Consider the following 221,329-nt stretch of genomic DNA (forward strand, 5'->3'; position numbering starts at 1 on the left):
CAGGTTCAAGAAACTTAAAGGTGGCAGAATCCATTTCACCTTCTTTGTAAACCTCTTCTAGTTCCCATTCAAAAGCAGGAGAGTGAATCCTCCCTCTCTGCATTGGCTATGAGTGGAGTGACTGGTAAGCAGCCAGACAGGGTGTCTTTGGGTGCTAGACTCCTTGATGGTAGGAGAGACCACCTGCTTTGGGGAGGAAGAGGCTGAGACATGGTAGGAAATTCTTCCCCCTGCAGAAGCAGGGCAGGCTTCTGGAGGAAATGTGAAAGAACAAAGTCCTGTGGCTGTCACTGGAGAGCAAGAGCTGCATGGGTGTGAGTCTAGGTGAAAAGCTGTGGGAGGAGCAGCTGGTTTGCCCTTTTTCACTCATTCCAGGTTCTCCCAGGGATTCCAGTTCTAGAGGCAGTGAAAACAGCTGCTGGAGGCCTTGGTGAGAGGCTGGGAGGTGTCTCCTGCCTTGTGTCCTGGATGTAGCTGGAATGCAGGTTTATGGCATAGTTGTTGCTTCAGGTAGACAAAGGCTCAGGTCAAGCTCAGGTTTTCTTTCTCAGGAGAGTGTGCTGTTCTCACCCAGTGCTGATGCATGCTTTCTGCACGTTCCTCTCTTGCTGTATCTCCATTGGAGCATGGAGAATGCCTGGCAAGCCTCCCAGCCTGGCCAGAACTGAGGAAGCACCCTTGTGCTTGTGGTTCCCAAAGGTGTTTCAGCCTCAGGGCTTTGTGTAAATCTGCATCACCTGTTGCATGGGGGAACTCATCAGGAGCATTCCTCTTGCTCCTAGGACACCTGGCAATAAATACTGGTAACATTCCATGGCAGACTATGCCATGCCACCCAGCAGAGGTCCCTTCTCAGTGGGAGGTAATGCTCCCCCTTGCTTGCCCAGGCTGCTTGTTTGGCTGAGGGCCCTACCTGGGGTGTAAAATATGCCCCCAGTTTTCCAGGCCCTGTGTCACCAAAACTGTTTTCAGGTGAATGCAAGTGCTGGGAGCATTGCAGGTGTTTGAGGAAGCCACAAAAACTGCCATGGTGTCTGAATGTCTCATTAAACAGCCTCAACTGTATCCCTTCCTCCTCTCCAGCCACGACTGGGTGCAGAGTCAGTGCACTGAGGTCGCTGTGCTGCCCTGAACTGCCAGGCTTGCTCGTTTGGGTTCATAGAAGCGGTTCCAAATGCTGCCAGCCTACTGTTTGATGTGGTGTGTCCTCCCTGCTGTGGTTCGTTTCTGCCACCACCAGTGCTTGCCCCCCTGGTGCTCGATGGAGCTCTTGTGTAAGAGGGAAATAAATGGAGTATCTGCAGGGCTAGCTTTGAAGCTGCCTGGTGTTGCACAGGCATGATTCACTTTGTGTTTGCAGAGCTGGATTAGCCACCCTGGCCTGCTGCAAGGTGTCCTGTGCATGGGTGCAGGTGTTTGGTGCTGAGCACTAAGGGAGAGGGCCAGACCCCAAAGAGGAAGAAACACTTTCTGAATCCTGCTGGCCTAACTGTGCTCCAGAAGGGCTTGTGCAGCTCTCATTTGCTTGTTCTGGTGCAGGTGAGATGGTGCTGGCGTGTGTAGCTGCCTTCTGCCCCATGTCTTCTGCCCCCTGCTTCCTCTGAGCTCCATCCCCCTCTGTCCTTCAGAGAGCTGGCACCCAGGGTGCATCCTCTCTGCCCCTAACCCATGATAGGGGTAGGAGAGCAAGGGCCGCTGAGCACATGCCAGTCTGAGTGCAGGGGAGGGTGGGGGAAAGCCCGAGGCTCCTCTTCAGGGACCTGTGAGCCAGCCCACCTTGCCTTCGGAGGGTTTAACCTCGAAAGCCGCAGTTCTGTGCTGAATGAGCTCAAGGGCTGTGGTAGGCAAAAGTAGAGCTGGGCTCATGTCTTCTCCACCGTCCTCGGGCTGCTGTCCTCCGGTGCCAGCTCTGGAAGCCCCCGTCCTTCCAGCTCATTAAGCCCCAGGCCAAGCGTAGCTCCTGAAGCATCTTCCTCTTTCCGAGGCGCCGGGTGGGGAGTGCCCGGTGCTGTGTTCCCATCGCCGGCGGGCCCGAGTCCCCGCGCTGCCGCAAACTAGCAGAGGACGGCGTGCCCGGGCCTGGCCTCCCCCGGGCACAAGGCAAACCTCTGCGGGCGCCCCCCCGAATATCCCGCCGCGAGGGGCACAGCTTTTACCGGCCGGGCCTCGCTCCCAGAGGTGCCCCAGGGCTGAGGGAGGCGGAGCAGCCGGGGCTGCCGTCCCCCCTCTCCTGTCCTTCGGAGGGGGATGCGTGCGGCCGGACCGGCTGGACGAGCTGGGGCTGAGTCACCCCGGGCGGAGCGGGGCAGCGCATTCTGCTTGCGGCTGCATGGCGCTCAGCGTCGGCGTGCGGCGGCTCTCCAGCCTGCCGGGCCACGGCGAGCGGCAGGTGCAGCTCAGCTTCCGAGGTGGGCGCCGGCCGCGGTGGGAAGGGGCTGCCTGCCCGCGGCGGGGCCGGGCCCCTGGCACCTCACGTCTTTCTTTTTCTTAAGGCTTCATCCAGAAGACGAGGAAAGTTCGCTGTGGCCCGGAGGCTGTCTTCGGGGAGGTAAGAGCCAAGTGGCGCGGCGGGCATAGCCCCAGGGCTTCTCTGCAGGTGTCATCCGTGGGACGGTGATGGGCCACGGCCGTGTCTCGGTCGATGCTGGTGGGGCAGGAGTACCTCCTAGGGAGTAGGGCTAGAGGCGGCCTGGGCATCCTCCTTCCTGGTGCTCATCGTCCCCATCCCATCCCTGATGCCCGCAACTGCCCAGCTGTGCTGCGCTGGCGTGGGGGTGGTCCCTTTGCGGCTCTCCCACCCGATTGCCTCTGTGCCATCCGCGGAAAGGAGAAGGAGCGGCGGCAGGAGGGACTCTCCCAGCCGGGCCAGCCCTGCGGGGGGCAGGGGAATCGCAGCCTCAGGGCGCAGCTTTGCCGTGCACAAGCTCAAGCCCGACGGCTCCTGGGTGACCTGCCCCCGGACCTCTGCGCTGTCCCAGGCTGCTCTTCCTCCACAGCTTGCCAGTTCAGGACTTTCTTGGGTACAAGCATTCACCTCTTCCCAGGGTGATGGTGCTCTGGCTTTTTCAGCAGCAGACCTGTGGCTCTTTGCTGCTGGAGAGGCTGCTCATACTTCCCATCCTCTCTCCATTCCCAGCTGCAGACTGTGTCTTGGCCACCGGGAAAGTAGAAAAGTAACTTCCTGGTGCAGTAGCTCTGTGCCACGGTCTTTGATTCCATCACCTTGCAAAGCAGGTCACCAAACAAAGTGGCTGGGAATGAGTGGTCATCTGTTCCTGCTCTGCTTGTAGCTCTTTCGCTGGCCCCACTATGGGAAGCTCGCCATGGGAGAAACGCTGTCCATTAAGGTTTACAACTGCAGCAAGGTTTTCAGTAACAGGTAGGTCCTTCTGTTACTGGGGTGAAGAGCTATACTGGGCTTTAAATTTTCTACTAGGAGTAGAAGACATTTACTGGAAGTTTGGTGGCTGGATGGTGAGCGGGACACAGGTTACGGCAGAGGGATGGAGCTGTTCGTTCTGTATATGTTAATGCATACAGCTGGCAGTCTGCAAATGTAAACTCAGGTACATATAGATCTACACATATAAGTAAAGGCTGTGATTTAATTGTGCCTGCAGTAACAGAAACTGCATAACAATCCAGATCAGATTCCTAGGTGAGACAAGAGTAAATTAGAGCCCTAGAAAACAAGGGCAGGGCTTGCAGCAGAGTGGGGACCTGCTCTCTCTGTGTAGATCCATGTGGTGACCATGACCATGCTGCACTCAAATTCAGCATGCCTGTCAGCAGGGAGAAGGCTTGAGCCCATGGCAGTATGGCTGAACCTTTAAAGAAGGCAATACTGTGAACTCAGTGACTGTCCAGCAGTGGTAAAATATTTCAGGGAAAAGTAAGAGTAGACGTGATAAACCAAGTAGTGGTGTTAGAGCCGAGGTACGGCCTTCCAGGACATGTGAAGCATCAGGATGCAGGGAGAGGTGCAGCTCTGATAAGCAAAAATAGAAGAAAATCAACAGGAATAGCTTACTAGAGATAGGTGATAACAGAAACCTTTTTCCAAGCTTTCACAAGCCTGCCTAGGAGGGTGTGGAGGAAACAGATGAGTGCAGTGCAGGTGAGACACTCGAAGCCAGGTCAGAAAAGGCTGCTGAACGTTGTGTCACCGTTTGCTAGATACTTTCCTTATGGGAGCTGGGTCAGAATAATTGTCTGTGACTGAAATGTCAATTGAAGCTCCTGTAGGACCAGTAGCTAAACAACAACAAATCACCAGGACCTGATGGCTTTGAGCAAAGAAGTCCAATGGGAAATGAGTGGAGTGGCACCCACAGCATCTATCCACACATCTCTGCTGCTAGGGAGCAGAGGAATAGCAGGTGACAGACATTACAGTTAAAAAGTGTTTGGGCAGTGCCCTGAGGTGATCAAAAATAAGTAGGGTGTGGAAAGATTCATTGCATCACTGTATGAGTCTGTGGTCTCTGGACCTCTGTGTGTGCAGCCTTTCTGTTTGTTTCAGCAGAAACAAACTGGAAAAACCAGAGCTGAGAGGCATGAATGGAGAGACCCCTTGCTTGTGGGTAGGGGAGTAGGCAGGCTCTGTGTCTTGGAGGAGGTGGAAGGAATACAAGATTAAGAGCTCACAGCTGAAATGGTGGTGAGAGGCCTGTCTCGATCCTGGGCAGACAATGAAATGCTCTGATGGTGGTTTTCAGCTATCAGTAGGAAGCTCTGCTTCACATGAGGCTTAGCTTGGTTGCTGGCAAAGCTGTCATGGGAAGATGGAGGCTGACATACAAAGGGCCCCCAAAGTGCAGTAACACAAAGTAGGGTTAGGAGCAACTGAGTGTGATCCCACGTGTGTTACTGCCACTTGCAGGAAACCAGATCACCCTTTCACATGGAGAAGGCCCTCTGGAGTAGGTAAAGTCTGAGCTGACTTGCTGCAGGTATTCCTGTGGCCATGGATTTGCATACTGTTTATTTCCTTGCATGGAGTCTTTGCTTTCCACTTTTGTCTGGGAAGAGTAATCTCCACTCTGCTGGGTGCCCAAACAGACTGCCTCTGCTGAAGGGGAGCGCTGCCTCATGTTCCATGGGACTGGATCTGCATAAGCCTTTAACTATTGATGGCAACTCAGTTGCAGGCAGCTGTGTGGGCATGACTGTGGTGGAGACATCAGCTGCTGCAGGAACCAGACTCCCTGCACAAAGTGTTGCAGCCTTTCCCTGCTTTCACCACAGCTTGGGCGAGCTGTAAGAAGGAGAGAGGAGATGCTGGTGTTCTGCTGCTGCAAGATGTAGGCATTGATGTCACATACAGCATTGCTGCAGCCTCTGCTTTTGCTCTAGGCTTCTTGGTACCCTTGTTCTCAGCCTCCAGCACCTGATGACGTCTGGGAGGCTGATCCTTCGGGAGGCCCTCGTTGACAAGAACCACAGAGTCACTGCTGTAAGTCCTGTGTGGGTTGCCTGGCCATCAGTAAACAGGAAGGCTTTGTGGGAAGCCTTGTGTGGTGCTGCCCGGGTGGATGTGGGGCTGAAGAGGAAGGAAAAGCGTTGCTTTGAGCCTGCACTGCATCTCTCACACCTGTCAAGTGGTTTTTCAAGGCATGGGGTGGGCTGGAGGGCCTGACTGAGCGTAGGGAGGCTTAGTAAAACCTCCTCAGGTCTGGGTGATGGATGTAGGATGTATTTAATCTGCTTCCTGTTCCAATGCCATCCTGGCACCAGGGCTGACTGGGCCCTTTGCACCAGTAGAAAATGAGCTGTTTCCTAGGTATGCAGACATGGTTCAACAAGTGCTGGACAACGAGGGCTCAGTGCCAGGGCCACAGGCAGGGCTGGGAGAAGGAGGAAGAGAGGTGGAGAAGGCAGTTCTGTGATATGCTGCACCCCTGTTTGCCTTTCCTGTGGGCAGCCTGACTCACCCCTTGTGGTGGCACATGGGACACAGCTCTGTGGCCACCAGACCACAAGCCCAGGTGGCACAGGCCTGGCTTTCCCTTGTTGCTGAGCTGGCTGCACCAGGGGCAGGGCCAGGTAGAAACTGAGCATTTCCTGGAAGATTTTTAGCCTGATGCAGTTCACTGCATAGATGTTCATGCTAGCAAAGGGACGGGGACTAGGCTGACCCTTCAGCTCCACTGGTTTGAGGGAACCAAGCTACAGGCACTTACGCTGCTGTGAGGTCAGAGCTGCTCTGTGGCCCAACCCTTGTTTCCTGGCTGCCTCTCCCCTTATGTTAACAGCAACACTCGTGCTGATGAACTGATCCAACCAAAAAACAGTCACACTTGTTTTTGCCAGGTTAGTTTTTAATTGTGGGGATGGAAATAGGGGCAGGCAAGACTGGACACCCATCCCAGAGCCTTGGCTCCTCTGGGAAGTGAGGCTGTTTCAGCTGCTACTCCTTTAACAAAGTGGGGACAAAGCTATTTCTGCTTTTGCAAGTCTTGCTCTTCCCTGGTGCTTGAATTGTTTGCACCTGTGGTGGTTTGGCCCTGGCTGGGGGCCAAATGCCCACCAAAACCACTCTATCACTCCCCCTCTTAGATGGACAGGGAAAACACAAGAAAAAAGCAGCTGTGGGATAGAAGCAATTCAATACCAATGACAGGCGCAGGCGGCGCAGGAGCTGCGTTGGTCTCTGCTGCCCAGCAGCAGATGCCGGTTGGTCTCGGGCAGCAGGGCTCTGCACTTGGTGGTTCCTGTGGAGGGCAGATGCCATACACCAACGACCCCAACTTCTTTCTCTCACTTTATTCTTATATCTGAACTGACCTCCTATGGCATGGAATACCCCTTTGGGCAGCCTGAGTCAGCTGGTCCAGCCGTGTCCCCTTCCAAGATCTCGCCAGCCCCTCAGCGTACTCTTGGGGCGGGGAAATGTTGGAAGGATGCAGCCTGGGTACTTGTTCAGCAGTAGCCAAAACACTGCTGTGTTACCAACTACTGCTGCCAAACACAGCACTAGAAGGATGCTTTGAGGAGAATTAACTGCAGCTCAGCCAAACCCAGCACAGCACCCTTTTTTTCTCCCGGTGCTTTGAAGGGTTCTTTTCAGACTGTCAGCTGCTCACCCCGCTTTGTCTCAGGCTTCTGCACCTATCCAGCCTTTGCTGTTGTGCTACTGCTTTCTTGGGCTGTATTTCTCCTTTCAGAAGTATGTGTTTTTCCAGGGGCTGAGCTATGAACCTAGGTTATACATCCCCTTCAGTCTTCTGAGAAGTGACCTTCTCTGTGGCTGTGATTTTTGGTTTCTGCTTGGAAACGCTTGTGTGTTGGTTTGAGATCAGGTTGCTTACCTGCAGACCAAGTGCTGGCTGTGCAGCCTGTGTTCCCCATACTTCTCTGGCTGTCTTTCATTGCTAATGCTATGTTGATGTCTCTTGTGATGCAGGCTCTGGGTGTGCTTATGGCTCCTGTGGTTTCAAACCAAGCTGTTGTGCCTGGGGATGCTATGCCAGCTGTCTTATGCCTCCCACAGAGAGATCACTCCAAACCTCTGCACACTGGTTTACTGTGCTGCAGGGCTCTCCCTACTTTCCCTGTCAAAAGTGACTTGAGATGGCTTTCAGGGGTCTCTCTGTGGTATACTTCAAATGTGGAACTTTGAGCCAACTTACACTCAGTGAATCCTGTTTGGGAACACGTAGAGGAAGGGGAAGTTTGGTTAACTCTGTCTTGTTTATGGAGGTAGACAAGGGAAGTCTGGTATAAACAGGCTTCTTTTCTTCCTTCCCCATCTTTCCAGCAGCATCTCCCTTTCTTCCTTGCACACTTCTCTTCCCCTTTTCTGTGACATTTCTGCCATTGTTTTGTGGTTTTCAGGCAGCTTCATTTTCTGTTTGTAGATCCACATTGAGTTGGATTTGTGCTACCAACCTCCTGATGGCTCAGCTGGGACCTGGGTTGAAGAAGACTTTGTCTATCAGATGAAAGACAGGTACTGAAATCCTGAGGGGAGCAACTTTCCAGGCAGTTTGTACAGTAGCCCTTCCAGTGGCAACCTTTGGGATGCCATCCAGCCTCATTTACTCTCCACCTCTGGCCAGGCTGGGGTATCTCTTTGCAACAGCAGCAATAAGTGATACAGGGTCTTGGAAAGAAAACAGCTTTTCTTCACAAAGAGCCTGTGACTGCAACAACCCACTGCATTCTGGGAGTCCCTTTTTAAGACTCCAGCATTTCTGCAGCCTTCCTGACTGCTGGAAACATGACTTTGTGGTTTTCAGATTGCAGAGAATGTGGCTTTGGACTGTAGCAAGCCCTGGCACCCTGCACACAGGTGGTGCCCAAAGCTGGGGCAGGTGGGGGTCTCTGGTTGGGCAGGATGCCAGGCAGCAGCAAGGTCTGGGGAGTGTCATTTCTGGGGTGCCAGAGGCAAAGCCACAGGCACACAGGGTGGATGGTGGAAAACATTGCTTAGGAAGATCCTCATGTCCCTGCCAAGAGCCAGGCAGGAGCACAGCTGTGGCATTGTCACTTGAATGCACCGGGAGCAGCCACAGCGTTTTCCCAGCACGGCGTGTCCTCTTGTTACAGCTCGGAACTAATCATCCACAACCCAGGCTTTGAGGAGCTGGAGTGAGTAGTCCTGCTTGAGAATGCCACTCTCCTGGATGGAGAGGAGTGCACAACCTGCCTGTCAGGGCTGACAGTGCCTGTGCCTGACGGGGTGGGCGGTTTGCAGGGCAGCTGAGGGACCAAGAGTAAGCGAACTGGACAGGAGGGCTGCTGCACTGGGCAGGAAGCTGGCTAAAGGCCTGGAGACTGATGAAGAAGAGGAAGAAGAGGAAGACTTCTATGATGTGTCTGAGATGGAGGTTTCGGGCATCATCTTCAGCCCTGTGAAGAGGTATCCACGGTGTGCTCTTCTCTCTTGGCCATGCCTGGGCCCTGGGGTGCAAAGTCCTGGCTTGTGGGGGAATCCTGCATCTCTTGGTATTCTGCTTCTGCACAGTGTCTGAAACTGTCAGTACCCAGTGGCCCCAAACAGGCACTCTTGGGGATTTCCTCATTCCCAGGGTGAGGGGCCATTATTTGCCAGGGCTTCTGTTGCTTCCCTTGGTGGGTGCTTGTTGAAGTCCACGCTGATGAAGAGATCTGCTCACCCGGATTGTTCTGTGCAGCCGCTCCAGACACTGCTCCACGCGGGACCTCTTTGCCACCCCAGCCCCACAGAACTTCCAGGTACTGCAGCGCTGACTGTCTCCCTGCAGCCCGTCCCTCACTGTCTTGCTGTGAGCCTGGCCTTCTCCAGTTGCCACATACCCTGGCAATTGGTCTCTAGCCTAGTCTCTAGAAGGTGAAGACACCTTCTTGCTTGGTGTGGCTCCTCTGGGCAAGGCATGAGATTCCTGTCTGTGAGTGGCAGTTCCAACGTCAGCTAGCCTAGAGCAGAATTTCTTCCTGGGCCACGTAGTTAGCTACAGACGTACAGGAGAAGGGAACCAGCCTGACAGCCACATGTGCCACTGCAAAACACTGCCTGAGCCGAGCTCTGGAGAGCACCCAAGCAGGGCTGGTGCCTGCTGTTCTCCTCATGGCCTTGCCTGAGCCCCCAGGGACATCAGTGAAATATGGCTGGGGGTGGAGGGCTGCTGTGGGGGCTTTCTTGGACCTGTTGAGAGGCTGGTATGAAGCAGTGGCTTTGGCTGGTGCTCTGACATCAGATTTATTTGAAACTGCTCTGAAGTTTGCAAGCAGAGTTCAGACCTTGCAGATTTCAGGGCAGGGCTCCCAGCCTGGCCATGGATTTAAATCCCTCCCTGCTTCTAAGTAAACGTTGACTCATGTTTGGGTTTTCTGCTTTTCAGGACAGAGTCCTATTGACCAAGCAGGAAACTTTTGTGGGGGTGGAATTTCCTACCATCCTTTTCTTGAAGCTATTATTCCTTGCCTTAGCAACTGCCTAGTTGCTTGTACTGAGAGCAAATGTGAGAACCTTCCTCCCAGATCCTAGACTTGTGACTAGTTGCAGCAAATGAGGCCCCATTCCAGTCTCCTGTCATGTCCATCTCAGCAGGATTCAAAGTGAAGTACTGAGACAAAATACAAAGAACATCTTCTCCAAGCTGCTCTGTGGACCCCATCATGTGGGAGTAGTGGGTTGGCATTCCCTTGGGAACAGGGACAGTGCTGCTGGGGAGGCTGTTCCTGTCAGGGTGGCTGGGGACTCCTTGCATGTCTGAAAGAAACAAATATTGAAACAATATTGAAAGAAACAAGTATTTCAAATGCCATTTGGGCTTGTCCTGACCATAGCAGATTTCAGCAGCCATGCTCCTTTCTGCTCCAAATGTCCATCCCTGGGGCAAGAGGGCCCTGCAATTTGCGTACTGATGTTGCTGAAACAAGCTCAAGATGGAGCTGGAAACAAGGAGGGTGCTGAGCTGGAGGGTTTCTTGCACCTTTTCTAAGGTTGGGATTAACATCATTGAAGCGCAGAAGCTGGTGGGAGTGAACATTAACCCTTTTGTGGTGGTCAGGGTTGGAGAAGAGAAGAGGCATACAGCAACACAGAAGTCAACCAACTGCCCCTTCTACAACGAAGTAAGCAGCAGGGACCGAGGCTTGGTCCTTGCCCTTCTGGTGTCCCCTCCTTGACCAAGATGGTGCTCGAGGTGCAGCTGCTCTTGGGCAGAGGTGCTTCTGGGGCTGTGCTGGGAGCCTGGGACTCAGCTTGTCTTGCTCTTTTTCAGTACTTTTTGTTTGAATTCCATGAGCCAAGGGACATTTTATTCCACAGACTCATAGAAATCTCGGTGAGTGTGCTCTCCTTTTTATCCCTTGTTGGTAAGTGGTACAACCCCATGCTCCTGCATATAGGTGCTGGGAATGATGAGCAGAGAAAGGGTGCCGTTGCTAGCCAGGTTTTCCAGCCAGAGGCATCTTGCCCTGCAGAGTGACCAAAGAGTCAAAGACCTGGCTGTGCTGCCTTTCCACCTCCTCTGTGTCAGATTTTCTCGGCATGCAGTGGCTGAAGTGAGGCCTCCAGGGCTGTTTCATGACCATTGCCTTCCTCTTCTGGAGGCAATTCTCTGCTGTCACTTGCTCATCTAGCAGGTTATGGAGGTGAATGACTGATGTGGAGGGAACTCAGCAGAAATTTGTATTTGTGGAAAAGCAGAGGTGCTTCTCCAAGACATGAAGCTTTTCTGAAGGTAGCTAAACCCAGCCAGCACTTCCTTTGTCATGCAATCTCCAGAGCTTTCCTTGTGAAATGCTGCACATCTCTTCTGGTGTGGGTTCAGCAAACAACAAGCAAGGCTTAGGCTTGGGAGAGACAGTAGCCTGGTTGGGGCATGGCTCTGCCCTGTCCATGAGGATGTGGGCATAGGACTCCTTGTTGGAAAGCAGGTCTGCATCCTTGGTCTGTCACAGGGATTTGGCTTAGCTGGGGCTGGCAGAAGTGGTTGGATTAGTTGTGCATGAATTTGCCTTGGCTCAGGTTTGACTGAGGCCTGTGGGCTGATGGGCTTTGTAGGGGTGGTTGGGCAGGGATGGCTTTGTCCCAGGGCTGACTCAGATGGAGCAATGTGCATGTGGAGCTTGCAACCACTGCCTGAGCTGCATCTTGGAATGAGCATTTCTTAGTAGTCCTGTCTTCCTCAGCAGTGCCTGGGTGCATCACCTGGCTGCCCACATCTCTTGGTGCTCAGGTGGATTTGTTCTGTCTGCAGGTTTTTCACTCAAAGAAGATACCCTTCCTGGGAACATGCATAGGAACATTCAAGATGGATGTTGGGACAGTGTACAGCCAGCCAGGTATGACCCCCTGCAGAGTCAGCCAGGTGTGACCCCTGCTCCCTGAGCCTGGCTTTGTCTGCAACTGATGCTTTGTGCTCTACTGCCCCTGGTCAAGGCTCTGTCTTTAAAGCACTTCTGAGTGCTGTCTGAGGGCTAGTAACAGCTCCTGCAGCTTCTGAGACAGGGTCAGGGTAATCTTTGTGCAGAAGTAGCTGGGATGTGAAACAGTAACCTTAGCTGTCCACAGGGATCTCCTTCCCTTCGCTCTCAGATCACAGGTTTTTTCAGAAGTGGGCTGTTGTCAGTGACCCCACAGACACCAGGGCAGGTGTGAAGGGCTTTGTGAAGTGCAACATCTCTGTCACCGCACGCGGGGATGTTGTGGGCTCCCTCCCCACCTCCTCCAGCAGCCGGGATGAGGACATTGAAAGGTAGGTGCAGTGTGATCTTGCATGACCCTGGGGAAAAGAGTTATGGCTCTCCTCACACTCCCTCTTTTGCCCTGTTTTGCCCTCTTCTGCTGGGCAAAGGCCCAGGGAAAGGCCCGTGGTGGGACGGGATCCAAACGTCCAGCCAGTCAGGGCGGTCTCTAGCACCATGTTTCCTGGACTCCAGGGGAGAGCAAAATCATTCATTTGTTTTTCAGGAACCTGCTGCTGCCTAAGAGAGTCCCTGCAGAGAGGCCCTGGGCCAGGGTCTGCATCAAGTTGTACCGTGCTGAGGGCCTGCCCAGCATGAGTGCAGGCATCATGGGTGGTTTCTCCAAGATCATAGGGGAGAAAAAAGTCTTTATTGACCCATATGTGCAGGTCTCGTTCTGTGGGCAGCAGGTGAGGTCTGCTGGGGGGGTCTGTGTGGGGCCAGGCTGATCCCCACTTAGAGGCGTGGCAGCATGTGCTGGGCCAATGCTGCTGGGACCCTCCAAGGGACACTGCAGTCCTGTCAGAGACAGACTGGGAGAGTTGAAGCCTTGCTGTCCTTGGCCATGGCCTGAGTCATGGATGAACAGTGTCTGGCTGAAAAGGCTTTTATGGAACTCCTGTCTCTGCATGGGCGACAGCCCCAGCCCTGAGCACAAGCCCTGGCTGAGCTACTGGCTGTGCAGGCAGTATTTCAGATCTTTAAACATAGGGACAGGGTAAAATAAATCCTGGAGTAAAAGCTTTCTGTGGCAATCTGGACTCAGCCTGACACCCCTTGGGAGAGTTTGCTGATCTAATGGACCTGTTCTTGTACCCAAGGCCAGGGTTTCTGGTCCTGAGATATCTGTTAAGATAAGAATCAGTCCTTGGGTGGCCTGATGGGTGTGGGAGTGAACTTGTGACATTTCTGGGTCTGGTGATGCTGCTCACTTGCTTCCAGGGCACCACAAGGGCCTTGGAACAGCCCTTCTCTTCATGAAACACAGAAAGTAGTTCCTGGGACAAGGACAGGAGCCACCTCCTGAGCTTTTCTGGCATTGTCTGAAGGCAGACCAGGAGGACCTGCCGTTCCTAGGGAGGCTTGAGGCATCCCTTCCTCTGTCTGGGGCTGAGTGGTTTTCTCACCTTCTCCTTCCCAGGGGGAAACATCAGTGGAGATCAGCACCACTGAGCCTGAGTGGAACGAGCAGATCAGCTTCATTGAGATGTTCCCACCTCTGGCCAGAAAGATCAAAGTCCAGGTGCTGGATGATGCCAATGTTGGTGACGTGGCCATCGCTACACACTACATTGACCTGCAGCAGATCTCGGACCCTGGCAGGAATGGTGAGGCTTGGCATGTCTGCCCTCGTGGCAGGGTGTCCTGAGCAGTCCCATGCCCTGCTTTGCCATGATAGTCTCCTGGAGGTGGCAGCAGGAGTGGCATGACTGCGTGGTGTGGGCTGTCTTCTTGGGGGAAGGTCTCTCTGCAGCAGTACCCTGTGGTGCAGTTAGAGCCTGTCTCTGTCGCTGCAGGCTTTAATCCCATGTTTGGTCCAGCCTGGGTGAACCTCTATGGCTCCCCCCAGAATTCAGCTCTGCAGGATATCCACCAGGCCCTCAATGAGGGCGTCGGCGAGGGAATCTTCTACCGTGGGCGCATCCTCATGGCCATCACAGTGGAGATCTTCAGCAGCCCCAGCATAGCAGAGAAGAAGCTTGGGGATAAAGCAAAAGGTGCCCTAAGCAAACTGAAGCTGAAGAAGAAAAGTAAGAAATCCAAGGAGAAAGCCAAAGCACTGAGACAGCTTCAGGGAGAAGAGGAGACTGTGGGTTGTCAGGAGGCTGAGCAGCCTGAGGAGGTCACTGTGGAAGTAGAAGAGCTTCATCCACTCCCTGAGGTGAGTCCTGCTGTGCTGACATGGCTGAGCAACACCAGCCTGTGGCGTGCACAGGCCTCTTGGGGAAGATGCAGTGAGATCACTTGCTGGTGTAACAGTCCTGGAGCAAGCCCAGCACGCCCGCTGCTGAGCCATCCAGGGCTCTTGGAGCCTCTGCGAGAGCCAAGGCCACACCCACAGCTCACAGCTGGAGCATCCCCACAGGAGGTGCCTTCCTGGCAGAGGAAGGATGCTCACATGGATGTTGTTATGCCTTTGAGCATGTGCTTTTTCTCCCCTGAAGCCTGGGAGCTGTTAGCTGGCTGTGGATTTCTACTTGGCCCTGGGCTGCAGGCAGGATGCAGAAGTGTTGGTCCAGTAGCTGTTCCTTAGCCTACAAACCTGCTTAGTGGCTTCACATAAGTATCAACCAAAGCCATGGCTCTGCACCAGCCTCCCAGGATTTCCAAGAAAACTTGTCCTGTGTCTGCTGTCCCACAGGAGGGCTGGCAGGCTCTTGCTGTGCCCTGGTGCTCTTTGACTGTCTGGTGAGGCAGTGTTTTTGTCATACAAGGCTTTTGGGCTGATTGCTCTCTCCTTGCTTAGAATGCACTGGGGAGGAAGGAGGAATTCCTCCTCTTTGCTGCCTTCTTTGAAGCAACTATGATGGACCCTTCTCTCAGCTCCAAGCCTGTCAGCTTTGAAGTTTCTATAGGTGAGTATTTCCTAGGGCTCCATGCCTGCCAACAGTGCAAATCTGCCTCCAAGAGTTTGTATGAACTGCCTGTCTGGGGAAGAAAGTTGTTTAAGCTCTCCTGGGAATTGGAGGTGAGAAGAGGTAGAAGTGTTTGGGAGCAAGAAAGAGAAGCAAAGGAGGGGAAGCTGGGAATCCCTGAGCTGGCCGTGTGGTGCTGAGGGCCAATGACAGCAGGTGGAGGTGAAACAATGGTAGGAGAGCAGGTCCAACCCTTCACCTGCTAAGATGAATGGGTTTTGGGCTGAAATTACCCCCCCCCAAAAATAAAATTGCCAGACTAGCTCAGCTGAAAACAAATAAAGCTCTATTTACAAGCAAAGCTACAGTCTAGCAATAGGAAATGCACTCCATATGTGCAAAATATACAACATTTACATATATTTCCAATTTATAAACAACACAAGAACCACCCTGGACAAAGCCAGGAGGTTACCAACAGCTTCCCCCACCCTATACAAGGGAAAAAGAAAGAGGAGAAAAGCAGAGAGTAGTTTGTTAGTACTTAGCCACAAGAAGAACACAGTCAAGGTCAGCAACAGCTAAGCAAAAGCACCAGCTAGCATCTGCCAGAGCCAAGAAACTGGAAAGAGCAGGAGTTAGTTTACACAACTAACTCTGTGTCAGGTAGCAGACCAAAAGGATTATTTAGACCTCATCATTATTTTCCCTTTCACACCCAATGGTAATTTATTTACATTCTACTACTTTCCTGCTCAGTCTGTGGAACATTTTCCTAGGGACAGCCTAAAACTGCCACAGTGGAAAGGCTTGATGGTGAGCAGTTGTGCTGGGTTACACCCATCCTGGGTGGATGGGGTGCTGAGAAAGCCCAGCACATCAGGAGGACAAAACAAACCTGATCCAGGTGGGCAGAGGAGGACTTGCTTTCCCCTTCCCAGGAGGAGGGATCCCCCAGGTCACAGGTGGTCTATTCCACTCCCCCTTCCTGTCCAGCGAGCCTATAAAAAGGGGGACATTTGCTGCTCCAAAGAGCCTCAGTCGCTGCTGGTTCCCTGTGCTGGCCACGTCGTCGCGCCTGGTTTCTCTCTCCGAGCTGCATCCGCTCTCTCTAAAGGACTGTATCCACTTACATCCAGGGAAATACCAGGCCTTCCAGACTTAGTTTTGTGTATTTTCCTATTCATCCTTACCCCTTACCCTTGTGAACCCTCCCTGTTATTGCTATATATATTTTGTTTAAAAATTTACTTCTCCTACTTCCACACTGACTCCAAACTATTTCCTTACCAGAGTCACCTCCTTCCCTTTTTTCCTGCCCCCCTTTTTTGTCTCTCTTTTCTCCCTTTTCTTTCCCTTTCCCTAGGGAAAGAGAGAGAGGCAGGGGAGGAGTTCTCTATCTGTTATCATCTGAGCTTTTAAACTCCAGTTAAGGCTCAAGCCAGCACAGCAGTCTTCCTGAGTGACTGCTGCTGACTGCGGTGTAGATGTCAGTGAGCACCTGGTGGAGCTGGTTGACCTGAAGGCATGTGCAAGGACTGCAATTGCCCAGCTCCCTCACAAGCCCCTGGTTGTCTGTGTGATGTGGTGGTTGGAGGTAGCTGAACTAGTTCCAAAAGCAGTGCAGGTCCACACGTTTCTCCTGGTGGGATGATTGTGCTCTGATTCTGCAGGGTAGCAAATCTGTTTAACGGTGATCCCACATACCTGATTACTGTGTAATGCTTAATTTCAAGGAAACTATGGCAAAGCTGAAGAGGTTGTGACCAAAGTAGGGAGAAAGGTGGAAAAGGGAGAAGTGAAAGAAGAAAAGCAGTCTTTGTTGGACTCTGGTTCAGATGGTGAGCTTGATGTTGAAGTCCTGGTCTCAGCTTCAGCAGCACTGAACAAGTCGGTGACAAAGAACCAGAAACCAGAGCCCATGGAGTATGACAGGTGAGTCTTCTCCTTCCTTCCCCCCAGCTCTGGTCCTGCCTCAGTTTCCCAGGCTGGTTACTCCAGATGTTGTTAGTGATCTGCTCAGCAAGGCAAGTACTGTGCAAGCGTTTGTCCTCTTTGCAAAGGAAACTGTGGCCCATCAATAACAGCAGCCTCTCTACTGCTTAACAAGCAGCATCCTAAGGGCTTGATCCCAGCGAGGAAGAAGAATAGGCCTGCTCTAGCACTGCTGTCCTATGCAGGGCAGACACATGCACAAGCTCTTCTGATGCATTTGCTCTGGGCAGGCTGCTTTGTCCCACAGCCTGGCGATGTCTTGGCATCTGGATTGTGAGCTCTGTGCCTGCTGCTACTCAGTACCATAGTAACAAAGAATTTTGGCAGCATCCCAGGCTCCAATCAGCCCACATTCATCTGGGCATGTGCTGATCTTCTGCCAAAACCTCTCTGTGCTTGTTTGGGATGGCAAGAAGCAGGTCCAGCAGCTTGCATCCACATTGGTGGTGCAAGGCTCAAACCAGCCTGTTCTCTGCAAGGAGGACAGGGCCCAGGTGATGCCTGCTGTGCTTGGTGTGCATGTGCTGAGTTGTGATGTGACATGCTCTCTCTAAGCAGCAGCCATAACCTCCCGTGCCTGCTGTCCTTAGGTCATACAGCTGCCTGCCCATGACGCATGAGAAGCCCTGTGTGTATGTCTGGAGCTACTGGGAGGATCACACCTGGAGACTCTGTATTTCCAACTGGATTGTCAAGCTGGCAGAGCGCCTGGTAGTGTGGGGAGAGCGTCTGTGGCATGGTCCTTCCTGATGTGCTTCACCTGTAGCACATGCAGTTGCTCTGTGAGATGTTTGCCTTAAACACCCTCAGCCCTGACACGAGTCTGTGTCTCCCAGGCTCAGTCCCACCTGCCTTTTAAGACACGAGTGTCAAGGCAGTGAGAGCAGAGCCACTACCCATGCTGTGCCACAGCCTGGCCGTGGCTCCTGCAGGTGTGAGTGAGCCGTACCTATGGCAAAAAGCTCCCCTGATGCCAGTCTTGAGCTGCATGTGCTCTGGGCAGATGCTGCAGCAAGCAGACTCTTACTCTCAGGCTGTCATCAGCAGGATGCAGCATCTTCCCACAGCCTTATCTTAGCTTCCTGGGCATCGAAATTCCAAAGCAGAGCTTGCCAGAGTGTTCAGTGGCTGCTCAAGCACTGAGACAAGGTGTAACAACCAGTGTTCATGTTATCCCCAGGCTCTAAAGAGGCCCTGGCAAGCAGTCTCAGGATCCCCATCTCTGCAGAAGGGCACAAACCATTTGTGGCAACTGCATCCTTACAGTCTTTCACTCTGACCCTGCAGCTAGGTGCAAGCTCCTTGAATGCTGTTTTCTCCTGAGAGGTAGAATTAACAACTTAATGACTTAGGTATATAGCCATTAAGGGCAGCCTTTTGTAAGTCATGCAGTGGATCATTCCAAAAGCTGTGTAAGCTGAACAAGGCTCACTGCACCTCTTAGCCAGTGCCTAGTAACACACATGCATTAGAACTCTGGAAACTGATTTAAATAGGTAAAATCCTCTCACTTCTTGGTCTTTGCTGTCATCTACTGTCCTTTCAAAAACACAGCAGTCAAGGTCTTCTCTTAATTGTTGTCTCCTGCTGATCTTCTGCTAATTCCACAGGAGGCTCAAGCCTGTGAGAATCCATCCTGTTTTCAAGACTCAACCTTATCTCTCTAAAGTTTTAGGCCGCAGCTGCAGCCTTATCTTTCCCCCATTTCCAAGCTCAAGGCTTTACCTTTATTTATGTCTAAAGCTTAATAAGACTACTTTTATTTATGTCTAAAAATCTAATCTCTTAACTACTGGGAAAGTTTCTAACAGTGATAACATTAGTAAGTCTCCTTCCTTCATTCCCCACAGGAGCAGGGGCTGGATGATGTGGAGAAGCTCATGAGAAGGCTAAAGGCTAAAGCAGAAGAGCGACTCAGAGAGGTTCTGGAGGAATTTATAGCTGGGTGCAGGTTGGCATGTCCCTGATTTCCCGAGATTTCTTATTTTCAGGTTAGGAGGTTGTATCATGCTCTGCCCAGGCTGTGCACAGGCTGCTCTTGTCCTCTTGAGAAAACCAGGACAACCTGAAGAAAGGACCCTGTAGCTCTTCAGGCTTGGGGAGGAGACTCCAGTCCTGGAAGCACAGGGGTCACAGCCCACAGCCTTGATGTTCCTGGACTTATTGTTGTTTTCTAAATGTTAGGATATTCCTTCACACTCTTCAGAAAAGAAAAGAGTCTGGAGAAAAGAAGACTGAGAGGGGATTTCATAAGTGTTTATAAATATCTGAGGGCTGGGGGTCAAGACAGAAGGGACAGGGACAGGCTCTGCTCAAGTTGCACCCTGTGATAGGACAAGGGACAATGGATGCAAACTCCAGCACAGGAGGTTCCACCTCAACATGGGGAGGAGCTTCTTCACTGTGAGGGTCTCAGAGCCCTGGAGCAGGCTGCCCAGAGAGGTTGTGGAGTCTCCTTCTCTGGAGACTTTGCAGCCCCGTCTGGATGTGTTCCTGTGTGCCCTGTGCTGGATTCTGTGGTCCTGCTCTGGCAGGGGGTTGCACTCAATGATCTTTGGAGGTCCCTTCCAGCCCTTAACATCCTGTGAGCCTGCGATGAGTGTTGTAATAGCTGCAGCTGCCCACTGGATTCCAACACATGCTTCAGTCCCCAGCCTTGCGATGGTGACAGTGCAGAGAGAGCCTCAGGTGCTGAGCAATCCCAAGTGTACCTTCTGAATCACAAAGCTTATGGAAGACAGGGCATTGCACAGAGGGAAGTTTCTGAGGCAGCTTCCCTCAGAATTATTACCAAGGATCTGGAGCTGCTCTGTGAGCTGTGCTTTGCCTGCTAGGTGAGGGAGATGCAGAGCCTGTGACCTTTTCTCATTGCAGGCAATATTCACTCAGCGTAGAGAGAAAAACGATGTCCCATCCCAACCACCTTGACAGATGTCGGACGAAATTCCTGATGCGCAATGTCGTAAGCTGTTGCTTGGTGATGGCATTGGGAGCCTGTGTGATCCCCATGCTGGGGGATGCTTCTGGACCAGCTAGAACTGGGGCTAACTAGCAAATTCGTGGCTAAAAGTCATAGGCTTTTGCTGCAGCATCTCCCACTTCTACTCAGGACAATACACCTTCCAGCAATGGCAGGGACTGGTCATGGCAGTCTTATGCAGATACTGTGCCCTGATGCCATCTTTCCTCTCTTGTGGGACATGTGGCACAGCATCTGTGTGTTACTGCCCAGCATGTTGCTAGAGGGCTTTTGGTGCAGGCTATTCCTGCAGACTTTGGGGGAGCTTAGTGAGACCCACTGTTCTTGGAAACTTGGCCTGGGTACCTGTCCAGCAGGTCAAACAGCCAGTCATCTACCCATCGCCCAAAAGAGCAACATCTAGGGACTCATAGTCCTGCAGACAGAACTGGCTAGTGGAATGAGAGCAGTTACACTCCTTCCATCACATCACATCACAGCAGCGGAGCGTGGCTGTCTATGTCAGACTATGAACCTTTGAAAGGCCTCCCAAAATGCAATGACAGCAGTAGGAAATGAAACTCAGGCTTGTCTGGATCTCAGCTCTCTCCTCTCTGCCTCCCCACACCTAATCACTCAAGTTGTGGTGAAGATAATCAGCTGCTAAGTCTGAGACTGTCTCAAAGAGGACCCATCCCAAGAGATGGGTTTTCTGGCCATATCAGTCCATTATGGGTTTGCACCCTGAATTCCTTATGGTTTTCATTAGTTTTGGATCATCACAAAATTTTCCCTCATATTTGTACATTATCAGCTAATGGACATGAAAGCCCAGGGCCAACTTTGTTTCCTGCGTGTTTGTATTCCCATACTTCCGTGGCCCCAAATTACTCCCTGTGCAAAGCCTCCTCCAGGCTGGAGGCTTGGACCACCAGCTTCTGAAATGTTAATTTCTTATACATCTTTCTGCCCCAAATGATGCCGAAGCTCATGGGGGCGTGTGACATCGCTGTTGGCAGAGCTGCTGAGTGGCTGCGGTCCGCAAGTCCCGGCATGCGGCACCGCGTGGCTCTTGGCAGCTGTGCTGGAGGTCAGGGCAGGATGGACAAGATCAATGCATGGATGCTTCTCTGCAGAGCCCCTGTCGGTGTGACATGCCTGAGTCACAGCTAGGTGCTGACAGCCATGCTCTGTGTTCAGATCCTGTGTGCAAAGCAGGGGCTCCGCGTGAGGCGGCGACTGACTCGAGCCAATGTCAAGGAGAAGGTGAAGGAGATGAAGAGACTCCTGGCAAAGCTACGCTTCATGGCTGAAGAGGTACAGCTGCTCCCAGGGTACCCTGCTTCTGTGCAGGAAGAGGGTACAGACAAGGAGAGGTTACTGGGCTGGCTGCTGGGGCTCTTGCTAGCCTGGATTGGGGGTTTTCCTCTCCTGTCTTTCCTTGCTCTGTAAAATCCCAAATTTCTGCAAATCACTGTATTTCATGTAGTGGCTTTTATGAGGGATGAGACTTGGCAGATTTGCAGGGCTGTTGGTGACAGAATCACAGTATCACTAAGGTTGGAAGAGACCTCGAGGATCATCGAGTCCAACCTATCAACACAGACCTCATGACTAGACCATGGCACCAAGTGCCACGTCCAATCTCCTCTTGAACACCTCCAGGGATGGTGACTCCACCACCTCCCTGGGCAGCCCGTTCCAATGGCGAACGACTCGCTCGGTGAAGAACTTTCTCCTCACCTCGAGTCTAAACCTCCCCTGGCGCAGCTTGAGACTGTGTCCTCTTGTTCTGGTGCTGGTTGCCTGGGAGAAGAGACCAACCCCCTCCCAGCTACAACCACCTTTCAGGTAGTTGTAGAGGGCAACGAGGTCACCCCTGAGCCTCCTCTTCTCCAGGCTAAACAATCCCAGCTCCCTCAGCCTCTCCTCATAGGGCTTGTGTTCAAGGCCTCTCCCCAGCCTCGTTGCCCTTCTCTGGACATGTTCAAGTGTCTCAATGTCCTTCTTAAACTGAGGGGCCCAGAACTGGACACAGTACTCAAGGTGCAGCCTAACCAATGCAGAGTCCAGGGGCACAATGACCTCCCTGCTCCTGCTGGCCACACTATTCCTAATGCAGGCCAGGTGGCTCTTAAAAGAGCCGTTGGGTTGAGGTACGGAGGAAGAGAATTTTCCCACCGGGGCTTACTTCTTCTTGGCCGCTGCCTTCTTTGCCTTGGCCGCTTCAGGTTTGGCGGCCTTGGGCTTGGCTGCTTTTGCCTTCACTACCTTCGCCTTGGCTGGGCTTTTGGCTGCCACGTTTTTGGGCTTTGCAGCTTTAGACACCTTCTTGGGGCTCTTAACTGCTTTCTTGGCTGCAGCTGCTGTTGGCTTCTTCACCTTCTTAGGGCTCTTCTTTGCTGTCACAGCCTTCTTGGACTTCTTAGCAGCACTGGCAGGCTTCTTAGCAGCTGGCTTCTTAGGCTTGGCCGTAGCTGCACGCTTCTTCGGAGCTTTTTCTCTAACTTCTCCAGGCTTCGTACTAAGGCGGAAAGAGCCGGAGGCACCGGTGCCCTTGGTCTGCACTAGGGTGCCCTTGCCGGCCAGGCTCTTAAGGCCTATCTTGATGCGGCTGTTGTTCTTCTCCACATCGTAACCACCAGCAGCCAATGCCTTCTTCAGCGCAGCGAGGGAGAGCCCCTTGCGCTCCTTGGAAGCAGACACAGCCTTAATAATCAGCTCGGTGACGCTAGGGCCAGCTGGCTTATGGACTTTAGAACAGGGGTCCAAGCAGGGCTGGAGGCAGAGCTGGGCCAGCTTCAAGTCACTGGGTCCTCCCTGCCCAGCCCCTTGCCATGGGGCTGCTTGGGAAGACAGCCTTGCCTGTGCTGCCTGCACTCTCACTGGAACTGACTCTGGACACTTCCTGCAAATTCATACTTGAATTGAAATAAGGTCTCACAGCCATAGCAGAGACTCTTCATTTTCAGAGTTTCACTGGCCCCTCCAGAAAATCATGGCATTTGTGAAGTGTAAACCAGAATGCAATGTGTACTGGAGTTAGGTGGACAGATAACGTGGCAGTTGGGAGAAGTCTTTCACTAAGTCAAATCTTTTTCACACTGTGACCGTTTGAGGCTGTGCCTTTAAGACAGGGACAGTATTCAGTATTCCTAAGGTTGGAAGAGACCTCAAAGATCATCAAGTCCAACCTGTCACCACAGACCTCATGACTAGAGTAGGGAGGACACTACTGCCCACTGCAGGCTTGAACTCACGACCTTCCCATTACGGGTCTGATGCACTACCAACTAGCCACCTGAGGGGTGCACCTGACAGTGCTGAGACACTCTGGCTGAATGTTTTGTAAACAACGATAGGTCTAAACGAATTTCATTGGTAGATTGGTAGAACGCAGCTTTAAGTTGTAGTGCAGTTGGAATCTTGTTCAGTTCCCCTCCCTTCTCCCTTTCCAGCTTGTCTGCTTCTGGGCAACGAGCCGGAGTTGTGACCTTGGATAACAGATAAGCATTGATCCTGCATGCACTTGGAGGCCTAATAAGAGCTTTCTCCCTTAATAACTGCCTTCTCTCTCTAACCCTTGTTTGGAAAAAAGGGAGGTAGGGGGAGAGAGCAGGGTGCAGGGGGGGAACCCTCCTCTGTCTGGAGGAGGGAATTTTCATAGAATCATAGAATCAGTAAGGTTGGAAAAGACCTCAGAGATCATCAAGTCCAACCTATTACCCAACACCTCATGACTAATTAAACCAGGGCCTCAAGTGCTACATCTAATCCCCTCCAGGGACAGTGACTCCACCACCTCCCTGGGCAGCACATTCCAACAGCCAATTACTCTTTCTGGGAAGAACTTTCTCCTCACCTCCAGCCTAAACTTCCCCTGGTGAAGCTTGAGACTGTGTCCTCTTGTTCTGGTGCTGCTTGCCTGGGAGAAGAGACCAACCCCCACCCACAACCTATCAACTTCACTTAGAGCTATGACTTTTAATTCTGAAGAGAACTCTGGGCCTTTTCTAAAATAGACTCCAAACAGGCTTGCTTTTATTTCAAACCAGGGTTAAGCAGCTAACTGTGCAAACTCAAACTGCAAGGTGTGTGGCTTCAAAACAAGTCACCTTGCAGTGGTGACCTGAGACACACAGCAGTAGATATATGGGTATGAACTACAATCAATAATGGCAAGATTGAGTATTCTCTTATGATGATGTGCTGCTCAGCCCCCAGTTCTTGCTGCCATCTGTTTATTGGTTAATTAATGACCCTGTTACATGCACTGAAAGAAGGTGTCATATAGTCTTCCACAGATGACTTGCACAGATAAAGCAGCAGACTCCCAGCCACACACAGAGCAATTATCTTATTTTGTTCCTGTATTTCTCTTTGCTGTCTATTTCTGTATATATATTGTAAATACTGCATATATTGTGTATATATACAGCCTGCATTCCATATATTGCTTGTAAGTGTAGCATTCCTTTGCTTCTCCGACTGAGCTAGCTGTGGTTTTTTTCCTCTTTGCAGGGGAGGGAGAGCTAGGCCCTCTCTCAACCCACTACACACACCTTTAGCTATTGTGGTGGTGAGAGAAAGTTCAGTTCTCCCCCCCACACAAAAAAACCACGGCTAACTCAGTTGGAGAAGCAAAGATATGAATAAGCTCTGTTTACAAGCAGGATGAAATGCAGCTGGATATACAACTACCTGAAGGGTGGTTGTAGCCAGGAAGGGGTTGGCCTCTTCTCCCAGGCAACCAGCACCAGACCAAGGGGACACAGTCTCAAGCTGCGCCAGGGGAGGTTTAGACTCGAGGTGAGGAGGAAGTTCTTCACCGAGCGAACGGGCTGCCCAGGGAGGTGGTTGAGTCATCGACCCTGGAGGCGTTCAAGGGGAGATTGGACGTGGCACTTGGTGCCATGGTCTAGTCATGGGGTCTGTGTTGATAGGTTGGACTCGATGATCCTCGAGGTCCTTTCCAACCTAAGTGATACTGTGATGCTGTGATATCCACAATATACAGTATTTACAATATGTACAGAAATATACAGGGAAACAAAGAACGTAATACTGAACAAAACTCCCTCCTCCAGCCAGGAGAGTCCCCCCCAGTACCCCTCTCTCCCCCCACCTCCCTTTTTTTCCCAAAAAGGGTTAGAGAGAGAGAAAAGGTAATTATTAAGGAGGAAATTCTGTTAGCTCAAAGCGTGTGCAAGAATTAGTTTCTTATCTGTTAGTTCAAGGTTAACTCTGTCCAGCAGCTGTTGCTCAGAGAGAGGCTGAAACAGGCTGGAAAAAAGACAGACAGACTGAACTCCCTGAGATTCAAACTGAACTAAAACTTGAAGTTGCATTCTACCAATGAAATTCGTTTAGAATATCTTGTTTCCATTCTACACCAAAACATTCAGCCAGAGTGTTCCAGCAACTGTCCCTTTCTTAAAGGCACAGCCTGAAACGGTCACAGCTATGCGAAGGTAGACTTCAGCATGAAGAAGATATCACCCCTTAGATCACCAGAAGGATATGCTTCAGTCCGCCAGGCTGGCTGCAGCTGGTTCTCCACACACAGAGAAACCTCCTCCAGTTTTGCTCCCTGCAGTCAGGTGGGAGTGTTGCTGTCTCTGTGGAGTCAGCCCTGGACATATACTTGCCACTTTTAATCCCTGCTTGGAGGCTACTGGTCTTGGTGTGCATCAGTAATAAATTGCTTCAGCTACTTCAGTACTGGAAAAACTCAACTACAACATTAGCTGCAAATGCTAGTGACAGAAACCAAGACAGGGAAGAGAGTTTAGGTTGCAGTTTAAAAGAAGCCATTGCTTCCATCTATGTGTCTGCGTTATTGCAAGCACTGGTCTCAACCTGAACCACAGCTTTATAAGGGGCACTCTCATTCCTGAGATGCCAGCTAATGTGGTTCCTTCCCATGGATTAACACTTGAGCTCCTGTCAGAGGTTTGGGGTGAAATGCCACTTCCTGAGCCTTGTGTGGGCTCCCTCTGCCCAGGGCTGGCATGCGCTTGAGTGCATCCTGCTGGCATTTCAGTGGAAAACAGAGTGGGTCACAGATCTCTTCCAGAAGACAGCTGTGCTGGTTTGGGCTGGGATAGAGTTGATTTTCTCCAGAGTAGCTGGTATGGGGCTGTGTCCTGTATCTGTGCTGGAAGCAGTGTTGATAACACTGGGATGTTTTAGTCACTGCTGAGCAGTGCTTCCACAGCCTCAATGGCTCTTCTCCTCACCCTGCCCCAGCAGTGAGCAGGCTGGGGGTACACAAAAAGCTGGGAGGGGTCACAGCTAGGAGAGCTGACCCCAACTGACCAAAGGGCTATGTGAGACCATATGACATCATGCCTAGCATATAAAGCTGGAGGAAGAAGGGATGATTGGGGTGATGGTGACAGTGATCCTCCCAGGTAACTGTTACATGTCATGGAGTTCTGATTTCCTGCAGATGGCTGAGCACCTGCTTGCTGATGGACAGTGGTGAATGAATTCCTTGTTGTGCTTTGCTGGTGTGCACAGCTTTTGCTTTACCTCTTCAACTGTTTTTATCCCAGGAGTTTTCTCACTTTTACTCTTTTGATTCTCTCCCACAACCCCCAGCAGGGGAGTAATGGGACGACGGAGATTGGAATCAATACAGCTGACAATGGGATCGAGTATTGCTCCTTTATTGTTCCAGCGGTGCAGGCCTGTGGTGCCAGTAGAGCAGAGTAAAGCAAAGCGTAGGAGAAGGGAAAGGAAAGGCAGAAGTGCCTAGCAAGGGAACTTCTGCAGCTTACATAAACTCAGAGTGCCTTGCTGGCATGGCTTCATTGGTTCCCTATGGGTGACCACACATCGCACTGTTATAGATTATTGGTCCAACTCCTAGTGACGCGCGAGGTTGTTTGATGCAGGTGCATGTCCTGTTGTCCCAAGATAACTCCATGTTTATAGCTACCAGTGCCCTGCTTTAGTTCCATGCTGCAGGCACAGCACTGTTTTGCTGCACTGCTGGCTGGCTCTGCACTTCTGCTGAGCATGGCCTACCACCACGGCAGGCTCTAGGCCTGCACTGCCAGGCTGCTCACACTGCTCCTCACGGGCATTGCCACAGGGGAGTGTGTGGGATGTAGGTGCCAGCTGCACTGCCATATTGCACAGAGAGACTTTCAGAAGCATGTCTGCAATCTTAGGCCCTCATTTTCTTCTGGGTCTCCAAATCACTGTGCAGGCAGCAACCCTTCCCGCAAGGAGATGAAGCTTTGCCTGCATCATTGAGGGAGAGCAAGATCTGTACTGTTCCCCTGCGCTGATGTTCCTCTCTTTCCTCCCTCCAGCCTCAGTGTACCCTCCCCGATGTGCTTGTCTGGATGCTCAGCAACAACAAGCGTGTGGCATATGCAAGAATTCCTGCACAGAACATCCTCTACTCAGTAGTTGAAGAGGAGAAGGGCAAGGACTGTGCAAAGATCCAGACAGTTTTTATGAAGGCAAGGCTTATACCCACTGCTCCTCCCTCCTTGCTTCCAGCTCTTCTGCCTGAATTCCTGGAGTTCACAAGGAAATACAGCTCTTGCTCCACTACTGCCTTTATCTCTGTCTCCTGTGCATTTCAGTTGGTCACTGGCTGACGGTGGTCCTCTTTGTTAGAAGATGCATGGCTGAGATGGGAAGCCTGCAAAACCTCCTGTGCTTTCAGGTCCCTGGCTTACACACTGGTGAGATCTTTGCCAAATTGGAAATCTACATGTGGCTTGGGGTAACCAAATACTCAAAGAACTGTTTGGCAGAGCTGCCTGAGGAGTTCAAGTACTTCTCTGAGAGTGGACAGGAAATAGTCCAGCTTTCAGCCTACAGTCCTCCCAGCCGGCTCAGCAGGGATGGTGAGTGTGGGTGATGCTTTGCTATGGCTCAACCATGCAGAGCAGAGCAGAGAGGTGAGTGTTCCTGCCCCAGGGTCAGTGAGGAGCAGGACCTGATCTGTCATATCCATGCCTTTGCCAAGGCCTGACTAGAACAGGCATGTCCAGTTTGGTCTCATGGTGTTTGCATGCTCACAGCTGGAGCTGCAGGCAGAATGGGTGGGCACTGACTCTGCTGCCAGTCTGGCAATGGGCATTATGTCTGCCTCTTGCTGAGGTGGTGCTCCCCCATGGCAGATGCTCCCAGCAGATCACTGCATCTTTCATGTGTCATGTCCTGCCCAGAGGTGTCTGGAAAGCCAATTGTGCTTGTCTGACTTGGCCAAAGTGTTTGGTATGTGCTGGCATTCTGAGAACCACAGTGAATGCCCCAGAGGTGGTACTTATTCCTTGCAGGATGTGCCCACTCCTACCTGGCTGTCCCTCTTCATGCATTTTTTGGCCTCATGCAGGGCTGGTTTAGGGATCTGGCACCTCTCTTCCCCTTTATTTTCATTTCTTGGGGTTTTTCCCTCTCTTTTTTTTTCCCCCCATCCTTTTTTTCTTTCCTTTAAACCAGATTTCAGCTATTTCCAGCTCCGAGCCCACCTGTATCAGGCTCGAGGGATTCTCCCTGCTGATGACAATGGCCTTTCAGATCCATTTGCAAGAGTGGTGTTTTCAACTTACTGCCAAACAACCAGGGTGAGAACATTTAAATTCTTGCCTCTGCCTTCCTGGGGACTTGGGGAAAGGAAAATCATCATAACTGACACGTTAGAGGTCAGTGATGTGGCAGTCCTGCACATTTTTGAGCTTCAGGCATGAGTCACTTGCATGCCCTAAGTGGTGACTGTGTTCAGGGAAGGTGTGACAAAACATGTATGTGGTTGTCTCAAGAGCAGAATGGCATGTGCTAGTTGGCCCCAAGTGCTGATTTCACACATTTACCATCTTCCCTCCTGCAGGCCCCATCTCTGTGCAGCTGTGTGGGAGAGGGGATGAGCCCACACTTCCTCACTCCCCAAACCACAAAGTCCATATAGTTTGTTTCCACTGGTTGTAGTAGACTCCAGCCTCTTGTCTCTGCAGATGCTGGAGGAGACCCTGAGCCCCATGTGGAATGAGCTGCTTCTATTTGACCAGCTAATTATTGATGGGAAAAAAGAAGAGTTGGAAACAGAGACCCCCATCATTATAATCAACCTTTTCAGTCACAATAAATTTGTAAGTATGGCCATGCTGCCCTTGTACTATCATTAGCAGGACAGGGAGGGCATAGGAGCTCTGTGTGGTCCTGCGAGTGGGCACTTCCAAGCCTCATCTCTGTTTGGTTTCCATGACTCAGTGGGATCCTGGTCTGCTGGTGGTGGAGAGTCCTTGGTTCTGTGGCTGAGACTTTCTGCAGACTTCCAGTGTGAGCTGGGGTGAAGCTGCTGTGTACAGATGGCTCAGAGATGCCCTGAGGAAGAGCCTGATGAGGCTAGGAGGGCACTGCACTTCTCCCAGCTGCCTGCCCTTGTCTTTGGCAGGCTGATACTGCAGAGCACTCGTAACCAGGGGGAGAGGATGTTATGGCTCTTCCTTCCCTTCTGTCCCCCAGGTGTTATCATGGGATCACAGGATGTTAGGGGTTGGAAGAGACCTTCTGGAGATCTTCCAGTCCAACCCCCTGCCAGAGCAGGACCACAGAATCCAGCACAGGGCACACAGGAACACATCCAGACAGGGCTGCAAAGTCTCCAGAGAAGGAGACTCCACAACCTCTCTGGGCAGCCTGCTCCAGGGCTCTGAGACCCTCACAGTGAAGTAGTTCTTCCACATGTTGAAGTGGAACCTCCTGTGCTGTAGTTTCCATCCATTGCCCCTTGTCCTATCACAGGGTGCAACTGAGCAGAGCCTGTCCCTCTCCCCTCCCTCTTGACCCCCAGCCCTCAGCTATTGATAGACATTTATTAAACTCCCTCTCAGCCTTCTCCTCTCCACACTGCACAGCCCCAGGGCTCTCAGCCTCTCCTCATAGGGCAGTGCTGCAGTCCCTTCAGCATCCTTGTAGCCCTCCATTGGACTCTCTCCAGCAGATCCCTGTCCCTCCTGAACTGGGGAGCCCAGAGCTGGATGCAATGTTCCAGGTGAGCTCTCAGCAGGGCAGAGCAGAGGGGGTGTACATGCACTTCAGCTGGGCTCTTGACTTCCCAATTGACCCTAATTTGTGCCCCACTCTTTCCTCATCAGAGGAACTGATTTCCTCACCCACCCCCTTCAGACCTAGTTTAAAGCCCTCTTAATGAGCCCTGCCAGCTCTAGTGCTAGGACTCTCTTACCCTTTCTAGGTAATTACACCCCATCAGGACCCAGCAGGTCAGGTGCAGTAAAAGTTGCCCATGATCGAAGAACCCAAAATTCCACTGCTGGCACCATCCCCTGAGCCAATTGTTGATGGTCTGGGCTCTCCTGTTCCTCTCAGTGTACTTCCCTGCCACTGAGGGGACTGAGCAGAACACCACTTGAGCTCCTGCCCCATGCTGACTGCTCCTGCTGATCATCTTCTCTTGCAAGTGCCTCGAGATGACCTCCAGAATGAGCTGCTCCATCATTTTTCCAGGGATGGAGTTTCCTGGAACCTCTTTCTCACCCTTTTTGAAGACTGGAGTGGCATTGGCTTCCCTCCAGTCCTCAGCACCTCTCCTGTCTGCCAGGATTTTACAGAAGTGCTGGAGAGTGGCAGAGCAGCAGCACCAGGCAGTTCTCTCAGCACTCTTGGGTGCGTCTCAGCAGGGACTTATGGCTATTCAATCTGTGTCACCCACCCCTAAGCCAGTCTTCATTGACTAGTGGAGAGTCTTCCCTCCTCCAGTTGTCTTCTCCTTCATCCAGGGCCTGGAGTTCACAGGGGAGTGAAGTCCTAGGAGTGAAGACTTAGGCATTCAGCAGCTCTGCCTTCCCTGCCTTCTCAGCTCTCAGGGCTGCCTCCTCGTTCAGCAGCTCACACCTTCCCTGTCCTTTGTTTCCCTGCTGATAGATTTGAAGAAGCTCTTCTTGTTCTCTTTCACTTCCTCTGCCAGTTTTAGTTCCAAGAGGGCTTTGGCCTTTCTTGTTGCCTTCCTACCTGCTCTGGGCCAATTACTCTACAGTTCTCCCATGTGCCAAGTCCCTTCTTCCATGAACTGTGTCTTTCTTCCATGAGATTTCCTTCAGAAGCTCCTTGCTCCTCCATGCAGATCTCCTGGAACCTCTACCCCGTTTTTCACTCAAGGGAACAAACCTCTCCTGGGCTTGGAGGAAGTGGCATTTAAAACTTGTCCAACTTTCCTGGGCTGCTCCTTTACCTTCCAGAGTCTTAGCCCATGGGATCCCTACAAGTGTATCTCTGAGGAGTACAAAGTTAGCCCTGCAGAAGTCCAGGGTTGTAATCCTTCTTACAGCCCTGCTTCTACCCTGTGTAGTACTAAACTCCACCATGTCATGATCACTGCCACCAAGGCTGTCCCCAGCCTTACTGTCCCCAACCAGTCCTCCTCTCTTAGTCAAAGCAAGGTCCAGCAGTGCCTCTCCTTGTTGGCTTCTCCACCACCTGCATCAGAGAGTTGTCACTGACACGCTGCAGGAGCCTTTTGGCCTGGCCGTGTGGGCTCCCAACATGTGCCAGGGGGATTGAAGTCACCCAGGAGAGCCAAGCAGTGTGTGCTAGAGGCTACCTCCAGTTGACTGCAGAAGGCCTCATCAGTATCTTCTGCTTGATTTGGTGATCTGTAGACGACCCCACAACAGTTCCCCCTACCTTTCCACATCCCTTAGTTCTCACCCACAAGCTTTCCCCCTGTTCTGCCTCCTCCCTGGGTGGAACTCGACACATTGCAGTTGCTCTGGCACACAGAGGGCAACACCACTGCCTTGCCTGGTTGGCCTGTGAGTCCTGAGCAGTACAGAGCCCTCTGTGACAGCACTCCAGTCGTGGGAGCTGTCCCACCACGCTCCAGTGATTCCAATTGTCACAGTTGTGCAGCCTAATGCAGATCTCCAGCTGCTCCTGCTGGCGTTGTGCATTGGTCTGGAAGCATTGCAGAGAGGGAATGAATCCTTTGCTTTTCACTCTTGCCCTCAGCCCGCTCCTGGCCACCTCCATGGCCACCAACCTGCCTGTGAGCCCTGCCTGTGCTGGTGTTCTCTTGTTGGCTCTTGCAGCTCCCCCAACACATGGTTCATTATCCCCTACCTCCCCTGAAGCAGCAGTGGAACTGGCACACCACCTCTGAAGCATCCCAGTGTTCTTTCCAGTGAGACTTATTTCTCCCCTTCTTCCCTTCAAATCTAGTTTAAAGGTCTTCCATACCTCTGCAGTCCTCCCTGTTCTTTTTTCATGAGTACTTTGAAGTCACACTCCTCTCATGGCATCCCATTGTTATCCTAAGTGCAATGGCTTAGCTTGCACTGGATTCTCTTGTGTAGTTGAGCAGCTTTCCTGGGTCCATTTCCCAGCTTTCAGTGTGGGCCAGACACTCATACAGAGAGAGTGAGGAGAGGTGGTTGTCTGCCCTGGAGAAGATGAGGCAAAGGCAGTGTCTTACTACTGCCTGTAGCTGCCTGATGAGAGAGGGCAGAAAATGTAGAGTCAGACATCTCTTGGAGATAACCAGGGACAGTATGATGAGCAGCTGGCAGAAACTGAAACAAGAAAGAAATCCATTTTGATCTAAGGAAGCAATTTTCACTCAGAGGGAGGTCAAATGGTAGGCCTGGAGCTTAGCTAGCTTGTTGGGATCTCTGTCCTTGGAAATACTAAAACCCTGACTGGAGGAGATGCTGAGCAACCTGATCTAGCTTTGAAGTCCTGTAGTGCATGATCCCAGGCTGTTTGCCCAACTCTGCATGGAGGTGGACTAGGAACTGCATCAGGCATGTCTCCTCTGCTCCTAGTGCTGGACAGAGCAGAGAAAATCAAATCAGAGGATGGTGAAGGGGGGGGAGCTTGACCTTTGAGTTGGTGACATAACACAGTGATGCTTTGACCCATTCCCTCTTTTCCCATAGGGCTCCCCTGAGTTCCTGGGCCAGGCCTTTGCCACCCCTCAGGTGAAACTGGTTGATGAGTCATACACCAAACCTACCCTGCAGTTCTTTGATATCTACAAAGGCACCAAAGCAGCAGGAGAGCTCATTGCTGCTTTTGAGCTGATTGAGCTGGATTACAGTGGCTATTTGGAGGTAAGGGGCTTGTAGGAAGCTACACATGGTTGCCAGTAATCTGAGGAGAGCTGTGTGGGTGAGGAACTGATTGCAACAGGCCCACCAGAGTGTTCCTTGTTAAGAACCAGATCTGGCTTTCAACTGAAGGGAGACTGCAGGGACAGAGCCTTTGAACACAGATCAAGAGGGAAGGGAGGGTGGGCATGGCATGGGATAGAAATGGCTTTTGTCACTTGCTGTGCCCTGACTCCACCTGTTCAGCCATCAGTGCCTGAGGACGTGGAGCCCAAGGAGCCCAGTTACCTGGGAGACCCCCGTGCCGGACGGTTCATCATCCCTGAGGGCATCCGCCCACTGCTGAAGGAGTTCCGCATAGAGGTGCACTGCCTGCTGCTGGGCTGGCCCTGTGCCGGGCTGCCCACGGTGCATGGCAGAACTGGACTGTGCAGAGCGCAGGGCCTGGGGAGGGAGCCGAGTTTGGAACTCAAAGGGGGATTTGAGGCCTAAGCAGATGCCTGCCGTGAGGGAGAAACCATCTCAGCACTTCAGCAGCCAGAGCTGTAGGGTGGCCGGGTTGAGAGAGTGGCCTCATGCCTCCCTTGGGGTCTGTGTCCTGTGGGGTGAGGCAGGTGGCAGCACCAGGCAGATCTGCAGGCTGCATGGCTGTGCTGTGCCTGCCATGTCCATAGCAGCCCCGGGGGCCTTTGTGTTGTGCTTCAGATCCTGTTCTGGGGCCTGCGGCACCTGAAACGAGTGAATCTGTTTGAGGTGGATCAGCCCCAGGTGATCATCGAATGTGCTGGCAAGAAGGTAGAGTCGGAGGTGATGGTGACGTACAAAGAGAACCCCAACTTCACAGAGCTGGTCAAATACATGGACGTGGTGAGTGGCAAGCGGGGGCCACGCTGGGCCATCCTGCACCTGTGCGCTGGTTTTGCTCTCCCATGGCCACATGCTTCAGCTACAGGTCAAACGCTTTGTGAAACTGCCCACAAAGAGCAGGTCCAGGCATTGCCTGTCATGGCAAGGCTGCCTTGTGTTTAGCCCTCGCTTCCGTGGACCCCGTGCACGGTTCTTTTGCAGGAGCTCCCAGAGCAGGTCTACCTGCACCCTCCCCTCAGCATCTTTGTGGTGGAAAAGCGAGCGTTTGGGCGCACTGTGCTGGTGGGCACGCACGTCGTGTCTGATGTGATGAAATTCTCTCACAGAGAGCTGGAGGAGGAACCAGAAGATGTGCCCAAAGGTGAGCTGCTTGGTGAGGTTCCCATGGGGGCAGCAGGCAGGTTCTGCCGTTGGCAGAGGTCCCTGGCTCTTCTGCTCCCCCCTAGGCAGTTACCGAAGTCTTCATCTGAGAGCTTGTAACAAGCCCAGCAAAAGCACAGTGTGGGGTGGGTTAGGGTTGGAGGCAGGTTGTGATCCTGGTCTGGTAGCACTTAGCTCCAGATCGGTGTTTGAGAAGCAGCAGCAGGCAAGCAATGAGATGCCTAAGGGCTGGCATCCCTCTTTGGGGATGGCAGGGGACAAGTCACAGACTTTTCTCCAAGGTCAGCCATAATGTTTGCCTCTCCACCACACCAGCAGGACTGTTCATCTATGTGGCATCTCCCTGGGGTGTCTTTCCCAGGTACTCTGTGCTTTACATGTTTAGAAAGCAGAGGGGGGAGAATGACTCATGAAGATGTCTTAATCCAACAGGATGTTTAGCTGGAGCTACATACCATACAGTAACATATCCCTGTGGAAAGCTCATGTCTAGAAGCAGAGAGAGTTAGCCTGGGAATGACTATTGTGTGCACCTTTTCCAACCTTCTGCATAGCCAGACAGGAGAGCTGTCCCCAGTGAGACCTCCATCAAGCTTTAGGGAGCTGGTCTGCTGGGATGAAGGACTGAAAGATCTAAGCTTCTCTCATATTGTTAGGTCAAGGTCTGCTCCTTGGATAGTGGGTTCACCAAGTAGCTCTATAATAGCAATAGCCAAAGATCCTGATCTGGAAGCATGTAAATAAATATGGCACAAGGGAAAAGGAGCAAAATATTGATTATGTGTTCAATTCTGAGTAGGGAGGATGTGTCTCATAAATCTGAGTTTCTGGGAGTCAGCAGGAAGCATGATGATAACGATGGTGCCCAGTTTCAGCACTCAGTCAGTGTGCTTCGTGTTCCAATACTGTTTTTGTAGGGTCTGCTATCTAAAACTTCAAAAGTAATCCCACTAGAGTGGAATAACAGGGAGAGTGTTCCTGTGGAGTAACAGATGGCCAAAAACTAGGAAGCAGTGGGCAGAAATAAATGCATGCAAACATGAAGCTCTTTCTCCTCAGATCAGAAAGTCTCATCCCAGCATCTTCCCTCTCAGACTGTGGTAAACATTGGCTCTGCAGCTGGTGATCCATGTCCCAGCACTCACCCCCTGAGTCTCATGAAGGTGAGTGATGTGTCTGGCCCAGAACGTTTTGAAGTTTCAAAAGCCACTTTACCTATGTGTTTTGTGCTCTGGACCCAAACACTCCTCTCTCCTGCCTGCTTGTTGGCAGTGCTGCCTGCCTGGGCTCTGGAGAGCTGCATTGCTTTCTGCCTTGAAAACTGCTGCTTCTGTAGCAAAGCACAACCTGGGGCTGCAGGTGGCTTTGCATCTTCTGTGCTCTGCCTGAAAGCTGAGCCTCTGCCAGAGGCTCACAGGGCACCAAAGGAGGGTGTCTTGGGTGATAATTTCCTCCCTCTGATGCTTTTTCTCTGTTATTTTAAGGCTCCTTTGAAGAAAAATCCTATTGATAGACTTGTGAAGGAGGATGAATACGAAGAGGAAAAACCAGATCTGGAAGAACTGGATTGGTGGTCCAAGTACTATGAGTCCCTGAAGGAGCTGTATAATCAGGTAATCTTTTGTGACAGCTGCCAGTAGAGGGGTAAAGTGGCTGCACTGCCTTGAGGAAGGTGCTTTCACAGCACTGTCATAGGAGCCCTTCTACCATGAATCTGCAGGAAGATGTGGGCCTTTGTGTCTGAAGCGCACTTGAGGTAGACAGGTGTAAAGCATCTGCCAGGTGGACTGATACCAGCAGGCAATGGGCTGACTGCCCAGTTGATTTTGAGAACACAGCTAGGCTTTTGTTGAGACACTCATCACAATGTGACCTTGCTAATCTTAGCTGCAACACAGAGACTTTCATGCTGTCCTTGCTCTCTTCCCAAGATATGCTATGGGAGCAGGTCTGCAGCAAAATCCTTCCTTGTCCTGTGTCCCTTAAATCCCAGTCAAGAAACCCATCACGAGGATCTGAGAAGAAGAAAAAGTCATTAAGGCACTCATTGGATACCCTTCTGCAATGATGTTAATGCTGGAGCCTGTCCAGAGCAGGGCAATGAGGCTGGAGTGCCTGGGCTAGAGGAGGGGCTGAAGGAGCTGGGGGTGTTCAGGCTGGAGGAGGCTGAGGGAGACCTCACTGCTCTCTACAGCTCCCTGAAGGAAGGTTGGGGTGAGGAGGGGACAGCCTCTGCTCCTTGGAGGCAAGAGACAGGAGCAGAGGAAATGGTTTCAAGCTGCACTGGGGAGGTTCAGGATGGATCTCAGGAAATTTTCACAGGGAGGGTTCTCAAACATTGGAATAGGCTGCCCAGGGCAGTGGTGGAGTCGTCATCCCTGGGTGGTGTGGACCTGCTGCTTAGGGATGTGTTTTAGGATTGACCCTAAACTGAGCCAAAGGTTGGACTGGAGCTTTGAGGTCTGTTCCAACTGGAGGTTTTTTGCTTTCTAAATGACCTCAAGCTAGCTGTTGCTGGCTCTGCTGGCAGGAAACCTTTGATAGTGTCCTATGCTTTGATGAGAGGCCTTCGCTGTCAGGGCTATAGGGTGACTGTTTGTGTGTGTTTCAGACACGCAGTGATGATGAAGATGCTGAGAATGATGACCTGAATGATCCAGGTGAGTCCTCTGGCAATACCCAGCTCTTCTGTGGGAAGATCCAGGACTTGTACCATCCCAGAGGCTGGTATGCTTGTGGGAATGGGGTCTGAGCAGGCAACAGCTTTGAAACACTGAGCAAAAATAAGACAAAAAGGAGCAGAGGGACTGGAAACATTATCAAGGTCTGACAAAGGCTATTTCAAGTTGAAAATTACAAACTTTGCTCAGAAAAGCTTTGCAGATTGTGTTGAAGCAAGAGCCTTTTCCTGATCAAAAACCTGCAGTAAAATCAGCTGCAAGGATTGTGGAATTGTCAGGGTGAGAGCAGGAAGCAAAGGTGGGATGCTGAGAGGGAACCTGAGGTGGGATCTGAGAGGGAATCACCTTGGGTACAGGATTCACCATGAGGTAGCAGAAAAACAGTGAGAATGAAGGGATGATCCAAGAACAGTGTTACAGCCATGGGCTCCTGTTTGCAGAGGTATAAGCAGTGGCTCTCCTAGCAATAACCTGGGGAGGTGAGACAGTAAGTCTAGAAATGATGGAAATCCTATGCAAGGAGAGGACTGGATACCCTGCACACCACTAGCACTCAAGGAATCAAGATAGAGTCTTTAGGAAATGCATCCTCTCTTTCCTTGGGTTGCTGGTGCCCTAGAGAAAAGGTCAAGCTTTGCTCTCTCCAGGAATAGTTGCCTGCTTCAGTCAGACATGAATGCAAGTTCATGGGACCGGATGGGATCCATCCTAGGGTGCTGAGAGAGCTGGCAGATGAGCTGCCAAGCCATTCTCCATCATCTTCCTCCAGTCCTGGCTCACTGGAGAGGTCCCAGGTGACTGAAACTGGCCAAGGTGGTCCCCATCCACAAGAAGGGTCTGATGGAGGAACCTGGAAACTCCAGGCCTGGCAGCCTGAGCTCAGTGCCAGGGAGAGTGATGGAGCAGATTGTCCTGGCGGCAATAACTGCGCCTGAAGGATGGTCATGGGCTCAGGCCCAGCCAGCATGGGGTTAGGAAGGGCAGGTCCTGCCTCTCCAACCTGATCTCCTTCTGTGATCAGGTGACTGCCTGGTGGCTGTGGGGCAGGCTGTGGATGGAGTCTACCTGGACTGCAGCGAGGCCTTTGCCACCATCCCCCACATCAAACTCCTGGCCAAGCTGTCAGCCCATGGCTTGGACAGCAGCAACTCTGAGCTGGGTTAGGAACTGGCTGGAGGCTGAGCCCAGAGAGTGGTGGTGAATGGTGCCACAGCCAGCTGGCAGCCAGGCCCCAGTGCTGTGCCCCAGGGAGCAGTGCTGGGCCCTGTGCTCTTTAACATCTTCATTGATGATCTGGATGAGGGCATTGAGTCAGTCATCAGCACATTTGCAGGTGACACCAAGCTGGGGGCAGATGTTGGTCAGTCAGAGGACAGAAGGGCTCTGCAGAGGGACCTCGACCGACTGGACAGATGGGCAGAGTCCAACAGGATGGCATTCAACAAGTCCAAGTGCCAGGGGCTGCACTTTGGCCACAACAACCCCAGGCAGAGCTACAGGCTGGGGTCACAGTGGCTGAGAGCTCCCAAACAGAGAGGGACCTGGGGGTGCTGATTGACAGCTGCCTGAACATGAGCCAGCAGTGTGCCCAGGTGGCCAAGAAGGCCAATGGCATCCTGGCCTGCATCAGGAATAGTGTGGCCAGCAGGAGCAGGGAAGTCATTGTGCCCCTGTGCTCTGCATTGGTTAGGCCACACCTTGAGTCCTGTGTCCAGTTCTGGGCCCCTCAGTTTAAGAAGGACATTGAGAGACTTGAAAGGTGTCCAGAGAAGGGCAACAAGGCTGGGGAGAGGCCTTGAGCACAGCCCTGTGAGGAGAGGCTGAGGGAGCTGGGATTGTTTAGCCTGGAGAAGAGGAGGCTCAGGGGAGACCTCATTGCCCTCTACAACTACCTGAAGGGAGGGTGTAGCCAGGAAGGGGTTGGTCTCTTCTCTCTAGCAACCAGCACCAGAACAAGAGGACACAGTCTCAAGCTGTGCCAGGGGAAGTTTAGGCTGGAGGTGAGGAGAAAGTTCTTCACAAAGAGAGCTGTTAGCCATTGGGATGTGCTGCCTGGGGAGGTGGTGGAGTCCCCATCCCTGGAGGTGCTCAAGAGGAGACAGGATGTGACACTTAGTGCCATGGTGTAGTCATGAGATCTTGGGTGAGAGGTGGGACTTGATGATCTTTGAGGTCTCTTCCAACCTTGGTGATACTGTGATACAAAACAGCAGTCTGTTGAATGAGCATGCATCCAAAGAAGAGGGTTAGCTCTCATCTGTGCCTTCCCTGACAACACTGGTGCTCTGGTCCAGCCACCTTCACCATTTGGTTGTTGCCCATTTTTTTCTTAAACAGTAGCCATGCAGGCAGGCAACTCTGTGCTGGATTTTGTGTGCCATACCTTATTTAGGAGCCTGAGATGCCATCAGGACAGCTGTGATGGCTCCTGCTAGCCTGACACACACCAGGCCTTGGGTGAAAGTGAAAGCTGTTACTTGGAGTCTGTTACTTGGGGTCAGTTCATGGACAGACACTTGAGATCATAGAATAGAATAGACCAGACCAGGTTGGAAGAGACCTTCAAAATCATCGTGTCCAACCTATCAACTAATCCAACATGATCTAATCAACTAACCCATGGCACCAAGCACCCCATCTAGTCTCCTCCTGAACACCTCCAGTGATGGTGACTCCACCAACTCCCCAGGAAATGTGAGAGATCAGAGCATTCCCTAATGTTCTATTGCTGTTTCTAGATGGAGGGAATTTAAATGCATCCTCTCTTGACATGGAAGCAGAAGACGAGGCAGTAATTGAAGCTGAACCTGCTCAACCCAAAAGGAAGCTCATCGCCACCCTTCAGGTGATTATCAGGGTGATAGATCTGGCTCCTTCGTCCATGTAATACACCAGGGTAAAGCAGGCCTAGGTGAAATGCTTGAGCCAGGGAAAGGGTGGGCTTCCTGACTCTCCTTCCCTTTCAGGTGGCAGGAAAGGCCCAAAATTACTTTATTTTCAGATCTACAACTCTGAGCTGGAAAATGAGTTTGGTAACTTTGAGGACTGGCTGTGTGTTTTCCCCCTTCATCGTGGCAAAGCAAATGAGGATGAAGATGGAAATGAGGACGAACATTTTGTGGGGAAGTACAAGGTACTGTGTAATGTGAATGACATTTGCACAGCATGTGGAAGAAAATCTTTAGGACAAGCTGTGTTTGAGAGTGTTGTGAGGTCAGGATTTGCCCTCCCTCCCTGCCCCCCGCCCCGCAATCAGAGCTTCACCCCAAGAATAGAGAGTTAGCTCCACAATAAATCACCAGACCAGCTCAGAAAGATTTGGAAGCAAAATGAAGCTATATTTACTGAAAGTGAACTAAAGAGGAAATTATATAAGGTGACAAGACACATACAAAGTATATTTACAACTTACCAATAACACAAGGACTCCCTTGTACAGATCTACAGCCTGCTGCATAGCCCAGGGGGACTGCTAGCAGCCTCCTCCCCCATTCCTTCCCTGGTACCTTCACAGACACACCAACAGTCAGTTGAGCCAGCAGAAGGTCAAAAGGGAGGTAAGGCAGCAAGCCATGCAAGCAACAGCTGCAGAGAGAAGCAGCAAAAAGGGCAGAGGGAACATCTGTGCAAGCAAGTATAAGCTATCCAGCAAACAAATGGGAAGTTATAAACTTGCAGTTATTATTATTCTGTGTCCAGTCCCCAGCTTTTGTTGCCTTAAACTCAAAGTCTGTGGAAAATTCTTACTCTTATTTTGCAATTAGTAGCTGGGCTAAAGTACCAGCTCCAAACCATAGAGCATGCTAACATCAGCAAAGCTTTGGAGAGTTCATGTGTGTGCAAGGTGATGTGCAGAATGGCCACAGTGCTGGTGGTGCCTGTTGAGGAAGTTGTGTGCTGTATTCCTTTGTTGGTTGATAAATGCATCTGGTTTAGATTTTGTCAGCTCTTGCAAGAAGAAATCACAAAGCATAAAGGACTCTTCTTCTGGTTGAGGCCTCTGGGGATGTGCAGTATGTAAAGAAGAATTAGATAGCTTCACTGGCTTCAACATTAGTAAAACTTGTTTAAAAGTGGCTTCTCTCACCCAGGAGCCTCTCAAATAGCAACTGCAGAAACTGATTCAAGAAGGTACCTAGAAAAACTGTGGTGCACTGTCTTTGGTAGTCCAAAGTGCCTGGGGATGTTCAGGTCTTCTGGCATTGATCTGACAGTCTGCAACCTAACTTTCAAATGTGGACTGGCTTTGCCACATGGACACAGTGCTTGTGGGCACAGGGTGTCTGTGATCTACATGGGACAATGGCTCTGGTTTTTGTAGTTGGCAGGTGAAGCTGGTCTTGATGGCTCAAATCCCCTCTGAGATATTCTCTTTTCTATCTAGTGGCTACTCTCAATGTCTTTTCTGCAGGGCTCCTTCTATGTCTGCCCCACTGAGGAAGCTGGCATGGAGCCTAAGGTCTCCCAAGGCATTCCAAGGAACAGACCCATCAAGGTTCTTGTAAGAGTTTACATTGTTAAGGTAAGCCTCTGGTGCTGGTGGCAGTAGAACCTGGAGGTCTGTTGCTCCCTTTGGGCCTTCTGCCATTCTCTGTTCAGTAAATCTGAGTAGTGACACTTGCAGAAAGCTTGATGGTGGCTTGAAGTCCCTGCCAGCTCAGTGGATGTCAACTACATCTTGTTCAAGGGGAGCCTTCAATGCTTTATAGCTTCAGGAGATGCTAAATATCCAGAGGTGCATTTCTCAGCTCCTCTCATGTGCTTGGGATGCTAAGCAAGCAGGTGGCTGAGAGCTGTGTGCATCAGTGGCTTGTTGAGTGTGGATTTACATGGGGTACCTGTGTCACTGCCAGGACAGCTGCTGGAGGGACCTAACCAGTGGGCTTGAGCAGTCTCAGGCCTGTGCAGTGCTCTTGGGCAGGTTGCTCTCTGCACCTGATATGTGGCAGCACCTCTTGTGTATTCCAGGCTACGAACCTGTCGCCAGCAGATCCCAATGGCAAGGCAGACCCCTATGTGGTGGTGACTGTGGGGAAGGAGCAGAAGGACACAAAGGAACGATACATCCCAAAGCAGCTCAATCCTGTGTTTGGAGAGTATGCAGGAAGTCTCACTCTATCAGGTTTAATAGGAATAGTGCAAATCTGGGGCTCAGGCCCAATTGTGTGGTCTTCTGTTCCTTTCTGCTGGAGAATTTTGCACTGTAACACAAAGGTCCTGAGCACGTCTTTGGCCTCCAGCTAACACAGGAGTGACCAAAAGTGTTTTGGGTTAGGAGGGGAGCACTCCCAAGGGCTTAACAGCTTGTAGTGGGTTGAAATTTCCCCCCAATGGTAACTTTGCCAGACCAGCTCAGTATGAAGCAAATGGAAGCTGTATTTACAAGCAAAACTACTCTCTACAATGGAATGCAATGAAGATGTACAAAATACACAGTGTTTACAATATTATACAGGTAGTTACAATTAGTAAACAACACTACAACCTTCCTGGTCAGAGACCAGGGAAGTTGTTACAGTGCCCCCACCTTGTCCCAACAGGGAGAGGAGAGGAGAGGTTTGGAGAGGAGAGGTTAGGTTTGGAGAGGAGAGGTTAGGTTTGGAGAGGTTAGGTTAGGTTTGGAGAGGTTAGGTTAGGTTTGGAGAGGTTAGGTTAGGTTTGGAGAGGTTTGGAGAGGAGAGGAGAGGTTTGGAGAGGTTTGGAGAGGAGAGGAGAGGTTTGGAGAGGTTTGGAGAGGAGAGGTTTGGAGAGGAGAGGAGAGGTTTGGAGAGGAGAGGAGAGGTTTGGAGAGGAGAGGAGAGGTTTGGAGAGGAGAGGAGAGGTTTGGAGAGGAGAGGAGAGGTTTGGAGAGGAGAGGTTTGGAGAGGAGAGGAGAGGTTTGGAGAGGAGAGGTTTGGAGAGGTTTGGAGAGGAGAGGTTTGGAGAGGTTTGGAGAGGAGAGGTTTGGAGAGGTTTGGAGAGGAGAGGTTTGGAGAGGTTTGGAGAGGAGAGGTTTGGAGAGGTTTGGAGAGGAGAGGTTTGGAGAGGTTTGGAGAGGTGAGGTTTGGAGAGGTTTGGAGAGGTGAGGTTTGGAGAGGAGAGGAGAGGTTTGGAGAGGAGAGGAGAGGTTTGGAGAGGAGAGGTTTGGAGAGGAGAGGTTTGGAGAGGAGAGGAGAGGTTTGGAGAGGAGAGGAGAGGTTTGGAGAGGAGAGGAGAGGTTTGGAGAGGAGAGGAGAGGTTTGGAGAGGAGAGGAGAGGTTTGGAGAGGAGAGGAGAGGTTTGGAGAGGAGAGGAGAGGTTTGGAGAGGAGAGGAGAGGTTTGGAGAGGAGAGGTTTGGAGAGGTTTGGAGAGGAGAGGTTTGGAGAGGTTTGGAGAGGAGAGGTTTGGAGAGGTTTGGAGAGGAGAGGTTTGGAGAGGTTTGGAGAGGAGAGGTTTGGAGAGGTTTGGAGAGGAGAGGTTTGGAGAGGTTTGGAGAGGAGAGGTTTGGAGAGGTTTGGAGAGGAGAGGTTTGGAGAGGTTTGGAGAGGAGAGGTTTGGAGAGGTTTGGAGAGGAGAGGTTTGGAGAGGTTTGGAGAGGAGAGGTTTGGAGAGGTTTGGAGAGGAGAGGTTTGGAGAGGTTTGGAGAGGAGAGGTTTGGAGAGGAGAGGAGAGGTTTGGAGAGGAGAGGAGAGGTTTGGAGAGGAGAGGAGAGGTTTGGAGAGGAGAGGAGAGGTTTGGAGAGGAGAGGAGAGGTTTGGAGAGGTTTGGAGAGGTTTGGAGAGGTTTGGAGAGGTTTGGAGAGGTTTGGAGAGGTTTGGAGAGGAGAGGTTTGGAGAGGTTTGGAGAGGAGAGGTTTGGAGAGGTTTGGAGAGGAGAGGTTTGGAGAGGTTTGGAGAGGAGAGGTTTGGAGAGGTTTGGAGAGGAGAGGTTTGGAGAGGTTTGGAGAGGAGAGGTTTGGAGAGGTTTGGAGAGGAGAGGTTTGGAGAGGTTTGGAGAGGTTTGGAGAGGAGAGGAGGGGAGAGGAAGCAGTGGTTAGACCTAACCAAGATAATGCAGCCAAGGTCAGCCAGAAGCAGGTTAATCTCTCCTGAGTGAAGCAAGCAGAGAAGAGATCAGAAAAGAGAAAGAATTGTTTTGGTACAGCCAGTCTTGCAGCAGATATTTCTCCAATGAATTTGTTTAGGATAATCTTTAGTTTTCCTTTTTACACCCAATAGTGACTTTTAAAATATTTTTCTACTCCAAATCTGTGGCAAATTTTTAAAGGGATAGCCTAAAACCACACAGACAAAGGAGAAAGCTCCAGGACCTCTAGCCAAGGGCTACTGGAAAAGAACTCCTTTGTCTGAACATGGAAAACTCACTCACTGAACTTAGGGAGAGCCAAACTGTATCAGAGGTCTTTGGATTGTTAAATACAGCTCTTGAATGTGTACAGTTCTTAAATGTAGCAGAGGATGTGCTTGGTTGCCATCCTCTGTTAATTGCACTCCCCCCATGTACTTCTGTCTAGAGTTGTGGAGCTGACAGTCTCCTTACCCATGGAATCAGAACTCACTGTGGCAATTTTTGACCATGATTTGGTTGGATCTGATGATCTGATTGGGGAGACCAAGATTGACTTGGAGAATCGATTCTACAGCAAGCACAGGGCCAACTGTGGAGTGTCTTCTCAGTACGACATGTAGGTAACGGTGTGATGCATTAGGGCTGTCAGACCTTCTCCTTGCTGACCACTTAAGTGGGCAGCAGTTTTGCAGGACAGAGCTTGCATACACAGTATTTAGATGGGAGCCATCTAGAGAGACCTGGGCAGGCTGGAGAGGTAGGCTGAGGAGAATCTCATGAGGTTCAAAGTGCAAGTCCTGCACCCAGTTCAGGGCAACCCTCGATATCAATTTGATATCAATCCAGGCTGGGGGATGATGAGGTTGAGAGCAGCCCTGCAGAAAAGGAGTTGGGACTACTGGGGTGTGAGAAGCTGGACATGAATCAACAATGCACAGTTGCAGCCCAGAAGGAAAATGGCGTCCTGGGCTGCATCAAAAGAAGTGTGGCCAGCAGGTCGAGAGGGGCGATTCCGCTCCTCTGTGCGAATGAAACTCACCCGGAGCACTGTGTCCAGTTCTGGGACTGTCAACACAAGAGAGATCTCGACCTGCTGGAGCAGGTCCAGAGCAGGGCCATGAAGATGATCAGAGGGCTGGAGCACCTCTCCTATGGGGACAGGCTGGAAGAATTTGGGCTGTTCAGCCTAGAGAAGCGAAGGCTCTGGGGAGACCTTAGTGCTGCGTCTCAGTATCTGAAGGGGACCTACAGGAAGGCTGAGGAAAGCATTTTTTGGAGTGACAGGGTGAGGGCCAATGGTTTGAAACTGGAGCAGGGTAGATTTAGGTTGGACATAAGGAAGAAATTCTTCACAATATTTATGTGATTTTGGCCACTTTCATTTTTTTCTGGCAGTGGCTAATTCTGTCAGCAGTAAGACTCATGACATCTCTTTTCCCCTGGCCTTGTTCAGCATGGATTCTTTAGTGCCTTTGGCCAGTTTTATGTCAACTTCTTGTCTCCTACTCCCGCTTTTGGAGAATTAGCTGTGGGTATGGGGTTGACTCCACAGCACTGCTGTAACCTCTGTCTCATAAGCTGCAGGTGGAATCGCTCCTGTAGCTGCTCTGAAACTAATGGTTCTGTAGGGTACAAGGATGGCTTGGTGCTGGGGGGTGAGAACTCGTTCAGTTTTTCATTCATTAAGCTTTTGCATGCCTGTGGTTTTCTTGGTCAAAATCCGGTGACACAGGCTGTGCTGTAAGGCAGGCAGGAAAGGGAAGAAGCCTGTTATGTGCAAGCTGAGGATGTTCTCAATGTTCTCCTTCCCATGCAGAAATGGCTACAACATGTGGCGAGATGCTTTCAAGCCCACACAGATCTTGGATAGTTTATGCAAGAAAAACTCCCTCCCTGCAGCAGAATACAGATGTGAGGAGGTCAAAGTGGACAACAAAATATTCAAGGTTCCTCCAGAGGCTTTTCCTGAAGGTACAGAGGGCTTAGAGAGCAACGACTGGTCCCTTAAACAGCTGACTGTGCTCAGCAGTGGTGGGGAGAGGTCTGGGAATTTGTCAGACTTTCTTCCCTGTAGTGTCCAGACTGGCTGCCCCCACTTTGTGCTCTGCATGGCCCAGCTTGCTGGGCCACCATGGGGAATACCCTTGGTGCTCAGTGGCCTGGTTTGAGTTGATAATGATGTTAGGCTGGGGGAAGTTGTGCTACAGGCCATTGAGTCCCGAAGTATCTTCCCAGGCAGCAGTGGAGCAAAGCAAACCTACTTGCATGTGCAGCCAGAGAAGGCACAGCTGTCTCTGCTGGCTGACACTGCCACAGAGCTGTACCTCCATCTGCTTGTGGCTACCACCAGCAGTATTCTAGTACACTGGCATCTGTTTTTTCTTTAGCTGGCTTTGTCCTTCAGGGATGCTCTCTGATTCTGGTGCCTTTGAGTGCCAGGAGTGATTCCCCCACTGCCCTTCACTACTATTGATTTCCTCCTTGTGGGCAACTTCTGCTTCTCCTTTGCTGTTTTTCTTTCTTCCTCACTGATATTGTCAGCCCTGAGCCAAGTCCATTGATGTCCAAGAGCACAGCAATCTTTCATACCCTCTGCCAGCAGCGATGCAGAACTACCCTGAGCACAGCCTGTCCCTGCTATGCACATTCCCTCAAGCAGCCAACATCTGTGAAACTGAATCCAGCCTGGAGGAGAGGATGGAGCAGACATGGCTGGGTCTTGCAAAGCAGTACTATGTAGCCTGTAGGAAGGATGATCCCTGTGCTGGCCTGCCCAGAGCAGGGACCCCTGTGTGAACTGCCAACTTTACCTTCTGTTGATTTCAGTGCTCCTGTTCCTTAGTTTTCTGCTGGCCTCTATGGCTTGTGTCATGAAGGAAAAAGAAATTCTTCTCAGGAGAGGACAAAGAGTCTCTAAAATCCCTTTTCTCAGGTCACTGAGTAGCTGGGCAAGGAGAAAGGAGTTGCTCTCCTGGTGGGCCCCTGACAGCCAGCTCTGATTCAGATGTGGCTGCACTTAATACCCTGTGAACCTCTGCTGTGTTTGGGGATGGCTTGAGATGGTTTTGATCTCAAAGTGATCTCTAAAGGGCAGGTGCTTTCCATAAGCCCAGGGGTGGGTCATTATATCCTCACCTCTTGGTTCCTGCTTTTCTTGCCACCAGCAGGATTTGGTCTGGAACTGTCATTTAGCCTCACTGTGCCAACTGAGTCAATTAATGGAGGGTGCAGCTGCATTTCACTGCCAAGTGACCAGTGGTGCTTTCCTGGAGCTCTCATCCATGGAGCTGTCAGCACTGCTCCGGAGGGTCACATCCTGCACAGTGTTCCCTGGATCATTTTCTCAGGGCCATAGTAAATTCTTTTTTGCCTTTTTCCTCTTATTTATCTTAGCTTGTTTGTCTTCCTGCCTACAGTTTTCCTCATTGGTGCAGCATATTGGACTAATTCCTTTCATTCTTGTCCTCCTGCTTCTCCTGCGTCTTACTTGTGCCTGTGCCTAAAGTCCTGATGTGGCTCTTGCTGCTCAGAGGCCTTCATCTTCTACCTGTCTGTGTCCTGCTGCAGAGGCTTCTGTGAGGAACAGAAGACGAGTGGCATATGAGAACTGGTCAGTGGATGATGAACACAAGGCTTTGTATGTCCTGCAGCACTGGGAAGAGATGCCAAGTTATGGGTACAAACTGGTACCAGAGCATGTGGAGACCCGGTCCCTTTACAACCCAGAGAACCCTGGTCTTGTGCAGGTGAGATGTGTTTCCTTGCCTGGCCTAGCCATGGCTCTAGGGAAGGACCTTCAGGGCAGCTTGTTCCTAGTCCCTTTGGCTGGTCCCCTGTTGTCCTTTTGTCTCCTCCTCGTGGCATAAGTCCCGTGTGCTGCCCCCTTCCTGGGTGGGGGATGAGAGCTGTGTCCGTTAATGGCTGTTCCTGCTGTTAAGTGAGGACTCTTGGCCTTGTGTGTCCTTGCCTCACATCTTGTCCCTGACCTTGTGGTGCTTTTCAATACCCTTTCCTCAAGGGGCTTCTGTCCATTGATGTGGTCACAGTGCTGATGGCCCAGAGTCCTTCCTGTCTCATCAGGCCACATAGCACTGCTCTGAAGGCAAGGAACCTGCTCTGCCTTCTGAGCACAATGGTTGGCAATAGTGTCCTTGGCTATCCTGACTCTTTTGCTGCTTTGTCCCCTACTGCTGCTGCTTTGGTCCCCTGCAAGAGCCCTCTTTGAAGCAGACTCAGTTCAGCTGAAATGGTTTTTCTCAGCAGCAGAGTGGGGGGAGGGTAAGAAGCAATTTTTGGGAGGTTTAAATTTTCCCTATTGCCAAGCAGTGGCTTTCAGGTGAGAGCTTTCCTTGCAGGACCAAGCCCTTGTTCCTTGAAGAGCTGAAGACTGGTCTGTCCTTTTGAAATTTCTCTGCTGCCTTCTCTCATCAGGGCTCCTTGCACATGTGGATTGACATGTTTCCAACTGATGTCCCTGCCCCGCCACCTGTCAATATCAAGCCACGACTGCCTGTCAGGTAGCACCCATGGGTTCTGGGGCTGGTGAGCCTCCATGGAGACTCACTGTGCCTGGCAGGTGTCTCACTCACCCCAGTGTCCTTCCCACAGCTATGAACTGCGTGTGATTATCTGGAACACGGATGATGTGATCCTTGATGATGTCAACCCCATAACAGGAGAGCGTTCCAGTGACATCTACGTGAAAAGGTCTGATGGGAACTGGAGGGAGGCCACAGCCTTTCTCTCCTGCTCCCTGCCCCACAGCCTCACTGTCCCCTCTACCTCTGCTCCTCCCTATCCCAGCACTAAGAGCCCCCTCCCTTCCCGAGTCAGACTCGGTATACCTCCAAAGAAGTTGTTCAGGTGCTGGTCCTGTGTGGCTCTTGGAATCTTCCTTTCCTGTACCCCACGGGGTTCAGCTTTTCTGCTCTGCCTTTGGGGCTGGCTGATGGGGTAGAAGATAACTGAGTTTCTCCTGCAGCTGGATAAAGGGTCTCGACCATGACAAGCAGGAGACTGACGTTCACTTTAACTCCTTGACCGGGGAGGGCAATTTTAACTGGAGGTTCATCTTCCGCTTCAACTATCTCCCGACTGAGAAGGAGATCACCTACAAGAAGAAGGACTCTGTCTTCTCCATGGAGGAATCAGAGTTTCGGGAACCAGCTGTCCTGGTCCTCCAGGTCTGGGATTATGACAGGATTTCAGCTAATGATTTTCTAGGTATGGTGTGAGCTGCTGGAAGTGGGGTGAGCAACCTGTCCCCTGCCTTGCTGGAGTGTTACAGCACTGGATGTGTGAGGAGACCGGGGTGGGACACAGTAAAGGAGTGTACAGCAAGCAAAGCAAACTGGCCACATCAGAGATGAGACAAGACCTGTGGCTTCTGCTTCTTACTCTCTGAATCTTGGGCTGGTCCTTTCTTATGCTGAGCTTCAAATTCTCCTTCTGCAAATGTGCAGGACTCTTCTAGATCGTTGCAGCATCTGGGATCTATTTGCGGTGTGGGAGCATGGCTGAGAGAGAAAAACAAATGGTGTGTGGGGCTCAGCACAGGCTTCTCCTGCCTGACCAACCTGATCTCCTCCTACGATCAGGTGTCTGCCTGGTGGATGTGGGGCAGGCTGTGGATGGAGTCTGCCTGGGCTGCAGCAAGGCCTTTGCCACCATCCCCCACAGCAAGCTCCTGGCCAAGCTGTCAGCCCCTGGCTTGGACAGCAGCAACTCTGAGCTGGGTTAGGAAGTGGCTGGAGGCTGAGCCCAGAGAGTGGTGGTGAATGGTGCCACAGCCAGCTGGCAGCCAGGCACCAGTGGTGTTCCCCAGGGAGCAGTGCTGGGCCCTGTGCTCTTTAACATCTTTAGTGATGATCTGGATGAGGGCATTGAGTCCATCATCAGTAAATTTGCAGATGACAGCAAGCTGGGGGCAGGAGTTGATCTGCTGGAGGGTAGGAGAGGCTCTGCAGAGAGACCTGGACAGGCTGGACAGATGGGCAGAGGCCAAGGGCAGGAGATTGAACACATCCAAGTGCCAGGTACTGCACATCAGCCACAGCAACCACATGCAGTGCTACAGGCTGGGGTCAGAGTGGCTGAGAGCAGCCAGGCAGAGAGGGACCTGGGGGTGCTGGTTGATGGTAGGCTGAACATGAGCCTGCAGTGTGCCCAGGCAGCCAAGAGGGCCAATGGCATCCTGGCCTGCATCAGGAACAGTGTGGCCAGCAGGAGCAGGGAGGTCATTCTGCCCCTGTACACTCCACTGGTTAGGCCACACCTCGAGTCCTGTGTCCAGTTCTGGGCTCCTCAGTTTAGGAAGGAGGTTGACTCGCTGGAAGGTGTCCAGAGAAGGGCAACAAAGTTGATGAGGGGTTTGGAGCACAGCCCTATGAGGAGAGGCTGAGGGAGCTGGGGTTGCTTAGCCTGGAGGAGACTCAGGGGTGACCTTATTGCTATCTACAACTCCCTGAAGGGAGGTTGTAGCCAGGTGGGGGTTGGTCTCTTCTGCCAGGCAGCCAGCACCAGAACAAGAGGACACAGTCTCAGGCTGCACCAGGGGAGGTTCAGGCTGGAGGTTAGGAAGTAGTTCTACACAGAGAGAGTGATTGCCCATTGGAATGGGCTGCCTGGGGAGGTGGTGGAGTCACCATCATTGGAGGTGTTTAGGAGGAGACTTGACAGGGTGCTTGGTGCCATGGGTTAGTTGATTAGGTGGTGTTGGATGATAGGTTGGACTCGATGATCTTGAAGGTCTCTTCCAACCTGGTCCGGTCCATCCCATCCCATCCCATCCCATCCCATCCCATCCCATCCCATCCCATCCCATCCCATCCCATCCCATCCCATCCCATCCCATCCCACCCCATCCCACCCCATCCCATCCCCATAAGCTTTCCTCTCTGTGTCTGCAGGCTCCATTGAGCTGAAGCTGCATGACATGGTGAGGGCAGCCAAAAGCTCAGAGCTTTGCACCATCAGGATGGCCAAGGAGAATGCTGCACCTCGCTTCTCCATCTTCCGAAACAAGCGCATGAGGGGCTGGTGGCCCTTCATCAAACTCAAAGACCAAGAAGATGAGGAGAGAGAAGAGAGGGAGGACAAGCAGATAAAGAAGAAAAAGAGGAAGAGCAGATCAGTTAAACCAGAAGACTTGGAGTTCACAGACCCTAGTGGGAACAAGTACCTCCTGACGGTAAGGCAGGGTGCTGGTACAGGTGTTTTGGCTCTGCCCTGTCATGGCAACCTGTACTGCAGCAGTGATACATCTGCCCAGGACTTTGTGCAGGGCCTTGGAGACTTGTCTCATTTGCTGCAAGTCCAGCACTTCATCTGCCCAGAAGTGCTGGCTGAAGTGGCATGCAGGAGGTGTCCAACCTCCTGTTTTTCTCTGAGCTTGCCAGAGAGCAGGGCAAAGCAAAGCAAAATGCTCATGGTTCTCCATCAGCCGGATAGGACAACAACAAAAGCTTATCCTAGAGTCTCTGCTCTCCCCAGGCAGGCAAATACCAACTATCTCAGGGCAAATTCACTGCTGAAGCTCCTGTTAGTGGATTGTTTGTCCCCAAGGGTAGGTTCTGCTCAGTGCCAGTGTGGGAGGCTGCAGACAAATCCAGATACCTGGGGACTGCTTTGTCTGCAAAACAGTTTCTGGCCAGGCCACATTTTCTGCTGGCTGTGAAATGAGAGACTCTTTAGCTAATGCCTTGAAGAAAAGTCAATTGCTGTGAACACCTGCAAGTGGAACTGGAAGGAAACTACCCAGTCTTGGCAGCAGGTATGGTTAGCAAACTGGTCTGCAAAGCAGCATACAGATACGTTTCCTCTTCAGGGTAAGGTGGAAGCAGAGTTCCAGCTGTTGACTGTGGAGGAGGCTGAAAAAAGTCCTGTTGGTTTGGGCCGAAAAGAGCCTGAACCCCTGGAAAAGCCAAAGTGAGTATCTTGTGCTATCACCTTTCACATGCTTGGGCAGTGCTGTGTTTTCAGTAGCTGTTTGTGTCGGGACAAGGGAGAATCTGCTGTCAGGAAGCTAATAACAATCACTGATCCCCTGAGCAGTGGGGTCTGTAGGATGGGCTTCCAGGGCCTCCCAGAGTTTGAGTGGGAGCCTGGCTGCAGCATCTGTTCCAAGGCTTCTCCTAGTGAGGCACTCAGGGCAGCTGTGCCATAACAGTGCTTATAAAAACAGGGCAGCTCTGGTTTAACCCTGTGAATGCACCATGAGCCACACAGCTGCACAGCAGCTCTGCAGGACTGTCCTGAGCTCAGGTCTCACAGTCTCTGGTGCTTGCACAGGCACTGTAGTTATTGCAGTTCTTAGGGTGATCCTGTCTGGAAGCAGCAGAAAGAGCTGGGGAGTCATGAGGGTGGCAGGGCACCAAAGAAATGGGAGCAGTGTGCTGCTCTGTGGACTGAGCCTGTGCTTTCTCTTCCAGCCGGCCAAAAACTTCTTTCAACTGGTTTGTGAATCCCGTGAAGACTTTTGTGTTCTTTATCTGGAAGAGGTATAAGAAATACATTATTGTGCTGTTCATTGTTGCTCTTCTGACTATCTTCCTGGTTCTTTTGATCTACACTATGCCTGGATATATCAGTGAGAAGATCATCAATGGATAAATGCTCTCCAGCACAGGACTACTTGGACAGGGGTGATCGTTGCAGGAACTGAGACTGGAGCAGAAAGTTTATGGAAATCCTGCCAGAGGAGAGGCAATCTTCAGAGACATGCAGAAGGGGCCTGTCTTTGGGGAGTCCCATTTCATGCCAAGTATATTGGATGCTAATAAAACAAGTAACCAACCTCTCAAATAAAGAAAACTCCTTGAAGGACAGTCACAGCTTGAGGAACAAAATAGTTCTTTGTGGTACTATGTTGCAACCACTGTCCTGCTGGGAGGCATGCAGTGTGCATGGGACTGTGAACTGCTTTCTAGCTGGCCAACGCCAAGTTGCAAACTTGGTTTTGTATGTGCGCCAGGAACGACATCCTGCACGAGCCAGATGTGACAGCACTGCTGGAGGGTAGAGAGGCTCTGCAGAGAGACCTGGACAGGCTGGACAGATGGGCAGAGGCCAACGGCATGAGATTTAACGCATCCAAGTGCCGGGTTCTGCACATTGGCCACAACAACCCCATGCAGTGCTACAGGCTGGGGTCAGAGTGGCTGAGAGCAGCCAGGCAGAGAGGGACCTGGGGGTGCTGGTTGATGGTAGGCTGAACATGAGCCTGCAGTGTGCCCAGGCAGCCAAGAGGGCCAATGGCATCCTGGCCTGCATCAGGAACAGTGTGGCCAGCAGGAGCAGGGAGGTCATTCTGCCCCTGTACACTGCACTGGTTAGGCCGCACCTCGAGTACTGTGTCCAGCTCTGGGCTCTTCAGTTTAGGAAGGAGGTTGACTTGCTGGAAGGTGTCCAGAGAAGGGCAACAAAGTTGATGAGGGGTTTGGAGCACAGCCCTATGAGGAGAGGCTGAGGGAGCTGGGGTTGCTTAGCCTGGAGGAGACTCAGGGGTGACCTTCTTGCTCTCTACAACTCCCTGAAGGGAGGTTGTAGCCAGGTGGGGGTTGGTCTCTTCTGCCAGGCAGCCAGCACCAGAACAAGAGGACACAGTCTCAGGCTGCACCAGGGGAGGTTCAGGCTGGAGGTTAGGAAGTAGTTCTACACAGAGAGAGTGATTGCCCATTGGAATGGGCTGCCTGGGGAGGTGGTGGAGTCACCATCATTGGAGGTGTTCAGGAGGAGACTTGATAGGGTGCTTGGTGCCATGGGTTAGTTGATTAGGTGGTGTTGGATGATAGGTTGGACTCGATGATCTTGAAGGTCTCTTCCAACCTGGTCCGGTCCACCCCACCCCATCCCACCCCATCCCACCCCATCCCACCCCATCCCACCCCATCCCACCCCATCCCACCCCATCCCACCCCATCCCACCCCATCCCACCCCATCCCACCCCATCCCACCCCATCCCATCCCATCCCATCCCATCCCATCCCATCCCATCCCATCCCATCCCATCCCATCCCATCCCATCCCATCCCATCCCATCCCATCCCATCCCATCCCCATAAGCTTTCCTCTCTGTGTCTGCAGGCTCCATTGAGCTGAAGCTGCATGACATGGTGAGGGCAGCCAAAAGCTCAGAGCTTTGCACCATCAGGATGGCCAAGGAGAATGCTGCACCTCGCTTCTCCATCTTCCGAAACAAGCGCATGAGGGGCTGGTGGCCCTTCATCAAACTCAAAGACCAAGAAGATGAGGAGAGAGAAGAGAGGGAGGACAAGCAGATAAAGAAGAAAAAGAGGAAGAGCAGATCAGTTAAACCAGAAGACTTGGAGTTCACAGACCCTAGTGGGAACAAGTACCTCCTGACGGTAAGGCAGGGTGCTGGTACAGGTGTTTTGGCTCTGCCCTGTCATGGCAACCTGTACTGCAGCAGTGATACATCTGCCCAGGACTTTGTGCAGGGCCTTGGAGACTTGTCTCATTTGCTGCAAGTCCAGCACTTCATCTGCCCAGAAGTGCTGGCTGAAGTGGCATGCAGGAGGTGTCCAACCTCCTGTTTTTCTCTGAGCTTGCCAGAGAGCAGGGCAAGGCAAAGCAAAATGCTCATGGTTCTCCATCAGCCGGATAGGACAACAATAAATGCTTGTCCTAGAGTCTCTGCTCTCCCCAGGCAGGCAAATACCAACTATCTCAGGGCAAATTCGCTGCTGAAGCTCCTGTTAGTGGATTGTCTGTCCCCAAGGGTAGGTTCTGCTCAGTGCCAGTGTGGGAGGCTGCAGACAAATCCAGATACCTGGGGACTGCTTTGTCTGCAAAACAGTTTCTGGCCAGGCCACATTTTCTGCTGGCTGTGAAATGAGAGACTCTTTAGCTAATGCCTTGAAGAAAAGTCAATTGCTGTGAACACCTGCAAGTGGAACTGGAAGGAAACTACCCAGTCTTGGCAGCAGGTATGGTTAGCAAACTGGTCTGCAAAGCAGCATACAGATACGTTTCCTCTTCAGGGTAAGGTGGAAGCAGAGTTCCAGCTGTTGACTGTGGAGGAGGCTGAAAAAAGTCCTGTTGGTTTGGGCCGAAAAGAGCCTGAACCCCTGGAAAAGCCAAAGTGAGTATCTTGTGCTATCACCTTTCACATGCTTGGGCAGTGCTGTGTTTTCAGTAGCTGTTTGTGTCGGGACAAGGGAGAATCTGCTGTCAGGAAGCTAATAACAATCACTGATCCCCTGAGCAGTGGGGTCTGTAGGATGGGCTTCCAGGGCCTCCCAGAGTTTGAGTGGGAGCCTGGCTGCAGCATCTGTTCCAAGGCTTCTCCTAGTGAGGCACTCAGGGCAGCTGTGCCATAACAGTGCTTATAAAAACAGGGCAGCTCTGGTTTAACCCTGTGAATGCACCATGAGCCACACAGCTGCACAGCAGCTCTGCAGGACTGTCCTGAGCTCAGGTCTCACAGTCTCTGGTGCTTGCACAGGCACTGTAGTTATTGCAGTTCTTAGGGTGATCCTGTCTGGAAGCAGCAGAAAGAGCTGGGGAGTCATGAGGGTGGCAGGGCACCAAAGAAATGGGAGCAGTGTGCTGCTCTGTGGACTGAGCCTGTGCTTTCTCTTCCAGCCGGCCAAAAACTTCTTTCAACTGGTTTGTGAATCCCGTGAAGACTTTTGTGTTCTTTATCTGGAAGAGGTATAAGAAATACATTATTGTGCTGTTCATTGTTGCTCTTCTGACTATCTTCCTGGTTCTTTTGATCTACACTATGCCTGGATATATCAGTGAGAAGATCATCAATGGATAAATGCTCTCCAGCACAGGACTACTTGGACAGGGGTGATCGTTGCAGGAACTGAGACTGGAGCAGAAAGTTTATGGAAATCCTGCCAGAGGAGAGGCAATCTTCAGAGACATGCAGAAGGGGCCTGTCTTTGGGGAGTCCCATTTCATGCCAAGTATATTGGATGCTAATAAAACAAGTAACCAACCTCTCAAATAAAGAAAACTCCTTGAAGGACAGTCACAGCTTGAGGAACAAAATAGTTCTTTGTGGTACTATGTTGCAACCACTGTCCTGCTGGGAGGCATGCAGTGTGCATGGGACTGTGAACTGCTTTCTAGCTGGCCAACGCCAAGTTGCAAACTTGGTTTTGTATGTGCGCCAGGAACGACATCCTGCACGAGCCAGATGTGACAGCACTGCTGGAGGGTAGAGAGGCTCTGCAGAGAGACCTCGACAGGCTGGACAGATGGGCAGAATCCAACGGCATGAGATTTAACACATCCAAATGCCGGGTTCTGCACATTGGCCACAACAACCCCATGCAGTGCTACAGGCTGGGGTCAGAGTGGCTGAGAGCAGCCAGGCAGAGAGGGACCTGGGGGTGCTGGTCGATGGTAGGCTGAACATGAGCCTGCAGTGTGCCCAGGCAGCCAAGAAGGCCAATGGCATCCTGGCCTGCATCAAGAACAGTGTGGCCAGCAGGAGCAGGGAGGTCATTCTGCCCCTGTACACTCCACTGGTTAGGCCACACCTCGAGTCCTGTGTCCAGTTCTGGGCCCCTCAGTTTAGGAAGGATGTTGACTTGCTGGAACGAGTCCAGAGAAGAGCAACAAAGTTGGTGAGGGGTTTGGAACACAGCCCTGTGAGGAGAGGCTGAGGGAGCTGGGGCTGCTTAGCCTGGAGAAGAGGAGACTCAGGGGTGACCTTATCACTCTCTACAACTACCTGAAGAGAGGTTGTAGACAGGCTGATGATGGTCTCTTCTCCCAGGCACCCAGTACCAGAACAAGAGGACACAGTCTCAGGCTGCACCAGGGGAGGTTCAGGTTGGATGTGAGGAAGAAGTTCTATACAGAAAGAGTGATTGCCCATTGGGATGGGCTGCCCGGGGAGGTGGTGGAGTCGCCGTCGTTGAGGGTGTTCAGGAGGAGACTTGATGGGGTGCTTGGTGCCATGGGTTAGTTGTTTGGGTGGGTTGGATTGGTTGATGGGTTGGACACGATGATCTTGAAGGTCTCTTCCAACCTGGTTTGGTTTATTCTAATAAAGGTTTATTCACTTTTCATTAGGGCATGCTTTAGTTTATACAGGGGGCTGGATTTCATTGGTTGTGAGAGATAAGAAATTATATACAAATCAGGTACCTTGGGCAGCAGAGGTTTGGTTAGGGATTCTCAGGGACTTCTGTTAGCTGCTTCATCTGTTAAGGGCTTCTGGGACTTATGTAAGCGGGACTCTGAGACTTGGTAATGCTGGGGATTCTGCAGTGCAGTGATAAAGGACTACTGAGAGGACCTCTGAGATTCTCTGCCCTCTGCATGTATGTAATCTCGTTATGCAGCAGTGGGGTTTGTGCTACACTTGTTGCATCAAATGGGACCCTGATATCAGGGGTTACTATGACCACATCAGCACCCTGAAATGGGGGTGTGGTAGCAGGAGCATGGAAAGGTGGGAAAAACAGTCCCCACAGCCATGGCAGCTGAAATCAGCCCTTGCCATTGAGAGTGATTTTGGCAGAGATGGGGACATAACATACTCTGGCTTAACCACACTTGGCATTTCCTATGCAAAGGCCTGAAGAATTCAAAGCATACTGCATGAGGGAAAGGCAGATCTGGTGGGGGTGGGATCTGGAAGAGCTTTGGGCTCCCCAGGGAGAAGGATGGCAGAGCCAAGGTAGCCACGAGCTTCCTGCTGTGCCAAGAACACAGGGACATGTCTTGAAGTTGGAGTCAGCTTTGGGCATGATAGGACAGCAGGAGCAGGGAAGTCATTGTGCCCCTGTACTCTGCTCTGGTTAGGCCTCACCTTGAGGACTGTGTCCAGTTCCAGGCCCCTCAGTTTAAGAAGGACATCGCAACGCTTGAGCGTCCACAGGCAAATAGAAGCGGCTTCGAGGTCACAAGCCCTGGTCCTCATGGGTGATTTCAACCACCCAGACATCTGCTGGAGGGACAACACAGCAAGGCACCAGCAATCCAGGATGTTCCTGGATTGCATAGAAGACAACTTCCTCCTCCGAATGGTAGAGGAACCAACAAGAAATGGTGCTATGCTGGACCTTGTTCTCACCAACAGGGAAGGGCTGGTAAGCAATGTGAGGCTCAGAGACAGCCTTGGCTGCAGTGACCATGAAGCAGTTGCATTTAATCTCCTCAGGGCAATCAGGAGGAAGTATTCCAAGCTCATGACCCTAGACTTTAGGCGTGCAGATTTTGATCACTTCAGGGATCTGATAGCCAAAGTGTCGTGGGACAAAGCCCTGGAGGGAAGAGGGACCCAGGACAGCTGGTCAGTATTCAGGGACCACCTCCTCTGTGTCCAGGAGCTCTGTGTACCAACAAAGAGAAAAGCAGGTAAGAATGCTAGGAGGCCTGCCTGGATGGGCAAGGAGCTACTGGACACACTATTACTTATAAGGAAACTCTACAGGCAGTGGAGAGAAGGACAGGTAGAACAGGGGGGAGATAAGGAAGCTGCCCGAGCAGCAAGAGTCCTGGTTAGGAAAGCCAAAGCAGAGTTTGAATTGAATCTAGCCAGGGAGGTTAAAGGGAACACTAAGAACTTCTACAGGCATATGAATGGGAAGAAGAAGCCTAGGGAAGGTGTGGGCCCCCTCAGAAAGGAAAATGGTGACATGGCCACAAGTGATGAGGAAAAGGCTGAGGTACTCAACAACTTCTTTACCTCAGTCTTCACTGCAAGGGCCTCCAGCCACACTCCTGATGTTATGGAAGACAATGCCAGGGACGGGGAGGAAGAACTGCCCATGGGAAGTGAGGATCAGGTTGGTGATCACCTGAAGAACCTGGAAGTGTTCAAGTCCATGGGACCCGACGGGTTACACCCATGGGTGCCGAGAGAACTGGCAGATGAGGTTGCTAAACCCCTCTCTATTATATTTCAAAAGTCCTGGCAGTCTGGGGCAGTCCCCACAGACTGGAAAAGGGGAAACATTGCCCCCATCTGCAAAAAGGGTAAGAAGGAGGAACCAGGGAACTCCAGGCCAGTCAGTCTCACCTCTATGCCTGGAAAGATCATGGAGCAGATCCTCCTGGAGGCACTACTGACTCAGAATAGTGAAGAGATGATTGGGAACAGTCAGCATGGCTTCACCAAGGGCAAATCCTGCCTGACCAACCTGGTGGCCTTCTACCACAGTAACACAGTATTGCCAAGGTTGGAAGAGACCTCAAGGATCATCGAGTCCAGCCTGTCACCACAGACCCATGACTAGACCATGGCACCAAGTACCACGTCCAATCTCCTCTTGAACACCTCCAGGGATGGGGACTCCACCACCTCCCCAGGCAGCCCATTCCAATGACTGATGACTCTCTCTGTGGAGAACTTTCTCCTCACCTCCAGCCTAAACTTCCCCTGGCACAGCTTGAGACTGTGTCCCCTAAATGAGCAGGTGACAAAATTAATAGATGAGGGGTGAGCAACTGATGTCATTTACCTGGAGCTGAGCAAAGCCTTCGACACTGTCCCGCACCACATCCTGGGCTCCAGGCTGGTGACACATGGGTTTGATGGATACAGAACTGGCTTGATGGCCGCACCCAAAGAGTGGCTGTCAATGGCTCCATGTCCCAGTGGAGGCCAGGGACAAGCAGAGTCCTGGACAGGCTGGAGAGGTGGGCACAAGCCAACTTCAGGAGGTTCAGTGAGACCAAGTGCAGGGTCCCGCATCTGGGTCAAGGCAATCCCAGGCACAAATCCAGGCTGGGCAGAGATTGGCTGGAAAGCAGCTCTGAGGAGAGAGCCTTGGGGGTGCTGGTGGACAAAAAGCTCACCAGGAGCTCTCAGTGTGCACTTGCAGCCCGCAAAGCCAATCAGGTCCTGGGCTGCAGCAGAAGTGTGGCCAGCAGGGCAAGGGAGGTGATTCTCCCCCTCTGCTCAGCCCTGGTGAGACCCCACCTGGAGTACTGCCTCCAGTTCTGGAGCCCCTATGACAAGAGGGATCTGGAGGTGCTGGAAGGTGTCCAGAGAAGGGCCACAAGGATGATCAGAGGGCTGGAGCTCCTCTCCTATGAGGGCAGACTGAAGGAGTTGGGGCTGTTCAGTCTGGAGAAGAGAAGGCTCCCAGGTGACCTCATTGTGGCCTTCCAGGATCTGAAAGGGGCCTACAGGAAGACTGGGGAGGGACTGCTCAGGATCTCAGGTAGTGATAGGACTAGGGGGAATGGAATGAAGCTGGAGGTGGGGAGATTCAGGCTGGAGGTGAGGAGGAAGTTCTTCCCCATGAGAGTGGTGAAGCCCTGGAATGGGTTGTCCAGGGAGGTGGTTGGGGCGCCGTCCCTGGAGATGTTTAAGCCCAGGCTGGATGAGGCTGTGGCCAGGCTGATCTAGTGTGGGGTGTCCCTGCCCATGGCAGGGGGGTTGGAACTAGATGATCCTTGTGGTCCCTTCCACCCCTGACTGATACTCTGATACTATCTGTCTGGAGAAGGGCAACAAGGCTGGAGAGGGGCCTTGAGCACAGCCCTATGAGGAGAGGCTGAGGGAACTGGGATTGTTTAGCCTGGAGAAGAGGAGGCTCAGGGGTGACCTCATTGCTCTCTACAACTACCTGAAGGGAGGGTGTAGCCAGGAGGGGGCTGGTCTCTTCTCCCAGGCAACCAGCCCCAGAACAAGAGGACACAGTCTCAAGCTGTGCCAGGGGAAGTTTAGGCTGGAGGTGAGGAGAAAGCTCTTCCCAGAGTTGTTAGCCATTGGAATGTGCTGCCCAGGGAGGTGTTGGAGTCACCGTCCCTGGAGGTGTTCAAGAGGGGATTGGATGTGGCACTTGGTGCCATGGTGTAGTCATGAGGTCTTGAGTGATAGGTTGGACTTGATGATCTTTGAGGTCTCTTCCAACCTTGGTGATGCTGTGATTCTGTGACTCCCCAGGACGTGGACTTTCTGCAGGAAATTTATGATGTAGTTGCCGTCACAGAGATGTGGTGGGACGACTCACATGACTGGAGCACTGCAACTGATGGCTACAGGCTCTTCAGGAGACACAGGCAAGGAAGAAGGGGTGGAGGGGTGGCCCTGTACATCAGGAAGGCACTAGATGCCATTGAGCTGGAGATCAGGGACCATCAGGTTGAGTGCCTGTGGGTGAGAATTAGAGGGAAGGCCAACAGGGCTGACATCCTGGTTGGAGTCTGTTATAGACCACCCAACCAGGATGATGATGTTGATGAGTCATTCTACAGGCAGCTTAAGGCTGTCTCAAGATTGCCTGACCTTGTTCTCATGGACGACTTCAACCTGCCTGATAGCTGCTGGGATCTCAACATAGCAGAGAGGAGGCAGTCTAGGAGGTTCTTAGAGTGTATGGAGGACAGCTTCTTATCCCAGGGGCTGCAAGAGCCTGCCAGGGGTAAGGCTATGCTTGACCTCCTCTTCACCAACAGGGAAGAGCTGGTGGGGATGTGGTGGTTGGAGGGTGTTTGGGGTCCAGTGACCACGAGATAACTGAGTTCTCAGTATTTGGTCAAGCCAAGAGGGGCAGCAAGACGACCTCCACTCTGGACTGCTGGAGGGCAGACTTCAGGCTACTCAAGGAACTAATTCAGAGGGTTCCTTGGGATAAGGCCTTTAAAAACAAAGGGGTCCAGGAGAGCTGGATCTGCTTCAAGGAAGAACTGTTGAAGGCTCAGGGACAGGCTGTGCCAATGTGCCGGAAGATGAGCCGCCGGCGCAGACGGCCAGCCTGGATGGTTAAAGAGCTTTTAATGGAACTGAGGGAAAAAAAGAGGGTGTATCACCTTTGGAAGAGAGGGGAGGCAACCCACAGAATGTTTAAGGATGTTGCTAGGTCTTGTAGGAAGAAAATTAGGGAGGCAAAAGCACATTTAGAGCTTAGCCTGGCCTCTGCTGTGAAGGACAACAAAAAATCCTTCTATAAATACATTAATAGCAAGAGGAAGGGCAAGGACAACCTCCACTCCTTGGTGGACACGGAGGGGAACGTTGTGATAAGGGATGAGGAAAAGGCAGAGATACTTAACACCTTCTTTGCCTCAATTTTTACTAGCAGGACAGAATGTCTTCCAGACAGCTGGCCTCCAGAGCGGGCAGAAGGAGCCAGGGAGCAGCATAGTTTTCCTCTGTTCCAGAATGGGGTAGTTGGGCTCAGCCGCTTGGATCCCCACAGTCCATGGGACCAGATGGGATCCATCCTAGGGTGCTGAGAGAGCTGGCAGAGGAGCTGGCTGGGTCACTATCCAACATTTTTCAGCAGTCCTGGCTCACTGGCGAGGTCCCAGAGGACTGGAAGCTGGCCAACGTTGTGCCCATCCACAAGAAGGGCCGGTTGGATGAGCCAGGGAATTACAGGCCTGTCAGCCTGACCCTAGTGCCAGGCAAGGTTATGGAACAGTCATCCTGAGTGCAATCACACAGCACGTAGAGGATGGCCAAGGGCTCAGGTCCAGCCAGCATGGATTTAGGAGGGGCAGGTCCTGCCTGACCAACCTGATCTCCTTCTGTGCCCAGGTGACTGCCTGGTGGCTGTGGGGCAGGCTGTGGATGTAGTTTACCTGGACCTCAGCAAGGCCTTTGACACCGTCCCCCATAGTAAACTCCTGGCCAGGCTGTCAGCCCATGGCTTGGACGGGAGCACACTGCGATGGGTTAGGAACTGGCTTGAAGGCTGAGCCCAGAGAGTGGTGGTGAATGGTGCCACAGCCAGCTGGCAGCCAGGCACCAGTGGTGTGCCCCAGGGACCAGTGCTGGGCCCTGTGCTCTTTAACATCTTCATTGATGATCTGGATGAGGGCATTGAGTCCATCATCAGTAAATTTGCTGATGACACCAAGCTGGGGGCAGGAGGTGATCTGCTGGAGGGTAGAGAGGCTTTGCAGAGGGACCTGGACAGGCTGGACAGATGGGCAGAGTCCAAGGGCAGGAGATTGAACACATCCAAGTGCCAGGTGCTGCACATTGGCCACAACAACCCCATGCAGTGCTACAGGCTGGGGTCAGAGTGGCTGAGAGCAGCCGGGCAGAGAGGGACCTGGGGGTGCTGGTTGATGGTAGGCTGAACATGAGCCTGCAGTGTGCCCAGGCAGCCAAGAGGGCCAATGGCATCCTGGCCTGCATCAGGAACAGTGTGGCCAGCAGGAGCAGGGAGGTCATTCTGCCCCTGTACACTGCACTGGTTAGGCCACACCTCGAGTCCTATGTCCAGTTCTGGGCCCCTCAGTTTAGGAAGGAGGTTGACTTGCTGGAAGGTGTCCAGAGAAGGGCAACAAAGTTGGTGAGGGGTTTGGAGCACAGCCCTGTGAGGAGAGGCTGAGGGAGCTGGGGTTGCTCAGCCTGGAGAAGAGGAGACTCGGGGTGACCTTATTGCTATCTACAACTACCTGAAGGGGGGTTGTAGACAGGTGGGGGTTGGTCTCTTCTCCCAGGCAAGCAGCACCAGAACAAGAGGACACAGTCTCAGGCTGCACCAGGGGAGGTTTAGGTTGGATGTTAGGAGGAAGTTTTACACAGAGAGAGTGATTGCCCATTGGAATGGGCTGCCTGGGGAGGTGGTGGAGTCACCATCGCTGGAGGTGTTTAGGAGGAGACTTGATAGGGTGCTTGGTGCCATGGGTTAGTTGATTAGGTGGTGTTGGATGATAGGTTGGACTCGATGATCTTGAAGGTCTCTTCCAACCTGGTTTATTCTATTCTATTCTATTCTATTCTGGTCGTTACTCCTTACAAGCTGCATAAAGGCTTTTCCTGCATGTGCTGGGTTGGATTCAGGCTTGCTTCAAACTTCATTTTGGCTCTTAATTTCCACAGGAACAAAAGCTCCTTGGCTGCTCTTTCCAATCCTGCTTGTGTTTTGTAGGTGCTTTCTGAAACTATGGTCCAGCAGGCTGTCCTCACTGTACAGCCCTTTGCCTCTCCTGCATAGCACAGAGCCGGGACATAGGCGTGAGGCTGATACTGTGTTGCTGGGCTGGTGTAAATGAAATGAGACTTAATCTCTGGTACCTCAGAGCTTCCTGTCTTTGTACACAGACAAGTACTGATGCGATGTGATCTGATCACAGGTGGAGCTGCTTCACCCTGAGTTTTGACAGGATAAAGTCCTTCTGAGAGTTCTCATCTTGGTGCAGATAATGCTCAGATGGACCGTTGCATTTCAAAAACAATTAACTCACAACAGGGTTTTATAGAGAAGATGGCTGCCCGACTGTCTCTTGAGTGGAGCAGGAATAGAGTAAGTTTTGTCAGGCAGAGGCAGGTAAGAGATAGACAAGGACTTTGTCTGGACCTGAAGCTGTGTGCCATGCCATGCTGGCTTAAAGAAGTGGCATGTGGCTTAGGGGTTAGGGAGAAGGTTACAGTTAGGGTTTGGGGTTCCTGTTAGGGGTTAGAGTTAGTGCTAGGTTTAGGTTTAAGGATAAGGTTGGTGGTAGGAGCAGATTAAGGGTTGGGGGTTAGGTTTAGCATTAAGGTTGGATTGATTTGAGTTGTACTGAGTTTAGTTGCGCTGAGTTGATTGGGGGTGGGTTGAGATGGGTCGGTTTGGACGTGGGTGCTTTGAACTGAATGTCAGTGAGTGGAAAGCACCTGGAAGATACACTGTGTCCTTTGTAGCAAGGTTAGGTGCTAGGCTGCAGCAGGCTGTTGTTGCCTGAGATGGCTCCTGGGCTGGTCCAAACGGTGACGGTGGGGGCAACCTTCTCCCTCCCGCGGCAGCAGAGGGAGGGCAGAATGTAGGCCAGCTGGTAGGCAGGCTCCCTGCCCAGGACTCAGGCAGCTCCCTCCGGATAGCAGGGAGCGGTCCTGAAGGGTCAGCCCATCAGGGCAGGTAGGACTGGTGCCTGGACGGGGTCGGCCCTCACGGCAACAACCCTCAGGGACAGTGAGGATGACCCTGGGGAAGAGGCGTGGCTGCATGGAGCTGCTACTTCCCCTTTGCTTGGCTTGAAGGAGTGGGCAGGAACCTCTCACAGCGGTCCCAGCTTTGGAGCGCAGGACACAAATGGTGCTCTAGATTTCCCTGGGGTTCACAGGGCATGGAGCAGCAGAAGTGGCAGCGCCTCTTCCCTCCCACAATGGCAGGGTCAGGCAGGCATGCGGCTAGGTGCTGCTCCTGCTTTATGTGAGCTGGTACGCACGGTTGTGGCTCGTTGGTCTGCTGCTTAAGGCTGAGGCAGGTGTTTGGACTGCCGGGCTTGGCTAAGTCCCTTCCCTGGCAACTGGGCAACCCCTCGGGGGTCCAGTCCTCTTAAAGACACATCAAGCTCTTCCAACCTGTGAGATTGGCAATATAAGGCTGTAGCTTCTCAGGCTCCCAGCAAGGGCCTCCATTCTGGAGATACTCTCAGGGCTAAGGCTTGATGCTGGCTTCTGAGCCTGGATGCTGGCTTCTCCTCATCTTGCAGAGGCTGCCAGTTTGCTTGCTTGTAGGAGAGAGAAGACTTAGTACCAATGAGCTTAATAGCTAAGGCTATGGTGCATAGGCAGAGAACTTGGTAGCTTGAGCAAAGTGAGAAAGGACAGAGAGAAAGAAGGCAACTCATTTACGAGCGACCATGAAGTAATTGAATTTTCACTACTCAGTCACTTGAAGAGGGGCAGCAAGAAGACCTCCACTCTGGACTTCCAGAGGGCAGACTTCAGGTTACTCAAGGAACTAACTCAGAAGGTTCCTTGGGAAATAGCACTTAAAAACAAAGGGGTCCAGGAGGGCTGGACCTACTTCAAGAAAGAATTGTTGAAGGCGCAGGAACAGGCTGTGCCAATGTGCTGGAAGATGAGCCGCCGGGGCAGACGGCCTGCATGGGCAATGAGCTTCTAAAAGAACTAAGAGAATAAAAGGGAGTGTCTCATCTTTGGAAGAAAGGGGAGGTAGCCCATAGAATGTTTAAGGATGTTGCTAGGTCATATAGGAAGAAAATTAGGGAGGCAAAAGCACATTTAGAGCTTAGCCTGGCCTCTGCTGTGAAGGACAACAACAAATCCTTCTATAAATACATTAATAGCAAGAGGAGGGGCAAGGACAACCTCCACTCCTTGGTGAACACAGAGGGAAATGTAGTAACAAAAGATGAGGAAAAGGCAGAGGTACTTAACACCTTCTTTGCCTCAGTTCTTAATAGCAGGACAGAATGTCTTCTAGACAGCTGGCCTGCAGAGTTGGCAGATGGAGCCAGAGAGCAGCGTAGTTTCCCTGTGGTCCAAGAGGAGGTAGGTAGAGAGCTCCTCAGCCGCTTGGATCCCCACAAGTCCATGGGACCAGATGGGATCCATCCTAGGGTGCTGAGAGAGCTGGCAGAGGAGTTGGCTGGGCTGCTATCCATCATTTTTCAGCAGTCCTGGCTGACTGGAGAGGTGCCAGAGGACTGGAAGCTGGCCAACATTGTGCCCATCCACAAGAAGGGCCGGTTGGATGAGCCAGGGAATTCCAGGCCTGTCAGCCTGACCTCAGTGCCAGGCAAGATCATGGAACAGGTCATCCTGAGTGCATTAACACAGCACTTACAGGATGGCCAAGGGATCAGGCTCAGCCAACATGGATTTAGGAAGGGCAGGTCCTGCCTGACCAACCTGATCTCCTTCTGTGCCCAGGTGACTGCCTGGTGGATGTGGGGAGGCCTGTGGATACATTCTACCTGGGCTGCAGCAAGGCCTTTGACACCGTCCCCCACAGCAAACTTCTGGCCAAGCTGTCAGCCCATGGCTTGGACAGGAGCAACTCTGAGCTGGGTTAGGAAGTGGCTGGAGGCTGAGCCCAGAGAGTGGTGGTGAATGGTGCCACAGCCAGCTGGCAGCCAGGCCCCAGTGGTGTGCCCCAGGGATCAGTGCTGGGCCCTGTGCTCTTTAACATCTTTATTGATGATCTGGATGAGGGCATTGAGTCCATCAGCAGTAAATTTGCTGATGACAGCAAGCTGGGGGCAGGAGGTGATCTGCTGGAGGGTAGAGAGGCTCTGCAGAGAGACCTGGACAGGCTGGACAGATGGGCAGAGGCCAAGGGCAGGAGATTGAACACATCCAAGTGCCAGGTTCTGCACATTGGCCACAACAACCCCATGCAGTGCTACAGGCTGGGGTCAGAGTGGCTGAGAGCAGCCAGGCAAGAGGGACCTGGGAGTGCTGGTCGATGGTAGGCTGAACATGAGCCTGCAGTGTACCCAGGCAGCCAGGAGGGCCAATGGCATCCTGGCCTGCATCAGGAACAGTGTGGCCAGCAGGAGCAGGGAAGTCATTCTGCCCCTGTACACTGCACTGGTTAGGCCACACCTCGAGTCCTATGTCCAGTTCTGGGCTCCTCAGTTTAGGAAGGAGGTTGACTTGCTGAAAGGTGTCCAGAGAAGGGCAACAAAGTTGGTGAGGGGTTTGGAGCACAGCCCTGTGAGGAGAGGCTGAGGGAGCTGGGGTTGCTCAGCCTGGAGAAGAGGAGACTCAGGGGTGACCTTATTGCTATCTACAACTACCTGAAGGGAGGTTGTAGCTGAGTGGGGGTTGGTCTCTTCTCCCAGGCAGCCAGTACCAGAACAAGAGGACACAGTCTCAGGCTGCACCAGGGGAGGTTCAGGCTGGAGGTCAGGAGGAAGTTTTACACAGAGAGAGTGATTGCCCATTGGAATGGGCTGCCTGGGGAGGTGGTGGAGTCACCATCACTGGAGGTGTTCAGGAGGAGACTTGATAGGGTGCTTGGTGCCATGGGTTAGTTGATTAGGTGGTGTTGGATGATAGGTTGGACTCGATGATCTTGAGGGTCTGGTCCATTCCATTCCTTTGAAGTTTCCTGAGGCTGGATTTGGCCAGTGGGCATTCTCATAAACAACTGGCAGGAAGCAACAACTCTTGTAAGCAACAGGAAGCATGAAGCTAGAGTTGTGCCCATACTTCTTATTAGCACAAGCATCTCATGAGATGGGTGTGTGCAATTGTTTGTGCCACCTGGCTAATGCCTTGGCCTTTGTTCCCCTCAGGAAAGGAGGGGGATGTGTCCACACATGCTGAGACAAGGGGGAAAGAGAAGGAAGTAAATCTACCAAAAACTAATCTGGAGTTGGTTTGGAAGTAGGAGAAGTAAATTCTTTTTAACAATATATGTATGGATAGTATTAACAGGGAGGGTTTACAAGGGTGAGGAATAAGGATGAGTAGGAAAATATATAGAACCCAATTTGGATGGCTTTGTATCTCCCTCAGTGTATGTGGATTTCAGTCCCTTAGAGAAGTGTGGATGCGGCAGGGAGAAGGCCAGGCCTGGCCCTGTGGCGGCACCAGGAGGCCAGCAGTGGCTGTTGGTCCTTCAGAACAAGCGAGGCAGGAGCAAAGAGGGAAAATGGCAGCAGTGTCCTCCTGTTTGTAGGCTTCCTGGACAGGAAGGGGGAGTGGAATAGACCACCTTTGGTCTAAGCTCATCACCCTGATAGTCTCCTTTATTGGGAGGACAAGAACTCCTACACACCCTGCCTGAACCAGTGAGCAGGTGCTGGGTAGGGTGCTTTGCACCCAGGGGAGTGCCCATGCAGTGGCTGTAGTGGCTTTTGTCCTTTGGAAGTGACCTGTAACCTACAGATGGGGAAATTGAGGCAGGGGGGTGGTGTGGGGGATCTGTCTCCAAGTGGGACTGGTCCACCCTCCACTTTCCCCTTGCCCTAGGCTTCCCCAGGAAGTAAATGTGCAGACCATCAGTGCTGAGGTAATGTGGAACCTCTTTGTTCAGGATATGCAATGGAGGGTGAGTGCTCCTGTGACACCCCAAGCCAGGCTGGAGAACCAGGCAGGAGCCATACTCTACTCTGCCCTGCCCTCACCTCACCTGTTCCCTGGCCAAACCCATTTCACTCCCTCACTAACACAACACCTGGCATAAATCCCACCCAAGAAGCTTTTCAATCTTCACCCCATTTCCCTGGCATCCCAGGAGCTGCCCTTGAAGCAGCTTCCCTGCAGGGCTGGGGCTCAAGGCAAAGCCTGGGCACACTCCCCTCGTGCAGAGCAGGACAAGCACTGCCTGTGCAAGAACACAGACTCCATGCAGCTGCACTCCAAGGTGCAGTGACTCTACAACGAGTACGGCACCGAGCTGCCTGCCTGCAAGAGACGAGGGCCCGAGCACCCTGCGGGAGTGCAGCCCTCAGGGGGTGGGGGGCAGTGCTTGTGCCCCAGGGGCTGGCTGGGGCTGGGCCTCTCTTCCAGATGGTTCAAGCCCTTTGTCTTCCAGTGGCTGGATGAGAATGAAGAGGTGTCCTGGGATATCCTGCATGGAGCACTGGAGCAGGACAAGGAGAATGGGGTATGCACAGGACTGCTGGTACAGGACCTGCTGCTGGGGGCTGGGCAGGGGGCTTGTCCCCAACAGGGCTAAAATCCTCCAGTTCCAGCTCGGTGGTGGATGTCTTCTCCCAGCTTAACCAGAGCTCGAGATCATCAAGAAGCTTGAGTGCTCTGCCCCCCTGATTGTTGGGTATCACATAAGAAAGTTTGCCAAGGTGAGCAGCTACCAGGGTGGGGCCATTGGGCCAGCATCACTCTTGGCACTCTTGACTCAGCTCTGGCCCAGGGCTCCTGCACTCTCTGTCACTTCCTGTCCAGCTGCAGGCAATGACATAGGGCACAGACTGCACCACCTCTAGCATGTTCAAGCAAGCATGCCACAGCACCTGTGGCTCTCCCAGCTTTGATAGCAGAGGAGATTAGCTCAATAATGAGATAATTGGTTAATGAATCTAGATAAGTTACATGCTGGTGGCTCGTTGCATTGTGGGAGATTTGTGCAGCCTTGCTGGCTGATGCTCAGAGCTGTGAGGGTGATGGAGCTGCTTACTGAGACCAAGCGTGCTGGATCTGGCTTCCAGAGGCTGTGCTTCTGGCACATCTATAGGGCCAGAGGGTCTAGGAGCCCCAGCTCTTACCCAGGTTGTTTCCCTGCTGTGGGACTCAAGGTCTTCTCTCTCTGCTTTGCTGCTGTCTGGGTGTCTTTGCTGCTGCCATCCTGTGGCTGCAGACCAGCAATGTGCTGCTCCAGTACGCTGAGATCATCTCCAAGGATTTTGCCTCGTACTGTGTCTGCATCCTGCCTACTCTCCTTCTCCAAGGAGAAAGTGGTGATGGTGTCTTCCTTCTGCTTGCCACCTGTCTGGTTCTGCCAGGCAGAATTGTTCCCACATGGTGGCCCAGCCCCTCACCTCAGCTCCAAGGCTGGCTCCTGTGATGAAGGTTCTGCCCTCATCTCTGCCCCGTGGCAGCTTCTGAAATGCTGCAGGCAGGGCTCTCTGCCATGACTGTTCTCATGTCCAGGAGTACATGCTGGGAGGGAGCTGGGGCAGCAGAGAGCTGTTCCAGCTACTTTTGTTGGTGCTGGCTCCACTTTCCATCCTTTCCCCTCAGCCCTGCGTTCTGATGAACAACATCCAGCAGCTCCCTGTCCAGCTCGAGAAGATGTTTGAAGCCATGAGTGGGAATGAGGTGCATATTAGGTGTCCAGGAGGGAGCCATGTGGGGGAGCTGAACCAGTGTCCTCTACCCAGAGGAAGTCCCTTCCCTGGCTCCACAGCACTGGCTGCAGACCCCAGTTCCTCACCCCTGTATGGGACCATGCTATCCCATTCCATAGCACCCTGCTCTTCCACCATGTCAGATGATGGACAGGCTTCACCCTGCCCAGGGATGCATTTGGCATGCAGAAAGTCCCCCAGGGCTGGACCAGGAACCCTGATGGCTTCTCCAATCTGTCCCTCCTCCAGCTGGAGCCAGAAGCCAGAGATAGCCTCAAGGACCTGCAGGTGAAACTCAACCATGTCCTGGAGGAGCTGAGCAGAATCTTTGCCAGCAGGTACACCTGGCTGAGAGGAGGTGGGTTTGGGGGTCAAGGAACTGCAGCTGGGGCCTGGCTGGGGCCTCTGCTTGGCCAAGCAGGTCCTGGGCATGGCTGTGGGAGATGCTGAGCTGACTGAGCACTGTGCTCCCCGGTTTCCAGCCACGCCTGGAGGAGTGGTGAAGCAGCTGGGTGACATCCTGGGCCAGCTGAAGGAAGGGCACTGGCAGTGTCCCTGCCAGCACCTGCAGCAGTGCTGCACAGCATGCTGACAGTGTCCTGCAGCCCACCATGGGCCTCCTGGGCAGCAAGGGAGTGTGGGGCCAAGAGGAACACAGACATCTCTCAGCGACCCTGACCCCCCCCGGGAGTGTGGGGGACCTGCAGGCTCTGTAGTTCCTTTGAGCAGTTTGACAGAGTCAGGTTGCCGCTGAAACAAAGCAGACCTTTAGCTGCCAGGGGCAATGCTGCCTGAGCAGGGGCTCTGGGAGCCACTCTGGGCTATGCATCCTGCAGTGCTCTTCCCTCTCTGAGGTGAGTGAAAAGCAAGACTGCTTTGTAGGGTGAGTTGTGTTTGAAACAGCATAGAAGGGCTGAGGTTGGAAGGGGCCTCAGAGATCAACCTTCCCAGCCTGGGCAGGGACAGCTCTCAACTGGACTCAGCTGCTGGAGGCCTCATCCGACCTGGCCTTGGACACCCCCAGGGAAGAGGCAGCCACAGCCTCCCTGGGAAGCCTGGGAGCAGCCTGCAGCCTCAGGGTGCCGGTGGGTGAGGAACTGGACCTGAGCCAGCAAGGGGCACTTGCAGCACAGGAGGCCAGTGGCAGCCTGGGCTCAGCCAGGGCAGCATGGCCAGAGGGGCAGGCAGCTGGTTTGAGTCTCCTGGGGCAGCAGGAGCTGTGTGGGGGCTCCCCGCAGGAGCAGCTTGGCAGCCCTGGCTCCTGGGGGGCTTTCTGGGCCTGCCCTGGGGGAGCTGGAGCAGGGGGGCACAGGCAGCTCCCCTGTAGGCTCTGGGCAGCCCTGTGCCCGCTGGCTGCCATCTGGTCCCAGCGCTGGGCACTCCCCTCTTTGTCCCCGCGGTTGCCAGGGTGCCGCTGGGTGGCCTCAGGCTCTGTCGCTGTGGCAACCAGGCACAGCCCAGCCGCGACTGTGTGGCAGTGGGATCGCTGGTGGATGCTGGTGGATGCTGGTGGATCCTGGTGGATCCCATTGGAGACTGGTGCCGGCCCCGGGCCGAGGTGACGATGGCTGTGTCCCCTCCCCAGCCAAGCCCCGGGAGGGGCTTTGGCTGCCTCAGGAGGGAGGGCTGGGAGCAGGGCTGAGCAGGGAGGGTGGAAGCCTGAGCGCCGCTGTGCCACACAGCAGTGCTGAGGCCATTGCCGGCACCCAGCTGCTGCTCGGGGCAGGATTTGAGGGAGGAGGCTGCCCCTTAGCCAAGGGGAGGTTCTTGTGCTGGGGGACAGGCCCCTGGAGCTGCAGCACTTGCCATGCTGGGCACCCCCGGAGGAGCTGGAGCCCCTTCTCCCTGCCCCCACAGCTGGACAAACTGCTCCCTGAAACACAAAATCCCTCTGGGTCTTCTTTGTTGCCATGGGATGCTGCTGTGTCTGCCTCCAGGCTGGGACTAAACGTGGAGGGGAGAGAGGCTGCCTGTCTCCCTGCTGCCAGTCTGATCCTCCTTCCCTTGCACCTGGGCTTTGGGATGTTTTTGCCTTCAGTTTTCACCTCTGCTGCCCCATCTGCAAGTGAGGGGTGAGAGGATTTCTCCTCTGCCTAGCAAACGCTGTGCAGGCTGAGGATGAAAGATGCAGCAGCTGCCTAGGTAGCAGAGACTGCAAAGCTCCCCCAGCCCAACTCTCCTTTCCTTGCATTTTAAAACCCTAGGGGATTTCCTGAGAAGCAGCAATTCCTGCATCTCTCTCTTGAAAATCCAGAGGCTGGACTGCTTCAGGAGGCTGCAGGTAACTCAGGACAGGTTGTCCAGCCTTGCCTCTGAACTGAGGGATGGGAAACAACTCCGTGAAGTCCAAGCTTCACCAGCACGGGGTCCCAGGCAGTGCTGCAGCAGGGCAGCCGCTGGTGATGTTCCCTGTCCTGGCAGCCAGCAGTGCCTGTGTGTGCTGGGGAGCCGGCACCAGGCTGAGCCTGCCAAGGTCAGGCTGGAGGCTGCAATCCTCCTGCTGCTTTTGGTCACTTCCCCTTCTGCAGCTGGATGTCTCTGAGCTGAGTGTTTCTGTTCTTCCAGAGGCTGGGCCCCAGTGTGGGGGTGGGGCAGGCACACTGAGAATTAGTTGCCCAAGAAGGTTTGGAGGATTGAGATGAAAGCAGCTTGGTTGGGACTGAGGGTTACCGAGCATTTCAGAGCTCTCAGGGAGGCTCCAGGAAGGCAGCTGCTCAGGATGTGACCATCAACAGCCTCTGCTGGACACTGGGAAGTGCTGCTGCAGGATCTGCAGATGGTTCAGCAAGGGGGAGAGGCTGTTTTCCAGGGCTGCTGGCAGTGCCTCTTGTGCCAGCTTGGCTGTGGATCGCTGGTGCCCCTCAGCAGAGTGGAGCTCACTGTTGATAGCTTTGTGTCGATGGAGAGAGGTGGTGGCCATGCTGCTGAGTGGAAGAAGTTAACCTGGACCTGCTTCACTCAGGTGGACCTGTTAAGCCATGCTACTTGTAGGCTAAGGAGGCTGGAGAGCCTCTGCTGCTGTTAGGATGAAGCCTTAAGTGGCCCTGCTCTCACCCCTGCAGCATTTCTTGCTGAGCTTCTCCCTTGAGTGGTTTCCTGCTTTTCTTTCTGCTGCTGCAGCCTCTGGAGTGCCTGTGGGGAGCCTTGAGTTTGGGTGTCAGGGAGTGAAGAGCAGGGCCCTCATTCTCCATGGAGAAATGCTGGTGGGCACTGTGGTAATTGTGTGTCTGGAAGGAGTCATCTTTGCTGGCTCATTTCTGTCCCTGAAGCCAAGCAGAGCAGCCCTGAGCAACTCTGCTGAGCAGCTCTGCTTCTTGCCCAGGGAATGGAGCCCTGTGCTCCCCGAGGCAGAAACAGCAGCAGGGCAGCCCAGGTGCTCTCCCCTGGGGAAGGATGCCCCAGCCTGGAGACACTGTGGAGCCTTTGGCTTTGCTGGGAGTGGGCTTCTGGCTTTTCAAAGGTCTGCTGCTGCTCCTTGCAGGTGAGCTGAGCCATGGCCACTGAGCAGAACCAGCGCTCCAGGAGGCCCTCCAAAATGCCTGAGGGGCTCCAGGGCACAGTGGCAGCACCTGGTCACCTGAAGCCAGCCAGAGAGGCAAAGCAGCCTGCAACTGTAAGTAGCTGCTGTGGTCAAGGAGGAGCCTTGGAACAGGCTGCCCAGAGAGGTTGTGGAGTCTCCTTCTCTGGAGAGATTCCAAACCCACCTAGATGTGATCCTGGGCAAGCTGCTCTGGGTTTCTGCAAGAGGGTTGGACTGGCTGATCCCCAGAGGTGCCTTCCAACCCCCACCCTGCTGGGATAGCCTACATGGAGCACAGAGCCACCCCTCTGGAGCCAGGGCAATTCTTCCTTCCTCTCCATAACTGTCCCCTTTGCTGACTGGAGCTCACCTGACTGGAGATGCCCTGGTGCTGATGGTCTCTCAAGGAGATGTCTCTGTAGGCTTCTGAGGAGGGCTCTGTGAGGCCAGGACAGAGAGAAAAGTGCTAATGAAGGAGAACTCAGACTTGGAGACATTCCTCTGCACCTCAGTCCTGGCACAGGGCTGCTTTTCTGCCCTCCTCTGCCTCCCCCAGCAGTGCCATCTCCCCAGGGCAGGCTGGGGAGCCTGGGGCAAGGGCAGAGCTGGGGCAGTTCTGAGCACTCTTGCCCTGCTCTCTTCAGAGCTCCCTGGCTCTATCCAGCAGCACTACAGAGGGAACAAATGCCCAGAGAGCAGCAATCCCCAGGAGTGCCCCAGCAAAGCAGGCAGCAGCTCATGGGACAGAGCCCCTTGGTTAGAGCTTGTCCCTTCTGCTCTGGCTCAGGAATGCTCTGATCTGAAACACTGCAGCAGGTCTCTCAGGAGGCTTCCAGGACTGGCCTGGTAGCTGTGACCACAAATTACTCCCCAGTGGCACTTGGACAAGAGGAGCAGAGGGGTTGCTGTGGCTTGTGCTGGTGGTGTGTGTTTCAGCTGACTCCCTCCTCCTTCCTGCAGGAGATGCCTGAGCTCATGGAGCAGAGCCTGGGTGGCACTCAGGAGGGGAGCCTGCCCCAGATCATCCAGAGGGGTGGCAAGGCTGAGGAGAGGAGGCTGCCCCGGCTCAAGCAGAGGCTGGGCAGCATTCAGGAGATGTGGCTGCCCCCAGTCTCCACCCAGAGGGGCAGCAGCCTGGAGGGGAAGCTGCCCCCAGTCTCCACCCAGAGGGGCAGCAGCCTGGAGGGGAAGCTGCCCCCAGTCCCCACCCAGAGGGGCAGCAGCCTGGAGGGGAAGCTGCCCCCAATCTGCACCCAGAGGGGCAGCAGCCTGGAGGGGAAGCTGCCCCCAATCCCCACCCAGAGGGGCAGCAGCCTGGAGGGGAAGCTGCCCCCAATCCCCACCCAGAGGGGCAGCAGCCTGGAGGGGAAGCTGCCCCCTGTTACCAGGAGGGGCAAGCCTGAGGCCAGGACCCTGCCCCTGATTGCCCAGCTTGCAGACTCCAGTGAGGCCTCCTGCCCAAAGGTAAGCTTTTCCTGCCCTTTCCTTGCTGTTTGGGGAGGCATTTGGAGAGGAGCCTGCTGGTGGCAGGCCTGCCTCCAGCTTAGCTCTAACTGGCTGGCCAGGTCCTGTTGTGCTGTGCAGCTGCTGGCAGTGCTGAGTTCCTCCTGCCAGGAGAAAGCTCAGACCTTGCTCCCTGCTGAGCTGTTCAAGTCCTGAGCTGTGCTGCAGAAGCTCTGCTGCAGCTGGGGGGGGTTCCTGGAGCTGAGCCCCTGGCACTCAAGCCCCATGCAGGGGGCAGGCTGGGGCAGGACACAAGGGCAGGAGCTTGCCATTTGCCATCCTCCTGCTGCCACAGGCAGCTGCTGCTTGGGGTGGTCGCTGCCAAGTGCCTGGGGCTGGGACTCCTTCGCTGCTGGCAGCCTTGGCCTTGGGGGGCTGAAGGCCTGCAGGAGTTGCTCAGCACTGAGCACACTCAGCTGCAGTGGTGCTTTGGGGTGGAGCAGCAGGTTGGGGCCCTCCCAGGGGGCTGGGTTTGCAGGCTGCAGGCTCCTGCCAGCTGCAGAGGGGCCTCAGCCCCTGGCTGTGCCTTGTCTGGCTCAGTGTTTGCTGCAGCTGTGCCTCAAGCTGCTTTGCTGCAGAGCTGCTGGCCAGAGCACACAGCCCCGAGGGCAGAGCAGGGAGGGAGGCTGCTGAGCAGCAATTGCCAGCAGCAGACCTGTGACATACTGGTTGTGGGTTGCCCTGGCCAGCCCAGGAGGTTGGGAAGCCCTCAGCTGGGCACACAGAGCACTGGCAGCATGCTGCAGCTGCTGGCTTCAGCCTGGCCATGGCTTGTGTGGAGCAGCAGGAGAGCTGCCTGGGTCTGGTGAGTGGGAGCAGCACAGCTGGGAGAGGGGAGGCAAAGCAGGGAGGAACTTTCTCCTAGCAGTGCCTCTGCTCTGCCAGCATTTGCTGCTTGTGTGCATTGCCAGGCTGCTGCTGCAGTGGAGTTGAACAAAAGCAGCAGCACCAGAGCAGGACCAAAGAGCCACTGAAAGCTCCTGGCAGAAGGAGCTGCCAAGTCCAGTCCTCCTCCAGCTGCCCAGTGCTGCAGAGAAAGGAGCTGAACCTCGCCAGCACTCAGCTCTCCTTGTCCTGCCTTCCCTCCTCTGCTGCTGTTCTCTCCTTAGCAGCTCCCAGGCTTTACACTGGCAAAGCTCTTTGGGGCTGTGTGGGCCTCGGCCTCCCTGCCTCAGAGCAAAGATCATCCCCAGAGTGTTTCCCCTGGAGCCTCCTGTCCATTGCTGGCCCTCAGCTGCTCCATGAGTGCTGCCAGCACTGTCAGGGAGTGCTCTGGTGCTGTGTGACCACAGCAGCACAGGGCTTTGCCCTGTGTTTGGGAGAGGGAACCTGGAGAGACAGCCCAAGAGCTGCTTAGCCTGAGCCTGCTCAGCACAGCCCAGCTCCTCTTGAGCCACCCAGGAGCCAGGTGGGAGAGCTTCTGCTTGCCCAGGCTGAGCTGGGCAGAGGGACTCGCCAGGAGACTGGGCTGGACTGGAGAGCAGTGTAGGGTTGTCACTCATGAGTCCTGCTGCCAGCAGCTGAACCTCTCCCTGCTCTCTGTGCACCCCCAGCTGCCAGCTGCCCTGCAGCAGAGCTGCTTTGAGCCTCTCCCAGCAGAGGTGGTCTTCCAGAACTACCTCCCCCACCAGGTCTACGAAGCGACGCTGGTTCTGCGCAACAAGGGCAGGGTAAGTGCTGGGGGGTGGGAGGAACCTGCCCTCTCTGGGCATGCTGTCTCTGACACTGCCATGTGCTGCTGGGAGCTAGCCCAGAGGAGCTTGCCTAGAGAGCAGCCTTGCCTCTGAAAGCCCTGGCTTGCTGAGAATGTTGAGGGCTCTGCAGCTGTTCTCTCGTCTCACGCTCTGCCTCAGGTGTGCACCGCATCCTGATGGCTCCTTGGTTACTCTTGCCTTTGGGGAGGGCCTCTCTGCCCCTCACAGCCTGCTTAGCTGCTTCAATCCCCTGACAAAGCTCAGGGCTTGTCTTCTCTGCTTGAGGCTGGAATAAGTCCTAGGGAGTGGCACTGAAACTCCAGGAGAGGTGTTTGGAAAGAGCAGTGGAACAGACTGATGGAGCAGCAGCAAGGGGAGGCCTTTAGGCACGACCTGGGGGTCCTGCTACGCTTCATTCAGCCCTGCTGGGGCTTTCCTGGAGCTCTGCTTTCCCTTTGGAACACCACAGCACATCCAGAGCCATCTCCTCCTGAAGGTCTCCACCTGTGCTTGGAAAGAATTGGTGGTGCTGAGGAGATTCCCCAAAGAAGTGGAGCAGGGAAATGCTGCCAAATGCCAGCAGTTTTGTTCCTGTGGAAAGAGGAAGATTTGAGACCCTTTGAATTTGAGCTGGGGAAACATTTGCTGGAGTGAGGCAGGTGCCCAGAGCAAGCTGGTGAGAAGAGACAGGAGGGAGGAGTGGGGCTGGGTTCAAAGGTGCTCCAGGAGAGAACCCTGTGCACACAGGGGCTTCTCTTGCCAGGCAGCAGGCAGTGTGCTGGAGGCAGAGAAGGGTCAGCAAAGGAAGTGTCCTGGAAGCTGCTGCTCTGCAGTGGGGAGCAAGATGTGAAGGGGAGAGGAGAGCAGCTGGGAAGGCAGAAGCAGCCTGCATGAGAGCAGGGGAAGGAGCTCCCCCCCACACACCTCCCTCCTGGGGGAAACAAGGGGACAACAAAAGCTGTGGGGGAAGAGCAAGAGCAGTCCAAGTGTGTCCTGAGAGAAGAGGCTTTGCCAGGGCTGTGGCTGGAAAGAGAAGCCCCTTTGGCAAGGAAGGCTGCAAAGTGTGGTCCCTCTCAGTTCCTGCTGGGGAGAACAGAGCCATTCCTGCTCTGGTGCCTGGCTTGGGAGTGTTGGCAAGAGGCCCCTGGGACATTGGTGTGCTCCACACTGACCCCAGACACTGTGCTGCTCTTTCCCCTTTCCTCATTAAAATGGGCCTCAGTTTCTCCTTTCCTCTGGCTCTGCTTCACAGCAGGGCTTGGGCCTGCAGCCCATGTCCCAGAGCTCCTTTGCCCAGGCAGCAGGAACTTGGCTCCAGCCTTGTCCTCTGTGCTGGAAGTGCCTTGGGAAGGAAGGATGGCAGCTGGCCATGGCCAGGTTTCTTCTCACAGTGCCACAGGTGGCAAAATCCCAGTTGTGTCTTCCCTGCAGGTTCCTCAGTGGGTGAAGGTCATCCTGGAGACCTCTCCTTACTTCAAGTTGGTTGGCCCCAAGGATGTGTGCCAGAAGGTAGCACCTGGCATGGCTTCTACTTACTGCATCCTCTTCACCCCTGAGGAGAACAAGGTGAGGCTGCAGGTCTCAAGAGGTTGCTGCCTGCAGTGGTAGGAGGAGCCAGGGAATTCCAGGCCTGTCAGCCTGACCTGAGTGCCAGGCAAGGTTATGGAACAGGTCATCTTGAGTGCAATCACACAGCCCTTACAGGATGGCCAAGGGCTCAGGCCCAGCCAGCATGGATTTAGGAAGGGCAGGTCCTGCCTGACCAACCTGATCTCCTTCCATGCCCAGGTGACTGCCTGGTGGCTGTGGGGAGCTGGGAGCCACTGCTGATGGTGATGTGGCAAAGGCCTTTGGGCAATGTGCCTGAGCATCCCTGCCAAGCTTCCAGGAGGTGCCTGCATTGCTGGGACTGCACTTGGCACCGTGGCACAGCTGGGTGCCTTTCCCAGGCTTCAGTGGCTCTGGGGGGCTGGCACCCCTGAGGTGGAGTCACTCTGGGCTGCCTCAGCATCCAAGCATCAGAGAATCTGCTTTGGTGCTGCTGGCCTGCTGAGAGAGCAGGTGGGGCAGAGGGGCTGGCTCAGCTCTGATCCTTCCCAGCCCTGTGCCAGTTGTGCTGCAGGAGAGAGGGGTGCCCAGGGGCTGCTGCATCTCTGCCTGCAGCTGGCAGTGAGACAAAGCCCAGCAGCTTCCCTTCTGCCCTGGGGCTGGCACTGCCTGCAGCCTGCTGAGGCTGTTCCTTTCCCTGCAGGATTACTGTCACCAGCTGCTCTGTGTCACCCAGAGGGAGGAGTTCACTGTGCCCATCCGGGCTGTAGGTGCCCAGGCTGTGCTGGACTTCCCCCAGCAGCTAAACTTCTCCATCTGCCCAGTCAAGTACAGCACCCAGAGGACTCTGCTGCTCCGCAACGTGGGCGAGCGGGAGGCTCACTACAGCCTCAGCACTCAGAGGTGAGGAGCTCAGCATCCTGCTCTGCTCTTCAGGCCAGGCTTTGCTTGTCCCTGCCTCTGCTTTCTAGGCTGGGATCTCCTGGGCCAGGAGTTGCCTTGCCATTTGCAGCTCTTGAGGTGAGGTTTCTGGGTGGCAGGGAGCCAGGGGGAAGCTCAGAGTGCCAGCAGCCCTTCCAGCCCTGTGCTCTCCAGCAGCCCTTCCAGCCCTGTGCTCTCCAGCAGCCCTTCCAGCCCTGTGCTCTCCAGCAGCCCTTCCAGCCCTGTGCTCTCCAGCAGCCCTTCCACTCCTGTGCCCTCCAGCAGCCCTTCCAGCCCTGTGCCCTCCAGCAGCCCTTCCAGCCCTGTGCTCTCCAGCAGCCCTTCCAGCCCTGTGCTCTCCAGCAGCCCTTCCAGCCCTGTGCTCTCCAGCAGCCCTTCCAGCCCTGTGCTCTCCAGCAGCCCTTCCACTCCTGTGCCCTCCAGCAGCCCTTCCAGCCCTGTGCCCTCCAGCAGCCCTTCCAGCCCTGTGCTCTCCAGCAGCCCTTCCACCCCTGTGCTCCCCAGCAGCCCTTCCAGCCCTGTGCTCTCCAGCAGCCCTTCCAGCCCTGTGCTCTCCAGCAGCCCTTCCAGCCCTGTGCTCTCCAGCAGCCCTTCCAGCCCTGTGCTCTCCAGCAGCCCTTCCACTCCTGTGCCCTCCAGCAGCCCTTCCAGCCCTGTGCTCTCCAGCAGCCCTTCCACCCCTGTGCTCCCCAGCAGCCCTTCCAGCCCTGTGCTCTCCAGCAGCCCTTCCACCCCTGTGCTCCCCAGCAGCCCTTCCAGCCCTGTGCTCTCCAGCAGCCCTTCCAGCCCTGTGCTCTCCAGCAGCCCTTCCACTCCTGTGCCCTCCAGCAGCCCTTCCAGCCCTGTGCCCTCCAGCAGCCCTTCCAGCCCTGTGCTCTCCAGCAGCCCTTCCACCCCTGTGCTCCCCAGCAGCCCTTCCAGCCCTGTGCTCTCCAGCAGCCCTTCCAGCCCTGTGCTCTCCAGCAGCCCTTCCAGCCCTGTGCTCTCCAGCAGCCCTTCCACTCCTGTGCCCTCCAGCAGCCCTTCCAGCCCTGTGCCCTCCAGCAGCCCTTCCAGCCCTGTGCTCTCCAGCAGCCCTTCCACCCCTGTGCTCCCCAGCAGCCCTTCCAGCCCTGTGCTCTCCAGCAGCCCTTCCACTCCTGTGCCCTCCAGCAGCCCTTCCAGCCCTGTGCTCTCCAGCAGCCCTTCCACTCCTGTGCCCTCCAGCAGCCCTTCCACTCCTGTGCCCTCCAGCAGCCCTTCCAGCCCTGTGCCCTCCAGCAGCCCTTCCAGCCCTGTGCTCTCCAGCAGCCCTTCCAGCCCTGTGCCCTCCAGCAGCCCTTCCAGCCCTGTGCCCTCCAGCAGCCCTTCCAGCCCTGTGCTCCCCAGCAGCCCTTCCAGCCCTGTGCTCTCCAGCAGCCCTGCTCTGGTGGCATTGCCAGCAGCTGGGCTCTGCAGCCTCACTGCAGGGAGCTGGATGCAGTGTATGGGGCACCTGCTGTCCTTCTTTACTCTAAGGCCCTTCTGAGGGCTGAATCTCCTCAGCACTGAGCCAGGAGCTCTCTTTCTGATCCCCTGGGGGGTTGGTTTTCCTTCTGCTGTCTGCAGTGAGTGGAGCTAACTCCACTTGGTGTCTGGTCCCCAGTGGTGGTCCCCAGGGCTCAGTGCTGGGGCCAGCTCTCCTGAACACTTGCTCAATGCCCTGGGTGAGGACATTGAGGCTCCCTCAGTCAGTTTGCAGACAGGCCCAACTGGGCAGCAGTGCTGAGCTGCCTGTTAACCTACAGAGGCACCTGGCCAGGCTGGATCAAAGGCCAAGCCAATGGCATGAGGTTGATCAAGGCCAAGTGGCAGGGCCAGTACCTGGGTCACAGCAACCCCCTGCAGTACTGCAGGCTGGGGGAAGAGTGGCTGGAAAGATGCCCAGCAAAGACCTGGGGTGCTGCTCAACAGAGGCTGCAGATGAGCCAGCCGGTGGCCAGGTGGCTGAGCAGGCCAACAGCATCCTGGCCTGGGTCAGCCATGGTGTGGCCAACAGGAGCAGGGCAGTGTAGCCTGCATTGGGTACTGGATGCACAGCCTGAGTACTGCATTGACTTTTGGCCCCCTCACTGCAGGGAGCACACTGAGGTGCTGGGGTGGCTCCAGGAGGGACTACAAAGCTGGTGAATGGTCTAGAGCAAAAGTCTTGTGAGGAGAGGCTGAGGGCACTGGGGATGTTTAGCCTGGAGGAGGCTGAGGGCAGATCTTCTGTCTCTCTTCAGCTCCCTGACAGGAGGCTGGAGCCAGGCAGGGCTTGGTCTCTGCTCCCAAGGAACAAGTGCTAGGCCACGAGGAAATGCCCTCAGTTGTGTGTGGCTTGGGACATGAGGAACAATTTCTTGCCCTTGAGGGTTGTCAAGGCCTGGTCCAGGTGGCCTGGGGCAGTGGTGGAGTCCCCATCCCTGGGGGCTTGGTGTGGTGCTGAGGGCCATGGTTTGGGGGTGCCCTAGCAATGGGAGCATGGTTGGACTGGAGCTGAAAGATCTCTTCCAGCCAAAAAGGTTCTCTGCTTCTGCTGCTTGGGGCTGCTTTGCTCCTTGCTTGCAGAAGGCAGCTGCAGAGCAGTGGCCTGCAGCAGGGCTGTGGTGCCCAGGTCTCTGCAGCAGCCCTGCTGTGTCTCTCTCTTGCAGCCCATTCTCTGCTGAGCCCTGTGTGGGAGCTCTGGGGGTCGGTGCTGCTGTGCAGGTGGCTGTGGAGTTCCTGCCGCTGCGGACCGGGGAGCACCGCGGGGTCCTGAGCCTGCACTGGGACTCAGGTCAGTGCTGGGCACTGCCTGCCTGCACTCTGTGTCCCTGGCTGCCCACTGCAGAGCCTGAGCTTTGGTTCCCAGCCAGTGCTGGGCCTGAGGGCTGACAGGAGGAGGGCAGGGCTCTGTCAGACGCTGTGGTGCCCAGGGCCTCTGGCACTCCTCTGTCCCCTGCTCTGCTTCTCCCTTGCCTTGCCTCAGAGCCTTTTGCTGCACTCTCCTCCATCCATCTCCATCCCACAGCTCCCAGCTTCAGGACTAAAAGGCTCTTGGGCTTGGGCAGGAAGTGCTCACTGCCTCCTTGGAGAGGTGTCAAACTCCTCCTGGGGTGGGAGAAGCCAAGAGCAGGCCCCAGGAGAAGTGTCAGCCTCAGCAGGCCCTTGAGGAGTAAGTGGGGAGCGGAGCTGGGACCTCCAAATGCTGCCCACAGGCTTGGCTCAGCAGAGCTGATGCTGAAGCAGAGCCTTGCTCACAGGTGCCCTCGGGGTGTGTTTCCTCTGCCTGCAGCAGAGCTTTGCTTTGTCCCTGTTGCTGCCCCTGGCTCCTGGGCAGCCTGATGTGCTCCCTGGGTGCTTCTGTGGTGCTGCAGCCCTGCAGTGAGCACTGGAGCTCTCTGGGGCTGGCAGAAAGGATCCAAATGCTCCTGTAGCTTGCAAGTGAGATGAGCAAGACTCCCCTCTGCTTTCCTGCAGGAGAAGATATTCACACCAGCCTCAGTGGCACGGCTGTGGATGTGAACATCAGGCTGGACAGGAGCTCCTTGAGCATGGAGCAGACCTACCTGTCGCTGAGCAGCCGCAGCACCCTGCTCATCCACAACAGCAGCAGTGTGAGAGCTCACTTCCAGTGGAAGGCTGCTGCTAGTCAGGAGGAGGAGGAGCAGCAGCAGAGGTGGGTTGGAAAGCTGCACTGCAGGCAGATCCCTCTCCAAGGGTGACACTCAAGTGTGGCCTCCAGGGCTCTGGGTGCTTTGCAATGGTTGAGGCCAGGAAAGCCCCCACAGCACCAAGGCCTGGATCCCTGGGCTTTGGGGTACTGGAGCTCAGCACTTCCCTTCCCAGCTGCATCCACACTCCAGCTGAGGATGGTGTCTTGGGGAGGAACTGCAGGGCCTGGATTTCCTCAGAGAGCAAACTGACTTGTGGGGGCCACAAAGCACTGAGGCCCAGAGATCTCTGGGCTCCAGAGGGACCATGAGGCTGAGGCAAGGCTCAGTGCTGGGCTGCACTGAGTAGCAGCACTGAGCACAGCTGCATGCAGCACAACTCTGCTGCTACTCGCTGCAGCTTCTCCTGCTGCAGCTGGCACAAGCTGGCAGGCTCCTTTCCCAGCCCTGTGCAGGGCAGAGTGCTTCAGGGGCCCAGAAGGTTGAGGCTATCCTGCTGCAGGCTGTTAACTGCCTGCTGGTGTCCCAGTTTCCAGCACCAGGAGCTATTTCCACCCTGCCTTGGAGGCTGAGCAGAGCTGGGAGGTGGAGGGTTCTGCAGGGAGGGTGGAGCAAGGCAGGACTTAGAAGTCCAGTTGAGTTTCAGCACCTGTGTCTTTGTGGTGGTGGGAGATGGGGCAGGCTCTCCAAAGGCTGCCTGTGGTGAAGCTTGGAAATTGCCACCTCAGGCAGCAGAGGAAGAGCTGGAGCCCAGGGGCTGAGCTGGAAAGCACACTGCAAAGCCTGGGGGATCCCGGGAAGCCTTGGGTGACTTTCCAGCCCCAGGTGCATGGAGGGATCTGGAGTTAGTCTGAAGCCACAGCTGGGGAGGAAAGTGCCTTCAGCTGGAGTGCTCTTCAGGGGCTTCTGAGCAAGTCAAGTTCAGTGTGGTTGGGCCAGGCAGGCCCTAGAGGCCAGCCCCAGGTTCCCCTCGCTCAGTGCTTTTCCTTGCCCAGTGTGTGGCTGCTGTGCAAGCTCAGGCTGTGCAAAGAGCAGCCCTGAGCAGCTCCAGGGGAGGAAGAGCCACTCGAGGCTGTTGTTGGAGCCTCCATCAGCTGTGGCAGTGGCTGTGAAGCAGGAAGGCTCCCGGGGGGCTGCTGCCTTTCACAAAGCTCTTCCGAGCTTGCAAGCAGGGAGTGCGAGTGGCCAGGGAAGAGGCAGGGATCGTGGGCTGGGAGCCGGGGGCTCGGGGGCAGCCCCTTGCTGTGCCGCTGCTGTGCCTCCCCGAGCGCTTCTGCCAGAGCCTCTGCAGAGCTGCTGGTGATGCCCTTGTCTGCTGGGCTTTGTCTCTGGGCTGCAGGCTGTGGGGGCAGTTCAAGCCGCGTCCCCCCCTGGAGCCCAGGAAGCAGCCTGCGCCCCAGGGACGCCGTTCCCGGCTCCCCCGCATCTTCCAGCAGCAGAGGGCGAAGGCGCAAGGAGAGTCCCTGCTGTGCCGCTCTGAGGAGATCTTCACCATCGAGCCGCTGGTGAGCCGCAGCTGAGAGCCCTTCTTCCTCCTCCTCCTCCTCCTCCCTGGGGAGGTCCCTTGGCAGATCCTGCCCCCAGCTCCCGCAGAGGGAGTGGAGCTGGCGGGGCTTGGTGCACAAAGCCTTGGTGAGCTGCAGGGCCCTGGCAGGCAGCGAGAGCCTGCTGGCAGCTGAGCAAAAGAAGGGCACTGCCTCGGTGTCCTTCCAGCCCTCAGAGGGCTCTGCGGTGTTAGCTGCAAGGACATCCCCTCCGTGTGGCTCGGGGGCTGCCCAGAGGCTGTTAGAGCACTGCAGGTCCCAAACCACCTGAAGAAGGGAAGGAGAGGAGGCAAAGGGCAGCTGAGTTATGGCAATAGCAATCCCCTCCTGGAAGCCGGGCTTCCACCAGCTCTGAGTCTCCCTGCCAGTGTCACCTGTGAGCCTGGGCCCCAGGCTGGCAGGTTGAAAGGGGCTCTGGGAGTTGTGGTGCCCCTAGGTACAGAGAAGGGCTTGCTGCTGGTTCTGGGAGCCCAAGCCCACATCCTGCCACCAACCAGAGCCCTGACTCGGAGGGAGAGCATGGTCTGAGCTGGAGAATGCTGCTGTCTGAGCAGCATCTCATCTGGGAGTAAAGCCTGCAGGAATCCCAGCCTCTTCTTTCTATGCAGAGAGGTGAAATGAGTGTGAAGGAAGGGCTCAGCTGCTCTTGCTGCTTCCTCCTGGAGCCCATGGAAGGCTGAGAGCCAGCAGCAGCAGCACCACTGCGCTGTCCCAGCACAGCAGCTGGCAGCAGCAGGATGGGAGCAGGAGGTTGTGGCAGAGCAGTAGGGATGTTGGAGGCAGTGGGAGGTGAGCAGCATCCTGTGGTGTGTCAGAGCTGCTTTGGGAGTGTGTTGGGGGCTCCTGCTTGGTGACAGCTGCACTGTGTCTCCACAAGCAGCTGAACCTGCTCTCCAGCTTGTGAGGGGCAGCAGTCTGGCTGCCCACAGCACTGAGTCCTGGTGCTCCTGGTAATGATGGAGGGACACCAAGTGCAGCCTGGCCTCAAGCCTTGGGAGTGGAAACCTTTCCTCACTGGCTCTGGGGATGTGCCACACTGTGCTCTAGGACTGACTTAGAAGTGGGCTGCTCCATGGCTCTCTGCCCTTCTGCCCTGTCCAGCCTTCTCAGTCTCTTGGTTTCCCAGGCTTCCCTCCCCTCTGGAGCAGGTTCCCTTGCAGAGCTCTGCCTGTGTCTGTCTCTCCTCCCCCAGCCCAGCACATGTGGTGCTTGCTCCTCGCTCTCCCTTGGTGCTCTGAAGAAGGGCTGCAGGGCTGTGGCTGCAAACATGAGCTGGAAGCTTTGGTGATCAATGGTTTGCTGCCATCCTCTCTTCTAGGAGGGAGAGGTGTGGCCAAACTCCTCAGCTGAGATCCAGGTGACCTTTAAGCCCCAGGCAGCCAGAGTCTATGAAGCCAAGTTCTACTGTGACATCTCAGGTACAGCTCCATTCTGCTGCTCTCTGCCCCAGGCTGCAGGCCAGGCACAAGCAACCTTCCAGCCCCCTGGCTCCTGCTCTAGTTGCTAGGAAGGGTCAGTGGCCAACAGGACCCGTGCCTGCTGTCCCTGTGGCTCCCAGCTGCTCTGCTGTCCAAGGCCAGGGCTCAGGACACTGCCTCTGGACCACTGATTCCAGAACATGTGAGGCAGGGAAGGGCTCAGGTTTCCTGCCATGGGTTTGCCAGCCTTTGCTCTGCTGGGAGGTGTCTGTGAAGGCCAAGGAGCTACAGAACACAGCAGCCCCTAAGCCCCTCTAGCCTGTTTCCCTCCAAGAGGAGTCCTCATAGCCTGGAGGCATCCTGGGGCTCCTGAGGTGGTAGGAGCTGAGTTCCAGAGTGCTGCCAGCCCCTGGATCTCCTCCCACTGGTCAGCTACTGCCAGCGCTTAGGTGGGGAACCCTGCTGAATGCAGGGTGCCCTCCAAAGGAGCATCTCTGGCCAGCAGGTGCTTCTCCCTGCCTGGGAAGTGTCTCCTGGCAGCTCTGAGGCTGTGCTTCCCCTGGGTGGCGTTGCTCAGGGCTTGCTCTGCTCAGCAGGAGGTCTCTCCCTGGCAAGCTGAGCCCCAGCAGCCTGCTGGATGAGCTCTGTGCCGCTGCTGTCTCCCTGCAGGGTGCTCAGGCTGTTGGTGGCAGCAGCCAGCACTGCCCCCTGAGTGACACCAGCTCTGCCCTTCCAGAGGTGGTGGCTGTGCTGTGCTAGCCCAGGGCAGGGAGTGCTTGTAGCCAGGTTCAGGCTTCCTTGTCCTTCCTCTCCATCTCTGCAGGGTGCTGCTCAGGCTGTGTCTCAAGGGTGGGAGCTCGCTGCCAGGCTTTCTCCACGGAATCTGATGGGTGTCCTCACCTCCAGAGCTCATGGAGGTCCAGCAGCCCAGCTCCCACTCTTGGAGGGTGCTGAAAGCACCAACCCTGCTCTGCTGCTTTGTTGATTTCCTTCCTGCCCCAAGCCAACGGACACAGATGCCAGGGAACAGCTTTTGACTTGCCCAGGAATTGGGCCTGGTTCCCTTGGCCAGTGCCACCTCCAGTGTGAGCCCAGGGCTTGTGTTCCCAAAATGTCTTCCTGCCCCAGCTGCACTTGTCAGAGCTGGGCAAGGCAATTCTTGCTTCACAAAGTTGCCAGTGCTGAGCTGCTGGCTCTGGGCTTTCTGCTCTGCTGAGGGAGATGTCCATCCCTCTACAGCAGGGGTGGATCTCCAGGGCTTGTGCCAGGAGAGGTTTTGCATTGCAGAGCAATAAGAGAGCTACTTGCACACAGCCCTTGAGCTGCTCTGGGGCTCCAGGAGGCAGAGCTGAGCAAATGCTCTGTATTGGGAGAGAGAAGCCTGCTCTTGACAGACCCTGCTGGGCCTTCAGGAGAGCTTCACTTCTTGCAGCCATTCTGTGGCAGATGAGCATTCCAAAGCAGCGGGTCCCCTGTGCTGCCAGGGTGGACACTGTCCCAGAATCAAGGTCCCTGTGAGTTGAAAGAAACCAAGGAGTCAATTAATTTTGCTCCTTGATTCCTCCAAGCCCCTTGGCTGACCTCCTCAGACCTTGAGCATGTTTGACACTGAGGGTGGTGAGAGCCTGGCCCCAGTTGCCCAGGGAGGGGTAGGTGCCCCACTGCTGGAACCCCTTCAGGTCAGGTTGCTTGGGGCTCAGAGCCAGCTGCTGTGCCTGCAGCTGTTCTGCTGAGTGCTGCTGCTTGGGCTGGCTGCCCTTGGAAGGTCCCTTCCCACCTCAAGGCCTCAAGGAGTCATCCAATGGAACTCTCTCCCCAGGCCGTGAGGCCAGGCTGCCTCTGCACATCCAAGGGGAAGGCCGAGGGCCCTGGCTCTGCTTCAGCCTTGAGCAGCTGGACCTTGGGCAGGTGTTGGTTGGATCCAGCAGCAAGTCTGAGGTGAGCAGCAGGGGCTGGCAGGGCTTGGGGGGAAGTCCTACTATGGAGACAGGCTGTGGGAGCTGGGGCTGTTCAGGCTGGGGAAGAGAAGGCTCCAGGGAGAGCTCAGAGCAGCCTTCCAGGAGCTGAAGTAGCTCCAGGAGAGCTGGGGAGGGACTTTGGCCAAGGGCTGGGGGAGAGGAGGAGAGGGAATGGGGTGAAGCTTGAGGAGGGCAGCTTGAGACTGGAAACTAGGAAGATTCTTTAGAGTGAGAGGAGGGAGAGCCTGGCACAGGCTGCCCAGGGAGGCTGTGGCTGCCCCCTCCCTGGAAGTGTTCAGGAGCAGGCTGGATGAGGCCTGGAGCAGCCTGGGCTGGTGGGAGGGGTCTCTGCCTATGGGGGGGGTTGGAACTGGATGAGCTGGAAGGTCCCTTCCAACCAACCCATTCCAGGATCCATTCTATGAAGTCCTGGCTGCTTGGCATCAAACCCCCAAAGGCTGAACTTCCCTTTGGCTTCTGCCAAGCAGCAGCAGGCAGCATCCTCTGCCTTTGCCAGCTGTCAGCTTGTGCTGCTCTGGGCTGGACCTGCAGGCCAAAAGCCCAAATGGAAACCGATTGAGATTCCCTCCCCCTGTCCCTTTCCTGGTAAGGTAAAGCAAATCAGGCAGGAGAAAGGAGAGGTAAGATCAGGGAAAAAATGGTCTGGAATCTGTTTGGAAGTGAAAAAAGGTAATTTTATCTATCTCTATGTATCAGTAACAGGGCAGGTTCCAAAGGGATAGGGTGAAGGGCAGGGGGCAAAGCATCCAAAGGCAGCCCCAGCTGGCACTGGATTCCCTTGGTGCCAGTGGCTGCAGCTCTTCAGGAGGTGTGGATGCAGCAGGGAGCAGCAGGGGGGGGATGCAGCAGCCCTGGGGAGCCTTCTGTGCAGCAGTGGCTGTGCAGGGGAAAGAGAGAGCAGGAGCAGAGCTCTGCTCTGCCTAGCAAGGCTTGCTGGGCAGGGAGGGGCAGTGGCATAGAGCCCCTTGGAGCCAGGGGACCCCTCCTCCTGGGAGGGGGAAAGCCAAGTCTCTCTCTGCCCAGCCAGAGCAGCTGGGGCTGGGCTCTTTTCAGCCCCCATCAAGGGGGGTGTAACCCTGCAGGGAGGTGCTTGGGCAGGACACAAATCAGCCTCCTGGAAGGAAAGAAAGTTCCTTAGGGGTTTCCATTGGCTGTCTTGCAGGTGATCCTGCACAACAAAGGAGCCATCCATGCCTCCTTCAGCTTGGTCCCTCCAACTACAGCTCTGGGCCCCTGCTTCAGCTTCTCCCCCTGTCAGGGCCTTCTCTTGCCAGATGAGTTCCAAGTCATCCAGGTCTGCTTCTGTCCCCCTGTCCTGGGGCACTTCACAGAGGAATTCAGGTTCAGTGTGGAAGGATGCCCTGAGCCTGTGACCTTGACTGTCAGGTGAGAGGCTGAGTGCAGCCCCCTGTGCTGTGAGAGCAGCTTTGCAGCCTGCCAGCAGCAGTGCAAGCTGCAGGCTCTGCAGTGCTCTGCAGCCAAGCCAAGGCCTCCTCTGCTGTGTCCCCCCAGGGGCTGTGTCTCTGCACCCCCTCTGCGCTTCGATGTCCCTTGCCTGCGCTTCGGGGACGTCTCCTATGGTGAGTGTGGCCTGGCCTTGGAGCACAGCCCGAGGGCTCTGCAGCCCCAGAGTGCAGCCTCAGAGCCTCCAGCACTGGTGGCCCTCCAGAGCAGCCTGCAGGAGGTTCAAGCAGGGCTGCAGGCTGCCTGGGCAGGGCTTTGCCATCCTGAGGGCACAGAGGCCCAAAGGACTGGCAGAGCAGGGTCTTGTGGGGTCCCTGATGGTCTGATCAGCCCCAGGCTGCCAGTCCTTGGCAGCAGGATGGCTGTGAGAGCCCCAGCAGGGCCCAGGGGCTGGGACTGCAGGAGCAGGGAGTTGAAGCTCTGGCCTAGCCCATAGCTGCTGTGGGTCAATGTTGCCAGGCCTGGAGACCATTTCCCCCCTGAGCTGCAGGGTGAGATGTTGCTTGGTGCTGGGAGGGCCACTGGTTGTCAGTGCCAGGGAATGTGGCCAAGAAACAGCTCTGCCTCAGGCCCTGGTGTGCTCAGAGCCCTGGGCTCCTTCTCCTTGCCCAGCAGAGGCCCAGCTCTGCTGCCTGAGCACTGAGCTGCAGGTTCTGCTGCTTCAGCTCAGGCTCCCAGAAGGGTTTTCCCTGAGGGGCTCTCAGCTCTGCCTGGGAAGCCAGTTCTGGGCTGCCTGAAGAGCTGTGCTCAGCCTGGCCAGGATGCCTCTCTGTTTTCCTCCTGCTGAGGGACTTGGCTAAGAGAAGTGCTGGCCTTTGCTGAGCTGCAGCCTCCCCTCCCTCCATCCCTGCCCTGTCTCTTGGCTTCCTTGTGAGCAGACAAAGCCAGAGGGCTGCCAGCAGGCAGCAGCCTGGGATCCAAGAGGAGAAGAGTCCTCTCCAGCTGCTGGCCTGGAGAAGGCCTTTGCAGCTGCAGGCTCCTGGTGCTTGCTGTGCCCTGCTGGCCACCCTCTGCTGAGAGCAGCCTTGGCCTTCTTGGCCAGGAGGGCCCCTGGCTGCCCGATGGGGAACTTGTTGTCCCCCAGCAGTGCCAGCACAGAGCTGCTTGGCTTCCGCGGCAGCTGCAGCTCAGAGGGAAGAGAGCCAGAGGCCAGGGGCAGCCTGAGCATGTCAGGAGATTGCCTGCAGGAGGCAGAGGAGCTGTGTGCAGAGGTGCAGAGCTGTGTCCTTTCTCCTAGGCTTCCCTCACAGCCTGTTCTGTCGCCTGACCAACACCTCCCTGGTGCCTGTGGCCTTCACCCTCCGTGTGCCCGGGGACGGTGTGGCAGAGCCCAGCGTGCCCAGCACTGCCCAGGTGCTGGACAACTCTCTGCCCTCCTGGAAGAAGAGAGCCAGGAGGTGCCTCAGGCCCTGTGAGTTCACCATCAGCCCTGGCAGAGGCACCATCCCTGCCCTGAGCTTCCAGGACATCCAGGTAGGGAGCAGTGGGGCCAGAGGGGCTTCAGCAGCTGGGGCTGAGGCTGCCCTGCTCTGGGAGAGGGCTTCAGTGCTGCTGGCTGGGAGGGGGAGGCCAGGCAGAGCCCTGCAGCAGGGCTGGGCTGTTGGGAGCTGTGCTGCTCTGGGACTTGCCTTTGGAGCAGCCTTTGGAGCCTGCAGGCAGAAGCTGCAGCTCCTGCCCCCCAGGCTCCAGGCCAGAAGCCACTGCTGAGGCTTTCAGAGCTGCTTAGGCTGATTCCTTGGCCTGCAGCTGGGCAGAGGAAGGCTGAGGGCAGCAGGAGGCTGTTGCAGGGAGAGATGTGGCTGTAGGAAGCAGTTAGCTTCTCTGCCTGCTCTTCTTCCTCCTGTGCTGTGGGCAGGATGAGTTGGATTCCCTGCAGTGCTCTGCAGGGGGACTGCAGAAGCTGTGGTGGCTGTGAGCTGAGCAGGTTCTGCTGGGCCAAGCTTCTGCAGCAGCTTCCCCCTGCACAGCTGCAGTGGTTCTGCTGGAGGCAGCAGCTCTGCCCTGCACTGCTGCTGTTCCCTGGCCATGCAGTGCTGAGTGGCAGCTGGCCCTGCTGGGGCCTGCATTCCTCTCACCCATGGCCTGGGAGCTGCCACAGGCACTTCTGCAAGCAGCTCTTGCCAGCAGCCTTGTGGTGCTGCCAGGGCCTGTGCTCTGCAGATGGAGCAGCACCAGGGCCAAGGCCTCCCTTGCTTCCCATGGCCTGGGAATGGAAAGGCAGCAGCTGTGGGGGTGCTGAAGTGTTTGGGGCTTTGCTCTCCCCCCAGGTCACCCTGTGCTCCAACACCCAGGGCTTGTATGAGCTGGCTCTGGTGGTGGATGTGGATGGTGTGGGCCAGGAGCTGCTGTCACTGCCCCTCACAGCCAGGTACCAGCACTTTCCTTGCAGGGTCTCTTGGTGCATCCAGCCCCTTGCATGTGGTTTGCTGGCTCCAGCTCCACAGGAGGAGCCTTGCATCATGAGCTGGTTCTGCCCAGCCAGAGCTGGGAGCAGCAGGGCTTGCAGGCAGCCCCCTGGAGGAGCATCATCCCAGAATGGCCAGGCCTGGCCCTGAGCCTTTTCCTAAAGGACACAGCAATTCTATGGCTGCTTGGCACTGCCCCTCCCCTGGCACAGCCTGGGGCCATTTCTCTTGTGCTGTCACTCGTTCCTGGGGAGCAGAGCCCAAGCCCCAGCTGGCTCCAGCCTCCTTTCAGGGACATGTGGAGAGCCAGGAGGGCTCTGCTCTGCCTCCTTTGCTGCAGGCTAAACGCCGCCAGTTGCTCCCAGCAGCTCTGCTCCTGCCCAGCCCTGTTCTCCAGACCCTTCCCCAGCTGTGTTGCCCTTCTCTGGACCCGCTCCAGCCCCTCAATGCCCTTCTTGGAGGGGCCCTAAACTGCTGCCAGGATGTGAGGGGTGGCCTCAGCAGTGCTGAGCCCAGGGGGCCGATCCCTGCCCTGCTCCTGCTGGCCACGGGGTTGCTGATCCAGGCCAGGCTGCTGGTGGCAATTTGCAGCCACTCTGCTCTAGGCAGCTGTGTTCTGCTCCCTTCCATGCCCCCTGAGGGGTCAAGCAGCCTCTCCTCTGCCAGTGTCTCCATTGCCTCTGGCCCTCTCTCTGCCCAGGTGTGTGGTTCCTGCTCTGCGAGTGCCCAAGCCCGTGGTGACCTTCGGCCGCTGCTACCTGCAGCTCCCTGCCCAGCAGCTGCTGCCCCTGGTGAACGACAGCGACCTGCCAGGCTGCTATGCACTGCTGCCTCAGGTTGGCATCACCCCCACCCACCTCCTGCCCCCAGGGCTCAGCCAGGCTGTGCTGGGGAGAAAAGGGCTTTGGGAGAGAGAGACCTTGATGCTTTCCAGTCCATCCTACAGGTTTGCTGGGAACAGGAACCCACTGTCTTGGTCTGGAGAGGGAAAGAGCCTCAGTTCTTGTGAATATTCCTGTGTTAGGAAATTAGAGGCACAGAGGAGGCCAAAATAGCAACAGCTAGGCTATGTAGTACACAAATAAAGTGGATGGATCAGAAGGGGAGAGAGAGAGAAAATAGGGAGAGAGAGAAGAGGAATTCTATTGGCACCCCCCTCACCCCCCAAGACAGTTTGGGTCTGTGGAGGAAGGGTGCTGCAGCTTTGGCTGTAGAGGAGAGGTCATTGCTGTCCTCTGAGCAGCCTCTTCAGCTCCATGAGTTGTAGCAGGCACAACTTAGGACATGGAGAGAGGGTTCCTTTTGGTCTGCTTCTTCCAGGGTCTCTGTCATTTTCCCTCTCCTGGTATGCTCTCCGTTTTCCTTCAGAGCAGCATTGTCCTGCCTGCTGCCTTGGCCTCCTCCTGCCTTGGCTCCTCCTGCCTTGGCCTTCCCCTCTCTTGGCCTTCCCCTCTCTTGGCCTCCTCCTGCCTTGGCCTCTTCCTGCCTTGGCCTTCTCCTGAGCCAGTAGTTGCTCAGATCTGTGGAACAGCTTTTCAGAGGTGTGTGTTCCAGAGAGCAGGGATAGCAGTGGCCTCTGCCCGTTTCCAGGACAGCTGCAGTCTGCTTATCTCTGCACCTTCCTGAGAGGCATCCCAGTGGCTGCTCCCAATACACATCAGCTATTGCCTGGGCAAGCAGCAAAGGTGATTTTACCTTTGTTGAGTCCCATCAAGAGAGCCAAGATTCAGTCTCTCTCAGCTGCCCAAATGTAAGCTCAGGAAGCAGGGAAATGGGAACCTTCCTGAGGATCAACTTTAGGCAGCAATTGAGACAAATGTAGGCAGCTCTTTGGGAAGCAGTTTGCGCTCTGGCTCTGGGGTGCTGTCATGCAGGAGAACTCAGAGGGTGGTGAGAAGCTGCTCTGCCAGCCCAAGCAGGGAGATTTGTGAGTGCAGCAGCTTTGGGACCCCCTGAGGATGCTGAGGCCATCCAAGTCTTGCCTTTCATTCTGTGCCTTCCTGCCAGGGATTTCAAACTCTTTGTGAGTTGCTGCTGTGCACACCTTAAGGGTTGACATTTTTCTACAAGTTCCCTCTGCAGTAACCTTTGATTGCCAGGATCAACCCAGGCTGGAGAGCAGCCCTATGGAGAAGCCCCTGAGGATACTGAGGGCTGCCAAGCTGCTCCTGAGCTGGCATTGTGCAGTACCAGCCCAGAGCCAGCTGTGCCCTGGGCTGGTCCCCAGCAGTGGGCAGCAGGGGCAGGGAGGAGATTCTGCCCCTCTGCTGAGACCCCCCCCTGCAGTGCTGGGGCAGCTCTGGAGTCCTCAGCACATTCAGGGACCGGCTGGAGGAGGCCACAGCAATGCTGGGAGGCCTGGAAGCCCTCTGCTGTGAGGCCAGGCTGGGAGAGTTGGGGCTGTTGAGCCTGGAGAGGAGAAGGCTCCAGGGAGAGCTTCTGGTGGCTTTTCAGAGCCTGTTGGGAGAGGGGATGGCTTGAACTAAGAGAGGGAGATGTAGACTGGATAAGAGGAAGACATTTTTTCACTCTGAAGGTGGTGAGAGCCTGCCCAGGGTGCCCAGGGAGGTGAGAGTGCCCCTCCCTGGAACCTTTCCAGGCCAGGCTGTCAGGGGTGCTGAGCAGTCTGCTCCAGTTGCAGCTGTCCCTGCTCAGTGCAGGGGGCTTGGACTGGAGGAGCTTGAAAGATCCCTTTCAGCCCAGCCCCTTCTGTGCCCCTGCCCCTTCCAGAAGCACCAGGAGGATGCTGCTGTGCTGTACTCCAGCCCCATGCCCTGTGGGATCATTCAGCCTCACAGCTCCGTGGAGGTGCCACTGACCCTGGAGGCCCAGGTGCCAGGAGAGCAGCACACTCCTGCCCGTGTGGCCGTCTTTGGGCGTGCAGGACACCCCCTGGTGAGTGCTGGAGGGGCCTGCTCCGTGCCACAGGGCTTGCTGGAGCCTGAGGTGTACAAGGCTTCTTGCAGGGCAAAGGGGGCTTGTACCACAGGGATCCCTGGCACTGGGTGAGGGGGAGAGGAGAGGCAGCGTGGTGCCCTCTGGGAGGGTGATCAGAGTGTGTGCCACAGCAGTGCACTGGGGACAGGGCAGATGGGGGAAGGAGCCAGCACTGTCCCTGCCTCTCCTCCTCTGCTCTTAGGAGAGGACCAGCAACTGCTGCTTCCTTGGGGGTCTTGGGGAGGAGCACCCAGGGACAGCCCAGAGTGCTGCTGAAGCAAAGGCTGGCTCTGGAATGAGTGAGAAGGTGCTGCAGCAAAGGGATCCAGCTGCCACCTCCAGTGCTCTTTGCTGCTTCTGCAAGAACACTGCTTTGGCTCAAGAGACCAAAAGGCTGCTGGAGTGCTGCCATCAGCTCTGTTCCTCAGGTGGTGCCAGGATTACCCCAGAGCACAAAGCAGAGCAGCAGCTTCCATGATCTCTCCTCTGCAGAGCCAGCTTGGTGCCAGCTAGGGCTGCTGCTCAAGGGGTAGCTTTGGGAGTGTTCCAAAAGCTGCTGCCCAAGCCTGGCTGTGCAGCAGCAGAAGCCAGGGAGAGTGGTTTGGGGCAAGGCTGAGCAGCAGCAGGGCTGGGAGCAGGCACAGGGCAGAGGAAGGAGAGCTGCTGGAGAGACTGCAGCCTGGGCAGGCTGCTTTCTTTCCCCCTGACAACAGCAGCTTGTGGCTTTCAGCTGGGGTCCCTCCAGAGCCCACCCTTGCTGCAGGCCTCCTGCTTCAGGCTTCCAACACTGCCAACTTCCAGCAGGCAGAGCTCTCCCCCATCCAGGAGCAGCCTCAGAGCTGTCTGACCCTTGCCAGCTTTCCCCATGGTGTTTTTCCTCTCTCCTCCCTGGAGCAGAAGGTCTCTTTGGTGAGCACTGGAGAGGGCCCAGTTGTCTCTGTGCAGCCCAGCCAGCTCGATTTTGGCAGCATCCAAGTTCTGCAGGAGGCCTCCCGGTGTCTGCAGCTCTGCAATCAGAGCCCCATCCCTGCAGCCTTCCAGGCAGAGGTGGTGAGTATCTGGAGAGGCTTCCAGTGGCAATGGCTGCTCTGTGGCCACCCGGGGCTCAGTTCTCCTCTGGAGCCTTTCCAGCTGGCTGCCTGAGAGAGCAAGCAAGATCTTCCACCCCCAGGTGGCCAGAGGAGCCTGGCTGTGGGGGCAGGTTCAGCTGGGGCAGCCCTCAGGAGCCCAGAGCTTGAGGAGATGTTTGAGCAGCAGTGAGCCTGGAGCCTGTTTCCAAGCTGCCCCTTTCCTTTGTGGAAGGTCTCTGGCTGTGAGAGTCATGGGTTTGGAGCTCTGGGATCACAGAATGCCTTGGGTTGGAAAAGACCTTTCAGATCCTCCAGGCCAAGCCTCAGCCCAGCACTGCCAGCTCAGCACTGAACCGTGGCCCTCAGCACCACAGCTCCAAGGCTTTGAAATCCCTCCAGGGATGGGGACTCTACCCCTGCCTAGGGCAGCCTGGGCCAGGCCTTGGCAGCCCTCAAGGGAAGGAATTGTTGCTCATGGCCACCCTCAACCTGCCCTGGTGCAACTGGAGGCCATTGCCTCTTGTCCTATGGCTTGTACCTGGGAGGAGAGACTGAACCCCACCTGGCTCCAGCCTCCTTTCAGGGAGGTGTAGAGAGCCAGAAGGTCTCCCCTCAGCCTCCTTTTCTCCAGGCTGAGCAATGCCAGGTCCTTCAGCTTTGAACTGAGGACAGGGCTTTGAGCAAGCTGCTTTAGTTGAAGCTGTCCCTGCCCAGGTCAGGGGCTTGGAACTAGTTGAAGGTCCCTTCCATGCCAAAGCATTCTGTGACTCTCTGATCTTCTCCCTGGGATTTGCTGGAGGAAAGTCAACTTCTTGCAGCTTGTCAGTGCTTAAAGAGGCCTCTAAGAAAGCTGGGGACAGACTTTTGACTAGGACTTGTAGTGAGAGGCCAAGAGGGCTAGTTGGAAACTCCAAGAGGGAGATTTCTAGCAGCTGTCCTGTGAGAGCTCAGTGCTGCCAGGCTGGAAACTCCAGCTGCCTTCCCCTGGCTCCTGCCCAATGCAATGTGCTTGGCTCGTGCCCAGCCTGCCAGCACATTGCTGCCTCCTGTTCCAAAGGGCAAAACCTCTCCAGGGATGCTGCAGGGTTTGGGCTGGGCAGGGCCTGTTGTCCCAAGCACAGCCCTGAAATGTGGAGCATGTCCCACTGCCCCCACGCTGGAGCCTTGGGAGCTGCAGATCTGCATGCCAGTGCATGTCCTGCTGGCCAGGGAGCACTCCCTGCAAGGAGGCTGGAGGAGGAAACAACCTTCTCTTGAGGCCGAGTGTCTCTGGGGCTGGTGAGGTGGTGGCTAATGAGGGGAGTCTGTGAGAGGAGGGTGGCACAGGGGGGGTGTCAGCTCCTGCAGAGGTGCTGCTTGCAGCCCCCCTAGCTCAGCTGCAGGCAAAGGAAGCCCTTCTGGTTTGTTGCCCTCACATCCTCGCTCCTCCAGCCCACAAGAGACCGAGGGCTGTGGCTCCTGGCCTCAGCTGGGCTCTGCCTTGTCTTGCAGTCTGGCAGAGGCTGGTGCTGGAGGGTTGAGCCCAGCCGAGGAGTGATCCCCCCCGAGGGCCAGGTGTCTGTGTCTGTCACAGCCCAGCTGGACGACACGGGGCAGTTCCAGGCCGAGGTGCAGCTGCTGGTGGAGCACAGCCGTGGCTACGGCATCCCCGTGCGGGCGCTCGGCGTCGGCAGCACCATCGTCCTCGACAGGCCCTTGGCTCCGCAGCTCAGCCTGGGCACTCGCTTCAGGTAGGTGTCCCTCAGCTCCTGCTGCTGCCGGGGGCTCAGCCAGGAGAAGCTCCTGGCTCTTCCAGGGCAGCCCCAGGGATTCTTCAGGCTGAAGCCCAGCAGGAGCAGGGCAGGGCTTGTGCCCTGTGCTGGGCACCGCTGAGGATACAGTCGGAGCCCTGGGCTCAGGTTTGGGCTCCTCGCTCCAGGAAGGGCAGTGAGGGGCTGGAGCGTGTCCAGGGAAGGGCAAGAAAGCTGGGGAAGGCTCTGGAGAACAGGGCTGGGGAGGAGCAGCTGAGGGAACTGGGGGTGAAGAGGAGGCTGAGGGGAGACCTCAGTGCTGTCTACAAGAGCCTGGAAGGAGGCTGGAGCCAGGTGGGGGTTGGGCTCTTCTCCCAAGGAACAAGGGATAGGAGGAGAGAAGATGGCCTCAGGTTGCTCCAGGGGAGGTTTAGGTTGGACATGAGGAACAAATTCTTCCCCTAAGGGACAAGGCCTGGCCCAGGCTGCCCAGGGCAGTGCTGGAGTCCCCATCCCTGGAGGGGTTTCCTGGAGCAAAGGGTGGCCATGTCTGCCCAGCTGCACTTGGGCTTTCTTTCCAGGAAGGAACTTCCATTCCCATGGGACATTCCCTTGGGTTTCTGTCTGGCTCTGGTTGTTCATCTCTGGCTGTGGCTCTGTTTCCTCAGCAGCCAGAGCTGGGCTGGCTGCCCTGCTCCTCTCAGCCACACTCCTGGTGATCCATGTTCTTAGGCTCAGTGCTCTGTCTCAAACACAAGCCCAGCTGCTCTGGTCAGCAGAGGCTGATGAGGGCTGGATGCTTCCTAAAGGATGGAGGCATGAAAGGGATGCCAGGGCCCCCCACCAGCGAAGCCAGTGGTGCCCTGACCACCAGATAGGATCCTAGAATGGTTTGGTTTGGAAGGGATCATCTGGTTCCAACCCTCCTGCCACGGGCGGGCCCTGAGGAGTCCACACCCTGCAGCTCCCCACTGGCATCTGCAGAGGAAGCCAACTGAGGCAGCAGCTGCCCAGGGGAAGCTGCAGTGGCCTGAAGCTGTTCCTCCATCTGCTTAGTATCACAGGATCAGTCAGGGTTGGAAAGGACCACAAGGATCAGCCAGTTCCAACCCCCCTGCCATGGGCAGGGACACCCCACACTAGATCAGCCTGGCCAGAGCCTCATCCAGCCTGGGCTTAAACACCTCCAGGGACAGGGCCCCAACCACCTCCCTGGACAACCCATTCCAGGGCTTCACCACTCTCATGGGGAAGAACTTCCTCCTCACCTCCAGCCTGAATCTCCCCACCTCCAGCTTCATTCCATTCCCCCTAGTCCTATCACTGCCTGAGATCCTGAGCAGTCCCTCCCCAGCCTTCCTGTAGCCCCTTTCAGATCCTGGAAGGCCACAATGAGGTCACCTGGGAGCCTTCTCTTCTGCAGACTGAACAGCCCCAACTCCTTCAGTCTGTCCCCATAGGAGAGGTGCTCCAGCCCTCTGCTCATCCTCGTGGCCCTTCCCTGGACACCTTCCAGCACCTCCAGATCCCTCTTGTCATAGGGGCTTGCAGCCAGGTCAGGCCAGCTCAGGGTCTGATCCAGCCTGACCCTCAGGCAGCCCTTTGCTAAAACTCTGCTGAGTGTGAAGCAGCAGGGGCTGGTGCTGCTCTGCCCACAGCAGCTGAGAGGATGTGCTTCAGGAAGCTTTCCCTGGCTGGGCACAACCAGAGCTGCTGCTGGGTGGGGAGAAGCTCAGGGGTAGGCAAGGGCTGGCTCCCGCTGAAGGTTTGAGCTAGGTCAGCAGTTCAGAGGTGGTTCCATTGCCAGCTGTGTGGTCAGACAGCAGCAGCAGCAGCTGGGTGAGTGCTGGGCAGTAGCAGCTCTCCTGATCTTTTCCATCTCTGCTCCTCTTGCAGCCTGGCTCCCTGCTGTTACAGCTCCAGGGTCACCAACCGAGGCTGCCGCACCCAGCGGCTCCGCTGGACCGTGGGAGGTTGCTCCCCGCCTGGCCAGCGCCGTTGGCTGCCTTCCCTCAGCAGCACCAAGGGCAAAGCTTCCTCCCAGGGCCCCCCTGCTGCCTGCCCTGTGTTTCAGCTTCGGCCCAAGAGGATGGAGCTGAGGCCAGGCCAAACGATGGAGGTGATGCTGGAAGGCTTCTCCAGCACTCCCCAGGTGAGGTCCCTCACAAGGGCTGAGCCTTCCCCATCAGATCACCTCCCCTGGGACTTGTCCTGCAGCCCCCTGGCACTGGCCTGAGAATGTGAGCAAGAGAGTGTTTGAAGGCCACAGGTTCCCCCTGGCAGAGTCCTCTGCTTTCCTTGCTGGCCACCATCAGTGGCTGGGGCTGCTCTGTGTTCCATCCTGCAGCACTTGCTGCTACCAAAGCAGGGGCTGAAGGCAGCTGCTGCTGTGGCAGGTGCCAAGGTGCCAGGTGCTGAGGCAGGAGGGAAGGGCAGAGAGAAGAAGTGACTCACAGCCTGGGAGCAGAGGCAGAAAGGAAGGCAGGAGGGCAGGTTTCCTGTGTCTGGGGGAAGCCAGCAGGGCAGGCAGTGGCTGGAGCTGCAGCATTTCTCCTCTGCAGACAAAGATGGGCAGAGGCCTTGTCTGGCACCAAGTGCTGGAGGAGAGGAAGGAGCCCAGTGCCAGCTCTGCTGATCAGGGATGTTCATCCCCATGGCACCACTGCAACTGGCAGCTTAACTTGCTTTCCTGGGAACAGTGACACTTGCCCCAGGCTCCCAGCCAGCCCTGCTGTGCCAAGGGCAGCCAGGTCTTGCCAGCACCCTTGGATGGGTCGCTGGGCCTCCTCCTGCCTGGAGCCTTCTGCCAGGGGAATGCAGCTCTGCAGAGGAGCTGCACCCTGATGTGCACTGCTGAGCTCCAGCAGCACAGAGGTTGAAGTGGAGAGGGCTTGGACTGGATGACCTTGAATGGTCCCTGCCAAGCCAAGGCAAGCCATGAGATGATTCTCTGTGGAACAGCTCTAGAGGAAGCTCCTGCTGATGTTCATGTTTTGAAGGGTGTTCTAAAGGCTTGCCTCAAGAGTGGCTTGAAGAAGACTTCGTTGCTCACCTGGGTGGCTGTATTGGGGCTGTCCCCATGCAGTTCTGAGCCCAAAGGTTTTGCTGAGGAGGAGCAAAAGGCACCAAGCTGTTGAGTGCAGTGGTGAGAATGTCTCCCTGGAAAGCTGGCAGGGGCTCTGTGCAGCCAGCTGTGCCTGCCTGGCCCTGCAGTCAGAGCCAAGAGCTCTGGGAGGAGTTGGGTTGTGGTGCTGTAGCAGAGGAAAGAGCGAGCAGTGGAGAAGTGATCCCAGGAGCTGTCCAGAGCAAGGCTTGGCTGTGAGCCCATCCAGCTTGAGAGAGGACTTTGCTGGGACCTGCAAGGCAGCTCTGTCCTGGGGAGGTCTCTTTTCAAAGCAGCTCTGGGAAGGAGGGCAGGAGGCATCCTAGTGGGGAGTGATCCCTCCTTGACCTGAAGGCATCTGCCTGTGGGGGGGTTCCTGTGGGTCACAGAATCCCAGCATGGGGGAGGTTGGAAGGGACCTCTGGGGATCAGCCAGCCCAATCCCCCTGCTACAGCAGGGGCACCCACAGCAGGTTGGCCAGGTGCCTCCATCCTCTTGCCCCTCACCCTTTAGCTCTTGCTGAGCATGAAGAAGATCTGCTCTGGGGCTGCTCTTCTTTTTGAGGGGGTTGGACTAGAAGACCTTTGGAGGTCCCTTCCAGCTCAGAGCCTTCTGTTCTTCTGTGTGATTCTGTGATGCTCCAGGCTCAGCAGCTCCAGGTCTCAGCCTTTCCTCCTCAGAGAGGTGCTCCAGGCTCCTCAGCATCTTTGTAGTCTTTACTGGGCTCTCTTCAGTAGTTCCCTGACTACTTTGAACTGGGCAGCCCCAAACTGGACCCAGCTGTGGCCTCAGCAGGGCAGGATGGAGGGGGAGGAGAGCCTGCTGGCCACAGTCTCCTTCAGGAATCCTCTTGGCCTTCTTGGACACAAGGGCAGCTTGCTGGCTCGTGGGCAACTTGCTCTCCAGCAGCACTCCCAGGTCCCTGTCTGCAGAGCTGCAAGCTCCCAGCAGGCCAAGGCCTCAGCTGTGCTGGGGCAGGGGTTGTTCCTCCTCAGGAATCATTTCCACTGAGCTTCCAAGGCAGAGCTGACTGCCCTTGGCCTTTCTGTCTCCTGTTTTTCTGCCCAGTTCCATCTCCATCTTCATTCCATCAGCTCCTCCAGCTTTCTGTAGCACTGTGCTCAGCACTGGGGCACATCAAAGGAAGAACCCTTTGGGGCAGGGATTGTCCCTGGCAGCACAAGCCTCCCCAGAGCTGTTTGTGGCTGTTGGCTGCAGCCTGATGGCCACTGGAGTGCAGGAGAAAGGGGATGCAGCACAAGCTGTGGAGGGCAAGGGGAAACCAGCAGTGAGGGGGGTAGTGGCAGGGCCGTGGCTGGTGGCTGGCAGATGCAGGCTGTCCTCTGGCCACCCTGCTGGCAGCCCCCATGTGCCCTGTGGCTTCTCCTGCAGGCGGTGAGGGAGCAGCTGCTGTGCCAGGCCGCGGTGGGCAGCGAGGCCAGGAGCACCCAGATCCTGCAGGTGGAGCTCAGCTGCCAATTCATTGCTCCTGCCCTGCAGATGTCCTCCACAGCAATCACTTTCCAGGTGGAGAAGGTGAGTGTCTGGCTGGCATCCTGGCCCTGGACCTGCTGGCTGGAAGCTGTGGCTGTGCTTGGCTTCAAAGGAGGAGGGAAGAGAGCTGCTCTGAGTCCCCAGGGCTTTGGCTGTTGACTGCAGCAGGACCAAGCTTTTGCTGTTAGCACTGAGCTCATTCTTTGCTGCCCTGGGGCTGGCAACAGCCTCAGCAGCACTGCTTTGCTCTTGTTGGTGTGGCACCACTGAGGAGAGTGGCCCCAAGCTCTTGTCCCCCACCCTTTAGCTCTTGCTGAGCACTGATCAGATCCCCTCTGGGGCTGCTCTTCTCCAGGATCAAGAGCCCCAGGGCTCTCAGCTCCTCCCAGAGCTGCTCCAGGCCCCTGAGCATCTTGGCACTGTAGCAGGGGCAGCAGGAGCCTGGAGGTTGCTGGCTGGCTGTGCATACTCAAAGCCAGCCTTAGGCTCCTGCAGGCTCTCTGCTGCATCCTGCTTGCTTGTCTCCTCTGCCCAGCACCCCTGGCCTTAGGAGGCTCCTAGAGGCATGAGTGTAGGTGACTGGAACTCCTCTTGTGCTGCTGTCCCCAGGAGAGGACAGGCCACTGCAATCAGATGGGCTGGATCTCTTAGCAGCAGCTGCCTCCTCTCAGGGGCCTGTTCCCTGCACATTCCTGAGGCTGTTCCCCCTGGGCAGTGCTGTGGTTTGCAGCCAGCAGCAGCATCTGCTGTGCTTGGAGAAAGCCCTTCCAGAAGGGGAGAAACCTATCCAAAGAGTCCAGAGGAGCTGTTGGGAGCTCTGGGGGCTGAAGGGTTTGGAAAGGCAGTGGGTGGGGAAGGAGGGCCCTGGGCACTTGGGGGTGAGTGATGCTTCTCTCCTGTGCTTGCAGCAAGCAGGGGATGTCCTAACTCCTCTGGCCCAGCCTCTGGCTTTGAAGAACATCTGCCCCCTGCCCCTCAGCTTGGTGCTGGCCTTAGGGCAGCCCTTCTCTCTCTGTGATGTGGAGCAGCAGCCCCTGCCTGCAGATGCTCAGGTGAGCAGCCCTGGGCCTTGCTGCTGCTGGAGTGTGAAGAGGGAGCAGTGTGGTGGTGTGCTCCTGCTGGGAGGGCCTCCAGGAGAGAAGCTTCTGCAGAGCCAGCAGTGAGCCTGAGCTGAACCAGCTTGGAAATGAGTTGCTGGAGGAAACAAGGCATCATCTGGATGGGGAAGAGAGCCATGGGATGGTTTGGGCTGGAAGAGACCTTTCAGATCATCAAGGCCAACTGTGAACTTCTCTCTGCCAGCTCACTGCTAGATCATGGCCCTCAGCAGCAGATCTCCATGCCTTTGCACTCCCTCCAGGGATGGGGACTCACCACTGCCCTGGGCAGGCCTGGGCTAGGCCTTGACAGCCCTTGTGAGGAAGAAATTGTTCCTCATGTGCAACCTAAACCTCCCCAGGGGCAGCTTGAGGCCCTTTCCTCTTGCCCTGTGGCTTGTTCCTTGCTTGCTTCTTGCTCCAACCTCCTTCAGAGTCCTGGCTCTAGGAGATGAAGAGAAGGGATCAAACAACTTGTGGGCAAGCCATCTAGTGAAGCTGTCTGCTGGAAGCCATCCCAGCAGCCCTCCTCAGCTGTCTGTCTGCTCCTCAGGAGCAGCTTGCTGCCTTCAAGGGCAGCCCTGCCTTTGAGAAGGCTGAGGGTGCTCCTCCAGCCACTGCCTGCCCCCTGTGCCAGCGGCAGGTGCTGGGCACAGGCTCTGCCAGGCACGTGGTGATGTGGGCATGGGCACCACTCCTGTGCAGCCCTGGCAGGGGGGTTGGACTGATGACCTTTTGAGGCCCCTTCCAAGTCCTAACCTTCTGTGCTTCTGTGCCGGTGCTCAGCCCTGCCAGGCCCAGGCTGCAGTGCTGGGAGGAGCAGAGAGTGCAAACGGCCTTGGCCTGCCAGGGTGCTGCTCTGGGGGGGGCTTTGGTGCCTCTGCAGAAGCCTGAGCTGGGCTGGGCCAGCAGTGGGGTGGGGCTGGCACAGGCAGGCCCTGCTGGAGCCACACTTGGGGCACTGCCATGGTTGTGAGCCCTGGGGATGGCCTCCCACGGGTGCTGGATGCTCTTCCTCTCCTTGCAGCCCATGAAGCTGGAGGCAGGGCAGGAACTTCCCCTCTGCATCAGCTTTAACCCTGCTCATGAAGAGGGTTTGCACTCCTGGCAAGTGGAGCAGGCTCTGAGGATCCAGTTCCTGGAGCACCCTCATGAGGAGCAGGTCCTGCTGCGGGGAGAAGTCTGCTGCCCCAGCCTGCACTTCCAGAGCATGGCTGTGGACTTTGGCTGCATCCTGAATGACACTGGAGCTGTGCAGAGCCTGGAGATGACCAACTGCAGCCAGCTGCCTGTCTCCTACTGCTGGCAGCTGCTGCCAGCCAGCCAGGGCAGCCAGCTGAGGTATGGCCACCTCTGCCCTCTCCTTGCAGCTCTTCTGCTTCCTGCTGTCCTGCTTGTGCTTTGCAGAGACCAAGGTGCTTTCCCTGGGCTCTGGCCAACTGCTTTCCCCTTGGCCTGGCAGGAACAAGCCCTCCAGCTGTGGCCAGGCTGGGTGCTCAGGTGTCCTCCAGCACTCTGGGGATGGGCAGGGGACTGTTCTGCAGCCCAGCCAAGACTAGAAGACATTGCCAACACTTTTCCTGCAGCCCATGACCTCGGAGTCCTGCTTTGTCCCTGGAGCTCCAAAGCCCTGCTCGGGCCCTGGGACAAGCAGATACAAGTTGGGAGCTCTCTGCCTTCCCTGCCAGCCCCAGTTGTTGTCAGTTCAGTACTAAGAACCTCCACTGCCCCCACAACAGTGTGTCCAGTGCTGGCTCCCCAGCTCAGGAGAGCCAGGGACCTACTGCAGAGAGTCCCAGGGAGGCTCCAAAGATGCTGGAGGGGGCCTGGAGCAGCTCTCTGAGGAGGAAAGGCTGAGAGCCCTGGGGCTGAGAGCCTGGAGAAGAGCAGCCCCAGAGGATCTGATCAATGCTCAGCAAGAGATACAAGGTTGGGGGCAAGAGGATGGGGCAAGAGGATGGTGCTGGGCTCTTAGTAGTGGTGTCCAGTGACAGGACAAGGGCCTGCTGAAGCCTGGAGCTTCCATCTGAGCTGGAGGAGAAACTTCCTTGATGGGAAGGTGCTGGATTGGCACCTCAGAGGTGAAGCCTGCCTGGCAGCCAGTCCCTGCTCCAAGAGCCTCCCCCTTCAGGCAAGCAGAGGCCACTCCTCTGCCCCCCCAAGCACAGCTGCTCTGCTGCTGCCAAAGCACAGGTGTCCTCTTGCCCCCCAGCCTTTAGCTCTGGCTGAGTGTTGAGCAGATCCCCTCTGGGGCTGCCCTTCCCCAGGCTTCACAGCCCCAGGGCTCTCAGCCCCTGCTCTCACCTTGCCTCTTTAGAGACAAAGCCCCAGCTCCTAGGGCTGCTGCAGGGACAGGTTGAGGGCTCAGGCAGTTCCTGATTGCAAGCTGCCTGGTAGCTTCTTTTTGTTCCACCTTCACCTGCCCTGGAGTGGTGCCAGGGATGGGGCATCTGCCCCCTCCTCAGGCAGCCTGGGCCAGTGGCTCACTGTTCTCAGCACCACAAATGTCTTCCTTACATCTGCTCTGACTCTCTCTCTTTGAGTTCTGCTGCTGGGGCAGAGCCCTTGCTGAGCTCAGAGCAGCAGAGCCCAGGGGGGAGCTGCTGGGGCAGTCTCCCCTGCCTGCCCCTGCAGTCCCTGCTCACAGGGCTGTTCTGTTCCAGGTGCAGCCTCCCAGCCCAGGCAGTGCAGGAGGAGGGAGCCTGCTGGCAGCCTTGGGCCTCTGCAGGGAGCAGCTCCAGGGCTGGGGGTGTGGAGGAGCCAGCCCAGGCCCTGGGAGCAGCTGGGGATCCTGCCCAGGAGCCAGCAGATGCCAAGGACTCCCTGGAGGCAGAGGTAGATTTTCTGGGACACCTGCTGCTCCTCCTGCCTCCCAGTTTGCCAGCAGAGCCCTGCTGCTGCCACCCTCCCTTCTCACAGCCCTGCAGCCACTGCCCTGAGAGCAGGAGGGGCAGCAGCTGGCAGCTGGACACAGGGCTCCTGCCTTTGGGCTGCTCTGCAGGGTGGAATGAGGCTTGCTGCTGGGAAGGCTTTGAGCTTCCTTCTGTGCCAAGCCAAGCCCTCAGCCCCATGGGCCAGCTGCTCAGCCCCACTCCTTTGCCCCTCCCAGCCTCAGCCAAGGGCTGGGATTGCAGAGCCAGCCAGGGAGCTGGCAGGGGGCAGGAGGGGCACTGACACAGAAGACTCAGCCCTGCCTGGTGCTTCATCTCTCAGGGAGATGGAGCTCTGCTTAGGCCCAAGGATGTCCCAGCACCATTCCTGCAGAGCCTGCTGGTGGCCAGGCCCCAGCACCAAGCACTGCAGCTTCCTGAAGCAGCAGAGCCTCTGGAGCTGGAGGAGCAATCCCAGAAGCCTCTCTCAGAAACAGGCCTCAGAAGGCCAGAGCCAAGGCTCCTCTGGCAAGGTGGCACCTCTGAGGTTACAGATGAGCTCCCAACTGCTGCCAGGCAGGAAAGCATCTCAGCTGCCTTCTTCAGGAAGGTGTCCTGGGAATAATGGCCTGGGGGAGATCCTCAGCTCTCCAGCAGCCATGAGTGCACAGGATGAAACCAAAGCACCACTGGAGAGCTGGGCCAAGCACTTCCTCAGTTGTCCTTTGCCTGTTTGGGAGTCTGACTGGCAGCTCTGTTCCTGGTTTGCTCCTGGAGACCCTAAGCTGTCCAGGCAGGAGGCTCTCAACATGTTCTTTGGGCAGGAGGGAGCAGAGCTGGACTGGCAGAAGGGTGCAAAATGCCCCCTCAAAGTTTCTGCCAGGCCTCTCAGCTTGCTCCTGCAGGCTTGGGTGTAGGAAGTGAAGCTGGAGCCCAGGCCTCATCTGTGGCTGGGCTTGGAGCCACACTCAGCAGATGCCATGGGCACAGCCAGACTTGATTTGCTCCCAGCTCCCATCTCAGCTGCCCCTGGCTTGATGAGGTGCTGGAGCCTGCAGCAGAGTGCTCTCCCCCAGAGCAGCCACTTGCTCACTGCAGCCCTTGGGGCTTGCTTTGCAGCTGCTGCTGCTGTCCAGTGCTGTGGAGCTGGGAGGTGCTGTGGAAGCTCTCCCTTTGCCCCAGGCCAGGGCTGCTCTCCTGCCTCCCTCTCCCTGCTCAGCCTCTCCACCTCTCCTCCCTCCCCAGGTGTTCGATGTGCTGCCGCTGCATGGGCTGCTGCAGCCGGGCCAGAGCCAGCAGGTCACCTTCAGCTTCTTTGGCCACCCTAACACTGTGGCCTGTGCCAGGGCTCTCTGCAGGGTGCAGGGAGGCCCCAGCTACGAGCTCAGGCTGCGTGGGGAGGCCTCACTCATCAGCTACCTCCTGGACACCACGGAGCTGGACGTGGGGCTGCAGGTAGCGCAGGCTTCTCCTTGCCTGCAGCCCTGGCTGCTGGGGGCTGCCTGCCTGGGGCTAGGGCCAGCTGCTGTGCTGGCTCCAGGGCTTGGCAGCACCACCTTGGAGTGCTGCCTCCTGCTGCCAAGCTCCACCCCCACCTCAGCTGGGAAGTCCTCCTCTCCAAGGCACCTGGAGGTGCCTCCTGGGGTGGGCAGGAGGCCAGCGCTGCCCTCCAGAGGGCTGTGTTCTCCAGACAGCAGCTGCTGAGCTGCTGCTCAAGCCTGAGCTGCAGGAAGAGGCTGCTGTAATGCTCTTGGCTCATCAGCAACAGAAAGCCAAGAGGAAGCCCTCTTGGGCTTGCCAGTCCCCATCCTGGGGGGAATGTCCCAGAGTCACCCCCACTTCCCTTTTCAGTTCCCCCCCAGCTGTTTCCAGCTGTTGGCCCTGTGCTTGGTGCTCTGTCTGCCCTGTGTCCCTGCCAGCTCTGCAGGTGCCTTTGCCTCTGCCATGTGTTGATGCCAGCTGCTTTGCTCCAGCCAAGGCTTTGAGGCCCCCTCCAGGTGCAGAGAGCTCAGCTCCTCTCTGCTTCCATGCCTGATCTCTGGGTGCTTGGTGCTGTGCCTCTGCAGGGTGCCCCAAAGCTCAGCTGCTGTGCAGGGCCAAGAGGTCCCTTGGGGCTGGGGGTGCCCAGGTGAAGCTGGGAGCCAAGTGTCCAGCTCTGCTCTGCTGCTCTGCTGCACTGCCTCCCTTGGCTCCTTCCCCAGTGCCAGCTGCAGGAGATGCCCAGTGCCAGGCCTGTCTCTAACTGCCCACTCCTCTCTCCTCTCTGCAGCTGTGGGACGTGGTCACAGAGGTGGAGCTGACCCTGCAGAACTGTGGGAAGCTGCCCTTCCCCTTCGTGGTGCTGAGCCCTGGCACGGGCACTGCCCGCAGCCCCCTGCCCGCTGTGCCCCTGGTGGTGCCCAGCACGGTGAGGATGGGGGCAGCACAAGGGCCTGACCCTGGCCCTGTGCCAGCCTGCCCTGGCTGGGCTTGGAGGGGAAAACCGGGGAGAAAGAGAAGAGCAGGAGGGAACTGTCCCAGCAGCAGGCAGGGCTGGGAGCTGTCTCTGCTGAGGGGATGCAATCACAGGATCCTTTGGCTTGGAAGAGCCCTTTCAGATCCTCAAGGCCAGCTGGGAGCTCAGCACTGCCAGGCCAGCCCCAAACCCTGGCCCTTGGCACCACATCTCCACAGCTTTTCAGTGCCTCCGGGGCTGGGGACTGCCTGCTGCCCTGGGCAGCCTGGGCCAGGCCTTCACAGCCCTTGTGGGGAAGAAATTGTGCCTGATGCCCAACCTCCCCCTCCCCTGGCACAGCCTGAGAGCATTTGCTCTTGTCCTGGGTCACCTCCTGTGGGAGCAGACAGGAACTGCCCTGCCTGCCCCTGCCAGGGCTGCCCAGGAGACTGCCTGGCTCTTGCCTGGCCATGAAGCTCCTGTGCCAGGAGCTGGAGCAGCCCTTCCCTGCTCCTTCACCCCTCCAGCTCTGCTCCTCTGCAGCAGCTGGGGGGGGCAGTGAGGGGGCCAGGGCTGAGCAGGGCTGGAGCAGTGCAGAGAGGAGTTTGCAGCATCCCAGCAGCCTGCCCTAGCTGCAGCTGTCCCTGCTCACTGCAGGCCTGAAGGAGCTGCTGGCACAGAGTCTGGCTGGAGCTTCTGTAGTGAGTGGTGGTCCCCAGGGGGCAGGAGCTGGTCAGGACCTGAGGGAGCTGCTTGAGAGGGTCCAGCCAAGGGCTCTGAGGGGACTGGAACATCTGTCTGGTGAAGAAAGGCTGAGGGGCTTGGGGCTTTGTAGCCTGGAGAAGACAAGACAGAGGGCAGATCCCCTCAGTGCTTCTGAAGCCTTCAAGGGGACCCAGGGGGCTCTGGCCAAGGCTTTGTCAGTGGTGCCCAGGGAGAGGACAAGGGGCAATGGGCACACACTGCAACAGCCAAGTTCCATCTGACAGCAGGAGGAACTTCTGTGCGTTGAGGGCAGTGGGGCACTGGGGCAGGCTGCCCAGAGAGGCTGTGGAGTCTCCTCTGGAGCCATTCCAAAGCCTCCTGGCTGCACTCCTGTGCAAGCTGCTCTAGGTGACCCTGCTCTGACAGGGGGGTTGGACTGGATGATCTCCAGAGGTCCCTTCCAAGCCCTGTGATTCTGTGACCTTGAAAGGTCCCTTCCCAGCCAAAGCCTTCCAGGATTCTGTGACCTCAGCTCCTGAGCCTTGGGTGGATGTCTCTGGGCTGGAGCAGCATTCCTCTCTCAGGCCCTCGGTGCCATGGGCAAAGGAAGCCAAATGGCTTCCATCTTTCCTCCTGCCTGCCTCCTGCAAGAGGTGCCAGGCTCATGCCCTCTTCCTGCCAGCTTCTGAAGGCACAGCTCTGCTTGGTGCTGCTGTGGCAGCGTGGATGGTGCTGGCAGTGGGGCTGGGCTGGCTCTGGCTGTGTCCTGTGCTGGAGTGGGGGCTCAGGGGGCAGGTCCTGGCCCACTCCTCAGCTTCTCCCTGCAGCCTGAAGGGGAGCAGGGACCTGCAAGTGCAGCCCTGTGTGCAGTGGGCAGCTGAGGAAGGCTGCAGATGTGTCCTGTCACCCAGAGCCAGGTGCCTCTGGATCTGCTTCCTTTTGCTCTGGCCTGGGACAGCTCTTCTGGAAGCCAGAGACACTTCTGGAAGCCCCAGTGACACTTTCTGTTCTAGATCTTGTCCTAGGCTCTGCTGCTGTGTGGCCAGAGATGTGTTTGCAGCTCACAGAATCACAGGATTGTCAGGCTTGGGAGGGAGCTCAAGGCTCAGCCAGTTCCAACCCCCCTGCCATGGGCAGGGACACCTCACACCACAGCAGGTTGCTCACAGCCACCTCCAGCCTGGCTGCAAACACCTCCAGGCAGGAGGCTGCCACCACCTCCCTGGGCAGCCTGGGCCAGGCTCTCACCACCTTCATGGGGAAGAACTTCTTCCTAACACCCAACCTGAATCTCCCCCTGTCTAGTTTTGCTCCACCCCCCCAGTCCTGTCCCTCCCTGACACCCTCCAAAGTCCCTCCCCAGCTTTCTTGGAGCTGCCTGCAGAGACCTGAAGGCCACCAGAAGGTCTCCTGGGAGCCTTCTCCTCTCCAGCCTGCACAAGCCCAACTCTCTCAGTCTGTCCTCAGAGCAGAGCAGCTCCAGCCCTCTGCTCCTCCTTGTGGCCTTTCTCTGGAGCTCAGCATGAGCCAGGGCAGGCTCCTGCACCCTGAGTTGAACTGCACAGGCAGGAGGTTTGGTGGGAGTCCCAGGTGGGGCTCAGAGCCCTGGACACCCACCTGCACTCCCAGGATCCCAGGAGGGGGGGTGGTTTGCAAGGGGCCTCTGGGGGTCATCCAGCCCAACCTCCTCCTTCCAGCAGGGCACCCCCAGCAGCGTGCCCAGGGGGGGTTGGAATCTCTCCATAGGAGACTCCACAACTTCTCTGGGCAGCCTGCTCCAGGCCTCCAGCACCCTCACAGCAGAGAATTTTCTCCTCCTGGTCAGCTGGAACTCCCTGGGTTCCAGCTGATGCCCCTTGCCTCTTGTCCTGTCAGTGGGCACCACTGACAAGAGTCCAGCCCCATCCTCTTGTCCCCCACAAGCCCTTTAGCTCTTGCTGAGCTTTGAGCAGAGGCCCTCTCTGGGGCTGCTCTTCTCCAGGCTCAACAGCCCCAGGAGTCTCAGCCTCTGAGCCTCACAAAGATGCTGCAGGCCCTCAGCATGTGTGTAGTCTCCCTTGGACTCTTTCCAGTAGGTCCCTGTCCCTTTTGAGCTGAGGAGCCTAGTGGCCACCACTGAGGTGCTGTGAGAGGAGCTGCTGGCCCTGCAGAGGGCAGGGGCACTTCCCTTGCCTTGCCCAGCACTGCTGCTGGAGCTTTGCTTGGTCAGGCCTGGCTCCTGCTGGCTGAAGGCAAAGCCTGGGAGCAGCAGAGCTGTGCTGGTGCTGAGCAAAGGCCAGGCTGTGCTGAGGGAAGGCCTCCTCCTGCTCTGGAGGGATTCCAGCTCCCCCTGGCCATGCTGCTCTTGGGCAAGCTGCTGGGGGTGCCCTGCTTTAGCAGGGCAGTTGGAGTGATGACCTCCAGAGGTCCTTTCCAGCTCTCCCCACGCTGGCACTCTGGAGGGGACCTGGCAGCCTGGGGCAGGAGACAAGCTCTTGGAAAGCAGACAGCTAGAAGGTGCTGCTGTCTGCTGTCTTCTAGAGGAGAACCTGGCTGAGCATCACCCCCTCCATCAAAGCCTCTTTGGTGCATTCCCTCCCTGCAGGGTAGCCTTGGAGCCGGCCAGCAGCAGGTGCTGAAAGTCTCTTACCTGCCAGAAGCGCCTGGGGCCTTCTGCAAGGCTTTCCAGCTCCAAGTGGGTCACCTGGAGCCGCAAGAAGTCTGCCTGAAAGGAGAGGGAAGCTTTCCCAGGCTCTGCCTGCACCTGCCCAGGAACATCCAAGGTGAGCACTGCCTGGCTGCTCCTCAGGATGCTCCCCTGGGCTTTCCCCCAGGGCCTACCCCCAAGGCTGTCAGAGCAGCACTGGTGGCTTCCCCAGGCTCTGCAAGTCCCTGTGGGCTCTGTCCCAGGAGCCACCCTGCAGAGCTGGGTTTGCACCAGCTGGCTGGGGCTGAGCTGCTCCTCTGGGGGAGGAAGCTGGGCAGGGGTGAAGCTCAGCATGCAGGCAGGAGGAGCAGCTCCCACTGCCCAGAGCTGCTGGAAGAGTGTTTCTGGGAGAGGTGGTGTGGGGAGGGGGCTGCCCAGCTCAGATGCCCACACTGCACTCTGGGGGGTTTCTGCCTTCAGGAAATGAGAAATATGAGAAGGCCTTCAGGAAGGTGAAAGAAAAGATGGCCAAGGACAGTGGGAGAGATGGAGAAGTTGTCCTGGGGGAGGCTGCAGCCACAGAACCAACCCCAGATGACTTGGCTGCCACGGTGAGACCAGCTGCTGCCCTGTGTGGCAGGAGCCAGCCTCTCCCCCTTGTGTCACTGCATCCCCTTGTACCCCACAACAGGCTTCTTGGGGCCCTGCTAGCAGGTGGGACCTCCCTGCCCACACTCAGCCATGACTCTCATCAGCTGAGTGCTGCCCCAGGGGCTGTCCAGCCCTGGAGGTTGTCCCTGCTGGAGCTGGAGGAGCTTCCTGGCAGCTGGCTGAGATCCTGCAGGCCATGCTCATGGGGGTGAATTGATGGGGCCCCATCCCTGGGCTGTTTGTTCCTCCCAGGCCAAGCCCTGCCAGGTTTGCAGAGCTTGAGAGCAGCAGCCTGGGCTGGCCCTGGGACTGTGCTCAGCTCTCATCTGCAAGAGGCAGCAGCTCTCTCCTGGTCTCCTGCTCCAGAGGGCTTTTGTCCAGCTTGCTTCGGCACTCCCTGTGGGCAGGCAAATCCCTGGAGCTCTGAGAAGTTCCTGGCTTGTCCATCTGTGTCTGGCATAGCTTTGAAGGCAGTGTCTGGGCAGGTGAGGGTGCTGGAGCTGGTAGCTCTGGAGAGAAGGTGCTGCCCAAGAGAGCTGGAGGTGTCCCAGGCACTGAGCAGTGAGACAAGAGGACTCCATCACCCCCTCGAGAAGAGCAGGATGGGATCCTCTTTCAGAGCCAAGCCCATGCCCTGGGAAGGACCTTGGCTAAGCAGCCCCTGTCTTTCCCTGCCTCAGCTGGACACTGGGCTGCAGATGCAGCTGGAGGACATCCTGCTCAAGGAGCACATCCTGGAGCAGCAGGAAGCTGTGGCCTGCAGTGCCCCAGAGGAAGCTGCCTTTAGGCTGCAGGCTCGCCGCAGGCTTCTCAAGTGAGTAGAGACCTCCACAGCCACCTGCAGGTGCTCTGGGGGTGACAGCCAGCAGTGCAGCCCTGCTGCTGAGAGCTGCTGGGCTCTGCAGAGCTGGGCACAGCTGTGGGCAGCACAAAGGCTTTGCTCCTGAGAGCTGTGCCGTGCTGCCTGGGAGCAGCTGAGTGTCCTCACTTCCCTGAGCTTTGGGGGTGCTCAGCTGCCCACAGATGCTGGGCTCTCTTCATGGAGCCAGTGCAGAGCATCAGGCCCTTCCAGACAGCACAGACAGCATTCCTGCTGAGCAGCTCTGAAAGAAGCAGCTCAGAACTGGCCTCCTTTTTTTCCCACCAGACCACACTTGGCCCCAGAGCAGCTTGGCAAAGTCTCAGCTGGGGGCTTGGCTGCTGGGGGGACTGCAGGGCTCTCCTAGGTTGCTTGGTCCTTCCTTCTGCTGCTTCATGCTGAGGAGCAGGTGCAGCAGGCTCCAGCCCAGGCAGAAGATGCTCTGCAGAACAGTGGGATGGCTCTGGACAGGACCTGCCCACGGGTCTTGCAGGTGTTGGTGGCTGTGGTCCCTGGGGCTCTGGGGACAGGGCTGGGTGAAGGTTTCCTGGGGCTCAAATCTGACAAGGCCCTGAAGCAGTTCCAGGCTTGGGCTGCAGGCCAGGCTCAGCAGTTGCACTGAGAGCAGTGGAGCTGCAGGGGGCTTCTCTGCAGTGGCACAGGAGCTGTGGGCAGTGTCCATTGGGAACCAGCTGTGTTTGAAGGTGCCCCTGGGAGCTGCTAGAACCTGGGCCCTGCCTCCCCTGGCACCGGCCAGAGTCTTGTCCCCGGCTGCTCAGGTGTTGGGTGTCAGCAGCTTGAGCTGAGTTTTCCCAGTGGATTTGCACCTCCCATCCTGTGGCAACGTGGCCAGGCTGTGGGTTCAGGAGTGCCCTCCCTCCTCCCTGCAGAGCTGAGCTGCCTGAGCACATCCTGGACTTTGGCTGCGTGGCTCTGGGTGGCATCCACAGGCGCAGCGTGAAGGTCACCAACCCGGGGCACTTCCCTGTGTCCTTCCAAGTCTGTGGGCAGCTCCTGCGTGGCACAGGTAGGCAGTGCTGGGGACCCTTCCTGTGGCCTGCCTGGGACAGCTCAGCCTGAGCCCCTGGCCATGGGGAGTTCTCTTGGAGCACTTGTTTGTAAAGCTTTGTCCTCCTTGGGACCTGCTGCTTTAGAGCCTGAGCTCTCTTGGCCAGCAGTGCCCAGGGGCCTGGCCTGCCTGTGGCTGCCCTAAGTCTGCCCTGCAGGGGCTGGGTGGGTGAGCACCTTGGGCACCTCTCAGCACCTTCTGCACTTGGCTGCCAGCAGCAGCAGCTGAGTTTCTCTGTGCACTCTCTGGCCTTGTGTTGCAAGGAGCTGGAGCCTTGGTGGTGCTGAGCTGCTTGGTGTGAGGCTCACCAGGTCCTGGGGCTTGTGTTCAGCCTCCCCTGGGGGTATCCCAACAGCTTCTGGCATCAGCCCTGAGGCAAGGCTGCAGCACCACCAATCGCTGCCTTGCTGTGCAGAAAGGGTGCTCAGAGGTCTCCTCCCAGCTGCTTGTAGGGAGCACCATGGCATGGGAGTTCTTTGAAGAGCTCTGAGTGTCCTTCCCTGCACTTGCTGGAGCTCCTCAGCTGCAATGTTTTCCTTTCCCCTGTGGCTCCTGGGCTCTGGCTGTGCAAAGCTTTTGCCAAGGGAGAAGGAGCAGCAGCTTTTCTGGAGGTGCAAAAGATCCTTCCCAGAGCTGCTAGCCAGGACACTTAAGGTGCTTGTGAGCCATCTCATGTCCCCTGTGCCTCAGCTGCTTCCTTTCCATCTGTTGAAGGCTTCAGCGTGGACCTGGGGCTCGTGAAGCAGCTGCCCTGCTCCCAGAGCAGAACCTTCACTGTGTGCTTGGAGCCCCAAAGTGCCACCCTGCCGCAGGGCGAGGTGGAGGCACTGCTGCCCATCAAGGTGCCCTCTGCTTCCCCCCCTCCCTGTGCCCACACTGCCTTTTGGGGCAGCTGGCAGGCTGGGATCTCACCTGGATGCTCTGTCCCTCACTAGGTTGCAGGAGGACCCACATGTCGTGTCCTCCTCCGTGCCAAGGTGGCTGTGCCCTCCCTCAGCCTCTCCAGGGCCAGGCTGGAGTTCTCTGCTGTCCAGTGTGGGCAGTGCCAGGAAGAGACCATCCGGCTCTACAATCAGCTCCCACTGCCCTGTCAGTGGTTCCTCAGCAGGGAGGAGCCTGCTCAGAAGGTAAAGCACAGACAGGGTGTGACTTGGAGCCTCTTGGCTGCCTTTCTTTCTCCTCTCTTGTCCTCTCTGCTCCTCTGGCTGCTCGAACGCTTGGGCTCCAGCTGGGCTGAGGAGGCTTTGGAGGGTGCAGAGCAAAGCTGCAGCCCCTGGGCCTGTTCACCAGCTGGTGCTTCACTTTCTGCCATCTTCACCCCTTGCTCCTCTTCTGAGGAGCACCCTCCCCAGCTGCCTCTCCTGCCTCCACATTTTGCCACCAGTTCTAGGCCAGTGCTGGCCACATCTGGTTTGGATGTGTGCTCCTACCCCACGAGTGCCAGCACTGCAGGAAGCCAGCTGTGTCCTGCCAGAGCAAGGAGACCTCACCCCCCTGGTTTTGTGCTCAGGTGGACAAAGCTTTGCCAGCCAGCAGGCGTCAGAAGCTGCTGCAGGAGCTGAAGGCCAAGGCCTCTGTCTTTGAGGTGCTTCCCTCAGCTGGAGTCCTGGACCCTGGGCAGTGGTGCAACCTGCAAGTTAGATTTTCCCCCGTGGAAGAGGTGAGCTGGGTGGATGTCAGCCCCAGGAGGTCTGGCAGGGCAGTGTGGGAAGGAGAGCCCAGGCAGGGAGCAGGAACTGAGCTCTTCCTCGACATGCAGCTTTCTGCAAGCTCAGCTTCCCCTGCTGGAGCCTCTGCAGAGGGGGCTTGGAGAGCCAAACACTGAGCAGAGGACACTCCCCTCCCTCCTGTCTGGCTCCTCTGCCCCTCTTCTTCGGCTGCTCTTTGCCCAACACAGCAGTGCCAGGGCACTGGGCAGGATAACCCTGTGGATCTTTCTGCTAAGCACTGCACTGTCCCAGGGAGGGCTCCAGGGATGGGCATCTCCCACCTCTTTGGGCAGCCTGGGCCAGAGGCTCAGCATTCAGCTTCCAAAACATCTCCTTTCCTTGGGGTCTGCATCTCCCTTTTTCAGTTCCAAACCATCCCTCCTTGTCCTCTTTTCTGTTCTCCATTCCCCTCAGAGGTGCTGCTACCATCCCTGGCCTTGGGGCATGGGGTGAATTTGAGGCCCTGCCACCTGGCACTTCATGGAGGAGCTTCTGCACTTTTCTCTTTTCAGAAGCCCTACCTGAGCCAGCTGAAGATCAACATTTGCCAGAGCAGCCAGCACCTCCAGCTGCTGGTCTCGGGCAGTGGGCTGGAGCCACGTCTGGAGTTCCAGCCTGAAGTGCTGGAGCTGGGGCCAGTGCTGCCATCCAGCCCCGGGGCACAGGGCACAGTGGTGGTGAAGAACCCTTGTGAGTTCCCCATCGAGTTTTACTCCTTGGAGTTTGACCAGCAGTACCTTGCTGAGGAGCAGGTAAGAGACTAAGTCTGGTCCCCAAGGCCACGTTCCTGGAGCTTCAGGGCACTGCAGCATTCCCAGCCTCGTGCCAGGGAGCTGGAGACAGAAGCCAGGGCAAAGCCTGGTGGTGTTGCAGGGTTAGCTCCTCTGCTGGCAGGCTGTGGAGGGGCTTGGCTAGTCCCTGGTGTTGGGAGGGAGGCCCGAGGGAGAAGATGGCTTGGCTGGGGAGCTGCTCCTGTGCTGGAGCTCCTGTGCTGGAGCTCCAGCAGTGCCTCCCACGAGTGGTTTCCCTTTCCCATGCACAGATCCTGCGGCAGCTGCAAGACTACGACTGCCGCAGGACCTTGCTGCTGCCTCCACGTGCCCCAGGGGAGCAGCTGCCTCCAGAGCTGCTAGAGGGCTGTCAGGGCCAGAAGAGGCTGCAGGATGAGCAGGCCAGGTCCAGTCCTCAAGACCCAACAGCCCAGGACAAGGCTGAAGGTTTGACGTTGGTTGTCTCGAGTGGAGGCTCAGCAGGGAGCCCAGCCCCCTTCCCCTGAGCTCTCCTCACTCCCTGGCTTGGTGGAGCAGGTCCAGGGTGACACTTGTGACAGCCATGAGAGCAAGCAAAGCAAGCTTCTGTCTGCCCTGTCTGGGGAAGAACTCAAAATGTCCCCTTGCAGGAGGGCCAGGGCCAAGGCAGAGGTCTGGGAGTTTTCCTCAGCTTCCCCAAAGGAACATCTTTGCCCCGGGAGCTGCTGGGGTCAGGCTGATGGTGAAGCTGTCCTGGGCAGCTCAGCGCCTTTGCTCTCCTCCCTGGCACTGCAATCTGAGGTGCTCTGGGTGACCTCCTAAGGGCTGTTCTGGTGAATTCAGAGCCAAGCCACATCTACTGCAGTGACATTTCTAAAGCACCCAGGTGGAGCCTCTCCCTTGGGGCTCTGTCAGATGCCCCTTTCTGCCTGTGCCCTCCTTACTCAGCAGGACCTGGGACCAAGCTCCCATGAGGACCATGTAGACAGTTGATGGAAGGAGATTTCTCTCAGTCCTTTTAGGTGTTGCTGCATGCTCTGCTTTCCTCTTTCTGCCACCCCATTTACTTATGGGCATGTTCAGCAGCATCAAGGGCAGAGCCTGATCTGCACAAGCTGAAAGGAAGTCCATGGATGTGACATTGGTTTGAGCAGAGTCTCCTCTGCCAGGATCTGAGGGGCTGGAGGGGATGGTGAGGATCACAGGTAGGCAGGAGGCTGACTCCTCTACCCATTTCTGCACAGCTGAGCATCAGCCAAGCTCCACCAGCACCAAGGAGGCCACAGAAGAACTGGAGGCCAGCCCAGTCCGTAGGGCCCTCGCCCGGTACCTCAGCGTCGCTGAAGGAGCCCCACAGCGCAAAGGGATCGTGCTCATCATCCATGGGGCACCCCTGGCAGGTACCTGAGCTGGAGCTCTTGGCTGTGAGGAGGGGGGAAGCAGGAGAGGCATGTCCTGGTGGAGCACGGTGCTGGGTTGAGCAGTTGAAGCGATGCAGGGGGAGGCACAGCTCTGCTGGGGTGGTCCCAGGCCCTCAGCAGCTGGTGCCAGTGGTGTGGCTCATCTGGTGTCCATGCAGCTGGGCTCTGGTTCCCCCCAGGAGGGTGACCATGTGCCCCTTGCTGCATGGCAGCACGGTGCCTGGTGTCCCTGTTGCCTGTGGAGCAGTGCCGAGCCCGGCCCGAGCCCTAAACTGTGCCCAGCTGCTGCCTGAGGCAACGCCAAGCGGCACAGGCCAGGGGATGGTCTGAGTGGTGGTGGCACAGGGCTCAGAGCAGCGCCCCAGGCCCAGGCTTGAAGTGGCTCCCTAAGGGAGGGATGAAGTCCTCCTCTGTCTGGGGAGCTCGCAGAGCCTGTCCCCGGCAAGCCCTGCGGCCGCAGGGGTCCCCAAGCAGCCTCCCTCTCTCTGCAGGCAAGACGTCGGCAGCGGCCGCCCTGGCCAAGCACTACGGCGCCGCCTGCCTGTCCCTGGACGCTGTGGTGAGCGAGGCCGTGGCGGCCGGGAGCAGCGCGGCAGGGCGGCGAGCCCGGGAGCTGTGCAGCGCCGCCGGCAGCCAGCAGAGCCTCCAGCAGGCACAGGATGGCCGTAAGGAGACAGGCTGGGCCCGGAGCAGCGCTGCTGCAGCCCCCGGGGCTTCCTGCTTCTGCTGGCTCCAGAGCAGTGGCACAGCCCCGGGGGCTCTTGAGGAGCAGGGGTGCAGCACAGAGCAGGGCAGAGCCCTTGCAGAGAGCAGTCCTGGGGACTCAGACGCCAGCCGAAGGGCTCATGCAAGGGCACTCTGCCTGCCCTGCCCTGCCCTTCTCTGCACAGCTTCCTTTGCTAGGGGTGGGGAAGCCCCCAGCATCTTTCTCAGAGCTTTTCCCTTGCCTGCGTGCAATCTCCACCCTGTCCCTCATGGCCATCAGGCAGAACTTCTGCCTGCTTTCAGCAGGCACAGCCCTCTGAAGTGGCTCCTTAGGCATGAGGTGACTGACTTTGTGGCTTCACAAGGCCAAGAGGAAGGGCAGGAGCTCCCAGAGGAGTCTGAGATGAGAGCCATGCTGTAGCTGAGCTCTTTTCTCCCGCGGTTTCCCTGGGGGTGCTGTCAGCTCCTGCAGCTCCAGCACACGGAGTTGTTTTCCACCTGAGTCCAAGCTCTTGGCGGAGCCTTTATGGGGCAGTGGGTAGCCCAGGCTCTGCTGGCTGAGGCCACAGCTTGGCTCTGCTTGGGCTACCTTGGCATTGCTCAGCTTTGAACCTGCCTGGGTTGAAAGCTGGTGGAAGGAAGAAGGGTCTGGGTCCCTGGCAGGGTTGTCTCCCGTGGAGATGGACAGTGGAGGTGGGGCAAGGCATCCAAACCTCTCTGGCTCGTAACTGCAGTGCCAGGTTGGTCTGTCCTGCCACAGGAAGAGGAGAGCAGGGAAGGAGCTGCTTCTGGAGAACAGCGAGTGCAGTGTCTCTGCCAGGGTGCCCACTGGGGTGGAAGGTGCTGGTGTGCTCCTCCCAGCAGCCCCCTGAGCCTTCTGGGCCCTCCGCAGGTGTGAGGGCAGCTGCTGCCCTCTGTCGGCGGCGCAGCACCAAGGCCAGGCCCCAGAGCTCTGTGGACAACGGCAGGCAGCAGCCCCTCAGCTCCCGAGGCCAGCCCAGAGCTGCGGCCGGCAAGGGGCAGGCTTCTGCTGGGAGACAGCTTCCGACGGAGTCCTCAGGCTCCCAGGTGAGGCATGGCCTGCCCTGGCTGATGCCAGGGAACTTTCTGTGAGCTTTGAGCTGTTTTGGTCGGGATAGGACTCCAAGATGATCAAATCCAGCTGCTGACCCAGCACTGCCAGGTCACCACTACACCCTGTCCCTCAGCACCACATCTTTCTGGCTTTTCAGTCCCTCGGGGATGGGGACACCCCCCCTGCCCTGGGCAGCTGAAGATCAGGCTAGTCCAGGAGGCCTGGTCAGCTGCTTGTCCTTCCTGTGCTGTGTGCTGGTGCCAGCGCTGGGGGCTGCTGCTCCAGGGCTGTGCTCTGCAGGGTTGTCCCCCGGAGCCGCTGGCCTGCGCTTTCCTTTCAGTCCCTTGCTAGGGAGAGAGCTCAGCTCCAAGGCCAGCAGCTGGGATTGCCCAGGGGGTGCCAAGGGGGTTTATGTTGTGGTGATGTTCAGTGTGGTGCTGTTCAACACTGCAGGGCTCCTCCGGCTCTCCTCTCATCTCTGCCCCTCCTGCGCAGCCCTGGCTGAGCCCCAGCGGCAGCACGGTGGCAGAGCTGGGCCCGGTGAGCTGCGTGCTGCCCGAAGAGCTGCTGGTGGCCATCCTCTCTGAAAGGCTGCAGGTGCGTGGCCAGGGGGCAAAGGACACCTTCCTGCTGGAGAGGCACAACTGGGAGAGCAGGAGGAGTCCTGCTGTTGGAGGGGTCCTGGGCTCCTTGGGGGAAGCTGCAGATGCCAGCAGCTGGCAGGGCCGTGGGGACAGCTCAGAGCTTGGGACAGCTGCTTGGTGACCTTTGTCACTGAGTGGCCCAGAGCTGCAGCATGGCACAGCTGATTTTCTCTTGGCCTTTCTTCACAGCTGAGGGACTGCTCCCAGGGAGTGGTGTTTGATGGCCTGCAGAGCCTCTTTGCAGGCAGCACAGTGTCTGCTCTCCTCTGCCTGCTCAAAGCTGTTGGAAACCAACCTCGCATCTATTTTGTCAACCTGCTGCAGGATTTTGCCTCTTGGCAAGCCAGGCAGGCAGCTGCAGAGGAGCAGGAAGGTGAGAATCCTCATCTCCCTGCCTCCCAAGGCTTCTCTCCAGAGCCCTCAGCCCTGTCCACATGTGTCTGGTTCACCAGCAGAGCTGGTGAGAGGTAGTTTCAGGAAGCCTTCGACTTCCTGCCTTGGTGCAGCTCACTGTTGCTTAGAACACAGCAGAGCTGAGGCTGGGAGACTTCTCTCAGTCTCCAGCACTGAAGCTTGGGCCCAGGTGCAAGCTGCTGGGGCTCAATGTCTGAGCAGCAGCCGGCTATGCACCATGCCTCTGTGCCAGACTGGTGCTGGTTTGGGGGTTCTTTGGAGCTGGGAGCAGGGCTGTGAGCTCCCTGCTGGCTCCTGGCAGGGCTGGGCCAGAGCTGTGGCTCCTCGCAGCTCCCCCAGCACAGCTCTGCTCTGTCTCTCCTCTGGTGCCTGCTGAAGGCCGGCAGCGGGAAGAAGCGGCCAGGAGGGAGGAAGCAGAGCTCTGGGAGCTGGGGGAGGAGGAGTTTGATGCCCTCACGGAAGAGCAGAAAGCTCAGCTGGAGAGCAGGATCCGACAGCTCCAGAGGGAGAGGAGGCAGAGGTCTGTAAGCCTTCTGTGGGGAGCTGCCCAGCACAGTGTCCCTGCAAGGTGTCCCTGCTCTGGGGACCTTGGTTGGGCTTGGGGAGGTTCCAGAGAAGAGGCCAAAAGTGTCCCTGCCGAGCGGCACAGGGATGCTGCCTTCCCCCTGCCTGGCTGCCAGCAGAGGAGAGACCTTCCTGCAGGGAGCTGAGAACATCTCCTCCTGCTGCTAGTGCTGAGGCCTCGGGCTCAGAGCCTGCTGCAGGCAGCTGGGCTCTGTGCTGGCCTTGCCCTTATGCTTCTGAGGGTCTCTAATTTCATGATGTTAATTCCCATCCCCTTCAGCCCTTCCTCACCTCAGCAGAGGGGCTGTGGTGTGGGTCTGTGTGAGGCACATCTCCCAGGACAGACAGCACAGGTTTCCCACAGTCCCAGCTGGCTTCCAGCAGGAATCCTGTTTGTTCAGAGCCTGTTTTGCAGGAGGGGAGCTGCTGCAGCCTTTGTTTTCTGACTGCTGTGGCTGTCCTCCATAAGGAGCAGGCCATGCCCATGGAGAAGGGCTGGACAAGCTGAGCAGAGTTGGCATCAGTGAGCATCTTGGGTGGGATCAGCAATAGTGTGGTCAGCAGGAGCAGGGAAGGGATTGTCCCCCTGTCCTGGGCACTGGGGAGGCCATAGCTCCAAGCCTAGATTCAGTTTTGGAAGGACACTGAAGGGCTGGAGTGTGTCCAGAGCAGGGCAATGAAGGTGGGGAAGGCTCTGGAGAACAGGGCTGGTGAGGAGCAGCTTAGGGAGCTGGCATTGCTTAGCCTGGAGAAGAGGAGGCTGAGGGGAGACCTGCTGGCTCTCTACAGCTCCCTGAAAAGAGGTTGGAGCCAGGGGCAGGGTTTGGTCTCTTCTCCCAAGGACCAAGCAATAGGACAAGAGGAAATGGCCTCAAGCTGCATTGGGGAGGTTTAGGTTGGACATGAGGAAGAGTTTCTTCACCACAAAAGGGTTATCAAGGCCTGGCCAGGCTGCTCAGGGCAGTAGTGGAGTCCCCTGGAGAGACTGCCAAACCCCTGTGGGGGTGGTGCTGAGGAGCATGGGTTAGTGGGCAGCTGGCAGTGCTGGGCTCCTGGTTGGACTTGATGATCTGAAAGATTTCTTCCATCCAAAGGGATTCTGTGAGTCTGATTCTGAGCACTGGTGCAGGGAGAACTAGGTGTAAGTGCTTGGTCAGCTGCTTTACTCGGGGAAATCAAGAGAGAGCTTCAGGCATCAGTGTGGAGTGATGGTGGAGCAGCCTTTGGCCGGTGCCTGGGGGGACCTTACTGGAGCAGCAGCAGGATTTAGCCCTTCCAACAGCAAAGCCTCACTGGGGCTGGCCTTGCAGACCCCCTCCCCCCTTTCCTCCCTTGGAATGTTCCCAGCCTCCCCAGCTTGAGGGAGATCCCTGGAGAGGTTGTGAGGGCTCTGCATGGGCTCAGGGTCAGTGGCTGAAGTGCAGGAGCCCAGGGCTCTGGTGGGGACTCTCAGAGCTGTTTTCCTTTTGCCTTGCTGCAGGGCGCTGCAGCGGCTGGCTGAAGAGCTTGAGGAGCAGCAGCAGGAGCTGCAGCACTGGAAGGAGGCAGAGGAGCTGAGGAAGTTGAAGCAGAGCAAGAAAGAGCAGAAAAGGCAGCCTCTGGTCAGGGAGGTGGGTGGCTGTGTGAGCAAGAGCCCTGGGGATCTTCCCGCTGAGCTGCAGCCCTGTTGAGAATGCAGCAGCCCCAGGCCGTGCTGGGCAGCCTGCTCCTGGCTGGGGCTGTGCTGGGAAACAACAGCTGGTGCCTGATGGTGCTGCTGCTTCACCAGGGGCTTTGCCACAGCTCTGTGGGTGAGCTGCTCTTTGGGGATCAGGCTGCCTTGGAGTCCTGGCTCCACACAACTCCAGACATGCCCTGGGAAGTCCTGGGTGGCTTTGGTCCAGCATTCCTCCCCACCCTGCTTGTGCCCTGCAGCTCTGAGCCAGGGCCTGCCTGGGAAGTGGGGTCTGCTCCTGCCTGCCTGGCAGGAGAGAGCAGCAGGACCCAGGTGTTTGTGAGCAGCCAGGCTTCCTAAAGAGTCAGGGGTACTCAGCATCCCCAGAAATGAGCCCCAAGGACTGCTCAGGAGGAAGGAGGGCTCTGGAGTTTCCTGCTGGGCTTGGGGCAGCTCCTATGTTGCTGACTGCTTGTGGGTCTGGCACTGAGGGCTTTGGTTTCAGTTGAGCTCACCTGGGTACCAGCTGTGTTCTGGCCTGGGACTTGTAGAGCACCTGGCACAGATGATGCCTGGGCTGCTGTTGTAAAGATCAACAGTGTCCTGCAGCATTTGAGTCCTGCTTTGAAATGCTGATGGCTTTCTCCTGCTCCTCCTGCCCAGAGCATCAACACATCTAGCAGCAGCACCAAGCAGCTGAGTGTCAGTGAGCAGGCAGGCAAGAAGGGCTCTGCCAAGGAGGGCCCAGACTCTGCTGCAGCTGGCAAGGAAGATGAGAAGAAGCAGAGCAAGCTTGCCCCGGCAGACACCTGCTCAGAGCTAGAAGCCAAAGAGCAAGGCCAGGCTGACAGCAAGAACTTGGCCCTGAGCTTTAAGGCCTATGAGGCATCACAGAAAGATGTGGCACGTGTTTTGTCATGCTGGGACAGGGTGCAGGGTGTCCTGCTGTCCCCTTCAAAGCAGGAAGATCAGCAGCAAGCAGAAGATCAGCAGCAGCATTTATCCAGGCCCAGAAGGCAGAAGGCTAAAAAGAAGGAGCGTCAGGAGAGGCAGGAGAAAGAGCTCCTGGAGAAACTGAAGCCTCCTGAGGCCCCCAAGTTGTCTCAGCTGGAAGGGGGAGGTGCAGCAGGGTCAGCCAGTGGCCAAGAAGTCGGCGTGCCCTGCTTGGACATCGAGGTGCTGAGCTCTGCAGATGTGCTGAGCACCATCCTGGAGAGCAGGAAGCTGCCAGGGGCAGAGCAGGTAGGGCCCCACAATGCTCAGGTGCTGAGCCTGCCCCGTGGGGGCCCTGGGGCCTTGTGTCCCAGCGGGTGCCAAGGGCACAGAGCCTTCTCCAGGCTGCTGCTGCTGTCCCTCAGCAGCCTTGTGCTTTGGCTGGGGGCAGAGGGAGTGCTCTCTGTGCAGGCCTCCTGCCTGTCAGCTGCTCTGCCAGTCTGGGGAGAAAGGGGGTGCCAGGGCAGCCCCTGGGCTTTGCTCCCTTCAGCTGAGTCACTTGGGGCAGAGATTCCTCTGCAGGTGCCACCTGTAGTCCTGGCCCTGCTCTGGAGCCTGCTCCCCACCCTGGGCAGAGCAAGGGCTGTGCTCCACCTCAGTCAATCAGAGCTCCCTAACAGCTCAGTGTCTTTCAGGAGGTGTGAGGATAGAGGCCACAGGAGCATGACCAAGGTTTGCTCTTCTGCTTTAGGTGCTGGATGAGCTGGGCCTGGGTCCCTCAGGGCCCCCCATTCCTCCCCCTGCTGTCTACTCTGTGGTTCACTGCCCAGCCAAGCGGGAGGTGCCTGCAGAAGTCCTCCAGCACTTTGTGCTCCTGCCAGCAGCTGCCACAGGGCCAGAAGAGGAGGAGGCTCCTGAAAGTGTTGTGGATGTCCCCACTGTGCCCACAGTGAAGGTGCCAGGACAGGGACCAGGCTGGATGGGGGCAAAGGGGCAGGTGGGATGGAAAAGGGTGAGAGTGGCAGGGCAGTGAAGATGTGACAGGGCCCAAGCCTGCAGAGATCCCTTCTGGCTGTCCAGAAGAAAGAGCTCTGCTTGAAACACAGGGCCAGTCTGAGAGGAGAGGCAAAGCCTCAGCAGCAAAGCCTGCTCTGCCCCTCAAACCTTCAGCTGGGAGGTGCAAAGATGGAGAGGAGCTGGCACTGAGTGCTGAAAGCCCTATCCTGGGCTGATCCCCAGCAATGTGGGCAGCAGGTCAAAGGAGAGGCTTTTGCCCCTGTGCTGTGCTCTGCTCTGCTGAGAGCTCCCCTGCAGTGCTGGCTCTCAGGGCAGGTCTCAGCTGTCTTTCCCTTTGCTCTCTCCCTTTGGGGTGAAGACCTCAGAGGAGCAGGGCACCCCAGCCAGAGGCCATTGGAGAAGGGAGAAAGGCAGCAGCAGCCAGGAGGCTGTGAGGGGAAAGCAGAGCTCTGGCTGTGGCAGGAGAGATCTCCAGGGACCAGCCACAGGACCCCCCAGACGTTCCTCTGAGGGGGACCAAAGGCACGTGGACACCCTGCCCCCCCCAGAGAGCTGTGCCAGGTGAGCTGTGAGGGAGGAGGGATCCCTCTGCTTCAGGGCCAGCTTGCCAAGGAGGTTTCCCACCCCAGCTCCACCATGGCTCCTCCTGCTCTCCTTTGCTCCTCAGCAGTGCCTGAAGGTTCCTCTTTCCCTGCCAGGCTCAGCAGCTACCGCTGGGTAGTGCCTGCCCAGGGCCAGGTGGTGCTGCAGGTCCACTTCAGCTCCGCGCTGCTGGGCAGCTTTGAGCAGAGGCTGCACTTCGAGCTGCTGGGCACCAAGCGCCCCTACCAGCTGCACTGCAGGGGCACCTGCCTGTACCCCACCATCAGCCAGGAGCCACGGTAAGGCTGGCCCCTGGGGCCGTCCCGCTCTGCTGCCCCTGAGCTCAGAGCTGAGACTCTGCCCCTTGTGCCCCTGGGACCTGCCTGAGCCCCCCAGCGTCTCTTGCCGTGCTTGGAGCTGGGCAGCGGTGCTGTGCCTCAGCCAGCACTAAGAGTTCAGCCTTTGGGAGCAGGTTTTGTGCTCAGAGAATCTCACAACTCTTCCTTCTCTCTGTGCCAGGGAGGTGTTTCCTCGCTGCAGGCAGAGCAAGGCAGCTGATGCCATCATCTCCAAGCAGTATGTCCTGAGCACGGGGATGTTCCACTTCGGGCCGCTGCTGTGTGCCAAGGCAAGAGACAGGTAGGTGCTGCCCAGCCCCCAGCTGTGCTGCTTGCAGGACCTTGTGCTTCCAGGAACATGCACCCAGGGGCACGATTCAGGGCAGGCCCGGGCAGAGAGCTGGGAGTTTGGTGGCTTCGAAGGAGCACAGCTGTGGCAACTTGAGCACCTAGCAGGCACAGGAGTGCTGGGGGGCATGGAGCTGATCTTCCTGCCCCCTGGGGGCTTTGGTGGCCAGAGCCAGGTGCTGCTTGCGGCCTGAAAGCAGCTTGGGGTCACTTGTCAGCCCCCATCTCAGCTTCAGCAGCTTTGTGCTGTTTGTTTCAAGTGCTGGGAGCTCTGTGGGTCAGCCTGAAGGAGCAAAGGAAGTTTTTCTGCTGAGGGACTGGAAACCCTCCGTGAAATCTGCAGTGTCAGCAAGACTTGATGGTTGGAGCTGCTGTTGGGGGACAAGCACCTGCAGGGCAGGGCAAATGGGATTTCCATTTTCCTGATCCTCACTGCTGGATAGAGTCTGGCCTTAAAATAATGTCCCTGTAGCTGCTGGCATCTTTCTGTTTTTCACTTCCCTCTTCTTTCAGCATTAGAAATGGAGGTTTGTCTGCAGGGGAGCTCTGGAGAGCTGGTGGCATTCTGACACCCCAGGGAGGTTAAATCAAAAGAGTTTAAAAACCAAAAGAGGATTTGGCCAGGCTGAGGCATTGCCTTTTTTTGACCTTTTCCCACCAACCTCTGTCCCACACCTGAACCAGGAGGTGTTTGTTAACTCTGGGATTCCTCTTGGGAAGGAATCCTTTTGCTTTCCCGCCCTCAGCCTCAGGCTCACCCAGGAGCTGGGCCCAGGCAGTCTCCTGGCTGCTTTGGAAGAGAGAAGCTGAGCTCTTGCCACACTTTTCTGGGAAGCCTGCAGGGAGGGAAAGCCAGCAGAGGAGGGGAGGAATCCAGGTGCCTGCTGTGCTTCTGTTTTGCCAGGCACCTTTGAGGTCCTGGTTTGTAGAAGGCCTCTTGAAGTGGCCTGTGCACACCTCTGGGATGGAGACACCAAGTGTGGGCTGGGCATCCAAGGAAGCAGGGAATGAACACAGGCAGCATGCAAGGTGTCCCTCCCACATGATCCTTTCTCTCAGGCTGCTTGACAGAGCTCCCCTGCAGCCTTTGCCCTTTCTGTGGCCAGGTCCAAGGCTGTGCTGCAGGATGACAACTGCGAGCAGCTCTCCATCTGCAATGTCACCCCCTGGGAGGCAGAGGTGCACTTCTCCTTTGAGCGGGGTGGCAGTGGGGGCACCTTCCTCTTGGAGCCTGCCAGCATGCAGCTGGGACCTAAGGAGAAGCAGGTAGGAGACAGGCAGGTGGGACAGGGAGCAGCAGCAGAGCCCAGGAGCTGCCCCTCCTGCTCACTGAATGTTCTTCTGTGCTTCTCTTTGTGGGGCTGGGGCCAGGAGCTGAGCATCTGGGCATACCCCACTTCACCTGGCCTGGTGGAAGACAGCCTCATCTGCTGCATCAAGGGCAACCCAGAGCCAGTGGTCTTCCACCTGTGCTGCCAAGGGGTGCAGGTGAAGCTGGGGGTCAGCCCCAAGCAGCTGCATTTCAACAGGGTGCTTCTGCACAGGTCAGTCAGGCCAGGGGCACTCTGCTGGGGGTGGCTCTGCTGCAGCTTCCCTTTCCTCAGCTTGGAGGCTGGGCCAGCAGCCCTCTTGCTCCCAGCACTTGCCAGCCTCTTGCTCACCGTTCCTTGCTGGCTGGGATGTCCCATGACAGTCCCCAGCTCTAGCCCCCCAGCAGTGGGTGCCCTGATGCATTTGCTTCTCCTCTGCTGGTGCAGAGAGAGTGGCTCTGGCTCTGGCTCTGCCTGCTGTTGGATCCCCTTCTGCCACCAAGCTCTCCCTAGGGGCCTCCCCTCTCAGGCTTGTGGCAAAGAGCAAAACCTGCAGGGTGGTTTCAGCCCCATGGGGAGGGCTGCTGCCAGCGGCAGGGCTGCCGCTGTGCCCCTCAGCAGCTGGCACTGAGCCTTGGTGTCTCCGCAGCGAGCACAGCAGGAGCCTGCTGCTGCGGAACAGCTGCCCCCTGCCGGTGGCCTGGAGGCTCAGCGGGCTGGAGAGCCTCGGCGAGGGCTTCTCGGTGTCGCAGAGGCAGGGCACGGTCGGGCCCCGCTCGGAGCTGGCCGTGCAGCTGTGCTTCAGGAGCACCAAGGCTCTCGACGTGGAGAAGAAGATCCGCTTGGAGGTGAGGGGACAGGGCCCTGCCTGGCAGAGCTGGGCAGAGTGCTGTGGGCCCTGGGGGATGGAGGCTGTGTCTGAAGGCAAAGAGGGCCAAAGGATGAGCCCTGAGGAGATTCCTTTGAGCCCACATTGTCTGGGCCCTTAGCACCAAGGGACCCTCACTGAAGGATGCTGCTTCTGAATACCTCAGTGCTGAGCAAGAGCTGAGGGTGGGGGGGCAAGAAGCTGGAGCCAGGCAGTGGTGCCAGCACAGAACAAGGGGGAAGAGGCAGGAACTGGAAGCCAGGAGGCTCCAACATCTTTGGTGTGAGGGTGCTGGAGCCCTGGAGCAGGTTGCCCAGAGAGGTTGTGGAGTCTCCTCCTCTGGCTATTAAGGCTTTGTTCCCTGGGGTTTAGAGGCTGCATTGCAGTGAGGCTGCTGCCTGCTAAGAGAGAGTTGGCTGTCATTGCCACCTGCTCTGGGACACCTCAGGACTCTTGTGGGTGTTTGTACATCACACTGCCTCCCAGGCTGGGTAAAGACAGCTGCTAGAGACAAGGACTCCTCTTGTTTAGCAGGAACACTGAGGAGAATGACTTTAGGGTTTGCTTCTTGCTGCCTCAGGTTTCAGATGCAGAGAATGTCCAGGGTGTTGTACAGGTGGAGAACATTGAAGTTGTGGCTGAGGCCTACGAAGTTGCTCTGAACATCACCCTACCTGAAGGTCAGTGGCTGGCCCCAGAGCAAAGGAGTTCAGCTGCATTGCACTGCTGGGGCAAGTGGGGGATGGGATGGGGTGGGGTGGGATGGGGTGGGGTGGGGTGGGATGGGACAGCAATGCAGGCCTGGCATGGATCCATGGCACAGGTCTCTTGCCAGCTGTGTGGAGTAAAGCACTGTCAGGTCACACAGTGCCTTGCCTCTCTCACACCTTGAAGTGTGCCCCTTTGAAACACCAGGGGTGGGAACAAGCAGCTGGCAGTTCCTGAAGGCTCAGTACAGCACATCCAGTGGTTGATCTGTGCTTGGAAGCAAGGAGGTAGAGGCTGAGCTCCTTGGCTGCTAAGCCCTACAGATCCTCTCTGAGTAAGAAGAGCAAAGGGCAGCAAAGCAGGCAGAGAAACCTTGCAAGGCTGGAGACTTGCTGAGCAGAGCTTTGTCCCACCTGAGCTCTCCCAGTCTCTGTCTCCTGACTGGGTGCAGCCTGCAGCAGCTCCAGCATCCTCCCCATCCCTTCCCTCGCTCTGGGGGTGTCCTGCAGGTGCAGATGGCTGTGTGAACTTTGGAGTCCTGGAGGTCCTGGGGAGTGCCAAGCAAGTGCTGACCCTGAGGAACCAAGGGCAGTGCAAGCTTGCATACAGGTTGGTCCAGCTGCCTGCTCTGGGAGTGCCTGGGGCCAGCACCTGCCCAGGCCTGCAGTCTGCTCCTGTGGCTAGAAGCTGTTCCCATGCTGGCTGCCTCATGGTGTGTGTGACCACTGGGACTGTCCTGAGCTCCAGGCTCCATTTGCATGGAGAATCCAGCCCCAGCCCAGCAGTTCTGCACAGCTCAGCAGGCACCACAAGGAGAGCCCCTGGGCTCTGGGGTGCAGTAAGAAGAGTGTGGCCAGCAGGTCAGGGGACATTCTCCTCTGCCTGTCCTCTGCCCTAGGGAGACCACCTCTGGAGTCCTGGCTCCAGCTCTGGGCTCCTCAGTGCAAGAGGGAACCACTGGAGAGAGTCCAGCAGAAACTAGAAAGGTGCTGAGGGGCCTGGAGCAGCTCTGTGAGGAGCAAAGGCTGAGAGCCCTGGGGCTGCTGAGCCTAGAGAAGAGCAGCCCCAGAGGGGAGCTGAGCAATGCTCAGCAGGAGATGAAGGACCTGTGGCAGGCAAGAGGTTGGAGCCAGACTCCTGACAGTGGTGTCCAGGGACAGGCCAAGGGGCAGTGGGCACAAACTGGAACCCAGGAAGTTCCATCTGAGCAGGAGGAGAAACTTTGCTGTGAGGGTGCTGGAGGCCTGGAGCAGGCTGCCCAGAGAGGTTGTGGAGTCTCCTTCTCTGCAGAGATTCCAACCCCCCCCGGCCCTTGTGCTCCTGGGCAAGCTGCTGTGGGTGCCCTACTTTAGCAGGGGGGTTGCACCAGATGATCCCCAGAGGTCCTTTCCAAACCCTCCCATGCTGGGGGTCTGGGATTTTGTGCCCCTGAAGTTGAGGCCAGTCCCTGCTGAGCTCTGTTGCTGTCCTTCCAGGGCTAAGTCCTTTCTCTTCAGGAGACTCTTTAGAGGAGGAATGAAAACGCTGGGGGTGGAGGGGAGCTGCCAGCACTCAGCACTGCCTGGCTCTGCCAGGGCCTGGGGCTCCTAAGCACAGCAGAATTCTTTGGTTGGTTTTTACTGGTCCCATGCCAGGTCCTGGCTGTGCTGCTGGCCCCTGGGCTGTTCACTGCAGAGATCTTCTTCTCCTTCCCTCCCCAGGTTCAGGCTGCGCCCCACAGACCCCGGAAGCCGTGACCTGGCCTCCCACCTCACTGTGCAGCCCCAGCAGGGCCTGCTGCCTGCCTCTGAGCATCCTGTCCGTGTCCAGCTGCTCTTCCACCCCCAGAGGGAGATCAGCATTGAGGACAAAGCCATCCTGCTGTGCCAGGTGAGCTGCCTGGGGCAGGCAGGGTGAGCACAGCTGGGCTGAGGGGGTCAGGAGGACATGGCTGTGCTGGAAAGCAAGCTTTAGCTGGGGAACCTTCTGTTATTTGCACACAGCAAAGGCTTTCAGAAGCCAGCTCTGGCCCTTCCAGTGCTGGAGGGGGCCAATCCAAAAGCTGGGGACAGACTTTGGATGAGGGCCTGCTGGGACAGGACAAGGGGTGATGGTTTGAAACTAAAAGAGGAAGATTCAGCCTGGATAGGAGGAAGAAATGTCTGACACTGAGGGTGGTGCCAGCCTGGCCCAGCTTGGCCAGGGAGGTGGTCATTGCCCCATCACTGGAAGCACTGCAGGTCAGGTTGTTTGGAGCTCTGAAGCACCTGCTCTGCCCTCAGGTGTTCCTGCTGACTGCAGGAAAATTGAAGCAATGACTCCTCCAAGCCAACCCATTCCATGATTCTAAGAGGGGCTGAAAATGCAGTTCTGGAGAAGGACTTCAGAGCAGGGGGATGAGCTGATGGGCACCTGGGCTGTGGCCACAGGCCAGAGCCAGAGGTTGGGCTCTGCTGGATTTACCAAGGCCTGCCCTGGTTGCAGGTGCTGGAGCCCAAGCTGAGGGCAGGAGGGGAGCCCATTGCCAGCATCCCAGTGAGGCTCTCAGCCAGAGCTGTCTTCAGCCAGTACAGCATCAGCCCTGCGGCGCTGCTCGACTGCGGGGCCATGGCCAGCGGCACCAGGAGGGCCTGCAGCTTCCTGCTGCAGAACAGAGGCCTCCTGCCCTTCGAGTTCCTCATCTGCAGAGCAGAGCAGGCTGCAGCTGAGCCCACAAAGAAAAGGTGAGAAGGCCTGCAGCAACCTTCCTGCTGGAGGAGGCCCCACAGCAGGGCTGGCGTGTGGCAGGCAGCCAGGACACACAACCAGGCTGCACTGTGAGTCCTGAGGCCAGGTTTGGGCCCCTTACTCCAAGAGCATTGAGGTGCAGGAAGGTGGCCAGGGAAGGACAACAAAGCTGGGGAAGGGTCTGGAGCACATGGGCTGTGAGGAGCAGCTGAGGCACCTAGCATTGTTTAGCCTGGAGAAGAGGAGGCTGAGGGAAGCCCTTCTGGCTCTCTACAACTCCCTGAAGGGAGGCTGGAGCCAGGTGAGGTTAGTCTTTTCTCCCAAGGAACAACTGCTAGGACAAGAGGACACAGCCTCAAGTTGTGCCAGGGGAGGGTTAGGCTGCACATGAAGAACAATTTCTTCCCCTTGAGGCTTGTCAAGGCCTGGCCCAGACTGCCCAGGGCAGTGGTGGAGTGCCTGCTCCTGGAGGGGTTTCAGAGCTGTGGAGAGGTTGGTGCTGGTCTCCTCTCACAGGTAATTAGTGACAGGGAAAGAGGGAATAGCCTCAAGCTGTGACTGGGTAGGTTCAGACTGGGCATTAGGAAAAACTGTGTCCCAGCAAGAGTGGTCAGGACAGGAATGTGCTGCCCAGGGAGGTGGTGGAGTCACCAAGCCTGGGTGTGTTTGAAGGTCGTTTAGATGTGGTGCTTGGTCTGTTCCAGCCCCAACACCTCTGTGACTCTGTGAGGTGTGGTGCTGAGGGCCATGGCTTAGTGGTGACCTGTAGTGCTGGGGTCAGTCTTGGCCTTGCTGACCTTAAAGGTCTCTCCCAACTAAACAAGTCCATGTTCTGTGAGCCCTGGGTTATTGTCTGCCTGTGCAGTTGGCTTGTGAGCAGGGAGGAGAGAGATGCCAGAGAATCCTCCTGCTCATCCTCATGCAGCTGCTGCTGGAGCCCATCTGCCCATCAGCTACAGCCACAGGTGGTGCAGGGGGCTGTGAAGAGCAGGAGGACTTTCTTCCCTGGGGAGGAAGGGTTGGCTGTGGAGAAGGGCAGGAGGAGCTCAGCCTGAGGGATGTTCTCTGCTCTCTCCTCTGGGTGCACATCAAAGGAAGTTCTCCGACTCCCACAAGCAGGGGAGCTCCAGTGGAAGGTCTGCTGCAGCCAAGCAGAGCAAGCCCTTGCTGCCAAAGGAAACCAAGCCCTCCGTGAAGGTGGGTGGCTCCTGCTCCCCAGGACAGGCTCCTCCCCTGCTGTGCCCAGGCTGGGGGCTTGTGCCCACGGCATGGGACAGGGGCTGCATGGGGGAGACCCATCCTCTGCCAGCCATGAGCAGAGGAAGGAGCTGCTCAATGCTGTGCTCTTGCTCAGCCCTGGAGCTGTGGGGCCAAGGGGAAGGGATCTGTACCTGGGAGCTGCTGGCCAAAATAAGGCTGTGAGTGCCACAGCTGTGGAGTGTCCCTGCTGAACTCCCAGTCCAGGGACAGGAGATGACCTTGCCTTGCCTTCTGCCCAGTCTGCTCTCCTCTCTGATGGTTTCTCACAGTTCTCTCTGCTCTCCTGTTTCACATTGGAGGCTGAAGGACCCCAGCTCCCACCTTCACCCTTTACAGCCCAACTCCTTTCTCTAAGCCACTCAGGCTAGGCCTGCACATCTCCTTAGCTTGTTCCTCTCATCCTGGGTTGTGCTCTGGGCCCTGGTGTCGTCCCTGCCTGCCCTGGGCCCAGCTGGAGGCCAAGGCCCAGGGTCCTCCTTGCTGGGATGCTCAGAGTGAGGCTGTTTGCCATCAGCCTCTGCTGGGACTCTTTCTGCAGGCTCGCCTCACCCTGGGCATGTTCACAGTGTCCCCTGCCTTTGGCTCCATCCTTCCTGGGGAGCAGCAGCTGGTGACAGTAGATTGTGCTGCGGAGCTGCCAGGGCCGTGCCAGGAGCAGCTGCTCATCGACATCAGCAACAGAGACCCCAGGGACAACCCTCTTGGCATCCCCTACACCCTGCTGGCCGAGTCCTGCCTTCCAGGTGAGTGCTGCCCACGGGTTCCTGTGGCCAGGCTGCTGCTGCTCGGCACCCAGCCTCAGTCCTGGGACAGAGCAGACAGCCTGAGCCTGACGTTGCATCTCTCTGCGAATCCTCAGAGGTTCTTGCCAAGCCCACCAGTGGGAGAGGCTGGGAGGGATGCATGGAAGGATCAAAAGAAACCCTTTCAGACTGAGGGTGCCTGAGCTCCATCCTCACAGGCAGCTCCCCCACCCAAGGCTGGGGTTTGCAGCTCCCTGGGCAGAAAGAGCTTCTCAGAGGCCAGCAGGGGCAGGGCAGGTCAGCAGGAAGGATTCTCCATCCTCAGCCCTCCCTCTGCTCTGCTCACAGCATTCGTGGCTGATGACCTTGAGTCCATCTTTGAGGGGCATCAGATCTGCAGCAGCAGCAACCTCTGCCAGGTCCTCCAGACAGTGCAGGAGCAGCAGGGGGTGTTCCTCACAGATGAGAACAAGTTCATCTTCACCAACGTCCTGGTTGGGCACCAGGCCACGGCACGCTTCAAGATCTGCAATGTGAACAGAATCCCCTGCGATGTGCTCCTCTCCATCAAACCCAGCCCCAGCAAGGTAAGAACAGGAGGCCTTGGGGAGTCTCTGAAGGCTGTGTGGCATCTGCCTTGTTCTCCAGCTTCCTTGCTTCCTTTTGCCCAGCCTAGTGCAGCTCAGGGCAGGTGAGAGCTGGGCTGCATTCAGTGTGTCTCAGGCAAGGTTTTAGCTCCAGGCTCCTGGGGCTTTGGAGTGAGACCTGAGCCCTTCTGAACATCTCTTGGAAGCACAGGCAGAGGAGGAGCTTTTCCTCAGCTTTGAGCCAGGGCTCAAAGCAGACCCTTTTGGGGTGGGCTTGGTCTCCTCTCAAAAGGAATAAGTGCTAGGACAAGAGGACATGGCCTCAGGTTGTGCCAGGGGAGGGTTAGGTTGGACATGAGGAGCAATTTCTTTCCCTTGAGGGTTGTCAAGGCCTGGCCCAGGCTGCCCAGGGCAGAGGTGGAGCCCCATCTCTAGAGGGATTTCAGAGCTGTGGTGCTGAGGGCCATGGTTTGGTGGTGACCTGGCAGTGCTGGGCTTAGAGTTGGACTTGATGATCCCAAAGGTCTCTTCCAACCAAAGCCATTCTCTGCTTTCCTTAGGCTCCCTGCTCTTTGCCCCTTCTCTTTAAAGGCCAGGGGCAGGTTCTTTGCAGGGTTCTCCATGCAGTCCCCACTTCCCATGTGTGCTGGAGGTCTGAGCAGCGCTGAAAGCAAGCTTTGCACTCCTGGGCTTGATGGCAGCCCCCTGGGGCAGCACTGCTTTGGATTCCCCCCCGAGACAGATGGAGCCTGTCTAGGGAAGCCAGAAGGGGGCCACACTGTCTGGGGCTGTTCCTCATGATCCTTGTATGGGTGAGACAGCAGCACATGGAGAAAAGTTTCCTCCTAACAGCCTTCTCTGGGCTTCCCCAAGCTGAAGAGCCACTCTGGCCAGGTGTTTGAGGTGGATCCTGTCCGGCTGTCCGTGCCCAGCTGCTCCCAGGCCTTTGCCACGGTCACCTTCACTCCACGGAAGGTGAAGAGCTACCATTGCACTTTTGAGGCCTCCCTCGATGTCCACACAAGGTAACTCACCTCAGGAGAGCTTGGGAGGGGACCTTCCTGAGAGCTCTTTGAGTAGCCTGGGGTAGAGTACTCAGCGTTACAGCATCCCAGCAGGGAGGGGCTTGGAAGGGAGCTCTAGGGATCATCCAGCCCCACCCCCTGCCTGAGCAGGGCACCCACAGCAGCTTGCCCAGGATCCCCATGGCCAGGGGACTGTGGAATCTCTGCAGAGAAGACTCCCCAAGCTCTCTGGGCAGCCTGCTCCAGGGCTCCAGCACCCTCACCTCCAGGATCCCCTCTGGGGCTGCTCTTCTCCAGGCTCAGCAGCCCCAGGGCTCTCAGCCTCTCCTGCTGACAGAGATGCTGCAGAGAACTCAGAAGCTGTAGCTGCGAGATCCAGCAGAGCCGGGGAGTCAGTGCCCTGCTGTAGCCTGCAGCAGTGCCTGTGAGGGCAGTGGGACACTGACACTGGCCCAGGGTGCCCAGAGAGGTGGGGAATGCCCCATGCTTGGAACCATGCCAGGTCAAGTTGGCTGGGGCTCTGAGCAAACTGCTGGAGTTGCCAAGGGCCCTGCTGCCTGCAGGGGGCTTGGACTGGATGAGCTTTCAAGGTCCCTTCCAAGCCAAAGCATTCCAGGATTCTCTGATGCCAAGGAGCCAACAGGGAGTGGATGAATCAGGAAGCAATGGAGCTGTGTGCAGCTTCAGCTGAGCTGGAGAATGCCAAGGACAGAGGATTGTTTCCATGCCCTGAGCCAGCTGCCCTTGTTGCCTCCTTGTTCCTGTGCTCAGGAGGTGATCTGGTGGATCTCCTGGGGTGCATGAAGATCTTTGATGCTAAAGGAGCCATTGGATCCCCTCTAAAAGACCCCAGCTCTTCTGCCCTAGGCCCTGTGTGTGTCCTGGGCCTGCCTTGCCCTTGCCCAGCCCTTTAGTAGCTGAGCTGGGACTGGATCCATCAGTCTGCTGCCCTAAGGAGCAATTCCTGCTCTGAGCCTCTGTGGAGATCACCTTCCCTGCTGGGGTTGCCCCTTCTGCCTTGGACACCTTTTCCATGCTCTGCTCATGCTCCTTGCTTCTGTCTCACCTCAGCACAGCCAGGGAACCTGCCCCATGGCCTCTGTCACCTCCTCATGTCTCTGCTGCCCTGCAGGGCTCCTCTGAGTGAAATGGTTTGAACTGGTGCTCTGGGAGGCTCTGGCTCTGCAGAGCAGATTCCTCTTGGATGGGACTGGGAGGAGAGGGGCAAGGGGGAGCTGTGTCCTGGGGGCCAGGAGCCCCAGGCAGGGGAAATGCAGCAGGTGGCCCTGGCTCCACTGCTTGCCAAGTGAGCAGTGGCTCTGCTGCCCCTCTCCTGCAGCCCTGCAGCAGTGAGAGCACAGAGCCTGAGCTTTGAGATCAGCGGCGAGGGGAAGCTGCCGGAGGTGAGGGTCCTGCGCCCGGCGCTGAAGGACAGGAGAGGGAACCCCCTGCTGCTCTTCAGGAGGCTCCTGCTGGGGGCCTGGGAGAAGCTGCCCCTGGTCCTGCAGAACTCTGGCCCTGTCCCTGCCCAGGTGAGCAGCTGCTGAGGGAGCTCTGCTCTGGGAACAAGGCTGCTGCTGGGCAGGAGAGGGCCCAGCGCAGCCGGTGAGGGTGGGCAGGGGCCCCACTGCTCTGCAGGTGCCCTTGGAGCCCAAAGGAAAGCCTTGGCTTGTGCTCAGAGCCCCTCTGTGGCAGGAGGACGACCTCCTGAGCTTCTGCTGTGGCAAAGCAGTGGGCAGAGGCTCGTGCCTCAGCAGCCCTTCACTTTTGCCTCCACCTCCTTTGCAAGCTCTGCTGCTGTCCTTGCCAGCCTTGAGCCAGCCCTGGGCTTTGTGTTTTCCCTGCCTCAGGGAACAGCCTGGGAAGGGGCCTCAGAAAGTCTGTTGGAAGCCCCTGGCTGACTTCTGCTTGCCAGGAAGGGAGTTCCTCTGGGAAAGGGGATTTTGGGACCTTCTCAGGGAAACACAACTCAGAGAGTCAGGCTGGAGCCTTCCTGTCCTGCCTGGTTCTGTTTCCATCCCCTCCCAGTGTCTCTGGATGCCTGGCTTTGGGCTGGTTTCGCTCCAGCCTTGTGCTCAGAGCTGTGTTGGAAGGGGGGCAGCGTGCTGGGCTGCCCGTGGTGGAACAGCAGCAGTGTGGGCTCAGGCCCTGGGCCATGCTGTGCCCACCCCAGTCTGGTCCTGCTCTTTTCCCAGGTGCTGCTGGACCTGCTGGATGAAGAGAGAGTTTTCTTCTTGAAAGCCAGGCCCAGCACCAAATGCCTCTACCAAGCTGTGGGCATGAAGGACTCTGCTGGGGAAGGTGAATTCATCACCCATGAAATGTGGTCACTCACAGAGGGAAAACTTGTGTCCTGCTGCTGGCTTGGCCAAGCAGCAAGCAGCTGTTGGCCAGAGCTTGTGTCCTGGGGCTCTCTGGGGCTGTTGCACATGGACTCTTTGCAGGGTTGATTTCTACCTGGCAAGCTCTAGGAAGCTTTTCCATTCTTATGGAGGTGGTGGGTTGAGTCCTGGGGGGGGTAACACCACTTCAGTGGAGCATCTGAGGTCTGTGCTGCATATGGGGAGTCCCCAGCCTGAAAGGAGGCTGCCCCTGAGCTCACAGCCAGCCAGCAAAAGCCCAAAGCACTCTGACTCAGCTCTGCTTAAGGCAGGAGCTATCTGGCTGCAGTTTGAGCCAGGGCTGAGCACTGAGCTGAGCTTAAGACAACTAACAGGGATGGCCCTGGTAGTGTCACAGCTTTGTGACCATGGGAGGAGGGTCTGGAAGCACTGGTGAGCCAAGCTGTGCTTAGAGACAGCTGGTTTTCAAGCTCCTGTTCCTTTTCTGGAGCATGGAAATGTTTGCAGTGCCTCACCTGTCCCTGGTGTCCATCTCTGTGCAGAGAGGAAGCCCCACACTGCTTCCCTGCTCCTGCAGCGTGGGCAGACAGCAGAGTTTGAGGTGGTTTTCAAGCCCACCCTGGCCCAACGCCTGGAAGGGAAGCTCCACCTGTCCGTGCTGGACAACCCCTCTGAGACCACCATCAGGCTGCTGGGGGAAGGCTATGAAGATGACTTCACCCTGGACAACATCCAGGGACTAGTGGCAGACAGGGAGGAGCAGAAGCTCCCTGAGAGCAGCCTGGAGGAGGACAGCCTGGAGGGTAAGAGGAGAGGCTGCCAGGGTGTAGCAAGGAACCTCCAGGGCTGGGCACACCTTGTGGCAGCACAGGGCTGGCCCAGATTTAGCAGCCAGCTGCTGTCACCTTTTGTAGCCTGCAGAGCAGCCTTGCTTGGGAGCCCCAGGGCAGGTGCCCTGTCAAGGGAGAAGTTTGCAGGCCAGCAGGGAGGGCTCAAAGGAAGCAGCTTTTGATTGAGGAGCTCTAAAAGGAGGTCTGCCAGCCCATGGGGTGCTGTGAAGAGCACATCTGATCATTTGTGTCCTCTCTGGGTGGACTGCTTGGTGGCTAAGGAATTGGTTGGATAGTCACAGCCAGAGGATAGTGATCAACAGCTCAATGTCCAGATGGAGACTGGTGTCCCTCAGGGGTCCATGCTGGGCCCAGAGCAGCCCTGCAGAGAAGGACTTGGGGGTGCTGGAGGGTGCAGATCTGGAGGTGAGCTGGCGCTGTGATCTCAGCCCAGGCCCAGACATGTCCTGGGCTGCATGTCCCAGGGGAAGGAAGGCTTGGAGAAGGTAGAGCTGGAGTCCTGTGTGTCTGTGGGGGGCAGAGGGCTCTCCCCTCATGCTGAGAGCTCTCTCTCTCATTGCCAACAGCTGACCCAGGGGATCACATCCAGTTTGGGTTCTGTCCCGTTGGCACCCCCTGCACCGTGACCTTCACCATCGCCAACCGCAGCAGGGGGCAGGCCCTGCGCTTCCAGTGGCTGCCTGAGCCTCCCTTCCACTTCTGCCCCCAGGTGAGCTTGGTTGTCTCTGCTTTTCCCTGCTGCTCAGACCCTGCCTGGCAGCTTTCTGGGAGCCACCATGGAGCAGTGAGAACCCCTTTCAGTGCCACCTAGGAGATGCCATCCCTGGCTTTGCTGGGGCCAGAAGAGCTCCGTGTTGTGGGACATGGCATCTTTTGGTGGTGTTCTTCTCCATCAAAACCCAGATAAATCCTCAGTAAGATGCAGTTTGACACAATCCCAGCATGGTGGGAGTTGGAAGGGACCTCTGGGAGTCATCTAGTGCAACCCCCCTGCCAAAACAGGGCACCCACAGCAGCTTGCCCAGGATCACAATGGCCGGGGGGGTGTGTTTGAATCTCTGCAGAGGAGGAGACTCCACAGCCTCTTTGGGCAGCCTGCTCCAGGGCTCCAGCACCCTCACAGCAAGGAATTTTCTCCTCTGGCTCAGATGGAACCTCCTTGGTTCCAGTTTGTGCCCCTTGCCCTGTCCCTGGGCACCACTGAGAGGAGTCTGGCCCCATCCTCTTGTGCCCCAGCTTCTAGCTCTTGATAAGCTTTGAGAGATTGTCTCTCAGGCTGCTCTTCCCCAGGCTCTCAGCCTCTCCTCACAGAGGTGTTGCTGGCACAGCTGCTCCCCACGCCCACAGCCTGTGATCCCTTGCCAGTGATCCCAGGTTGGTCTTGGCTCTCTGCTTCTCCCTAGGTGGGACACCTCCATGCTGGCTGTGTGAAGGACATCACAGTGACTTTGCAATCAGAAGTTGAGGTCACCTTTAAAAAGCACCCAGTGAAGTGTCAGGTGTCCAGGATCTCCTTCCAGCTGCCACCAGAGGAGGTCCCTGACTGGGATGACAGCCTGCATGCCATCAAGTGGGTGGATACCACAAGGGCCCCAGGTGCCACCTGGCCTGTCAAGAAGAAGGTGAGAAGCACAGCAGCAAAAGCTCCCTGAGCTGCCACAGGAAGGTCTGCTGATGGCAGCAGATCTCCATCTCTGCTGGCTGAGCTGCTCCTCCTGACAGTGAATCCATCCCTGAATGGGAACCAGCAGGATGTGTTAGAGGAAAGGATGCTGCTGAGGGATCTGAGGGCTCAGACAAGATGGGGAAGTCTCTTGGACAAGAGAGGCCAACCCTAAACCAAGAGCTGAAGTGTTGCAGTCTGTGTTGGATGGGAGCTCACAGTTTTGAACCCACTTGCACAGCATGGTGGGGGTTGGAAGGGACCTCTGGAGGTCATCCAGTCTCAACGCCCTGCTAAAGCAGGGACACCCCCAGCAGCTTGCCCAGGATCACAATAACCAGGGGGGGTTGAGATCTCTGCAGAGAAGGAGACTCCACAGCCTCTCTGGGCAGCCTGCTCCAGGCCTCCAGCACCCTCACAGCAAAGAATCTTCTCCTCCTGGTCAGATGGAACCTCCTGTGCTCCAGTTTGTGCCCCTTGCTTCTTGTCCTGTCACTGGGCATGACTGAGAAAAGAGTCTGGCCTCATCCTCTTGCCCCCCAACCTCCTGCCCCCGACTTTAGCTGTTGGTCAGCACTGAGCAGATCTCCATTCCCTGGAGTTCAGATCTGGTTTAGATTCAGTGCCTTTGAACTCCCAAGGAGTTGAATCCCCTGCTTCTTGTTTTGGCTGCAGAGCAGCAGTAGCAGCACTCTGCTGTGTGTGCTGCGGAGCCCCCCAGCACCCTGGGGCTGAGCTTTGAGCGTTGTCTGCACTGAGCAAGGCAGCAAAGCTGGCCAAGGGTCTGGAGAGCAGGGCTGATGGTTGGACTCGACAATCATCCAGGTCTTTTCCAACTCCAACGCCCTCTGCTGTTGGCTGTGGGGATCTCAGCAGCAGCTTCTGCTTTGACTTTCCTTGCCCAACACACTTCTCTTGGGTGATGGCTCTGCCCCAGCTGCTGAACCACTGCAAGACCTGGAACCCAAATCGTTTTGCCTAGCAGAGGCAGAGCAGTCAGAGACTTTCCAAATGAGTTCACTCCCACCCCCGAATGCCCCTTCCCAGCCCCCAGCAGTGTGGTGGCTGCCCCACACCAGACATCTCTCCGGAAAGTCCTTTGTCCTAAAAAGAGTTTCCGGAGCTGTTCATTCTTGGGGTTCTCCACCCACAGCCTCCAGGAGGGAAACTGGAGGCCGCTAGGTTTATAGGGGCCAGGAAAAGCAAGGTCAGGCACTGGTACCCAGTGGCAGTTCCCACGTGTGTGCTTGCAGTGCTGGCGCTGCTGGCTTTGGTCAGCAGGTGACACACAGCCTACAGCAGAAGGGTCTCCTGCTGCTGTCTTCATGGGATGAGCCATGGGAATGTCCTTCCTAGCCCCTCTGTGTGGCTGCTGTTGGAGGCTCCCTGATCAGCCTGGCACTCAGGGCCCTGCTCAGTGACTCTTCTCTTCTCTTTGCAGGTGCTGGAGCCAGAGGCAGAACCAGCTCACACTGTCTTGGAGAACAGCAGCCGTGAGGTGCAGATTTTCCTCAGCGCTGTTGTCACTGGCTCAGAGTGTGATGAAGAGGTTATTAATTAATATGAAACACAGAAATATTAATTGTATTAATTATTAAAATAATTAATAACCACTATTTGATGTACATATTCTAGTGCACAGCTGTGCAATACATCCCAGAAGTGGTTTAGTATTTATCATTTGGACTCCATTGGAATATTTACAGAGTTAATTTCTATGAATCTAAAGAAGGGTGCAATTCCACTGCTTGTCCACCAGATGGCGGGTTGATGGGACATTGGCAGCTGCCTAACTCTAGAGAGAGACATTACAATGCATCAGAGGTGACTTTGCTAGACGTGGGTGCTTTGAACCAAATGTTAATGAGTAAGTGGAAAGCACGGGGGAAGATTCACTGTGTCCTTTGTTGTAGCAGTCTGCTGTCACCGGGCTGGCTCCTGACTGGTCCAGATGGTGACAGTGGGGGGCAGCCTTCTCCCTCCCACGGCAGCAGAGAAGAGATGGAATGGAGGCTAGCTGGCAGGCAGGTTCCCTTGGCAGGACTGTGGCGGCTCCCTTGAGATGGCAGGGAGCGGTCCTGTGGGATCGGCCTGGCAGGGCCGGCAGGGCTGGTCCCAGGACGGGGTCGGCCCTGTGGCAACGACCTTCGGGGCCGGCGTGGACAGCCCTGGGGAGGAAGTGCGGCTGCATGAAGCAGCGACTTCCCCTTTGCTTGGCTCGAAGGTGTGGACGGGACCCTATCGGAGTGGTCCCAGCTTTGGAGCACAGGGCATGGACTCCTCTTCTCTCCCACAACAGTGGCATCATGCAGGCATGCGATGAAGCACTGGTCCTGCTTGCTGAGCTGACACCCAGGGTTGTGCAGCTTGTTAGTCTGCTGCTTAAGGCTGAGGCAGATGTTTGGACTGCTGGACTCGGCTAGTCTCTTCCCTGGCAACTGGGCAGATCTTACCCTCAGGGGTCCAGTCCTCTTGAAGACATGGCAGGGTCTTCCGGCCTGTGAGACTGGTAATACAAGGCTGTAGCTTCTCAGGCGCTCAGCGTATGTCACTCCTCTGGAGATACTCTCAGGGCCAAGGCTCAACAGGCCTGCCTGGATGCAGGCTTAAGAGCAAGGCTATGGCATGAGGTTAGGCTGGAGCAAGGAGAGAGAGCAAAGTGAAAGAGGGCAACGTATTTACAAGTTGGGGTAATACTTACAGGTTTCTTGCGGCTAGACTTGGCCAATGGGCATGCCGTAAACAATCGGCTGCAGCCTACAGGAAGCATGAAGCTAGAATGATGCCATACTTGGTATTAGCACCAGCATCCCCTGCCATGGGTGTGTGCGGTGGGCTGTGCTGCCTCGGCCTTTGTTCCCCTCATGAAAGGAGAGGGAACTTGTCCGCATGCTGGGACAGGTTTCAGTATCTGGGCATAATTCTGGGCATAATGTGCCTTCACCACACTGAGCTCCACCCCTTCTAAACAATTCCAGTGGCTGCTAATACTATCCATCTCATCTAAAACAACAGCTACAATGAGTAAATAAAGTTCACAGTCCATTCTGGATACTTTCCGATGGAGATGATTCAGGAGTCCAAAAACCAGGCACCAAGAAAACAGAAAACAGTTTGTCTCTCTGCATTGCAGCAAAGAAAAGGAGCAGGGACTCTCAGGTGACTCAGGACTCTCAGGTGACTCAGGGCTCTCAGGGCTCTTAGGGTTCGTGCTCCGTAGATGCCTCATGGATTACTCCTTTGGGCACAAGGTTGTATCTGTACAGCACTCTGAACTGAAACTCTCTCAGCTAAAGTTGGATTTCTTTGGGGAATGCACTGAATTTCTCCATTCTCTTGCATTACCCAATAAGTGTGACCAGGACCTTCAGCAGAAACCACCCCTTAGACAGGTTTGGCCTCTCCTGAAGGAGAAAATATCCAAACAGTTTTGCCTAACAGATCCTTTTCTCTAACAACAGGAACTCTATCACCTTCTACCTTTCGGGACAAACCTGAGTGTGCAGGTCCAGCTCCATTCACTGAGCCTCTGCTATTTACCAGCCAGGTTGCTGCTGCTAGATGTTTCTCCCAGAGTGGTCTTCAGCAAACTATTGTAGTGCTCAATCTTCCCTGCAGCTGGTGCAGAGTAGGGGATGTGGAATATCCACTCCATGCCCACACAGCCAGGCACAGCCAGGCCAAAAGGCTCCTGCCTTCTGCCTCCTGCTTTCTCTCCCCAAACCCCGCACCATAAAGACCACAACCAACCAACCAACCTCACCGTCCCCAGCAATTCCCCTGGCCAAAGCCAAACATTAAAAACAAATTCTCACAAGAGCAAGGAGAGCTCCCTCAGCCTCCTCTTCTCCACACTCAACACCCCCAGCTCCCTCAGCTGCTCCTCCCCAGCCCTGTTCTCCACACAGAACAAGGGGACACAGTCTCAAGCTGTGCCAGGGGAGGTTTAGACTCGAGGGGAGGAGAAAGTTCTTCACCAAGAGAGTCATTGCTCATTGGGATGTGCTGCCCAGGGAGGTGGTGGAGTCCCCATCCCTGGAGGTGTTCAAGAGGGGATTGGATGTGGCACTTGCTGACATGGACTAGTCATGAGGTCTGTGGTGCCAGGTTGGACTCGATAATCTTTGAGGTATCTTCCAACCTTAGTGACACTGTGACACTGTGACACTGTGAGACTGTGACACTGTGACACTGTGAGACTGTGATACTGTGACACTGTGACACTGTGACACTGTGAGACTGTGATACTGTGACACTGTGATACTGTGATACTGTGACACTGTGACACTGTGACACTGTGAGACTGTGAGACTGTGATACTGTGATACTGTGAGACTGTGATACTGTGACCCTGTGACACTGTGAGACTGTGACCCTGTGACACTGTGAGACTGTGATACTGTGACACTGTGATACTGTGACCCTGTGACACTGTGAGACTGTGACCCTGTGACACTGTGACACTGTCACACTGTGATACTGTGATCCCCTTCCCCAGCTTCGTTGCCCTTCTCTTGAGCAGCTCTGTCCCTCAATGTCCTTTTAGTGAGAGGCCCAGAACTGAGCCCAGTGCTCCAGGTGTGGCCTCCCCAGGGCTAAGATCACTGCCTGGTCCTTGGGGCCACACTGTAGCTGATCCAAGGCAAGATGTGAATCAGAGAGAGAGAAACTACTCAGCAGCTGAGACTGCCCAGCAGGGATTCTTTCACAGTCTCTGTGCAGTGCTAGACACAGCACTGCCACACAGGGGGCATGGTGTCCAGGCTGGGAAAGGGATGCTGGAGGTAGATGAATGTTCAGAGGGGTCAGTAGAGGTTGATGGAGAGGGAGGGCAGACAATGCAGGTGGACCAGGGCCCCCCACCAAAGCAGGGGAGTGCTCCCCATCCTCGGCCCAGATCTGGCTTGGGTCAGCTGCTGCCAGGCTGGGGACGGTGATCTCCACTGCAGGGACACAGCACCCTGTGCCCTTCCTAAGGTGGCACAAACCCAACCACTCTGCTGCCCTGAGAACCTCTCTGCTCCCCTTCTCCTGCTGGCACAACTGCCACCACCCTGCTGCCCTCAGCACTCCCCCTCTTTGGGCAAGGGGCTCAGCCACCCAAGTGTAACCCTCAGGCCAGGCAGGGCTCAGCACTGGCAGCAGAGTCCTGCTCTGCCCAGCGTGTCCCAGGGCTGTGGCACATCCAGTGCCTGTCAGGACAGAGCCCAAGCCCCAGCTGAGCCCCTCAGGAAGGCCTCAGCTGTGCTGGGCCAGGGGCTGCTCCTTGGGCCAACAGCCACATCCCTGCCTTTGCCTCCAGGTTGATCAGAGCTGTGGGGTCTTGAGCAGAACAAAGGAATTTAGAGAAGATTTGTTCTCTGCTGTTTGCTTGTGGCTTGGTTTATTTTTCTAAAGGCGTTTCTGGAAGTCCTTTTGTAACTAGCTTTGGCTTTGTCTTTCTGTCAAGATGTCAGGTTTGAAAGGGACCCCAAGAAGCATCTAGTTTGGGGTGCAAGGCACTGTCAAGATCATCTCATTGCAGCACTTCCTCCAGAGGCAGTGTCACCTCCCACTAGAGCTGGCTGCCCAAGGCCTCATCCAACCCAGCCTTGCACACTGTCAGGCACAGGGCAACCACAGCCCCCCTGGGCAGCCTGTTCCTGCCTCTCCCCATTGGTGGGAAGAATTTCTTCCTCATCTCCAGTCCCAGGCTCCTGTCCTCAAGCTGCAGTCATTGTGCCTGCTCCTGGTACTGCCAGCCCTTGTCAGAAGTCCCTGCCCAGCTCTCCTGGAGCCCCTGCAGGTTCTGGCAGGCTGCTCTAGGGTCTTCCTGGAACCTTCTGTGGTTCCTGGGCTGGAGGCAGCTGGGGGTGCTGGCACAGCCACCCTGGGGGCAGGGGGAGCTGAGCTGAGTGGTGAGAGGGTCTCCACTGGGGAGGTGGCCTGAGCTGGCACCTTGGCAGCACTGCAGCATTGCAGGGCCCCAGGAGTGAGGCCAGGCCTGGGAGAGAGGCCAAGAGCAAGCAGGGCAGAGCATGGGTGCCCAGGAGAGAGGAAAGGAGCAGGCAAGCAAGGCCTGCCCTGGCCCCACTGCCAAGAGCCTCCGAAAGAGAAGCCAGAGCCTCAGAGCTGCTGTGAGTGCAGCAGGGATTGAAAGGAGGCTAGAGGGACAGCCCTGCTGTGGCCCAGGCTCCTCTGCTTGCCACCCCCTGTGCCCCCATGGTGACAGGATGCAGTCTGGGGCCTTGGTGACAGCCTGGGGTGATTGTGAGGTCACAAAGGCCCTGGGGGGCACAAATGCCCCCAAACAACCCCCCCCAGGGGAGTGGAGCATTTGCCAGGGCCGCTGGAGCATCAGGTTGCTCTTGGCTGCAGCAAGGTGCCCAGGCTCAGGCATTTGCTGTGTGGCAAAGGACTTGTGGAGATGCCACTGAGGTCTGTGAGGAAGAGGAGGCCCCGGGCCAGCCCTGCCCAGCATCCTGCAGCAGGCAGCAGCAGGCAGGAGGAGCAGGCAGGACCTTCGGATGGGCCTCCCCCTAGCAGAAGGAGAAGGCTCCATCAGGTTCCTGAGGAGACAGGTGAGCCCAGAGCACTGCCCCGGGCAGCTGGGGCCAGGGCACAGTTGTCTGAAGCCTCCCTGGCAGAGGGCAAAGTGCCCAAGCCATTCCCAGGCCTTGCCAGGGGAAAAGGGAGGCTCCTGGGGGAGCAGGAGCGTGGCAGCTGGAAGCACCAGACGCTGCTGGCTTCTGCTGCCATCTCTGCCACCCTTGCCAGGGCTAAGAGTTTGCTTTGGCCTTTCAGGGAGTCCAGCTGAGAGGCAGGAGGAGCCACAGCAGCAGCAGCTGCTGGCTGAAGAGCAGCGGCCAAGGAGACGCAGAAGAAGGCGGCGTCCAGCACGGCGCCAGAAGCCGGTGTGAGATCCCAGCCTGGCCTTAGCTCAGCTGCGGGGCTGCGTGCTGGAGCCCTGCAGGGTGCCCTCCATGCCTCTTCTCATGCTCTGCTCCTTTCTTCTCTTCCAGTTCTCCTGCCAGTACCGCTGCTTCTCAGTGTTCAGGGCTGCTGGAGCTAGCCACAGGCCTGCTGTGCAGACAGGCGGGAAGAGTAGGTGCCCTTGGCTTGGGGCTGCAGCCTGGGGGAGGAGGGCTTCTGAATCCTGAGAGTGAGAGAGCTTTAGGCCCAGACTGCAGGAGCAGCTTCAACAGCCTGCAGAGGTGCTGCTGGCTTGGCAGCTGCAGCTACAGGCACCCCCGGGGGCACTTGAAGCGGGAAGGAGGAGGCCTTGAGGGCTTGATCCCCACGAGTGTGTCATGAAAAGTCCCACCCAGTGGGGCCTGCTTTCTCAGCAGCAGCACAGGACATTCTTTTGCTGCTCAAAGCTCAGGGCCATTAGGAGCCCTGGCAGTTCCTGCTTAAGGACTTCTTGCCCCTCCTTGCTGCACCTCACTTCTCCGCTTGACCAATGCCCAGAGATCGGCCGAGGGAGTTTTCAGGCTGCCAGCCTGATGCCAGCTTGCTTTCAGCTGGCCTCCAGTTCAGGGCACCTGTAAGGCCAAAGCCAAGAGAGTGCCTGGAGGAAGCATTGCTTTCAGAAGCAGCTCACAGCAATCTCCTCCCTCTGTCAGGTTACACAGCGTGGCCTGCTGTCTTTCCATCCCTAACGCCAACAGAGAAGATCCTACTTTCAGAAAGGGACAATAGAATGGGGTGGGATTTGCTCTTTGCTCCTTGCCACTCGTCCTAATCCTGTCTTCTCCTTCTTCTCTGCAGTAATTCTGCCCCCCTCGGCCTTGGCTCAGCTCAGTAAGTGAATATTTGACTGGGGAACAACACACTTGGGCTGCCCAGGGCACGAGCCAAGCTGCTGAGCAGCTCTCAGCAGTGCACAGGGCAATGCTTACAGCTAAGCCAGGAAACTCTTGGTCTCAACGTGCTGCTTGTGGCTGCTGCAAAAGTGACTTTGAGGACAAAAGCAGTGACAGCTTTGCAGCGGGGAGGAGGATCACTGGCTCAGTGCTGCACAGGCTCCTTCCTGGCCTCTGGGGTCTGGAGGAGCTGCAATCCTGGTGTGAGGGCAATGCTCTCCTCTAGGCTCTGCCCTCTTCTCTTGGTAATGTGCAGTCTCCAAAGGCTTCAGCAGTGTGGCACTGGCCTTTAACAGAGGCAATTTGGTCCTGCTTTCTCCCCAGGCCAACTCAACCTCCCTTGCCCAATGTTCTTCAAGCTGACCAATGCCAGGCGCAACCGCAGCACTCACTGTGGGGTGCTGGAATTTGTGGCTGAGGAAGGCATCTGCTACCTCCCACCTTGGGTGAGTTGCCTGAGGCTGAACCAGGCCTGGCAAGGTGAGGAGCAGGAGCAGCCAATGGGCAGTGCCAGAGGAAAGAGGGAGAAGGTTTGCTGAGAGCCCCTGGCTGTCTCTGCTGCTCCTGTTCCTCCCCGAGCTGCCAGGCCCAGCTCAGGCTTCCCTCCAGGAGAGCTGAACGCAGGGAGCAAAGCAGCCTGCTCGTTGCGCTGCAGCAGGCTGTGCTCCCTGGCAGCAGCCCCAGCAAGGCAAGGGGCTGAGAAACATTGGGCACTGTCTTCATTCTTGTAGGTGATGCAGCTCCTGGAGCTGGAAGAGGGAGAGCTGCTGCGGGTGAAGAGCGTCCGGCTGCAAATGTGCACTCAGGTCACATTGCAGCCCCAGAGCCCAGAGTTTTGGGGCATCACTGATGTCAGGGCAATGTATCCTTCCTAGCAGCCAGGGAGCACTTTTCTCCCCGTTGCAAGGCTGAGGCAGAGCTGGGCAGCCTTGCCTCACACTCTCCCTGCTGCTGTTTGTGCAAAGCCAAAGTGTGGAGAGCTCCTCTGCAGAGCTCATGCCAGCTCCTGGGACACAGGGGAGCTGGCAGGCAAGCAGCCTGAACCTGGGCTGGCTGTGCAAGGAGCCTGAGTGTGCTCTAGAGGAGCTTGCACAGCCTGCTGTTCCACAAGAGGCTCTCTGCAGCCCTGATGACTTCTAGGCCACCTTGGAGAGATGAAGGGTCAGAGTTTTGTGTTGAGGCACACAGATGGTTGACCTTAACCCCCTGCAAAGATTGGAACAGCACTTGAGGCACTGGCCTTGCCTCACCACTGGAGACCTTGTGCCCATCACCTACAATGAGAAGGTAGAGTAGAGCTGAGAAGGGAAATCCTGCCCCAGGGAACAGAGGAAGGTGCTGTGCTTCAGCAGAGCTTTCCCTCTGCACAAGGGGAGCTGTGCCATGGGCAATCTCTCTCTCTCCATCACTCTGCCAGGTCTATGAGCTTCGGGTGATGCAGACAAGACCTGCTGAGGCGGTGTCCATCACCGATTGTGACATCAATGTAAGTCAAGGCTGAGAGAGAATTCTGCTGCTGCTGTGTCCTCCCCAAAGGAGAGGACATCATCTGAGAGTCCCCCAGGTTCCTTTGCAACCCCACCCCTGGCCAGGGGGCTGAGCTGCACGGCAGGTCCCATCGGGTGTCTCTAGTGGCCAGAACTGGAGGCCTGCAGTCAAGGTGGTTCAGCACCTGGGCCTGATGTAGCAGCCCTGCCTTGATTCAAAGCCCAATGCTACTGTGGGCTGCTGCTTTGCTGCTCTGTTGCCTTGCCATGCTCAGAGTCGTTGCTGGGAGGCTTAGTTTGTCTACTTCCCAGTTCAGCTGGTGTTGAAGAAGCAAAGCTGAGGTCTTTGCTGATCCAAATGGAGGAGTGCTGGTTTGTGGAGTCTTGAGGGAGAGTGAGACAGAGCTGGTGATGAAGAGAAAGAGATCTCAGTCATGCTTCTTTTCATGCTGCTTCTGTCCCCAGGTGGTTATTGTCCCTCCCCCGGGCTGCCAAGAGCCACAGCATCAAGAGAGCACAGTAAGTGAAGCTTCTGCTCTTCCAAATGCCAGTCTCTAAAGAGCAGCCTTGCTTGTGGGGGAGCACTGAGCTCCAACAGACTTGGCTTTGCCAAGACTTTCTGAAGGCTAAGCTTTCCTTGCCCCATGCTTTTGCTGGCCTTCCTTAGGAGGTGCTTGCTTACCACCTGCTGCTTGGGGAAGAGCATTTTGGTCAAGTTTGCTCTGGCTGCAGCTCTGGGAAGCTGTTTCCATGTGCTCTGCATATCCCCACGGGAACAGCATGCAGGACCTGACTCTTCCCTCACAGGATGCTGAAGCAGGCCCCAGTGCCTGTGGCTCTGGACTTTGTGCTGCAGCAGGCCCCAGGCTGCTGGATGGCAAGGAGGAGGAAGATGCTGAGCCTCGTGCAGCTCCAGCAGCCGCTCCAAGGTATGTCCCTTTCACTCACTTCTCAGCAAGGGAAGGAGCCCTGCTAGGCTGCCTGGGACATCCCTGGCTCCTTCAGCTGCAGCTGCTGACTTCATGCTGCCCAACCTCTCTCAGCCACTCTCTTCAGCTGCTCTCAAATTCCTCCTTTCATGGCACTCTGCTGCTTCTTTTCCAGAGGAATCCCAAACTACGACTTCAAGCTGGGCAGAATCACCTTCCAGAGAGACTCTCAGCCAGCAGCTGGGAGAGCCCGAGGAGAGGTAAGGAAAAGTGGATCCAGCCCCAGGATGCACAGGGCCCTGTGCAAACCTACTGCCCCAGGCTGTGCTCCTCTGGCTTTTGCCAGCACACTGCTGTTCAAAGGGGGGAGGAGTTGCACAGGGCTTGCAGTTAGCAGGGGCTCAGCTTTCCCCACGCACAGGCAGCACACAGAGCTAACAACCTCTTGTCCCTCTTCCCTTTCTCCAGGAGGAAGCTGCAAGGCAGTTCATTCCCTTCTCAGGGCAAGGCCATGTGCTGGGCAGGAAGTAGTGAAAAGCCTGAGCTGTGGAGCCTTCACTCAACTACTGTATAAATACTGTAGATACACCAAACCCAACCCAACCCAACCCCAACAACCCCCAAAAAACACCACCCCATACCCCCCAAAAAGAAAAAACCAATAAAAATCCCCCCAAATATATATAATTCCTTGTCCTGGTCTCAGTCCAACCTGATCTTCTTCTATGATCAGCTGACCCGTCTGGTGGACGTGGGGAGGCCTATGGTTGTGGTCTGCCTGGACTTCAGCAAGGCCTTTGACACCGTCCCCCCACATCATACTGCTGGCTAGGCTGTCTGCTCGTGGCTTGGAGCACTACACTCTGTGCTGGCTTAGGAACTGGCTGGAGGCTGAGCCCAGAGAGTGGTGGTGAATGGTGCCACAGCCAGCTGGCAGCCAGGCCCCAGTGGTGTGCCCCAGGGAGCAGTGCTGGGCCCTGTGCTCTTTAACATCTTCAGTGATGATCTGGATGAGGGGGTCGAGTCAGGCATCAGCAAGTTTGCAGATGACAGCAGATGTTGGTCAGTTAGAGGGTAGAAAGGCTCTGCAGAGGGACCTCAACTGACTGGACAGATGGGCAGAGTCCAATGGGATGGCATTCAACAAGTCCAAGTGCCAGGGGCTGCACTTTGGCTACGGCAACCCCATGCAGAGCTACAGGCTGGGCTCAGAGTGGCTGAGAGCTGCCAAACAGAGAGGGACCTGGGGGTGCTGATCGACAGCCGCCTGAATGTGAGCCAGCAGTGTGCCCAGGTGGCCAAGAGGGCAATGGCATCCTGGCCTGCATTAGGAACAGAGTGGCCAGCAGGAGCAGGGAAGTCATTGTGCCCCTGTACCCTGCACTGGTTAGGCCACACCTTGAGTCCTGTGTCCAGTTCTGAGCCCCTCAGTTTAAGAAGGACATTGAGAGACTTGAAGGTGTCCAGAGAAGAGCCCTAAGAAGCTTTTATAGAGCCCAATGCAGCCTCTATAATACCCAATGGAGCCTCTATGGAGCCCTATGGAGCCCCATGGAGCCTCTAGAGAGCCTCTATAGAGCCTCTATAGAGCTGCTGTGTAGCCCTGTGGAGTACTATGGAGCCTCTATAGAGCCCTATGGAGCCCTAATGAGCGTCTATAGAGTCCTATGTGTCTTCTATAATGCCCCATGGAGCCCAAAGGAGCCTCTCTAGAGCCCTAAGGATCCTCTATATAGCCCAGTGGAACCCTATGGAGCCTCTAGAGAGCCTCTAGAGAGCCACTAGAGAGCCCTAAGGAGCCAATATAGAGCCCTATGGAGCCTCTACTGTGCCCTAAAGAGCCCTACAGAACCTCTATAGATCCCTATGGAGCCACTTTAGAGCCTCTAGAGAGCTCTAAGGAGCCTCTCTAGAGCACTGTGGAGCCCTATGGAGCTTCTCTAGAGCCCTAAGTAGCCCTGTGGAGGCTCTACAGTTCCCTAAGGAGCCTCTGTAGAGCCTGTAGAGAGCCCTAGGGAGCCTCTACACAGATTCTGTACACCCCTATGGAGCCTCTGTATAGCCCTAGGGACCCCTCTAGAGCCTCTCTAGAGCCTCTCTAGAGGCCTATGGAGCCTCTCTAGAACCCAATGCAGCCTCCATAGTGCCCTGAGGAGCCTCTAGAGAGCCTCTCTAGAGCCCAGTGCAGCTTCTACAGTGCCCTAAGGAGCCTCTCTAATGCCCTAGGGAATCTCTATAGAGCCTCTACAGAGATTCTATAGAGCCCTAAGGGGCCTCTGTGCAGTCCTCTGGAGCCTCAGTAGAGCCTCTTTAGAGCTCAATGAAGCCTCTAGAATGCCTATTGGAGCCTGTAGAGATCCCTAGGGAGCCTCTGTAGCATCCTAGAGTGCCTCTATAGATCCTCTCTAGAGCCCAATGCAGCCTCTCTAGAACCCTATGGAGCCTCTCGAGAGCCCTTTGGAGCCTCTCTAGAGCCTCTAAGGAGCCTCTCTAGAGCACTATGGAGCTCTATGGAGCTTCTCTAGAACTCTAGGTAGCCCTGTGGAGCCTCTAGAGTGCCCTAAGGAGCCCTAAGAAGCTTCTCTAGAGCCTGGAGAGAGCCTCTACAGATGCCTCTGTTGCCAGATAGAGACTACCCCACCCTAGCCTAGCCTACCCAACCCTAGCCTCTGTAGCATCCTATGGAGCCTCTATGGAGCCTCTCTAGAGCCCAAATGCAGCCTCTCTAGAGTCCTGGGGAGCCTCTCAAGAGCCTCTCTAGGCCTAAAGGGACCTGGGGGTGCTGATTGCCAGCTGCCTAAACATGAAGCAGCAGTGTGCCCAGGTGGCCAAGAAGGCCAATGGCATCCTGGCCTGCATCAGGAACAGAGTGGCCAGCAGGAGCAGGGAAGTCATTGTGCCCCTGTACACTGCACTGGTTAGGCCACACCTTGAGTCCTGTGCCCAGAGGCAGAGCAGGTGGAGAGCTTGTGGGTCAAAATGAAGGGATGTGGAAGGGAGGTGAAACTGTTGTGGGGATCTACTCTAGAGCAGCAAATCAAGCAGAAGATGCTGCTGAGACCTTCTCCAGTCAACTGCAGGCAGCCTCTAGCACACACTGCTTGGTACTCCTGGGTGACTTCCATCCCCCTGACATTTGCTGGGGGCCCACACAGCCAGGCACAGCCAGGCCAAAAGGCTCCTGCCTTCTGCCTCCTGCTTTCTCTCCCCAAACCCCGCACAATAAAGACCACAACCAACCAACCAACCTCACCGTCCCCAGCAATTCCCCTGGCCAAAGCCAAACATTAAAAACAAATTCTCACAAGAGCAAGGAGAGCTCCCTCAGCCTCCTCTTCTCCACACTCAACACCCCCAGCTCCCTCAGCTGCTCCTCCCCAGCCCTGTTCTCCACACAGAACAAGGGGACACAGTCTCAAGCTGTGCCAGGGGAGGTTTAGACTCGAGGGGAGGAGAAAGTTCTTCACCAAGAGAGTCATTGCTCATTGGGATGTGCTGCCCAGGGAGGTGGTGGAGTCCCCATCCCTGGTGGTGTTCAAGAGGGGATTGGATGTGGCACTTGCTGACATGGACTAGTCATGAGGTCTGTGGTGCCAGGTTGGACTCGATGATCTTTGAGGTCTCTTCCAACCTTAGTGACACTGTGACACTGTGACACTGTGACACTGTGACACTGTGATACTGTGACACTGTGACACTGTGACCCTGTGACACTGTGATACTGTGATACTGTGATCCCCTTCCCCAGCTTCGTTGCCCTTCTCTTGAGCAGCTCTGTCCCTCAATGTCCTTTTAGTGAGAGGCCCAGAACTGAGCCCAGTGCTCCAGGTGTGGCCTCCCCAGTGCCTGGCATAGGGCTAAGATCACTGCCTGGTCCTTGGGGCCACACTGTAGCTGATCCAAGGCAAGATGTGAATCAGAGAGAGAGAAACTACTCAGCAGCTGAGACTGCCCAGCAGGGATTCTTTCACAGTCTCTGTGCAGTGCTAGACACAGCACTGCCACACAGGGGGCATGGTGTCCAGGCAGGGAAAGGGATGCTGGAGGTAGATGAATGTTCAGAGGGGTCAGTAGAGGTTGATGGAGAGGGAGGGCAGACAATGCAGGTGGACCAGGGCCCCCCACCAAAGCAGGGGAGTGCTCCCCATCCTCGGCCCAGATCTGGCTTGGGTCAGCTGCTGCCAAGCTGGGGACGGTGATCTCCACTGCAGGGACACAGCACCCTGTGCCCTTCCTAAGGTGGCACAAACCCAACCACTCTGCTGCCCTGAGAACCTCTCTGCTCCCCTTCTCCTGCTGGCACAACTGCCACCACCCTGCTGCCCTCAGCACTCCCCCTCTTTGGGCAAGGGGCTCAGCCACCCAAGTGTAACCCTCAGGCCAGGCAGGGCTCAGCACTGGCAGCAGAGTCCTGCTCTGCCCAGCGTGTCCCAGGGCTGTGGCACATCCAGTGCCTGTCAGGACAGAGCCCAAGCCCCAGCTGAGCCCCTCAGGAAGGCCTCAGCTGTGCTGGGCCAGGGGCTGCTCCTTGGGCCAACAGCCACATCCCTGCCTTTGCCTCCAGGTTGATCAGAGCTGTGGGGTCTGGAGCAGAACAAAGGAATTTAGAGAAGATTTGTTCTCTGCTGTTTGCTTGTGGCTTGGTTTATTTTTCTAAAGGCATTTCTGGAAGTCCTTTTGTAACTAGCTTTGGCTTTGTCTTTCTGTCAAGATGTCAGGTTTGAAAGGGACCCCAAGAAGCATCTAGTTTGGGGTGCAAGGCACTGTCAAGATCATCTCATTGCAGCACTTCCTCCAGAGGCAGTGTCACCTCCCACTAGAGCTGGCTGCCCAAGGCCTCATCCAACCCAGCCTTGCACACTGTCAGGCACAGGGCAAGCACAGCCCCCCTGGGCAGCCTGTTCCTGCCTCTCCCCATTGGTGGGAAGAATTTCTTCCTCATCTCCAGTCTCAGGCTCCTGTCCTCAAGCTGCAGTCATTGTGCCTGCTCCTGGCACTGCCAGCCCTTGTCAGAAGTCCCTGCCCAGCTCTCCTGGAGCCCCTGCAGGTTCTGGCAGGCTGCTCTAGGGTCTCCCTGGAACCTTCTGTGGTTCCTGGGCTGGAGGCAGCTGGGGGTGCTGGCACAGCCACCCTGGGGGCAGGGGGAGCTGAGCTGAGTGGTGAGAGGGTCTCCACTGGGGAGGTGGCCTGAGCTGGCACCTTGGCAGCACTGCAGCATTGCAGGGCCCCAGGAGTGAGGCCAGGCCTGGGAGAGAGGCCAAGAGCAAGCAGGGCAGAGCATGGGTGCCCAGGAGAGAGGAAAGGAGCAGGCAAGCAAGGCCTGCCCTGGCCCCACTGCCAAGAGCCTCCGAAAGAGAAGCCAGAGCCTCAGAGCTGCTGTGAGTGCAGCAGGGATTGAAAGGAAGCTAGAGGGACAGCCCTGCTGTGGCCCAGGCTCCTCTGCTTGCCACCCCCTGTGCCCCCATGGTGACAGGATGCAGTCTGGGGCCTTGGTGACAGCCTGGGGTGATTGTGAGGTCACAAAGGCCCTGGGGGGCACAAATGCCCCCAAACAACCCCCCCCAGGGGAGTGGAGCATTTGCCAGGGCCGCTGGAGCATCAGGTTGCTCTTGGCTGCAGCAAGGTGCCCAGGCTCAGGCATTTGCTGTGTGGCAAAGGACTTGTGGAGATGCCACTGAGGTCTGTGAGGAAGAGGAGGCCCCGGGCCAGCCCTGCCCAGCATCCTGCAGCAGGCAGCAGCAGGCAGGAGGAGCAGGCAGGACCTTCGGATGGGCCTCCCCCTAGCAGAAGGAGAAGGCTCCATCAGGTTCCTGAGGAGACAGGTGAGCCCAGAGCACTGCCCCGGGCAGCTGGGGCCAGGGCACAGTTGTCTGAAGCCTCCCTGGCAGAGGGCAAAGTGCCCAAGCCATTCCCAGGCCTTGCCAGGGGAAAAGGGAGGCTCCTGGGGGAGCAGGAGCGTGGCAGCTGGAAGCACCAGACGCTGCTGGCTTCTGCTGCCATCTCTGCCACCCTTGCCAGGGCTAAGAGTTTGCTTTGGCCTTTCAGGGAGTCCAGCTGAGAGGCAGGAGGAGCCACAGCAGCAGCAGCTGCTGGCTGAAGAGCAGCGGCCAAGGAGACGCAGAAGAAGGCGGCGTCCAGCACGGCGCCAGAAGCCGGTGTGAGATCCCAGCCTGGCCTTAGCTCAGCTGCGGGGCTGCGTGCTGGAGCCCTGCAGGGTGCCCTCCATGCCTCTTCTCATGCTCTGCTCCTTTCTTCTCTTCCAGTTCTCCTGCCAGTACCGCTGCTTCTCAGTGTTCAGGGCTGCTGGAGCTAGCCACAGGCCTGCTGTGCAGACAGGCGGGAAGAGTAGGTGCCCTTGGCTTGGGGCTGCAGCCTGGGGGAGGAGGGCTTCTGAATCCTGAGAGTGAGAGAGCTTTAGGCCCAGACTGCAGGAGCAGCTTCAACAGCCTGCAGAGGTGCTGCTGGCTTGGCAGCTGCAGCTACAGGCACCCCCGGGGGCACTTGAAGCAGGAAGGAGGAGGCCTTGAGGGCTTGATCCCCACGAGTGTGTCATGAAAAGTCCCACCCAGTGGGGCCTGCTTTCTCAGCAGCAGCACAGGACATTCTTTTGCTGCTCAAAGCTCAGGGCCATTAGGAGCCCTGGCAGTTCCTGCTTAAGGACTTCTTGCCCCTCCTTGCTGCACCTCACTTCTCCGCTTGACCAATGCCCAGAGATCGGCCGAGGGAGTTTTCAGGCTGCCAGCCTGATGCCAGCTTGCTTTCAGCTGGCCTCCAGTTCAGGGCACCTGTAAGGCCAAAGCCAAGAGAGTGCCTGGAGGAAGCATTGCCTTCAGAAGCAGCTCTTATCACAGCTTGTCTCCTCTTGTGGTGTGATTCAGTTCTGCACTCTCCCTGCTAGCAGGTGCACTTGTCAGGAGGGATCCTCCTGAAGGCTCAGGCTCAGCAAGGACTTTGCAGGAGCAATTAGAATCTCCTCTACAGAGAGGAGATTCTGGAGAAAGGGATGACACAAGGTGGTGTGATGTGCTCTCTGTAGCAACTCTGGAGACAGCATTCCAGCTTCTGTGTTTCCCCTTTGGTGCCAGCACAACAATCTCCTCCCTCTGTCAGGTTACACAGCGTGGCCTGCTGTCTTTCCATCCCTAACGCCAACAGAGAAGATCCTACTTTCAGAAAGGGACAATAGAATGGGGTGGGATTTGCTCTTTGCTCCTTGCCACTCGTCCTAATCCTGTCTTCTCCTTCTTCTCTGCAGTAATTCTGCCCCCCTCGGCCTTGGCTCAGCTCAGTAAGTGAATATTTGACTGGGGAACAACACACTTGGGCTGCCCAGGGCACGAGCCAAGCTGCTGAGCAGCTCTCAGCAGCGCACAGGGCAATGCTTACAGCTAAGCCAGGAAACTCTTGGTCTCAACCTGCTGCTTGTGGCTGCTGCAAAAGTGACTTTGAGGACAAAAGCAGTGACAGCTTTGCAGCGGGGAGGAGGATCACTGGCTCAGTGCTGCACAGGCTCCTTCCTGGCCTCTGGGGTCTGGAGGAGCTGCAATCCTGGTGTGAGGGCAATGCTCTCCTCTAGGCTCTGCCCTCTTCTCTTGGTAATGTGCAGTCTCCAAAGGCTTCAGCAGTGTGGCACTGGCCTTTAACAGAGGCAATTTGGTCCTGCTTTCTCCCCAGGCCAACTCAACCTCCCTTGCCCAATGTTCTTCAAGCTGACCAATGCCAGGCGCAACCGCAGCACTCACTGTGGGGTGCTGGAATTTGTGGCTGAGGAAGGCATCTGCTACCTCCCACCTTGGGTGAGTTGCCTGAGGCTGAACCAGGCCTGGCAAGGTGAGGAGCAGGAGCAGCCAATGGGCAGTGCCAGAGGAAAGAGGGAGAAGGTTTGCTGAGAGCCCCTGGCTGTCTCTGCTGCTCCTGTTCCTCCCCGAGCTGCCAGGCCCAGCTCAGGCTTCCCTCCAGGAGAGCTGAACGCAGGGAGCAAAGCAGCCTGCTCGTTGCGCTGCAGCAGGCTGTGCTCCCTGGCAGCAGCCCCAGCAAGGCAAGGGGCTGAGAAACACTGGGGACTGTCTTCATTCTTGTAGGTGATGCAGCTCCTGGAGCTGGAAGAGGGAGAGCTGCTGCGGGTGAAGAGCGTCCGGCTGCAAATGTGCACTCAGGTCACATTGCAGCCCCAGAGCCCAGAGTTTTGGGGCATCACTGATGTCAGGGCAGTGTATCCTTCCTAGCAGCCAGGGAGCACTTTTCTCCCCGTTGCAAGGCTGAGGCAGAGCTGGGCAGGCTTGCCTCACACTCTCCCTGCTGCTGTTTGTGCAAAGCCAAAGTGTGGAGAGCTCCTCTGCAGAGCTCTTGCCAGCTCCTGGGACACAGGGGAGCTGGCAGGCAAGCAGCCTGAACCTGGGCTGGCTGTGCAAGGAGCCTGAGTGTGCTCTAGAGGAGCTTGCACAGCCTGCTGTTCCACAAGGGGCTCTCTGCAGCCCTGATGACTTCTAGGCCACCTTGGAGAGATGAAGGGTCAGAGTTTTGTGTTGAGGCACACAGATGGTTGACCTTAACCCCCTGCACAGATTGGAACAGCACTTGAGGCACTGGCCTTGCCTCACCACTGGAGACCTTGTGCCCATCACCTACAATGAGAAGGTAGAGTAGAGCTGAGAAGGGAAATCCTGCCCCAGGGAAGAGAGGAAGGTGCTGTGCTTCAGCAGAGCTTTCCCTCTGCACAAGGGGAGCTGTGCCATGGGCAATCTCTCTCTCTTCATCACTCTGCCAGGTCTATGAGCTTCGGGTGATGCAGACAAGACCTGCTGAGGCGGTGTCCATCACCGATTGTGACATCCATGTAAGTGAAGGCTGAGAGAGAATTCTGCTGCTGCTGTGTCCTCCCCAAAGGAGAGGACATCATCTGAGAGTCCCCCAGGTTCCTTTGCAACCCCACCCCTGGCCAGGGGGCTGAGCTGCACGGCAGGTCCCTTCGGGTGTCTCTAGTGGCCAGAACTGGAGGCCTGCAGTCAAGGTGGTTCAGCACCTGGGTCTGATGTAGCAGCCCTGCCTTGATTCAAAGCCCAATGCTACTGTGGGCTGCTGCTTTGCTGCTCTGTTGCCTTGCCATGCTCAGAGTCGTTGCTGGGAGGCTTAGTTTGTCTACTTCCCAGTTCAGCTGGTGTTGAAGAAGCAAAGCTGAGGTCTTTGCTGATCCAAATGGAGGAGTGCTGGTTTGTGGAGTCTTGAGGGAGAGTGAGACAGAGCTGGTGATGAAGAGAAAGAGATCTCAGTCATGCTTCTTTTCATGCTGCTTCTGTCCCCAGGTGGTTATTGTCCCTCCCCCGGGCTGCCAAGAGCCACAGCATCAAGAGAGCACAGTAAGTGAAGCTTGTGCTCTTCCAAATGCCAGTCTCTAAAGAGCAGCCTTGCTTGTGGGGGAGCACTGAGCTCCAACAGACTTGGCTTTGCCAAGACTTTCTGAAGGCTAAGCTTTCCTTGTCCCATGCTTTTGCTGGCCTTCCTTAGGAGGTGCTTGCTTACCACCTGCTGCTTGGGGAAGAGCATTTTGGTCAAGTTTGCTCTGGCTGCAGCTCTGGGAAGCTGTTTCCATGTGCTCTGCATATCCCCACGGGAACAGCATGCAGGACCTGACTCTTCCCTCACAGGATGCTGAAGCAGGCCCCAGTGCCTGTGGCTCTGGACTTTGTGCTGCAGCAGGCCCCAGGCTGCTGGATGGCAAGGAGGAGGAAGATGCTGAGCCTCGTGCAGCTCCAGCAGCCGCTCCAAGGTATGTCCCTTTCACTCACTTCTCAGCAAGGGAAGGAGCCCTGCTAGGCTGCCTGGGACATCCCTGGCTCCTTCAGCTGCAGCTGCTGACTTCATGCTGCCCAACCTCTCTCAGCCACTCTCTTCAGCTGCTCTCAAATTCCTCCTTTCATGGCACTCTGCTGCTTCTTTTCCAGAGGAATCCCAAACTACGACTTCAAGCTGGGCAGAATCACCTTCCAGAGAGACTCTCAGCCAGCAGCTGGGAGAGCCCGAGGAGAGGTAAGGAAAAGTGGATCCAGCCCCAGGCTGCACAGGGCCCTGTGCAAACCTACTGCCCCAGGCTGTGCTCCTCTGGCTTTTGCCAGCACACTGCTGTTCAAAGGGGGGAGGAGTTGCACAGGGCTTGCAGTTAGCAGGGGCTCAGCTTTCCCCACGCACAGGCAGCACACAGAGCTAACAACCTCTTGTCCCTCTTCCCTTTCTCCAGGAGGAAGCTGCAAGGCAGTTCATTCCCTTCTCAGGGCAAGGCCATGTGCTGGGCAGGAAGTAGTGAAAAGCCTGAGCTGTGGAGCCTTCACTCAACTACTGTATAAATACTGTAGATACACCAAACCCAACCCAACCCAACCCCAACAACCCCCAAAAAACACCACCCCATACCCCCCAAAAAGAAAAAACCAATAAAAATCCCCCCAAATATATATAATTCCTTGTCCTGGTCTCAGTCCAACCTGATCTTCTTCTATGATCAGCTGACCCGTCTGGTGGACGTGGGGAGGCCTATGGTTGTGGTCTGCCTGGACTTCAGCAAGGCCTTTGACACCGTCCCCCCACATCATACTGCTGGCTAGGCTGTCTGCTCGTGGCTTGGAGCACTACACTCTGTGCTGGCTTAGGAACTGGCTGGAGGCTGAGCCCAGAGAGTGGTGGTGAATGGTGCCACAGCCAGCTGGCAGCCAGGCCCCAGTGGTGTGCCCCAGGGAGCAGTGCTGGGCCCTGTGCTCTTTAACATCTTCAGTGATGATCTGGATGAGGGGGTCGAGTCAGGCATCAGCAAGTTTGCAGATGACAGCAGATGTTGGTCAGTTAGAGGGTAGAAAGGCTCTGCAGAGGGACCTCAACTGACTGGACAGATGGGCAGAGTCCAATGGGATGGCATTCAACAAGTCCAAGTGCCAGGGGCTGCACTTTGGCTACGGCAACCCCATGCAGAGCTACAGGCTGGGCTCAGAGTGGCTGAGAGCTGCCAAACAGAGAGGGACCTGGGGGTGCTGATCGACAGCCGCCTGAATGTGAGCCAGCAGTGTGCCCAGGTGGCCAAGAGGGCAATGGCATCCTGGCCTGCATTAGGAACAGAGTGGCCAGCAGGAGCAGGGAAGTCATTGTGCCCCTGTACCCTGCACTGGTTAGGCCACACCTTGAGTCCTGTGTCCAGTTCTGAGCCCCTCAGTTTAAGAAGGACATTGAGAGACTTGAAGGTGTCCAGAGAAGAGCCCTAAGAAGCTTTTATAGAGCCCAATGCAGCCTCTATAATACCCAATGGAGCCTCTATGGAGCCCTATGGAGCCCCATGGAGCCTCTAGAGAGCCTCTATAGAGCCTCTATAGAGCTGCTGTGTAGCCCTGTGGAGTACTATGGAGCCTCTATAGAGCCCTATGGAGCCCTAATGAGCGTCTATAGAGTCCTATGTGTCTTCTATAATGCCCCATGGAGCCCAAAGGAGCCTCTCTAGAGCCCTAAGGATCCTCTATATAGCCCAGTGGAACCCTATGGAGCCTCTAGAGAGCCTCTAGAGAGCCACTAGAGAGCCCTAAGGAGCCAATATAGAGCCCTATGGAGCCTCTACTGTGCCCTAAAGAGCCCTACAGAACCTCTATAGATCCCTATGGAGCCACTTTAGAGCCTCTAGAGAGCTCTAAGGAGCCTCTCTAGAGCACTGTGGAGCCCTATGGAGCTTCTCTAGAGCCCTAAGTAGCCCTGTGGAGGCTCTACAGTTCCCTAAGGAGCCTCTGTAGAGCCTGTAGAGAGCCCTAGGGAGCCTCTACACAGATTCTGTACACCCCTATGGAGCCTCTGTATAGCCCTAGGGACCCCTCTAGAGCCTCTCTAGAGCCTCTCTAGAGGCCTATGGAGCCTCTCTAGAACCCAATGCAGCCTCCATAGTGCCCTGAGGAGCCTCTAGAGAGCCTCTCTAGAGCCCAGTGCAGCTTCTACAGTGCCCTAAGGAGCCTCTCTAATGCCCTAGGGAATCTCTATAGAGCCTCTACAGAGATTCTATAGAGCCCTAAGGGGCCTCTGTGCAGTCCTCTGGAGCCTCAGTAGAGCCTCTTTAGAGCTCAATGAAGCCTCTAGAATGCCTATTGGAGCCTGTAGAGATCCCTAGGGAGCCTCTGTAGCATCCTAGAGTGCCTCTATAGATCCTCTCTAGAGCCCAATGCAGCCTCTCTAGAACCCTATGGAGCCTCTCGAGAGCCCTTTGGAGCCTCTCTAGAGCCTCTAAGGAGCCTCTCTAGAGCACTATGGAGCTCTATGGAGCTTCTCTAGAACTCTAGGTAGCCCTGTGGAGCCTCTAGAGTGCCCTAAGGAGCCCTAAGAAGCTTCTCTAGAGCCTGGAGAGAGCCTCTACAGATGCCTCTGTTGCCAGATAGAGACTACCCCACCCTAGCCTAGCCTACCCAACCCTAGCCTCTGTAGCATCCTATGGAGCCTCTATGGAGCCTCTCTAGAGCCCAAATGCAGCCTCTCTAGAGTCCTGGGGAGCCTCTCAAGAGCCTCTCTAGGCCTAAAGGGACCTGGGGGTGCTGATTGCCAGCTGCCTAAACATGAAGCAGCAGTGTGCCCAGGTGGCCAAGAAGGCCAATGGCATCCTGGCCTGCATCAGGAACAGAGTGGCCAGCAGGAGCAGGGAAGTCATTGTGCCCCTGTACACTGCACTGGTTAGGCCACACCTTGAGTCCTGTGCCCAGAGGCAGAGCAGGTGGAGAGCTTGTGGGTCAAAATGAAGGGATGTGGAAGGGAGGTGAAACTGTTGTGGGGATCTACTCTAGAGCAGCAAATCAAGCAGAAGATGCTGCTGAGACCTTCTCCAGTCAACTGCAGGCAGCCTCTAGCACACACTGCTTGGTACTCCTGGGTGACTTCCATCCCCCTGACATTTGCTGGGGGCCCACACAGCCAGGCACAGCCAGGCCAAAAGGCTCCTGCCTTCTGCCTCCTGCTTTCTCTCCCCAAACCCCGCACAATAAAGACCACAACCAACCAACCAACCTCACCGTCCCCAGCAATTCCCCTGGCCAAAGCCAAACATTAAAAACAAATTCTCACAAGAGCAAGGAGAGCTCCCTCAGCCTCCTCTTCTCCACACTCAACACCCCCAGCTCCCTCAGCTGCTCCTCCCCAGCCCTGTTCTCCACACAGAACAAGGGGACACAGTCTCAAGCTGTGCCAGGGGAGGTTTAGACTCGAGGGGAGGAGAAAGTTCTTCACCAAGAGAGTCATTGCTCATTGGGATGTGCTGCCCAGGGAGGTGGTGGAGTCCCCATCCCTGGTGGTGTTCAAGAGGGGATTGGATGTGGCACTTGCTGACATGGACTAGTCATGAGGTCTGTGGTGCCAGGTTGGACTCGATGATCTTTGAGGTCTCTTCCAACCTTAGTGACACTGTGACACTGTGATACTGTGACACTGTGACCCTGTGACCCTGTGACACTGTGATACTGTGATACTGTGATCCCCTTCCCCAGCTTCGTTGCCCTTCTCTTGAGCAGCTCTGTCCCTCAATGTCCTTTTAGTGAGAGGCCCAGAACTGAGCCCAGTGCTCCAGGTGTGGCCTCCCCAGTGCCTGGCATAGGGCTAAGATCACTGCCTGGTCCTTGGGGCCACACTGTAGCTGATCCAAGGCAAGATGTGAATCAGAGAGAGAGAAACTACTCAGCAGCTGAGACTGCCCAGCAGGGATTCTTTCACAGTCTCTGTGCAGTGCTAGACACAGCACTGCCACACAGGGGGCATGGTGTCCAGGCAGGGAAAGGGATGCTGGAGGTAGATGAATGTTCAGAGGGGTCAGTAGAGGTTGATGGAGAGGGAGGGCAGACAATGCAGGTGGACCAGGGCCCCCCACCAAAGCAGGGGAGTGCTCCCCATCCTCGGCCCAGATCTGGCTTGGGTCAGCTGCTGCCAAGCTGGGGACGGTGATCTCCACTGCAGGGACACAGCACCCTGTGCCCTTCCTAAGGTGGCACAAACCCAACCACTCTGCTGCCCTGAGAACCTCTCTGCTCCCCTTCTCCTGCTGGCACAACTGCCACCACCCTGCTGCCCTCAGCACTCCCCCTCTTTGGGCAAGGGGCTCAGCCACCCAAGTGTAACCCTCAGGCCAGGCAGGGCTCAGCACTGGCAGCAGAGTCCTGCTCTGCCCAGCGTGTCCCAGGGCTGTGGCACATCCAGTGCCTGTCAGGACAGAGCCCAAGCCCCAGCTGAGCCCCTCAGGAAGGCCTCAGCTGTGCTGGGCCAGGGGCTGCTCCTTGGGCCAACAGCCACATCCCTGCCTTTGCCTCCAGGTTGATCAGAGCTGTGGGGTCTGGAGCAGAACAAAGGAATTTAGAGAAGATTTGTTCTCTGCTGTTTGCTTGTGGCTTGGTTTATTTTTCTAAAGGCGTTTCTGGAAGTCCTTTTGTAACTAGCTTTGGCTTTGTCTTTCTGTCAAGATGTCAGGTTTGAAAGGGACCCCAAGAAGCATCTAGTTTGGGGTGCAAGGCACTGTCAAGATCATCTCATTGCAGCACTTCCTCCAGAGGCAGTGTCACCTCCCACTAGAGCTGGCTGCCCAAGGCCTCATCCAACCCAGCCTTGCACACTGTCAGGCACAGGGCAAGCACAGCCCCCCTGGGCAGCCTGTTCCTGCCTCTCCCCATTGGTGGGAAGAATTTCTTCCTCATCTCCAGTCTCAGGCTCCTGTCCTCAAGCTGCAGTCATTGTGCCTGCTCCTGGCACTGCCAGCCCTTGTCAGAAGTCCCTGCCCAGCTCTCCTGGAGCCCCTGCAGGTTCTGGCAGGCTGCTCTAGGGTCTCCCTGGAACCTTCTGTGGTTCCTGGGCTGGAGGCAGCTGGGGGTGCTGGCACAGCCACCCTGGGGGCAGGGGGAGCTGAGCTGAGTGGTGAGAGGGTCTCCACTGGGGAGGTGGCCTGAGCTGGCACCTTGGCAGCACTGCAGCATTGCAGGGCCCCAGGAGTGAGGCCAGGCCTGGGAGAGAGGCCAAGAGCAAGCAGGGCAGAGCATGGGTGCCCAGGAGAGAGGAAAGGAGCAGGCAAGCAAGGCCTGCCCTGGCCCCACTGCCAAGAGCCTCCGAAAGAGAAGCCAGAGCCTCAGAGCTGCTGTGAGTGCAGCAGGGATTGAAAGGAAGCTAGAGGGACAGCCCTGCTGTGGCCCAGGCTCCTCTGCTTGCCACCCCCTGTGCCCCCATGGTGACAGGATGCAGTCTGGGGCCTTGGTGACAGCCTGGGGTGATTGTGAGGTCACAAAGGCCCTGGGGGGCACAAATGCCCCCAAACAACCCCCCCCAGGGGAGTGGAGCATTTGCCAGGGCCGCTGGAGCATCAGGTTGCTCTTGGCTGCAGCAAGGTGCCCAGGCTCAGGCATTTGCTGTGTGGCAAAGGACTTGTGGAGATGCCACTGAGGTCTGTGAGGAAGAGGAGGCCCCGGGCCAGCCCTGCCCAGCATCCTGCAGCAGGCAGCAGCAGGCAGGAGGAGCAGGCAGGACCTTCGGATGGGCCTCCCCCTAGCAGAAGGAGAAGGCTCCATCAGGTTCCTGAGGAGACAGGTGAGCCCAGAGCACTGCCCCGGGCAGCTGGGGCCAGGGCACAGTTGTCTGAAGCCTCCCTGGCAGAGGGCAAAGTGCCCAAGCCATTCCCAGGCCTTGCCAGGGGAAAAGGGAGGCTCCTGGGGGAGCAGGAGCGTGGCAGCTGGAAGCACCAGACGCTGCTGGCTTCTGCTGCCATCTCTGCCACCCTTGCCAGGGCTAAGAGTTTGCTTTGGCCTTTCAGGGAGTCCAGCTGAGAGGCAGGAGGAGCCACAGCAGCAGCAGCTGCTGGCTGAAGAGCAGCGGCCAAGGAGACGCAGAAGAAGGCGGCGTCCAGCACGGCGCCAGAAGCCGGTGTGAGATCCCAGCCTGGCCTTAGCTCAGCTGCGGGGCTGCGTGCTGGAGCCCTGCAGGGTGCCCTCCATGCCTCTTCTCATGCTCTGCTCCTTTCTTCTCTTCCAGTTCTCCTGCCAGTACCGCTGCTTCTCAGTGTTCAGGGCTGCTGGAGCTAGCCACAGGCCTGCTGTGCAGACAGGCGGGAAGAGTAGGTGCCCTTGGCTTGGGGCTGCAGCCTGGGGGAGGAGGGCTTCTGAATCCTGAGAGTGAGAGAGCTTTAGGCCCAGACTGCAGGAGCAGCTTCAACAGCCTGCAGAGGTGCTGCTGGCTTGGCAGCTGCAGCTACAGGCACCCCCGGGGGCACTTGAAGCAGGAAGGAGGAGGCCTTGAGGGCTTGATCCCCACGAGTGTGTCATGAAAAGTCCCACCCAGTGGGGCCTGCTTTCTCAGCAGCAGCACAGGACATTCTTTTGCTGCTCAAAGCTCAGGGCCATTAGGAGCCCTGGCAGTTCCTGCTTAAGGACTTCTTGCCCCTCCTTGCTGCACCTCACTTCTCCGCTTGACCAATGCCCAGAGATCGGCCGAGGGAGTTTTCAGGCTGCCAGCCTGATGCCAGCTTGCTTTCAGCTGGCCTCCAGTTCAGGGCACCTGTAAGGCCAAAGCCAAGAGAGTGCCTGGAGGAAGCATTGCCTTCAGAAGCAGCTCTTATCACAGCTTGTCTCCTCTTGTGGTGTGATTCAGTTCTGCACTCTCCCTGCTAGCAGGTGCACTTGTCAGGAGGGATCCTCCTGAAGGCTCAGGCTCAGCAAGGACTTTGCAGGAGCAATTAGAATCTCCTCTACAGAGAGGAGATTCTGGAGAAAGGGATGACACAAGGTGGTGTGATGTGCTCTCTGTAGCAACTCTGGAGACAGCATTCCAGCTTCTGTGTTTCCCCTTTGGTGCCAGCACAACAATCTCCTCCCTCTGTCAGGTTACACAGCGTGGCCTGCTGTCTTTCCATCCCTAAGGCCAACAGAGAAGATCCTACTTTCAGAAAGGGACAATAGAATGGGGTGGGATTTGCTCTTTGCTCCTTGCCACTCGTCCTAATCCTGTCTTCTCCTTCTTCTCTGCAGTAATTCTGCCCCCCTCGGCCTTGGCTCAGCTCAGTAAGTGAATATTTGACTGGGGAACAACACACTTGGGCTGCCCAGGGCACGAGCCAAGCTGCTGAGCAGCTCTCAGCAGCGCACAGGGCAATGCTTACAGCTAAGCCAGGAAACTCTTGGTCTCAACCTGCTGCTTGTGGCTGCTGCAAAAGTGACTTTGAGGACAAAAGCAGTGACAGCTTTGCAGCGGGGAGGAGGATCACTGGCTCAGTGCTGCACAGGCTCCTTCCTGGCCTCTGGGGTCTGGAGGAGCTGCAATCCTGGTGTGAGGGCAATGCTCTCCTCTAGGCTCTGCCCTCTTCTCTTGGTAATGTGCAGTCTCCAAAGGCTTCAGCAGTGTGGCACTGGCCTTTAACAGAGGCAATTTGGTCCTGCTTTCTCCCCAGGCCAACTCAACCTCCCTTGCCCAATGTTCTTCAAGCTGACCAATGCCAGGCGCAACCGCAGCACTCACTGTGGGGTGCTGGAATTTGTGGCTGAGGAAGGCATCTGCTACCTCCCACCTTGGGTGAGTTGCCTGAGGCTGAACCAGGCCTGGCAAGGTGAGGAGCAGGAGCAGCCAATGGGCAGTGCCAGAGGAAAGAGGGAGAAGGTTTGCTGAGAGCCCCTGGCTGTCTCTGCTGCTCCTGTTCCTCCCCGAGCTGCCAGGCCCAGCTCAGGCTTCCCTCCAGGAGAGCTGAACGCAGGGAGCAAAGCAGCCTGCTCGTTGCGCTGCAGCAGGCTGTGCTCCCTGGCAGCAGCCCCAGCAAGGCAAGGGGCTGAGAAACATTGGGGACTGTCTTCATTCTTGTAGGTGATGCAGCTCCTGGAGCTGGAAGAGGGAGAGCTGCTGCGGGTGAAGAGCGTCCGGCTGCAAATGTGCACTCAGGTCACATTGCAGCCCCAGAGCCCAGAGTTTTGGGGCATCACTGATGTCAGGGCAGTGTATCCTTCCTAGCAGCCAGGGAGCACTTTTCTCCCCGTTGCAAGGCTGAGGCAGAGCTGGGCAGGCTTGCCTCACACTCTCCCTGCTGCTGTTTGTGCAAAGCCAAAGTGTGGAGAGCTCCTCTGCAGAGCTCTTGCCAGCTCCTGGGACACAGGGGAGCTGGCAGGCAAGCAGCCTGAACCTGGGCTGGCTGTGCAAGGAGCCTGAGTGTGCTCTAGAGGAGCTTGCACAGCCTGCTGTTCCACAAGGGGCTCTCTGCAGCCCTGATGACTTCTAGGCCACCTTGGAGAGATGAAGGGTCAGAGTTTTGTGTTGATGTGCCATTGCACACAGATGGTTGACCTTAACCCCCTGCACAGATTGGAACAGCACTTGAGGCACTGGCCTTGCCTCACCACTGGAGACCTTGTGCCCATCACCTACAATGAGAAGGTAGAGTAGAGCTGAGAAGGGAAATCCTGCCCCAGGGAAGAGAGGAAGGTGCTGTGCTTCAGCAGAGCTTTCCCTCTGCACAAGGGGAGCTGTGCCATGGGCAATCTCTCTCTCTCCATCACTCTGCCAGGTGTATGAGCTTCGGGTGATGCAGACAAGACCTGCTGAGGCGGTGTCCATCACCGATTGTGACATCAATGTAAGTGAAGGCTGAGAGAGAATTCTGCTGCTGCTGTGTCCTCCCCAAAGGAGAGGACATCATCTGAGAGTCCCCCAGGTTCCTTTGCAACCCCACCCCTGGCCAGGGGGCTGAGCTGCACGGCAGGTCCCTTCGGGTGTCTCTAGTGGCCAGAACTGGAGGCCTGCAGTCAAGGTGGTTCAGCACCTGGGTCTGATGTAGCAGCCCTGCCTTGATTCAAAGCCCAATGCTACTGTGGGCTGCTGCTTTGCTGCTCTGTTGCCTTGCCATGCTCAGAGTCGTTGCTGGGAGGCTTAGTTTGTCTACTTCCCAGTTCAGCTGGTGTTGAAGAAGCAAAGCTGAGGTCTTTGCTGATCCAAATGGAGGAGTGCTGGTTTGTGGAGTCTTGAGGGAGAGTGAGACAGAGCTGGTGATGAAGAGAAAGAGATCTCAGTCATGCTTCTTTTCATGCTGCTTCTGTCCCCAGGTGGTTATTGTCCCTCCCCCGGGCTGCCAAGAGCCACAGCATCAAGAGAGCACAGTAAGTGAAGCTTCTGCTCTTCCAAATGCCAGTCTCTAAAGAGCAGCCTTGCTTGTGGGGGAGCACTGAGCTCCAACAGACTTGGCTTTGCCAAGACTTTCTGAAGGCTAAGCTTTCCTTGCCCCATGCTTTTGCTGGCCTTCCTTAGGAGGTGCTTGCTTACCACCTGCTGCTTGGGGAAGAGCATTTTGGTCAAGTTTGCTCTGGCTGCAGCTCTGGGAAGCTGTTTCCATGTGCTCTGCATATCCCCACGGGAACAGCATGCAGGACCTGACTCTTCCCTCACAGGATGCTGAAGCAGGCCCCAGTGCCTGTGGCTCTGGACTTTGTGCTGCAGCAGGCCCCAGGCTGCTGGATGGCAAGGAGGAGGAAGATGCTGAGCCTCGTGCAGCTCCAGCAGCCGCTCCAAGGTATGTCCCTTTCACTCACTTCTCAGCAAGGGAAGGAGCCCTGCTAGGCTGCCTGGGACATCCCTGGCTCCTTCAGCTGCAGCTGCTGACTTCATGCTGCCCAACCTCTCTCAGCCACTCTCTTCAGCTGCTCTCAAATTCCTCCTTTCATGGCACTCTGCTGCTTCTTTTCCAGAGGAATCCCAAACTACGACTTCAAGCTGGGCAGAATCACCTTCCAGAGAGACTCTCAGCCAGCAGCTGGGAGAGCCCGAGGAGAGGTAAGGAAAAGTGGATCCAGCCCCAGGCTGCACAGGGCCCTGTGCAAACCTACTGCCCCAGGCTGTGCTCCTCTGGCTTTTGCCAGCACACTGCTGTTCAAAGGGGGGAGGAGTTGCACAGGGCTTGCAGTTAGCAGGGGCTCAGCTTTCCCCACGCACAGGCAGCACACAGAGCTAACAACCTCTTGTCCCTCTTCCCTTTCTCCAGGAGGAAGCTGCAAGACAGTTCATCCCCTTCTCAGGGCAAGGCCATGTGCTGGGCAGGAAGTAGTGAAAAGCCTGAGCTGTGGAGCCTTCACTCAACTACTGTGTAAATACTGTAGATATACCAAACCCAACCCAACCCAACCCCAACAACCCCCAAAAAACACCACCCCATACCCCAAAAAAATGAAAAAACCAATAAAAATCCCCCCAAATATATATAATTCCTTGTCCTGGTCTCAGTGCAAATAGAATGATCTGTGTGGGCTGGGCCTGGCAGAAGGAGGTCATCCTTTAATGGCAGCCCAAATGGAGGTGGGTACCCAGACAGAGCTCCCCAGGAGGATGCAGTGGTTCAGGTGCTGGCTGTAGGGAGTGCCTCAGGCTCTCCTTGCTAGCAGGGAGCTGTGCATGCTGAGCAGCTGCAAGTTCTACTCAGGCCTGCAGCACAGCTTCAAAGCAAGGCTGACAGCTTGACAGAGGAAGCTGCTGGCCTTAGAGGAGCATCAGGCAAGCTGAGGGCGACACTGCCTGCTGCAGCCAGGCTCTGACTGCCCTGAAGAAGAGTCAGGAACACCTATGCAATAGCACTGAAGGGCAATAGCCCCTGTAGCCTTGCCCCCCCAGGCTGAAGGCAGTAACCTAAGGCAAAGGAGGGAGTGCAGCAGGGCCATGGGCAAGGCAGCCAAGAGACTCCTGCCTTGCCCAGCTCCCCCCTGCCCCTCAGCGGGGGCAAGTGGCAACAAGTTCCTGCCCGGCGTGGCAGCAGAGTTGCTTCGCTTACTCCCCCAGCCCCCCAGGTGCCCTTGCAGAACAGCTAGGATGCCCTGCAAGTGCAGCCAGCCCAGCAGAGACATCAAGCATCTGCCTTGGAAGGCTTCCCAAGCCTCAGCAAGCCCAAGCCTAGCAGCCAAACATCTGCTCTCAGAAGGAGAGAAGAGGCATTGCTCTGGCTGACTCCCTTCTGAGGGGAACAGAAGGTCCAATCTGCAGACCTGAGCCACTCCAAAGGCAACTCTGCTCTCTGCCCAGGGCCCGGGCCAAGGATGTGCTCAGAAGGCTTCCTCCCCTGCTACAGCCCACAGATTCTTGCCCATTGTTAACCTTCCAGAGAGGTGAGGAGGCCCTTGAAAGAAGGCAGCTGAGGGCTCTCCAAAGAGACTGCAGCAGGGCCTTGGGTCAGCTGCTGAAGGCAGTGGGAGCTCAGGCAGTGCTCTCTTCTATCCTCCCAAGGGCAGGCCCCAAGCCAGAAAGACTGAGGAGGACTCAGCAGATCGCTTCTTGGCTTTGAGCCTGGTGCCTCCAAGAGCACTTTGGGGGTTTTGACCATGGCTCACCCCACATGAGGCCAGGCCTGCTGCTGGCAGATGGGGTGCATCTCTGTCCAAGGGGGAGGAGGTTTACATGGCAGGGCTTGGCTGGGCTCATCAATCCAGCTTGAACCTGGATTCCAAGGGGCAAAGGGGAGAAGGCAAGCTGGCTGGGAACAAGGCTGGGATGCTTGAGAGGTGGTGTGCCAGCTGCACTGCTAATGCAGGGCAGGCAGGGCATGGGGAGCCATGTGCTGGGGGAGATGCAAGAGCCAACAAGGAACCATCAGCACATGCAGGGCTCACTGGCAGCTTGGTGGCCATGGAGGTGGCCAGGAGCAGCAGGACAGCAGGAGTGAAAACAAAAGGATTAGCTCCCTCTGAAATGCTTCCAGAGCAATGCATGGAGCATGGGGAGTGAGCAGGGGCTGGAGATCTGTCTTAGGCTGCATGACTATGATTCCACTGCAGTCCCTGAGACATGGTGGCACAGCTGCCACGGCCGGAGTGCTGTCACAGCTGGCTCTGTCCTGCTCAGGACACTCAGAGCAAGCAGGCAAGGCAGTGCTGTTGCTCTCTGGCTGCCAGAGCAACTGCAATGTGCTGAGTTCCACCCAGGGGGGAGGCAGAGCAGGTGGAGAGCTTGTGGGTCAAAATGAAGGGATGTGGAAGGGAGGTGAAACTGTTGTGGGGATCTACTCTAGAGCAGCAAATCAAGCAGAAGATGCTGCTGAGACCTTCTACAGAGGCTCTATTGAGGCTCCAGAGGTCTCTATGGAGGGTCCATAGGGTTCTATAGAGGCTGTATTGGGCTCTGTAGAGGCTCCATAGGATGCTACAGAGGCTCCATAGGTCTGCATAGGGATTTAGGTAGGCTCCATTAGGCATTATAGAGGCTTCATGGTGCTCTATAGAGCCTCCATAGAGCCCAATGCAGCCTCTAGAGTGTCCTAAGAAGCCTTCAAAGAGCCTTTATAGAGCCCTTCGTGGCCTCTATAATGCCCTATGGAACCTCTATAGAGCCTGTACAGAGATTCCATAGAGCCCTAAGGCACCTCTGTAGTGTCCTATGGAGCCTCGGGAGAGCCTCTATGGAGCCCTTTGAAGCCTCTAGAGAGCTCTATATAGCCTATATAGAGCCCAATGAAGCCTCTATAATGCCTAATGGAGCCTCTATAGATCCCTATGGAGCCTCTGTAGCATCCTATGGAGACTCTCTAGAGCCCTATGGAGCTTCTATAGAACCCTATGGAGCCCTGTGGAGCCTCTAGAGTGCCCTAAGGAGCCCTAAGAAGCTTCTCTAGAGCCCAGTGCAGCCTCCATGGATGCCTGTGTTGCCAGATAGAGCCTACCCCCACCTAGCATTGCCTACCCCACCCTAGCCTAGCCCTGAGGCGCCTGTGGAGAGCCTCTAGAGAGCCCAATGCAGCTGCTATAGAACCCTATGGAGCCTCTCTAGAGCCCTATGGAGCTTCTAGAGAGCCTCTGTAGTGCCCTTTATAGTGTCAATGGAGCCTCTCTAGAGCCCAATGCAGCCTCTATAATACCCAATGGAGCCTCTATGGAGCCCTATGGAGCCCCATGGAGCCTCTATAGAGCCTCTATAGAGTCTCTATAGAGCTGCTGTGTAGCCTTATGGAGTACTATGGAGCCTCTAGAAAGCCACTAGAGAGCCTGAATGAGCCTCTAGAGAGTCCTATGTATCATCTCTAATGCCCCATGGAGCCCAAAGGAGCCTCTCTAGAGCCCTAAGGATCCTCTATATAGCCCAGTGGAACCCTATGGAGCCTCTAGAGAGCCTCTAGAGAGCCACTAGAGAGCCCTAAGGAGCCAATATAGAGCCCTATGGAGCCTCTACTGTGCCCTAAAGAGCCCTACAGAACCTCTATAGATCCCTATGGAGCCACTTTAGAGCCTCTAGAGAGCCCTATGGAGCTTCTCTAGAGCACTGTGGAGCCCTATGGAGCTTCTCTAGAGCCCTAAGTAGCCCTGTGGAGGCTCTACAGTTCCCTAAGGAGCCTCTGTAGAGCCTGTAGAGAGCCCTAGGGAGCCTCTACACAGATTCTATACACCCCTATGGAGCCTCTGTATAGCCCTAGGGACCCCTCTAGAGCCTCTCTAGAGCCTCTCTAGAGGCCTATGGAGCCTCTCTAGAACCCAATGCAGCCTCCATAGTGCCCTGAGGAGCCTCTAGAGAGCCTCTCTAGAGCCCAGTGCAGCTTCTACAGTGCCCTTAGGAGCCTCTCTAATGCCCTAGGGAATCTCTATAGAGCCTCTACAGAGATTCTATAGAGCCCTAAGGGGCCTCTGTGCAGTCCTCTGGAGCCTCAGTAGAGCCTCTTTAGAGCTCAATGAAGCCTCTAGAATGCCTATTGGAGCCTGTAGAGATCCCTAGGGAGCCTCTGTAGCATCCTAGAGTGCCTCTATAGATCCTCTCTAGAGCCCAAATGCAGCCTCTCTAGAGTCCTGTGGAGCCTCTAGAGAGCCTCTCTAGGCCTAAAGGGACTTGGGGTTGCAGATTGCCAGCTGCCTAAACATGAAGCAGCAGTGTGCCCAGGTGGCCAAGAAGGCCAATGGCATCCTGGCCTGCATCAGGAACAGAGTGGCCAGCAGGAGCAGGGAAGTCATTGTGCCCCTGTACTCTGCATTGGTTAGGCCACACCTTGAGTCCTGTGTCCAGTTCTGGGCCCCTCAGTTTGGGAAGGACATTGAGACACTTGAAGGTGCCCTGAGAAGGGCAATGAGGCTGGTGAGGGTTCTGGAGCACAGCCCTGTGAGGAGAGGCTGAGGGAGCTGGGGTTGCTTAGCCTGGAGAAGATGAGTCTCAGGGGTGACCTCATTGCTGTCTACAACTACCTGAAAGGTGGTTGTAGCCAGGAAGGGGTTGGTCTCTTCTCCCAGGCACCCAGCACCAGAACAAGAGGTCACAGTCTCAAGCTGTGCCAGGTGTGGTTTAGGCTGGAGGTGAGGAGGAAGTTCTTCACAGAGAGGAATGTGCTGCCCAGGGAGGTGGTGGAGTCCCCATCCCTGGAGGTGTTCAAGAGGGGATTGGATGTGGCACTTGGTGCCATGGTCTAGTCATGAGGTCTGTGGTGACAGGTTGGACTCGATGATCCTTGAGGTCTCTTCCAACCTTGGTGATACTGTGATACTGTGATGAGCTGTCAAAAGAAAACAATCACACAGCACTTACAGGATGGCCAAGGGATCAGGCCCAGCCAGCATGGATTTAGGAAGGGCAGGTCCTGCCTGACCAACCTGAGCTCCTTCTGTGATCAGGTGACTGCCTGGTGGCTGTGGGGCAGGCTGTGGATGGAGTCTATCTGGACCTCAGCAAGGCCTTTGACACCATCCCCCCACAGCAAACTCCTGGCCAAGCTGTCAGCCCCTGGCTTGGACAGCAGCAACTCTGAGCTGGGTTAGGAACTGGCTGGAGGCTGAGCCCAGAGAGTGGTGGTGAATGGTGCCACAGCCAGCTGGCAGCCAGGCACCAGTGGAGTCCCCCAGGGATCAGTGCTGGGCCCTGTGCTCTTTAACATCTTCATTGATGATCTGGATGAGGGCATTGAGTCCAGAAGCAGTAAATGTGCTGATGACAGCAAGCTGGGGGCAGGAGTTGATCTGCTGGAGGGTAGAGAGGCTCTGCAGAAGGACCTGGACAGGCTGGACAGATGGGCAGAGGCCAAGGGCAGGAGACTGAACACATCCCAGTGCCAGGTTCTGCACTTTGGCCACAACAACCCCAGGCAGTGCTACAGGCTGGGGGCAGAGTGGCTGAGAGCAGCCAGGCAGAGATGACCTGGGGGTACTGGTTGATGGTTGGCTGAACATGACCCTGCAATGTGCCCAGGCAGCCAAGAGGGCCAGTGGCATCCTGGCCTGCATCAGGAACAGTGTGGCCAGCAGGAGCAGGGAAGTCATTGTGCCCCTGTACACTGCACTGGTTAGGCCACACCTTGAGTCCTGTGTCCAGTTCTGGGCTCCTCAGGTTAGGAAGGAGGTTGACTTGCTGGAAGGTGTTCAGAGAAGGGCAACAAATTTGAGGAGGGGTTTTTAACACAGCCCTGTGAGGAGAGGCTGAGGGAGCTGGGGTTGCTTAGCCTGGAGAAGAGGAGGCTCAGGGGAGACCTTCTTGCTCTCTACAACTCCCTGCAGGGAGATTGTAGCCAGGCAGGGGTTGGTCTCTTCTCCCAGGCAGCCAGCACCAGAACAAGAGGACACAGTCTCAGGCTGTGCCAGGGGAGGTTCAGGTTGGAGGTTAGGAGGAAGTTCTACACAGAGAGAGTGATTGCCCATTGGAATGTGCTGCCCAGGGAGGTGGTGGAGTCACCATCATTGGAGGTGTTCAGGAGGAGACTTGATGGGGTGCTTGGTGCCATGGGTTAGTTGTTTAGGTGGTGTTGGATTGGTTGATAGGTTGGATGCGATGATCTTGAAGGTTTCTTCCAACCTGGTCTATTCTATTCTATTCTATTCTATTCTATTCTATTCTATTCTATTCTATTCTATTCTATTCTATTCTATTCTATTCTATTCTATTCTATTCTATTCTATTCTATTCCATTCCATTCCATTCCATTCCATTCCATTCCATTCCATTCTATGTAATAGGACAGGGAATAAATGGAACCAAGGAAAAGAAAAGGACAGGCACAAAGCAGAGAAATAGGTCCAAAGAGAGTCACGAGGTCTAACCCCAGTGGGGTTATTGAACTTACACTTGAGGAATGGCCAACTTTTGTACCTGTGCCAGGGTGACCCTGCAAGGTGCCAAGGACCACCTGCCATGATACTGTGTCAGACACCCTGGAGTGGTGCAGGGAAGGGACAGAGAATGAAAGCAAATTTACCCATTGAAGAGAACTTGTGCCAGCTTGAACAGTTTATCACCTACTTCCACGCTTGATGGCCCACGATGCATTTCCACAATCTTAATTCTCTTCCCCAGGTGTCTGGCTGCTTCCTGCCACTTCCCTAAGGAAAACAAAACAAAACAACAACAACAAAACAAAACAAAAACAAACAAACAAAAATGAGTAATGAATAAATCCTTTGTAGAGCGACTGCCACCCAGAGCATCTCCTAACATTTTGCATTGTGTGATGAGCTATGTCTACAGCATTCTTGGGAGGCTGCTGGCCTTAGGACCAGGACAGGGAATCTAGAAGAACATGAGCTCACATTATTATTCACTGGGTGCAGGGAAGGCAGTTTTGGCTGGAGTAGTCTTTGTGAGAGCCCTGCTGTCAAAACTAGAGAATTGCAGCAGGGCAAAACTGAAGGGGCTGGTCTGAGAAAAGGCCAGGCATGTTCACAGTATCACTAAGGTAGGAAGAGACCTCGAGGATCATCGAGTCCAACCTGTCACCACAGACCTCATGACTAGACCATGGCACCAAGTGCCACATCCAATCTCCTCTTGAACACCTCCAGGGATGGGGACTCAACCACCTCCCTGGGCAGCACATCCCAATGGCTAACAACTCTCTCTGTGAAGAACTTTCTCCTCACCTCCAGCCTAAACTTCCCCTGGCACAGCTTGAGACTGTGTCCCCTTGTTCTGGTGCTGGTTGCCTGGGAGAAGAGACCAACCCCTTCCTGGCTACAACCACCTTTCAATTCAAGTTCAGACAACTGAAGCTAATGAGAAGACAATGCCATACCAAGAGTAGCATAGACTTGTGCCAGGTGGTCCTCCATCAGCAAATACTCTGGAGACAAGAAGTTTCTAGCATCCATCTGACACTTCAGGAGCATTTTGATAGCCTGATCTATAACAAAACAGGGTATAAAATTAATCCCACTGGCCAGCCTCCAGCTTTCCATGACCCATGAAATAAAGTCAGTCCAATCTCATCTTTGCATCTTACACAGCTAGATTTGGCTTTGGTTAGAATTCAGTACTGACTTGATCTGCAACCCTGCTCGGCCACGGGAGTGGGCTGCCCAGGAAGGTGGTGGAGTCATCACTGGAAGTGTTTAAAAAGAGCCTGGATGAGGCACTTGGTGCCATGGTTTAATTGATTAGATGGTGCTGGGTGATGGCCTTGATGATCTCGAAGGTCTTTTCCAACCTGGTTAATTCTGTATTCTGTGTATTCTGTATTATTCTAATGCAGTGCTGGCCCAACTCACTCGAGAAAGCAAGCCCTGGGAACACATAACTCCCATGTTACCCTGAGCTCTTTTCTGAGCTCTTTTAGCTTCCATGCAACAATGTGATTTAAGATTAACCCCTAAAGCTCAAGTCCCCAGAGACAGCAGGCTGCATGCCAGAAGACTCCAACTGCATAAGCAACAGTGCCATCTCATGGCTAGAACTACAGTTCCCGATCTGTATTCATTAGCTGAGACCTTAAAAGTAGAAAGCTGAGCCTTACCAGCCTTCCTGCCTCTTAGCAGCTCTAATGCTGCGTTGATTTGTTGCTGAAGGCCCCCTCCCCCCAGGCTCTCTGTGCTCACTGAGGTTGCACAAGTTTCCTCTGAGCAACAAAGTGTTTAAGACCAGGCTGGATGAGGCTTTGTCCAGCCTGATCTAGTGTGGGGTGTCCCTGCCCATGGCAGGGGGGTTGGAACTGGATGATCATTGTGGTCCCTTCCAACCCTGAATGATGCTATGATACTATGAAAGTGTATCTTCCCCCTGTGGAAATCATCCCTGTGATCATTATGGCTCACATTCAGCTCAGAGCTTACTTTCCATCTCTGTTACCCCTGCATTGTGCTGTAGAGGGGTAAATTGTTTCTCAGCTGCATCCATTAACCACATTGACTTGCCTGTACATTGCAATTAGGTCATTCCATTTCATGAGAAACTTCCAGGAATAGCTCTGACTGTGAGCTATGGATTAGGCCAAAGCAAGGGCACAACTAATATAGGTATACAAAATACTGTGATGACTTCTCCCTGTCTCAACTACACTGTTTTGCCTCACAGCCTGTGAGCTGCAGTGTGTCTCTCTCCATACACCCCTCTATGCACCTGTTCTGTTCTAGACTCCAGGCCTCCACTTTCTGTCCTAAATATCTCCCTCAGTTCAAGGCCATGATATTCTGGAGTTCCTTCACTGACTTCAGAGGATTTTAACTTGCTGTTAAAGGCACTATTTTCCCTACAGTGCTGGAAGACTGATATATAAGAACACTACAGAAAAGCTCCTAAGAACAGTGAGACTCTGCATTGACACTGCAAGGCCTTTTTGCCTTCTGAGCAGAGATCAGATTGAGGTCTTAAACTCTTGGCTTTCCCAGAGACCCAAGTTTTACACATGTCATTGAGTTAAACACTTACAACTACACAACTACCAGCATTAGAGCCAGGCAGCTAGGACAGCAGAATGAGTTTCTTGTGGACAACGCACTCTTGACATCAGACCCTAACTCATCAAGGCAGGCCTGACAGAGACATTCAAAGAAATACTGACTGAGAAGCTGCTGTCTCTTAACAACTCTCATCCTACTTCAATGAGGTCCTGCAAAGAGAGGGCAAAGGTAGAAATCTCTAAGCAAGCAAAGTTCTTAACATCAGACTCAAATCTATCTGTGTTATAATTGAGACTTATAGGTTGGACTCGATGATCTCAAAGGTCTTTTCCAACCTGGTTGATTCTCTCCTCTCCTCTCCTCTCCTCTCCTCTCCTCTCCTCTCCTCTCCTCTCCTCTCCTCTCCTCTCCTCTCCTCTCCTCTCCTCTCCTCTCCTCTCCTCTCCTCTCCTCTCCTCTCCTCTCCTCTCCTCTCCTCTCCCTCTCCTCTCCTCTCCTCTCCTCTCCTCTCCTCTCCTCTCCTCTCCTCTCCTCTCCTCTCCTCTCCTCTCCTCTCCTCTCCTCTCCTCTCCTCTCCTCTCCTCTCCTCTCCTCTCCTCTCCTCTCCTCTCCTCTCCTCTCCTCTCCTCTCCTCTCCTCTCCTCTCCTCTCCTCTCCTCTCCTCTCCTCTCCTCTCCTCTCCTCTCCTCTCCTCTCCTCTCCTCTCCTCTCCTCTCCTCTCCTCTCCTCTCCTCTCCTCTCCTCTCCTCTCCTCTCCTCTCCTCTCCTCTCCTCTCCTCTCCTCTCCTCTCCTCTCCTCTCCTCTCCTCTCCTCTCCTCTCCTCTCCTCTCCTCTCCTCTCCTCTCCTCTCCTCTCCTCTCCTCTCCTCTCCTCTCCTCTCCTCTCCTCTCCTCTCCTCTCCTCTCCTCTCCTCTCCTCTCCTCTCCTCTCCTCTCCCCTTCCCTGTAGTGCCTTCTGGAGTCTCAATGGAGCCTCTATAGAGCCCAATCCAGCCTCTATAATGCCCTAGGGAGCCTCTATAGAGCCCCATGCAGCCTCTATAGAGCCCCATGCAGCCTCTCTGTAGCCCTATGGAATACTGTGGAGCCTCTATAGAGCCAGTATAGAGGTCTAATGAGCGTCTATAGAGTCCTATGTATCCTCTATAATGCCCCACGGAGCCCAATGGAGCCTCTCTAGAGCCCTAAGGATCCTCTCTAGAGCCCTAATTATCCTCTATATAGCCCAGTGGAGCCCTATGGAGCCTCTACAGAGCCTCTAGAGAGCCATTAGAGAGCCCTACGTAGCCTCTGGAGCCTCTACTGTGCCCTAAAGAGCCCTACAGAACCTCTATAAATACCTATGGAGCCACTTTAGAGCCTCTCTAGAGCACTATGGAGCCCTATGGAGCTTCTATAGAACACTAAGTAGCCCTGTGGAGCCTCTATAGTGGCCTAAGGAGCCTCTATAGTGCCCTAAAGAGCCTCTATTGAGCCTCTGTAGAGCCCTAAGGAGCCTCTATAATGCCCTATGGAAACTCTATAGAGCCCAAAGAAGCCTCTATAGAGCCCTAAGGGGCCTCTATACAGCCCAATGAAGCCTCTATAATGCCTAATGGAGCCTCTATAGATCCCTATGGAGCCCTGTGGAGCCCTATGGAGCCTCTGTAGCATCCTAAGGAGCCTCGATAGAGCCCAGTGCAGACTCTATAGAAACCTATAGACCCTCTATAGAGCCCACTGGAGCTTCTATGGGGCCTCCAAGGAGCCTCTATAGAGCACTATGGAGCTCTATGGAGCTTCTATAGAACCCTGTGTAGCCCTGTGGAGCCTCTAGAGTGCCCTAAGGAGCCTGTAGAGATCCCAATGCAGCCTCTATAATGCCCTATGGAGCTTCTATAGAGCCCCAGGGACCCTCTGTATCATCCTATTAAGCCTCTGTTGAGCCCCCATAGAGCTCAATGCAGCCTCTATAGAGCCCTATGGAGCCTCTATAGAGCCTCTATAGGCCTAAAGGGGCCTGGGGGTGCTGATTGACAGCTGCCTAAACATGTACCAGCAGTGTGCCCAGGTGGCCAAGAAGGCCAATGGCATCCTGGCCTGCATCAGGAAGAGTGTGGCCAGCAGGAGCAGGGAAGTCATTGTGCCCCTGTACACTGCACTGGTTAGGCCACACCTTGAGTCCTGTGTCCAGTTCTGGGGCCCTCAGTTTAAGAAGGACATTGAGACACTTGAAGGTGTCCAGAGAAGGGCAACAAGGCTGGTGAGGGTTCTGGAGCACAGCCCTGTGAGGAGAGGCTGAGGGAGCTGGGGTTGCTTAGCCTGGAGAAGAGGAGGCTCAGGGGAGACCTCATTGCCCTCTACAACTACCCGAAAGGTGGTTGTAGCCAGGAAGGGGTTGGTCTCTTCTCCCAGGCAACCAGCACCAGAACAAGAGGACAGAGTCTCAAGCTGTGCCAGGGGAAGTTTAGGCTGGAGGTGAGGAGAAAGTTCTTCACTGAGAGAGTCGTTGGCCATTGGGATGTGCTGCCCAGGGAGGTGGTGGAGTCCCCATCCCTGGAGGTGTTCAAGAGGGGATTGGATGTGGCACTTTGTGCCATGGTCTAGTCTTGAGATCTGTAGTGACAGGTTGGACTCGATGATCCTTGAGGTCTCTTTCAACCTTGGTGATGCTGTGATCAGGTCTCCCCTGAGCCTCCTCTTCTCTGGGTTCAGCAATCCCAGCTCCCTCACCCTCTCCTCACAGGGCTTGTGCTTGAGACCTCTTCTTGTGTCATGCCCTCAAAAAATGCAACAAACCAAACGAGCTGTGGATAAAATTCAGATGACAAAGCCTGTCCAGACTTTAGTCTAACAACAATTTGTGGGCAGTGCCTTATACCAACACCTACTTTCTGTATGTTGACGCCAGCTCTGGAGCCCCTATGACAAGAGGGATGTGGAGGTGCTGGAAGGTGTCCAGAGAAGGGCCACAAGGATGAGCAGAAGGCTGGAGCACCTCTCCTATGAGGACAGGCTGAAGGAGTTGGGGCTGTTCAGTCTGGAGAAGAGAAGGCTCCCAGGTGACCTCATTGTGGCCTTCCAGGATCTGAAGAGGGCTCCAGGAAGGCTGGGGAGGGACTGCTCAGGATCTCAGGCAGTGATAGGACTAGGGGGAATGGAATGAAGCTGGAGGTGGGGAGGAAGCTCTTCCCCATGAGAGTGGTGAAGCCCTGGAATGGGTTGTCCAGGGAGGTGGTTGGGGCCCTGTCCCTGGAGGTGTTTAAGGCCAGGCTGGCTGAGGCTCTGGCCAGGCTGATCTAGTGTGGGGTGTCCCTGCCCATGGCAGGGGGGTTGGAACTGGATGATCCTTGTGGTCCCTTCGAACCCTGACTGATACTATGGTACTATGATACTATGATACTATGATACACTGCAGAGGTGAAGGAGCTGTTTGCATCTCTGGAAGGGGAAAATATCACCTTGCTGAAATTATGAAGCTTCCCCCTGCTGACTGAAAACACAGGGGTGGGATGTGGGGGGTGGAAACCCATTGAAGACACTCAGAGAGATGTCTTTTTCAGATTAGGGAGGGATCTTTCAACCTGCAATTAAGGGAAGCTCAACCTGTGTTCTGCAAGAGGCCTCAGCAGCCCATAGAGCAGATGATAAATGATCCCTGTATTAGGTGTGAGGGCTCAGCAGGACTCTGCAGTCCGGAGCTGGGCTGTGAAATGATGAGGCTTTAGAGCTTTTCATCTCCCCCTATTTGCCTCATTGCTTCAGAATCTTAAAGGGTCAGAGACCTTTCAAAACTTCTTCTTGCTACCTTCAGTGTTAGAAACACCACATTTTTCTTACTGACAGCTGAGATCTTTAACTGAACCACATAGCTTCAGGCTGAGATCTTCAACTGAACCACATAGCTTCAGGCTGAGTTCTTCAACTGAACTACATAGCTGCAGGCTGAGATTTTAGCAAACAAAGCAAGGTTGGACTCCATGATCTTGAAGGTCTCTTCAAATCAAAATGATTCTATGGTTCCTGTGAAACCTTCTGGAAGCTGCTTGGCCAAAGCAGAGGAGGCTCAGGGTACCTAACCCCCAAGACATGATCCTTCCCTAGGCACTGCTAGTGGGTTGCTTGGCTCTTGTCAAGATTTTGGCTAAGTTTGGTTGTGGGCAGGCTGACACTTGAGCATTGCTGGCATGCACTGCCTGCACTGCCTGCATGCCAGCTGGGGCTCCCTGGGTTGGGTGTAGAGCAGCACTGCAAGCAGGGAGCACCAGCCAAGTAGTGCAGCAGCTCAACCTGAGGTCCCACCACACCCATGTGGATGGGCACTGCACAGGGCCTGGAGTCATGACTTGACTGGAGTCTGCTGGTGTCACCCAAAGAGCCCAGCTTGCCACAGGAGTGCCCTGTGGCTCTCCAGCCATGCCACCACCAGAGCCACCACACTGCATGGGGAGCACAAGCCCTGTGAGGAGAGGCTGAGGGAGCTGGGGTTGCTTAGCCTGGAGAAGAGGAGGCTCAGGGGAGACCTTCTTGCTCTCTCCAACTCCCTGAAGGGAGGTTGTAGCCAGGTGGGGGTTGGTCTCTTCTCCCAGGCAGCCAGCACCAGAACAAGAGGACACAATCTCAAGCTGCGCCAGGGGAGGTTTAGGCTGGAGGTGAGGAGAAAGTTCTTCACTGAGAGAGTTACATTTTCTTTTTATGGAACTCAGGTTGGACTTGATGAGCTTTGAGGTCTTTTCCAACCTTATTGATGCTATGGTTCTATAGAGGACACAGTCTCAAGCTGTGCCAGGGGAAGTTTAGGCTGGAGGTGAGGAGGAAGCTCCTCACTGAGAGAGTCACTAGTCATTGGGATGTGCTGCCCAGGAAGGTGGTGGAGTCCCCATCCCTGGAGGTGTTCAAGAGGGGATTGGATGTGGCACTTGGTGCCATGGTTTAGTAGTCATGAGGTCTTGGGTGACAGGTTGGACTTGATGATCTTTGAGGTCTTTTCCAACCTTACTGATTCTATGATTCTATGATTCTATGAGGTGACCTGGCCAGCTCATCTCATAAATGCTGTCGTGGCAGGAGGTGTTGGGAAGGGAAGCAGCTCAGTGATAGAGATCAGAGGTGCTCAAGCTCTGAGCTGGCACCGATGAGGGCTGGGCCAGGAGCAGTTCCTACGCTCTGCAGCCCTGCCTGTGACTGCAAACAAGCTCCTGCTATGGGCTGTGGTGGGAATGGGGCTTTCTGACACTTCTCATCACAAGTGAGGCTTGCCCCTTCCAGCTCTTGGCATGGTCAGTTACCAGGTAAGCACAAGTCTGGAGCTGTGACTATTCCCTTCACCCCATTGCTGTCTCCTGCCTCCTTCTAAGTTTTGCATCTCACATTTCCCTTGTCCAAAACTGGGAGGTGGCTTCCCCTGGGTGCTTCACAGAGGCACAGATTGCACTGGGTTGAGAGGGACCTTCAAAGGTCATCTTGTCCAACCCCCCCCTGCAGTCAGCAGGGACTCCTCCAACTAGATCAGGCTGCCCAGGGCCACATCAAGTCTTATCTTGAATGTCTCCAGGGACAGGGCTTCAACCACATCCCTGGGTAGCCTGTTCCAGTATTTCACCAACTTCACTGTGTAGAGCTTCCTCCTGATGTCCAACCTAACTCTGCCTTGCTCCAGTTTCAAACCATTGCCACTTGTCCTGTCACCACAGGCCCTTCTAAACAGTCCCTCCCCTGCCTTCCTGTAGGCACCCTTCAAATACTGAAATGGTCTTCCCAGAGCATTCTCTTCTCCAGGCTGAAGAGCCCTTCATGGCGCTTTGCTGAGTAGTGAGCAGGAGAGGTGGCTGCAGCAAGCAAGAGGGCATGGGCAAGGGTCTATGACAAAGATCCCAAAGCTTGTGAGGAGCTGGAGCTGAGCAGCTGGGAAACTGCTTGGCTAAAGGAGCTGTGGTTGGGATGGGAGCAATGCTGGCCTGGTTTGGTGAGACTCACAGCTTCTTGGGCAGAGGTCTGTGAAGTTTCCAGCCCTGCTAATAAATCACATAGGTGTGATTACAAAACCTAAGGAAAGAATTACTTCATTACATTTTCTTTTTATGGAACTCAGGTTGGACTTGATGAGCTTTGAGGTCTTTTCCAACCTTGTTGATGCTATGATTCTATAGAGGACACAGTTTCAAACTGCACCAGGGGAAGTTTAGGCTGGAGGTGAGGAGAAAGCTCTTCCCAGAGAGAGCTGTTAGCCATTGGAATGTGCTGCCCAGGGAGGTGGTGGAGTCCCCATCCCTGGAGGTGTTCCAGAGGGGATTGGATGTGGCACTTGGAGCCATGGTTTAGTTGTCAGGAGGTGTTGGGTGACAGGTTGGACTTGATGATGTTTGAGATCTTTTCCAACCTTACTGATTCTATGATTCTGTAGAGAACTCATCTCATGGCACCCCAGTTGCAGCTGCAGGTGCAAGAGAGCTACAGCAACCAGGGCTGAGTCCTGCACCTTGGACAAAGTAATTCAGAAGCCACCACAGGACAAAAATAGAATAGAATATAGTAGAACAGAACAGAACAGAACAGAACAGGATAGAATAGAATAGAATAGAATAGAATAGAATAGAATAGAATAGAATAGAATAGAATAGAATAGAATAGAATAGAATAGAATAGTTTTAACCAGGTTGGAAAAGACCTCAGAGATCATCAAGTCCAACCTATCATCCAACACCATCTAATCAACTAAACCATAGCACCAAGAACCCCATCCAGTCTCTTCCTGAACACCTCCAGGGATGGTGACTCCACCACCTCCCTGGGCAGAATATTCCAAGGGCCAATCTCTCTTGCTGGGAAGAACTTCTTCCTAACATCCAGCCTAAACCTCCCCTGATGCAGCCTGAGACTGTGTCCTCTTGTTCTGGTGCTGCTTGCCTGGGAGAAGAGCCCAACCCCCACCTGGCTACAACCTCCCTTCAGGGAGTTGGAGAGAGCAAGAAGGTCTCCTCTGAGCCTCCTCTTCTCCAGGCTAAGCAACCCCAGCTCCCTCAGCCTCTCCTCACAGGGCTGTGCCCCAGACCCCTCCCCAGCTTTGTTGCCCTTCTCTGGGCACCTTCCAGCAGCTCAACATCTTTCCTAAACTGAGGGGCCCAGCACTGGGGACAGTACTCAAGGTGAAATCTGTGAGCCAGATCCTGCCCTGTGCCAAGGCAGCTCTTCATTGTGTGGGTGTCATGGCACCCTTGAATTTGAGTACTTCAGAAAGCTCCTGTGTTGGTCAGGAGGAGCCAATTGCAATCATTGCTGTAGTGTCAAAAAATCACAGAATGTATTGGGTTGGAAGGGACCCTCAAAGCTCATCTTGTCCCACTCCAGAGTTGTTGTCCTGATCCAGAGAGCTGCTGCTGGTGGTGATGCCCAATGCCAGCACAAGGGGCAGTGGTGGAAGCTGAGGCAGAAGTAGCTTCACCTAAATAGGAGGAAAATTTTTTTCCCTGTGAGGGTGACAGAGGCCTGGAGCAGGCTGCCCAGGGGGGTTGTGGAGTCTCCTTCTCTGGAGATATTCAAAACCCACCTGGATGTGCTACTGTGTAATTTGGTGTAGGTGATCCTGCTCTGGCAGGGGGATTGGACTGGATGATCTCTCAAGGTCCCTTCCAGCCCCTGAAACTCTCTGATTCTGTGATCTCCTTCACCAACCTTCTTTCAAGGATTGATGGATAGTGACGCCCCAACAGCCAAATCACTCTCCGGCCATCCAGCTGCCTATGCCAGCTGCGCCAGGGGAGGTTTAGACTCGAGGTGAGGAGGAAGGTCTTCACCAAGTGAGTTGTTCATCATTGGAATGTGCTGCCCAGGGAGGTGGTGGAGTCCCCATCCCTGGAGGTGTTCAAGAGGGGATTGGATGTGGCACTTGGTGCCATGGTCTAGCCATGAGGTCTGTGGTGACAGGTTGGACTCGATGATCCTCGAGGTCTCTTCCAGCCTTAGTGATACTGTGATACTGTGATGAAGCCCCAAAGCCAGCAGGCTTTGGCCATGAACATATCACTAAGCCCTTAGTGGGGCAGCACTTGCAGAGAGCTGGTCAGAACCTGGCCGCTGCAGAAGCCACTGGCTTGATTTTTTCACGTGTCTATCTCAGCCCCACCATCAGGAGATCAAATCATTCCTGGCTGCTGGGAAACAAAACACAGCTTCAGAAGAAAAAAAAAGCAAAAAAAAGAAAGAAAAGAAAAGAAAAAGAAAGATAAATCCATGCCAGTGATGGGTTGCTGGGCTTTGTTTTGCATCTCTTTGTGACAAAAGTGATTAAACTGCTAAATCACAGCTGCTTTTCTCACACAAAAGACGAAGCCGCTTCAGATCCCAGCCGCGGAAAGCTCCAGGTAAATAGGAGTGATTTGATCTCTCTTGGTTTTATCTCTCCATCTCCTACACCCACAGGCTCCTGAGCAGGGTGTATTTGCTGTCTCATGGCCTAATAGCTTCCTGTCTTACTCATAGCTTAAACACTTGTGAGGGAGATAAGGGCTTGGCTTTGGTTTCTTTCCTCGCAGAAGAAATGAACGTGCATAAATATCTCGTTACCAGCAAGTGTCATAGCGAAAGTACAGCGCTTTCTCCTCTTCCACCCTTGGCTCTTGAGTCCTCAACCTGCTTAAAGAGAGATGTGAAAACCCTGACAATGCTGCCAGTCACACTCAGCTGAGTTTTCAATAGCTGCTGGATCAGATAGGGCTGAGCACCTACCACGGGAGATGAACAGATAGGGGCCAGTGAGCTGCTGCAGCCTGTGCTCAGCATGAGTTACTCCCCAGTAATGTCCACTGGAAGGGTGGCAATGGGCCCCCACAGCACTCATGATCCCCAGTGTTCAGAAAGCTCCTGAGCCTCCAGGCCCAGAGGTTGGTTGTGAGGAGCCCTGGTCTAGTGGTGAGCCATTTCCCACGAGACCTCCTGTTGCAGCCATTGCCCCGGCTCATCTCGCTGAGGTGCGGCTCCTCCACCAGCCTCAGTTCAAGGAGAGGTGGATGTTGGTGTCCCAAAAGCACAGACTGGCCATGGAGGTGGGCAAAGGATCTGCTGCACTGGAAGGTGCTTGTGGGGGGTTCCAGTCTTCAATCTTCTGGCCATCAGGCTCGGTTCATAGTTGTCTCCTGGGTGGGACTGAAGATGCCTCTGCTGGAAAGGACAGCTGAAAAGGGCACCAAGAAGGGCTGCCCAGAAGTGAAGCTGTGGGAGGCAGAAACAGAGGGGAACACCAAGCTTGGGTTAAGAGGGAGCAGTGCAGAGGGTAGGAAGGAAACATTGAGTCAGGACTGTCCCCAGGCTGGGTATATACAGGACCCCTGGCCTGTACACTTGGGATGTGAATCTCTGCACCTGCTGCCTGGATTGGAGAATGAGAGCATTGCCAAAGTCACCCCACAGGCTGGTTAGAGACAGGGAGGTGCCAGAGAGCATGGGTGGGTGTCCACACTTGGTTCCCCATCCAGGAAGGGTGATAGTGAATCCAGCAAGCAGCTCCACACCGGGCACTGGTGGTGGGGGGGAGCTGGCAAATGGATGGGTTGGGTTTGGATGGCAAATGCTTCTGGACAACCCATGTTCTTCAGCACTGGGAGAGGAGAAGTGAGAAAGCAGCGTTCTGCTCGTGTTTGAAGGGTCCAGGTATGAGAGTTGGGTTCCTCAGGGCATCACCAGCTTCCTTTTAACATACAGAGCATCAGCACACTGGGTTGGAAGGGACCTCTGGAGGTCATCTAGTCCAAGCCCCCTGCAGTAAGCAGGGACATCCTCAACTAGATCAGGTTGCTCAGAGCCCCCACGCAGCCAGCAGTGGAGAGGGGAGAAGAAAGCTTGAAAAATGGGTGAGCAAACAATAAAAGGCCAGAAAGCAGAGCAAGGCCCCCCTCCTAAAACTGCTGGAAGAGAAAGGAAAGGTCTCATGGCTTTTAGGCCAATCTCCTGACACATGACTCCAGGTTTTGGAGCATGTGGGGCTGGCAGTGCTGTGGATTATTTGTTACCAATGATTTACAAGGCCCTTCAGAGGGAAATAAATTTCAGAGGACAATGCCTCCAGGGAAAATAATATGTGCCTGGATGGGTGATTCATCATGCTGCATTAAGCCCATAAGCTCAGCTGACATGGAACTACACCTGATAATCTCTTATCTAAATAATTTCCTCTTGAAATCCTCCATCTGTGCAGCTTTGTGCTGTTGATGGGAGGATAAACTCTTGGGCCAGAATTTCTGCTGGGGAAGAGAGTCTTGTAATGGTGTGGTGGAAGTGGGGAGCTGCTGAGTCCTGCCTGGAAGGCTCCACACCATGTTAGGTTAGATGGAAGGCACCAGTGGTGCCAGGTAGCCCCAGGGATGTGGTGGAGGGTGAGGGTAGAGGCTTGCTCTGCTTTTCTTTTGAAGTCTGGATCCCTTTGAAGCTTCTGTCATCTTTGTGGGTGCCATGGACAGTGGCATTGAGTGCACCCTCAGCAAGTTTGCTGATGACACCAAGCTGTGTGGTGCAGCAGACACGCTGGAGGGAAGGGAGGCCATCCAGAGGGACCTGGACAGGCTGGAGAGGTGGGCACAAGCCAACCTCATGAGGTTCAATAAGAGCAAGTGCAGGGTCCTGCATCTGGGTCGAGGCAATCCCAGGCACAAATCCAGGCTGGGCAGGGACTGGCTGGGAAGCAGCCCTGAGGAGAGAGCCTTGGGGGTGCTGGGGGAGGAGAAGCTCACCAGGAGCTCTCAGTGTGCACTTGCAGCCTGCAAAGCCAATCAGATCCTGGGCTGCAGCAGGAGAAGTGTGGCCAGCAGGGCAAGGGAGGTGATCCTCCCCCTCTGCTCAGCTCTGGGGAGACCCCACCTTGAGTACTGCCTCCAGTTCTGGAGCCCCTATGACAAGAGGGATCTGGAGGGGCTGGAAGGTGTCCAGAGCAGGGCCAGGAGGATGATCAGAGAGGGCTGGAGCACCTCTCCTGTGAGGACAGACTGAAGGAGTTGGGGCTGTTCAGTCTGGAGAAGAGAAGGCTCCGAGGTGACCTCATTGTGGCCTTCCAGTGTCTGAAGGGGGCTACAGAAAGGCTGGGGAGGGACTGCTCAGGATCTCAGGCAGTGCTAGGACTAGGGGGAATGGAATGAAGCTGGAGGTGGGGAGATTCAGGCTGGAGGTGAGGAGGAAGTTCTTCCCCATGAGAGTGGTGAAGCCCTGGAATGGGTTGTCCAGGGAGGTGGCTGGGGCCCTGTCCCTGGAGGTGTTTAAGCCCAGGCTGGATGAGGCTCTGTCCAGGCTGATCTAGTGTGGGGTGTCCCTGCCCGTGGCAGGGGGGTTGGAACTAGACGATCCTTGTGGTCCCTTCCAACCCTGAATGATACTATGATAACTCACCTGATTTGGTCTTGGCTCATGATCAGTACCAGAAGAGTCATAGAGTCAGAATGCTTCAGGTTGGAAGGGAGCTCAGAGATCATCTACTCCAATCCCACCCTGGCCATGGGCAGTGATGCCTCTCAACCAAACTTGGTTGCCCAAGGCCTCATCCAATCTGGCCTTAAACACCTGCAGGTAGAGGGCATCCACAGCCACTCTGGGCAACCTATTCCAGAGTCTCACTACCCTTGTAGTAAAGAACTTCTTCCTAAGATTCCAGTCTAAACTAGATCTAAGCTTAGAACCTTCTGCAGAGCATTCACCCAGCCTGGCCAGTGGAGTTTCCTCCACACTTTCAGAGATAATTGTCTTCAGCCTGGGATGTTTCACCAGATTTCTCCAAATCTTTTCCTTGCCATTGTCAGTCTGGGTCATTCTTATTCACCCTCCCAGGATGCAGTCAGGCCTGAGTTCAAGGCTTCCAAGTCATCTTCCACTGGTGATGCTGGAAGCATCAAACAATCCCCAGCACTCAGTGGTCTCCCCCAGACTTCCCCTTTTTTGGCCTTCTTCTCAGCATCCTTTTTTTTATCTGCTGCTGCCAACTCAAGGGGGGGTCCAGGGGCTGTTTTTTTGGGGGGGACACTCTTCATGTGTTGGTTGGAGAATAAATCTTGAGTGAGTGAAGGAGCTGGGGATGGTTAGTTTGGAAAAGAGGAGGCTGAGGGCAGACCTCATTGCTGTCTCCAACTACCTGAAAGGAGGTTGCAGAGAGGTTGGTGCTGATCTCTTCTCACAGGTAATTAGTGACAGAACCAAGAGGGAATGGCCTCAAGTTGCCACTGGGGAGGTTTAGACTGGACATGAGGAAACATTTTTTCCCAGCAGGAGTGGTCAGGGATTGGAATGTGCTGCCCAGGGAGGTGGTGGAGTCACCAGCCCTGGGTGTGTTTCAAGGTGGTTTGGATGTGGGGCTATGGTTTAGGGGTGCCCCTTGTAGAGTAGGGTCAGTGTTTGGACTTGGTGATCCTGAGGCTCTTTTCCAACCTGAATGTTTCTCTGATTCTGTGATTATTGTGTGCTGTGTGTTGGGGCAGAACAGCTCCAGCTATGATGGGAGTAGAGCTTGGGAAGGCTGTCACAGTTCTGGACATAGGTTCTTTGGGGGGCCTACAGCATCCTCTACTCCTGTGTCTTTACAACTGTGCTGTAAACCAGGGATGATGCTTGTGGAGGGATGTGGAAGCAGCAGAGAATCATGGAATTGTTTAGGTTGGAAAAGACCTTTCAGGTCATCAAGTCCAACCATGAACCCAGCACTGTGAGTTCACCACTAGACCATGTCCCTCCCCACCACATTTACACAGCTTTGAAACCCCTCCAGGGATGGGGAGTCCAGCACTGCCCTGGACATAGAACCACAGAACGCATTGGTTTGGAAGGGGCCTTTAAAGATCATCTAGTCCCAATCCCCTGCAGTCAGCAGGAACATCTCCAACTAGATCTGTCTGGTCAGAGCCCCATTGAGCCTGACCTTGTATGACTCTAGGGATGGGGCCTCCACCACCTCCCTGGGCAAACCGTTCCAGTGTTCCACCGCCTCCACAGGTGATCTCTGAGCCAATGGCCACAGGACCTGCTAGGACCTGATTTAGTGGAGCAATGTCATGCTTGTGCTACTAAAGTCAAGAAATTAGTCACTAATTGCAAGAAATTAGTCACTAATTATAGCAGTCACCCACAGTGGCCCCAGTAATGCAGCATCTGAGAAGGTCATGAACCCCATGCAGCACCTACGGATCTCCATGTGAAACAACAGGAAATGCAGGCAGGAGGAGTTGTCACCCTCGCTGATGGTGCTGATAGTGTGTACCTTGCTTGTTCCTCTGCCACGGGCATGGGTTTGGATGGCACCCAGAAGGGCAAATGCTCTGCAGCTGCCTCTCTCTTGAGCTGGGGCTGCAGCTCTGCCTTCTCGCCTGGCTCACAGCGTTAGCCGCAGCCCCCCACCAGCAGCTCCCACAGCTACAGCATGCTGAGCCTCCTCTAGCCCTGAGCAGTGGAGAGGACATCTGCAGAAAGCTTCCCTGCAGCCCTGGTTATACCCCTCACAGCCATGGGCAGCCTGGAGGCATGCAGCTAGGCTCTGTGTCCTGGTGGATGCACCAAGCCCCATCCCTCCTGCTTGCCACACAGGGTGGGCAGGGACCCATCCGCCCTGGACAAGCTGCAGGATGGAGAGGTGGGGAGCAGCTTCCCACAGGTCCCCTTCCCAGCACGACTTGCTGCTGCTGACACAGTTTCTGTGGCAGTGTAGTGTGCAGCAGCAGGACACAGCTGCCAGGAAGCAGCATCTAGAGCCTCTCAGATATGGTTATTTTGTTTTCCTCTCATCTTCTCCACAGGGGAAAGCTGCAAGCAGAGCTCACCACCAGTCCCTGTGATGTGTCAGGAGAAAGGGGCTCATGGCCTAAGTGGCATGGTAGGCAGCAGGGATAGATCTTTCACCCAGCAGACATCCCGCAGGTGGTGGGCACAGAGCTGTGTCTGGTCCCATTTGGGGCAGGCTCCTCTGCCCATCAGCATCTGTGATGCTCCCTCTGTGCTACCTTCCTGAGCCCCACCACATGCTCCCGTGAAGCTGCTCAGCACCTTGGCTCCTCTCCATCGCTGCTGGGAGCTGCTCACCCTTCTCCTAGCTCCTTACCTCCTCCTCTGCATCCAGGCAGTGCTACAGGCTGGGGTCAGAGTGGCTGGAGAGCAGCCAGGCAGAAAGGGACCTGGGGGTACTGGTGGATGATAGGCTGAACATGAGCCTGCAGTGTGCCCAGGCAGCCAAGAAGGCCAAGGGCATCCTGGCCTGCATCAGGAACAGAGTGGCCAGCAGGAGCAGGGAGGTCATTCTGCCCCTGTACACTGCACTGGTTAGGCCACACATTGAGTCCTGTGTCCAGTTCTAGGCCCCACAATTTAAGAAGGACATTGAGAGACTTGAGGGTGTCCAGAGAAGGGCAACAAGGCTGGGGAGGGGTCTGGAGCACAGCCCTGTGAGGAGAGGCTGAGGGAGCTGGGGTTGCTTAGCCTGGAGAAGAGGAGGCTCAGGGGAGACCTCATTGCTCTCTACAGCTCCCTGAAGGGAGGTTGTAGCCAGGTGGGGCTTGGTCTCTTCTCCCAGGCAACCAGCACCAGAACAAGAGGACACAGTCTCAAGCTGTGCCAGGGGAGGTTCAGGGTGGATGTTAGGAAGAAATTCTTCCCAGCAAGAGAGATTGGCCATTGGGATGTGCTGCCCAGGGAGGTGGTGGAGTCTCCATCACTGGAGGTGTTTAGGAAGAGACTTGATGTGGCACTTGGTGCCGTGGTTGAGTTGATTAGATGGTGTTGGATTAGTTGATAGGTTGGACTAAGAGATCTTGAAGGTCTCTTCCAACCTGGTCTATTCTATTCTATGCTATGCTATGCTATGCTATGCTATGCTATGCTATTCTAGGTGCCTCTCCTGGCACCTACAAGCCTCTGCCCCTTCCCTTTTCCCTGTCCAGCTTCTCCAAGCCCATCTTGATCCCCCCCTCATCCTCCCTGCCCCGTGCTCAGTCTCCGTGGCTGCAGGTGCATCTCTCCTGCAGCAGGAAGCTCAGCAAACCTGGGATGTTTTGGAAGGGCTGAGAGGATCCCCCAAGCTGCTTCGAACACAGCAGAGTGTTTTGGCTAAAAGGAGCAGGGAGAACATTTTGAGATTGTCAAAATATTTGGGTTAGGCATTTGGGAAACAAAATGCAGCACTCTGGAGTTGACAGAAAAATAGGGGGGGGGGGGGGGGGGCGGGAAGAGAAAAGAAGAAAAAATCCAACAAAACCAAGAAGAAGAAGAAGAAGAAAGAACAAAATTGTTTCCAAATCTCCAAAGCAAAAGCTTCCCACTTGTGTTTGGAGTTGGCATCTGCCTGTGAGAATTCAGACTACAAAGGCACCCAAGCTGATTGCCAGAGTCAATAATGTCCAGGCTCCCATGGGAGAGTCAAAATGTTTCAAAGGGAGTCAAAACAGCTTCTGATTTTATACACATATATATTCCCCCCCCCCTCCTGTTTCCCTTGGGGAAGGACAAAATAGTTTGTCCTTGGCAGGCCTGGGTGAGGAGCTGCTGTTCAGTTTTGTGCTGGCCACCAAGTAGGTGGAGGAGCTTAGGTCTGCTTCTCCCCTTACAGAGGGAATGAGGGCTGGGTTCAGCATGGTGACCCTCTCTCTCTCTCTCTCTCTGTGCCACTCTACTTTGGTTTCTCAGCCTGTGGGATAAAGGGGCCACAGAACATCTCTCTTTTCCTGTCTTAGTTTGCCCCAGCCTGTGCTCTGCCCTGGAGACCTTGTGGGTTATTCTCAAGTGAGGTTTGTGTTTTCCAGAGCCTTTCTTATCTCCTGCTGTATCTGGCTGGCTGGCCCTTGTCCTCCTGCTCCTCCTGTCCTCCTCTGTCAGCACTTCTTGAACACCTCTGGTGGAAGAGAAGCCCAGGGCCATCACCCCATCTCCATCTGCCCAGTGCTGGCTGCTTTGAGCCCCTTCTAAAGAGCCTTCAGGTGGCACAGATGCCATTTTTTGCCTGGTTCCCTGAGACACTGCTGTGCTGCTGCCATGCCAACTGCCTGTTTGTCTTTCCACCATCTGCCTGTCAGTCCCCAACAGAGCTTTTAAAGATGATGACTGATGTCAAGCAAATACACTCCAAGACTTAGAGGTGTGAAGTTCATATGAGGGAGAGAGGATGGAGATGCATAGCCCAGCAGCTTTTTGGCCATTTCTCCACTCTCCAGAGATGATGGGCCTGACATTTCTCCCCTCTGCCCTGCAGAGCTGCCCCCTCCATCCTGCAGCACAGCAGCTCTGGGTGGGCTCTGGCAGGAGACCTGTCCTGGATGGAGACTTCCAAGAGCAGAGCCAGCTAGGACCGGTGGGAGGCTCTGTAGCTGGCAGCTGGAAGGCACAGAATCACAAAAAGCATGTTTGCAGATGTGAAACATTTATTATTCACCAGCAGTTAGCACCTGGAGAGGGAGAGGAGTGAAGGATCTGATCTGCTTGGAAGGGTGGAGGTCCTTTGGGGTCAGAGTGGGAGGACAGGAGATAAGGAAGGAGCACAGCAAGGCTCATCCCGTCTCCACACAGAGCACAGAGTAGTGCTTGGGGAGGTGGGGGGTCTGCCCTTGGCCCAGCTCTTCAGGAGATCCTGGGTCCTGGCTTTGGTGGTGAAATGCCCTAAAAGATCATCTCCATTACCAAGGACAACTAACTGGAGGCACAGGCAGAGAGAAGACTTTGGAGGTTGGACCAGAGGAACTTCAGAAGTCCCTTCCAACTCAAATCATCCTCTCAGCCTGTGAGATGGAGCTCAGTCAGTTCCTGGGCAGTCAGACTCCCCAGGACTGTATCTCAGGAGTTTTTTCCCTTGAAGAAGCTCTCCCCACACTTCCCCTCCCATTTGAGCACAGCCAGAGGCTCTGCAGGCAGGCAGGGCTCTGGCTGCTCTTCCCTTTGAAGCTGCCACTGAACCAAGTGAATCTACTCATGGTGGAAAGCCTCCTCACTTCAGGACAAATGAGCCCAAACCTTTGATTTGTGCTTGGAGCTGTAGCTCATTTGCTCCTTGGGCTCAGCAGAGCTCTGCAATTCAGGGTCTTCCAGGTTGCAGCACTGCTCCCATCACAGTCAGGTGATGTTCCCAGCTGTTCTCTGTGCCAAACCCAACTTTTCTCCCAGCTGGATTTTCAGGGAAGAGCTGGGTTGTTTTACTGAGTGAAATCTCAAGCTGAAAAGGTTTGCAGTTTGGATTTCACCCAGAAGTTGGCTTCTTTATACCCAGCAGGAGCAACCACTCAACAGGTATGGGCTTCTCCAGAGCAGCTAGACTGCTCCACCTCGCAGAGGGATGGTTTGCTTCTGCCAGAAAGGAGCAAGAAGGAGCTGCTGCAGGTCAAGTGATGCCAGAGGAATCACATGCAAGGGCTGCACTGTGGTGAGGTGTGACATGCATGGAATGGTTGGTTGTGTATCACAGGATCTAGAATCATGGATTGGGTTGGGTTGGGTTGGAAGGGACCCATAAAGGTCATCTGGTCCAACCTTCCTGCAGTCAGCAGGGACATAGATCCATAGAATGGTTTGGGTGGGAAGAGAACTCTTAAAAAATAATCTAGTTCCAACACCCCCCTGCCATGGGCAGGGACACCTCCCACCAGCCCAGGCTGCTTGAGGCCTCATCCAGCCTGGCCCTTGAGCACCTCCGGGGAGGGGGCAGCCAAAACTGCCATGTGCAACCTATTCCAGTGTCTCCCCATCCTCACTGGAAAGAATCTTTTCCTCATCTCCAGTCTAAATCTGCCCTCCTCAAGCTTCAATCCATTCCCTCTCATCCTATTACTACCCCTGCAACTAGAGCAGGTTGCCCCAAACAACCTCACCTGGACTGGCTCCAAGGATGGGCCATCTACCACCTCTCTGGGAAACCAGAATCTCACCACCCTCAGAGTAAAGAATGTCTTCTTAGCCAGAGCTGGGTACCTGCACAGCCATGGCCACGTCCTGAGGGCTGTCCCCCATCCCTCTGACCGCTCCGCTTCGTGCCGGGGAGACTTTGTCTCGGCGCCACTAGAGGGCAGTGTGCGCCCGGCGTAGAGGCCGAGCACAGCCTCGCAGAGCTGTCAGGGCTGGAAGGGACCTCCAGGATCAGCCAGTCCCAACCCCCCTGCCATGCCCAGGGACACCTCACACCACAGCAGGTTGCTCACAGCCACATCCTGCCTGGCTGCAAACACCTCCAGGCAGGAGGCTTCCACCACCTCCCTGGGCAACCTGTGCCAGGCTCTCACCACCCTCCTGGGCAACAACTTCTTCCTAACATCCAAGCTGAATCTCCCCACTTCTAGTTTTGCTCCATCCCCCCCCAAGTCCTATCACTCCCTGACACCCTACAAAATCCCTCCCCAGCTTTCTTGGAGCCCCCTGCAGATCCTGGAAGGCCACAATTAGGTCTCCTCAGAGCCTTCTCTTCTCCAGACTGCACAACCCCAACTCCCTCAGTCTGACCTCATAGCAGAGCAGCTCCAGCCCTCTGCTCCTCCTCGTGGCCCTTCTCTGGACACCTTCCAGCATCTCCAGATCCTTCCTGTAATAGAGGCTCCAGAACAGGACACGGTGCTCCAGGCTGGGTCTCAGCAGAGCAGTGTAGAGGGGGAGAATCCCCTCCCTGGCCCTGCTGGCTATGCCTCTCTTGATGCTGGCCCTGCTGCCCGTGGGCAAGATGCTGCTGCCTGAGGGATGAGCTCCTGTGGCTCAGGGCATCTTGGCCAGCTCAGTACCACCACTGGCATCAATGGGAAGGGAAAATCCTTCCAGCTATGGGCCCTGAGTGTTCACAGACTCCTAGAATCGTTTTGGTTGGAAGAGACCTGAGAGGAAACCTTCTGGCTCTTTATAACTCCCTGAAAGGAGGTTGGTGCCATGTGGGGGTTGGTCTCTTCTCCCAAGGAACAAGCAATAGCACAAGAGGAAATGGCCTCAAATTGCACCAGGGGAGGTTTAGATTGGACATGAGGAACAATTTCTTCCCCAAAAGGGTTGCTAAGGCCTGGCCCAGGCTGCCCAGGTCTGGAGTCCCCAGCCCTGGAGGGGTTTCAAAGCAGTGCAGATGTGGTGCTGAGGGCTATGGTTTAGAGGTGACCTGGCAGTGCTGGGTTAAGAGCTGGTTTTGATGATCCTAAAGGTCTCTTCCAGCCAAAATAATTCTACAGTTCTACAGTGAGCCATGAACCCAGCACTGCCAGGTCACCACTAGGCCATGGCCCTCAGCATCACAGTTTCAATCCCTCCAGGGATGGGGACTCCATTGCTGCCCTGGGCAGCCTGGACCAGGGCTTGGCAACCCTGTGGGGAGAGGAATTGTTTCTCGTGCCCAACCTAAAGCTCCCTGGTGCAACTTGAGGCTGCTTCCTCTCTCTTCTTACTTGGGAGAACTGATCAAACCCTGCTGCCCTGTGCTGGCTTGATCACGGTCCTGCCAGGGACCTGCTGCATGCCCAGGCTGTAACACAATCCTCTTCTCCAGCCCTGCACAGCCAGACAGTCACATCCACTATGGGGAGCATTGGGACACCATGGTGGCAGAGCAGGTCCCACAGCTTCCCCTCCTGCCACCCATGCTGGTAGCAGAGCTCCAGGTTAGAGATGGGCAAACACTGGGGAGCATTGGGACACCATGGTGGCAGAGAAGATCCCACAGCTTCCCCTCCTGCTGTCCATGCTGGTAGCAGAGCTCCAGGTTAGAGATGGACAAACACTGGGGAGCATTGGGACACCATGGTGGCAGAGAAGATCCCACAGCTTCCCCTCCTGCTGTCCATGCTGGTGCAGGAGCAGAGCTCCAGGTTAGAGATGGACAAACACTGGGGAGCATTGGGACACCATGGTGGCAGAGCAGGTCCCACAGCTTCCCCTCCTGCTGTCCATGCTGGTGCAGGAGCAGAGCTCCAGGTCAGAGATGGGCAAACAGCCCCCTGCCTGCTGCTCTGGCTGAGCTGTGAGTGGTGAGGCTTGGCTGGCTCTGGAGAGTAAAATCAATTCCTAGTAAGAAATGGGAGGCCATTGCAATGCTTCGTTTAACTAAAGATGGAGTGCTTCATCTTCTTCCCCAGAAGTTTCCACCTCAACAGCAGCAGCAGCAAATTGAGACACCTCTCCCCAGACAAGATCATTGTGACAGAGGAGCAGCAGAACCTTTGCTTAGGGAGCATCGGAAGGGGATGTGCAGCCGCGACAAATCGGTGCTGAAGGGAGGGCAGGGAGCTCCAGCCACTTCCCAGCCCCACACCCAGCTGGTGTGGGTTAGCAGTGGGGAGAGGGGGGAGGGATGGGGGTCGGCCCAGGGAGGATGGCACTGGGGTGGGAAGCAGGGCCAAGGAGGGTGGTACTTGGATGGGAAGTGGAGCCAGGGAGAGAGGTGCTGGGGTAGGAAGTAGAGCTAGGGGGAGTTGGTACGAGGGTGGGAAGTGGAGACAGGGAGGGTGGTATTGGAGTGGGAAGCAGAGCTGGGGAGGGTAGCACTGGGGTCAGAAGCAGAGCTGGGGAGGGTAGCACTGGGGTGGGAAGCAGAGCTGGGGGAAGGTAGCTCTGGGGTGGGAAGCAGAGCTGGGGAGGGTAGCTCTGGGGTGGGAAGCAGAGCTGGGGGAGGTAGCTCTGGGGTGGACAGCTCAGCCAGGGGAGGTAGCTCTGGGGTGGGAAGCAGAGCTGGGGAGGGTAGCTCTGGGGTCAGAAGCAGAGCTGGGGAGGACAGCTCAGCCAGGGGAGGTGGCACTGGGACAGGAAGTGGTGCCAGGGAAGGTGGCAGTGGCGTGGGAAGGGGAGGCAGGGAGAGTGGCAGTGGGGTGGGAGAAGGAGCTGAAGGGCAGTGGGGAGGGCAGCTTTGCTGTGTGAGCTCCTGGCTGGGGCAGCTGTGTTTTGGGAACTCCTTGTGTACAGCTGCTGTTGTTTGAAGCCTTGTTTGTGACTTGTCTGCTTTTATCTTTGGGAGGACGAGAGCACAGTGTTCCTCCTGTGGGTAACAGCCTCTCTCTTTTGCCCAGACTGGGGGAAACAGAGAGGTTCAGGAGGGCAACTCCACATCCTCCTCCCAGCCCAAACCCAAATCACTCCAAAGTCCTTTGTCATTACTTTTTCTCTTGTGGAGCAGAGATAAAAAGAGCAGACCAAACCACCATGGTGTTTTCCCCAGAATCCTTCCAGACTCTTTCCTCCCTGCCTCTTCCCACACCATGTTCATGACCTAAAAGAGCTGAAGTTTACCTCCAAAGGGAATCACAGAACCACCTGATTGGAAAAGACCTTAAGATCCAGTCCAACCATAACCTAACTTCTCCCTCTACACAAGTGCTAGACCAAACATGGCCTGGAACAGGTTAAGGGCCCAGGAATGATGCCTCAGGTGGAGACCATGAGTGCATCCCCCTGGTCACAGGCACATAACCAACACAGCAAGAATGAACAAGGCAAGTGAGCACGACCCCCATAGCCTCCTTCCATCTGCTTTCAGACCAGGTTCTGTGGCTTGCTTAAAAATGGACACTTTCACTTGCCCCTGGCAGAGAAGACCAGGGTCTGGATCCAGCCCAGTGCCAGCACACCTCTGTCAGGATCCCCCTGAGAGACCCAGGGTCAGAGGAACTGCCAGAAAGCAGGAGAGAAGTCCCTCAGGAGGGTTCTCTCCTTGGGATCCCTGGGAGGGAGACCTTCCCTCACTCAGCCCTTGGAGCACTCAGTCCCTGGAGCACTCAGCCCCTGAGGCATCCAAGTTGGCTCAAGTGGAGTTCTGGGGAGTGCTGATTTCGGTTGGAACAGGGAACCCCTGTGTCAGGCTGGGGGTCCCTGCTGCCTGAAGCTTTGCTGGATGGAGCAGATGTTTGTTGAACCTGGGTCACTCAGCTGGGAAGTGCCAGGGTGAACAAACTGCCACCTCCTGCAGGACTTCTCCCCTCCATGTGGTGACAGGAGGATCAGAAGGGAGGAGAGCTTGGTGCATGGCATGGCCATCCCAGCATCCTTATGGCATCCTCCCATTGCTTTCTGGAGCTAAGTGCTGAGCTGTCCTGCTGGGATGGTGCACCTAGCAAGGAAGCTTTGCTGGGCACTATGCAGGGCTCCTTGTGCACACCAGCACAGCTTTGGTGGAGATCTACAGGGTCATAGTATCACAGTATCATTCAGGGTTGGAAGGGACCACAAGGATCATCCAGTTCCAACCCCCCTGCCATGGGCAGGGACACCCCACACTAGATCAGCCTGGCCAGAGCCTCAGCCAGCCTGGCCTTAAACACCTCCAGGGACAGGGCCCCAACCACCTCCCTGGACAACCCATTCCAGGGCTTCACCACTCTCATGGGGAAGAACTTCCTCCTCACCTCCAGCCTGAACCTCCCCACCTCCAGCTTCATTCCATTCCCCCTAGTCCTATCACTGCCTGAGATCCTCAGCAGTCCCTCCCCAGCCTTCCTGGAGCCCCCTTCAGATCCTGGAAGGCCACAATGAGGTCACCTGGGAGCCTTCTCTTCTGCAGACTGAACAGCCCCAACTCCTTCAGTCTGTCCTCACAGGAGAGGTGCTCCAGCCCTCTGATCATCCACCTGGCCCTGCTCTGGACACCTTCCAGCCCCTCCAGATCCCTCTTGTCATAGGGGCTCCAGAACTGGAGGCAGTACTCCAGGTGGGGTCTCACCAGAGAGAATCACCTCCCTTGCCCTGCTGGCCACACTTCTCCTGATGCAGCCCAGGCTCTGGTTGGCTTTCTGGGCTGCAAGTGCACACTGAGAGCTCCTGGTGAGCTTCTTGTCCACCAGCACCCCCAAGGCTCTCTCCTCAGGGCTGCTTCCCAGCCAGTCACTGCCCAGCCTGGCTTTGTGCCTGGGATTGCCTCCACCCAGATGCAGGACCCTGCACTTGCTCTTATTGAACTTCATGAGGTTGGCTTGTGCCCAGCTCTCCAGCCTGTCCAGGTCCCTCTGGATGGATCCCTTCCCTCCAGCTGTCTGCTGCACCACACAGCTTGGTGTCATCAGCAACCTTGCTGTGGGTGCACTCAATGCCACTGTCCATGGCACCCACAAAGATGTTGAACAAGCCTGGTCCCAGGATTGATCCTGAGGGACTCTGCTTGTCCCTGGCCTCCACTGGGACATGGAGCCATTGACAGCCACTCTTTGGGTGCAGCCATCAAGCCAGTTCCTTATCCATCCAGTGCTCCACCCATCACACCCATGTGTCACCAGTTTGGAGACCAGGCTGTGGTGCAGGACAGTGTCAAAGGCTCTGCTCAGGTCCAGGTAAATGACATCAGTTGCTTGCCCCTCAGCTATTAATTTTGTCACCAGGTCCCAGGGTCACCAGGGTCCCAGGGAGCTCTACAGATCTGTTGCATCACTGAGCACCTCTGGCAGCCTCAGCTGGTGGACTGGCCTTGCCAGCCTACTCTCCTGCTGCAGACAGGGCTGCTGTCTGTATCTGGCAGTAGAGTGGGAGTGCATGGAGGGTGCTTGTTCCACCTTACTCAGTGTCCATCCTCTTGCAGGACCTGGTGTGGTGCTGCTTTTGTGAGCAAGGGGCTCCTGATCATCACTGTGCCACATGGGTGGAGCCCAGAGCTAAATGGTCACAGGAGAACCAGCAAGGCAGTTGCCTCTTCTTCCTCCTCCACAGGTCTGCTAGGGAAAGATGCCTCATGGCACCACATGGGATGTGCAGGTCACAGTGATGCCTCCAGCTTGGCAATGCTGGAACCAGCACAGGAGCACAGTGGAGCTGGAACCCCAGAAAAGGAAAAGCCACATGAGCAAAAGTCTTCCAGGAGAGGACTCAGGGTGGTCATGTCAGGGCCAGAACTAGAGAAGGGCAGATTTAGATTGGATATCAGGAACAAATTCTCTGCTATGGTGGTGGTGGTGCACTGGAACAGGTTGCCCAGGGAGGTGGGGGACAGTCTCAAGCTGTGCCAGGGGAAGTTTAGGCTCAAGGTGAGGAGGAAGTTCTTCACTGAGAGAGTCACTAGTCATTGGGATGTGCTGCCCAGGGAGGTGGTGGAGTCCCCATCCCTGGAGGTGTTCAAGAGGGGATTGGATGTGGCACTTGGAGCCATGGTTTAGCTATGAGGTCTGTGGTGCCAGGTTGGACTTGATGATCTTTGGGGTCTCTTCCAACCTTAGTGATACTGTGATACTGTGTGGTTGAGGCCCCATCCCTGGAGATATTCAAGGTGAGGCTTAATGAGGCTTAATGATTTGGGGGTGTCCCTGCTGACTGCAGAGAGGTTGGACTGGGTGACCTTTGGAGGTCTCTTCCAGCCTGGACCATTCTATGATTCAATGAAACAACATTATGAGACCCACCTCACCTTCCCCTTGGATCTCAAAGCACATCTTACTGCTGAGAATGGAGGGTGTCAGGGGTTGCACCTCACCAGGCTTTCATGGGCAGCTTTGCTCTGGTCATCCACCCACATGCAGGACTGCAGGCAGGAGCTGGGCCCATCAGGGTGTCTTGAAGGAGCTCAGCCACACAGGGGTTAACCAGGATCTCCTCTCCAAGCACAGCTCTCCTGCCAGTCTGCTGCAATCCACTAACAGCATTAGCACTGGAAATTTGTGCACTGTACTATGTAAAAAAAAAGAAGGAGAAGAAGGAGAAGAAAAGAAGCAAAAGGAGCAGCAGCAGCAGCATGAAATGTATTTAATCTCTCCCCTTCAGAATTGCTTTTGACAGCTCAGTGAAAGAAAATGTTCCTGGGGTCATTAAAAAAAGGCAGAAGTGCTACCAGATTTGGCTTTACCATAGTTTCAGAATGAATCAGGTTTATGAACTTGCTTTACTCTCTGTGTAATTGCTCCTCTGTATATACATGGTAACCTTTAGAAAATGAGTTTAATAATTAGTCATCCCAGACTAGTTAAAGACAACATCCTGCCCCGGCTGCAGTTTTAGTTTCAACAAAGAGCCAAGGCCAAAGTAAATTCTGCACTCTAGCAGGAGACACAGATCCAGGCTACATGGTCAGCAGGTGAACCAGCTGGGCTTGAGCCCTCTAAGAGATGGAAAGTTCAACAGTGCTCATCCTGAGCATCCTCAGTTCACTCTACCTTTGCATCAAGAGTCATAGAAACAGAGGATTGTCAGGGTTGGAAGGGACCTCAAGGATCCTCCAGTCCCATCACCCCTGCCATGGCCAGGGACACCTCACACTACAGCAGGTTGCTCACAGCCACCTCCAGCCTGGCTGCAAACACCTCCAGGCATGAGGCTTCCACCACCTCCCTGGGCAGCCTGTGCCAGGCTCTCACCACCCTCATGGGGAAGAGCTTCTTCCTCAAGACCTGATGGCCCAGCTGCTACTTGAAAGCATCACATCTGACTGAAGCTGTTGGAGACCCTGCTGGCAGGGCACCCTTCCATCTCATCCCCAGTCTCTTGCATCACTCTGCTCAGCAAGGCTCAAAGGCACTTAGATGTGGAGGGTCCCTGTGTCTCACCTCGCTGTGGCTGGGGGCTGCAGCAAAGCAGCTTGGTGGGAAATCAATGCAAGATAGAATAGAATAGAATAGAATAGAATAGAATAGAATAGAATAGAATAGAATAGAATAGAATAGAATAGAATAGAATAGAATAGAATAGAATTAAATCAACCAGGCTGGAAGAGACCTTCAAGATCATTGAGTCCAACCTATCACCCAACACCATCTAATCAACTAAACCATGGCACCAAACACCCCATCCAGTCTCTTCCTAAGCACCTCCAGAGATGGGGACTCCACCTCCCTGGGCAGCACATTCCAATGGCCAATCTCCCTTTCTATGAAGAACTTCTTCCTAACATCCACCCTGAACCTCCCCTGGTGCAGCTTGAGACTGTGTCCTCTTGTTCTGGTGCTGGTTGCCTGGGAGAAGAGACCAACCCCCACCTGGCTACAACCTCCCTTTAGGGAGTTGGAGAGAGCAAGAAGGTCTCCCCTGAGCCTCCTCTTCTCCAGGCTAAGCAACCCCAGCTCCCTCAGCCTCTCCTCACAGGGCTGTGCTCCAGACCCCTCCCCAGCTTTGTTGCCCTTCTCTGGACACCTTCAAGCCTCTCAACATCTTTCCTAAACTGAGGAGCCCAGCACTGGACACAGGACTCAAGGTGTGGCCTAACCAGTACAGAATTTGTCCTGTGTGACTGGTGGGAAAGGATGTCTGGGAGGTGAAAGGGAGGAAGTGGAATACCACTGTCCTTGGACTGTCATCACTCTGTTATAGAAAGCTGATGTGTTTAGATAGATGCTGATAAGCTCCAAAACTGTGGCTGGGATAATTCCAGAGGGATTCACCTAAGCCAGCACCAAGCTGTGCCAGGGGAGGTTCAGGCTGGAGGTGAGGAGAAAGTTCTTCCCAGCAAGAGAGATTGGCCTTGGGATGTGCTGCCCAGGGAGGTGGTGGAGTCACCATCACTGGAGGTGTTTAGGAAGAGACTGGATGGGGTGCTTGGTGCTATGGTTTAGTTGATTAGATGGTATTGGGTGATAGGTTGGACTTGATGATCTCAAAAGTCTTTTCCAACCTGGTTAATTATTCTCTATTCTTTCAATAGGGAAATATTGGACTTGGAAAGCTGGTCCACAGTGTGTGTGTGTAAGCAGCCTCAGCAGAAGAAGGTCCCTTCCCCCTCCCTTCCTTGCAGCAACATTGGCTTTCATTTTACTACTGAACAAGTGAAGACAACAGCTGTGTTAGCTAACAGTGTGTGGTTTACTACCAGCAAAGAATGAGCCTTTAAAGCTTGCAGAATGCTGCAGGCCCTTCCACTGGAACTGGAACTGCAGCTTTGGGTAGAATGACCTGAGCCATAAAAGTGCAGCTGGAGCATTAAAAATATAGTTGGTGGCAAGAGTGGTTGGGTTTGGCTTGGCTGCTCAGAAGGAGGATCAAAGGGAGAGTTTTGCTGCTTTAGGAATGGAGCCATTTGCCACAGCTGACTGCCCAGAGGAAAAGGGCCTGGGGCTGTTGGTCAGCAGCTGGTTCAGTATGAACCAGGGGGGTGCCCAGGTGGCCAAGGAGGCCAACAGCATCCTGGCCTGGGTCAGCTATAATGTGGCCAGTGGGACCAGGACAGTGACTGGCCCCCTGTTCTCAGCACTGGTGAGGCCACACCTGGAATGCTGGCTTCAGTTTTGGGCTCCTCACTGCAAGAAGGACACCGAGGAGCTGGAGCAGGTCCAGAGAAGGGCAACCAAGCTGGGGAAGGGTCTGGAGAACAGAGCTGGGGAGAAGCAGCTGAGGGACCTGGAGTTGTTCAGCCTGGAGAAGAGAAGGCTGAGGGGAGGCTTCCTTGTGCTCTACAACTCCCTGAAAGGAGGTTGGAGTAATGTGGGGGTTGGTCTCTTCTCCCTAGTAACAAGTGATGGGAAAAGGTGAACTGGCCTCAGACTGCACCAGGGAAGGTTTAAGCTGGACATGACCAACAGTTTCGTTCCTTGAGGGCTGTCAAGCTCTGCAACAGGCTGCCCAGGGCAGTGGTTGAATCATCATCCCTGGAGGAATTCAAAGGCTGTGTAGATGTGGTCCTGAGGGCCATGGTTTAGCACCAGACTTAGCAGGGTTAGAGAATTCCCAGGGAGGTGGTGGAATCCCCATCCCTGGAGGTGTTCAAGAGGGGATTGGATGTGGCACTTGGTGCCATGGTTTAGCCATGAGGTCTGTGGTGACAGGTTGGACTTGATGATCCTCGAGGTCTCTTCCCACCTTGGTGATTCTGTGAATAGTTGGACTGGATGATCTTAAAGGTCTTCTGCAGCCTAAACCATTCCATGATTCTGTAATGGCAAAGCTTAACCCTTGGTAGGTAATAAAGAAGTGATCCAGGGTGGGGGAAAACCCAAACCACATCTCCAGTGTTGGGGTTTTTCCAAAGGTCATTCAGACACCACACCAGCTGTTGAGTGATGAAAACCCTGGATGCAGGAGAGGAGCACAGGTTACCATGGGGGTGAGGGCAGCTCTGGGGGCCAAATTTCAGCTGATGTGGAAACAGCCACGGTGGTGACAGTGAACCCACAGCAGCACACAGCTCCCCACGAGCACAGCCCAGAGATTCCCTCTGCTTTCAGCTCACTGCTTGTGTTTCCTTCTTTGAGCTGCCTTGATCCCCCCCAGTTTGGAGTATAGGCTAGCCCTGAGCCTGGGGGACAAGAGCAGGCTTGAATATTCATTGCAAGAAAAGTTGTGCAGGGCCTAACTCCCTGACATGAATGACACAACACATCCAGCATTGTGTCTGAAGCCCTCAAAAATGAAGCTTGAGTATGCAAAACATTTTGTAAGAGCGAGGGAGGTTCTCCTCCCCCTCTACTCTGCCCTGGTGAGACCTCACCTGGAATACTGCCTCCAGCTCTGGGCTCCCCAGCTCAAGAGGGACAGAGATCTGCTAGAGAGAGTCCAAGGGAGGGTTACAAGGATGCTGAAGGGACTGCAGCACTGCCTGGGGAGGAGAGGCTGGGAGCCCTGGGGCTGTTCAGCCTGGAGAAGAGGAGGCTGAGAGGAGATTTAATCAATGTTTATCAATGTCTGAGGGCTGGGGGTCAGGAGGGAGGGGATAGGCTCTGCTCAGCTGCACTCTGGGATAGGATAAGGGACAATGGATGGAAACTCCAGCACAGGAGGTTGCACCTCAACATGAGGAGGAACTTCTTCACTGGGAGGGTCCCAGAGCCCTGGAGCAGGCTGCCCAGAGAGGTTGTGGAGTCTCCTTCTCTGGAGCCTTTGTCAGCCCTGTCTGGATGTGTTCCTGTGTGACCTGTGCTGGATTGTATGGTCCTGCTCTGGCAGGGGATTGGACTGGATGATCTCTGGAGGTCCCTTCCAACCCCTAAGACTCTGTGAGCCTGTGAAACCTCAATGGGAAGGTTTGTGCAAGCTCAGGTGAGGGTCAGAGGAGATACCATGAATCTTTGGGGTTAGTTTGATGCAAATGGGCACTTGACAAGAAAGGTGATGGTTGGGTAGCCAAAGGGGAGGGGTAATGTGTGCTAAAAAAGCCATGGTATTGATTGGAGCACATCTAGGAAACATCAGCCTGATGGAAAACGTGAGGCAGCAGCAGAAGCTAAAAGCTGTTCCCCAGAGCTCACCACCATGGGGTTTGGAACACCCTTCATTAAGGAATCAATGGAGTGCTCCTCTTGGCAGAGGGTTCAAAGCAGCCTTTGGTGAGCCTGCTGGAGGAAGTGGCTTCAGCCACCTCCCTGGGCGACCTGCTCCAGTGTTCCACCACTGTTACCCTAAAGAATTTGTTCCTAACATCCAATCTAAATCTCCTCTCATTTCAAACCTCTGCCCCTTGTGCTACCACTGCAGGCCTTTGGAAGCAGTCCCCCTGAAGCCTTCTGGTAGCCCTCCTCAGGTGCTAGCAGGTTGCTATTAGGTCTCCTAGGACACCTTGGCCTTCTCTTCTCCAGGCTGAGCACCTCCAGCTCCCTCAGCCTGTCCCATAGCAGAGCTGCTCCAATCCCCTGATCATCTTCGTGGTCCTCCTCTGGACCTGCTCCAGCAGGTCCACGTCCTTGCTGTGTTGAGGGTCCCCAGAGCTGAATACAGCAGTGCAGGTGAGGTCTTTGTAGCCAGGAAGGGGCTGGTCTCTTCTCCCAGGCAAGCAGCACCAGAACAAGAGGACACAGTCTCAAACTGTGCCAGGGGAAGTTTAGACTGGAGGTGAGGAGAAAGTTCTTCACTGAGAAAGTTGTTAGCCATTGGGATGTGCTGCCCAGGGAGGTGGTGGAGTCCCCATCCCTGGAGGTGTTCAAGAGGGGATTGGATGTGGCACTTGGTGCCATGGTTTAGCCATGAGGTCTGTGGTGCCAGGTTGGACTGGAAGATCTCTGAGGTCTCTTCCAACCTTGGTGATTCTGTGATTCATCAGAGCAGAAGGGCAGAGCCACCTCCCTCCACCTGCTGGCCACACTGCTTTCGCTGCAGCCCAGGGTGCAAGATAGAGGTTTTCACCCACCAGAACGATGCCTCTTTAGCAGATGCTCTGCACCTAAATTTGCTGCCTAATAGGACGGGGTTTAAATGCATTAACTGCAGCATCCTTCTCTCAGCCCTTTGGAGAGCACAGCACCTCCCACAAAGCTCCTTGTCTGCTGGTGTTCTGGGGGTGGGGGTGTTGAGGCAAACAAAAAAATTACACTGTGAGATAGGAATGCTTCTTAAAAACCAACAACCCACAAACAACTCAAACCACCTCCCCCAACCCTCACTTCCACTGAACAAGAAAATCCCTTTAGGGGAGGGAGGGGTGGGGGAAAAAAACCCACCCAACAAACCCACACACAAACATAAGAAACAAAGCAACAACCCCAAGAAACAAAACAACGGCCTCCCCCCTCCCTCCCTCCCTCTCTCCCTCCCCCCACCCTCTCCCCGCGTTGGAAAACATCTATTTGCCGACGAAATGATGTCAAAATAATGAATCCATCTCCTCCTTTTGATGTGTGTGGCACGGGCTCCTTTAAGGAGCGCTGCTGCGTGGCGGAGATAGTGTGCGCGGCGTGGAAGGCAGCGGTTGTCATGGCAACGCCTCTCGAAAAAGCGAGCACTTAACGCAGAAATGTGTTCCAGCGAGCCAGGGAGAAATGAAAACATGAAAACAGAGACGGGGAGAATGGACAAACACGAGCAGGATGAGATGGCTCCGCCGGCGCTGATGTGCGGGCGTGCGGAGCAGCAGCACCGCGCTGGCTTTGGGGAGGGTTTTATTCCCTTTCCTCCCCTCCTTTTCCCCCCTCTTTTCCCCCATTCCCCTTCCTCCCTTTCTTTCTTCCCCCCTTTTTCCCTCCCTTCCCTCTTTCCCCCCCTTTTTCCTCCCTTCCCCCCTTCTTTATTCCCCCCTTTTCCCCCTTTTTCCCCCCTTCCGCCCCCTTTTTCCCCCTTCCCCCCTCTTTTTCCCCCTTCCCCCCTTTTCCACTTTCTCTCTTTTTTCCCCTTCCCCTTTCCCCTCCTCTTTTTCCTTTATTCCCTTCCCTCCTTTTCCACTTTCTCTCTTTTTTCCCCTTCCCCTTTCCCCTCCTCTTTTTCCTTTTTTCCCTTCCCTCCTTTTCCCCCTTTCCTCCCTTTTCTTCCCCTTTTCCTTTTATTTCCACCTCTCCCCCTCTTTTTTCCTTACCCCCCTTTCCTCCTTTCCCCCCTTTTTCCCCATTTTTTCCCTTTTTTATCTTTCTTCTCTTCCCCCCCCTTTTCCCCCCTTTTTCCTTCCCCCCCTTTTTTCCTCTTCCTCCCTTTTCCCTGCCTTTCCCCCCTTTTTCCCTTTACCCCCTTTTTCCCTTCCCCCCCTTTTCCCATTTTGCCCTTTTCCTCCTTCCCTTTCCCTTCCCCCCCTTTTTTCCCCATTTTCCCATTCCCCCCTTTTTCCTTTTCCCCTCTTTATTCCCTCTTTTCCTCTTCCACCTTCCCCCCTTCCCCCCATCTCCCTTCCCCCCCTTTCCCCCATCTCCCTTCCCCCCCTTTTCCCCTTTTCTTCCTTCCTCCCCCTTTTCCCCCTTCTCCCCCTCCCCTTTTCCCCCCTTTCTACTTAAAGCCAACGTTTAAAGCTGCAGCTGTGCCTGTGAGGTTCAATATCTGTTTTACTTGATGTTGGTGATCTAATAATTAAAAAGGGCCATATCCTATTAGTCCACCTTTATTGTTGTGGGCCAGAGGATGGGATGCAGTTGAGCTGGGGTTTATGGTTGGTGCATCCCAACAGCACACCCAGCCCAGGGCCTGGGGAGCTTCAGCTCCAGGATCCTTGGGATTAGCTGGATCCAAATTCCTTCAGCTCAGAGCTCAAGGGCCTGGGGAGCTGCAACTCCAGGATCCTTGGGATTAGCTGGATGCAGGCTCCTTCAGCTCAGAGCTCAGGGGTCTGGGATCTTTGGCTGAGAGGTCACTGGAGGTGTAACCAGCTGCACTTAACTGGCTCCATGTGGGTTTGTTGTGCAGCTGACATCCAGACTCCTGGACCAAGCCTGGTCCATGCAGCCCCAGCCCCCAGTCACCTGACAGTGGGTTGTTCTGAAGCACCATGGAAGGAAGAGAAGCCCAAAGCACTGACTGCCCTTAGCACTGCTGCTGTCTTCACATAGTCTGTACACCACTACTAAAAAGGAACCCCTGCTGCTCTGTCTCTTCTGGGGAAAAGGGCATTCCTGAGCCCAAATCTGGTCATGGGTTCAGCCCAGGACAAGCAAGTGAGGCAGAAGATGCTGTGGCCACAGCCTGCTTTGCTTTGGCATCCATTTCAGCATTCCCAACATGGACATCTGGACTCCCTCAGCCCTGTCAATACTTTCTAACCTCATAATGTCTCCCATTTCATCAGCCTAACTTTGGTAAACACCTAACTTTGGTATTCCTGAGCCCAAATCTGGTCATGGGTTCTGCCCAGGACAAGCAAGAGAGGCAGAAGATGCTGTGGCTAGAGGCTGCTTTACTTTGGTATCCATTTCAACATTCCCAGCATGGATATCTGGACTCCCTCAGCCCTGTCAATACCTCCTAACCTCATAATGTCTCCCATTTCATCAGCACACATCTAACTTTGGTGTTCCTGAGCCCAAATCTGGTCATGGTTTCAGCCCAGGACAAGCAAGTGAGGCAGAAGATATTGTGGCCAGAGCCTGCTTTGCTTTGGTATCTATTTCAGCATTCCCAGCATGGACATCTGGACTGCCTCAGACCTTATAACCTCAAAATGGACCTGGAGGGGAACATGGTGACCGAAGATGAGAAAAAGGCTGAGGTCCTGAACACCTTCTGTGCCTCAATGTTTAACAGCAAGGCAGGAGTTCAGGAGGAGTGGCCTCCGGAGCTGGGCGATGGGGTCGGGGAGCAGTGTAATGCCCCGGAAATCCATGAGGAATTAGTTCAGGACCTGCTGAGCCACTTGGACACTCACAAGTCCATGGGACCGGATGGGATCCATCCTAGGGTGCTGAGAGAGCTGGCAGATGTGCTGGCTAGGCCACTCTCCATCATTTTCCTCCAGTCCTGGCTCACAGGTGAGGTCCCAGATGACTGGAAACTGGCCAATGTGGTCCCTATCACAAGAAGGGTTGGATGGAGGAACCTGGAAACTCCAGGCCAGTCAGCCTGACCTCAGTGCCAGGGAAAGTGATGAAGCAGATTATCCAGCCTGATGTTCTTCTATGATCAGGTGACCCATCTGGTGGACGTGGGGAGGCCTATGGATGTGGTCTACTTGGACTTCAGCAAGGCCTTTGACACCATCCCCCACAGCAAACTGCTGGCTAGGCTGTCTGCTCGTGGCTTGGAGCACTACACTCTGAGCTGGCTTAGGAACTGGCTGGAGGCTGAGCCCAGAGAGTGGTGGTGAATGGTGCCACAGCCAGCTGGCAGCCAGGCCCCAGTGGTGTGCCCCAGGGAGCAGTGCTGGGCCCTGTGCTCTTTAACATCTTCAGTGATGATCTGGATGAGGGGGTCGAGTCAGGCATCAGCAAGTTTGCAGATGACACCAAGTTAGGAGCAGATGTTAGTCAGTTAGAGGGTGGAAAGGCTCTGCAGAGGGACCTTGACAGACTGGACAGATGGGCAGAGCCCAACAGGATGGCATTCAACAAGTCCAAGTGCCGAGTGCTGCACTTTGGCTACGGCAACCCCATGCAGAGCTATAGGCTGGGGTCGGAGTGGCTGAGAGCTGCCAAAGAGAGAGGGACCTGGGGGTGCTGATCGACAGCCACCTGAATATGAGCCAGCAGTGTGCCCAGGTGGCCAGGTGTATTGGTTAGGCCACACCTTGAGTCCTGTGTCTAGTTCTGGGCTCCTCAGTTTAGGAAGGACATTGAAACACTTGAAGGTGTCCAGAGAAGGGCAACAAGGCTGGGGAGGGGTCTGGAGCACAGCCCTGTGAGGAGAGGCTGAGAGAGCTGGGGTTGCTTAGCCTGGAGAAGAGGAGGCTCAGTGGTGACCTCCTTGCCCTCTACAACTAACTGAAAGGTGGTTGTAGTCAGGAAGGGGTTGGCCTCTTCTCCCAGGCAAGCAGCACCAGAACAAGGGGACACAGTCTCAAGCTGTGCCAGGGGAGGTTTAGACTCGAGGTGAGGAGAAAGTTCTTCACCAAGCGAGTCGTTCGTCATTGGAACGGGTTGCCCAGGGAGGTGGTGGAGTCCCCATCCCTGGAAGTGTTCAAGAGGGGATTGGATGTGGCACTTGGTGCCATGGTCTGGTCATGAGGTCTGTGTTGATAGGTTGGACTCGATGATCCTCGAGGTCCTTTCCAACCTAAGTGATACTGTGATACTGTGATAATGTCTCCCATTTCATCAGCACACACCTAACATTGGCATGAAGACCCCAAGGCTGGTCCTTGAGCAGCACCACCCAGCACTGCTCAGCCTGAGAGCTAAGGTCTACACAGCCTTGCCTTTAACTGGATGCACATCCACCCTGTAACTCCTGCAGCTCCTTCAACAGAAACTCTTCCCAGGATGTGTGCTGAAGGACTGATTTCCCTTCAGGCTCTGTGTGCAATATTTTCTTTAAACCTAGACAGAGGAGCTCCTCTGCTCCTCTCTGTTTTCCTATTAAAATGATATTAAATCAGCCTAATGTGATCTACTTATGATAAAACCTTCCCGATTTTCCTCCTCTCATTCTCTGTTTGCCTTCGTGTCCATGGAGGTCCCTGGCTCAGCCATGTTTTCTAGGATGAATGGAAGGATCTGGGACCAGAAAGCAAAGCAGCATAGGAAAATAAACCCTAAAACATTAGATCCCCTCTAGTATTTAAGGTAACCAAAAGTCATCATAGACTCATAGAACGGGTTGGGTTGGAAGGGAACTTAAAGATCACCTAGTTCCAACCCCCCTGCCATAGGCAGGGACGCCTTCCACCAGCCCAGGTTGCTCAGAAACTCATCCAGCTGAGTCTTAAACACCTCCAGGCATGGGGCATCCACAGCCTCCCTGGGCAACCTGTGCCGGTGTCTCACCAGCCTCACAGGGAAGAATTTCTTCCTCATCTCCAGTCTCAATCGCTCCTCTCCCAGCTCAAAGTCATTGTCTCTCATCCTGTCCCTACAAGCCCTTGGCAAAAGTCCCTTCCCAGCTCTCTTGTAGCCCCTTCAGGTACTGGGAGGCTGCTCTAAGGTCTCCCTGCAGCCTTCTCTTCTCCAGGCTGAACAGCCCCAACTCCCTTAGCCTGTCCCCATAGGAGGGGTGCTCCTCTGACCATCCTTGTAACCTTCTCTGGACCCATTCCAACAGCTCCATGTCCCTCTTCTGCTGGGGGCACCACAACTGCACACAGTGCTCCAGGTGGGGTGTCACGAGAGCAGAGCAGAGAGGCAGAATCCCCTCTCTCATCTGCCTGTGCTGTTACATCCTACTTAACAAAGCACTTCTGGAACCAACAGAGCCACAGGAGCTGACTCTGTGGCACACCAAAACCTGCTGCTGGCTTAGGCTGAAGGTTTTTGCATTGCAGCTGAGGTGGACTGAATGCATGAGCAGCAGCCAGCTCTGCTACCACAGCTCAGCTTTCTTCCCTGCACATCCAGAGAGTTGTTTTGGTTGGAAAAGGCCTCTGAGATCATTGAGCCCAGCAGTCATAGAGTCATAGAATCAGTAAGGTTGGAAAAGGCCTCTGAGATCATTGAGCCCAGCAGTCATAGTCATAGAATCAGTAAGGTTGGAAAAGGCCTCTGAGATCATTGAGCCCAGCAGTCATAGAGTCATAGAATCAGTAAGGTTGGAAAAGGCCTCTGAGATCATTGAGCCCAGCAGACAACCTCTGTCTATCCTTTCATAGAGTCAACCAGGTTGGAAAAGACCTCAGAGATCATCAAGTCCAACCTATTCCCTAATCCCTAACACCTCCTGACAACTAAACCATGGCTCCAAGTGCCACATCCAATCCCCTCTTGCACACCTCCAGGGATGGTGACTCCTCCACCTCCCTGGGCAGCACATCCCAATGGCCAATTCCTCTTTCTGGGAAGAACTTTATCCTCACCTCGAGCCACTTCATGACCTGCACAGCTTCCTAGGGACAGCCAAACTGCTGGAAGCCTGAGTTCTGTGGGGAAAGCTGAGTTGCAGGTCTGGGTGACTTTGCCCAGCTTGGTTTTGGCTTTGCCTGGCCTCAGCTGGATGTGGGTTGGGCTGAGGATGGGATCTTGCTCAGGCTGTGCTGGCTGTGAGTAGCTGCTGCTGCACACCCTGCCTTGACTTGCCTCATTGAAGCACCCAGGGGTGACAAAGAGTCATCCCTGGTGGGGTGGCATCTTTTGTTTAGTGGTGCCAGATGCATCCACAGCTGGTGGAACCCCACTAGACCCAGCTCTGGGAGGAAGGGCAGCAAAAAAGAAGTGGGGCAAGTGGGTATGGCATCACTTGGCTTCCCCACTCCTGCCCCTCACTGACCTCTGCAGATCACATTTCTGAAGGTGTTGGTGATCTTCAGGTTCACATTTAGGGCAGGATTCCTCTCAGCCAAGCTCTCATCTAGAGCAAGCTACATTTCACCCAAGCTCTTAGATTGTCCTCCAGGGCAAGTTTCATCTCACCCAAGCTCTCAGGCTCTCCTCCAGGGCAGGGTGCATCTCACCCAAGCTCTCAGGTTCTCCTCCAGGGCAGGGTTCATCTCACCCAAGCTCTCAGGTTCTCCTCCAGGGCAGGTTTCATCTCACCCAAGCTCTCAGGTTCTCCTCCAGGGCAGGGTGCATCTCACCCAAGCTCTCAGGTTCTCCTCCAGGGCAGGGTTCATCTCACCCAAGCGCTCAGGTTCTCATCCAGGGCAGGATTCATCTCACCCAAGCTCTCAGGTTCTCCTCCAGGGCAGGGTTCATCTCACCCAAGCTCTCAGGTTCTCCTCCAGGGCAGGGTTCATCTCACCCAAGCTCTCAGGCTCTCCTCCAGGGCAGGTTTCATCTCACCCAAGCTCTCAGGTTCTCCTCCAGGGCAGGGTGCATCTCACCCAAGCTCTCAGGTTCTCCTCCAGGGCAGGGTTCATCTCACCCAAGCTCTCAGGTTCTCTCCTCCAGGGCAGGGTGCATCTCACCCAAGCTCTCAGGTTCTCCTCCAGGGCAGGTTTCATCTCACCCAAGCTCTCAGGTTCTCTCCTCCAGGGCAGGGTGCATCTCACCCAAGCTCTCAGGTTCTCCTCCAGGGCAGGGTTCATCTCACCCAAGCTCTCAGGTTCTCCTCCAGGGCAGGGTGCATCTCACCCAAGCTCTCAGGTTCTCCTCCAGGGCAGGGTTCATCTCACCCAAGCTCTCAGGTTCTCTCCTCCAGGGCAGGGTGCATCTCACCCAAGCTCTCAGGTTCTCCTCCAGGGCAGGTTTCATCTCACCCAAGCTCTCAGGTTCTCTCCTCCAGGGCAGGGTGCATCTCACCCAAGCTCTCAGGCTCTCCTCCAGGGCAGGGTGCATCTCACCCAAGCTCTCAGGTTCTCCTCCAGGGCAGGGTTCATCTCACCCAAGCTCTCAGGTTCTCCTCCAGGGCAGGTTTCATCTCACCCAAGCTCTCAGGTTCTCCTCCAGGGCAGGGTTCATCTCACCCAAGCTCTCAGGTTCTCCTCCAGGGCAGGGTGCATCTCACCCAAGCTCTCAGGTTCTCCTCCAGGGCAGGGTTCATCTCACCCAAGCGCTCAGGTTCTCCTCCAGGGCAGGGTGCATCTCACCCAAGCTCTCAGGTTCTCCTCCAGGGCAGGGTGCATCTCACCCAAGCTCTCAGGTTCTCCTCCAGGGCAGGGTGCATCTCACCCAAGCTCTCAGGTTCTCCTCCAGGGCAGGGTTCATCTCACCCAAGCTCTCAGGTTCTCTCCTCCAGGGCAGGGTGCATCTCACCCAAGCTCTCAGGTTCTCCTCCAGGGCAGGTTTCATCTCACCCAAGCTCTCAGGTTCTCTCCTCCAGGGCAGGGTGCATCTCACCCAAGCTCTCAGGTTCTCCTCCAGGGCAGGGTTCATCTCACCCAAGCTCTCAGGTTCTCCTCCAGGGCAGGGTGCATCTCACCCAAGCTCTCAGGTTCTCCTCCAGGGCAGGGTTCATCTCACCCAAGCTCTCAGGTTCTCTCCTCCAGGGCAGGGTGCATCTCACCCAAGCTCTCAGGTTCTCCTCCAGGGCAGGTTTCATCTCACCCAAGCTCTCAGGTTCTCTCCTCCAGGGCAGGGTGCATCTCACCCAAGCTCTCAGGTTCTCCTCCAGGGCAGGGTTCATCTCACCCAAGCTCTCAGGTTCTCCTCCAGGGCAGGGTTCATCTCACCCAAGCTCTCAGGTTCTCCTCCAGGGCAGGGTTCATCTCACCCAAGCTCTCAGGTTCTCCTCCAGGGCAGGGTTCATCTCACCCAAGCTCTCAGGCTCTCCTCCAGGGCAGGTTTCATCTCACCCAAGCGCTCAGGTTCTCTCCTCCAGGGCAGGGTGCATCTCACTGAAGCTCTCTCAGTGCAGAGCCTTCCCTCTGAGCCATGTATCCCTCTCCCTTTGCAACCAGTGGGGAGAGGAAATGTCTTCAGAGCCAAAGCATCCTAAGGTTGTGCCTGAACTGGGAGGCTGACATCCCTCCAGAGCATCCATTCATCACCACTGACTTTTCAGGAGCTCATTAGTAACCCCAAGCTTCATTTTGGAGGCAGTTGCAGACTGGCTGGCTGGGGATTTCTCCTGTGTGACAAGGGGAGGGCAGGATTACCCCATCCCAACCCAGCTGAATCCTCCTCGGCTGCTCAGTCACTTCCACGGCCCGGAGGCAGAGCCAGGATTTGTAAATGAAAAGCAAACCCAACTTTTCCCAGAGACATCTTTTGTGGGATTTACAAACCTGCTGATGGGATTTGTGACTCCAGACACAGATTTGTGTCCTCACTGGGAGGATTTAAGGATCCATCTCTCGACTGGTGAAACAATCTTAACGTTGGAGGAAGCAGGTAGTGAGACCTAAGACTCAAAGCAGCCAGCCCCCGGGCCTGAAGGTTTAGAGGCAGGATTTATACATTAGAAGGGGGAGATAACGTAACTCAGGTGTATTAAAGCCTGATTTATTAACCAACTCACAAGTAATGGCTTTGCAAATAACTCCCAAGGCGTTCAGAGGAGCTTAACCCTTGGGGTCCCAGCATTTGTCAGACTGACAGCTCTGTGCAGTCCCAAGTGATGTGTTTAAATGTGCCAGGGAAAATCCAACTGTGCTGCAGATCAGCTCTGCAGCCCTTCTGCCTGCTTTCTCCCAGGCTCCTGAGCATCTGGAAGGAGGCTCCCCAGCTGCTGCAGGCACACCTGGCACGTTCCTGGGAGGCTTTCTTGGTCCCATTATGTTTGAACACTTCTCGTGGCTGCCATATGCTTAAGCACTTGTTTCAGCTGTGGGAACAGGAGTTGTTTAGCCTCCAGAGGAGGCAGAGGGGAGACCTCATTGTCCTCTACAGCTGTCACAATGAAAGCTGGAGCTAGGTGCAGTTGGTCTCTTCTCTCATGCAACAATCACAGACTTACAGAACCACCAAGGTTGGAAGAGACCTCAAAGATCATCAAGTCCAACCTGGCACCACAGACCTCAGGACTAAACCATGGCACCAAGTGCCACATCCAATCCCTTCTTGAACACCTCCAGGGATGGGGACTCCACCACCTCCCTGGGCAGCACATCCCAATGGCAAATGACTCTCAGGGAAAAACTTTCTCCTCACCTTGAGCCTAAACCTCCTCTGGCACAGCTTGAGACTGTGTCCTCTTGTTTTGGTGCTGGGTGCCTGGGAGAAGAGACCAACCCCTTCCTGGCTACAACCTCCCTTCAGGGAGTTGGAGAGAGCAAGAAGGTCTCCCCTGAGCCTCCTCTTCTCCAGGCTAAGCAACCCCAGCTCCCTCAGCCTCTCCTCACAGGGCTGTGCTCCAGACCCCTCCCCAGCTTCGTTGCCCTTCTCTGGACACCCTCAAGTCTCTCAATGTCCTTCTTAAACTGAGTGGTCCAGGAAACAAGTGACAGTACAGGAGGAAACAGCCTCAGGTTGTGCTGAGGGAGGCTCAGGTTGGATCTTAGGAAAACTCTCTTCACAGAAAAGGTTCTCAGGCAATGCAGCAGTCTGCCCAGGGAGGTGGTGAAGCTACCATCTGTGGAGGTGCTTAAGAAGCATCAGCCATGGCACTTCAGGACATGGCTGAACAAGAGGACAGAACAAGAGGACACAGTCTCAAGCTGCACCAGGGGAAGTTCAGGCTGGAGGTGAGGAGAAAGTTCTTCCCAGCAAGAGAGATTGGCCATTGGGATGTGCTGCCCAGGGAGGTGGTGGAGTCCCCATCCCTGGAGGTGTTCAAAGGGGGATTGGATGTGGCACTTGGTGCCATGGTTTAGTTGTCAGGAGGTGTTGGGTGACAGGTTGGATTTGATGATCTCTCAGGTCTTTCCCAACCTTAATGGTTCTATGATTCTATGGTGTGGTGGCCATGGTGCTGTTGGGGTGATGGTTTAACTTGATGACCTTGGAGGCCTTATCCAACCTTAATGATTCTCTAATTCTATGACTCCATAAATGGTGTGGGAGCAGCAGAAAGCAGGCAGTGAGTAGCTGTGGAGGAAGCCTTCCCTCTCTCTGGTCTGCGTCATTGCTCTGCCTGCAGTCACTGCAGAGGCTCTGTGAAGATCACCCTGACCTCCCCATCTCCCCATATTCAAGATCTGGAGTTTATTAGGGATGAAGCATCTTCTGTGCTTCCATTTGGGTGTTTAGTTTTCACATTTTTCATTTCAGACACTGGAAAAGTTTTCAGTTTCTCTCCCAAGCTGGCTTAGGTCTGCAGTGAGCCAAAGACCTTATTCACTAAAGCATTCATTCACCTGCTGAACATTGACCACGTCCTTAAGCTCAGCTTTATTCAGAAAAGCTCTTGAGCATGAGGCACAGACCCTGGAGTTGGCAATGATTTGGTAAATCTCAAGTGAGGGTTTGGGCTGCTCCTTCATGCTGCCAAAATGCTCAGCAAAGCTCTCATTGAAGGCAGGACTGGAGTTGGGCTCTCTCTGTGAGCACCTTCGTCATGATGCTGGGATAGGATGCAGTTCCCAAGGACACTCCAATGGAGGATGCCTTGCAGAGAGCAGAGTATGCCCATCCACACATCCACCCATCCACACATTCACCCATCCATCCATCCATCCACCCATCCACACATCCACACATCCACACATTCACCCATCCATCCATCCTGCCATCCTGCCATTCATGCATCCTGCCATCCCTCCCTCCCTCCCTCCCTCCATCCTGCTATCCACCCAACCTTCCATCCAACCACCCATCCTTCCTTCCATCCCTCCATCCCTCCATCCATCCTGCCATCCATAAATCCCTCCCTGCATCCAACTATCCTGGGCCCCTCTATGTTGGTCACACAGGACAAGCAGTAGAGCCACTGGACCACATCCTTGGTCACACAGGACAAGCAGTAGAGCATTTTCTCTAAGCATGGCATCAGGCAGGGAAGAAGAAGAGGTGGTGATGGCACTTAGCCATTCAGCCTGGAGCCCTGGGGTCACTCATGCACACCCAGCTCCCCCTGGACCATCCCTGCAAACACTTGGGAGGGCCAAAGTGGCTCTGGTGGGAGCTTCCCATCATCCTTCTGATGCTTGAGGTGACCAGAAGGAGGGAAAGGGTTAAACCCAGAGTAATTAATGCAAGAAGGCAGTTCATTACTATAAGACCTCTGTGTATCATTAAATTTCATTTGAGCTTTAATTAGACAATCTCTACTTATTCCCCCCTCCCCCCCCAGCCCTCTTTCTTTCTCCTATCAAAGTCTTTGTTGTGTCAATTAGTTGATTGACTATCATCTGGTTGCTGGGTTAGTGAAACCTGATCTGTTGTGAATGAATTTGTTTATCAGGCAAAAAAGGAGCAGGGGATGGGGGTGGGGTGGGGAAAT

General features: G+C 55.6%; 4 protein-coding genes across 5 annotated transcripts; 3 read left to right on the forward strand and 1 right to left on the reverse strand.

The window, feature by feature from the left end:
- The first annotated feature begins 2,329 nt into the window (after positions 1 to 2,329).
- Positions 2,330 to 52,798, forward strand: LOC137456070 (fer-1-like protein 4). Its single transcript, XM_068167363.1, has 45 exons — positions 2,330 to 2,408; positions 2,493 to 2,548; positions 3,291 to 3,379; positions 5,356 to 5,455; positions 7,860 to 7,951; positions 8,551 to 8,592; positions 8,699 to 8,863; positions 9,138 to 9,198; positions 10,429 to 10,560; positions 10,710 to 10,772; positions 11,691 to 11,775; positions 12,029 to 12,188; positions 12,404 to 12,587; positions 13,319 to 13,505; positions 13,695 to 14,059; positions 14,645 to 14,753; positions 16,490 to 16,688; positions 17,339 to 17,459; positions 18,599 to 18,699; positions 19,623 to 19,710; positions 20,908 to 21,024; positions 27,030 to 27,182; positions 27,392 to 27,575; positions 28,174 to 28,298; positions 28,686 to 28,820; positions 32,625 to 32,798; positions 33,042 to 33,158; positions 33,501 to 33,662; positions 33,864 to 34,023; positions 35,103 to 35,206; positions 35,528 to 35,656; positions 36,655 to 36,703; positions 39,463 to 39,569; positions 39,726 to 39,857; positions 41,136 to 41,246; positions 41,693 to 41,820; positions 44,197 to 44,367; positions 45,568 to 45,722; positions 47,319 to 47,497; positions 48,183 to 48,268; positions 48,360 to 48,458; positions 48,733 to 48,974; positions 50,660 to 50,940; positions 51,577 to 51,677; positions 52,181 to 52,798. The coding sequence occupies exons 1-45, from the start codon at positions 2,330 to 2,332 to the stop codon at positions 52,359 to 52,361; spliced, it is 6,060 nt and encodes a 2,019-aa protein (XP_068023464.1). The 3' UTR covers positions 52,362 to 52,798.
- On the reverse strand, positions 21,895 to 26,844 carry LOC137456058 (histone H1.11L-like). Its single transcript, XM_068167345.1, has 2 exons — positions 26,781 to 26,844; positions 21,895 to 22,460 (listed from the first exon to the last, which is right to left on the reverse strand). Exons 1-2 carry the CDS (start codon positions 26,842 to 26,844, stop codon positions 21,895 to 21,897), a joined length of 630 nt encoding a protein of 209 aa, XP_068023446.1.
- Positions 52,799 to 53,802: 1,004 nt separating the features above from the next.
- Positions 53,803 to 55,968, forward strand: LOC137456057 (fer-1-like protein 4). Of its 2 annotated transcripts, XM_068167344.1 has the most exons (4): positions 53,803 to 54,116; positions 54,753 to 54,853; positions 55,357 to 55,425; positions 55,549 to 55,968. In XM_068167344.1, exons 1-4 carry the CDS (start codon positions 53,862 to 53,864, stop codon positions 55,571 to 55,573), a joined length of 450 nt encoding a protein of 149 aa, XP_068023445.1. In that variant the 5' UTR covers positions 53,803 to 53,861; the 3' UTR covers positions 55,574 to 55,968. The 2 variants fall into 2 exon arrangements, with proteins under 2 accessions (XP_068023445.1, XP_068023443.1); XM_068167342.1 differs by having other exon boundaries at positions 55,357 to 55,967.
- A 2,810-nt stretch (positions 55,969 to 58,778) lies between these two features.
- On the forward strand, positions 58,779 to 142,465 carry LOC137456062 (hydrocephalus-inducing protein homolog). Its single transcript, XM_068167350.1, has 68 exons — positions 58,779 to 58,899; positions 66,308 to 66,407; positions 68,357 to 68,435; positions 68,922 to 68,993; positions 70,088 to 70,165; positions 70,444 to 70,532; positions 71,602 to 71,752; positions 76,771 to 76,887; positions 78,343 to 78,477; positions 79,163 to 79,362; positions 82,053 to 82,177; positions 82,861 to 83,059; positions 84,394 to 84,559; positions 85,917 to 86,016; positions 87,836 to 87,954; positions 89,158 to 89,381; positions 89,508 to 89,575; positions 90,697 to 90,932; positions 91,727 to 91,827; positions 92,565 to 92,700; positions 94,595 to 94,759; positions 95,699 to 95,851; positions 97,363 to 97,601; positions 99,498 to 99,753; positions 102,098 to 102,241; positions 103,108 to 103,251; positions 104,324 to 104,637; positions 105,960 to 106,131; positions 107,412 to 107,621; positions 108,436 to 108,573; positions 111,890 to 112,067; positions 112,412 to 112,542; positions 113,263 to 113,396; positions 114,332 to 114,468; positions 115,225 to 115,352; positions 115,446 to 115,637; positions 116,021 to 116,170; positions 116,732 to 116,971; positions 117,262 to 117,436; positions 118,213 to 118,368; positions 118,881 to 119,054; positions 119,987 to 120,162; positions 120,623 to 120,766; positions 121,003 to 121,186; positions 121,606 to 121,747; positions 123,272 to 123,401; positions 124,109 to 124,687; positions 125,130 to 125,333; positions 125,754 to 125,956; positions 126,094 to 126,276; positions 126,497 to 126,616; positions 127,770 to 127,929; positions 128,035 to 128,207; positions 128,623 to 128,821; positions 129,422 to 129,521; positions 130,059 to 130,158; positions 131,250 to 131,418; positions 132,013 to 132,251; positions 133,350 to 133,452; positions 134,054 to 134,258; positions 134,607 to 134,845; positions 135,719 to 135,870; positions 137,210 to 137,402; positions 138,066 to 138,171; positions 138,755 to 139,015; positions 139,630 to 139,772; positions 140,467 to 140,685; positions 142,168 to 142,465. The coding sequence occupies exons 1-68, from the start codon at positions 58,779 to 58,781 to the stop codon at positions 142,285 to 142,287; spliced, it is 11,292 nt and encodes a 3,763-aa protein (XP_068023451.1). The 3' UTR covers positions 142,288 to 142,465.
- Positions 142,466 to 221,329: the final 78,864 nt, after the last annotated feature.

The sequence above is a fragment of the Melanerpes formicivorus genome, unplaced genomic scaffold (genome assembly GCF_026170545.1).
Source record: "Melanerpes formicivorus ecotype bairdi unplaced genomic scaffold, bMelFor1.0.p_v2 SCAF_115, whole genome shotgun sequence".
NCBI classification, from domain to species: Eukaryota; Metazoa; Chordata; class Aves; order Piciformes; family Picidae; genus Melanerpes; species Melanerpes formicivorus.

Excerpts from the sequence above, each read along its gene's own strand:
- LOC137456070 (XM_068167363.1), top strand. The coding sequence starts at position 2,330 with ATGGCGCTCAGCGTCGGCGTGCGGCGGCTCTCCAGCCTGCCGGGCCAC. Across the intron at positions 10,773-11,690 it reads ACAGACTCATAGAAATCTCG|GTTTTTCACTCAAAGAAGAT; the intron begins GTGAGTGTGCTC and ends TTCTGTCTGCAG. Across the intron at positions 33,159-33,500 it reads TGAAGGAGTTCCGCATAGAG|ATCCTGTTCTGGGGCCTGCG; the intron begins GTGCACTGCCTG and ends GTTGTGCTTCAG.
- LOC137456058 (XM_068167345.1), bottom strand. The coding sequence starts at position 26,844 with ATGGCAGTGCAGCTGGCACCTACATCCCACACACTCCCCTGTGGCAAT. Across the intron at positions 22,461-26,780 it reads CAATGCCCGTGAGGAGCAGT|TCCATAAGCCAGCTGGCCCT; the intron begins GTGAGCAGCCTG and ends CCTGTTCTAAAG.
- LOC137456057 (XM_068167342.1), top strand. The coding sequence starts at position 53,862 with ATGGTGAGGGCAGCCAAAAGCTCAGAGCTTTGCACCATCAGGATGGCC. Across the intron at positions 54,117-54,752 it reads GGAACAAGTACCTCCTGACG|GGTAAGGTGGAAGCAGAGTT; the intron begins GTAAGGCAGGGT and ends TTTCCTCTTCAG. Across the intron at positions 54,854-55,356 it reads GAACCCCTGGAAAAGCCAAA|CCGGCCAAAAACTTCTTTCA; the intron begins GTGAGTATCTTG and ends TTTCTCTTCCAG.
- LOC137456062 (XM_068167350.1), top strand. The coding sequence starts at position 58,779 with ATGGAGCAGATCCTCCTGGAGGCACTACTGACTCAGAATAGTGAAGAG. Across the intron at positions 99,754-102,097 it reads GCTTCTCCAGCACTCCCCAG|GCGGTGAGGGAGCAGCTGCT; the intron begins GTGAGGTCCCTC and ends CTTCTCCTGCAG. Across the intron at positions 108,574-111,889 it reads CCCTGGTGGTGCCCAGCACG|GGTAGCCTTGGAGCCGGCCA; the intron begins GTGAGGATGGGG and ends CCCTCCCTGCAG.